Consider the following 279,835-nt stretch of genomic DNA (forward strand, 5'->3'; position numbering starts at 1 on the left):
CTGCCCCAACCTTCTCTCCCACTAACTTCCTCCTACCATTCCCTGGCTCAGCTCTCGCCTGTCCCCTTCTCCCCCCCCCCCCCCCCCCTGGGCCTAGTGTTGGCATGTGCACCAGTGGAGCCTGCTGCTGGCTGTCAGTTGAGATGAGTGTTAGTAGAGATCTGGGCCGGGCCAGTTCTGCCTAATGATCCAGGGGCCCAGCTAGGTCCGGTCGTGCCGCAGGCCACCGTGCTGCAGCCGGTGGGGTTCAGCGGGCCGGAGCCACGGGTGGTCGTTAGCCAGGTTCTAATCTGGGCGGAGGTCAGGGGTCAGTGGGGCGGGCAGCAGGCCTGCTGACAGGGCCACCGTTCACCGGGGTGCTAATGAGCACGTTCCGCCAAGCCAACGGAATGCTGGCAGACGGATTACGCCGCCTGGTTTGTTGACTGGAGTCAGTAACAGACGGTGGACTGGGACTCCCGTGTCCCCGCCATGGGCCCGGTTACAGGCCTGACGTGGACAGCCAGTCCGAATTTTTTTTGCTTTGTCACATGCCGTTCTTGAACACACGCCAACCTGGCGCAGCAATGGCCACAGAGAGAAAGAATCTCTAGACCTGGCTTCCTGCTCCGTCGAAGCAGGGCTCCCTGTACTGGGTTTGTGGGTTTCCATGTGCACATATGGATTTTTGTGTGCATGTTTGTCTGTGTTCTATTGCTGCTTTGGGTGCCTTTGTCCCTGTACAATACCTACAGAGGATGCCATAGATATACTTCGTCTGAGATCTGGGAGGTCTGGCAGTACTTTTACACAGGAAGTCCATCAGAAGCGAAAGGAAGTCCTTGCCAGGACCCACCCTCCTTCACCGACCAGGGAAGAGGAAAGACAGATGCTAGAGTAAACATCAGCAAGAGCAGACCAGTGTAGCTACAACAGAGTAGAAAACTCAAACTTTCTCATTAGACAAAGACAACATTCTGACGGGCCTCCAGGTCAGAATGGTTCAGCACCACCTCTACTTCTCCAAGCCGTAACATCTTGACACATAATTACTCTCGCTCACCGTTGACCTCTTGTATCTTAGATCCTAGGCTCTGTCAGTAACACCAAAAACCTTTTTGAAAAAGGGAAGTGCAATCACAATCAGATTTTCAGTTAACAACGGTGAACGATCTAACAATAAATCACACTCAAATTATTCTATTCTTAACAAATGATTGAACAAACGTGATTCCCCAAACTGCAGGTGTGTTGGTCCCATAAAAATAAGTGAAATTGGACTTGACATGGGAGGGCTGTCAGTTATAAAACAGGCATTAAAGAGGCACACCTTTGTCTAGCAGCTGCTGAATGGCTGGCCTACTATCATCACACCTGCCGCTGAGAAGACAACAATCTCTAGACAACGTGGTGTAATACTGCTCACACAATCACATTAGCACACATACACACACACACACACATACACACACATACACACACAAACTGTAACCAAGGACGGACAAGTAGACCATTGTCTGCTAACAACGACCCAACCGTCAACTGAGTTCAGCCCAGGCAGCCATCCAGCCAGAGTTCACCTAGGATGGGTGGGGGGGTCAAAGGCCTTTTGGGTTGCCATGGCCTTCTGGAACCAGACTGGTGCTGTGTGGGATGTTAGAGGGGTGTTGATGGTCTAGTATTTGGCATGTGTGTGTCCCTGTACAGCTTTGACATGTAGCAGAGGAACTTCCCTGCTGTCTGATAGTATGTGCAGTTCAACGTCTCCCTCACATACCAGGCGCCAGGACAGACCTCTGAAGCCTGAAGACAGGACTGCGCTGCTGCTGGAAGGTGGCTGGCTGGTGAGCTGGCTGGCTGGTGGGCTGGCTGGTGGGCTGGCTGGTGGGCTGGCTGGTGGGCTGGCTGGTGAGCTGGCTGGCTGGTGAGCTGGCTGGCTGGTGGGCTGGCTGGTGGGCTGGCTGGTGAGCTGGCTGGCTGGTGAGCTGGCTGGCTGGTGAGCTGGCTGGTGAGCTGGCTGGTGGGCTGGCTGGTGAGCTGGCTGGCTGGTGAGCTGGCTGGCTGGTGGGCTGGCTGGTGGGCTGGCTGGCTGGTGAGCTGGCTGGCTGGTGGGCTGGCTGGTGGGCTGGCTGGTGAGCTGGCTGGCTGGTGAGCTGGCTGGCTGGTGGGCTGGCTGGTGGGCTGGCTGGCTGGTGAGCTGGCTGGCTGGTGGGCTGGCTGGTGAGCTGGCTGGCTGGCTGGTGAGCTGGCTGGCTGGTGGGCTGGCTGGTGAGCTGGCTGGCTGGTGAGCTGGCTGGCTGGTGAGCTGGCTGGTGAGCTGGCTGGCTGGTGGGCTGGCTGGTGAGCTGGCTGGCTGGTGAGCTGGCTGGTGAGCTGGCTGGTGAGTTGGATTGCGGTGGGGACTCCTCAGAAACTGGTTCTTCTTGTCAACTCTGTCATCTCGATAAAGAGAGAAAGTGAGAGAAGGCCTATACTATGCAAAGGCATCTCAGATGCAAAGACGTTTTTTTGAATTGTTGTCGAGCTGCAGTGGAAGAAGAAGGAACCCATTTGGAGGAGGGCCAGTGAAAGTATTTAACTCTGCTCCTGCCCCAGTTTCCTTTGCTGCTGGGTCTGACCTGTGTGTGTGTGTGTGTGTGTTTGAGTGTGTGTGTGTCTACGTGTGTGCGAAAGGATAAGGCCCTCTTGCCAATATTTACTGAGTGAGTCAGGAAGTCCAGTACAGAGTCATTATCATTAATCTGTCTAACAAGTCGCCTGACAACAATACAGAGAGAGAAAGAGGCTGGAGCAGAGGAAAATGACCCCCATCTGGGTCTAGCCAACACACACCAAACTCCACTCCTCATGTCAGAAATCCAAACACAACTTACCAGACGCCTGCACTAATCTCCCAAAAACGCTGTATCCCTTATTTTCCATCCAAAAAAGGGAATAAACAAACTTATAAAACATAGAGTGTAATTATGCAGTCAATTGGCTCAGGAGCCAAAAGTTTGGTGGACAAGCAGACAGACAGTCAGTCAGACAGACAGACTGGCAAGCAGACAGACAGTCAGTCAGACAGACAGACTGGCAAGCAGACAGACAGTCAGTCAGTCAGACAGAAGGGTGTGGCCACTGTAGAAGCCCGACAGTTTCCTTAGAAACAGTGCCCATTTCCTGTACAGCGAGTTGAGTGGGGGGCCTTCCTAGCTCCCTTCGTCTCCCTCCTTCCATATCCTGAGCCCACCCTTCCCTGACAGCCGAAGCACCGCTTCACAGTTTAACTGTTTCACTACTGTCAGAGGAAGCACAGAGGAAGCACAGAGGAAACCACCTCCAACTCACAGGAGGGCCGTGCAACCTGTATTACACCCTCCTCCCCTCCTCTTCATCCTGCCCACGCAACAACTCGTAAAAACCCACTGACAACCATATAGTACACTGGGGTTTCATTTGGCTTGTGAGATGACACTTTTACTGTCACAACTGTCAACATTTAGTACATTTCTGTCAGGCTTTTTTTTAATGGAAGATTCAGTTACAATATACAGTATATCTGGTTGAAGACAATGCTACACAGGGATCTGTGTGTGTGTTTGTGTGTGTCAGAATGTGGCCTGATCAGAGTAGTGGGAACCCTGACTGGGGGAGTTTGGGCCACACGTTGTCCAAGGGAGTACGCTCGCTGGCGGTGGCTCTATGAAGTGGAGAGCTTAATGAAGTGGAGGAACGAGGGAGCGAGGGGACGGAGAGGACGGCCCTGCTTGGACAGATGGCCCTTTGTAACTCCTGACACCTGCCAGCTGCTCTGGCCGCTACACCACAGAGCAGGAGGGAGGGAGGAGAGAGGGAGGGGTCTAAGAGAACAAGCAAGAGAGAGCAGTACTATTAGAGACACACAGGGGGAGAGCAGAGAGCAGGGGTATTAGTGTAGGGGTATGGAGACAGATGGGGGGAAGGGGGGGGGTTGGGGTTATGAGAAAGCAAGGAGAAGGAGGGGGGAAGAGACCCAGTTCAGCCTGGCCTGGCCTCTAAGCTGCCAACAGTGGCTGTGTTTGACCTCTGACCTGTGGTGTCAGACAGAGCCATGGGTTGTACTCTATCCCGACAGCGGGTCTTCCCCCCTGACCACCACCCCCCCCTCCGTGGCCGTGCCCCCCTGGCACACAGGGACCGGCCCCTTCAGCCGTTCAATTGATGACGAACCATCTATGACTAACTCTCATAGAGGACGTGATCACTGCCTTTGTCAATCACATCTACAGCATAATACAATTCAGTACAACATGGCCTGAGGCCTTTCTTGGAGAGAGGCAGATTCTACACAGACCTTTTTATCTGTGTGAAATAACATTTACTTGTAGTTGTTTGTGTGTTTTCTTGTTTGTTTGTTTGTTCACATGCCACTCCAATGTTTCTGTCCCTGCTGAGAGACATGTTTCTCTACTAGGTCTCTCGACATTCCACAGACACACACTGCCCCTGAGAAAACACTCTCACTCCCCATCCAACTGGGAGCTCATCTAACCATTTGCCTGGAGGGGACCGGAGAGATCTATCCATGAATCAAGCTGCCTCTTGTAGTCGGCGAGCTTTGGAGGTGTGTAAGTGTGGATGTTCAAATTTGAGTAAGTGTGTGTGATTCTGTACGCCTGTAAGACTGTTAAACAGTGTGTGTGTGTGTGTGTGTGTGTGTGTGTGTGTGTGTGTGTAAGCTGAGCTCCAGCTGTGGCTGTAAGCCTTCCTGCAGCTGTACCAGACACCTGTGGCTGTTTGTCCATGCCCACCATCCTCCTGTCTTCAGCAGAGATTTAAGGTAAGCCACCATTGGCCTGGCCTGGTATGGCCTGTCTCTCCTCCTCCAACTCTTTTGGTAATGGCGGGTAAGGAACAGAAACAGACAGGAGTAACTTCAAATCCCTGTTGGGAAAATGTTTTTGTTAGCCACATTTAAGAAAATGTTGAGTTCAATCATCTCCTAGACATAATCTAATAATCTACTCGTACATAATTTACTAGTCATACTCAACATTGAAAGCCTTTGTTGATACACAGCAGATCTTACTGCACAATAAGTAGGTTGTCTAATGATCTTTATGATCATGGCTGCAGCGGTTCAACCCAGCAGTCTCCCCCAACCATCACTTCCCTCAGGCCTCCCTGAGAATGACCGCAGACACACACTGGGCGTTTCTGGTGACAGCTGGTTGGCTGGCTGTACATCCCATCATCCTCTGCTCTCCCTGGGCCAGGAGTCAATGAGTGATCCTGGGGGTCAAAGGTCACGCTCTCTTTCCCAGGAGTCCACCCTGCCAGAACAGCATTCCCTTAGAACAGGAAGGGAGGGCATTGTCCATATGTTGTCTTCACTCACAGAAAGAGAGTGAGGCAGGATCCTACACAAACACACACACACACACACACAGACACACAGAGGAGCCCGGCTCAGCAGCAGTTCAGTGACAAAGCCGGCCCCCTGTTTGGAACAAGACTGTGAAACTGAGGAAGAAGATGTCAAATGAAGACTGGCCCACCCCCAACACTCACTCATTCCTTTTGTTTTTCTCTTCTCCCTCTGTGTCTTGATACCCTGGCACAATATGATTCAATTCAAAACTTCCTGTCTAAATTTCTACATCTAAGTGTCCCACGCATCCGTCCCACCGTAGAAGCTAAGTAGCCCCCTGACCTACGGCAAGCCCAAGCTTCTTGTCCAGCTGCATAGCCACTAGTGTTGCTTCAACACACACGCAGAAGCAGATCAGGATCATGTGGTGAGCTTGATGGTGGCTACAGACTGCAGCTGTACACATACACACACACACACACACACGTTTCAGGCCAGTGTGCAGCCGGAGGACAGCTGCATCCAGCTGTTGGTCCAAGCTACCCTGGCAGACTGGGTAACCTCTGTGTGAGGGTCTTAGATGGTCCTAACGGTTCCATACACACTAACACCATCACAGAAGTATGTCCACCCACACCTGTCACACAACACAAGGTCCATGGGCGATGTAAATAATAGACAGAAGGAGGAGGAGGAGGAGGGGGGGGCAGATACTGTCCACAAAACCCCTACTTTTTGTAGTGGTCCAGGACTATATTTTCTGCTGTACTCCCTTCTCTGACACCTCCCTATTAGGTGCTCCATTCCTGCCTGATGAGGTGTGACAGCATTGTCAGCTTGGTTTAGCCAACTTTCTACTCTCCACAGCTCTGGATTCTCCATCTCTCTCACAGTTAAAGGTTTGACAGGTAACAAGGAAGGTTACTGGGGGTTTTGGTGTAAATATATGTGAGGATTTATACTTCTTGGCTTCTGTGGTGTGTGTTGGGCCTTTCTTGCATCAGTGTGGGTCACTATGACCCCGAAGCTCTCCCTCAGATTAGCTGGTTTTCCTCCAATAACGTCCCTGCTTCATAACAGAACAACAAACTTTATCCACTGTTTGTTGTGATCCAGCAGTTTGTGTGCGCGCACGCCTTTGTACTTTTATAGAACAGGACAGGGAGGGAGGGGTTTTACAGAGTGTAAAAGGGTTTGAGATGTGTTTGTGTTATTGGGGTGGGGGGGACAAGGCGACGGTTGAGGGGTTGATTGGTATATGAGACCAGTTAAAACCAGTTGAGACCAGTTTTTATGAGTCATAAAATCTTCAGAAACATAAGTGTTAATACAACCACTCTCACGTCAGCTTTAGTTTCTCTTTATTTGGATTTACAGCTTTGTACATAAACCCTGGTCATAACCACTGAAAACAACCTTTTCATGTGAGCGCTCCAACGGAACACAGATAATAAAGTAGGAAAGGAACACATTTGAACCTCTGAGTTGTGAACATCACTCCTCTGCAGTGTACTGTAACCTTTGGAAACAACAACGGCAAGACACATTAGGCCCTAGCAGCATTACTCTGTTCAAAACAGAAAGGGAGTAGGCCTAAATGATAAAAACAGTCTGCTACGCATCCTCCTACATCCAAGAAGTTGTGGCTGCTATTCCAGCAGCTCTTGGTGCCCCCCTAGTGGTTGATATATATATATATATATATATATATATATATATTTATATATATATATGTATATGCAAGAACAAAGATAGAGACTAAGATAACGAAAAAGAACCCCTCACTGTTTTCACCAGATAGCTAAGTGATGTGACTCATGTCGAGGAGGAACCTCCATCTCTGACAATGTTTTTGAGGATGCAGACACAGCCAAGGCACGTGTCCGATCAGACTACTCTTCAAACTCCAGTTGGTTGACATGTTGACCAGCTTCTCCTAACGCAAACACCATCTGGTAGGCAGAGCGCGCCGTGCCAGGAAAGCATTCACACCTGTATCGCTACAGCTCTGTCGTCCCTCTATTGTCCCCCCCAACACGGTGTGTCCTCTCAGGTGACAGGGGACCTGGGAGCTTGGTTGGCTGCAACCTACTTAGTTGTGTGTTCATAAATGAATGTATGTGTTGCAGTAAGTGGACAAGTGCGTGTGGGCTGCCTGCGGTCCTCGAGTCGGGTCGCTGGCTGAAAGGACGCCCTATGGCAGCTGCTGTCTGTCCTCTCTGAGAGACTCATTCAGCAGACTCACTCACCTGAGCCAGGCCGCTGACACACCGCAGAGCACAACAGCATCTCACCACACCTGCCAGGTGACTCATTAGCACCACTTAAACCAATCAATAATAAATGTCACACACATGTTACAGTTGTTGTTAAGTTGTGTTTCCCTCATTTAGAGTGTTTGTGTGGGCAAAGGAGAGCCATGAGGCAATGGGGTGATACAACTGATTTTAATTACATAATGAGAACTTCCAGTGGTATGATGTGGAAAAAAAGATGATGTGATCGGGAGCATTTACTGTATACACAGCACAATTACACAAGTTCATATTCCCGTAAAAAAAAATAAAAAAAATACATGTATTATACGTCATAAAAGCACCAAAAAACAACACTATAAATTCATTGAGGTTTGAGCAGTTGACTTCCTGTGGCTCCATGTCTACTTGTGAACAGACTTGGATTTCCGCGGCGTCTTGGGTCCTCGTTTCTTCTTGGGAGTTGAGAACCCTTTGTCACACACCTCACACACCCAGAGCCCTGAAAAAGGGAGACAAACACAAAACTCAAATACGTTCCTTTATTTACCTTTGTATGAACCAAATGTCTCCAAAAAAATAATTTAAAAAAACATGTAATTGTGGGCTTCTTGGAACTCACAGGAATCTAGAGGCCTGTTTGCATAACACCGTTTGATGTCCACGCTGCTCAAGTACCCTGACCTCACTCTCAAACACACGGAGCTACACTGGGTGTGCAACACATCTAACTATAGCACACCAAGGTGCTAGGCAGCAGTCTGGGACTGTTATAGCAGCACAGCAGTCAGTACAAACACAGGCTACCAATCTGGCATTTCTCACCACAAAAAAAACACACACACACACAAGGAAAAAGGACCAGGCCTCCTGTCTCATGTTGCTTTGGACACCCACCGTAACACACCTTAACTGCATCCTATCAAACAGGAACAGGTAGCATGTGGGTGTCTGTGAACATTCTCACCCAGTGGGATGGAGTCCACCCCGACGCAGAAGGTGTGGAATCCTCGGTCACACTTGTCGCAGAACATCATCTCTTCCTCGTGGTGCGGCTGCTCACAAACAGTGCAGGTCTTGCACTCCATACACTGCCATGGGTACGTCTTGATGAGGCTCACCAGCTCCACACTCATGTCCAGACAGGATGGGTGGCCTGACACACACACACGACACACGTGACTCTCGGGTCATTCTGAGTCACCCTGTTTAATGATAGGAATACGTACAAGCTAGCGCTGAGTGGGATTGGTGAGATCCTCAGTCTAAAGCTAGAGAAAAGAGAGTACCACTTACCACTGTTTTGACACTGTGAGCAGTGAATGAGTCCCTCTGGCTTGCCTCTCTTGTTGGACTCCTTACCCTTCTGGCAAATGCCACATATAGCATTGGCAATGACCTTAGGCTGCAAGGGTAGAACAATGCTATAAAAACCATGGCAACAAGGCCTTGTGCACCTGCTGACACAAGGTGTCTGGGCAGAGCACACATCTTAACCAACCTCAGGGAGGTACAGCTCAGCCCTTCAAAACCTTAGCTGTGTTTTAGTATGCAGCACAGTCTCAAAGATCTTGAACGCATCTACACATCTAGCCGTTGCAAGACAATTGTGTCCTCTTCATATAACTTCATGTACTCTGGACCTACAGTAATGAGGGTCATTATCAGGAGTCATCTCAACTTTAGACCGTTCCTGAGCAGAAGTCAGTGTCATGCCACAAGGTATGCAGGCTCATATTTATGCTACACAATTAAAACATCTGTCCAATCTATTGATTTGAAATCTTTATTTCAATGCTTAACTGTGTTCAAGTGTCTAAATACGGACATATCAAAGGTATTCCTAGAGAAAAGATCTGGTCTGGTAAGAGAAAAAAAAAACTAAAAAGGACTAGGTTAGAAAGAGATACTAAACGCTCTTAAATAACATTTTAAAATGTTGCGCCCTGGAGAGACAAATAACTCAAAAGAAAGACCAGGTGAGAGAGAGAGAGTGAGAGACCAGAGAGAGTTAGAGACCAGAGAGAGAGAAAGAGTGAGAAAGATAGAAAGAGTGGATGGGAGAAAGTTATAGACATACACTTTTTAAGTATAAAGTTAATAAAAACACACTAGTCAAGTGAACAGAAACTAAAAGTTAGAATATACACAATAACAAAGAGGGGAAGTAGGTGGAACAAGGAGACCTATTCTATAGGAAGAGTACTCACAGTGTCAGCTGCAAGTCATTGCACTCAAATCACATTTAACCAGAAACAGAAGATACAAAAGGCAGGAACATTCTCAACTGTGACGGATCAACATCAACTGAACCTATAGCTTTATATAAGCCCAGATAGACATGGGATTGCTATGTTTCTGATCAATTTGGAGGATGCATTGATCTTACTCTTTTTCCACTTTTCTGACAATATTGCATGTGCATTTCGTTATATACCTATATAAGGTTATATACCTCTTATGAATAACTTAAGTATGATAGGATATATTGTGTTTTTAGGCGTCCTTTATGCTTTTTGATAGTGTTACAAAGACTTCACCACAATCCTCTCCAGTGTTCTGGCCAATAGGAGAGGAGGCTTTGGGAGTGTCGGTTAAATCATGTTGATCCGCTATAGGCCTTTCTCTTTAAGAGTTTCTACTTCAAATCACAAAAGAACACTTTCAAAGCCAACTGAAATCATCAACAAATGAAAATGTGTGGATGGGTCTGTGGAAGTCTACCTGGGTTTACCCAAGCTCAGAACACAAGTCAGTTTGGATGGCTGCTATCAAACACCTGTCTGATATAACAACAGAATAACGAGGAACTGCATTGAAAGTATATATGCACAGATATACACTTAAACATACATACGGCAGATAACTCTCAAACACACTAGTGTTAACTGGGTCTTTAGCTACTACTAGATAAAACACTTATGCCGTGTATATATATTCTATATCATCACAAAAAGTTGTAACTTTGTTTTTTTGTAGCAGTTTTTTTTTTAAACAAGAAATCTAGCAGCCAAATATATCTGCTCGCTTGTCTAAGAACATCTGTTGACAAGTGGACAGAGAAGAGGTATATTAAGACATTCAAAAGAATAGGGTCAAATGTACAAATGGTCTTCAGGACAAAACCAAAAGTGCAGGGAGAGGAAAAGCCCCAGGGTGAAAACTTAACGACTCCAAAATGTCCTTATTGCTCATAGAGTCTGATATGAAAGACTTAAGTGTTGGAACAGTTAGGTTGAGGGGTGGACAGCAACACTTAAGAGGGGAGGACGTGGGCTCAATAGTAGAGGGATACTGCCATCTACTGGGCTGTGTGTGTGTTGCAGTGTATGTGTGTTGCAGTGTGTGTGTGTGTGTGTGTGTGTGTGTGTGTGTTGAGAGCCAGGGTGCCGAGGGTTGCGGGACAGAGCAAGGTGTCTCTGTCCAAAGTGCTGTAGTAGCTGCGGAGAGGGCTCGGTGGAGTGAGGAGAAGGGGGTGTCGGAAGGGGGAGGAGGGGGTAGAAAAGTGCTGTTGAAGAGAGTCAGGGGCTTTTGTCCTCTACCTTGTACCCGAGGGTAGGTTTCTGTTGGCCGGATCGCGGTGTGGCATCCTTGGTGGATGTGCCAGTTCTGTCCTTGGCTTTGCCCTTGGTCTGCCCTCTGCCGTCCTGGCTGTCCCCATCCGATGTGTTTCCGGACGAGCTATCCTGCAGACGCAACGCACAAGTTAAAGGCCTCACCATGGCTACAGGCCTCACCATGGCCGCGGGTCCATACATACAGTGCAGGGGCAGTGGAGTTGGACCTGTGGTATTTCTCCCTGCTCTTACTGAGGAGGCCTTGGTCTTCTTGTTTCCCTCCTTGGCGTCCTCGGCATCGTCCGAGTCGCCGTCGCTGTCCAGGGCGGGCAGCTCGGGGTCCAGCGGGGGCTCGAAGAGGGCCGTGTTCAGGGGCAGGTAGCGCAGCTCATTAGGGGAGTACCTGCATTCGGACACACACGATTCATTTGTCTTTGAATATGGCACACACTCATCAACATGACATCTACTGTCATCGAGTCAGGTTAGAAAGCTAATTTCATTGCGTTCAAAAGGGAAAACTTTGAAAAGAACATGGGGATAGATTTTTTTTCTGACCTCATGTTAGAATAATAATATAAAAAGGCAGGACATGTCAACTTGTTATGGTGCCTATTCTGTATTCTGAATACTATAAATAGGAATGCCATCATTTCTTTTTCTATGGCTGTACCTCTTGTAGTAGTCTTGGAACTGTCCAGGGATAAGGGCCACAGGGTAGGGGCCTGTCTTGGTCCTCTCTGGGGCCAGCACCTTGTACCTGCCCTGGGGTACCTGGATTATCTTGGGGAGGAGAAAGATAAGACGGATAATCAAATGTTGTGAACACAGTCGTGAGAAACAAATGTGCACGTAAGTGTCCTTACGTGTGTCTGAAGGTCGAAGTAGGCTCTCCTCTCTTCCATCCTCTCCCTGTTGAAGTTGCTGTTGAACTCAGCAGCCTTTTTGGCAGCTTTCTTGATGTACTCTGGTACCTTACTGGCCTCCACTTTCTGAGGATTTTGTTGCTGCATTTTCTAGAAGAGACAACAATACCAATACTCAGATGGCTGAGCAGTTAGGGAATCGGGCTATTAATCAGAAGGTTGCTGGTTTGATTCCTGGCCGTGCCAAATGACGTTGTGTCCTAGGGCAAGGCACTTCACCCTACTTGCCTTGGGGGGAATGTCCCTGTACTTACTGTAAGTTGCTCTGGATAAGAGCGTCTGCTAAATTACTACATGTAAATGTACTTACTGCAGAGCTAGGAGAAACTGCCAATCAGAGTGTGGAGCTACAGTCAAATAACTTTGTGTGAAAATAGTGAGGAATTGTTATCAACCTTTCCGGTTCATTACAGCACCAGGAGTGAAAATATATGATCATCAACTCCTATAATATAGTTGGTTTTACTTACAGTGGTGAGAGTACTTACGGAGTACTCTTTAGCTATCCTTTGTCGCTCTCTCTCCTGCAGAATGACTGAGTACTCAGCATGTTTGCCAGGGTACTCCTTGATCATCAAATCGATGACCTCATCGCTCCTTAATGCTGTCAGACCTAGCCACACACACACAGACCGACCAGGTTTGGATTTTTTAAGCTCAACTGCTAACATTCTAACTCCATCTATGTGACCCAATGTACAACAGCAACAGACAGTTAATTACCAAGGGTGCATTGTGTCTCTGTGATGACGTTCAGTTCCCTCAGATAGAGCTTCTCTTTGTGGGACAGGTCCCTCCTTTCCAAGTCTACAAGAAAAACATGGTTTGTGCTGTTTTAGCTAGGAACAACATATCACACTACTTATAACAAAATGATTGATGGAGGAACGCTCCTTTCTACCTGGATATTTCCTCTTGAATGAGGTGACTCCCAGATATTCACTGACTTGTTCCTGTAACATGTAGTACTCTCCACTGTCATCTGCAGGCCACTTGTATTCTGTCAGGTTCTCTGCAGGAAAGTATGCAGATCTGATGTGGAAAACATGGAGGGTGCAGTTAGTATTGTAGTGGGGAAAATATCTGAATGATATGTGGATGTGACGTTTTAGTGGAGATGAGAGATTCTAAAGATGGACCCCCACTGGCAGATATGCTATTGCTTGCTTCTCACCTATTTTCAACCCGTGGTTACTTACAAAACATCTGAGAATTTCATTAAATATTGTGTTACCCTGGTTCCTGGCTAGAAGTGTCACAACTTCTGGAGCTATCGCCTGATCCCATGCGCCGCCTTTTTGGAGCTTGACTCCCATCATTCGAGACCTCCTCTGCATCATCCTGTGGAATAGTTTGGATGTATGATTTAAGTGGAAATACATCTGTCTAGGCACTACCAGCTCGATTAGCAAGCAGTAAGAAGTAATCTTTAGCGAATTCCAAAACGGAGCTCAAAAAAGCTTGTCTTTGCTACGTTTGCATTTGGTTAGCTATCCTCACTGTAGACATGTAAACAAAACAAACAACCGTGGCTAGCTAGGTTCAAGCTGGCTTGCAGTCCTATGTGGTTAATGCTAACAACAATCGCATGACGCTAGCTTAACTGTAAACATTTGCTAGCTTGCTAACACTAGCTTTAGGTAGTTAGCGCCCCGCGCAAACAGCTGCTGGTGCTTGTCTTGCTAGTAGTAGCAGCAGCAGCAGAAAGGCGGTTTGTGAATGAAACAAAGACAGGGGGTTGCGTTGCCATTGTCAGCCGTGCCACTTAACAAATTAAATTACTTTTCATATAATTGAAAAATACTTCCTAACAATGTTTTCAACAGTAACAAAACTAAACACAACAAATTTACCTTTACAGATTGAGCTCCTGGAGTTGCAGGGTTACTATCGCACGGTCTTGAGGAGAGTGCAGTAGCCATGTTTAGCTAGCTAGCTCTGCGGTAGACCGTCGGGGATCTTGAGGTACGCGTAATTTCTGAACAGAAGTACGCCGTGCATATGGCGGAGTTGAATATTTTCAGCCTTTTTTGAGCCTAAGAGCAGTCATTAAATTTGGAGCCCGCCAGCTACAATGATTTGATGAAGTTTCATATTTTACGTACCAGTACAATCTACTCCCCTGCTCGCCTCTGTAACTATATTTCCGTAAGACTAAATAGTGACAACAATTTCCACTGAGTAACACATTCAAGTGCTCACAGTTCATGGGAAATGTATTTACTTCATCCAGTCGCTAGGTGGCGATAACTAAAAGCAAGTGCTGGAGTATTCAAGCAGTACTGTCTTTTTTTGCGTCAAACGAAGAAGACCCGACCGCCATATTGCAGTGATACAGCGAGTTTCCTTTATACAACAATCAAGAAGCAAAATGATGTCTACGCAGATGTTGGGAGATAATGGGAAAATGAAAGAATATCACTACACTGGACCAGTAGAACATCGATTTTCGCCATATTCTTTTAATGGAGGGTAAATATAGTCCTCAATTATGTCCCTATAGCTCTAGTTCGATGAAGTCCTGACTGGCTAGCTCTACGTGATTACTGTTGCGGAGTTGCTAACCAGGCAAGACTGGAAGATAACTTGCCACTCGCTAAACATTTCTAAAGAAAATTATCTGATCACGTGATTAGGGTGTATGTGATTTTGAACATTTTAAGATCTAAATGTTGCCCTGTTGATGGTGACTTGTGTATCTGATTTGTCTAGTTTCGATTTCAACAATGCCAAGCACTGTATGCTACTGTAACTAGTAGCAGCGTCACTGTACATGGCCAGTAAAACAAACGTCCAATGTGGCTCATCTCATCTACAAATGTCCATAACTTCTGTTTTCCAGAACAGTTCTTGCTGTTGCCGGCGAGGACTTTGCTCTCGTGGCTTCTGATACCCGTTTAAGCGAAGGGTATTCAATCCACAGCCGTGACTCTCCAAAGTGTTACAAGTTGTAAGTGTTTATATTGATAAATTGAGTGAAGGCAGACTCAAATGAAGTGTCAAATTAAGGCATGACTTCCACTAAATGTCAGCGGGTTAAAGGGTGAAACGAAAGAAATATGATAATAGGCACCTTAATCTTGACTGTGTGACTAGTTGTGAAGGATCTTTGGAGAGTGTATAAGCACGTAACTATGCTCCATAACCTTTGTTTTGTGTCATATTGTATTATCTTCTTACAGGACTGACACAACTGTCATTGGCTGCAGTGGTTTCCATGGTGACTGTCTAACTCTTACTAAAATCATTGATGCCAGACTAAAGGTAAGAACACCTGTCTTTTCAACTTAGTTTCAGTATCTCTATTCCTCACTGGAAAAGCATCTATGTTTGCTCACATCTGCCCCTATTTACACATAAATTAATCTGCTCATAAATCCATGCTGGTCAGTGAACACTTAGGAATATGGATGTTGGTAAATGGGAAGTGGATCACAAACAGCAAATTTGTTTTTCCTCTTAGATGTACAAACACTCCAACAACAAGACCATGACCAGTGGAGCCATTGCAGCAATGCTCTCCACCATCCTTTATGGCAGAAGATTCTTCCCTTACTATGTCTACAACATCATCGGTGGCCTGGATGAGCAGGGTACAGCTCTTGTTCTATTAAGCATATTCATACTTCAGTTTCATGTTAACATGCCCAGACATTTTGCAGTTCCCTTACTCCTAAGAGTGATTGAGGAATGTCAGCATGTCAAGAGTATTGCTGTATTCATGTGATCTGCACCTGTTTGATTGACTTTGTTGGATAGGTCGGGGAGCTGTCTACAGTTTTGATCCTGTCGGGTCATACCAGAGGGACACATACAAGGCTGGTGGCTCTGCCAGTGCCATGCTGCAGCCCCTACTGGACAACCAGGTAAAAGCTCAACATTGTCACACCATTCAAATTAGATCAGAACTTTTAAAGCTTACTTGCACCCAGACACCATTAATTATGTGAAGATGACGATGAAAAGCTATTATTGAAATGCTTTAGCCAGAAAGCACTTGGTTTACAGATGCATTTCTGCATTTCACACATCGGTTACATCAGACTAAATCTCTAATAACACTTTTTGGCCTGTTATTCCTATTGCTGTATCTGTAGATTGGCTTCAAGAACATGGAAAATGTACAGCACCTGCCTTTGAGCCAGGAAAAGGCTGTCCAGCTGGTCAAAGATGTGTTCATCTCTGCAGCAGAGAGAGATGTGTACACTGGCGATGCCCTCAGGATTTGCATCATCACCAAGGAGGGCATTAAAGAGGAGACTGTCCCTCTGAGGAAGGACTGAGGGCCATTCAGCCTCCTCTCGCTTCTTTTTCCAAACCTTGTTTAGGGTCTGTTTCTGGAATTCTTGTTTTTTTGTCCTAACCCACCAATTCTTTTATATTCTTAATAAAGAATTAAAAAAAAATGTTAAGTCAATATATATTTGGAAATGATTTGTGTGTGCAACATTATTAGCAACGTTCTGTGAGTACAACAGATTTATTTTCATATGGAGTGATGTGCCGTATCAGTGGAAATGAAAATAGCATTTAGTACACAAACACTTGTGTAGTTTGTATAGTTAATTGAATTATTATATGGCAACAACAGTACGAGCATTCTGATTGGCCAATGGGTAGTCAATGAATGCCAGCCGCGTATTGACCTTACTCTCGGTTAGTAAGTAGTTGGTATCATCAGCTTCCTCTCTGGTCGCACAGTCAGAGTGGGCCATCACATATCCACGGACCTTGGCCTCAGCACTGGCTCCCCCCAGGACTGTGTGCTGAGTCCCCTGCTCTACTCCCTCAACACACACAACTGCACCCATCCATCACAGCAACACCATTGTGAAGTTTGAAGACAACACAACAGTGACAGGGCTCATCTCTGGGGGGGATGAGTTTGCCTATAGAGAAGAAGTGGAGCGGTTTTCGAATTGGTGCACGGCCAACAACCTTCTCCTTGACACTGCAAAGACAAAATAACTCAAAATAGACTACCGAAGAAGACTGAGATTCCACCATTGATCAGCGGGAACAGTGTGTGTGTGTGGGGGCAGTCTTCTGCTTCCTGAGGTCTACATACAAGACAGCCTATCCTGGAGTGTGAACACCTCTGAGCTGCTGAAAAAGGCCCAGCAGAGACTACTTCCTTAGAATACTCAGGAGGAATAACATCACATAGACTGGTGTCCTTCTACCGATCTTCCATTGAAAGCATACTTACATACTGCATATGCATTTGGTATACCAGCTGTACAGTGGCTCAGAAGATCATCAACACCGCTCAAAAGATTGTTGGCTGCCCTCTCCCTGCACTGGGAGACCTACACAGATTCCATTGTCTCAAAAGAGCCTAGAACATCATAAAAGACACTTCACACCCTGGGCACTCTGTTTGAAATGTTGCCTTCAGGCAGACAGTACAGATCAATCAAGGCAAGGATAAACAGACTCAAACAGGGTGTCTATCCATCTGCAATAACCACTGTTAATGCTGCCAAAAAATGTGCACAATGTTATGTATTATGTAATTGCTGTGGGTGTATGACTGTTTATGGTACTGGCTTAGGTATATTTATTCTTATTTGAGTAATTTTAGCACTTAAGTAATGAATAAGTCAATGAATGAAGCCCTCACCGGAAGCACTTTAATTTTGTTGTACCTGTGACAATGACAAAGATATATTTTAAGTACTCAAAGAAGCAGTAGGACTTAACTCAAAAGTTATACTGAATGTTTTCACCAAGAATCCAGTGTAACCAAGAAATGTACATGGTCCATTTGTCACAAGTTTAACTGAAAAAAGTCAACAGGCATATACAACAATCAGTAAATGCAGTGCTAAAATGTGTATGCTAAGCAATTACAAAAGTAGTGACACTGACAAGAGACACTAAATATACAGGATCAGAATCAAATACAAGAATAGTGATGGGTATCAAATCAAATTTGATGTTAGAAGTCTGATGTCATCTTCTGGATATCATTGTTGCCCTCCACAACACAACTTTCGATTTTCTTATGGAACTGGTCCAGGGCAGCCATCAGTTGGTCAAAGAGAGCTTGTGCCTTCTCCGTCTCCTGGTTGCAGACCTCCTTCATGTTTTGTATTTCATTGCGAACTTTCTGAGTCTCTCTGTTTTTCTCCAAAATCTGCTCAGCTATCTCCTCCCGCTTCTGATGAACCTGGCCATACTGGCCTATCACACCCTGGACATGCTGCTCTGTCCTCTCCTTCTTCCTCTGCCTGCGGATCTGTTGCTTGGATTCCTTGTCGAGCTTCATTCCTAGTGCTCTCTTCAACTGGCTCTCCTCTGTTCCCAGGTTTCTCAGCTCCTTCTGCTGGTTTTCATTGATCACTTCTAACTTCTGGACTTCCTCCTGAAGCTGCTGGGTCTTGTTCATGCCACTCTGCAAGTCCTGCAGCAGTTTGTGCATGAGCTCAAGCTCAGCCTTGTGGTGAGTCTCGCCCTGCACAGTGATCTGCAACCCCACCAGCCTCTCGTCCGCCTGCTTGATAGAGATCTTGATGTTTTTCACATTCTCCTTCATCTTCTCCATCTGGGCCTTCACCTCCTCTGGCGACTCCACAACCTGAGACTCCAGTTTTCCAATATCCTCCTTCAGCGTACTCACATCCACCTTAATCTGAGTCAGTTTCTGTGACCTCTCCGCAATTTCCGTTTTCCACTCCGCAATCTCCTCCTTCACTGCATTCACCTCCTCGTACTTATGCACACTGGAAGTCTGGAGGTCAGACAGGGCAGCTGACAGCTTTTTATCTTCTTCTTGCTGCTCTGGGGGATAGTGGTCAGATTCTCGATCTTCTTCTCTGCATTTTTTATTCCATTTGTGTAAAATTGCAGCTTATCCATGTCTGCCCTAAATCTCTCCAGGTGCTCCAAGGCCATATCCATCCTCTGCTTTCTGAAGTGTAGAAAGTTCATGATACCACTCAACACAGTGACTGTACGCTTCAAGCTTGGGGCTAATAGGTCACTCAAACTGAAGTCATATACAAAACACATGGGCAAAAATTTACGCATTCGCAAGTAAACACTCATGATAGCAGTTGGATACTCGTGAAACGCTGGATACTGAATGTTTACAGAAAGTGGGACCATGGAATGACATTCAGGCCTGAAATTATACACGAGCTGCAACACTCTCATGTATAGTCTTCTTACAGTATCTGGCTGGAAGGGAGAAAAACAAAACAGTTAGCTACAGTTTAGCTAGTCAGATTGCCATTCACAGTAATAACTTTCATAATTTCTTATATAACAGCTAGATAACTAAGAAACGTGACCAGTAAGCTACAAGGACTACCCTGGAGTGAAAGCAAAATAAATAAATACAAATAAATTCCCGGGTTTGTCCGTCCTAGATTGTTCTTTGTTTTTTTAATGGATACAAATAAATGTTGGCAACTCACGTTTGGGCTCGGGGTGAGGTCATTTTTCGTTAATTGTTTCGCTTCTTGGCCAGTCAAGACTTCAGTTCGAAAGAAATTTACGATTACATCTAATTTGTAAACTGGAAATGTGTTGTCCGTCATTTTCCCGACTCTTCTGGTAAATATATACGTAAGGAGACAACCGAAAAACGAAAACCAACACTGCTGTGACAATAACCAAAAAGTATAGAAGAACCAGAGCCCGTCTATCTCTGGATGAACGTTGCTAGAACTGTCGCCTACCTTTTGAAGTTTGTTTTTTGGCGCGTATGAACTGTTTCCGTAAATCCAAGCAATCTGATTGGTTCATTTGTCAGGGCGTTTTCCTAGAGCGCCGTACACTGGTCTGGAGAAGTTAGTCGCATCTGGTTCCTTTAACCCGACGTAGCTGACTCTTTACTCCATTATTAGTTGAGCTATAACTTTTTGCAATTTTGTTATAATAAAAGAGGTGATATATATATATAAAAAAATCTGGATACACCCCTTTATTTTTTTGGTTCGTTTCTTTGACAAATACAATCTGGATCATCAGATAATTTAAATGATGTGACCTCTAGAACCGGAAAGTATACTTTATTCAATCCGGATGTTGCTCGACCCAGCGTCGCAGTGTTGCATGTCGAAGTGGTTATGAATATCTGTTTAATTGGACATTTTTCAGGGACGAAGTGAAATTCAAGGGTAAGCCTAAAAGAACATTTAATGCATCTTGTATCGAAATGACAGTGCATTGCAGCTCATAAAACTTTATCCAACGAGAAACGGATGTATGCAAATGTTGACATGGCATCTTGCTGCTGCTAGCTATTCTCGTGCTAGCCTAGCTAAATAGCTACTGTCAAGTCTAGTGAGAACAACTTATACAAAATGAGGCAAAATTCCCGGTGCAGTCAGGTTTGTGTATGTTGTCTTTATTGGTTTGAGATTTCAATTTTAAATTAAATGACAATCGCATTTGCGCGCCACTTTATTCTGATCGTACTGCTGGCGGTGTCTTGCTGGCAGCAATCAAGAAGCATCTAGCCAGCTGCCAGGTTATGCGCTAATTATTTAGCTGTTGACTTAGCTACGTAGCAGGACTTTACTATAGATTAGAAGTAATTAGCCTGTACCATTTGGACAGTGCAAGATAATTTCTCTATGTGATTTATATTGGAAATGACATCAAACAAAGCCTAACTCTTATTCGTGCTTTCATGTGCTAATTACTCTGCCAGACAGGGGAAAGTAAAACTACAATAGTCTACAACAATCAAGTGCATTGACTTTTTATGAGGATACACTCTCCTACTACTTGTCCTATCCTACACTTGGCATCAGAAACTGCGTGTCAGTCAGCTGCTGGCTGCATCAGGAGAGACCATGGACCAGAACAACAGCCTACCGCCGTTTGCCCAGGGGCTGGCCTCTCCACAGGTAACTTGACTGTTTTAGTAATTGTCTCCTCAACTACGATCTAAAACGTGAAATGGTGTGAGACACCAGGAAGAGAATAAGCTCTCACCCTTTTCTCAAGCGGTTTCCCACAAGGTTCTTATTGACTACCTCATCTCCTACAGGGCGCCATGACACCAAGTCTACCCATCTTCAGTCCAATGATGCCATATGGTAGTGGCCTGACACCCCAGCCGGTCCAGAACACCAACAGTCTATCCCTCCTGGAGGAGCAGCAGAGGCAGCAGCAGGCTTCAGCCCAGCAGGCTGGGGGCATCCCAGGTGCCTCGGGACAGACTCCTCAGCTGTACCACTCCCAGGCGGTCACTACCACCACCAACTTGCCTGGCAACACCCCTCTCTACACCACCCCACTCACACCCATGACCCCTGTCACCCCAGCCACGCCAGCCTCTGAGAGCTCAGGCATTGTGCCCCAGCTACAGTAGGTGTTCCTCAATCAACTTGTATTTAGACTAACAATTCATGCACACTTTTTTACGAAGACTTGTCCACAGTATCATGGCCTGAAAGGCTCACACTTTATATGCTTGACAGAAACATTGTGTCCACTGTAAACCTGGGCTGTAAATTGGACTTGAAGACCATAGCTCTGCGAGCAAGAAATGCTGAATACAACCCCAAGGTAAGGCCCAGGGAATGCTGCACACCCAAATCTCAATACGCCAACTCGGCTCAATAAACCACTTTAGTGGCAGTTGATCAAGAGTATTGCTTTGCTTCAAAGAAGGCTCCTGAGCAGATATCGGTAGTTGATATGCAAATGATTCAAATCTCCAGCGATTTGCTGCTGTGATCATGAGAATACGAGAGCCGAGGACCACAGCCTTAATCTTCAGCTCTGGGAAGATGGTCTGCACTGGAGCAAAGAGGTCAGTCTCCCTGCTTTCATCTCTTTTACTAAAATACTAGAGTTGGTCAACTTTTTTTTATTTTTATTTAAGCCACACTAATTAGAATTGATTGAATCGAGGTAAGGGAATTATTAAGTGTTTATTCTTGTTCTCCTCATTCCTTCCTCAATGTCCTTTCCCATTGTAGTGAGGAGCAGTCTCGTTTGGCAGCCAGGAAGTATGCCAGAGTGGTTCAAAAACTGGGTTTCCCAGCTAAGTTCCTGGACTTCAAAATCCAGAACATGGTGGGCAGCTGTGATGTCAAGTTCCCCATCCGGTTAGAGGGCCTAGTACTCACCCATCAGCAGTTCAGCAGGTCAGTCATTGTACTTTTTCTTTCACTTGTCCATAATGCTGACAAGTTGCATGTTGTGCGTATTCTGTGATATGAGCTGCAAATGTAAGTAATGTGACATTATTTATTAATAATGGTATAATAACTTTGCTGTGTTTCAGTTATGAGCCTGAGCTTTTCCCTGGGCTGATCTACAGAATGATCAAGCCCAGAATCGTCTTGTTAATATTTGTGTCTGGGAAGGTTGTTTTAACAGGTAAGTTTATATGAAAATGTATGGATTTTGTGGTTAACTAAACCTATTGAGGGAAATGCAAGGCCCTCTGAAATGTAATAACCCCTTACATGCAAGTTCTACAGTGTATTTACTGCAGTGTCATCTTCACTTCAAGGTGCTAAAGTGAGAGCAGAGATCTACGAAGCCTTTGAAAACATCTACCCCATCTTGAAAGGATTCCGTAAGACTACGTAGACCTGACTATGATTTTATTGTTTTATTTTTGTAGTTGCAGCAGGATGTTATCAAGAATTGCTCTCTTGGACTCTGATTGGGCCCTTTCATAGTGGACCCCTTCGACTCACTTACATCAGTGGGTAGTTGGGCCCACTGGGCAGATCATTTTTCTGTTTCATTGTTTTAAAATGACTTCCACTCTTTTATTGAATGAGAAGCAGCATAAAAGGTTGTTGTCTCTAAGCAATTTATTTTTGTAAAGTAGGTTTAATTGTTGAAATTGCAAGGCATGTGGTTTCCACACATTCCTTACAAGACGGAATTCAAGACTCAAAACGTATCAATGGTCTCTGGCAGTTTTATAGACTGACTCATGAAGTATTGTTTATTGATATGGTGTTCCAGGACGTTGTTTTAAGTTTGAGATTATTTTGCAAAGCATCCCCTCCCAACTTAATAGGTTTCACTAATGTGTGGATTTGGCTTTTGAGCCAACACCATGGCACTAAAAGGCCTGGTAACCAGAAACAGAATTTAACAGGCAACCTTGATGTCAGACGTTTAGGTTTTTATTCATGTTTATGTACCCCAGACTTGTCATTTTAAACAATATTTAAAATCATTGTTTTATACTTCAATTTTAGAATAGACAAACAAAAAGTTATGTTTTATATTTCTTACTGTTTTTGGTCCATCGCCTAAGCCCAAGAAAGCACCGTAACGAAGGGATGCAGTCTATACAGGCTTCAAATGTATGATACTTTGCTACTTGTGCACAATTAAACTTGTATATATAAAGTGTGCTGGATCTTTTGCTTATGTGATTTTACAGACACGTTTAAGTTATGCTAGATAAGAGGACTTTTGGAAAGGAAATCTGAAAGTTTCTTATTTTAGTTTGTTACATATTTTTATTACAGTCAATTTGGCAGTTCTTATTATTCATTACATTGCAAATATGTATATACAATACAGTTATTAGTGAATGTTTTTTATTACTTAGTTGCTCTGTGCTTGCTTCTCTTTAGTGAGGTCCTGTTTCCATATGAACTCAGGACTGTATTTGTTCCCCAGGTCACAGCTGTTCTCACATGTATACACAGCCAGCGTTCCCCAGTCTATACTGGCTTCTGGACTGTCAACTTCCAGGTGGTTTAGCAACTGTGGCATCACCTGTTGGAACACGCAACAACTCCTCTTCAGTATGATACAAATATGCTAACCCCGACATCAGATTCAGCATGCAGAACACACCATTACATTTGAAGAATTAGTATCTCAAATCAGATTACCTGGAACTCAAACACCCTTCTGGAGCCACAGAGGCAGTGTGGGATGTCATTTTCGGAAGGAACATGCTCAGATGATAGCCATAGAGGAGAACCACCCCTGCAGTACCTTAGAACCTGGAACACCATAACTTGTCATGCAACATGTGTTTTAAAGTCCTCACTAATATTGGTGCCTCTGAAAAGTGCTAGTACCTGATGTGGCTCAGTTTGAATCCGTTGTTTAAACTTCTGGAATACCTTGGTATCTTGAGTTTCATGCATGGCCATGTCTTCAAGCTCTGACTCCAAGGCTGTGGAGGAAAACCCCTGCACATTTGCGATCAGCTATTTCTACATTGGTTGGGGTAATACACTTGTTATGTACCCTCCCTCCTGTAACTCATGATTCAAGATGGGGAAGACCAAAGAAGAAACGACACGTCGGATATGATCTTACAGTCAGCCAAGGTGGAGCAGTCAACATCCCTCTGAACACCCTCTACTGTCTCTGGGTCCTCCTCCACTGGCAGCTTTTCAGGCTCGGTGACGAGTTCAAACTCGGGGAACAGGAATGGTGATGGCACAACACTGGACAGCGCTGTGAAACAGATGTTACACTTCATAGCACCATATCTTAATGTTTTTTTATGAAGAAAATCTAGTTTTTCTCTGTCTTGCTGCTCACCTTGACCAACACATTCTTTCTTGTGGCTGTGTCTCCAGTCTATAGTCTGGTGTTCTTTACTGCAATAGTACACAGCGTGACAGCGGGAGCAGGCTTTCTGACCAGGACAGCCACACAGCCGGCACAGTTTAACTCCAGAACCAAGTACACATGGGTCGGGCTCTGTCCCGCTTGGAGCATCGTCCGTTGGGGGATCAAAGGGGTAGAAATCATTTCCCCGTGGCAGCTGACTCCTATAGACTGGAGGAGAGAAACTGGGATGTCAACTTTGAGAAACGGAACAAATGATCATTTAAGTGTAAACAAACACACTTCACCTTTTAGACAACGGCTGTCATTTTGCGAGAAGCAGTCAGGTGTCTTGCAGCAAAATACAAACACAGTTCGATGGAAACTTCTATCCTGTTCGGTGATGGGTGCATACACCTGCAGCAGAAAAGCTGTGGGGAGTTGACATTTATCACACGCCGAATCTGGAAGACTAGGAAGGTTCGTCTGACTCAACCACGCAGGTTTACCACCAACTTTACTCGGGAATTGTGAACTCTGTAGCTGCCAGACTTCTGCCTCCTCCAGGAAGCCAAGAACAGTTTCTTTATTCAATATTAGATTTTCATTGTTGGCCATTTTAGACTGTTTGTCACTTTCCACCTCAACGCTTCTTGACAGTAATCATCAGAAACACACCAGCTCAACGTGCGTTTCTTGTCCCTCTATTAAATGTGTCCGTAGGAAACATATCAATGGACAAAACCATCCCCATTTTAACCAATTTAATGTAGCCTAATGTTACTAGTGGGCTGCTTTACCAATGAAGTTTAAATTACCGAAACTTTTGTAAAATTATGATAGAAGTCACAATAACGAGGATATAGGGCACGTAAATATTCTAATCTACTGTTACATTTGAAAGGCATGATTGTTCCACTTTGAAAATCGGTCTTTGGCCACCAGGTGGTAGCATTGTTCAGATACTTATTAGCGAGAATTGAAAGGATTTTAAAAATTTTAGACAGAGCTCTATAAAACGATTACAACATATCATGGTAAATTAGATATGAAGAGTTTGCTTTACTTCCTATACTTTAAAGCCTTTGGTGCAAATTAACTATCCAACATCAAGAAATGTACCATATGCTCATGGAAAGTATACTATAAGTTAACACGCGATAATATAAATCACATTCAGCTCAAACCAAGCAACAAGAGAAAACGTCATGATTTCGAGCACGCTCAAGAAAGAGCAAACTGGGAACTGAATTCTCCGAAACACCGGTTTTTATTTGGCCAAGGGCCAAGCCTGTGAACCAGTGATGTCATTGTCCCCTTTCTTAGTCCACACGAGGGAGCTGTAGTAGATGGAGTGTGTTCTGGATGTGTCTACGGAAAATACCCAAAGCACTCAAGTCAGTCTTGTAGGCTGTCCTACATATGGGACGTTGTATTTGACCAATGCTCACTTTGGATATATCGTTTGAATGATGTGTTACTTAAAACGGTATGTTTTGACGTCAAGACGACTGCATCGGCATTAAACTTTTTAACTATGGGACCTACCATGAAAACCAGAGAGAAGTTTACTTCGAGATACTCTTGTGAAAGTTCTGTTGATGGCAGAGTTCGGAAACTAATGGGTTGGCGAAGCTTACATTGACTCGTCTCTCGACATATAGGTAAGACCGCACGGCGATGCCTCCCCAGGGAGAGGGTGAATACAAACCTGTTTCAGTATCGGTTCCGTCGGTCCCTCCGGTCCCCCCGCGAAGGTTCAGGAGCAGGGATTCGTCTAAGTATCGAACTGGGACAGGAGAGCGCAAAGTAAAATGTGTGCTCGTGGGAGACGGGGCTGTAGGGAAGACAAGCCTGATAGTCAGCTACACAACAAATGGATATCCAACAGAATATGTCCCAACTGCTTTTGACAACTTTTCAGGTAACTTCAAATTGTGTTAGTCTGATTTTACAGTGTAACGAAAAACACCATATGGTGGCATTACAACAAATATATAATGTATAATAATACTACAATTTCAAATGTAAATATGGACTTTAATAATTCCAATGTATGTAATATGTCTTTATTTTCCAGCTGTTGTGGCAGTTGACGGCAAGCCGGTGAAGCTACAGCTATGTGACACAGCTGGACAGGTCTGTAAAGAATAAATAATAAGCAACCAGAACTCTTGCCTTTACCATGCTGCAAATTTAAGTAGTTCATCTTACTACAGCTAAAAAACGCTTACTTCACGGAGATGATAACAGCTCATAAGATTAACCTAGCTCCACTTGGGGTTCATTCCTATGCACCCCACACCCCCACCATCTCCATGCCCTGCAGGTCAGAGGTCTAGGGAGTACAGCTGACTTGGTTGATGAGTACCAGCAGTGTTTATGTCCAGCCGCGAGAATGCACATGAAACGAGGTTACCTATAGCTGGTTTTTCTCTCTGTCACTGGAGCTGACTGTCAAGGCTGAGGGAGGGTTACCCTCAGATGGTAAACCTTATCACGGTGATTCATGTCTTTGAGACTAGAGAGGAAACATAGCTTTAAGCTGATGCCCAGCTGGGTCTGGTCGGTGGAAACACAAGCTAGAAAGAGCATAACTTGTTGAGCTCAGTCGGCTGCTAACTGTTGGGCTGATCATGTGGGAAGCAGAGCAGTCTGGAGGACATGAGTGAGCTGCCAGAAAAGTGGAGGCTGGAGAAAAGAAAGCAGAGATCAGAAAGACGAGAGCTAAACAGGCTGGAATATTAGAAGGGAGAGTCTGGGGAAGACAGCAAAGACTATAGAAAGCAGAGCCAAGGAAGCTGGAACAGGAAACAGGAGGAAGAGTCTGGATATTGACCAGTGTTTCAGTCTGGGGCAGGAACAGACTGTTGGTGACTAAATGGCATTGTGTCCTGTGGTTAATGGAGACAGTCAGTTCCTGGGCTAGGGGTTGGAGGTGGGAGGCAGGACAGTGGCAGGAGCTGTTGAGGACTCGGGCTGAGTTCAGACATCCAGTCAGAAGGGAATAGATCACCTTCCTCATGATTGTATGCCGAATAACCAAGAACCCTGTGCTCCTCTGAGGAGGATATCACACAGTTAACGTTTCAGTCAGGAAACAGTGCGTAAACACTCAAGCTGGGTGTATCACAGGACCAGATGAAAGAACGAGAGAGGGGTGAGGAGAGAGGGACGGGACGTGCACACTTTGTCAATAAACAACTCCCATCTCAGTGGAATGCCAGTGTTATCTCCTTTTCGGTGAAAATCACAGTGCAAGTAGATGTGTTTCCGATTACCCCACAATCACTGCCTTTGCGTAACGCAGGCAGATGAAAGGACTGAACACACGTTGTCAGGGGAGATAAGCAGCCATATTGGCGTCAGTCGGTGGTCCAGAGGTAATGTGCTTACAGAGGTAAATCCCCGTTACGTTGCCTGCCCGCTACTTATAGGAATTTATCAGAAGGACTAAGTTTCATCTCAACTTAACAATTGTTACACATAGTTCTGAGTTGTGTATAGAAAGGGCACTTATTCTCTGACTTTAGTCTGCTGTCATTGGTCATATACTGTATTGTGCTTGCCAGTATTTAAATGTATTTTCCTAGAGTTGGTCAGGCCTACATCTGGCAAATGAATGCCAGCCATACTAAAACTCTGAGTAGCATGTATTGTATATATTTTGTGCATGTATACATTGATTCATTTTCAATTTATATCGCTGGCTTTACATGGAGGGAATGTGTGATAAATACTGCAGTGGAGTGCCATTGTCAGGCTGCATTACATAACATTGCAGTGTCAGTCACCATATATAGCTTTTGGGTTATCCTTATTCTCTGAAAGAGCTTGTCCCTCTCTTCCTCGTTGTCTCATCTGCCTCTCTTCTTTGACCTGTCCCCACAGGATGAGTTTGATAAGCTCCGCCCCCTTTGCTACAACAATGCTGACATCTTCATGCTGTGCTTCAGCGTGGTTAGCCCCGCCTCCTTCCAAAACGTGGCAGAGAAATGGGTTCCAGAGATCCGCCGGCACTGCCCACGGGCGCCCGTGGTCCTGGTGGGCACACAGTCAGACCTGCGGGAGGATGTGAAGGTTCTGATTGAGCTGGCCCGTTACCGCGAGAAGCCTGTGGACGCCGTGGAGGCCCGGCGCTGTGCGGAGGAGATACACGCTTTGTGCTACATGGAGTGTTCTTCTCTTACCCAGAAAAACCTAAAGGAGGTTTTTGACGCAGCCATCGTGGCCAGTATACAAAACTCAGACTCCCAGCATCCCCAGCGGCACAAACAGAGGACTCCAGACAAGATGAAGAAACTGTCCAAGTCCTGGTGGAGAAAGTACTGCTGTGTGTCCTAGTCTGGACTAGCCTGGTTGGGTGTTCTAGCTTGGCCTGATCTAGCCTAGTCTGGTTGGCTGGCGTATATTTTTTGAACATTACACAATCTTGGCTGCCTATCTGTCTGCCATCTGTAGCTACTCAGTAACACAGATACACAGTCACAGAGATAGAGGTTAGCTGTTAGACTGGTGTTAACATCAGGCCTCGGTCACAGGGGATTTGTCTCGGCTCACCTAGGGTCAGAGTTCAGGGTCAGTGGCTCTGTGCCAGGGGTCACTTATTTTGCTGACCTCTGATTGGCCAACCATAGGACTTACTCTGGGGATGTAAACAAACATTCCCATGACAGAATTTCAGAGCTTCTATTGGGCTTGTCGCCCATGTGTAGTCCTGCACCTGATTGACTGTCAGTAGTGTTTCCATCCATCCTGTCATCAGAGACTGTCAGTAGTGTTTCCATCCATCCTGTCATCAGAGAGCAAAAATGCCATTCTCATGATGAAAGACGAATAATGTAGAGTATCATCAGTTAAACAGTTGTATATAAATAATCCATGCATTTATATTTTTTTCATTTTAACTGTTCAAGTGGGACTAATACTCTTTTTTGGTTGCATCTCACTTCTAAAATATAATGCAAAACATTAAATTTAGGAATAAGTGATGATTTTTCTCTCAGAAAATGATACCAAGGTCACCAATCTAACACTTCAATGAAATCATTTATGTAAGTCCTTACTGTGATGCATGAATCTTATGTATATTTACTGGTATCTATTGTTTTTCTGTGTACAAATCTATATGTCAGAATGAACATGGAGTCATATGTCCCTACCCATCCACGAGAGCCAACAATCAACTTTATTGTTAGTGTTACTCCACCATCTCTATTCTGAGTCCCATGACCAGGAGGAGTACTGTTTTTGTGACTAGGGTTAGTTGGAAGTAGATTCTCAGGATAGCAGAGGCATAACATGTAGCCTATTGTCCCTAGGCTCCCAATGCAAGTTTGACTGTCAAAATTGAGACCGAAACGTGTTGTTACTGTAGGGTTTGAATCACAGTGATTAACAGACTGTATGGACTGCATGAGATCTTTGTTTCAGTAACACAGCACCCTGGTCTGGTAGGCCAAAGCAGTTTAATTGATCAAACCAGGTGTAAAGGTGACAAAGCTGTTTGAATTTTGAATCATAAGTACCATCTGTTTTGATGAAGTTGTTTGTCAGTCCTGGTAACCAGAGCTCCTGCAGTAGCAAGTGAAATTCAAACCCTGGGCTCAGAGATGCAGTTAGCACCTTACTGGACCTGTGGACATGTGAGGGTACTCTGAAGGTGATTTATGATGAGAGTCAGACGGAACGTTTTACTGGGGTAGGCTATTCCTTGAACTGTCACTATCAACCAGAAACTCAGTTAAGCTGAGTGTCAACAGTGGAACAGAAATTGAATAGACACCAATGGAGGTCTGTTGTACATTAAATGGTTCCATCATCGCCACAATATTCATTCTGGCCTTGTTAGGAAGCTGTTCCTTTAGAATTAAATGAGAAAGTGAGATTGTAAAAGAGGAAATATGGAAGATAGGATGTGAAATGAGGGACCAGGAAGAAGCACACACTGTGATGTTGACTGAAGGGAGCAAACGGCTTTCAGCCAGTGGTTTGCTGTATCTGGGGAAAGGCAAGTATAAACGTTCAGTGTCTTAAGATCACTTTTTAGTGTCTTTGATATCCAATCCGAGCGTTTATTAGGGTTCACTCCACTCATACATGCTTCTCATTTGAGTAGCATTTTGACACCGCCGAGTGGATTCCACAAAGTTTCAGATAATTCCCATTGTGGTGGTTTTCACCCATGGGGGTTAGTGGTCTTTTCAGGGCCGTGGGAAGTAGAGAAGCTGCATGAACACCTTAGCTCTGGTGTTAGATCAGAGCAAAACAGCTGTCTGTCTGTCTGCCGTTTGATACTTTTGTAAATAAAGACTATTTGGGAAACATCTTCTGTTTGGTGTTGTTAAGTTTGGAGTTTTTTTTCCCTGTATCTTAAAGTGATAGCATAGTTATAATTTAGGTATTTTCTTGATTGTATACAACAAAGCCGTAATCATAATATATATTGGGGGGGGACATCCCCCCTCCCCCCCATATTCAAATCTGGTCAAAATGTCCCCCTCAATATATTGATATAAAAATATATATAAATGTCCTACGATACGACAGGCAACCACACAGGCTGTTCGAAATTATCATAACAAATTTAATTTCTCCCCCCCAATGTTGACTCCATGGCTACGGCCTTGGTATACAAACAAGCAGACATTAAACTGGGGTAGTTCTATGGATCATATAATTTCCAGTCTTTAAAAAGGAGTCTTGATTGGCCTTTGTGCCATTCTAATGACCAGAAAACCAAACAGTGGGCGCTCTTCTGTCAGCCAACTAATGCCTCTGTGAGCCACTATAACAGTTATAGGTCACTTTCTGGGATCTTTTCAACAGTTACATCGAGTCAGAGGAAGGGCTTGTGTGGGTGCAAGCATGCCTTTGTGTTCTTTTTTTGTGTCAAAACTGTCGTGTTTGAGCACAGCTTAGAGGCCAGCACATCCATTGCTCTGAGATCAGAGACAACAAGACAAGACGGCATAGATAACATGATCAGAACACTAACCACAGATGCCCAGAAGCATCTCCGTCGACAGCTCAAATAGTTACGTAAGTCGCCTGATGTAGGAGGGAAGCGATGGAGAGATGGATAAAATGACATGAGGGCTGGATCATAAGATGTATTTCTGTTTTCTCTGTCGATTTACCCACCAGCGTAGAGGATGGGCAGTGAGGAGCAGGGAAAGCTGAGGAGAGGCTTGGCTGAGACAGAAAAGCTGTTGTTTCTCAGAGGCTCTGGCTGGGACACTAAGGCTGCTGGACAAGGAGAAGAGGTTACGTTTGTTTGGACGGCTGCCCAGTTTGTCACTGGCAGGAAATGATGATCCACTTGTTTCTTCATGTGCTGACAGAAAGAGGCAACCAACAGGCCACAGCCTGAGTCCTTTGTCTCCCAGAACCCACTTTGCCCTACTTTCAACACTGCATATATATACATGTTTACTTTACAGGGGGAATTCAGGACAAACACGTCTCATCATATATCAAAACCATATCTCTATCACCACCATATGCAGTTTATGTTTATGTCCATACAGTATTTTTCTTCAGCCCAGTATAAGGCCACATTGGCGAGAGGCTACACAAGAGCTAACAAGACACCTAATAAACTCAGCACATGATCCAAGTGGATCCAAATGGGGAGTTATTGCAGTATATGTGTGTGGTTCAACACTTGGCCAATACATTGTGGGCCACAATAGGAGTTTGTTTATGTTAAGACGGTGCTAGTTACAGGATCTGGTGAAGTGTTTAATAGCAGTTGGTAAAACCACAAACAGGTCGTGTGTGTCTCACTACACGTGTCTGCACGTGTGTGTGTCTTTGTGCTCCAAGTGTTTCTTTTAATAACCCCCCTCAGTACATCATTTGCCCAAACAGAGCAGGATGACTAGACAAATAGGTCATCTAAATGACCTCTCCACCACATTCAAACACCCTTGCAGTCTTCCCTAGGCCTGGCTGCTATCTACATTCTGCCACATGCAATGAGCCAGACTTGACAACATGGCAGACTTGACAACGTTACACAAACACACACACACATGGCACTAAAATACAGCAACAGGGTGTAAGGCACAGCCCAGTCACACACAGTTATGCAACATAGGGGACAACTGTTATCTACACAACTGAAGTTTGATGGGCAAAAAAAAAATTAGAGCGTTTTACTCACCACCAAATATTAATCCAACACAATACAACCAATGTGCATGTGAACATGTGACATTGTCTGTAATGGAGCACAGCTGAAAGGCCAACAGATGTCATTTAGAGGGGTGAAGTAACCCTTTCCCAGTCAAGTGACTTATATAACAGATTTTTATTGCAATCAGTGAGAGACCAAGAGCGATTTCTGTGTGTGTGTCTGTGTGTGTGTGTGTGTGTGTGTGTGTGCGTGTGCGTGTGTATGTGTGTGTGTTGAATGAATGGGGTCAAGGGAGCTGGCCCAGCAGTCGTACTGGCTGTGGACCTTCTAGAAGACTTCTGGCTCTGAGTCATGTCTCTCCATCCTCCAGCAGCAGTAATTGGGTCCAGGCTGCTCAGAGTCTCCACTTGTAACCATGATAGACACAGTGAAGAGACAAACAGAAAAGGGGATAGACAGAAAGACAGACAGACAGACAGACAGACAGACAGACAGACAGACAGACAGACAGACAGACAGACAGACAGACAGACAGACAGACAGACAGACAGAAAGACAGACAGACAGACAGACAAGCAGACAAGCAAACAGATAGGGTGTGAGCAGATCAGTCATCCATGTCTGCTTATAGTCCCTGCTCTTGTCTCAGAGGACCAGGAGTCTGGTAGACGTCAGAGTAGATCAAACAGTACAGGTGTTCAACTTCATCAGGATGTTTTGCTTTGGAAGAGGCCCCCACATCTGGGTTGAAATGTGTTAAGAATTACTGTACTGTAGTAAATGCACCGTCTGCGTTTTGAAACAGCTAATCTCATTTTCGTCATTATATGTTGGTCAAATCCTACAGTTCAGACTGTGGTAGGTTAGTCAGATGTGCAAGACATGTGACATAATAGCTCTATGCAGCATTTCAAATCAATGACATAATGTATTACTAAACTCCCCAAAACTCAATATACAGTGTTGTGTACCTGCCGAAAGAGGGGGAGTGAGATAGAGACAAAGTTTTAAAAGGAAGAAGGAAAGAAAGAGAAATGGAGAGAGAGTGAGCATAAAGAGAGAGAGAGTGAAACTGATGTGCACTCATTTGGGCGTCTTCCAGGGAGTTGAGTTTAACAAAACAACAATCAAATCTTCAAAAGGAACAAATAATTGTGCCCAGCTGAGAGCACCATCATGTTTGAATCTTTTATTGAGCAACACATCCCTCTGTAGAAAGATCTATTTACCTCCTGAGCCCTTTGTGTCCCCGTCTGACAAATGATACACACACACATCCTTACTCCAGTTAAACTGTGGGGCATCTTGTTTATGGAGGTGATAGCAGAGAATTAGTTTATTTCACATAGGTGCGATGTTTAGTGTGTTTCCAGTTGAGAGTCCCATTTGACACGTTTGAGGACCAACACTCTTTCTAGGGTTTCTTTGGGCCTATTTGCACGTCTCAGAGAGAGAGGCAGTGGACTGGTAGAGCGAGCTCTGTGTAGACAGCAACGCTGGGAGGGGAGGATTAGAACCTGATATTGAGAGAGGTAGGGGAGAGAACAGACTCCCTCTGAGGGGGTTTATTAAGTCGTGGCCTAGAAACCAGATGTAACCAGCCGGTCTCCCACACACACACACACACACACATACACACATAAACACACACATTCACACACACACACACACACGCACACACTACCCCCCTCCTTACCCCTTGTTCCCACCGGCCCAGTCAGACTCATGGCAGCTGGCCAGAACTTTTGTCTTGTTTTCAAACTTTGTGAGCTGACACAAATGTGAAGGCAGACTTGGCTGTTAGGAAAGAGGCCAAATCAAATCTACTTTCTGCTTTGAGTCTCTGACCTCCTAGTGTGCTGCCTCACTGTCTTCAAAACAGCACACATCAAACTTCAACAAGAACAACAACAAAAAAACACAATTTGACATTCATAGCATGACAGTTAATTTATGGTCCAACACAATAATAATAAATTCCTCAGTGCAGAGGCCTTTAAAACATAATTCAAACGGTACGTTGAGAAAATGAGAAGCAGCGTTGGATCCCTTTTTCAGGACCCTGTCTTCTCTCCATGGGCTCCCTTGGTGCTGGAGGAACTTGAGGCTTTAGAAAGACAAGAGAGTAGAGGTGATAAGTGCGGAGTCCTGCAGTACTGGATCATGGTGCCCCTGTAACAGCAGTAGCGTCGACTCCCTCTCTGGTGTTCGGTCCTGGCAGAGGAGCGCTGACAGGAAGAAGCAAAAAGCTGCTCTGTCACATAGCTTTGATAGAACAAAGGCCCACACACACACTCACATACATCAGTGATAAGACCTATCTCTAGCTCTGCTCTAGTGTTTTGTGCATTTGTGAGGGCCTTCTCCTCCCCATAATGCCCCTTTAGCTTCCCCATTATGAAAGATTGGAAACCAATCTTGTGGTTTATTAAATCCATGTACAGATGAATCTCATCTACTTGATGTGTTTAGAAAGACATCTGTGCTTATATTTTGGTGAGAAGTTGTGCAAGGGTTGGTCTGTGGGCCAAAGGGGGGTGTTTTGAAAACATGCAAACCTGTCAAACTGAGCAGAGTTACACTCACTCACACACACACACACACACGCACACACACACACACACACAACCCGTGAGTGGATATCTGGTATCACAAAAAACAGCTAGCTAGCTACAGCTGCCCTGAAGTGCCATAACCATTCGCCTTCACGCAGTAAAGCAATGGTGACACTTGGAGCGTGAAATGGAGGAATCCTCCACAGGTCCAGCACATGGACAAATCAGTAGCCCACAGCTCCATGGGCTTTGTGAACAGATCAGGTCACAAAGTCCCGTAATCACATCCTGAGGAGAGAATCTATCCTGTCATATTCTAGAGGTGAAAGTAATAAATTACTGTAACAGTGTCCTAAACTACAGCTGCTGGTTAAAGGCAATTTGAACAAATACCACTGGACTTTGATATGTCGTCATAAGATATCAACTGGAGTGGAACCAGATATAACACAAACCCAACTTGGATAGATGTAAGGCAATAGGGATATGTTTACATGTATCAGGTTCTCCCTGTATAATAAACTGCATAATATGTAACACAACTCTTGGTTTGTTATATGAAGATGTTCCTGTCTCTGTCCTACCTCTGTGTTCAGAGGGAGGGAGGGAGGGAGGGAGGGAGGGAGGGAGGGAGGGAGGGAGGGAGGGAGGGAGGGAGGGAGGGAGGGAGGGAGGGAGGGAGGGAGAAAAAGAGAGAAAAAGAGAGAAAAAGAGAGAAAGAGAGAAAGAGAGAAAAGAGAGAAGAAGAGAGAGAAAGAGAGAGAAACAGTGAGAAAGATAGAAAGAGTGGATGGGAGAAAGTTATAGACACACACTTTTTAAAAAGTTAATAAAAACACACTAGTCAAGTGAGAGGGGACGGACGGAGACAGAGTTCAGACCATGATGTAATGGACCAAGCATTCCACGTACAACAGATGTTTATATTTCCACATATCTTATCTGCTTTATCCCATACCCCACCCACCCACACGCAAACGTTGACAGTCACCCTGGTTGGTGTGAGAGTACACTCCACCATGACTGCTACTGACTGAAGGTTGAATGAACATGTTCTAAATGTCACACATCGCAGAGCCTTCATAGCTTGTAGGAGCTGTAGGAGCTGTAGGAGCTCCGCTCTCCAAGAAATCAGGTTTTGCATCTACTGTCTGGTTATCCAGCCACTGGGATATTACAGTCAAACTTTACAGTAAAAATACTCCCTTGATTTGGAATCTAACCGCAAAACCATCTGCTCATCTGTAGATGGAAAACTCCCTAACAGTCAAGGCAGGTGTTTCCTATGGGAGTGTGTTGTCTGCGTGTGTGTGCAGACGTGAGCGCATGTGTTTGTGTGTGTGTGTGCTTGTGTGTGTGCTTGTGTGGGTATGCCTCTGCTCTGGGAGAAATAATCTCATATAAAGACTTATTGATCCAGTAAACAACACTGGCAGGATTGTTCATTTGAATCAGCTGATGGAATGACTCAAACTGCTGCTACTCCTCCCCCTGGCCACATCAATGGCTGCTGTGTTTACTCCAGAATCTTCAATTTCAATATTGGGTGTCTAAAACAGGTCTTAAGTGGTTGAATTGTTTTGGTTGAGGTTTGCATGTTAGAGCAGTCCTTTTGTATTTTTCCTACCATGGTGATTGCTGACTCATTCTTTAGCCACTCTGTCCAACAAGGAGTATCTTTACAGGAAACTATAAGGTCCACGTCTAGTTTTCAGGCAGTGGTTTTCCTGAAATTCCATTGTCCTGATGGGGCTTTTTATGGACAGGATAAGATAAATTTGGAGGAAGGAGGCATTCAGAGATTCTAGAGAAGGGGTGTAAAGGGGGAGGGCAGTAGTCATTCCTGTTATTGAGGAAACGTCAACGGATCTCTGTTAAGGCCTTGTACCCATCATCATGACACACAGAAACTGATACCCCAAACTGCACGCACTTCTATCTCCAAACAGAGAGTGGCAACCTGAAACCAAAACAGCTGACATGACAACTTCCCGTTTCCTGATAACTCAGGATTAGCCATGTCAGAGAGTTTCCTGTCCTGTGAGTATTTTGTGTGTGTTTGTGTGAGTCTAGTCTCGGCTGCCGTGATCAAACACAGCCTCGTCTGTCTGAATACCTCAACCCTCCTGCTCCCCTGGCCTCCTGTCCTCCACTGACGCCTCCCCCAGACTCCTTTGCACACACCTCCAACACAGCCTTGTCCCCCCAGCCCGCATTTCCCAATCATACTCCCTCTCCCACCCCCAGACCCTCTGTCCCTCCCCAGTATTGATGTGGGAGGAACAATGCTGAACTCTGTGTACCATGAAGGACTGCGTAGGCATCCTTGCCTGAAAGAAGCCATTCAGCCTCACTCTCAGTCTCTCTCTCTCTCTCTCTCTCTCTCTCTCTCTCTCTCTCTCTCTCTCTCTCTCTCTCTCTCTCTCTCTCTCTCTCTCTGCAATTGGAGGGTGGTCTGTTTGTTTTTTTGTTTGTTTGCTAATTCCCCCCACCCTCTTTCTCTCCCATACACACACACTTTATCTATATCTCTCTATATGAATGCAACTCTGCTCCAGCACTGCTCAGTGGGCATGCATGAGGTACACTCACTGTCTGAGCTACAAATGTGCCATCCAACCCCACTCTCTCCCTCATCCACCCCATGTGCTAATTTCTATTACATAATGAAAATATCATGCATCTTTCATGGTCTAAAAATACCAGGCTGATAGTGCAGGCCAGGCCCAGTGACTGTAAATATCACAAACAACTGTGACACTCAACATCCAGGCTTAAAAGCTCTTATTAGAACCTCCAGACACTGCCTGGCAGACTGATCTCAACTGACTTGGACTAATACAGTTGGACTGAGTAGGAAAACATTTGGAAGAAATTTTGAAATTTGAAACAGTTTGTCTAAACTACTGACTAGTCTAGAATGAATACATGCATGGCAAGGCCAAGTTTGCTAGTGAATACCTCCAGTGTGTGTGTGTGTGTGTGTGTGTGTGTGTGTGTGTGTGTGTGTGTTTGTGCCATGTGAAAGTTCTGTCTTTGCAGGCAGACGGGCAAGCAGCACATAATTCCAGCTAGTTGGGCTCCTGTGGTTCCCCAGCCATCAGTCAAGTTTAATACCCACTCACAGTCAGCTTCGCTGGCCTGGAACCTGCACAAGGCCACCTTTCAGCGGGGCCACTTGGGGCTGCTCTGAAGGCTCAGGGTGAACTGGGGGACTATGGTGACACGATGGCATTGAGTGCTGAACCTCAAATCAACAGCAGCCAAACAAGTGGTTCCCCAAAACAGGAAAATATATAAATTATAATGGTACCCAAAGTGATATGTATAAACTCCATTACACCTACACCTGGCTTGTGTGTTACTCTGTCTGTGATTGTGTGTGTGTGTGTGTGTGTGTTTCTAGAACTGGGAATCCCTGCAGGCCAGTTTCACCCAGCAGGGCTGGTCGTATCGGCAGACAAACAGCTCCACTGAGAGCCAGAATTGTTAATGTACAGCCAGGAGCCTCAAGGTCTAGCTGGGGTAACAAGCACGGTCTGTTCAGCAGTGTCCAGTGACCATGGACTTATCTAGTTGGCATTGATGAAATGCTTCCTCATCTGGTTCATGTAGACAGATTCAAGATCTGCTAGTCTTTTCCCAACCTGCCCCTTGATAATGAGACCACAGACCAGCCTGTTTTACCACTACACAACCCGTACAATTACTCTCCGTCACGTCCTTGTACTGTTGTCAGTGATAGGGTGTCAATGACTGTCTTGTTCCTTGTGGCCTGCTCTTGATGACAGATGAATGTTTGAGGGACAAAGTCCATTGGTGTATTTGTATATGTCCACGCTGTGTCCATGTTTTATAACTCTTCCACACAGACCCCAGTAGACTAGTCGTTCACCATCCAAGTGTGTTGTGACAGCTCTTATGTCATTACAAAATGTACTCAATAGATACATGGAAGACAGTATACTGTATGGCAGACATATAATCTGATATTAGCTTATTTAAATGTGTATACAGTTCAGTCAACATCAAAGCTAATTGCTGTATTCACTCCATCTTTCTATTTTTTCCTGTTGGGTGGCTTTGAATAGATTTATTGATGGAACCTATTTATAAATGTGGACCAAAAATAAATATGACAAATAACATAGTCATTGTCCCCACCCATTCACTGATGGGATATCAGTTAGTCCAGACCTTTATCTTAGTCCTCTCGACTCCATTTGACCTGTCTTTCACTTGCACACAAACATGCACGTATGCACATACACACACACACACTCCATACATATACATATTTGCATGCAAGTACTCATAAACACACACACACACACACACACACACACACACACACACACTTACCGACACACACACATCTCTAACAACTAAACTACAAAGACACAAAGCCCTCGCATGTCAGAGACTTCCTGGCTGGGATGGTGTGATGACATTTTTAGATTCCAAGGACAGTTCATTTCCTCTCTTCCTGGTTGCTATTGTGTTCCAGTGATACCATTGGTCCTCAGGGACCAACTCTGGTTCCATAGTTGTGGACCAGCTTACAGAGGGGGGGAATGGAAGGCCTCATAAATTACCACCAAGAGACCAGAGCAGATGTGTTAGAGAGCTTAGTGAGTAAACCGTTTTCTCCTCTTATTTTATTTGGACAACCTTTTAAGTGATATGTGCAAAAAGTAAAGACAAACAATGAATTTATCATCTTTAGCACACTGGTAAAATGTTTAATGCATTCCTACACCTCAGAACTGTACCAAAATGGGCATTATCATTTTGTGACAAAGACTTGTAATTGTGACAATATTTTGACTACCTTTTGTTGTTTCTGTCAATATTAAGCTACAGAGTATAAATCAAGGAGGCAGACACGCTCCTTGTAATATCATACAGATGTCCTAAACGTTAACATCCAACAGTCCAGTTCAACAGGATGTCTGACTAGAAAACTCATGATAAACCTGCCTGCCATACATCCTCGGGCATTATGTAACTGAGACTATAAACATGTCCTGTCCATCTGGAGACAGCATGCTTGCAAGTGAGTGTGTTTTGTTTACGATAGGCTGAACTATGGAATCATTGTAGGAGCAGTTCAAAGTGTTGGCTATAGACAGACAAAAATAATGAAGGGAGGTTGGAAATCACAATGTGTTGACAAAAACTTAAACAAGGGTGTGATTAGAAACATACAATCTCTTCCTAGCGTACATAAACATACAGACAAAGAGTGACAAGTCATATTGTTGAGAGTAACGACACGACACATCAATGGTCGTAATTGACTGGTGCATTGGTGTAAGCACGATACAATACTGTCACCTTGTGGTGAGTCATTGTGTCTTATCGAGTGGCTTTTATTTTGAAAAACACCAACGGGAAGTGTATAGGAAAGTCTGCTAGGATTGTATTAGGGATTTTTCCTTTCTTGACCCTCGAAAAATAGCAAGAGGACCAGTTGTTGCTATCAAAACACCGGATTGGCCATGTCAGAAACATACGGTAGGATACCATGACTGGTCCACTCACATTGAGAGCTCGCCGTGACAATGTCGGTGTATTGAAGACATCGCAATGTCTGGTGATAGAAGTAGTCTATGCTACCTACAACTAGCTAGGTGGCTAAGATGTTTACTCATCATCGCAGGGCATCACATCGGTGCAGGCAGCAGCTTGTGTTCACTCGATCTCTGCGCATAATGTATTTGAATCAAATTTTGAGCGACAAACATAAATGTCACATCGAATGTATATTCCATTCAAATGTATGAACTGCAATCAAGGCGTGGGAAAATCTGTTACACGCGTTTAAAGCAAACTGTTCTGTTTGAAAGGTGATGTAACGCGCTTGCTTGATAGCAAATCTCGTGTCGTTTAAAAAGTCAAATATATATAGCAGCAGTAGAAAATCATCATTATAGCAATGGCTATTTCAGATGTATTTGTAAATACCATTAGTAATTGCCATAGAGCTACGCTTTATTTCCATATTGGCTGCCCTGTTGGATCAGGCTGGCGTGCCATCTGTGTAATAGATTTTTTCTTTTCTCAGATTTCCTGTTTAAATTCCTTGTAATTGGTAATGCGGGAACTGGAAAATCCTGTCTGCTTCACCAGTTCATTGAAAAGAGATGTAAGTGTGCACATACAGTGAATAAGTGAACGCTCAAGTACTTTGTGCTCATTTGGAAGATTATAAATAATTCATAACAGCTTTAAACAGCTTTTCATTTTGATTATTTCCAGTCAAAGATGATTCTAACCATACCATTGGAGTGGAGTTTGGCTCCAAGATCATCAGCGTAGTCAACAAGTTTGTCAAACTACAGATCTGGGACACTGCTGGACAGGAGAGGTTCAGGTACATGGCAGTAATCAGTGGTGTAGTGGTGCCTGGAGAATTCCCCGGAGTACAATTTTGCCATTTGTTAGCACAACAAAATGTATGGTAGTGAGCCGGATACCTTCTGTACGTACTGAAAAATATAACAAATTAAATTATACAGTCATGGACAATAAATTGCATAACAAGACATCCTTTTAGGAGCATCCTCCTTGCCAGAGCATCCTTCAGTGTGATTTATGGCCAGTTCTCCATCTGGTGTAGCCTAGGACTAGGACCAACTTGCTGGCTAGATACCATAGGCAAATACACATAGATAAGCTCTGCTTTATATAAAATGTACATCTAGTTAACCTTTTTTCCTTTATCCCTAAACATCATACTAAAAGAGCAAGAAACATACAAAGTATCTGCTGCAGAGTCTACAACTGTAAAATTCTGTTAATCATCGACTTATTATTTGCAATTGGTCAAGTATTTGCTTTGTTAATTTGGTTGTTGTTTGTAGATCTGTGACCAGGAGCTACTATCGGGGAGCAGCTGGAGCCTTGCTCGTCTATGACATCACCAGGTTAGATTATACAATGTGTTCATTTAGCTGACATATAGTACAGGGGGGCATTTGAACCCGCGACTCATCATCTGCTCTAAATGTAATGTAACCACTGAGCTACATCCTTCACTTAATCCTAGTAGTAATAACTGACTCTCTCTCACACACTCTCCCTTTTTTCCACCCCATCCTCCCTGCTCCCTCCCTTTTATGCTGCTGTCTCAGTCGGGAGACCTATAATGCACTTACCAACTGGCTGACAGATGCCAGAATGCTGGCCAGTCAAAACATTGTCATCATTCTGTGTGGAAACAAGAAGGACCTGGATGCTGAGAGGGAGGTCACCTTCCTGGAGGCTTCTCGGTTCGCCCAAGAGAACGGTATGCTACGGCTGACTGTGTAGGAGAAGGAGTATCTGGGTCTGCATGTGTGTCTGTATTCCATAGTTATAGTAGAATAATCAGTTATTGTAGAGGTAATTCAGTGTAATCCCCACTAGAGGTCACTGCTGAACTTCAATTTATGGCCGTGGCACTGTGTGTGTTTAGGTGTGTTTGCATGTTACAACACCTTTGTGTGGGTGTTATTTTGCAGAGCTTATGTTTTTGGAGACCAGTGCTCTGACCGGGGAGAACGTAGAGGAGGCCTTCATCCAGTGTGCCAGGAAGATCCTCAACAAGATAGAGTCAGGTACACCTCTAACCCCTGAACTCTGACTTCCGACGGTGTTCACTAGCCGCGTTCTTTTGTAAATTGAACGTTCGAGCCTTAAGTGATCCCAATCTAGTTATTAAGTCTCCAATGCTGTCCCTCCCTCTCCTCTCCATCTCTCCCCCCTCCCTCCCTCCCTCCCTCCCCCCCAGGAGAGTTGGACCCGGAGCGGATGGGTTCTGGAATACAGTATGGGGACGCGGCGCTGCGCCAGCTCCGCTCCCCACGCCGGGCTCAGCCACAGGGAGCCCAGGAGTGTGGCTGTTAGTGAGCATGCTCAGTAACCAGCCTGGAGCACCCCCAAGGTGAGGTGAAACCACACTCCTCTCTTGGACCCAAAACACACACACTTTGACCCTCAGACACACACACCAACACACACGCACATACTGTACATACACAAGCTTGGTGTAATGTTATGTTAGGGTCAGATCCTAGTCATGGCTTAGTAATACAACTCCAGTGGTATGTCACAATACTGGGTCTGGTGTGCATGTGTATGTGTGTGTGTGTGCGTGCGCATGTGTGTGTGTCTGTGTGGTGCACTGAGGCTGAAGAGGGTCTGTTCTTAGTCACCTCGTCAAGAGGGAGGAACCAGAGATGAGATACAGGCTATTTCTGTCTCCCAGTTCCAAGTGTGTGATGTGTCTGAGATTCAGTCACCAACAGACTTGGGGTCTAGCATGGTGGGGGGCTTTGCTGCTGTCCTGAATGAGCCATATTTGGCTGCTAGGGGCTGAGACTGGGCTGGGCTGGCATGCAGAGACCAGGGAGGTCTCCAGGCTGGAATGTAGTAGCAACAGTGAGCTCAGTGTCAGTAGAACTGGATGGATAGATTTGGTGTGGGCCGGGGGTTGGTCTGCTGGTTGCAGATTGACACCGAGGCTGTAGTGCATTCTTTCCCCAAGGTTCACACTCTCAATTTGACCTGATCCAAAGTGACAGACCAACAAGGCTAACAGTGCGGTCTCTCAAGGGACCGATTGTAACCCTCTCCATCATATCTTGACAGTTTGATGTAACTGAATTGGATTGCCTTTTACCGCCCCCCTCCCTGCCCCCTCTCCTATACTTACACCCATTCCTGCACCCCTGTCCCTCTGTCACACCCTCTCTCTGTCCCCCTCACTACTCCTGTCCCCACTATCGCCCCTTTTCCCCTCACCTCCTCCAGGCAGGTTTGTAAAGACCAGGAGGACGATGTGGGGAACATAGCGTTGCTCACGTTCACATAGCTCATGGTGTTGATGCAACTCTTCCCTGACCTTCCTTTGACCACCGTACGGACCGTTCTGGCCCTCGCTACCAGAGATGACCCTCACAGGCTTCTGGCCATGCCCTCTCTGGAGCGCCGAGCCCCTCCCTGGACCCCTCCAACAGGCCTGATACGATCCAGAATCCAACATACCCCCTCACGAATGGACCAAACCCTCCTATCAGCTGATATCTTACTGACTGCTGCCCTTTCTTTGACTTTCTGCATCCTGCATCTGTACAGGATTACCTGTAAAAAGACCAGATGGTTTACTCTTAAAGCATGTTTTATGGACTGAAGAATATCAAGTTATTAATTATACACTAAGAAATAATCTATAGATTGTTATATTTACATATCACATTTATCATGTTGTGTTCTGATGAGATACGGACCAGTCCTGCCTGATATGTACTGGCTCCTCTGACCTGCTGTTCCAGTTCCAGTTAGTTGTTTATTCAGTTCATCAGTTGTTGTTTATTTTCTCCTTGTCAGTATCATGATTTTTTAACTTAACTTATTCTCACATGTATATCTGCACTTTTTGAAATAAAGTATTATAAATGTATGCTCCCATATTGCAAATGGTGGCTAGCGGATGGTTAGTTTCAGTAAAGATTAATATTAGTTTATGAAAGGACAAATATAATAATTCCCAAAGTGGTTTATTCAGAGCCTAGCATCCCAAGATTCAGACTAAAACCTTTTTTTCTCACAGTTGTGATGGCAATCAAATGTATAAAAATGTTGACATTAAAATGTGTGTGCAAAATAACGTCTAACACCAAAATAGTAGTGACCCTTAAATTTGCAAGTTAACTATTATATGTCTGGCTGAAGGTGTGTCTTCTGTCAAAACAAACATTTGTTGTTATTTATGTACTTTAGTAAAAGATGAGCAATGAGCCATTACTCTGACTACAAAGCTGTAAGTAATCGTAACATCTTCCAATTTCAGAATGAATTATTATTGCATCTCATACCTATACCCGTGCTAAGTTAGATGGTGCTGCTGGTGGACTGAATAAGCTAGAAGCATCTGTACAGAACATTGTAATATTGCACACATTTTCAACAATGGCTTATTATCCAATTTCACATTATTCCATCTAGCTAGGTATGTCTGGACTTAAATAGATGTACTTGTTTGAAAATAATAATACTGGAAAATTATAGTAATACCCACACAAAACAACGAGTTACACTAAACACTGTCAAGTAAACGGACCTTGAGGCCAAGTCAAAATGATTCTAATCGCTTTCTCTATGTACAGTTACGTTTCTCAAAAGGAAAGTGCTATTGTGGTCACCTTTGGAAGCAGATTTGGTCCTGAAAGCAGACATACATAGACATTACCTTGTGTGCATCCATATCGTGCAACACTTTTTTCAATATCTAGGTGCCAACAAAGAGAGCTGTTTAGTTAGGATTGCGTACAAGTACAAGACAATGTGTGAGAAAGCTATCCTAGTAACCTACTGTGCATGATTTCAATGAAATGTGACATGTCTTCTCTCTAATGTCAAATCAATACGGTGATCTAGAAGCAATAAGACTAGCGTGTTTAACCACTATTGCGTACAATGGAATTGTGCTATTAATCCTGGAAAATGATCTTGTGAGAGACAGGGGATGGTCTTGTCCACCAGGGAGAATCTATTTATCCTCTGGATCTTCCTCAGTCTAGACTCTCCTTCATTCCTCATGCTCTTTCACATCTCCTCCTTGTAAGATGGCCACCAGACTTGAGGAACCTTTCCCTCCAATAGGTTTTGAGAAGGAGTCATGGTGGGAGGACAACACTTTGATGATTCAACCCATGTCATCCCGCAGGTGTTAGTGATCAAACCCGGCAAGCATGTGTGTCTGTGTGCGTGCACCTGTGTGTCTGTGGGCGTGCACTTGTGTGTCTGTGTGCGTGCACCTGTGTGTCTGTGTGCGTGCACCTGTGTGTCTGTGTGCGTGCACCTGTGTGTCTGTGGGCGTGCACCTGTGTGTCTGTGGGCGTGCACATGTGTGTCTGTGTGCGTGCACATGTGTGTCTGTGTGCGTGCACATGTGTGTCTGTGTCTATCGAGACCTGGTGGAGAAGCAGCGCATGTACTCCGTTACCCAGGGATTATAATCTGATGCCATTTGGGTCTTGACAGTTTTTTCAAGGTCAGCTGACTGCGCTCGCCGTCTGTCCGCCTGCTGTGTCTGCATCTGCCTCTCCACTTCCCGCCTGGTCTTGGCCCGCAAGGCAGACTCGTGGATCTGAACACAAACACACACATACAGATGGCTCGTCTAAAACAGCTAGTGACAAATACTACATTCAAACCAGTAATTGCAGAGTAACAGACTATAATTATGCTGATAGTTGGTTATTGACTTACCTCCTTGGTAGATGAAGTACGCACATTGTGGGTTTTCTTGCTGGCCATATCAGTAGGATTATCCCCCCCACCATACAGGGCAAACGGGTGTGTGTTCTCCTTATTGGGCTCTTTTAGTCGCCTTAGTGGACCTCTGAGCTTGAGGGGTCTCTTTGAGTGTTTGGCTTTGGGCACTTCTGCTGGCTCCTCCTCAGGGAGTTTTGGACCATCTGTAGCTCTACCTGTCCTCTCCTCCTCTGTTTCTCCAACCTTACTGGTGTCCACAGCCAGGCCATCTGGAAAGACGTCAACTTGAAATACATGATTCAATAAAATAACAGCACTTTAGTATGTTTGCGAGTTAAAATTACATTGATATAAAACATTGCCTTATACCAATGGATGGAGCGGTCTCTGGCAGAACATTCTCTGTCCGCGGATGCGGCGCTCCCTCTGATGCAGGGATTTTCTGTTCAAATGTTTTTTGAATCTCCCGGTGCTCCGGTGCCTTTCGGTCACATCCTGATGAGGACTGGTCTTTCACGACGAGAGGTTCGACTTTGTTTTTGTTAAGAGGAATGGGGCTGCCACTGGATTCCGAGTCGCTGTCCCCTTCGTTCCAGAAAAACGGATTGTGCGAATGTTCCAGAAGTCTCCTCGCTAATCTGTATTTAACCATCTCTTCGTAACACTTAGAGTAGGTTTCCCATTTTGGGTCCTTGAATTTCTTCATGTATTCCGATCGGATCTTTTTTGTAATCATTGTTTGTCTTACAAAATAGAGAAAGCAGAATTATTTAATTAGGTACCATAATAACAGATTTGTTAAAACAACTCTGCCATACGTGCATACACGCCCCGCCAGTCATTTAAACCAAAACATACGTCTGCAAGGGGAAGTCTTACGGTGAATGGAAACCAATAGCTGAGCAGAAGTGGAGCTAAACTGCGTAGCTTGACACACCCCCCCATGTCTCCGCCCGTTTATCTGCGTAGAGGGCGTTCTGCAAACGATTTTATATTGGCCTATCTCGCAAGAGACGTATAGGGAACTTATTAATCATTTAAAGGGTTTGTTGTAATGTAGTTAACATTGGCGATTGCGCATAAGCCTGTGCACTATCGCAAGAAATCATATTATTGTGCTCTATCATAATGCTTTTTGATTTAGACGATAGCCTAGTAGCAAATACATAATACTATTTCATTTTTTGTCAATCACTGTTAATAATTGCATGTTAAATGACTACTGTATATGCATTGACGCAGAAGAAACGTTCATGCCTTGTGTCGAAGGCTTTTCTAAATTAACTAGGCTACGTTTATTCTCAATGACATCGAACATAGTCTAATAGCAAAGTGTCGATAGTTTATACATTCTAATTTGGTATACTTACAGGGAAGAATTTCACAGACGCGAAACAGAACAGATGGCGTCTTGTGCGCCGTAATAGGCTGGCTCCGTATTTAACTCCGCCCCGAGCTGAGCTGCATTTAAAAAGCCCCTTCCCCCTCAACAGGTGGATGTTTAGGGAGAAATTACCATGCTTGATGGTTACACCGCCATCCACTAATAACAAGTCGAGTAGTCATAATAGAGCTATTAATCACTTATAGGCCTATAACGATAAAGACGTTGGCCTTCTTAGTTTCATATATCACGACTTGACATAACAGCTTATGTTTCATTGGACGCTTCTAATTTTGTTCCATTATTTCCATAAAAAGGGATACATTGCCTAATAAGGGTGTATGCCTACGTGTGTGTGGGTGCTTAAACACCATTGGAATACTAGCGTTGGGATCATGTGTCAGATTTGTGGAGCTTGAGAACCCCAAGTCAAGCAGCCAGCAGTGCACATTCCAGGGAAGTCAAGCTCTTGGGTCTCCCACCTCTCTCACAAGCGACACAGACAGACTCGAGATAATGCATACGCTTTACCATGGTATCTAATATTCTCGAATATTAAAACTGACAAGACCACTGTAAAAAATACCAAATAATGGACTTTTAATAAATTAAAATTTATATACATATACATTCACATGTTAGAAAACATGGCATGTCTTGTTCTTTGGTTGTGTTGGTTCACAGTTGCAGCATTTCCTCCGTGTAACGGAGGCGGTTGAAAATAACGTGCCTAAACTGTCCATATGACAACAATGTGTCGCTGTTTCACTGCTTGAGCCCGAATAAGCAGACGCGTATAAGGTTGCAGATGAGGAAGAGGAGGGTTGTGCATTTAGAAGCACTTCCTGTGGACGATGGATGGGCCTGCCTCATCATACTCCTGCTTGCTGATCCACATCTGCTGGAAGGTGGAGAGAGAGGCCAGGATGGAGCCTCCGATCCAGACGGAGTACTTCCTCTCAGGTGGGGCAATGATCTAAACAAATACGACGGGAGAATGTGTGTAAGTAACCAGGACATTTAATTAAATGTTTTAATCGACTTGTAAGATTTGGGAATTGTGTGTTTGTTCACCTTGATCTTCATGGTGCTAGGGGCCAGAGCGGTGATCTCCTTCTGCATACGGTCAGCAATACCAGGGTACATGGTGGTACCACCAGACAGCACATTGTTAGCGTACAGGTCCTTACGGATGTCAATGTCGCACTTCATGATGCTGTTGTAGGCAGTCTCGTGAATACCGGCAGACTCCATACCTGTTGAGGCGATGCACAGCAATTAGAATATTCACACACTGAACTACAACCATTTTTTGTTATTAAATAAATATATGTTACGCACCAATGAAGGATGGCTGGAACAGGGTCTCGGGGCAACGGAAACGCTCGTTACCGATGGTGATGACCTGACCGTCGGGCAGCTCGTAGCTCTTCTCCAGAGAGGAGGATGAGGCAGCGGTGGCCATCTCGTTCTCAAAGTCCAGAGCCACATAGCACAGCTTCTCCTTGATGTCACGCACGATCTCACGCTCGGCTGGAAATGACAAGTATTGTATAATTGGTCAGACCGTTCAGCAGACAATCCAGTTATGCACACATTACGCGCACCTTGTGAATAAAGTAGACTTTGACAGAACGAGGCAGGAATGGGGTGCTACATAAGCTACTGGATTGTTAAGATGATGCGTAAAAGTAGGGTAAAAGAGTCTCACCGGTTGTGACAAAGGAGTAGCCACGCTCAGTCAGGATCTTCATGAGGTAGTCGGTCAAGTCACGACCAGCCAGGTCCAGACGCATGATGGCGTGGGGCAGAGCGTAACCCTCATAGATGGGGACGTTGTGGGTCACACCATCACCGGAGTCCAGCACAATACCTGGAACGCAATCGAGAGCGTCAAGTGTTAGTAGCAGGACAGTATGAAGGGAGTTTATTGGTCCATGATGCAAATGTGTAAAAAGGCGTATTCTTACCAGTGGTACGACCGGAGGCGTACAGGGACAGCACAGCCTGGATGGCCACATACATGGCGGGGACGTTGAAGGTCTCAAACATGATCTGGGTCATCTTCTCACGGTTAGCCTTGGGGTTCAGGGGGGCTTCAGTCAGCAGGGTGGGGTGCTCCTCGGGGGCCACTCTCAGCTCATTGTAGAAGGTGTGATGCCAGATCTTCTCCATGTCGTCCCAGTTGGTAATGATACCGTGCTCAATAGGGTACTTCAGGGTCAGGATGCCCCTCTTGCTCTGAGCCTCGTCTCCTACGTAGGAGTCCTTCTGACCCATACCCACCATGACACCCTGGAGGAAACAGAAAAATTCATGTTAGTCTGGAAAAGGATGTTATGAGCGATAGTGGCTGACAGTGTGCTCTTTAACAGCCCCGAGTGTTGAGTTGTAATGTACCTGGTGACGAGGGCGACCAACGATGGAGGGAAAGACAGCCCTGGGAGCGTCATCACCGGCAAAGCCAGCCTTGACCAGGCCGGAGCCGTTGTCGCACACAAGGGCGGTAGTCTCGTCGTCGTCACACATCCTGAGTACTGAATGGGCAACAAAATAAATATGTCAAATATCACAGGGCTCACGCGTAACGGAACTTTGTCAAACACAAACGCACGCCTCTGAGCAACATAATTACAATTTCATAAAGATTCATAAAATCTGTGGCTTGATAAAACGGTAACAGCAAATTAAGAAAGAGAGAAGATAAAATATAAATTGATACACTATACATTTTTGCACGAACAGGACCCTGTCAGCTCACCCTCTCAAGGTTACATGATGAATTAACAATGCAACTATTCACAATAAAACTATTCAATAGTACATTTTCGTTTTGTCTTTGGCCATATCCTTATACAACAGGCATAAACACAAACCCAAAGTCACAAATGCATTATAAATCAGGTCGGCTGCCTATCAATGTAGATCTAACATTTACTATTTGTGTAAATTATTCTCAAACCATATCCTAATCCTTTTGAGACCATATGGACATTATTCTTTTGCCATGCCAATGCCTATTAATCCTTCAGGTGACAAGATGACACCATCATCTGTGACCAAGTGTCAACAAAACAATCCAGTGATCGGTGGCGCCACTCCAGTCATGCTGTCTTGATCTAGTCCACGTGTCTTACCTTGGTGGAGTCTGTTTTAGAGAAAGCTCAGAGTGCCAAACGCAACTGCTGCTGGATCCAGCTACAGTAGCACCTTCACCCCTCAACCCTTATATACTCACCTTCTCACCCACCATTCAGAATGTCGATGGATTCCGTTGGAATTCTTCCCAGTCGTCATCCATATTAGGTTCTTGGAGGGCGCGCAAGGGAACTCCGTAGGCAGGCTGAGCGGCTCTCTGTTCGGAGTGAGAGCGCGCTCCATATATGGAACTGTCGCTCCGACTCCCGGCCGCTGTGCCAGGCCCGTACATGGAGACCCCGAGATCGTTTGGCACTATCCTGTCTTACACGCAGGATCATCGTCCCTAAACAGAGCACAAATATGGGCCACTACGAGTCTGGCGCCCAATGGATAAACCGCTGTAGCAAAGCACATTTTCTGCATAGCTTTTTGTAATCGTCCATGAGGAAATTGGTTATTCACACATGGTATTTTTAAGAATGGTAGCATCCCTTTTTATGTCTGATTTGTTGTGCAAAATGTAATTGGTGATGGCATGCCTCTGCTGAAAATCTCACTGCACTTCCAAATTAAATATTAAAGGCTAATAGCCGGAAAAAAGGTTTTGTGAAATGGTGGAATATTTGTAACCAAGTTTAGTTGTTGTTCAGAGTTTGTGGTACCTAAGGCCTATATGGAAGGATGTCGAATGTAAAGATGCTGGTGAGTTAACTCATGATTCCTCATTCCAGCATCCGATCTGATAGTACGACCTCAAAGTGCATTCATACATTCCAACACAAGAGGAACTCTTTCATAATTAGACCATGCCGTGTGGTACAAAATAATGTATTTTTTTTGTAAGTATGTATCATGACGCATTGGCAATTGTTACGGCATTCATACTCTTTGAAGATGTGGTCAGGGATGGAATCCCTAGGCCCTAAATCCCCTCGTGAAAATATAGCTACAAAACAACAAACCCTCTGCTCGACTATCTTAAGGATCACCCAACTGTTATTCCTCTGGTCACCTATTTGTCTTGGCCTCGATCACCAAAGCCACAAATAATCTCCTCAGTCTTTGAAATAAGTGACAAGTCCACCCCCTGCTGGTGTGTTTGAGGTATTGACCTGTGGGCTTCCTGTTAACAATTCGTGATCGTATGTTCCAACAGTAACATAAAACTGGATGAAATTACGTACACATGCCACTTGGTTTCGTGTCTGGAAATAGGTTTATTTCTTACTAAGACCTAATAATTTAACACAAATCATTAAAATATCTTATATGAATAGAATACATTATTAACACCATAAAAAAGCTACCTTGAGCTCTCTGTATAGAAAATCTGTATTTAGGTCTCCTGAAACATTCATACACAAACCTGCACACATACGTGATTTAGGTCTCAATAGTGATATACTTTATGGATGGTGAACTCTGGTTAAAGTTGATCCTGTAGAAAATACTCATGTTTCAGTGTACAGTCTTTCAGTATAACTCCATTGAATGAGTATTGAGACATGTTACATGACCTGAAGAATCATGACAACTGGGTGGTTCGCTGTTAAAGGTCTCAGCACAGGGAACAGACAATGGCCTGTTCTGCTACAGTACAATATAGTCACAGACATCCCCTGTCTCCAGGTAAGATGATACACCACCATTGTATTCCAAAGTAGAGATGGTGTACTGCTCAACAACAAATCATGTTGAACACAATGAATTAATGGTTAACTGTGGTATGAAACACACAAGGCTACAATCTCAGCTGACCTGACTAACTGATATGAGTACACACACAAGCTGCATATTTCTTATCAAAACATACGTGAGTCAAATCATCCAGCAGAAATTAGACAAAAACACAGAAAACACAAGAAACAGCTTGATTATTGATTTGGGATTGTAGCCTTCACAAAACCAATATACTGTACCAGTCCAGTCAAAGCTACTGTATGGCAGTGGTCTGGTCATGATGGTGACATGGCCCTACGTACAATGAATGAAGCACATGAACTCATCACAGTTGAACCAAGACTAACCCTGTCAACATTACCCCTCACAAATCTTGCAATAAAAGATTCTGCCTATTATCAGTGATACAATATCAGTGCTCTGCGTTAACGAATGTTAGTCAGTGACCTGAGTAAAGGTCCAATGTACATTATAAACGCACTGTCATACTTGATTATAGATATACAAGGTTGTCAACTTGGACCAAGCGGCTGGTGTGGGATTTAGCTTTTGGGTGTGTCGCTGTTCATTTGACATAAGACACAGAACCACAGTGAGGGAGTCATGTCAGATGTGTGAGTTGGCAAGCGTGGATACATGACATGGAATACATTCAAATTTTCAACAGAAAAAATATAAATAAATATACTTTGCAGTCATGTCCATTTATATGCCGTCAGGACTGTTATTTGGTTAAAAAAGCAAGTCTTGATTATAGATGCTCTGATAGTTGCACAAGGTTTCACTATTGTCCTCTTAAGCTCCTCCACTTCAGTGTTTCTGGTCCTCCTTCTCTCCTCTCTCTCCCTCCCTGCCTTCCAGGAAGGCCTTTTCCTCGTATTTCTCCCAACCTCTACATTTCTTCCTTCCTCCGATAAAAGCTTGTACTTTCTCCCTTTTCCATACCTTCCCTCCCTGGCTCCCTTCCTCTCTCAGCGCACAGCCTGCTTCTGTCCCTCCTGCAGAAAGGCCTGCTTTTCCATCAGCTTGCGGAACAGGCCCTGCCGGTTGCCTAGCAGCGTGGCGTGCTGGCCGCATTCCACCACACGTCGTTGGTCCAGCACGGCCACGGCATCGGCGTTCTGAATGGTGGAGAGACGGTGGGCAATGATCAGCACTGTCCGGCCCTCCATCAGGCGCTCCAACGCATCCTGGACCAGGAACTCGTTCTCTGCATCCAGTGCACTGAGTGGGGGGTGGACATCGGTTAAGATATACTTAGGCTCACATAATCATTGGTCAGTCATTACCAGATAGTTTGTGACAAGTTTGTATTGTGTATATACTCTTACCTCGTAGCTTCATCAAGTAAAAGGATCTTGGGATTCTGAGAGGATGAAATAAAAAATAAAATTAAAAAAAGAACTTGGGTTGAAAGCAAAACGAGCATAGTGCAGACAGTGATGTGAAAAACAGTTACCTTGAGCAAAGCCCTGGCTATGGCGATCCTCTGTTTCTGACCACCTGCAAGTAATCGCAAAAATGAGATGCAATGTTACAGAGCTTTTCTGCTGCTCATAAGACCCACACATTAGTGAGAAGGTATGGTTCAGAGATATTGGCAGTATGTACAGTAAAGTGTTTTACACAATCATTTGTCATTGGTCGTAATTGTGGGTTGTGAAACCTTGACACAGGCCTGGTGTGGTCTCCTTGTACTTACCTGACAGCAGCACACCCTTCTCCCCTACTACAGTGTCAAAGCCCTTTGGGAAAGCCTGTACAAAGTCATAGGCGTTGGCTATGCGGGCGGCTTGATGTATTTCCTGGGCTGTCACAGTGCTGGAGTCGATTGCTCCATAGGCAATGTTCTCAGCAATAGAGCAGGAAAACAGCACTGGCTCCTATAGGGGAAAGAGAAAGGGAAAGGAGAACAATGAAAGATGAGCAAGAGGAGGAAGGAGGAGATGGGGTGAGATTAGAGAGGTAGTAAGGGATTTCATCATATGGTGAAAATTAGAATTCATAGAGAAACAGGGAAAGGGAGAACAAATAGGCACCAATTTACTACAAAAGCTAAATAGGAAGGTTCCAATTGAACAGCTGTACACATTTACCTGACTGACTGTTCCAATGTGACTCCTCAGCCAATAAGGATTGAGATCCCGTACATCCCGCCCATCAATAGTGATCACACCTAAAATAGGAGAATGTGTCAGACGGTCTTACTGAAGCTGCAATTCGACCCCAGGTCATACATTTCCTTAAAATGTTCCGTATGAAAACCTTATGTCAAGTAATCATCAGAAACCCAAAAGGTTGCTCCTCCCATCTGTTCTCCATCCCTTATTCTTTCAACCACACATTATTTACATCTTTCTTATCCTTGCTACATCATGCCCCCCCCCCCCTCTCCCTGACCCCTACCTGAGTCCGGGTCATAGAGGCGCAGCAGCAGGGAGACCAGGGTGGACTTCCCTGAGCCGCTGGGGCCCACCACAGCCATGACTGTGCCCGCTGGCACAGACAGGGTCAGGTCCTGGAAGATGGGCGCGTCCTTGCGGGTCGGGTATGAGAAGGTGACGTTGTGAAACTCCAGCTGGCCTCTAAGCTGCTCTGGTGCCAAGATCAGCCCCTCTGCAGACGGAGAGACATTTCAACCTTGTAATGACATTCGCGTGAATACTAAAGTATTGCGTGTGCGTGTGTGCTTGGCTCACCATTTAGGGGAAACTCCGGCTTCCTGTCCATTAGCTCCCACAGCCGTGCCCCTGCTCCGAACCCCTTCATCATCTCTGAGTAGAACGAGCTCATGCCTGCCCAATCAATCACAGATGCACACAAACTAAGACTTGAGCAGCAGCAAATTACAGGTTGAGATTTGCACGCAGGCCTGAACCACTCAGTGTCGTGCAGAGGGGTGTGTGTGCTGTCCTGTTGGGTGTCCTACCTGCGATGCTGATGCCTACCCAGAAGGCATACATGAGGAAGGAGGACAGCTCCCCTACAGTCATGTGTTCATTTGCCATCAGCAGGCCTCCCTTGTAGAGCACCGACAGGATTATGATGTTCCCACTTAACCCCGTCTGTGAGACGCATACACACACAAACGCAGATCAGAAAGCAGAAGCACAGAACGCACACACCGTCTCACAATCATGTGGCTGACGTCTTTCGTCAGAATTAAGTGAACTGGACTGGGCACATTTTCAGAGGAAATTACATCATTATTCAGTTTCAGTTTCTCGATCGATCTAAACTGTGCTAGGTCGAGAAATTAGGGTTATTTAGGGCTATCAATTCGGAATGTGTTTCCCATGGTACAATCTTCAAACTGTATCTCTGTGGGGTTTCGCTAATCTGAACCACAGTTCGGAACCACCGAATGCTCACCACTCCAAAGAACCCTGCTTTCAAGACAGCCTCTTTCTTGGCCAGCTGGAAAACATAGTCAGCCTTCTCCATGTACTTCTCCACCTCGGTTAGCTCCTTCCCAAACGCACGCACTGTCCGCAGGTTACTGATGCGTTCCTCAGCCAGCTAGGGTATAGAAAATGGAGCTCATAGAAGATGAACCTCACCATTCAAGTCAATGGGAGAAGGCATGCGGCTGGAGGATGCGTGTGTGTGTGTCTGCTCTCACCTGAGTGGCCTCAGCCAGTGAGTCTTGTGTGCGTCTGGAGATGGAGCGCAGGTATCTGCCATAGACCACTGCAAGAACAGCCATGGGAGGGACGATCATCAACACAAACGCTGCAAGACTGGGGGACACGTAGAACTGGAGGGAGACAGGAACGGGGGTGAGGCAGGAAGAAAATCTCACCTTGAAACCTAGTCCAGGTCTGTAAGAATGCTGTAATATTGCTTCAGGCCTATTTACAGGCAAGTGTCTGTGTACTGAGACACAATACCACTTTGAGAAACTAGTCATTACTGTGATTACTTTCAGTAACTAAGGCGTGACGGTACCATCCACATAGCTATAACAGGAAGTAACTTAATTGAGTATGGGCAATGTCAACTGCTACCACGCAACAGTGAATTTGCTGAATGATCTGTTACCAGGAACTATACAGACATCCTGGTTTCTTCATCAGGCTGAACTTTGGCCCAGCCAGTTTGTCAACCGATATAGCTATGTTTAGCACCAGCAGAGAAGACAATAGGATGCCATAAATAAGACACACCTGGAGGAAAGAAAGCCTTGCTTCCTTGTTCCAACCCAGACATCACAATGACACTGGAATTTACCATGTGTACTAAATTTCCAACATTTACCTCTGACCTGGATAAAAGACTTGGATGTTGATGTCTATACACCTATGATGTGCACACTGGTGTGTGTGTGTGTGTGTGTGTGTGCTCACCATCATGCTGACCCCGGCAGCAGCTTGAGCCACAGCACGGAGGCCGTCTGAGAGGTTGTCTGTCACGGAGCGGCCCACCAACGTGCTGTCTGCCGACAGCCGGTTGATCAGCTCGCCGGTGCGCGTCCTGTCAAAGAACCCTACTTCCTGTCTCAGGATGGAAGAGAACAGGGACACCCGGAGGTTCCTCACGATCTTCTGCCCTGCGACAGTCAAACGCACATACGCACGCACAATTAGACCTGCACTGCTTTCACGTAAATAACCCTAACCCTTGTAACCTCTTGACCTGAACCGCAGTTCCACCTTGTATGTTTTCCTTTAAGCTGCCTCACCTGAGACCTGCATAAGGTAGACCCGAGCGGCATTGGCGGCACCCCCAGCAAGGAAGACCCCAGACAGCATGATGCAAAGGGACGTGAGGGAGGAAGTGAAGTCATCGGAGCTGCTGGTGTAGATGGTGTCTATCACTTTGCCCAGGAAAAAGGGGGCTGACATGGTGACCGAACTAGAAACCACTAGGAAGCCAATCGCAGCTAAAGGGGGGCAGAGTTAGAGAAAGAACAATAAACAAAGACACACAAACTCATTGAGACCAGAGAGACACTTGTTGTCCCTGTCTATGCATCTGTGCTGTGTAGAATGGATAAGGTAGTCACACCTGACAGTCTCCAGCGCTCTGGGTGAGCAAGAGACATTATCCTTCTGACATCCTTGAATGGTATGGTGGTGGGGGGTTCCCTCTTCTCCGTTGATGGAACAAATGTATTGTCAACTCCATGTTGAGTTGTTGGTTTAGACTTGCTTGAAGAACTGTAAGAGGCACACGCGTGAGTGGCCGTCCACGAGCTCCTGGTCAAGGGACCGTAAAACCTTCCAAGTGGAAACCAGCACGGCACAAGAGCGGCTACGTGTCTCCGAGAGAGCGAGGGGCGTGCCGCAGGTTCCAAAAATGTCTCCGCTGCTGAAGGATCTCGCTTGATTCTCTGTCCCCTGATGACATGGTTCTCTATCCAAAACAGTCTGTGCGCACGGGAGTGAACAATCTTGCGTTTCAGTAGATGCACCCCGCCTGTACATCTAGACATCTGCAAAAGCAGTCTCATTCTACAAGACGTCTGCTGCAAACGAATTACAGCCTAAGTAAATTCAATCTGACAAGCAGCATAGAGCTTATATATAACTAATAAGCTGTTTTACCTTGAACCATTGTTGTCAGGTTACTAAAAGCGGATATTAACAATCTAACTACTGCTCGATAACAAATCTGATTAGTGCTGATTGCATGTTACCCACGACGACGCATGAATCCAAGGAGAGCAGAATTTGTCCACATCCATCCTTCCCAATGCTATGAAAACAACACCAACGACGAAGGATAAGCTAGTTAGCTACATTGTTCGAGTTTGACAGTTGTTTAACATTTTATCTGTTCATGACAGTCACGTTCAGGGAGCTTGTTAGTACGCCAAGTTATCTCGTATCACGCGCTAGCAGCACCCTGTCACAACAATCTGTCCGTGGATGGGTGGGAGTAGCTCATCCAAACACGCAATCTCCAGGCAACAAGGACAGCCAAACCCACTACCCACCAAAAAACAGACCTTCACCGCGAGAAGTAAGACCTGGAACCAGAGACGAAGAAGGTCACCCCGGAGAACCACCTGGCTAACTAGCAAGCTAACATTGTGGTTGTCTGTCTCACTGTAACGTTTATCTAACTGCTCGTCGGTGAAATCAATGGCCGATGTGTCACAAGAGGCAAAGTTTGTGGCTAGACATAACCAAACAAACTGTCATCATCTGAAATCATCTGTTCTATACAGTTTCTCCACCAACCAAGTTTTAACAGAGATGTTTGCTGACATAAACTATAACCACGAACCACTAAATTGGGAAGAAAGAGATGCATGTCAGAAACTAATATTAAATACATGCTTTTTTAGAAACGTTGCCAAGTCGATACTGCAAAAAAAAAAGTTTTAGCCAGGACACCGAAAGTGGGGACAAGGGCACAAGTATGAATGCTCATTGAGCCATACAGAGTTGATCTGTCTGATTTGATAGGAAGTCTACACGTTTTGTAAAAATTACATAGCTATAATTCAGCACTCGATTATGTTTGTCTGGCACAAGGAGCGGATAGGTTGGAGTTCAGAGTTCACGAGTGTCTGTCAAGCACAACAGATCGACACGTGTAGACAGGAAAACTGTAAGTATTTAGCATAAGAAATGCATAAAAACACTTAAATTAACTGCCATAAAAGCAATAGCCTACGCTTTATAAGTCAAGACTTTAGTTATAGCACATGGCACTGTTTTTAGATCATATAGCAACATGATAGTAACTAAGCTAGCTCTAACTAGCCTAGCTTTAGCATACACCTAGAAGTGTGCAGTATGTTCATCACTTATCTTTCATTTAAGATTAATATACTCACATTAATTTGCTGATTTCTCTCAATCATTCGTCAGCCTATTAGAATAAAAGTTAGGCTACCTAATGCCTGCATAATTGACTAGCCGACTTATCTATGCTACTTATTGACCAAGTCAACTCCCTCTTTATAGCTGGTCAGGCTCCAGCTATGACTGCCATATACTCGGGTATATACTCGAAACTTAAGAACCCCCGTACTCCCTGGGAAGACAAACTGAAGCTTGCCCGCTTTGCATGGATCTCAAATCAATGTGTATTGCCTAACAAGGAACAGGTCAGTTACTGTTGTTTTCTGCCAAACACTCAAATAAAGAATTGTCCTTATTCTGTTAAGACGCTCAATAGTTCGTCTAGAATGGTTCTGTGTCAACATCGTTGCAGGTGCTTATTGATTGGACGAGTCATGCGCTGACATGCTACTATAGCAAGAAGGCAGAACTGCCACAGGAAGTAGTGGAGGGCCTGTGGACTTACTTGGACAACATTCTACACAGCAAGAGGCTACAACATGTCCTTAGCCAAGGGAAAACTGTCAGCATTCGTCAGCCATTAGCACAAGTAAGTGGCAGTTTTATTATTTACTTGATTATATACTCTGCTCTTAGAACTTCAATGCTATTGAAGTTTGCTATTTACATGTATTCATTTTTTAGCAGACACTTTTATCCAAAGCGACTTTCAGGAAAGAGAGCTTTACAAAAAGTGCATATTCAATATTTCTTGACTGAACCCTATCTTTCCATCTTTTGCCAGGTTATTATTGACCGTATCCAGGAGTTTACCTCTGGTGTGTCTACAGGGCTTTCCCCTGTGGCTGTGTCCACTGTGCTAAACTGCTGCCAGAGCATTCTATCCTCCACGGTCCTTGCTGCCACCTTCACAACCAAGTATGAGTTGTTGGTGGACCTGCTGGCCAAGCACTGTTTCCTGGCCTCTTCCAGGCTCCACCAACCAGCAGCAGAGCCCCCGATGGCCCAGGATCAACCAGTGACAGATTCCACAGTCCCCCAGCCTCAGCCAATCGCAGAGCAACTGTCTCCTCAGATGTTTGAAGTCGTTCTCCAGGTGTTAAGCAGCTACCTGGTGGTCCAGAAGCAGCAGGGAAATCCCACCCGTGTCTTCTCCCATGTGTCATCCCATCTTCTGCAGCCTCTCCTCCTCCTCCGACACTTGTTGACCTCGAGAGCCTGGACTCCCCAGGATGACTCCCGATTGCGGCAACAGCTGAGCAGGGACATCCGGATCAAGATAGACGCCCTCTTGCAATCTGCCCTCTTCCCGCCTGAACATCTTCCAGCCTATCGGGAAGAGTTAACCCCAGCCAAAGAAGGTACTAGGACGGTCGGTAAAAAAGGACCAACAGGGAAGGGCGTTCTCTCACCGGTCAGCTCCATCCTCACCAAGCTGTGTGCCGAGGGCTATTGTGATCCGGACCTCCACTACATTGTCAAATCCAGCTCCCTTCCCCTGCTCTTCAGGTTCTCTCTGGACGCCTATTGCAAAGGTGGAAATGAGAAGATGCTCTGCTTCCTCATGCTGACCCGTCTGGTCACAGGACTAGATTTTGACCTCTCAGACCAGCTGACTGTCAGTGAGGTGTTCCAGCCTGACAACTGGAGTCTGGCCATGCTGGCATTGGAGAGTCTACTCAACCTGTGTCAGTCTGGGGACATATACAATGTAGCCTCAGACAGGATCCAACATGGAGAAGCCCAGTTTACCTTCTACAGGAAGGTGGTTGAGCTGTTGTTAAACCAGCCCCAACCCGGGATTGCAGCCTGGTATCGCTGCCTCAAGGCTACACTAAATCTCAACCACCTTATCCTAGAACCAGACTTGGATGAGCTGCTATCCATTGCCTGGGTGGACTCCGAATCCCTTGATTCCCGAGTTAGGAAGGCCCGAGAGTCCCTTGTCTCCGCTGTCTTCCAGATCTATACCAAGCTTCGCCAGCTACCCCGGCTGTTCCAAGAGCTGCTGAATGTCCTGTGCCGCCCTGCAGTCGACCACCTCCGGCTGCCTCTCCTATCCAGAGCAACACATCAAGCCCTTGCTGCCTGTCTGCTGGACACTCCTGTGAGCCAGAGCTTGGAGGTTTGCAGCCTGATCCTGGAGAGCATTCAGAACTTCATCATCCCAGACTTGGAAGAAAATGAAGACATGGCGCTGAAACTCTTCTCTCTTAGCGGGTTGCTGTTCTCTGTCTTGTTCAGTGTGAAGACGTTAGACAGCAGCAGTCCTATGCTGGCGGTCAGACAGACCCAGTCTGTGATGGAGGAGATGCTACAGGTTGTGAATGCCATTTTAGAACAAGTCCCAGAGCACACAGCAAGGGAGCTGTGGGTTGAGAAAACCCAGGAGGCAGGCCTCCTCCTTTGGTACACCTGGATGGAGGCAAACATTCTCTTCCAGATTCACTGTAGTAAGTACACATCTTCGGGTTCAGAACCAGACCCAGACCTCTCCGGCCCATTAGACTCCATATTGAGTGTTCTTTCAGATGTGATAGTGACAAACAGTGGCCGGTTCTCCCTGTCAGACCAGAATCACACCCCTATGAGCCGTATCCTACTGAAACTGCTTACTATCCAGCATTTGAAGAAAGTCCTGTTATCGAATGAGCTCCTGGCCCAGTCCAGAACTTCTGAGATCCTCTGCAAAGCCACCCAGTCCATCGTGGGAAAAGAGGAAAAGCAGCTGTCAGAGTCTAACAAGCCACTCTGGGATGGCCAGATCACCAGTGTAGATGCCAGCAGCTACCCTGTTGCAAACCTCTACTTGGTGACCTCTAACCTGCCTCTCCTCGCTCCTTACATCTCTGAGGGTGACGTGAGTCATTTGGCTTGTGTTCTTCTCAGCTCTCTGCTTGACACGCAAGCAGGCGACACAGCAGAGAAGCACATCTCAATCCCTTTCATCTCCAGACAGCTGCTAGAGAGCCCCCTATTGGTGGAGACACCTACACTCTGTTCCGCCCTCGTCAGGTCACTCACACAAAGAATCGTTAGAGTCCTCGGAGCGTCTGACACCGCATCTGTCTGTACACCACTGAAGACTTTCTGTGAAGTATCTGGTGCAGTTACTGGAAACACACAAAGTTTAAGTGTCACTCAAGTGAAAGGAGATGCCATGGATGAATCCTCTTCTCCTCAGAAGAGACTTGAGGCTGTCGCCCAGGAGTTACTGTGTCCCAGTAAGGACGATGCTTCTGTGTCTCTGTCTGAAACACTCACAGCAGAACTTCTCACTATACTTCAGGTTGTTCGAACTCTAAACCCAGATGGTATGTCCTCTGAAGACTTCTCAGAGCTGTTCCTGTTGCTCCTCCTCAAAGTGAAGCAAGTGCAGCCTTGCTGTGATGTCAACCCTACTTCCATAGTACAGTTGCTGGGAGAGCTGCTCAGTCTAATGGGAACTCTGTTGGCAGGAAGGAACTCCCATTGTGTTCTGAAGATCATCCACGGCAGCAGCCTACTAGAAGCAACCATGACTGCTTTGTTCTCCCATAGCAACCAAGGTCTGTTTCTGACCCTGGACAGCTCTGATTGGCTGGCCTTCCTCAGGTCCCTGCAAGACTTCATGCAGTCTCTGATCCATCTGATCATCCACAGGAAGAGCAGCGTCCGTCTCAACCTGGAGAAGTTCACCACCTTTATGTTGGACAGTGAGGTGGCAGTGAGGTCAGCAACAGTCGTTCCTGCTCAGTCTGATACTAAGGACCTGTTTTCCTCTCACCTGCTGCTGGCCTGCTTGACCTCGATGGGCCAGGCAATGACCTCTGCAATGGGGAAGAGCAAACCACTGGATGAGACGTTAGGCCAGCTACTGGAGAGGATCAACGCAGTGCTGGGTCCCGTCGTCCAAATAAGCCTGCAGGCCCAAACAGGCAGTCTGTTGCGCCAGGCCTTCTTTGTGGACGTGGTGACTGGAATGGTCCGCAGCCAGCTGGCCGCCAGCCCACAGGAGAGCAATAGAGAGGTCAGCCTCAGTCACATGCCCATGTACAGCAGCTTCTGCCAGCAAATCCTCCGAGAGCTTTGTCCTGCCCCTCGCCCAATGGACTTCCTGGTGTCATCGCTCCAGTTCCTGGGGCAGTATTACTGTGCGATGGAGAGGTGGAAAGCAGCCGAACTGGACAAGCTATTTGTTCAGGTTCTACAGAAAGTCGTCAAACTCCTGGGAGGTACGTGGCCCTCTTAAAATCCATTTCCATTTCGATAGATTTTGTGGGATTATCGTACCAGATGATTACGAGCAATCGTGTTACTGTTTGCTGATGATATCGGTGCTGCCTCAGCCTCGTGGCTGGCTGTCTGTGAGGTGGCAGAGTTGGATGAGCCAGTGGAGGAGCTACTACACCACCTGCTGGCCAGGAGCACACCAGAACGCTTCCATCTGCTCCTGCTGCTGCTCAAAGATGGACTGGACACAGCCCACATCCGTGCAGGTGCTCACAGGGTAAGAACGGATCCTTTATGGATGACAACTCGGAAGTGTGTAAATGGACTCATTTATCACTTTCATGTTTGAAACTATAATATTATATTTTTCATATTCCTTTCCCTGCTTCTACCACAGTTGTCCTATTAAAACAGTTTGCCAAGGCGTAAAAGATGATACTTCAAATTCGTAGACGGAAGATTGACTGTGTGTGTGTGTGTGTGTTCCAGGAGGTGCTGTCGGCAGTCATCCTCACGAGGCTCATGAGTGGCTGCCAGCTCCCTGAGGCCTGCTGTAAGGCTCTGTGGCTCCTAACCCCGCAGCTCATCTCCACCCTGGTGGTAAGCTGTCAGACAGTCGGGAACCCTGTCTCCCAGGATTTCCTATTTCCTGTGCACCTGGGGAGCCTTCTTGAAGAATGCAATGTGGCACTGATTTCAACACACCCTCTGACACAATATTTTGAAATGATCACTATATTGCTTTCACCTGTTACATGACCTACTCCAATCTCCTCTGTAGCATAAAGGTTCATATGGGAGGGGGCGTTAGCCCATGTCACATGTACATAAGACTAATAAAGTATTATTTTCTGTGTGCTGTTTATATGTTGATTGACGCTTGCTCTTTCATGCCTGTATAAGGACATAATCTCCAGGCAGCAGCAAGGTTTTGGCAGAGGCAAGGTCTGCGCTGGATAGATGCATGTGTTTCCTATCTACCAGGCAGGCCCACTGGGCCTAGCAGCCGCAGCAGGGCAATTAGACTGGCCCAGCCCAGTCTCTCTGCTGCCTCTCCCTGCTCCTCAGTTTTTCTCTGGATGGGTGGGACCCAGGGGACGAGGGTGTCAGCTAGCGGGGGAAATGATTTAGTTTTATAAATGTTTACTGCTGCCTTTGCTCTCCTCTTTAATGCCATCTCTTCGTCTCTCATTTTTATCCTCTGCCCCTCCTCCGCCAAATCTGTCTATCTACACTCCGCAATCCTCTCTTCCCCTTTCCAGTTCATAGTTCAGGAGTCCAGAAAAGATGTGGCGTTGACCTCTGACCTCACCGTGCCGGTACTGACCACCCTAACCGCCTTGCTACGTCGGGGAGAGGGGTCCCTCTCCAACCCCCATCATGTGACCATAGTACTGGGTGCCATCGAATTTGTCCCCCTGAACCAGCTGCCCCTGCCTGTGTACCATGATGTCTTCCATGCCATCCATGAGACACTGTTCGCTATCATTCAGTGCCACCCTCAGGTAATACACACAGCATCTAGTAGAGCTTACATCAATACCAGCTGTGTTCACAGTCAGATGACAGAATATGCTCAGTCAACAGCCTTTGAAACTTCAAATGTACTAAAGATCCCATAGAGGGAGATGTTTTACCTTTAACTTGCTGTTAAATGTAATGGAGAGAGATGGATAAAGAAACCAAAGGGCAAACAGAGTTGTAAATTACCCCACCCCTCTGGAGCAGTTCTTTCATGTCCAAGTATGGTGATCATTCTTCTCCCTCTTTGACTGTGTGTGTCAAGGTGATGCTGAAGGCAGCTCCCATCTTCCTTAATGCATTCTATCGTCTGGTGGCATCCATTATAAAAGAAGGCAGGCAGAAGGGAGAGTCAGACCGAGGTGGGACGGACAATCACTGACACTGAGCATTCATACCATGCTAGTATATAGAAGTCTACATGCACAAGCAACCATGCTAAGCTATAGTTGGTAAAACATGTATGGTTTAAATATTAGCTACCTACATACACACACACATACACATGACTGAGTCTATGCTCCAGTCTTCACCCCCTCTCCTCCTCCTTCTCCCCAGGTGGCGGAGGGGATGGGGAGGAGCTGTTGCGGTGTGCCAGGCTGGTGGAGAGGATGTACTCTCACATCGCTACCACTGCAGAGGGCTTCACCCTCCTGTCCTCCTTCATTATAGCTCAGTATGTAACCGAGCTGCAGAAGGTAAGAACTTCATAGCTGTGTTTGTATATGAGAGGGGGGGGGGGGGGGGTGGAGCAAGTTTGACAGCCTAGGAACATCTGTGTCCACCCCTAGTTAAGTGCATCTTCTCTAATCTTCACCATTAATGGTAAAACTAACAATTCCCTTATATATCCATCCTCCCTCCCTAGCTCTCCTGCATCTGTCCTCAATAAACACATGTGTAAATGAAATTCAGGGATTGTGCGGTGATCGTTTGATTCCGTGGTGTTTGTTTGTGCCGAGCCCCAACCAGTGAGGGACTGCATGTCAAGCTGCTGAGGCAAAGTCCTGCTGCCTTTTGGGATTGTGGGATTTGGAGGAGAGGGAGTGAAGAGCGTCCCTTTTTCATTTCCTCAGTAATCCCAGGCCCTCAGCTGGGCCAACCCTTCCTGGTCTGACAGAGATGTTTGATTTGGTTTGGCCACAGTGGCTTCTGTCAAAGACAGAAATTAGTGAGTGACATGGACAAGAAGGGGACATCAAGAGAAAAGTTCTAGATTCAAACCAGAATAGTCAGTGAATGCGATAGTTCATCAGTTAGTAATATTGATAGCTGTTTTTACCCTCCGGTACTGTTGTTCTTCAGTGGTGCTCTCATGATCTCCATTTCCGGTTTTACCAAGAGAGGCCTGGTCTTCCAGTTCCAGCTGTAAATCTGCCAGTCTGACGTCTTTTTAAATGATGCCATGCTCCAGTCAGCTTATTCCATAGAGCCCCCTGAATGGATGACTCAGGAGCTTTTAGTAGAAATGCAGAAGTGACTGAAACTCACTGAAAATTTGACTCGTACCTTTTACTCTAGTAGACCAATATTAGATGTTGGCATTGGGCCTTTGACAGATGAATAATGGCTGAGTTTAAAGAAGTGAACTAGTCCTCCATTTGCTCCAAACTACAGGTAGGTCAAGGCCAAGGTGAGAGATCACCTCAGTGTGTGATTTGGCAACTCTCTGCTGTTCAGGAGAGCTGGATGCTGGGTGCTGCTGTTGAGGCTCTCCATTCTCTAGTTGCCTGGCAGGACATTCTGTTCTCCTCTGGCTCCTAGACAGACCGGGATGGGTTGGGCTGTGTTGTATTACCGAAAGTAGTCCCTTTCATGCCCTCTCACAGATCTACATTGTGTAGGGGCAGGTGAAGATTCAGTAATAAAAATCTGACCTGGATGCAACACCTCTCCAATCACACCTTTTTGAACGATAAAAATAGTAAGTGGCAAAATATATATAAATACGTATATAAAGAATTCCTGCTTTAACTAGGCAGAAGGAGAGAAAGTGAAGGTCTAAATACACCGTCTGACGCTCTGCACATGATTAAGTTTCTCCGCTCAATGTAATACCCTCTCTACTGTCTTGGAACAGGCTGTTAGATAGAGGTGTAAGGGTCTTGTTACAGATTAGCTGGTACTTTTGAAACCGAAGGGTAAAGCTGTCGAAAAGAGATGGTTGGACTGGTTAGACTCTCCTAGCGTGTAGATCTATTCAGTGGGGTAAAAAGTAAAAATATTATGACTGTCTTTTTTGTGTGTGTTTGTTCAGGTGACCCTGAGGCCTGACATAAAGAGCCATCTGACGGAGGGTGTGTATCGAATCCTGGATATGTGCGTGGAGAGGGACGTCAAGTTCCTGTCATCCTCCTTGCAGATGGGCGTCCGAGAGGTGTTCAATGAGCTCTACAGCAGCTACACACACTACCACAAGACCCAGAGGCAGGGGGAGGAAAAGTACACTGCCTGAACTGTGTCCTCTCTTCACACTGTCTGAACTCGCTGTAGCCACCCACCACCTAACTCAGTTCCTTGACCTAGATCTGGCTTTCAATCTAGAACCACAGTTTGTGTGAACTGAATATTTTATATTGTGTAAAATATATAAGTAATAATTTGTTATAAACTGATTTATAATAAACGATTGTTTGTATGTTTTTGCATATATTGCATGTTATGTAGATCTTATGCAGAATCAGAATGCTTTGTAGAACTAAGGCTTTCCGCTTCCAGCAAATATCTGAGCATCACATCGGAGTTGTTAGAATGTTAACCAAATATATGGTGGTCTGGAGCTGCATACCACACACAATGTACAGGAATGTCTCAGTAGCAAAGCTTTACGTTAGCTATTAAAATGGCCAGTTTGCATATTTAGTCATTTCCAAACACTAAAAGACAGGACCAGATGTTTTATAATTGGTGTGAGATGACTAGAAAACACTGACATTAGAAAAATGTTTGTGTTTATTTATGATAATTGGATTGCGAATGCCCTGCTATCACCACTCCATTACGTGACACTGCTGGCCATGCATAATAATGTTAGAATTTCAATTTTCTTGAGATGTACACTATAACCAAGCACGCTCATGTCCTTTTAATTTAATTGGTTGACTATTAGTTAAATCTGTGAACTCATGTGCTTCCGGTAATTTATTTTATGCTCCCAAACTAGATATTTGAACCTTTTGAAGTGTGTATGACACCTTGGTGGTTTAATGACTGCAGGCATTTCATAGTGTTACCCTTTTAATCTTAAATATAGCTGTAAAGTGACCTTAATAAAGCTCCATCGAGCTGTATTAAGTCTGTAATGAAGTGGTGTCTGTAATGAAGTGAAGTGCCATTTTCTGCAACTGTTAAACAAAATGAAATCTGAAGTACCAGCTCACCTGACTTGGGTTTCCTCTCCCTTTCAGCCATTTCTATGATTTATTGGTTCAATCAGTTCTCAGTCAGTGATTCTGCAAGGTCTGGACGGTGTCTCGTTCTTTCAGCCTCTCTCTTCTTTCTACCTCTGTGTTGGTGTCTGCCGTTCTGCTGGCTCTGTTTCCGACCCTGTCCTCCCAGACCCTTGACCCAGCCTCTGCCTCATAACACACGGCATTAAAACAATTACCGTCTGCAGGGCCCATTGGGTGTCAAGCTGGGACTTACACCTCAGAGGGAATGTGTGTGTGTGTGTTTATTGCCCCTGAGTACCGCTCTAGGGTCAGTTTTCACTGATCAAATCTAAGCACTCAACATTGAAATAACAGGGCAGACCAACTCCTCACCCCTCACATGTGACAGAGAAGGTTAACACTCTCCATGTGCCACACATGTCTCCCCCATAAACCAGATGGAGGATGGTTAGTTGGGAATCTTCTAGACATCCCGTCTTCTCTGGCAAGGCCCTAGAAGAGTGTAGAGCAGGGAGAAGGGAGAGACAGGAGATCGAGGAAAGGAGAGATACTCTACTATTAGTGGGTAAGCTGGGGAGGGCTTGTCTGAATAGAGTTGGGAAATGAAGGAGGAATGGGGAGAGAGGGGAAGAAGATGGAGGTGGGAGAGACAAGGAAATGAAAGAAGAGTTGTTGGGTAGATCAAATATGTTTGAGTTTGTTATTTGCTCATTTCTCTTTGACTATAATAACCATCGAGCTGCCTTGGAGACACACATACTAAGGTATTTTGGATCTCAAGTTTGGACAGAAGTGTATTAGCACTAGACAAGGGGAAAGTCTAGGGGTTCCGACATGGATGACACGAAATATTTATTTAGCAGCTCCCCACACTGTACAGTACGCTACTAGTGTAAATACAGTCAAACACAAGCCTGCCTGAAGAGTCCACGCTATCCTCAGAGCAGGGAATGAATGAGCTCAGTGTGTGTGTGTGTGTGTGTGTGCGTGTGTGTGTGTGCGTGTGTGCTGAGGTACAGTGTATTGGTGTAGTACATACTGTAGTACACACTTACAGACAGCATAAAGACTGTATTATTTGAATGTGTATAATGTGTTTTCAGTTTATGAACATGCCACATGTGAAAGGTCAGGAAACTGTTGAAAACCTACACAGTATAATGGAAACCTTTTCTCAATGTCGTTCACTCACTTAATATTCAGTTCACATGCCTTCACATAAAAGAACTGTTTTCAAAAGAATCCATCATTCCATCACAACTAAAGCCTGTGTTTACAATCACTGTTAACCTTTAACTCCCGTCCAAAACACATCCATGTCTTTCTTATAATGAGAGCAGACCAGACTGGATTACTTTCAGACTCACAGGCTCACATTAAGGCGGTTCTGTTTTTGTCTCTTCAAAATACAACACCACTGTCAGTCCGTTTTTATAGCATATACTGTAACCTTCCAACTCTGAAAAAAAGCTGCTGCTCTAGTTAGAGGTAGGAGAGCCGGTTCATGAAACTATCACACAGTAGTTCAACCCTCCCAGCATGAGCTGCTCCACCCCTTGATGTAGTCCTGCTGCACCAATCCTCTGTTGTCCAGAGGACACCTATTCTGGACAGGACCCCTCCTGATTGGGTTTGACTGAAGTCTATAGGGAATCAGATGGCTGAGCGGTTAGGGAATCAAGCTATTAATCCAAAGGTTGCCGGTTTGATTCCGGGCAGGCGAATGTTGTTGTGTTCTTGGGCAAGGCACTTCACCCTACTTGCCTCGGGGGAATGTCCCTGTACTTGCTGTAAGTTGCTCTGGATAAGAGTGTCTGCTAAATGAATAAATGTAAATCTAATGTAAGTCTGGTGCATCTCAAAGAGCTGGTGAGTTTTCCTGAAAGATATTCTGCCCTCCAGCAGTCCTTGACACTACCTGGTCCTCCTGACCAACTGGCTAAGCCTTCTTATACTGCCAGGGGAGCCTGCGTGTTCTGTCAGAGGAGATACCTTTCAGCCTCCTGTCAGGGGTAATTACAGCTCTACCACCCCCCACCCCTGCCTTGCCCTACCACACCCTCACAAACCTCAGGGTACTTACGCCTTTAATATCCCACGCAACCCACCTTCTAACCATAGCTCTCAACAGCCCTCCTCCATCCGCCCTAATCTGCCTCCTGTATTTTACCTGTCTTCCTTTCTGTCGTCCTTTTATGTGATTTCTCTGTTTCATTGTCATCACTTCAATGACCACAAAGGCAGGGAACTGACCTTGCTTGGACTTTTTCGAGATTAACTCAAATCTACTATCTCTAATGATGACTATAGTCATGAAGTGTGGTCAAAGGTAGAAGGCAAATAAGGAGCATTTCCTAGCACAAGTGTTGGTATTAATTAAATCTGTTTTGATGTGGGCTTAGCTACATCCAGTTTGGTGCTATGATTCTGTTGCTGTGTTTGAGGACTGTGGCTAATGGATTCATTAAAGCTGTTTGGAGGCTAAGCTAAATAGTGTGAGATCAATCAGAGACCACAGCAAACCTCCCATTATTTTTATCAACAATAGAACACAGGAAATGGAGTTGGATCCTCATGACTGTGCTGTGTCTCCACAGAACATAGAGAGGTTATTTAAGATCCTCTGATGTTGGGAAAATAGGAGACAGAAATACATTTCCCTTGGGACTGCATTACTGTGTTACTCACATTGGAGGGGTAAGAACCGTTAAGGGATGGTATTTTTTATGTAGTCTAGTTGTGAACGTCGTGATGGGTATTTGATTAAATTTTTTAACTGTAAAATGGTGTATGGAAAAACCTTTGACCACAGTTTGACAACAGTCAGTATTTGTGATAATTTAAATAATATTGTCCTCGGGATGAAAGGGACATATCATAGTCATTAATCACATGTGATTCACAACTTCTTCAGAAACACAATGTGAAGAGTATATCCATATGTGAGTCATTCCCCTTGCATACTGATCCAGCATTAACATACACTTGGCCATTGCTGTCTGTCAGGAGTCAGGTCACTTAGTTTAGAGAGATACTACCCAATACCTTCATTATGCTCTAATTACATCAAATAGGTTTTGGAATATTTTACTGTACAGCACGCTAGATCCATAGTGTCTTCTGGTAGGTTACATTAGAATGGAATGGAATCAAAATTCCGTCACATCCCCGGGTACAAATTTAAATTGTTGGCAGAGCTCAGTCTAGGAGGGAACGTGGATTTACCTACAGCTTAGATCTACCCAGTCATGTCATGTCAGATCACAGATTAACGACACCATCCAGGATAGGATATATAGGCCATAAATAGGCTATAAAATGTATTGCTTTCGTTTATCAGACTACATTTGCATTTATTATTAACAGTGCAATTTTTTCCAGACCTAATCCATATGAGACTGAAAAATAATATTTACTTTGTTCTGGGCTAGCATTTAGTTCAACTGTCGTCACTTTGCCCCCTAGCGTCGATACATTTAACAATATATTATTTTACTTTAATTGCACCAATGTAGCACGAGCTCCAAATAACTACATCAACAATAAATCGCTTCAAAATCGCAACAATGTTTCTTCTGTCAGCGGTGGGCAGGAGAGCCCTCAGTCCCAACCCCCACCACACTACCCTCCTCCGTCGGTGCCTTTGCAGAGTGTGATTGGATTACAGACGGCTACCCTTTCCCCTCTAACCCGGTGATGTTGGCTGTTTCCTGCTCTTTCTGCCCGACTGCCGAAGCCTCTGTTTGCAGCTCGGCAAGACGCTCAACTTGGATCTAGTACGCTTTAATCAAAGCTATAGAAATCAGTTGATAAATCCACAACCAACAGACAGCAATGCGAAGGAAATCAAGGATATTACTGTGCTTCGCGGTCCTCTGGGTGCTTGGCATAGCGTATTATTTCTATTCGGGAACAACATTAAATCGAAAGGTAAGGCTCTCCTCGACTGTTTGCTGTAACAGAGAATTTATTGAGGCTGGTGAACGAGAATACTGTGGAATGTCCAAGACAAAGCGAGCCATTGGCGTAGAAATTCCCTTTCAACAAGGGAGCAGATGGAAAAATAATGATGGTCGTTGACAACATTTTGATGTATAGCTAAATGATGATTTAGTAGAAATTTGATTTGAAATGCAACCAATCCATTCGGAGGCACGCGACTGCCTGTGCTGAGCTGGTATAGCGGTACCCGGTTCGGTACAGTTCAACCTCATTGTAGTGCCAACATGAAGGCAAATCTCTTTAACATCCGAAGCACACACATGTTTATTTTTGAATCACATCATGGGTATTGGTCTTGGCATATATTTCGACGTTAGTTCAACTTGTGTATGAAGACAGTGGCTGCATGCTGTCTGCTCTCGACGTCTTCATTTTTACAAGCCGTTTAGAATAGGAAGGAAGTAGTCAGAACCCCATATACTGTGAGTGGCGTTTATATTCCTACCTCTGTGGCCAGATGTATCGTTTCTGATTTGACAAATGCCATGCATCGTTCATTCAACTATATGGGCGCATATGACAGAGGAGGGCTTGAATTCATAACAGGACTTTCATCTGTGCTCCTTAAAAAACGAGTATCAAGGTCAAGTACATACATGTTGTTGGAAACCTACAAGCCTATAGTGTAGTTCTGTCCAGGTTTTTTGTCTGTCTCTGTTTGCGTTCCTCTTGACAGTTTTCAGGCTGTAACAACAGCATGTGGCCCCTGCCTGTCATTGGGCCGATAGGGGATGTTGGAGCAAAGAGATAAGGACCTGGGGAGACACTGATTTGATGAGGCTATAATCTGTATTAAAGACAGTTAACAAAGGCTGGTTGGTTATCCATTCTCCTGGTGTGGGCAGACCTGGAATAGGCACAAGGCTAAATCTCTGCCTTCACACACCCCCTGTGAGTGTGTGTGCGTGTGTGTGTGTGTGTGTATCTGTCTCCCCTTCTCTCTCTGAGCCCACACAGCTGATACCGCTGCAGAGATTTCACACCAAGCTGACATGATGGCTTACCTCTGGAGGAATGAGAACTGTGCCGCTCATGTTCCCTCTGGGGGAAAACCAAGGTAATGCGAGGCAGGGACACGGGTTTAGTACCACAACACAGTGACAGGCAGGCGATATCAACTTTATGACAAGGTTAGACATTTTATTACCTGATGTAGAGGCAATATTCCTTAGTTATCTTCATGAGGCTGCGATATACAACTGACTTAAGATTTGTGTTGGATAGTCTGTCTTTTATAGTCACCTTGGTGGTAACCTAAAAATGGGTAGATGACAGAAGAGTGCAGTCCAGTTACCTTTTGGTTGGTCTCTGTTTGTCTTGCTGCCTCCACAGTCACAACCATGACTTCCTGTAGTTGTGTTAACACCAGGAATTGACTACTGGTGACCCTCATCCAAGGCCCAGGGCCAGGCAGTAGCTTCGACCCCAGAGTCCTAGATAAACAATAGTAATCTATGGCTCCAGCCCACCCCCGATGTCACATCACCATCACATGTCCTGCTGAGTGAAACAGTCCAACGACATGCTGGGCCCTGTCTGCCAGATTCGTACACATTTTGGCCGGCCTTGGTTGTCTGTTACGTAATGTGGACCAGGCAGATGTTATGGCTTCTGTCTTTGGGAGAGCCAGAGAGAGGAGTGTGTGTGTGTGTATCAGTGAGAAGAGATGAAGAGAGTGTGGGTCAGAGATATGCAAACTCGGGTGGTTAAACAGAAAAGTAGAGAGGCAGAGACTGTGACTGAGGGAAGAACAGGACAGACAGTACAGCACTGAGAGGAGTACCTCCACAGTAGCACCACTTTTCAATCTATCACATCGATGTGCAATATTCACTTCATCCCTCATCCCTGTACTTTGCAGGTTGTGTCCACAAAGGTCCACTTTTCCTGTGTCACATTTATCTGAGAAACATAAACCTTTTCTCTGACAGTATGTCAAATTACAGGAAGTGACTCTGTAAATAATTGGGTTGTACAGTTGTCCATTAGTTGGAGTGTAAATAAAAGGTTGTCTTTAAATGATTTGGGACGAATCCAGATCCATAAAAGAGTATGGGTTGTGCACTTTCATAAGTTTGTGGACAGTGGGAGTATAACACAGAGACAATGTTGCCACGAGTTTGCGAGAACTTTCACATTTGCCTTCAAGTCTAGCCGTCTCTATGATGTCTGTCTGTCTGTCTGTCTGTCTGTCTGTCTGTCTGTCTGTCTGTCTGTCTGTCTGTCTGTCTGTCTGTCTGTCTGTCTGTCTGTCTGTCTGTCTGTCCGTCTGTGTGATATGTGTATAAGTGCTGCTGTGAGAGAACTGACCAGGAAGATGGCCTGAGTGTCAGCTTTTCCCTCTGGCCATAACAAGCCTGATGTGATCGCTCTGCAACACAATTATTGGCAGGCAGATTTCTGTGCTTGGGCAGGGTGGTCAGCTCCGCGGCCCAGCTGATAGCTGTAATAGGGTCCCGCTGTGCTCGCCTCCCTTTCTAAATCCAACCTCATTTGAGTCCAAACAAACTCATCCTTTTGTGAGTGCGAATTCATTATTGAGGTAATAAAATGTTTTCAGGTTAATGACTGGGTGCCATCCAAAGGGGGTGGTTGTATCCTTTGTGAGTGTGTTTGGAAGATCAAGAGAGTGTGTAAGAGGTCCCACCGTGGTCCCACCGTCAAGACCGCCCGGTCCTGACACAAGCTCTTCTCCTGCCTGGCCCCCCAGTGGTGGAATCAACTCCCCACCTCCATTAGAGACACAGACTGTCTCTCCACCTTCAAGAGAAGGCTCAAGATGCACTTGTTCCGGGAGTACAACGGTACTTAGGAATGGTTTGCTGAACCCAATGTTAGTTTCCTCAAGGATCACATGACTCTTGCTTAGAGACTTGTTGCTCTAGTTGGTTAGTGGTAACTGGTTTAATTCGTTGAATTCGTTGAATTCGCTGCAAAATATTCTATTTTAGTTAATCTTATTTTAATTTTTATTGTTGCTTGCTTTTTCTACAGGTACACTTGCACTTAGAGATTTGTGTTGTTTAATTGTAACTTGCTTAACTACATGCTCTTATGGTTCTTCCCTTTGGCACTTATTTTTTGGTTGTTCACAATGTGTGCTTCTTGTTTTGGCTACCCGCAATGCTTTGGGGCTATCTTGTTGTTATTATCAGTGACCTATGCACTTTGTAAAGCTCTCTCTTGGAAGTCGCTTTGGATAAAAGTGTCTGCTAAATAAATACATGTAAATGTGAGAGAGAGAGAGAGAGAGAGAGAGAGAGAGAGAGAGAGAGAGAGAGAGGGGGAAAGACCGTTGTCTACCTCTCATAAGCAGAAGTCAGAGGAAAGCCCACCGTCTTGTCTGAGCTCTTCAGTCTCCTGCCTGCACTTAGCTGTGGCCTCCATCAACAGAAAGCAAACGCTATCAGGTGACACTCAGATGCTGCTCAGCAGGCCTGAAAACAAATTCAGTCTTACCTCAGTAATGTCCGTTAAAGGCCAGAGGATGGATCTGTGTGGAATGTGCCTGGACATGTGGGGCACCGAGTGAGGGATTGAGCCCTCAGGACTGATTAACTCTAAAAGTAGCAGTCTTGTTCTGGTTCTTTGAGTGTCCCAGCAGTGTTGCCTCCCTCAGGCTGGTGAGCATGTGGTTGGGATTCTAGAGTTGTCAGGAGACGTTACTTTCTATCTATTTCTTTTTTCTCTCACCGTCACTATCTTCGAACAACCTCTCATCTCTTCTCCGCTCTCCTCCTCTCCTCTGGCATATTCCTTTGATGTGGCACAATTCCATTCTTGCTTGTTTGTTCATTCGAGCAGAACAAGAAACAGTGTGTTGGGATATGAGCCCCATGTGGAATTCCACAACCTAGATGATAACTTTCTTTGTTGTATTTGTTGCTGTGAAAGCGTGAGTAGGTTAGATTGTTCGTACCTGAGTATGGAGTTTACAAGCGGAACATTGTAGTTGATGACAGTTGTGATGACACTATTGTCCACTGACCTTTGCGTCCTATGAGATTTACATGGGTCTTTATTGAGTTCCCATAAACAAGCTCTAAACAGGCTGAGAGTCAAAGGAGATGGAAACGAGAGTTGCTTAGAATAGCTTTTCTCTCTGCTTCACTCTTTTCTTTATTCTTTTTCGTTCTGTCTCTCTCTTCCTCCTCTCTGTCTTTGTCTCTCTCTCTCTCTCTCTCTCTCTCTCTCTCTCTCTCTCTCTCTCTCTCTCTCTCTCACTAACACACACACTTACACACACACATTTGGTAACTGACTGTAGGAAGTATGTGGCCAACTGTGATTGGTCCAACCTTGTAGTACTGCCGTAGTAAACTAAACACCCTCCTCTCTTTAGGATGATGCTGGTAAAGCACATAGTACTACATATAAGAAGACAAATGTACTTTCTCAGCAAATACACTGTCAGTGTCACCTGGTGTGTGCGGTGTGTTTGAAGTGTATCTGGAGACTGAAAGGGAGGCTGTTGGGCTGAGGTTTGGGGACTGAGGGCCTGAGACCGGGGCTTGGTGTATGGAGCTTGGTGTATGGAGCTGTCTGGGGACAAAGAGGCTGGAAGGCAAGGATCACCCGCTTCTGGTTTCATACATATGCATGACTAGCTCCCGGCTAGGGTAGAGGGAGAATTGGAGACAGCAGCTCTGTCGTTAGACACAAAGACACTCCATTGTGTAATATTCTATTGGAAATCAACACTATTACTCCTCGCCACACTAGCACAGGGACAGGCACAGTCCCTGTCACAGGCCCTATGTTCCCTGTCAGCCAGGCACTTGGGAAGCCAAGCCACTGGTAGAATGGACTAGCATGCCACGTACCATAACACACTTACCTTATCACTCCTACTATATCTAACTGTGGAATGTTGTTTATCCAACACACCTGAGATGCCGACTCCAACCAACCTGTTCCTCATTAAGACCTGGGGAAAGTGGAAAGATCATTAAAAAACCTTGGCTTTCTGGCTATACTCACAATGATATTAAACACCAGGCTCTGGTGTTTAATATCCCCTACGGGAGGGGGGGGGGGGGGGACAGGGAGACCCAGAAAGAGCAGTAGTGTGTGCTTCAGAGTGGGTAGTGTCTGTCTCATTACAGCACCCCCACCCCCCCACCACACACACACACAGTCAAACAGGACAATAAACATGTTCCGTCAGAGGTCAGGAAGCTCATGCCTATTACATACATGTTTTCCTGGTGCCAAAGAATACAACGCTAGTCTGAAGCATAGCGAAGCCCTGTAAGAAGCTGTTCCGAATCCTGTTGTCAGCATGAGTGACCAAGCCAGGGAGGGGAGAGGAGCAGGGATGAATAAAAACAGATAAAGGTGGTATACCACACCACACAATTTGCAAATGGCAGATAAGAACCACATAAAGGGATGTTACTGAAACAAATGTACCACAGTTTCCCTTTGTGATCACGAGTGTGCCTGGGTGAGAGAATGTGGACAGTGTCAAGCCTATCAGCCATGTCATGTCAATCTGCCTTTAGACAGGCTGACATGACAAGCCAGCAAATGTCAAGTTAGTTAGCTGATAACAGAGATCTGATGACACCACATTCAAACAGTCCAAAGACCAAGGATCTTAGGCAAACTTCTTTAAAACTCCTGTGAAATTTTGCAATAACAAACCCTCTGTTCCTATCATATTATTCTTCTAGGAAGTGAAGTAGCTGACAGTGCTGTTTTCTGTGACTCACTTGATTCTTTGATTGATGATGGAAAGGATCAAAACGAGGAATGAATTTACAACTGGCTGGTGGCTTTACAGCCCTTTCACTAGCTGTGATGCTATAATCCCTTCTTCAGAGTACTGGAGTATCTGTGTGTATGTGTTGTGGCCATCTTTATATCCAGTTCTAGGACACAGAGAGCAGCCCACCTGAAGCTTTAAATCGAACACATCAAAGCTGCCTGACAAAAGCACAATACAAGATTCAATATTTCATGAACAGACATTCTGACCCTCTTCTTGTTCCTCCTCCTGACGCCAATAGGTATCGGCCAGCCTAACTGTGACATTTAGAGTTCCATTGTCCTAGTCCTCTTAGATCCATCACCTCAGGAGAGATGCTTTAGACACACTCTCTCTATCTTCTCTTTCTCTCCCCTCTGTCTCTCTCTCACAGACACACCGCCATGACGGCCCTTGAGTTGAGGTGTGTTGAGGTTCCACATACCTACATACCAAAAGAATGTTGCTTTGCCCCCAGGAATGCTCTGTCAGGGACACGTCACCAAGTCTTGCAAGGCTTGACGTTGCTTTGGTGAGTGCGATTGTTTGTGTGAGATGGCCGTAAATGGCTCTGAACCAGACAAGAAAGGCCTTTTCCCCCAGCAACATAGCTCCTCGTTCCCAGGATCTGGTTGGCAAACATGAGACAGGGGCTAGAAGTAGTTAAGCTTCTTTATAAGATTATTGCATTGTGCAATAGTGTACCACATGACAGTCAAAAGCTGATTGGAAGAGTTTTGATTGTCGTTATTTTTTTGTTGGGGGATCTTCTTTCTCCCTGAAATGAAACAGACAGGATTTGTTGGTCCCAATCTCAGCCTGGGCTCTCGTCAAGCTCCCTGAGGTCTCTTTCTCCCGACCCAAGTCTCTCTTTTTCTTTCCCTTTCTCTCACTCCCCTTTTCCGTTCTCCATCTCAGTCTGATTGAGACAAGTGAATCTCCGACACGACTCTGAGATGCAGTGTATATATCTGCTCCTGCTCTGCCTGGCTCTTTCAGAATATGCATTAGCATAACGGCTCTGATCTGCATCTGATCTCATCGATCAGCTTCTGGATGACTGAGCAGCAGCCGCGTGGGGAACTTCTCTCTGGCCCTCCTGATGTGAAGGCCAGTGATTGGCTGGTATAGGCCCCCCTTACGTTCTTCCTACCAATGGTTTCCAAGGGATAGGAGGCTATAAACAGCCTCAAGCATTTACCAATTTTTGTTAATACTTTTTTTTTTTTTGTCTCATTTTCGCCTCCCATAATCAATCGTTGATTTGTGTGTTATGGATGAAAAGCTTTCTCCACTGGTAAAGTCTGTTCTCATTTTAAAAACACTTTTTTTGTAGATTGTCCTTGTCGTTCCACAACAACAGAACTTAATGACCGTTATCAGATTGCTTCTATTTTCTACAGTGAGAAGGCTATTATGGTGGACAACAGTTTTAAATGCAACGGTTGTCCAGCAGAGCAAGAGTATTACCGCGCTCCATAATAGATTGATAGGTGAAGCTAGACAACCGACTGTGATGACCGCCATCGAAGGATCTTTTTTTTTTGGTGTCACCTCTCCTCCCCCCCTCCCACGTTCTGTCTCCCTCTATCCAAGATGGCTTCTTCCTCCATTATAAATAGGGAGTGTGAGGATGCCAATGTAATCATGGCTGCTGCAGGCGGACAGAATGGTAAACTCATTACACTCAGCAGGGTCTGTTGACATGGAGGTCAAACCAACCTCAAACTGTCCATTATAACACACACACACACACACACACACACACGCAGTCACCCACACTCACACATAAGCCCGCGCACACACACACACACACACACACATATTTACTTGTGAAACGTAATATGCACTTTGTTTCTTTTCCACTGTGTCAGCCGTATTTTGAGCTCCAAATGAGATGAGGGAAAATGTCATGACAATTCCTTCTTTGATTCTGAGCTGTGGTAGAATATACCAGTAGAAACACAGAACTTGTCATGAATCGCTTACTTACTTATACCCGACTAGCTTCTTATGTGAACTTACTTCTATACTAAGCTGTCAACCTCCACACCCCCACCTCAACAATGACCCCTGACCCCTGGGCATGTGACTGTTTCCTCCTCCCCTGCAGCCCTCTCTCCTAGACCTTAGCATATTTCCTGTGTGGATGTGGGTCCTGTGTGCTGCATGATCAGTCAGCTGTTGGTTCGGTCTGGTCTGGCCAGGGACCTAGGATCTTCTACTGGGAAACATGATCAGTTAAGAGAGAAGCTGGAGACTTGGATTATGGAGAGCTCCCCCCTCCCCTGTTCACCAACCCCCATGTGTCTCCCAACCCCCATCACATATTCAGATTTTTTCCAACTTTTAGAAACTTTTCCCCATTTTTTCAATTGCAAAAACACAAGAATTTACATTTTGGGACGAGTCAAGTTCAGTTTGGCACGGTTCATTTTGCACTTCGGGACGGTACTGGGACAGTGAGGAAAAAAGTTAGTTGCGAGCCTTGACCGCTCCCCCCCCTCACACACACACACACATACACACATGCACACACACTCCTGTCACTGTGCCATTGGGCTGCAGTCTTAACACTTTCTCAACTGCTCTCTGGACCAGTCTCTCTCCCCAAGCTGGCTGCCGTTAGCTTTACAAGACAACACAAGGCTTTCTTCTGTGTGACATTGATAATGATACCTTAATTAGGATGTCAGCCTGATGATGCATGCTTATATTCCCAATGGTTTTCCACTTTACACACACACACACACACACGCACACACACACATGCACACACACACACACACACACACCACACACAGTCATACAGAATTTATGACTCTTGCTAAAACGTCTGGCCCAATTTGATGTTAACTCGTGTGCTCTGGCTCCTGACTCATCGGGTGCTGGAGGCTGGGTGAACTGAGTGGCCGTCAGGGTTGGTGGAATTTCTGGTGTGCCTGGAAGAGTGCACTCCAGCCCTTGTTTAAATCAGCATGATATACGAGACCAGTGGCAAAGAGGCTGAGAGCTGACTCCCCAGAGCAACTCGGACGTTAATACTGTGTGTGTGTGTGTGTGTGCATGCGTGTGTGTGTGTGCATGCGTGTTTGTGCATGCGCGTGTGTGTGTGTGTGTGTGTGTGTGAGAGAGAGAGAGGGAGACAGATGCAGAATGCAAGCAAATGAAAGACTGTGTGAGTATTTGTGTATGTTTGGGAAGTGTGTGTATTACGTTTGTGTGTGTGTGTGTGGCTTCCTTTGGCTCTGACTGTGCAGTTATCTGCAGCAGAGTTAAAATGGCTTCATCAGCATTTAACCCTGCCCCTTTCTCTGCCAACCTTCACAGAAGACCCACTTTATAATGATATCTATCATTTTAATACTGCTGGGCAGAGCTCAACCACTGATGGATGCTACCTCAAATTACATTGGCTGTCATTGAAGCAGCGGGTTGAGTGTGTGTGTGTGTATGTGTGTGAATGTGTTAGTGTGTAAATGGGTTTGTGTCTTTCTGTGAGCTTGTGGTCCTAGTTTTGGAATTAAATCAAAGTGCCTGTTAGGTGTCAAGAAGCCCATTTGTTGAAATAGGATGTGTAGTGCAGAGTGGTGCCTGGATGAGTATCTATCATGCACCTGGGCCTGTTGAGATGGTCCTGTATGTCAGGCTAAATGTCGCTCCAGAATTTCCTCTTGGTCTAATGGTTGGTGCTCATGCCTGGAGGAGAAAGAGACCCGGGCTTGTGCTCAGTTCTGAGTTCCATCAGCATGTAGACAGTCCTAGACTTGGGTTGTCCTGCATTGTGTGATATACTGAGCCTTAACTGCGAACCCTGCTGTGCCAAACCTCCCTGTTCTGGCTTTGACTATAGCCAGGAGGGTCAGGAGGAGGAGGAGAGAGAGAAAGAGAGACGGAGGAGGGATGGAGGAGGATGAATAAAGAGTTCAGTTCTCCTGCAAGGTCCTTTGGGCCTTCTACCTTAAAAAATAAATAAAATTCTATCATGCGTTGCTGAATAATTGGCACCGTTTCAAATGTATTTCTGAACACATCTGTGGGTGTTTTTGTTGTTGCCACAATTTTGAGAGTCCACATTGTTGGCACAAGAGAAGTTTTGGCCTAAATCTCTGTATGAGATACCTATTGATAAATATAAAAATAATTTATCCAACAATTTGAACACATCTGTCATTCCAGACTGCCTATTTCAACTATGTGTGTATGTAAGTGTGGACGTTAAAATAAATTCAAACAGTATGATTTATGGATTACATCAAAGTGCTGGTTGACTGTAATTTGTTATAACATTGTTTCTTGTAGTAGGTGTCATCGAGAGAGTCATCACAGTGTAAGCCTCCTAACGTAGCTCCATCATCTGATGGTTCCATGGACTAAACGGGTTCTGGTCTACGCTGTGTTCATGGTCTATGCTGGTTCTACGTTGTACGGTTTCACGGTCTATGTTGGTTCTATGGTCCTGTGGAGTCCTCAGCAGTTCCTGGTAATCAGTCAATCATGCCAAGCTGGACATCATGAAAGCCCCTACAAGGTCACCACGGCAACATGGAAAGCGGCCCCACAGGAAGTGCTCCAGCTGACGGAATGTTGGTTCATGCCAGCAAACCCCAGAATCTCACAGACTGTTACTGTGGTGTACCCCTCCAATTCCTTGTATGGGAAAACAACATATTCTCAGTTCTCTAATCATTTCTATAGCGTGTGGTCTGAGGGGCTCTGCCTCTCCCAGGGTGTGATCAAGTATTATTGTTTTTATCTTCTGAGTGAATACCACTGTGGGAGCTGCTCTTGCTTAGAAAGGGTTAGATGGGGAAACACACAGCTGTTAGGTCCAGTTCCTTTCAGTCTCGTCCAATTCAGTTCTGAGCTTCCCAGACAGGCTGCGTTCCCTTGATGGGTGACCAGAGGCAGTTGTGTTACCATAACAAGATCAAGAAACACCCAGCCCTAGAAAGACTTCCCTATGTGTTTCATTGTGTTTCATTGTGTAACCATAACTTCACTTACATTATAATGAAGTGTAACTACAGAGCAGTTCATGCGCCACTACAATGCTGTTACTACAACTTTTGCTATAAAAACACACGGTATTAAATCTAACCTTGAGAGAGTCTTACCGAATGTGTCCTTTGAACACGTTCTTCCGTAAGCTAGTGACATGCAGACCTCTGCACCCACCTCCACGGTCATCCCCTTCTCTCCTCTCTACCTCTTCACCCCCTCTTCCCTCTCTACTCCTGTGACCTACTTTTCCTTGTGATGACATGTGAATGATTCAGCTTCTCTCTCATTTTCACTCTCCGTCTCTCTCCCTGTCACGGGAGCAGAGCGAGTGGACCCAAACGCAGAATGCAGGCATACAGGATCAAACTGAATCCAATTGACTATTTACTTCCTTAAAAAATACAAAAACTAAGGTGCATGGTTACAAAAACCGACAAGAACAGAGAACACATTGCAGGCTGAAAACACATGGGACCAGCCGTTCTCACACAGTCCACAACGACCAGAAAGACTTAACAATCAGACAAAGACTGACAAGGTGAACAAATATCCACACATAGGAAGGGTGAGGACCGTGGACTACAGCTTGGTGATTACTGACAAGACACTGGTGTGTAAGGAGCCAGGATCCAGGGGGGAGAGAGGCCAGACAAGCCCACACCACAGACACACCCACAGAATGACAAGGAAACACCAGGCATGCTGGGAACACAATGGGGTAGCCTTTCTCACCCCTGGCCCTGAGGGACACACTGCCCTGCATGTTGGAGACGTTTCCCTCTGCCAACAGAGGGATTCAAATGAACGGGTCGTTATCTGGCCTCTGCACAGCTTGAGGACAGCCCATCGTTTGTCCTGATGTCAAGCGCTGTGTGTGTACAGACTGTACCGGCATGCATGCTCTTATATGTTAGAGTGTGCGTGTCTCTCTGTCCGTCTGTCTTGCGTTAGCGAGCGTCTAACTCCCTTCAGACCAACCGTCATTAGTGCTGCTAGGGTTTCCTCTGTGGAGCGGTAATTTTCAGATGGCCTGATTGTCTCAGAGAGAGGGACAGAAACGCATAGAGAAAGAGGGGAGGGAGGGGGGGGGGGAGGGAGGGAGAGAGAGAGAGAGACAACATCCTCACGATTCTCCTGTTTCTGTCTGCTGCTTCTCCATCTAGTCCACATCCCACTGGTGGCTTGTTACCTCTTTTTCCACACCTCTACCTCTCTTTACCTCGTCCCCTCCACCCTGGCCACCCTTCTTTCCCTCTCACAGACAGACTGACAGAAAGACAGGCAGGTTGCCTGGTCACCGATCTGCCCTTTGAACAGGAGCTCTCACCTGTCTGGTGTTCAGAGCCCAGAAACCTGAAGGGATGGAACAATAGCGGTAACACAAGCCCCGAACTCCAGCTTCTTGTAAACAGCTCTGCCTTTCTCCTCACTTTTGTGTGGTGAAGGATCCGTGAAATATGGGTGGTAACTCAGGACGCTCGTGTTCTGAGATGCCCTTTCTTCATGGAGGTTGCCAGTCACGCAGGACTCTCTCTATCTACTGTTCCTCCAAGTCTCGCTGAGTGCAAGAGGCTTCGAAGGAAAAGGACTGACTTTTTGGTGAGGTCCAGCGGGGGAGATGCCCCCACTTCAAATCCCTATTATATTTCCACGAAGCACAAGTGTAAAAAGGGTGTGTGACCTTTTTTTCTAGCCAGTGCTGAGGCCGGTGCTGCCGTATGTCCTGCCTCGTTAGCGCTGCTCCTCTCCTCTCTCCCCGGGCCGTCCGCTCTGCCAGGCCGCAGATGGGGGGTCCGGGCCAGGGGCCAGTGCTCACAATTGCTCCATTGAGCTTCTTCCTCCTCCGCCCTCCTCCTCTCCCCGCCCGCCCTGAGGCTCTCACTCCGTTGTGACTTCTGACACTTTTCTATGCTGGGTCTTGAGTTTCAGCTGAGTGCTCTCACCCCCTCAATCCCTCCCCCAGAGGGCTTCTTGTACGGCCTCCACTAGTCTCTGTTGGCGTCTACTGGTTTCTACTGTCCGAGGATGAAGTGTAGAAGCAAACGGGCATGAGGAACTGATGGACACTGGTGAGCTGGAGATGGCCGGCTGGGTCTGGATATGGTCAATGTGTCCCGCGTGTGTGTGTGTCTGTGTGTGCGTTTGCGCAGCCATGTCAGTCGTCTCTCACCGGGGAGTGTGCGTCAGTAGACTTGAACAGGATCTAGTAGTGTGCTTTTCTAGATGACCGTGAGAGCCAGATGGCTTGAAGGGAGCATTGTGACCATTGTTGGAGCTGCTCGTTCAGCTTGCAGTCCTGCTGGGAGCGAGGCCCGCTGCCCGGCCCGCTGCCCGGCCCGCTGCCCGGCCCGCTGCCCGGCCCGCTGCCCGGCCCGCTGCCCGGCCCGCTGCCCGGCCCGCTGCCCGGCCCGCTGCCTGGCTGCCACCTCACTGAGGGACTGGGAGGTTTGTATGTTCAGGTGCAGGTGTCGGAGTAACTGTCCCCTGTCAGTTACGGCGACATGCCTGACAATGTGATTAGTATCTGACTCTCTATAGACACATACACAAACACACACACTGTAAAGCATCCTGCACAACCTACCCTACCCTTCCTCTCCTTTCTATGAAGCTGTCAAGTCAAGTTTTCTGTCTTTGATTATAGTGTTTGTGTTCCCAATAAGTGGCTGAGCTTGACTGAAAACATGGTTAACAGTTCCTGTAGGTAAACACAGCCCAGTCAGAGCTGGATAAATAGTCGTGAGACAAAAAACATTCTCTGACCTCCTGCCCACCCATTTATTCTATGTTCCCCCCCCTCTTCCCTTGTAAAGAAGAGAGAGAGATAAGGCTGTAAGTTCCCTTCTCAGTTCCATACAAGCAGACCCAGTTACAGGGCCCTATGGAGCTGTTAACAAGGGAAATGACTTTGTCCGGCCAGAGGGATGCCTGTCTGCCTCTGTGGAGAGGGGGTTTGGGTGTGGAGGAAAAGGAAATCATGTTGTTCCTTTTAAGCTGTTGTCATCAAACCGTCAACAAATCTCTGAGAGGTAAGGCACATGGACACAGACAAACACAAACAGTTTCTCTGGTGTGAATTGCGTGGTGTCCATGTTGAGAATGCCAGGCTTTACCGAGCGTTTTCTCGCGAGGGAACCGCAGCCACCGCGTGGAACCGCAGGCACAGAGGGGGGGAACCTGGCGAAACATCCACCGCCAGCCGGGGTCTCGCTCGGCGACGCTCCACGCATGTCTGAGCAGCCGCCGCCGGTTGCCATGGGGACGGGGCTGCTCAGCGGGTCTGTGTGAGTGCTCATGCATGGGTGCCTCGTGGAGAGGTAGACTTGCACCACCGGCTGCTGTGTTGTTTCACTCGTTCGATCATTCACACGCTCACTCAACAGTCAGTTCAGCCAGATCCCGATCACTGAAGCACATGACGGCAGTGATCAGATGACCTCAGTATCAACAGCGATAACCGGATCCTGCAGTGTTATCAAGCAGCTCAGTATGGAAGTCCCTCCTGACACCATTTTGCCGGTGTTATTGGAGCCGGCTGACAGGTCATTTTGCGCTGCGGTTTCAGACAAGGCTTCACGCTCCATCGAACTCACTGACTAGAAAACCCCGACACTGGGAGGTGGAGCCCAAAATGGAAACTGATCGTCTCCATTACTGCTTTAATGAGTGTTTTGTTGTTAGATTGTACAGCGGGGTTATTCATGTTTTTCATGATGGAAGGCTTTGCTTTGTAATTAGCGTGTTGTTATTATAACTCTCTTCTTGTGCTTGAAGGCAAGACACACACCCAACCTAATGAGCTCGGTGTCCCTCATACTGTTGTCTCTAGTGTGTGCTAATAAGTCACAACTTTAATGTTCAGACTTCATTTCTTGGATGTCTCCTTGAAGTGGATTCATCGCCTGGGGATCCTCTCTGAGGAAGACATGGGCTCAGAGAAGAAGGACCCGATTATCCCGGGGAAACGGAAACACATCACTGATGCTACATTCAAAACAAACCCAACAAACCCCCCTTTTTCAAAGGAATCTTTCATTTACAGCTACTCTCTGCCCTGGCTGGGGCTTTAGGCTCAGAAAAGATTCTGTGTGGCCCTGTGATTAAAAACAGGCTTACCCCTTGGACTCTCACTGTAGTCAGGATGCTTGACTGCTGTTCGGTGCGCAGCAGGTGCAAGGCACCTAGTCACACGTCCTTTATGACGAAACAGCAGTCGCATGAGTGTCAGCTATCATGATGTACACTCTAAAACTAGTACTCTTATACTAATGATCTAATACTCTAATAATAACCTTTACCACTGTATCTCATTTATGCCATTCCACTTTTTCGATTAGATATTTTGGTCATATGGTTCAATCACAACAAAACTTTCTTTCCTTGCAATATAAACATCAAATGTATGGGTTTGTGTTACTTTGGTCAGTGTTTGAGGGGGGTCAGGGGGGGGAGGGGTCATCACGTCAAGTTCTGGACAGTTAATGACGATGTCGCAGCAGAGTCTCAATGATTGGACAGAGCAGGGTGAAGCCACTTAGTCCAACAAATACTCACACAAAACGCACACTAAGCGTCATTTCACACAGGAATGTCATAATTAGTCATGACATGGTTCTGGATTTCAGTCTGTCATGGCATGTCTGTTCCAGGCGGCGCATGCTTTACCTTCTGGTTCTTAGCCTTTCGTAACCTCAGCTCTCGTGTGAGGTTTGCCCACAAGGGCAGAAGGCTGTCATCCTCACCAGATGTCTGTACAAGATTGTCTGTGAGAGGTATGCTGTGTGTGTGTGTGTGTGTGTGTGTGTGTGTGTGTGAGAGGACTGTGCATGCCTGCTCATGCCTGCTCAACAACTGTAAGCCGTAAGCAAATGCTCAACTGTAAATAAAATGTAAATGTGTGTGTGTTTCAGGTTGGCTCTTAAGTGTAAATGAAGGCGGACTGTAAACCTGGTGTTAATCTGTAAGCAAGATTGACGCCAAGCAGATTACCCTGGCTTTTTCATTTAGCCTGGGTTTGGCCTGTGCCAGGACAACTTAATTGACAAAATCATCTTTAAGAATCCTCTCTGCTCTGACTGACCCAGATGTTTGGATCTTTCCTGAGACGATGGACATGGCGTGCACACACACGCACACAGACACACACCGACTCGCCAAAAATCCAGAAAGTATTATGTGTAACATGTTGCCAAGCATTTAAAAACACTTCTTACACCAATATAACAACAACCGTTTGTGCGATGATGATGATGAACTGCAGTATTTTCGTTTCATGACGTCTATTGGACGGTGTGTTTCTCTGGAACTACAGGCATGGTACACATACAGAGTGTGGACCAGGTGTTCTTAATTAGAGTTTCTCTCCAGCTCCAACTGCCTCACACAGCGGCAACAGGCCTACAGGACCCCCCTCCACCTCCCTCTCCCCTCTCTCTCCTTACCATCACAGGAACTTTCAGCCAGAGGATGAGTGCATCTGCAAGCAGGCAGTCTGTGTGTGTTTTAGCAAGACACATTTGGCCATGCTTGGCTGGATGTGCCATGCCTACTAGTCAGATGAGGCCACAAGTCAGAGTTTTAGCGGTTGTGTCTTCTAGAGTTAAATCAACTGTTGGCAGAGTTGCTGTCATTCACAGTCTAAGGACTGAGATGAAAACAGCACTCTGATTACCCTCTGCTTATCTGGCAGTAGCCAGCCAATCAGCTGTCCCGCCGGACACCCCTGGCTGTAATTGGCTGAGAACTGAAGCAGTTGGGATGAATGCACCAATGGGGAAACCTATTGTGTTGCCTTAATAGTGTCAGACACTGACAGTTGAATGAATCACTGATTGGTTGTAAAGCTTAAGATAGGGAGTCATTGAGTTAATCACACAGAGAAGGGAGGGGGAGAGTGTTTTGCTGGCCAACAGTGCACAGAATGACCCTGTTTTACCCTGGGTGTGAGGGGTGAGTCAGGAGGGTTTGAATCATGGTCCCGAGGGAGAGGGAGTGAGACAGAGGTGTGTGTGTGTGTGTGTGTGTACTCAGTCATCTCTCATGCAGCTTGGCAGGCCCAGAAATGAGAGGCAACAAAACTGACACAGCAGAAATAGACGAGACAAGGGAAGTCAAATACAGGGAAGGCCTAACATTTGTTAAATATTTCATGAACCCAACCACATTTTTAGTTTGCATCTTGTCTCTTATGTGTAAAACTGAAATATTTTGCACTTTTTGGGTATTTGGTTTAATCTATGACCTGTTAATACCTGGTTTCATTTCAGCTTTTGGAGATAACCTTTATTATATCCTCTTGGCCAGAAGACAGGGAGAATGTAAGATTAAGTGAGAGAGATAGCTGTCTGGAATAAGTAAGTTGAGCAGAGGTAGTTTGGAACCAATTATAAGATATTGTTCAGATGCTTGCCTCTCCATGTTGAACAAACCACTTTTAGAAGAGTTCACCGTCTACATAATTTATATCCACTGTGTTGTATAGTCCAGAATTATTAACAGGGTTTTCAACGCACCACTGTTTCCGTTTAAATAAACGTTTTGTCTGGCTGAACGCGCACCCCTGCTCGTCCTTGATTTTAGCCGGCGTATAATAACCGTGAGCTCCACACAGGATGTGACACGGTGGTGGGAGACCAGAAAGCTGGTCCTTTCTGAGGCTGTGAGGGCTGCTCCAGCTGGGCGGAGACAGGCTGTGTGTGGAAGGTGGCAGGCAGAGGGTTAGTTAGAGTGGGCGCCTGTCTGGCTGTGTCTCCAGTCTGTCTGTCTGTCTGTCTGTCAGTTTGTCTGCCTGCATGCCATTTGTCTCTCTGCCTTTTAGTCCTTCTCAATACAAAAGCCCTTCTGTCTTTGCTGTCTGTCTGCCTGCCTGCTAGTCCATCTGTCTGTCCATCTGCAGTACCACCCCAGTGTGGTTTCTTCTTCTTCCGTTTCCGGCTTACCTTGGCTGGAAGCCCCCACTGTGAGTTGCTCCCATGCTGAGTGGCGTCGCATGCTTCCAGCAGCGTAGTTCCGTTTGGCTCCTCCCCCCCCCACCCCTCCTCCTCCTCCCCACATCACCTGCCTCTGTCACCACAGCAACATTTCCCAGGATGCCAACTGATGGTAGGCAGGCCAGTGGAGAACACATGGGTGCGATGCCGATGCCTGGTGAATTGTGGGTAATTAGTGCTGGGTTATTTCATGATGATGTTCTGCCCTAGAGTTAGCCTCTGTCCCTCTGGCAGGGAAGGCTCACGGACAGTTGAATCACTTTTTTTTCTTCTGAATAGGGACTGATGGGGTACCACAGGATTAGGCTCTCTAATCGGCGTCTGTGAACTTGTGATCCAGCTAGCACAAGGCGTTTCTGAAAAAAAAAATGTTAGGAAAGCTGCCTTTTACCTTGTCAACTTGATCCGTATGTATTTTTTTATGTTTTGCGAGATTTACAGAGCATTACATCATAAAACACATGTACATCACACACTCAGACACACATTCAAGCACACACACACCAACACACACACACACACATACTGAAGTTATTAGAGTGTGGCAGAGAGTGTGCAGTTGAATAAAACATGCTGGTCGCTCCATCCTTCAGATGTGGTTTTGATCAGGAACAGAGGGAGCAGAGGAAAGGAGGCTGGGAGGATTGGCATCTTCAACATTCTACAATATCAGTGAAAGAGCTCTGTGCTGTCTTGGCCTTTGTTTCCTCCGGGGTGAACATTAAGAGTTCGGACACGCAGACGTGTTTCCAAGCATTCACAATGGCGGGGTCGACCTTGAACAAACAAAGTGATAGCAGCAACCTAAGAAAAAACTGACCGTGGAGTAAAAGACGACATCAATAAGAACAGACAGTTACATTGTGCGTGTGCATATTTTCGAATGACAGTGATTCGCAGGTGTGACATGTCACTCAATGTGTGTGTGTTTGAGATGTTTCAGGATGACTGGAGTGTGTGTTACAATAGACATGTCTCTTTGTGTTTCAGGATGACTGGAGTGCAGGTGATTCGTCGAGTAGACACCAAGCCCTCAGCAACGCAGACGACAAAACACACAGTCTGGAGACACTGGCACCAGGTGAGGCTGCACTACATCAACGCCCTCCTTACCATACATCCCATTGAAGAGAAGTTGTTGAATAGATACAGTACATCACACTCTACTAATCTTGTTTCGGACGCGATTGATGGTAATATGTACATGCAAATATGTTGAAAACCTACATGAATCGAATGTTTCACTTGATATAGATGAAATGAGCTCACAAGGGCAGATGCAATAAATAAAAAAACGTAGTTATAGAAAGAGATTCTATGAGAAGCTGGAGAATGCATCAGGGTGTTGAGAATGTTAGATTGTCGCTCTCGTGGGGGACCAATCACTGGAACAGACCCCCCTCTGTCGCCTTCGAACCAATCAGAGAGCTGGTGGAATCAAGTAGAGTGCAAACTGAGTTCTAAGGCTGCATCAGAGTTCGCCAGCTCCTCCAAAGTTCCTCTCTTGCATCTACAAGGGGTGGGGTGTGGGTATAAATCTGTGTTTATGTGTGTGATTGTGTGTGTGCGTGTGTGTGTGTATTTGAGTCCACTTGTAAAAACGTATGCGTGCACATACGTGTGCACTTGTTCGGAAGGATGCGTATTTTTATCATCATTAAGTGTGACACATTCTCTCTCCTCATTGAAGTAGTCCTGAGGGAGCTGTTCCAGTTAGGCTACATGGTAAACATGATGGAATTCTGTCAAGGTGCGGAAAAGAGAACCCTGTCTGGCCCTCTCTGTGTCCTAGCAAAAAGATTAACCGTAGGAAGTAGAATAGAGATAGATTAGAATAGATTAGAATGCCCCAGGAGAGCCTCAGTCACAGGCAATTATCAACATTCAATTGTGTCCGTTTCTACAGCCCGTTTGATGTTTGCAGTATTTAGGTCGATCGACGGAACCATCAAGTTTGAGCAAAACAAAGGAATTGATGCGGGGCCGCCACTGTAATTAGCCCTTCCTCTCACAGATGTTTGGATGCACAGTGACTGGAGGAGAGGAGAGAGAGAGGGCGGACATTGTGATTGGAGCATGATAGATGTGGATGTAAATGTGCTTTTGTACAGGCTGAGTACTAACACATCTCACCAACTCTAACTACACTCCCAAGTCACAGAGTTCAGAGTCAGTTAGTGTTGTAATAAGCAAACAATTAGCTCTTTTGTTACAAGACAATAGCCTTTGGAACAGGTTCTCCCGAATTCAGCAGTTGCGTTTTAAGTGGATGGGAGAGGAATTGCTGTTTCTGAAAGGAATTGCTGCAGTGCTGGTGAAGGATAGAGCAGCACACAGCAGCCTGCTGAAAGACGTGCTGCTGCCTCTCCTGGCCTCCTCTGGGGGGCGGGGGGGGGCATGGGCAGGGGGCGGGGGCATGGGCAGGGGGCGGGGGCATGGGCAGGGGGGGGGGGCATGGGCGGGGGGGGGGGCATGGGCGGGGGGGGGGGCATGGGCAGGGGGGGGGGTGGCATGGGCAGGGGGGGGGGCATGGGCAGGGGGGGGGGTGGCATGGGCAGGGGGGGGGGCATGGGCAGGGGGGGGGGGTGGCATGGGCGGGGGGGGGGGGGGGCATGGGCAGGGGTCCACCCATTTATGGTCATGTTGCTGGGCTCACCTGGGGCCTTATCATGGCCATGTTCTCACCCGTCTCTGCCTGCAAGTACCGGAGCCTACATGTCATACATACACATGCAGTCTCTCACATACACATGCACACTCATACATACACATAAACGTTGTACACACACACACACTCAGACTTGTGTAGAAGTGTGAGTGTGCTATTAGGATTCCAGAGACAGTGACACAGCTCCAGTAGCAGATCTCCCCCTGTGCCCTCGCCTTCACTGACAGATGATGCAATCGAACACTGCCATATGTTTAACAGAGCTCATTAGCATAGCAGCACATAATTAAGCCGGGACGTTATCTTTCGGTGTGTGTGTGTGTGTCTGTGTGTCTGTGTCTGTGTGTGCATGTGACACAGTGAAGGCCACAAGCATGATTTTATAGCCTGTTGCAATGTTGAAATTAGACATGACAATTTTGTTGTGTTTAGTGCGCCTTAATCTAACTATACAGACGGGTGTAAATGTGTGTAATTGGCATAATGTAGCAGATTGGATTGCATTACAGTTTGCTGAAAGTCTCCATTCATCTCTGTGGAATTTGGAAATGAGACACTTTGAGCATAAGAACACAACCAGCTGTTCTCAAGAGTGAATGAGAGGGAGAGAAGTGATAGGGACATGGAGAGGTTTTTTTCCTCTCAATTTCTTTCTTTTCCTGGCACATAAAGCTCTTTCTCATCTGCATGTGTGTTTGCACAGGCAAGGTGCGGTGGCAGGACTTTGACCAGGACCTGTACGTGGGGGCGACGGTGGTACGGCCAGGTCAGGACCCCTACGCCCGGAACAAGTTCAACCAGGTGGAGAGCGACAAGCTCCACATGGACCGCGGCGTGCCCGACACGCGACACGACCAGTACGTTGACCTCACGTCCTGTTCCGCCTCAGAGCTGTTACTTCACAAAGGGAAAGGAACTGAAACGGCAGTCCCTGAACATGTACTGTGCTCAAACTAATCACTTTGTTTTGTTTGGGATTGGCCCAGTCAGCATAACGCCAGGGTGTCCACTCTTGATTTACGGTAGCACTTTTATTCCTTTGTTCACTGCTGCCTCTTTTCTTCTCTGCTTTTGTCGTCGAGGAAAATCCTCCTTTTTCTGTGTGATTTGTACACACAACCGTAATACCGTATATGGGGAAAAAACATGGTGCTGATTGTAGAGTCCTCCTATAGATTTGCCACTGATTATTTTGATGGCCTGTTGTAACTGAAGGCCCCCTGTGTGGGAGGTGTACTAGATCTTCCCTGTCACCTTAACATGTTTATCACTCTCCGCTTCGAGAACAGCTAAGTAGGAGATTTGCCAGGCTGCTCCGACAACTTTGTAATTTCCCTCAGGTCTAGATATCATCAAATGCACGACCAGCTAGCCTGCCACGGTGCTTTAAGTGGACGTGTGTCAGTATTCACCCTCTGTGTGTGCATACGTGAGTGGAGTGTTTTCAGGTGTAGGTGACGTCAGGAGCGCTCCAGGCCCACTGGGTCACAGCCACCTGTGGGGTGGGGGGCAGGGGGGGTGGGGGGCAGGGGGGGTGGGGGGCTTGGTGATGTATCAGAAGTACGCTATCGATGAGGAGGGCAGTGGGGAGGGGGGGGCACATGGGATTTACTGGAATAGTTAGTGGGAATGATAATGAGAGAAGGGTAGTGGGGGGCTGATCGACTTTTTCTTTTCCTCTTTCTTCCTCTCTTTCTGCCTCAGGGATGGATGATAATGAGGAGGGTGGAAGTAGGAGAACGGACTATCTGCTCTCTTGACATCCTGATCAATACTCCCTGTCCTCGCCTCTTCTTTCCTCACCTCTCCTCAGTTGACTGAAAGCTCTGCCTATACGCTCTCCTGGTCTAGGTCCTGGTCTAATGTGTGAACATACTGTGGTGTGGACCGGCAGACTTGACTGCAGTATAGAACTGTGTGACTAGTGTACTGTACTATGACTCATAGATCACAGCCGCCTGCTGTCAGAGTCCTCCTCAGCTGAGCACAGCTATTTTAGGGTCCTCTGGAACACGAAAGGTATTACATTAAGCTGTGTGGACTTTTATGGTACAGTTCAGATTTATAGAAAAGATTGTGTTTTCAAAGGTGAACGGAAAAAGTGTGCTCTCTCGAGTGAGAAAAATGTAATGTTTTTTTTTCTTTGGGAGCAGAATGTTTGTTACAATAGAATGTTTAACTTTCTATATGTCAGTCCTGAGGTATCGTGGTGATGGAGGGCTGGAGGGGGTATCAACAAACACTTTTTCTCTCTCTCTCTCTCTCTCTCTCTCTCTCTCTCTCTCTCTCTCTCTCTCTCTCTCTCTCTCTCTCTCTCTCTCTCTCTATCTCTCTCAGTATCCCTCCCTTCTCAAACTGTCAGAGTTGCCATGATTAGGAGCTCCAGGGTTGTGTGACCTCACTCCCTCTCCACACAGGGACTCTATGGAGCAGCCTTCTCTAAACACAGTCTCTCTAAGATGATTATAGTTGGCCCTTCGACTGCGGGGTCTTGTTAACATGAGCTAGTACTTCACACTGTTAACCATGTGTCACGAAGTAAGTATGTTCACCCTGGCAAGAACACAGACCATGTGACCTACCAGGTCTCCACTGTTCCTCAAATGTACTATTGCACACACAGACAGACACACATACACACACACATCTCCGCAGGTTATACTGGTCTGTCTCTGGAGACGAGAAAGACCCGCTCTGATAAATCTACGCCTTGGGGACGTGATGATGAACATGTTCACAGTGAATGTTTACGTGACACTGTGTGAGTACAGTGGCACACTCATACCCCAAACCCATACACACTACCCCCACCTCCGTCCCTGGGCATCCAGTCATGCTGGCTCTCTCTGTCTCAGCCTTACGGTGTTAGCGTCACATGAGAGAGAAAAGGGAGTGCACAGCGCGAAGAATTTGCATGCATAACATGACATTAGAATATATTTGCAGGTCTTTATTCCTAGGCCAGCGTGAGATGTCTGCAGAGAGACACAGGAGGTCATTGACATTCACAGATTTACTCTTTAACCATCAGTCACCCTGCAGCAGCCGGGCTGGATTAAACCCCCGCTGACTACTGTTCCTGACCCTGTCACGGCTACATGGGAAGCTGGGCGGCCATGACGGCTCTGCCAGGCAGTGTCTCTGTGTACTGGCTATGGGGTTGTTGACCCGGGAGGGCCTCAGTTGCTGCTGCTTTTCTGGAGCAACCTCAGATGCATATTTGATGAGGCAGGGTTGAGCAGGTCACATTGTCAACCTCAGCACGTTAGACAGTTAGAGGACATAAAGTGGGCAACATCCAGCTCCTGTTCTCTAATGCTGCTATTATAGATACACCCTGTCTGTCCTGTGTGATCTCTACCTGTCCTGTCGACCTCCTTGGTCCAACACTCTCCTCTCCTCCTCTCATCTCCTCTCCTCCTCTCCTCTCCTCTCCTCTCCTCTCCTCTCCTCTCCTCTCCTCTCCTCTCCTCTCCTCTCCTCTCCTCTCCTCTCCTCTCCTCCTCTCATCTCCTCCTCCTCTCCTCCTCTCATCTCCTCCTCCTCTCCTCCTCTCATCTCCTCCTCCTCTCCTCCTCTCATCTCCTCCTCTTGTCCTCCTCTCCTCCTGTCCTCCTGTCCTCTCCTCTCCAGTGCTCTTGGATTGCTTGGTGTTCTACAGAGGATAAGGTCATATCTGTCATGCACACACGCACAAGTCAATCTCTGTCATGTATTCAAACCTTACGGGAGGAATCTGGAGTCAGGGAATGGGGTCTGTCAATCTCAGCTGCTCTAGGGCATTTCAAGGCTATATGGGAACGTGCTTGTGCAAGTCCGCACTTCCTTTGTCATCCCTCTTGCGAGATCTCCAACACAAGGCGCAAAGGACATTGAGCGTTTCTACTCTGTCATCGACACTGCGTGTGTTCATGTGCCTTCAGACGTTCTCTTGGTATGTTGGCCAGGCTGCATGTTTCCGTGTATTGACGTGCCTGTGTCTGCCTGTGCAGTTGCAAACATAAACAGTGGAAGACGGAGCTGCCGTCGTCTAGTGTCGTCATCACCTTCCACAACGAGGCTCGCTCCGCCCTGCTGCGCACGGTGGTCAGGTGAGGCCCCGCCCCGCCCTCGCACCCTGCCACAACACCACACACACACAGCACGACACACACACACAGCACCACACACACACACAGCTCCACACACACAGCACGACACACACACAGCACCACACACACACAGCACGACACACACACACAGCACGACACACACACACAACCACACACACACAGCACGACACACACACACAGCACGACACACACAGCACGACACACACACAGCACGACACACACACACAGCACCACACACACACACACAGCACCACACACACACAGCACGACACACACACACACAGCACGACACACACACACACAGCACGACACACACACACAGCACCACGCACACTCAGCACCACACACACACAGCACGACACACACACACAGCACCACACACACACAGCACCTCACACACACAGCACCACACACACACAGCACGACACACACACAGCACGACACACACAGCACGACACACACACACAGCACGACACACACACACAGCACGACCCACACACACAGCAGGACACACACACACACAAACACAGGTGGTCTCACCCCACCCTTTCTTTCCCTCCTCCCCCAGCGTCTTGAAGAAGAGCCCCGCCCACCTGGTGAAGGAGATCATCCTGGTGGACGACTATAGTGACAACGGTGAGTAGAGAGGGAGAGGGAGGGCGGAGGGGGGGGGGGGGATGAGGGTTAGGAGAGTGGTTGGAGAGAGGAGGAGGACAGTTGGAATGACGATGCTGCTGCTTGGTTTTGTGTGGCAGCTGAGGACGGGGCCTTGCTGGGGAAGATCGAGAAGATCCGGGTCCTCCGCAACGACCGGCGGGAAGGTGAGTGGAGGAGGAAGCAGGCGGGAGGACCCCGTCACAGGTCCCATCCAGCCCTCTGCACGGTCAGAAAGGCACCCGCATCTCCTCACTCTGACTGGCTGAACTAGAAAAGAGTTTGGAGCCGGTTCATAGTGAGTCACGTAGACACACACAACTAGTTTTACAGAACAAGAGAAATGTAAATTGGAACCCAGGAAGGGAGTTTGTAAGCAGCCAAATAACGAGCTGTGCTATTTCGGGAAGGTTGTCTGCACAACAGGGAGGTAGCTGGCTATAGGAGTGTGTTTGTTAGGTCCATATCTGTGGGTGCTGATGTCATTTACAGCTACCGACAAGCATCCACTGCTCCTGTTAATCATCCCGGTGCTCATTAAACACTACAACACCAAAGCCCACCTCGACACAGTCAGCTGGCGTTCTCATTAAACTCTAACACAGAAGGGCAGGTTCACATAGACAAGCCAATTACTTTTATTTTATCCATAAATGTCTAGAGTATACACTGTGTGTACATCAGAAATGGCGGCACAGGTATACGTCCTAAATGTGTGTTTATATGTGTAAATGAGACGCTGTTTGTTATAAGACGTACATGAGCTCTGGTCGATTAGTAACGCCGGGCAGTGGCTGCTTTTCCAGCCTGGTGTTCCTGTGACCTCACTGAGACCTTACTGACGGAGACCAGACGAGTGGCCAGACTAGAACCACAGTAGAACGTCTCTCACAGCTCCTGTTCCATTCCTGGTTCTCTTACAGTAGCTGTTGTGTTCCTCACAAGCTCCATGTGTGCTCTTCCAGGTCTGATGAGGTCCAGGGTCCGAGGGGCCGACGCTGCTACTGCCTCTGTCCTCACCTTCCTGGACAGCCACTGCGAGTGTAACGAACACTGGCTAGAGCCCCTGCTGGAGAGGGTGGCTGAGGTACACACACACACACACACATGGGCAGGGTAAGATGATGTGGCGTACAGAGGACTAGGCACAGGTTGGGCAGCATGACACCAGGACACACATCCTGCTTGGCCCCTCGCCAACCCGCACAGACACACACACACACACACACACACACACACACACAACAATGTCACCTAGACTAACCTGCTCAAACACTCCCACACTGACAAGCACAAACGCACACATCAGCGCACAAACACAGAGCCAAGCACACACACACACACACACACACGCCCTTTGCAAACAAACACGCCCCGTCCTTCTGATCTTTCCTTTCTTTGTCCAGAGAGAGGCCTCCGTTCCTCCTGTTTACTGCAGCCTGTCTGCACCGTGTTTAGGAAACACCAACACACATTAGTCGAGGTGCCTCTTCCACCACCACCACCCCCACCCCTACTCTGGTAGCCCTGACCCACCCGGCAACACCTCATCAGAACACCCAGTCCCTGTTCAGCACCACCAGTGGGCCAATCAGAACCCTGGGAAATAATCCCGACATGATGTCATCCGTCTGTTTCTGTCACTTCCTCTCCAGTTTGCCCGCTTCCCTTTTTCCTGAATTCTATTCCTGTCCAGTCCTGTCCTGGCTGGCTGGCTAGCAGCGCTAGAGACATAAGCTTGTGTATTAAGGAGCATACTTGGACAAACTTCGTTTTTCTCCCCCTAATCTGTCTGAGGCTGCCCGTAACCCTCTGTAACCCTCTGTAACCCTCTGTAACCCTCGGTAACCCTCGGTAACCCTCTGTAACCCTCTGTAACCCTCTGTAACCCTCTGTAACCCTCTAACTGGCCCAAGGAAGCAGCTGCTCAACCGGGAGGAGTTGGGCTAGGGGGTCGAGAACGTTACACCAACACTGGGGAAGATTGAATCAAGTCTTTTGATAATCCTTATAAATCCCGAGCACACGCACAAGCGGAAATGCGCACATACCTCTGATCCTCGCCCCCCCCCCCCCCCCCAGGACAAGACGCGGGTGGTGTCCCCCATCATTGACGTCATCAACATGGACAACTTCCAGTATGTGGGCGCCTCTGCAGACCTCAAAGGAGGTAGGTCCTGCTGGTCTGCGTCTGCCTCTTTCCTCTCTACCCTCGCCAGGTTCGGGGCACAGTCTGCCTGGCTCTGGAAAACCAGGCTACTGCATTTTTCCACTCCTCATCCAGATTCATTCCACTCTTTAACTCAGCCAAGGACTGTGTGTGTGTGTGTGTGTGTGTGTGTACTTCTGTATGTCTGACTGTGCTAAAGAGCGAAAAGGTCTAGTTGAAGTATGGACTGTCTGCTACTGTGGCAGTATGTGGTTCAGTAGACTGAACCCTTACAGTTGAGATGGCAACACCAACCTTTTCTGTGTTGCCCCCCTCGTCCACATGCACTCTTTCCTTTCCTCTTCCTCATCTCCTCTTCTCCCTCTAGGGTTCGACTGGAACCTGGTATTCAAATGGGACTACATGACTCTGGAGCAGAGGAGGGCTCGCCAGGGGAACCCTATAGCTCCCATCAAGTAAGATTCCACCCACAAACACGCGCACACTCGCACACACCTGGCCTAGCAATGATGAAGCAGACATCTTGATATTGCAGCAGACAAATGATAAGTAGGAATCTCAGCAAAGATACTGACCTCGTTTGACAACAGAGGGCACTCATTATCTCTGGAAGCTGTTCTAATGTACTGCTTCACTAACCACTCTTTAGGCACATTTTATTCATTTAAATCAGCTCAGTTGATAATTAGGTTATTTGTATTCATTTACATGCAGCGAAGTAATTGCTATATGTAATTTAATACTTGTTCTTGTGGTGGATTTATAATAGGAATAATACGTTTTGAAGCGATTACAAGTTGTGTAAGACTATATATTTCCAATGGTTATCTGCAGGAGACATTAAGTATTCACAAGCAGAAACATTGTTCTCCCAGAGTTTATAAAAAGCAGGCAATTGTTCCTGCATCATGCCTACATAGTTGTTGTTGATGTTCCAACTGAATACAAGATGGCAAGCTGGCCTGTCTTCTACGAGCTATATTTTATTTTTTGTATCTTATTTGTACTGCTCCAATGCCACTCTCTCTCTCTCTCTCTCTCTCTCTCTCTCTCTCTCTCTCTCTCTCTCTCTCTCTCTCTCTCTCTCTCTCTGTCTCTCTCTCTCTCAGGACTCCTATGATAGCTGGGGGACTCTTTGTGATGGACAAGGACTACACTTTGAGGAGCTGGGGAAGTATGACATGATGATGGACGTGTGGGGAGGAGAGAACCTTGGTGAGAGAGAACCAAGAACAGACTAGAAGAACATAGTAGCCAAGTCTCATGTATGTGTGTGTGATTGGTCTTGCTCATGGTGTATGTGTTGTTATGGTGGTGGTGTGTGTGTGTGTGCAGAGATCTCGTTCCGTGTGTGGCAGTGTGCGGGCAGCCTGGAGATCATCCCTTGCAGCAGAGTGGGTCACGTCTTCAGGAAGCAGCATCCCTACACCTTCCCAGGAGGCAGTGGGACTGTGTTTGCCCGGTAACACACTCTCTCTCTTTCTCTCTCTCTCTCTCTCTCTCTCTCTCTCTCTCTCTCTCTCTCTCTCTCTCTCTCTCTCTCTCTCTCTCTCTCTCTCTCTCTCTCTCTCTCTCTCTCTCTCTCTCTCTCTCTCTCTCTCTCACTCTCTCAGTCTCTCACTCATACATACACAGATTCTGACCCTCTCTCTTCATCCTCAGGAACACGCGGAGAGCTGCGGAGGTGTGGATGGACGAGTTTAAGAACTTCTACTACGCTGCCGTGCCCTCGGCCAGAAACGTGCCCTATGGCAAGTAAGTATCTCAGCAGTGCCTCACACCAACACACAGCTCTGCTCTAATACAGAGACAGGCCTCACACCAACACACAGCTCTGCTCTAATACAGAGACAGGCCTCAGCATGCACGTCTTCTGCTGTGAGTGACCATGTCTGTGTTTGGGTTGTGTGTCAGCATTCAGAGCAGGCTGGAGATGAAGAAGAGACTGGGCTGCAAGCCCTTCAAGTGGTACCTGGAGAACGTCTACCCTGAGCTCAGGTATGAACACATACACACACACTAGCTATGATCTACAACAACCTAACCGTGACCTTATCTGAACTATCGAACCGTGGGTGCATCTGACGTGTGTGATTCTGCAGAGTTCCAGATCACCAGGACATAGCCTTTGGAGCACTGCAACAGGGGGGAAACTGCCTGGACACCCTGGGTCACTTTGCCGATGGCGTGGTGGGCGTGTACGAGTGTCACAATGCCGGTGGCAATCAGGTACCGATTGGGGCCCAGGTACTGGTCAGATCCATGTTCCTCTCTAGGGTGGCACTAGGGTGGCACTAGGGTGGTATGCCTAGGGACGTGTGGGCACACACATCTGGTCTGAGGTCACACACACACCTGCTTTGAGCTACTCCCAACTTTCAATTAAATGGAGTGGAAACTAATTGAGAGTGTGTGTGAGAGTGTGCGAGAGTGTGAGTGTGTGTGGCAGTGTCTGTGTGCTTGTCCTACTGTTTCTCTGTGTGGTGCAACTCTATTGATTTGTTTACTAAGCATGTGTGTGTGTGTTATCCAACAGGAGTGGGCCCTGACTAAAGACAAGTCTGTGAAGCACATGGACCTGTGTTTGACGGTGGTGGAGCGCACGGCAGGGTCGTTAATCAAACTGCAGGGCTGCCGGGAAAACGACAGCAGACAGGTCAGACAGACGCTCACAGAGACGCTCAGATCCCACCTCCACACCCAACACCTGCTGTTCCACCACACCCAACACGAACCACGACACCCAACATTCACCATCACGTCCAACCGTTCCCTCACATCGACACAGGGTTCCATTTGTGGGTTGTGAATCGATCGCACAGTAGTGGCTGTGAGTAATCTCTGGTGTACTGTCGTCGCCCCCTCCCCCCCCCCCCCCCGTCCTCCCTGTCTACCCTCCGTGGTTCTGTTGGAACCTTCTAGAAATGGGAGCAGATCGAGAGCAACTCCAAGCTGCGTCACGTGGGCAGCAACCTGTGTCTGGACAGCCGCAGTGCGCGGGTCGGAGGCCTCACCGTGGAGGTCTGCAGCTCCAACCTCAACCAGCAGTGGAAGTTCACTCTCAACCTCCAGCCCTAGAGACTCCACACACACACACAGACAACATCCGCGACACACCTCCTCCTGCAGTTCCTCCACCCTCGAACCTCCTCTCCATTCCAGCTGTTCGGGGGAGGGGGGGGGTGCAGCCAACCAATTGCACCCCCCGGTACCACCCCATACACGCCTTCTGGGGTGGGGCTTGTCCATTGATGGAGAGAGGTAGGATGGGAATTAAACTAAGGTGGGGAGGTGGCAGTAGTGGTGTTGATGATGATGATGAAAGTGAAGATGATGTTTTCCATCCAACTACATACCTCAGTGTTTTATCTTTGGTCCTGCTCTTGGAGAGAGAAAATACCTTTTATTTCCTTCAATCCAGGTGAAATGGAATGACTCGGTGACCTAGTTTCTTTGAATTTGATGAACGTTTTTTTTTTTTTTTTTTTTACTTTTTCTTATTTCCACCGAATATCACAGAATATTTCCTGAAATGGAAGTGACTATTTCTTTGTTAGTTTTTCTTCTCTCAAGTAATCTATTGTTGTGGAATGTAAAGACATATTCTACAGAGGTTTCCTAGAGATGCAGACCTGGGCGCAGGTGGAAGGTTGGAGTTTGAGTTTGGGCTTGATCCTGCTCTCTGAAAGGAATGGAAAGCTATGCGCTGAGCACACCTATGTTCACTTACGCTCAGCCCTGATTGGCCACTTGGATGGCATGAACAAATACATGAAAAAAAGATATAATTTCTACGGAGTGTGATTGTACTCCTGTCCCATGTGATGTGAGACCATGTCAGAATATTTTGGGGTCAAAGAGTTGACCAGAACATAGTAATTCAACCAGGACATGGACCCAAGTCTGCAGGAAGGTCCTTATGCCGTAGCAATGGCTGCTATGCTCATCCACCCTCCATCACAACCTGTCAGAAAGTACACACAGTATATTTTCTTTCATGTTTTTCTTTCTTTGGCAAAGCAGTACTCTGTCCAAATTGTTTTAATGTTTCAGTTGTTGTGCTCTCAAGCAAATGTTGTTTTGTGTATTGTAGAATAATCAAATGAGTAAGATGGTTAATTGAATGGATATTTCTGCTTTTAATCTCTCTGGTTGCTCTAGGACTGTTCCCTTGTGAGAAACACTTGTCTACTTCCTTTTCCTGTGTCAGTGTTGCCATGGTACTTCTATGTATTCTTGATTACCGCACATCAAATTATATTGCTTACAGAGTAAAGTGGGAACTATACTATCTGTGCTATAAGTGTTCTTGAGATGTTGTCTGACAGCATTCTCATAATGTACTTTGGGAGTCCTTAAGAGTCCTTATTATGGTCTATGACGGATCTGCCATTTCTAGAAAAATGTCTGTGTCCGTTTGAGGTTACTGACAAGAGAGAACAGCATGTGTTTCATCATTCTTGACTTTTCTGTAATTTCTGTCATTATTTTGTGTACGCGTGTCCGTGTATTTTTACCGACTTTGTGACTGATGCCTTGCCTTTTCTAATATCTACCATACTGTTAGGAGTGTCTTTGTGTTGTTGGGCCACACTGCCCCCTGCTGGACTCACAAGGGAGAAAAGCAATAAGATTACCCCTTTCCTATAACGTCAGTCATTGCTGTGAATTTGGCTTTCATTATCCTCCTCTTGTTCTGTAACAAGACATCTGTAGTACTGATGAGGCCCAGCAGACACAGGCCACCTATACTGAGAAGGCCGAGGTGACCAAATGGGATTGGCTAATTTTTTTGTGTCCAGGATCAAGCCACCATGTTATAAAGATTAACCTACTCAGCAACCAACTACTCATTCAGTGCTACTTGGCTAACAGTGTTTTCCTTTGCCGTTTTTTTGTGTAGAAACTCATCTCCAGTCAGCCCAGAGCCCAGTACTCAATACAGGCACCCTTCCTTTCACACTCCTTGTAAGAGAAATGCTGATCCAACTTGACAATAAAGGTAAAGGAGAATAAGTATTTGTATAGGGCCCTAAAACTGCTTTAGTCGGAAAGGATAAAGCCCTTTTACACAGGTAACTCTAACTGAACAGCCACTCTGACCTTGGGACTGTAGTTGTAGGGCAGGAGTGGGGGGGGGGGGGGGGGGGGGGGGGGGGGGGGGGGGGGGGGGGGGCTGGTCCACAGCTGCCTGATCCAACTTCTCCAGTATAAAAGATAGTTGCCAATCAGTGAGGTGGCGTGATCCAATCAGAAACTTGGAGGACAGCTGGGCTGGAAAGGCAGGGCAAATGGGGAAGTCTGATTTGATGACAACAAAGGTCACATGGTGGGAAGTCTGTCCAAATGTTCTGATTGAATGTTTGACATCTTATTGGACGTCCCCCTTTCCTCTCTTCTGTCAAATCTCCTCCTTCTGTGCTTGTGAGGAGAGGAAGAACTGAGTAAAGGCTTGTGAGAGTCATGCTTTGGGTTATTTTCAACACCAACCAGTTTTACTCAAAGACAGGCAAATCAGTCAGCGAGCCTTTAGGTGAAAGTTTGCCATTTATTTTCCTTAATTTTTGTGATGCGGGAGAGGAGAAATCATCCTAGAAATACAGACACATTTTAATTGGATGAAATGTTTACATAGCACAATGTGCCAAAGTTATTTACTATTTGATTTGCATTGTCAATATATTTGTACTTAAGATTGGGACTGGGACAAGCATAATGCCCATTAACATAATTACAGATAATAAACCAAATTCGGAATCATGAAAATAGTAATTTGAGATATTATCTAGTATGGTGTGTTCCTCTTGAAAAAAATAACTATTGTTTGCTGTAGGACAATTGGATACATTGGAATTTAAAATCATGTGAAGTGGCCTGGAGTTAGCATGGGGTAACAATGTAAAAGTGTATATGTTTGTATATACAGTACGATTGTGTCTGTACAGTATGTACATATATACACACAAGCAACAGCGGTTACTAGTTAGTTGGTCTACTGTACAGCGCTTCTAATTGTTCATTGTTTTATAGATATGGCAGGAATTCAACTTTGAATGATAAAAAATGATTAACTTAAATAAATGCATTTATATACAAACAAGTCCAAGTGTTTCATCGAGACCTCGTGTTTTAATTTGTATTCCGCATTACTGTGAACCCCAGAGTTCCCACTCCTTTCAAGACAGTACACAGTACAAACAAAAGAACGCTGTTGGTGCATATAAAATTATGAACATTTATTATGTGTGCAAAATGGTGTAAACTCTCTTAAGTGGTGGGGTTACACAGGATTTACAACACCAGACCTGGGGGGGGGGGGGGAAGGGGGTTAGTGCACTGTTAACATGGGAAGATACACACACATACATGTACAGCGGAGACAACGTGTAACAACACACCTTCAGAGAGGAGAAAAACACACGATACAGCAATCACTGTCCTGAACCAGCCACAGACCAATAAACAGGAAGCATGGTCCATATTCCACAACACAACATACTCTGGGCATTCTTAGAGTGGCACAGTGAGGCTGACTCCAGACACTGGTCAAGGCCTCGCTGGGGATCAACTTCTCCTTATCAACAGCATCAGTACACTGCAGTTTGTTTTCTGACTCTACATACAGTAACATCTGAACTGATCACTAGATTAGGTCGTTTAGGAATTTTAGTCCAACGTACATGAGATATTTTACACACAACACACAACAATTAAATACACCATCCTAGCCACCGCCCATTTCCATTCACAGAACCATTTCCACCCCTAAACGTATAACTGAAAAGTTATTGAGCTTGTTATGATGAAACACATTAAAATTCCAACTTCAATTTTTCGTAACAGTGTTTTGAAAGCACCTTTTAAGGTTATCGTAGTTTATACATATTCTAAATAAACCTTAGAATGTCTAATTCTATGAAGCCCTGAGGTCACCTAAGGTCTTATCTTCTCAATGACATCAGAAGCTCTCCAGCTCCCATCCAGAATGAGTTAGTGTTTAGGCCCAAAGCACACTCTGTTAAACAGGCAGTGGAACACAGTGGCACACAAGCAGGCATTTCCAACATCCCGTGACCTCCCATTGCATTTGAGTATGACAATCATCGATAGGTCCAGTGTAGCTTTGATGTACTGAACAGCTGAGTTGAATCTGGAAGGCTGTAAGCTGCGTTACAACATGGTGTGACAGACATTGTTTAATCGTACCAACGACCACATGACCAAGCACTTCAAGGTGCTTCCCTTTCCTTGTCTCCCCTCACTGTCATTGATCTGGAAACCCCAGGTAGTTTAAGGCCGTAAGAAGGTTCCACCTGTCTAGTTAAACTGAAAGGAAAAGAGACAAGGAGAGGAAGTCGATTCAAACTATTGAGACACCCCCAAAGGAAAGGAGCACTAATTGGTATGCAGGTCTAGATTCTCCAATAGGAGTGCTAATTGGGTAGCGGGGGCCTGGAGCATTGGTGCGGTATGAGTGACGGACTTGCTGTCTGAAGACTTGCTGTCTGAAGACTTGCTGTCTGAAGACTTGCTGTCTGTGTTATTTATGGGTCTAAGCCCAGGAGTAAATCCAGTGGAGAGACAGAATGATGACGTATGCTAATAGATTGAAAGGCTAGCCATGAACATAACTTGTTAATCTAGCAAGAGGTACTAAGATAGTGCTGGGATTGCATATGGAAACAATATATCAATCATCTGATTGATAACATTGAATCTTACTGCAGAATAGTCATATAATCATTAACATTGCATGAAGTTTTGACAGTAATCTTCTGTCGTCTTGTCCATGATTAATGTTTTTTTTCTCCTTTCTCTACTCTCTCTCTCTTCTCTCTCACACACATACTCCTCCACCATCCACCCACTGGATGTAAAAGCCATAGAGTGACATAAAATATCATAACCTTAAGAGCAGACTTCTTGAAAAGGCACTGAGAACATATTTGATATGGCTGATCTGTGAAATTATAAACTAAATCCTAGTCATTTCAGCCTCAAATGAAATTTGTATATTGAACCATTGGATTTCAACCTGAGAATAAAACCTTAAAATTGTATCAATTATAATTGATTAGGAGAGCAATAATTCCCTATGGAAATCAAAATACATCAAATAATTTTAACTGTCACTGGTACATTATGTCTGGGATGCCAAACTAGAAACTACACTTTTACATAAAGCTGAACCTACCAAACAAAGCTGCTTTAAATACATGTGAGTGTCTGTGTGTGCTCCTGTGTGTGTGTGTGTGGATGTGTGTGTGTGTGTGTGTGTGTGTGTGTGGGATCAGAGTGAGCAGTACTATGTGTGATTGGGCAGACCTCCCCTGGTCTACTGCAGCTCCTTCCTGATGACCAGCATGGCCTCCACACTTCCTTAAACAAGTTGCCTAGTAACAGCAGCTGTGCAGAAGCAATCCCAGACTTGAGATATATACAGTAACTGCAATGTGAATTTATATGATACTCATACTCATTTAGGATCCTTCTCAAAGTCATTATTATCTCTAATCCCCATGGAATCTGCTGTCTTTAATAGTAGTTGGATGTATAAGTTGAGTGTTGTACGGTGATGAAGCTTTTAAACAGTGTTACTGTGAACAGAATAACAGTGCACAGACAGTGGGTCACAGAATCATACAGTACACTACGACAACAACGACAATGGTGCATTAGAAAAAGAAAAGTGAAAGATCACAATCTTTTGTCTTTTCTAAGTGATATCGGATCGAATCATCGATATGAGCTTGATCCATCCATCTTTTAAATGTTTTAGCTATTATATTTCATAATATAAATATTTGTCATATTATTATTCATTTGGTTTTCTACATTGGTTATTCTAAAGTGTATTCTACTTATTCATCTCTGGGGCTGCATCTTTGGGGCTGCTCTGAGTCAGAGGATGCATATTTAGACTAATCATGTTTTCTGATTGATCTATCATATTTGATCATATTTAGGGGGGTGGGCGGAATGTTACCCTTAATAGGAATCCCACCAAAGCTACTGACGATATCTAGTAAACATGTCAAGGAACTATTGTTAAATCTCTTACGTGCAAGACCATGGAGATGGAAAGTGCATGAGAGCCTGATAGACTCTAGTCCATTCCAGTCTATGGACAGATTCTTAGTTGCTCTATAGGACTTATCATTTGTCTCACATGTCATATAGTATTGACTCTTTAGGACGCATAGCTGTGACACCAGATGTTGCTCCCTGGATGACTGGCTAATAGTCTTGGATTATATACATCACCATCATCACTCCACCCAGCCATCTCCACAAGACGGACAAAAGATGATCAAATACATATTTTCTTAGCACACTGAACGAGAGTACATTATTATGCTTGTAGTCATGCAGCTTGTCAAACTAATGGTACTGAGGCATTTTATCTGTACAGTGGCTCTGGTGTATGTAGAGAGACGTGTGTCGGGTGGTATCTCCCTGGGAGCAGAGCAGATACAGGTCAGACAGGAGAGAGGGGGCCGGCTCTCCCAGTCTCTGTGGAGGGGGGGGGGGGGGGCTGTGTCTGACTTGGCACGGCTTCAGAGAGAGGGGTTTTAGTTTCTACAGCACGGGAGGAGTGTGTGTTTGTGTGTATGTGTGTATGAAAGTGCCTGCATGTCAGTGTTTGTTGGCGTGTTTGCACGGGGGAAACAGTGTGTGCCAGTGTGTGTCAGTGTGAAACACCTAAGACTACGAGAGGGAAAACACATCATATTTACAATGTATGCGTGTATCTGTGTTTGCGTGATATAGAGAGAGAACGAAAGACGGTAGAGTGTGAATATGCGCTGCGTGTGTGAGTTTACACAATGTGCATGTTTAGTATATACAGAACACTAAAAGTGTGTATTTTACAGTGGGTCTTAGCCTGCTGCTTCACTGTGTGGGGGAACATTCGTCCAAGTCCAGCAGCTCCCTGACCAGTCTCTCTCCGAACTGGGCCCGGCTGTAACGCTTGACATGGTAGGCGTCGGACAGCTTGTACAGGATGTAGGCGTTGTTGATGGCGATGCTGATCGTCAGCCAGAACACCTGCTGCCACGTCTTGTTAGGCTTGTGGAAGATGAAGTACCTTGAGGGGAGTTAACAAACACACAGATTGGTTCGTCAGAAGTGAAGAGATCAGATTGTATAGACAGAGTTGGAGTGGCACATCTAATTGGCTCCACTCAAGTGGGTGGTATTTTTGATTGGCTAAATAAGAGGTGGGGAGCGGCTTGTTCAGGAGCATTCCAGCAAGTTGAGATATAAAAGAGATCCTACGTGTTTTCTGACATGACCGCACCGTTACTAGGCAACAAGCATCTGAATCGACTGAAGGCTGTCGACCATAGAAGAAAACCGATAACACATTTGTAAAAACGCATTTGCAGACAAGAATTCCGTTTTGACCATGTCGTGATCACCAGACAGGATTAGCAGCTGTCAGCAGGCTGGAGGGTAGGAGGCCTGGCGGGCGTCTGGTACTCACTTGCTGTACTTGTCGTCGTACTTGCAGATGTAACTAAGGTGAGCAGCGAACGCCTCTACCGCCAGGGGACACTGGATCTCTCCGCTCTTCCTCTTGATGATCATCCCTGAAACACACACACACACACACAGAGACATGAAGACACTCGGCAGAGCTCTGGGCAGCAGAGCACACTAAGGGTGGGTGTGTGCAGTATGAACTATTTCCATATCCCCCAGACCTGCTTACCTTGCTTGGTGGGAGAGTAAGCGTTGGTGAGGAAGCGGAAGTGGCCCTTGTTGTACCAGCTGATCAGGGACATGTTGCCTCTCATCATGGTGCAGGATAGGCCACGCTGCTGGGGAGTGGAGGTACTGACCAGCATGCACTGGGGCAGGCCCGTGCAGTCACTCTTCCTGGTGCTCAGCAGGCCGCAGCAGTAGATCTCTGGTGGACAGGCAGACAGAGAGACAGACGCAGGGAGTCAGATGGCTGATCGGTTAGGGAATTCGACTACTAATCAGAACGTTGCCGGTTCGATTCCCGGCGGTGCGAAAAATGACGTTGTGTCCTTGGGCAAGGCATTTCACCCTACGGGGGGAATGTCCCTGTACTTACTGTAAGTCGCTCTGGATAAGAGCGTCTGCTAAATGACTAAATGTAGACAGACAGACTAACAGATAGACAGACAGATAGACAGCCTGACAGGAAAAAAGGTTAAGTGAATATGTCATGTTTCATTTTAGAATGAAACTAAGGGGACTGTGGTAATGACAGTTTCCATTTTTGGTCTAATTATTATTTGATGATGTAGGGGAAAGGAGGAGGAGGGAGGGGGGAGACAAAGAGGACTCACAAAGGACAAATCTCTCCTCCTCCCTCTGTTGTCTTTATCTTCTGATTATCAGACTATAGACAACCGTGGTGCTGATATTTGAGGGTGGAAAGTGATTCATATCTGTGCTGTGTGTGGTGGCACGTGCATGTGTCTATGTCAGTTCCAAGGCTACAGGAAGCTTTAGATTAGAACCTCTTTGTTGTGTGTATTTGTGTTCTGTGTGTGTGTGTCTGTGTGTGTGGGTGTGTGTGTGTGTGTGGTGAGTGCCTCTTGTGTACCTCTCAGTCTCCTTCACTCACCAAACTCTAATCTGTTTATGACAACACTGGGATCAGAGAGAGAGGTCCACTCCTAAAGATCCTCAGAAGAGGACTAGTCCAGTTGCTGGTTCTGGAATCAGTGTGTCGGCATGCTGTCAGGGTTGTCTCAAGGTCAAGGTCCTAGTGCCTGCTCTGTTCTCCCTCCCGTTTGCTAGCCGGAGGTGTTTACACACGGTAATTAAAACTGCAGGGGTTTTAGGAGGAAGTGGAGATGAGGAATGAGATATCTTGCACAGAGATGAAAGGGGGGTGGGAGAGGACAGAGAGGGAGGGAAGGAGGGAAGGAGGGAGGGAGGCAGACAGAGGGAGAACAAAAAAAGAATTCTTGCTAAGAACCAAAGTGGGTGTCATGGAAGGGCCACACAGATACCTAGGGACAGTCAGTCACCTTGAATGAAAAGTCACAGAGTGAGGGAGAGAATGAGAAAGAGGGAAGGGGGGGGGGGTGAATTGCGACCTTGTTTCTGGAACTCCTGGAAGAGGTTGAGGCTGGTGATGCTGGGTCCTGTGAACACGATAGCGTTGCGCCCGGACAGGTTATGGCACAGTTGCTTGGCCACCATGCTGTGGAGCTGTGGCTTGTTCTTCAGTGCGGACAGACCGTCCACCCCCTGACCATCCTTCAGGTGGACATAGATCTGGACCAGGAGGACAGAACCAGACACCACATAAAGGATCATTTCAAGTCAATTAACCTCTTATGAAAGACATGGTTTTGGCAAAATTATATTTGTGGTTATTGATTGTTAGTGGGCATAATATCCAAAAGCTCTGCATGATTCAATTGTTAAATGAAAAATGTAGCCTTCATCTCCGACCCTCAGCCTGGTCCCCCAGCCCCAATTACCCCAAACTCAGCCCCACGCCAAGCTCCCAGTGCCTCATGCACAGCCCCCAGCCCTGTTCCCTGGCCTCCATTCCCCCAGCCCTGTCCAGAATTCATCTGGCCTATTAAACCCCTACTCTGGCGGAGCAATCTTGTTAAGTGGTGTGTTTGCCCTTCTCTGTCTGCTTCAGCTCCTAACCCCTGCTCTACTAATGCCATCCCATTACCCTCATTTTTCTTTATTTCTTTCTTAATTTGTTCCCAGTGGAACATTTCACTAAGTGAAAGCAATGTAGCAGCAAAGGAAGACGGTTAAACTGACTGGAACCACTAGATAGTGTATGTGTGTGTGTGTGGGGAGTGTGTGTGTGTGTGGGGGGGGGGTGTAGGTGTGTGGCTGTGTGCACATGTGTCAGTAAGATGTCTCGTTCCCTGCCATTGGTGCAATGCTGTGCCCCAGATGAACAGCTGTCTTATGTAAGCCTGAGAGAAAACAGAGGGGACTTGAAGGTGGCTGCACTGTGTTGGCAAGGTGCAGCAAGGGCACTGCATAAGAATCATCTTTTCTTTCTCTCACTCTTTCTCTCACACACTCATATACACGCACAGGAGATGCAGCAGGCAGGGGAGATGCAGCAGGCAGGCAGGCAGGGGACACCCCCCCCCCACCCCCCCCCCCCCCACACACACACACACACACACACACGGCATGGTGTACCTGGCAGATGAAGCCGGTGGAGGTGCACTGCCTGACCCAGAGACTGAACTTCCTCTTCTTCCTCTTCCTCAGTTCCCTCTCTGTACAGGTGGTGATGAAGACAGGGTCCTCATCGATCAGAGGCTCATGGAGAACCTGTAGGGCCGATATCACACACAGCACAGGCTTACCTTAATGTATGGATGTGTGTGTGTGTGCTCTCACCATTTAGTCCCCTCAGGTCTGTATCTGACACACCCTAAATCAGATGATATTGAGTTCAGCCGTGTTACCTGGGGAACTGGAAGATGGTGAGGTTGACAGGATATCTTTCTTTGGTCTTGAGAAATATATGCCGTATATGGCATGCTACTGTATTTCTCACATCCATCCACAGAAACATGTATGTGTGGTGTGTGTGTGTGTTTGAAGGGGTGTATGTGTGGTGTGTTTGTGTGGGTGTATGTGTGTGTGAAACAACATATTTTGTCAATAAAAGTGGGTCAATAACTTAAAGCTAAGCAGAATTGTTTCTGGCTGGCGTAAGGTCCAGCATTTTGATTCACTTTTCCAAATGTTTATGTCATCAGTGTGGTTTGACATCAACTCCCTCTCTCCCTCTCTCCCTCTCTCCCTCTCTCCCCCTCCCCCTCCCCCTCCCCCTCCCCCTCCCCCTCCCCCTCCCCCTCCCCCTCCCCCTCCCCCTCCCCCTCCCCCTCCCCCTCCCCCTCCCCCTCCCCCTCCCCCTCCCCCTCCCTCCCTCCCTCCCTCCCTCCCTCCCTCCCTCCCTCTCTCTCTCTCTCTCTCTCTCTCTCTCTCTCTCGAGATTTGAGGTGTTCATTGGACCACAGAACAGGAGGTTGACATACTGTCAGAGAAAACGGAACATTTACATTGGAGATGGGGGATATTTTCTCCCGAAGACATACAGAGAGAGGAGAGAGCGAGGACATTCATTATCCCTTACCCTGAGCCAAAGCCCCCAGCTCCTCTCCACCCTCTGACAGACTCAGGTGTCTTGACTATTTGGATTATTTAAATAAAAGTTTGCATTTACAAATGCTACCAACCCAGTTGAGTGAGACAGGAGTGAGCTGGTTTAGGGGGTAAGGGAACTCTGAGGTGAGACTCATGCGTTGGTAAAAGGAGGGAAGGTAAGAGTGGTAGGATAGATACAGTCCAGTTTCAAAATGTAAAAACACTTGTATTGTCAACTTTGAAATATGTAATGGCTGAATAAACTGAAGCGTAAATCCTAGTGAATTCTCTGAATATTTATTTTAGTTTTTCCTTGCTGGAACAGAAATTGGACAAATAAGATGGTCTGTCCTACTTCCACAGAAGAGAACCTTGCCAGGAGTCCGTCTGTGTGAGAATCCTCAGGATCTGGCTCACGTCACTCAGCCGGAGCAGGTTTAGTGACGGCTTCACTCACTGTGCTTTGGCATCTCTCTGAACATAATCTGGGTCCCTGTGTTTAACAACCCAGTTACTAAACACATCTCACTGCTGCCTAATGGAAAACCAGTTCACACTGAACAGGAGGACCCACATTGGATCATGTTCACTCAGACAGATAATGATTTATGTGTGTGTGTGTGTGTGTGTATCCCACCTGTGTCTGTGAGGGTCTGAAGGAGCAGCTGAAGGACTGCTGCAGGGAGTCCAGGAAGGGCTGGATCTTGTACAGGCCCTGGCTGCCTTGGCCCTGGCTGGAGCGGAAGGCCACGATGTGGAAGTACTTGAGGATCTTCTCGAAGCGGGCCTGGCTCATCTTCAGGGCGATGCTGCGGTTGCTGAAGAAGCCGCTGCTCCAGATGCTGAGCACCGACTCACAGCGCTGCACGCTGGTGGACGTCATGAACCCTGCAGGCCCAGTTAGGACCAGGTTTCATTTGGAACGATGTTTGTTGCATTTTGTAATATTCTCACGAGCAAACTTAGGCTATATCACGTTCATCAGAGTAAATAGGTAAAATGTAGTGTGAAGTGGGTAAATGTCTGAATGAAGAAGAAAATGTGAGTCAAGTTTTTTATTTCAGCTGTAGTTATGTCATTGTTTACTCTAGATTTAATGCAAGATGTTTGATGTAATATGACGATATGTTCTTACCCAGGAAGGACTTCATTTCTGCAACAGTGACGGAACGCCACCCCTCATCGATGCCAAAGCGTTCCTGGTACTTTTTGGCGTACATGTTGGTCTGAGTCACCATGTTCTGAATGGCATTGTCAGGAACAAAGAGCTGGAAAAAATCCAGTGCAGAGGAGGTGGCGGCCATTTTCTGGGCGGGGCCTGAAGAGTGATGAGAGAGTAGGGAGATTCAAACATTATTGATTCAGTTAGCGTGAGTGGCTGTGGACCGTAGAATAGAAATACTCAATTGAAATCCACTGCCAGTCGGACAGAAATGTATCTGCATGCCATGCATTTTATTAAAGAGTGTGTTCACCATTCTGTCTGGCATTTTGTATGTTGTATACCCAAGGACAAGAGAAAACATTCAAAGCGTCATAAAGGAGAGTTAATTAGTCATTTCAATTCAGTCTTGACTACAATAAGACTACATCCCTAAGAAAACATACCATGTCCAACCTGCTACCTAACAGCTTAATTCACATCTCAACTCAGAGTTACTGTATACTAGCACAGCTGAGCTTAAGCTGCTTCTTAAAGATCAGTTCATAGAATAACATCCTCATCTCTGTTTCTTGGATGGTTGTAGGTCATTGATGAGCTGTAGGCTGTGGTTCACATTGACTCAATGTGACAGCAACCATACTGCAATCACCACGAGCTCTGTCTCCCTGAAGCCAAACAGGGAGATTCAACGGTTAGCCTGGTAACTCTCATTAGTCCAATCAAAGAAGCCTTCCTGCTTTCACTAGTGGTGTATTGATTTGAGTGTCTATGCTCCTCAACCCAAGGCTGTGCTTCTGAGTGTGAACATGATTCTCTTATTGACTGGTGTAAAGCGTACGTGTTTGAACACACTTGAGGAAACAGAAAGGTGCTCTGGATGCAAACCTTTGTATTCCTTTGTATTCCAAGTTTCTTCTTGTTGTCGGATACCGTTAGCAGAGAGAAAAGGGACTACAGATCAATTCCTGACTTAATGAGTTACTTCCAGTAATTGTTTTCAAGAACTTGCAAAAATGTCCTTCTCCAGCTCAGTATGCCTGGAAGACTATCTTGGCTGCTTGACCAGATGGTGAAATTAATTAGCGAGGCGGACTACTGCCAGGTCCTCTTCAACTTTGTGCCAACTAGATTAGGTACCCGGCGGAAACAAGGATTTCACAACGGACCACAACTACAATAACCAGACAGTTCCAATGAGGGTTCTGCTTCCTCTAATAAGTACACAGGATACCTCCCAGGTTAGATGACAGTTCCAGCAGCAGTCAGACCCACAGTATACCCAAACCTTCCTAACCTCAGCTCTCCAACCCATTACAGGTTTACAACATGAAAGCAACCTGTGAAATACAGTGTGGCTGCAGAAAGTTTCATTAAACATAATTGGGGATGTGACCTAAATATAACTGCAAAATGAGCAGCACTTCTGGTGAAATTAAGTTGTTTCATGCCCTTCGGAAAGGTTCCTCATAAAAATGATTTCATTTTCTTTTTTCTTTTTTTCTATCCGTACCCCGAGCTACACTCATCCATATCTTCCTTTTCAGAGAATTAAGAATTTCATGAGATAATTCTTCTTAAGATATTGTGTGAGAGAAAAAAGGATTCACTAAGAATTCACTGCAAGCACTGCAGATACAGTATACTTAAACCCACAGTAGTACTCATGTTCAGTATTCAGTATATCAATACTACTCTTATAAGAGGATATTAAAATACATTGGGTTATATAGACCTTTTCTAAAATGCATAATATAAATAGTCACATCAAAACATCTTTCAAACTGTGGAACCATCTAAAAAACAGAATGTGATGGGGTGAGTGTATGACTGGTGAATGTGTGACTGCTGAGTGTGTGGATCATGGCTTGAGGAGATATGCAACGCCAGTCTTGGTAAAGAGATAGAGACTAATGTGAAAGCTTCATCACCATACAAATGTTACATAACCCACTAGGATGCATCTGTAATCCATATCGTGGTCCTATAGCACTTTACTCTGCAGGGATTTCCGACAGATAATATCCATGACCGTGTCTGAAAAGAAGAGGGCGGAGCCCCCGGCTGACCCATCCCACATGAAGAACTCAGAAACACAAAACAACACGTCCTTAGCTTCAATCCGCCTGCACTGTCCCACAGCGCGACACTGCGGCCTCCTCCATAGTCCTTCTCCACAGGTTATGATTTATGTATGTCAGCACAGCAGCTGTCCCCAAGGAAACCTTCTGTCACATACTGTAGAGGCAGTCAGCAGATCTGGATACACAACTCAAACCCAGATTTCAATCTGTCAAGCCGAACTCGCAACTCGGAAGTGTCCATCCTGTCGTCGTTTTTTGTTCAACACCATCTCTCCATCTATTTACATCTCTCCATCTGTCCACTGCCTTGCTGTACGTGTGTTGTCCGATCTGGTGCCTAATGGCTGGAACATGGAGCAGACACTGTGAAGCTCAACCTGGACCAGTCCTGTTCCAGACACTCATTCAGCCAAACGCCACAAACTAACACACACCTGCTGACAGCACTCAATGTGTCAACAGAGGCTTGCATTGCTGCTAGCATGGATGACTGACAGGATCTGGGAACATAATCTGAAGCAGGCACACACACACACACATCTGTACCGTACTGTACAAATGAAGCCACCTGAGAGTTATATTGACCATGTTCAGATTCAGTGTGCATGTGCTGTCAGCTAGAACACCACATGTCACCTCCTGTGTTACTGCCTCATGGGAGAACCAGGGCCTTGGTCCAGACACAACCCCTAACAACCAGCAGGACAGAGGTATGCATGGTTACGGTTCAACAAGGTGGTTGCTAGATCATTTCACCTAAATGGTCATGAGGCCAGGCTTAGCTACTGTTATCTGTTATCTTACACCTCACATCCTTTCAGGGCCCATTGGTCTTTAAAGAGCCCAGCCCCAGTCCTTAAGCATATCCCTGATCCCTGAACATACCCATTCCAGGTGTACCTTGTCTTTTCGGTGGACAGAACCAAGTGCCCCCCTGTCGTTGGTTTCCGTCCAGACCAAACCCTCCCAAGGCTGCTCTACCCAGGCTAAAGCAGGCTACCAGATGGGGACAGGATGGCATTATCACCAGTCACATCTGTTCCTCAATCCGATACCAACCCCTATCAACCATTCACTGTAGCCTTTTGAACACTTCCCCAAAACATCTCAAATCCCCACACCTTGGTTACCACAACTTACAATTTTTCATTTACATACTACATTTTTTAATCCTAATGAATCAAATGATTACAAATGCCATCCATTTCCAGATGTATGCTTGTTTTTAAGGCTACCATGTTGCAATTTACAGTCTGGTTAGTTTGGTTTGAGGACAGATTGTCAGGGCTGTTTTGTGGCAGCACTGCAGAAGCCAGGGGAGTTCTTCCCTCAGTGAAGCTGCCCTGGGCAGGTGGAGCAGGAGGCAGCGAGGATGAGAAACACACTGACATTACAACTCCGGCCTGTAGTCACTGATTGGACGCTACACCCTAAATGGAGATGTATGAGGGGAGACAGAAAGATAAAGAGAGGGGGAGAGTCAAACGCACATCTCTGGGTGAAAGAGTGAGTGTGTGGGCGTTATAGTTTGTCTGTCACGACTCTGTCTTACAGGAAGGAGCTCTCGCAAATATGCATGCATGCATGCATGTACTGAACACGTGAACACAAGAACATGCATATGAAAATACACAGTTACAGACATTGTGAAAACATTTCTAACAATAGCTATTACACTATTTTAGTGTAATAAGGAAATAGTGTGAGGTAGATGTTGTATGTTTGCACTTATTCAAAACTGTATATTTTCTTTTCCCACCCCCTCACAAACACACACACATGATCCAACTCTAATACCACAAAAAGCTATTCCACAATACTTATCTGTTGCCTCAGAACAACAAATGTGCCCAAACTAAGCAATTACAAGCGTAAGCCACAATGAAGACTTACTCTATCATATGTATGAGTGTAACAGTGGAATTGAATAGACTAAACAACTGAATAAACAGCAGACCAATGCTATGTATACTACATTAAAGGAAAGATGACCAACACAGACAGGGTTTCCACACCTTTTGACCCATCGATTTCCATAACTTGTCCATATTGTAGTTTATTTTCTTAACCAAATATCAGTGTAAAAGACTTGCCAAATGTTCTATCTTGCTCTTTTTTAAACACACAAACACACACTATTAGACAATAGTTCAGTGTGTGTGTGTGTATCAGACCAATAGCCTATTGCACAGTGATTTGGCAAATAATTCATAAGTATGATTCGGAATTCAAAGCATCCCAATGGGTGGGAGATATTACAGTACGAAAATATCAAACTGCAAGTTGTGTTTTCATTCCTTTGTAATAAAACGTACCATATGTGTCCGTGTAGGGGGGCACAGTGATGTCCTGCAACGTGTCGCTCCATCCGTCCTCCTCTGCCTGGCTCTTTGACACTGAGCCAGGGGGACCTCCGCCGCTCAGACTGCTCCCACTGTCACCTGCCCTCTGCTCATCGGCCTCCCCGGTGTAGTTATCTGAATTTGAGTCGCCTGAGGTGCTGTAGAAGGGGTTTTCGCTACTGTCATCTCCCGATTCCCCAAAAACGTCATCAGAGATCTGCAGACTCTCGTAGCGGCATCGGGCCGCCTCAAGCAGCGACAGCGCCTTCCTCCCACACTCCGCCATCGTTCGTTGATGCTCTCGGTGGTACAAGGCACGGTATTCTGCATGCAACTATTCACGACTGTGAAAGAACCCGTGCAACACACACCCTCCCTAGTCTTCCCCGCTGTCTGTTATCAAAATTATACCGTTTCCTGCTGTAGGCGCTTTGATGTGACTTCAAATGATCCCCCTTCAAAGCGCGTGGACCCGAGGGGAGCTCTCCTCACCTTGGGTACTGGAATTGCTGCCTGCGAGCTTCACACTGAAGAAGATTTTCAATATTTATTACCCCTCTGCGTATCCGGGTTGGGAGGGACCGACTTATTCTCAGGCCGTGTGAGGAGAAGATCTCATTGAACAGTGGTCTTCTCCATCACCTGACCCAGTCTCTCCCCTTCTCTAACCAATAGCGATGACTTCTCACAAAACGTCGAATAACACGAAATTATGACTCGGTTGATAAATCGCAAATAAAACAAAACTCTTGTGATTCCTGCGTATACTCAAGACTATATGATATATTACGCTACATTAAGATTATTTTGGCACATTGATAGGCCTTTGATGCTAAAACGTATTATGGTACAAAAACAACAGCCTATCTCAATATCTACGAAATCAGTGTGACGATCTGTTTCTAGCTCATCCTCAAACCCTTTAATCCTTTCAGCACATTCCCCTTGGCGCCCTGTAGGTGGTGCTCTCTCTTCTCTCGACGTTTACGTCTTTTTTTTCGTTGACGCTAGCCTGCCATGTTTGCGGAAGTATTTTATTATTTCACAAAATCCCCAAACTCTGCATCAGCATCCCTAGCTCTCTGGCATTCATGTTTATTGCTCCTCTGAAAACAATATGAATCTGCCAAAGGGGCCGGATTCTTTGTGTTTTGATAAGGACGTGTTTATGAAGGTAGGACGTTTTCCTATGTCATTGTCACTCATCGTTGTTGTAGTAGCTAGTAGTAGGAAGCAAAGTCACAAGATATATTATCTTTAAGCAGATATATTTCAATTCCCATTAGAGACAGCTTTTATCACATACTTATTGTGATACTTATCAAAACTCTGCAATGAGTCAGTATTATATAGCAAACATTATTTTAGCTTGCTAGTCAACACGGTGTCATAGCACGTAGACATGTAGCTGGGTGACAGAATAAATCAGATCTTTCTGTGTCCCAGGATGACTTCGACGTGGACCAGTTCGTGGCTGACTGCAGGAAGCATGTCCAGCTTGAAGAGATGCGCGAGGACCTTGAGCTCTATTACAAACTGCTCAAAACGGCCATGGTTGAGCTAATCAACAAAGACTATGCAGACTTTGTCAACCTGTCGACCAACTTGGTGAGTTAATATCCCTGGCATTGAGGCGGTTAATGACGGTGCAATAATGATGGATTAATGATATTGATTGGAGTCGGTGCATTTCATTATCATACATTCCTTTTGTGAGTTAGGCTACTATGTTTTTTTTCTGCAGGTTGGAATGGACAAAGCCCTGAACCAGCTGTCTGTACCCTTGGGACAGCTGAGAGAAGAAGTCCTGGTATGTGCTCACCTTTATTCTTTTCCCAACCTTCTCTCAATATCTGCTTTGTCTTTCCTAATACTGTCCATCTCCTTCCGCAGAGTTTAAGGTCGTCTGTCAATGAAGTGATCCAGGCCATAGACAACAAACTGTCTAAACAGGACGACCTGCAGAACAAGAAGGTTAGTGAGACTGCATGGTGATCAAGTACAGGGATCTATAGAAACGAGGAAGAAACGGACGCATGATACTGGATCACCACTCAAGTCGTTTTCTCACATAAAATTTGGATTGTGTTTGAGGAACAAGATGGTCTACTTCATTGGTCCTCATTTTTCTAACCCAGATATGTGTTCTGAGACTCATTCAAGTGGTTCGGTCCGTGGAGAAGATTGAGAAAATCCTTCACTCGCAGAACTCCAAAGACTCCACTTCCTTGGAGATCAGCAGGTGAGGGACTGCCTGTTTGTCTCGCTCAACACCAGGGGGTGCTAAAGATCTCTGCTCAAATTGCCACTGTGTGGTTAATGGGTTTGTGTTTGTAGTCCTTTGATGGCAGGTCAAATCTTGGAGAGGATTGCCACAGAGTTCAACCAGCTGCAGTTCCATGCAGTCCAGAGTAAGGGCATGCCTCTGCTGGACAAAGTCAGACCTGTAAGTCTACTACCAGGCTGATGAACCGACACAAATCCACGTTTTACAGAAGCTGTGTCTATCAGAGTCAGCCCATTAACCCTCATGTGTGTTTGTGTTGTCGCAGCGTATAGCAGGCATCACATCCATGCTGCAGCAGTCTCTGGAAGGTCTGTTGATACAGGGCCTCCAGACGGCCAACATGGACATCGTCCGCCACTGTCTCAGGACGTACGCCACCATAGACAAGACCCGCGACGCAGAGGCCTTGGTGGGACAGGTCCTAGTCAAGCCCTACATGGACGAGGTAGACAAGCCACCATCACATGCACACGACTTGAAATTTGATCGTTCTAGTTTTGGTCGTCCTTCTCAACTTGGTTCGAGACTCGAAAGCCTTTGCTTTGATGTGGGCGTCCTCACACCCTCTCTAAAACACATTGCGTGCGTCCTGCACGTGCGATATGTCATTCTCTTGTGTGGTTGTGTTTGCATTTGGTAACAGACAACAAAAGAAAGCATTGTGGCAAATAAAAGTGGTCGGGTGAGGAGTTCAACCATGGACTTTTCTATGCATGTCAAAGAGTGTTCAACATGCCTCTCGTCTCCTCTGATGTCCTCCAGGTGGTTGTGGAGCAGCTCGTGAAGTCTGGCCCCAGCGGGCTGCAGCAGATGTTCTCCAAGCTGCTGGAGTTTGTCCCCCACCACTGCAGGCTGCTCCGGGAGGTGACGGGAGGAGCCATCTCCAGGTAGCCTTCCACACGCCACCCCGCAGCATGCAGGAGCAAGGCCAAACATGGTCACTAACACAGGATGCTATGTGCATTAGTATGGTCATGATGGTTGTGACGTTAGTGACCATAGTAGGTGGTAGCAAAGGTTGTGCAGTCTTTCGCTCTGCGGTCAGATATACATGTTTTAGTACGTTTGAATTCAGGTAAGTCCTCCTGAGTTTTGCCTGTTAGTGAAATCTTGTTTTTCTTCCTCCAGTGACAAAGCAGACATTGTGCCTGGCTACGACTTCCTGGTTAACTCTGTTTGGCCAGAGATCATCAGAGCAATAGAGGAGAGGATATCCTTCCTGTTCAACCCAGGAAACCCTGACACCTTCTATGAGGTACAGGAAGTACTCTCACCAGTACATTTCTTCTGCCCCTATGATATCAAAGGATCTCTAAAACTGTTGTCTAATCTCTGGGTGTGTTGGTCCACAGCGGTACTCTGTCACTATGGAGTTTGTGCGGCGTTTTGAGCGTCAGTGCGGCTCCCAGGCTAGTGTGAGGAGACTGAGAGCCCACCCCTCCTACATTAGCTTCCACAACAAGTGGAACCTTCCAGTCTACTTTCAGCTGCGGTGAGGGCCACTGTTTCACCCTACTCTCCATGCCACACATCCCTACATCAGCCCCTGTTGAACCCCCTACTGCCTCCGAGCCCCTATTGAAGGCTTTAAGAGTGAGCATATATGGATGTCACAAATAAATGCTGTCGTATCCCAAATTATCATAAATGTCTTGGAAGTAACAGATTATATTATTTGTGTTCCTGCATGGTGTTTGGAGGTACTGGTTACTTAAAAAATGTCTGCAAAAAAGTATTTACGGCAGTTGGGGCTTTTTCAAAACAATCTTGGGGAGATCAAAGTAACTCTTCACAGTGATGTAATGATGAGAGCAGGATGTGAGTCATAACGTGGCAGAGGTTGTTGATATAGGTTGATTTACGTCCAGTCGACATGAGTCAGGCTGTGTTGTTCTGTGGTCAAGGACCCTGGGCCATTTCATTACTCTTCCCACGCGTCACTCCTTCCTCCCTTTTGGAGGAATGACTGATGTCAAATGACTGGATCTATACCTGCACTGAAGAGTAGGACCGGTTTGTGCCTTTGCACCCAATTAAAGATCTGAGGGGGACTCATCTATGGTAGTTTATTCCAGCAGGTTTACAGAGTTTCCACTCCACAGAAACCGTTCTGTCCTGCTCAGGAGTTATGGATCTCTGTGCAGTCAACATGAAGGCTGAACACTCTGTTCCCTGCTTTGTTTGTCAGCACACACACACACACACACACACTCACACACAAACATACCACACATTTTGACTCAGATCCAGGAAACCACTGTGTGCTGTTATTTCCAGTATGGCTGAATGTTGAACAACTTGTTACACCTGTGTGTCTCAGGTACAAGGAGATAGCCGGGAGTCTGGAGAATGCTATAACCGATGGGCTAGAAGCAGCACCAGGTAGACCACGGGCTTTTCTTTTCAGTGTCACTGATTATATCATAGGTGTCACTGATGTTTTCTCTCTCTCTCTCTCTCTCTCTCTCTCTCTCTCTCTCTCTCTCTCTCTCTCTCTCTCTCTCTCTCTCTCTCTCTCTCTCTCTCTCTCTCTCTCTCTCTCTCTCTCTCTCTCTCTCTCTCTCTCTCTCTCTCTCTCTCTCTCTCTCTCTCTCTCTCTCTCTCTCTCTCTCTCTCCACTCACTCACTCACTCACTCACTCACTCACTGTGTCTTTCACTCACTGTGTAACTCTCTCTCACACACACACACACACATACAGTAGGTAGCTCCTATCACCTGCAGGTGTCCCAGGTGCTGTGGTCCGGCTTGGTCAGGTGCTGGGCTGACCGGGTCTACCTTTCCCCTCTGGCACACCGCTTCTGGAAGCTCACCCTGCAGCTCTACTCACGCTATGCCAGGTTCCTCACAGAGGTAAACACCACCAACCTGGCAACCCCAACTCCCACATGGCAACCAAATCTATACTGTAGTATTGCTCAATAGGGCTTTCGTTCAAGCTAAAGTTGACGATGAACTGAAGTATCCTGCTGAATCCTGATAGGTGCTTACTAAAACCACACCCCCTGAAGTAAATAAAGACCCGGTGAGGCCCCTCCCTAGCTCCGCCTCCTCCACGTCCAGTCGCACATCTCAGGATGACGGAGGCAGCGAGAGTGGTAGCCCCGCCTCCCTCTCTACCAAACAGCTGGTCTACATTGCCTCTGATGTGGAGAAGCTACAGGAACAGGTAAGCTCCAAACAGAACTGCAATATGCATGGCCTACAACAGTCAACACAGGACCATTAAAGACATATAATATATATATATATATATATATATATATACACACACATGTATAATGTTTTGAGTCTCAATGAATACGTTGTCTGTCAGATCCCAGTCGTTTCAGAGATGATCAGGCAGAGAATGGAAGCCATCGGCTTCAAGAACTTCCTCGTCATTGAAGGTACCGAGCCAAAACATCTAAACGCACGTGCTCTTGTCAGACCTCCCCCCTTCCATACCTGAGCAGCATGGTGACCAGTGTTCCTGCTTCCCCGTTTTCCCAGAGGCTCTGCAAGACTCCCAGGCCAGCCTGTCGGGCTGCCTCCCCAGTCTGGACGCCAGGATGACCCAGCACCTGACCGACCGCAGCTGTCGCTTCCTCAAGAGCGCCTCCGAGGTGCCCCGTCTGTACCGCAGGACCAACAAGGTCAGCAGCTCACACAAACATGGACGGTCACCGTCACGTGCATACAGGCACACGTACTCACACGTTCTCACACCGGTCCTAACTTTGTCAGCGAGTACGCAGCGCTTGCGTCTCGTCTCAAACCTACACAATCAGCTCACTGAGAAACGCACACATCCCTGAGACACGCACACGCACACACGTGCCTGAAACGGTGTCCTTCTTCCTCTCTGGACAGGAAGTGCCCAGCCGAGCATCAGCTTATATGGACAATGCACTGCGTCCGCTGCACCAGCTGCTGTGTGATTCCAAAGACCTGGTCAAGCCCTCTGTGGCCCAGGGCTGGCTACGGGTCACCCTGTGTGACTGCACTCACAGGTAGGAGGATCACACACACACTCACACACACACACTTACACACACAGTTAGAGGGCGGATTCCGTTAGAAACAGTGGACTGACGCGTGTGCGTGTGCGTGCGGAGGTACTTTGAGACCATCTCAGACGTGCTGAGCTCGGTGAAGAAGATGGAAGAGAGCCTGAAGCGCTTGAAGCAGGCCAGGAAGATGGCCCCCAGCAGCACCACAGCTGCCAACGGGGGACCCACCGACGACAGCAAGATCCGCCTGCAGCTGGCGCTGGACGTGGAGTACTTAGGGGAGCAGGTACACACACACCCACCCCCACACAAACACACCCCTCTGAGGTGAGGTGAGGCCAGGCAGCCTGTTATCTGATATTGTGGTCTCTCTGTCTCAGATCCATAAGATGGGTCTCCAGCCTGATGACATCACCATGTTCTCCACTCTGCTGGAGCTGGTCCAGGGTGCCCGGGAACTGGCCTCCACGGAGACGTCTGGACCGTAACCGTGGCGAGCGCGCTGCTGTGCATTTCCACCATATCAAAGTGCCTTCCTCTCCTCGTCTCCTGTAGAGGTCAGCTGTAGCGCTTCGAGACCACAGCCTAGGAGATGATCGCGTCAGTGTTGGCAAAGGAAGCAAGAAAGACAATGGCATAAGAAGAAGAGATGCAGTGTTTTTGTCTTCTGTTTATGTTTAGAGATGGGCCAGTGTGTAGAAGGGACATGGTAGATATAGAAGCCCCTGGGAAGGAGGCGTCTTTCACAACATCAAGATGTCTCCCTCCTGTCTGTTTTAAGTTATGGAATGTGGTTGTGGGATATATGTATGTATGTTTGTATGGTCAGGGAAGCTAGTTATTTCATCGCACTAAACGGACTGTTCACAATGTTCAAGACCACGTTATTTCTCTGTACTTCTCAGATGAAGGGTGAAAGTATATGTGTATATATAGACATATATGTAGGAATGAGGAAGGTATTGTACATTTTAATTGATTAAAGCGATCAATGTTTTAAAAAAGGTTTTGTAGTAAAATCTTTGGATAGAGGCTCAATAGTGTGAGTCGATGTTGATGAAAGCAAATTAAATGTTCAGTTAGGAAACATTAGCATAGAGCTGGGGTTTTCCCCTAGAATTAATTGACCTCGCATAGACATTAAGGGACAGAAGTCCACTCTGTTTCTGCACACTGTCGTGGAGGTGGTTTGGAGACTCGTCTGACCAGAGGAGCAGTGCTATTGATTTTGGTGTTGGGGTAATGTGAAGCAGAGTTGGAGTTATATCCGTGGTCAACAGAAACAACATAGCAAGAATCTTAAACTTCTTACTTTGGTGTTGGAAATCAAGAAATGAAAGTCTCACATTGTGGCTCTTACACTTCTTAAATCAATAGGATGCAAAAATTATAGTTCATAATTTCGACACAAATGAAATAAGTGCATGTACATTGATTGTTGATTATCGAGGCTCCCTTTCAGACTCTGTGACATCACAGAGTTGTTTCGAGAGCTTCATTAGCATAGGAGCACACTTTCTACCATGGGACAAAAATGTATTTTAATCCCTTTTTTGTCAGTAAACATTATCAACTTGGATTATATCTCTTGTCATTCGCATTAGACTTAAATGAATGTGCCTGCAGCCTGTTTGTGTCTTGACATTCTGAAAGAACCTCACGACAGGAAGGATTGCGAAACAAGTTGGTTTATTTGAGTAATATCAAACCTCAAGACAAAAATAAACTCTCAACACAATAGAAATATACTCATTTAGACTATTAAGTAACACATCTCAAAGACCCACCACTTTCAGTACAGCATACAGTACACAATTGTATGACTACAAACCTCAGAAACAAAATACGGCGTTTCGTGAGATTTAATTAAACAAATCTATAATGATTTGGCAGCACATGACTTCCCACTGTGCTCAGGGAATATGTTTGGATGCATCGTGTCCGTCTCTACACTCAAACCTGTTTTCTGGTCCTCCGTGTCTTTCAACATCTTGGTGATAATACCACCATACCATCCCCCCATCATTCTTCTAGTCTTGAATACTTACTAGATTTAACAACACTTAATCTGATCTCTGGATCATTCTAGATGATCTGTAATGCTGTAGCAAACTATCATGATGTTTTATGTATAAACTATTATTCTATCTCAGAGCAGTTAACACTGAGAGTCTTTTAATAGTTTGGGCATTTTTAGATTATCTAGGAGTTTTTCCAGACTGGTTGTCATGATGATATTGCTGAGTTGTTCTAGAGTGTTGGGTTGGTGACCTTGCCAAGCATAAGTATGGCGTTGGAGTTTCCCTCAACAATGGAGAAGAAGAACGGCCTGTTGACGGTCAGGGGCAGTCCTCCTTCCTGGTTCCTGTCCTGAGACTCTGCACCCTCCTCTGACATCTCAAACATTACCTTGTTGTACACCTGGAGATGGCAACAAGAACCGTTACTGTATGCTACACAGGGCACATATTTCTCCCCAGAGTACAAATATGTATAATGCATTTATGTATGTAAATGTAATGTATGTGTGTGTGTGTGTAATATCCTAAATTCCAAATTTCTCCACTGTAAAATTATCTGACTTAAGTTTTCTAAAATAATCTAATCTCACTTTATCTATGCTGAAGGGCTTCTTATCGCTGAGTCGCTCGAACTCAGCCTCAGAGCCCAGCAGGCGTTTCTCAATCTCCACCGCCATGTCAGTCAGCAGGACGCGCAGGTCAGTCAAGGCCGCCATGGAGAACTTGGGCAGAGACAGTTCCAAGAGTCTGGATGAGGGAACACACACACACAGTTGTCTGAGCTGCTAAACCTCCAATCTTACAGTACTACAGTCCTGGCTATCGGCTCCAGATAGCTCCATTGACCCACTATGTCTCAAATCTTAGTGGAGCAAAGTGTGATGTGGATGAAAGTAACTGTACTCACTCATATTGAGATGCTTATAATTGGGTCCAGTACAGTACTAATACAGTATATGTGTACTTGTGTGTTATACAGCCTGGTTTATATAGATTGTGGACCATAAGGACTCACCCTTCTTTGAGATGCTGGTACCAGCCTGAGATGACATCTGTGCGGAGCTGGGCCTCGATGTCACTGAGGCTGGCCCCCTCGTGTGGCAGAACCAGCAGCATGTAGGCCCGCTTACTCAGCGCCAGCTTCACTACAGTACAGCGTCGCCTCGTGTCGTTCAGGTACCGGTACTGGCCGGTGTGGGTCATCAGGGGCACCGAGACGGTTGTCTTCTCGTCCACCTTGAAGTCCTGCATGGAGGTCTTTTCTGGCTGGAAGGCTGTCTTCCAGTTCCCTGATAAAACAAGAAAACAAGTTATATTGATGTTGGTCAAAAAATGACTAAATGGTCCAGGTGGTCTGGTGAATCCCACGTGTACCTACCACCCAAAAAAAGTTTATAAAGTTTTTAAAAATATTTCTGAAAAAACGTTGTTTTGTGTGTGAAAAAAAAGTCGTAAAGGTTTCAACAAAAAAACATTTTAGACTATTATACTCTACTGTACTCTGGCCTAGAGCCTGTACTCTGCTCTAGGCTTCTCTGTTCTCCTCTCCCCTACCTGCCTACCCAAATCAATAGGCTTATCTCAGTGGGCTAAACAGTAAGGCTTCAAACAAAAATTCAAACCAAAAAACATCCCTGTTCAAAAACGTATTTGTAAGGAAGCTTCTCACCTTTGAACTGTACAGAGCTGAAGAACAGCAGGTTGGTGTCTGGACTCAGGTCCTTGAACAGATCCTTCACTTTACCCCCTGATGTCTTCTCCACAAAGCTGTTCACCTGCACTTCTGCCTCTTGTGCGTTTAAGAAGTCCACTGCTCTGATAAATGACGCGTCAGAGAAGTCCTGAGTGCCTTGAACAAAGTCCTCTGCCAAACGGACGTCCTGGCGAGCAAAGGACCAGACCCTGGTGTCGATCTCGTCCTTTGGCCCGTCCACCAGGGAGTTGATGCCCTGCAGTGTCCTCAGGACCTTGTGTCCATCCACCAGGGAGACGCAGTCCTCCTTGTCCGTGTCCTTGTTGAGCCCCAGCAGCTGCTGATAGGGGATGGCAGTCCTCTTCGAAGCTCCTAGGTAGAAAGTCACCAGGGAGCCAAAGGAATTGATGGGAGAGATGAGGGTGTTGGAGTCCTTCTGCTTGGTGCTCAAGGCCTGGTACATCCTCAGACCCAGCGAGTTGAGTAGCTCGGCCAGGACGGCGGTCCGCTGGGTGATGTTCTGCTCCTGTTTGTCAGAACAGGAGCAGTTCCTGCTGTCCGGTTCCAGGTTGTTGATGTTTAGCGGAGCGACGCTGACTGTTTCCAAGGGCTCGGTCTCCTGAGTCTGGAGGGTCTCACAGCTGACATTGTCCGAGGCGAACAGGTTAAAAGGATGGACGTACACGCGGTTGGCAAGGCTTATCCCGGAGCAGGACAGCATTAGGAGGAGGACAAGAGGGGAGAGGGTTCTATCCATTTTGACCTTCCTCAAGTCTGGAGTCAAAGAGTTTCTGTAGAGAGAAGGAAGTGTTTGTAAAGTAAATGTCTGTTACTCACTTCAGCTAACTGTCTTTGTTATGGAGGTTTTCTTCATAACAAAGACACTCATGATTGGCTGTGTGGAACTCTGAGCAGAGGCATGGCTAGCAGTAATTGATTCAGTGTGTGCCAGAGAGGAAACAACCACAGAAGGCAGACTGACTGCATGGAAACAGAACACCATGTTTGGCAACCCACTGAGCTAAGAACCAAACACCGACCATGAATATTTGTTTCTAAAAGCAAAGAATTCACAAATCTAATACAAACATTTGCATACTTTTAGCTCCTCCATTTCTGAGACGGTTTCCTGTCCAGTCTATTGGTGAACATCCAGCACAAAAGATAAAGTACACGGTCACACTAATGCCCGCATGCAACCTTAGACCCACGGGTCAAGCTAACACATCTCAGCTCAAATCTATATTTTTCATTGATTTATGAATGATTTTTTTGTATTTGTTTAATGGTGCTTTATTACTGTGTCTGTCCACACTTTTCCATTCTCTCAGCCTCACTCTAAATATTTTTATTTATTTGTGACTGAGTTCAGCCCGAAGGAATGGTTAGTTCCAACTAAAATCAGAAATATTATTTGACGTGAGGTTTATGCATGTTTTAAAGACAACTCTCAGTTCTCTGGTCCAAAATGTAACCTATCATCAAATTCAACCATATTTAGTTCTGTTTGTATTGTTGTCCAAAGGAAAGTCAAAGTAAAACATTTAGTCTTACCGTCGTGCTGCTGTGCTGTCCACTGATGCTGTAAGGTTTTTGAGGTCCACAATGGTTGGCTGTGCGCTTTAACAAAATCTTCCACTGGTGAGCAGCATTGCTTTGGTTAACCATTAACCAGAGCACTGAGTCAGAGGGTCCTTGTGGATGATTTGTTCTGCAAGGGCTTTCACTGTGTGTATCCGTGTGAGTGTGTACATCTGCACTGATAGACAAATAAATAGTTCCGGAGAGAAGCCCACCCACCCTGTGTCCTTGTGTCCAGCATGTGTTTACTCAAACCATGATGCAAGCATACTGGGACAGGGGTGAGAAGGGAGTTGTGGATGAATTTGGAAGCCAGGGGTGGAGGAATAGGGAGAAGGCGATGGGGATGAGAACAGTAGGGGTGTAATTGGAGATGAAGGGCAGGGTCTAGAGGTTGGGGGGAGGGGGTAAGAGTGCGTGGGCTATGGGGAGAGGAAGACGGATGTTTAACTGCAGGGTTGACTTTCACAAGAGGCATCTGGGAAATATGTTCTACAGAAAGTTGTTTATCTCTCTGATTGTTGTTTTTGAGTCACAGTGTTGGTTCACTGAGTTCACAGATAGCCTTTTCTAAGAGCCTACATTTTGAAATATTGCCAGCTGGTGTGGTTGGTGAAGCTGGTGCCTGTCAGAGTTCAGGTTTTGAAAGTAGCCTATGTGTTAAGTTGACAAATTGCTTTCAATAACTTGACTGGGTAAAGGACAAGCTGATGTGTGTTGTTTTTCTGTCTCATCATTTATGTAACTGCTTTTAATTTCATGCTCTGTTTGCTGCCTTTTTTGTTCCCTTAAAATGACTGTCAGTGATGTGCATTGGTTAAAACAATGTTGAATAAATAAAAAACTAACAAATGTTTCATAAATGAGGAATGTTTATTTACATTTACATTTTTGGGATCCTCTGAGTAGGTAACTAAAAAAAATAGTAGGCCAACTGTAAGTTATGTAGGCTTCATGAAACTTCTTTGGAATCAAACAAGTTTCCCGTTCTCTCAGAATATTAAGCTGGGCTGCCTAATTGTATTTGTACTCGTGTATGCATGGTATTTTTTTCCACGAAACATAACTTAAGCTACTATTTTCAAGCTTCCAACAACATAAGAAAGAAGCATTTTGCTTGATGGGAGGGGTGGAGATAATTGTTCGGATATAGAAGCCGGATAGAAGCACGCGAAGTCGGGTTGCCGCTTATTCCTGTCACTTGTACCCATTTCAGCCTTTAGAGAAATACGTTATAGACTTGTTATAGACTTATCTACCTCTACAGATGTGTTTCGGATGAAATGGCTGACGAAGACAGTTACAACGAGTTGATCAGATTCTCATCGATATGCCCCCAGCCAAGAGTTCGTTCGCAGAGTGACGTCACTTCAGGTTTCAGGTCAAGACTATTGTACAGACTGCGAGGAGCATGTTCAGGTAAAATATTTCTAAGTAGTACTACGCCCCAATATATTGTCCGGCTAAGGCATCAAAGTGTCAGGAGTGTTCTCAGTATTTATCATGGTGTTCTGATGTTGCTATGATGCTGCTGATCTGATTGATGCTGTTCATCTAAGATGCAACTTCAGCCAGGCCTGCGATATGGCCATAGGCACAAGTATTTTTCTCTCTATAATGGTAAGGTTGGGGAAAATTATGGACTCAGCACAGGGGGTATGTGCTGAATTTACTATCGTCTTGTATACACAGTTGGTGAGACAATTCACGTTTCCCTCACGTTTACCCCTGTCCTTCTGTTCTCTCTCAAGAATTTTCTATAGAGATCATAACATGAATCTAAAGAATAATGTTCTACCTCATATTATAATCTTGAACAGAATTGCGTTTTTACATCAACACCTCACCATGTCTTGTAATAACAGAGTTTAGAAGGGTATCAGGGTGTGTGAGTAGATTTAGAAGCAGATAGCCGTGATATCAGGAGTCAGGTGGCTGAGCGGTTAGGGAATCGGGCTAGTAATCTGAAGGTCGCCAGTTCGATTCCTGGCTGAGCCAAATGACGTTGTGTCCTTGGGCAAGGCACTTCACCCTACTTGCCTCGAGGGGAACGTCCCTGTAAATCGCTCTAAAGCGCGTCTGCTAAATGTAACATCAGTACAAGCCAAGGAAACATTTACACACAGAACACACAATAGCTGAAACATAGTTGACCTAAATTGCTTTAAGACTATTTATATGTACCACAATATCCACAAAACAGTGTTAACTCTTTTTGACTCAATACTTCATGCTACATCACACCCACTGCATCTTTTCTGACAGTTAAACCACTTCCTGGTTAAACCGCTCTCTATTCTCTGTCCGTGGCGTTGGGTGGGTTCGCTATGTGACATTCACTCCATCATCTATCATTTTCAACTCAGGCTGTGGTGGTGAGCGACAACCGCAGATGCACACAACAGAGGTCAGAGCAGAAACTTCTAGATTTTACTGGAAATGTGCACAGCAGCAGTGAAATATTTTAAAAATAGTCATTAGATACATTTTAGTTTCTTTTGTTTCTCTCTTTTCGTGGGAGTACACTTTATCTTCTTGTCCATCTCCTAGGTTTTGACCTTAGTGCAACAGGAAATGTTTTGCGATGTTGGGTTTTAATTATAGGAAATGAGGCCCTTAGACAGACCGTAGAAATCTGCCGGAGAAATTGTCAGGGTGAGGTTAAACTTTCAGATAGACAGAGGATCAGCTGCCATGGCCTAAACACTGGACAAGACCTCAGGGCTTCAGCTTGCAAGAGACCAGTTGTGAAGCCAGTTTTCACTTGAACTGCGGTTTCTAAAACCGCCACTAGAGAGAGATAAAGCTCCTTTTGTTGTAACTTTCTTGACCCTGTTCTGGTGTTTCTCAAATACAATTAATAACATAACATATTTAACCTAGACTTTGTATGAATTCATCATTTGTTTCAGATTTGACATTTTTGACATTTTAATTCTCAGAACAGATTTGACATTTTAATTCTCATGTATTATTGTATGTCTGATCCGTCCAATTACTGTTCTTGTCTCTTAATTTACAAGAGTGAATTTCCATTTTTTCGTAAAAGGTTTGCAGGGAAGTCCCAGGGTCTCCAGGAGGAAAGAGAGAGAGCAAGATTTGTTCTGGATAATATTCAGGTTGAAGGGTCCTCAGTGTCATTAAAGAGGCCCTCCTCTGCCCCTACAGCCTGAGTCATGTAATTACACAGGAGCAGATAGGCAGCCCCAGTTCTCTCTCTTCCTCTGGAAATAGCTTGACATTGATGCTTTAACTATTTATTACATCTTTTGGTGCTCTCATCTCTTGTACAAGGGACACATTTACAGCAGGTTCAGGCATGGACTGGTAATATGGCATACCGGGCAAATGCCTGGAGGGCCGACGCACTTGGGGCCGATATGATATTATAAAAAAAAAATATATATATATATATATATATATTTTTTTTTTATAAACTTAAAATTGGCCAACGACCGGGCCATAAAGCAGGGACAGCGGCCCATTGGTTAATTTTCCATACTGACACTGGGCTGGCCCTATCACATCTCTTAACAGGCTCCACCCCTCCCCCTGTTTCTTGTGTCAGATGCAGTGGCTCAGAGTCCGACCGATTGTGGTGGGCCGGTCTGAGCAAAAATGCCAGGGATTTTTTTTAATCCCATTCCAGCCCTGGCAGGGTTACAACTTCCCTGCTTCAAATCCACTTACTCCCACAAAGTCCTCACATAGGAACAACACATAGGAACAACATCACAACTCAGTTTTAAGACAATAATTTTTTTAAGTAGAACAGTAAGGGAGAGAGGTGGTGGTGGCCTTGCTCCAGACTGTTTGGACTTGAATCATCTCCTGTTGACATCCGGATTATGTCCGTCATGACATAACAGTGCTACCAGCCTGAGTACCCTGCCATGCATCAGACTGTGTTTATGTGTGTATCATTCTTAAAGACCCAGAAGTTTCCCAGATTTCAAATGACGTCTTCTGCTGCATCTTCCTTCTGAATGAATTTACAGTCTCAAGTATAGAACAAATTGGTTTCAAAATAGCTTTGTTCCAGAGGCCAAAACTCAGATGAACAAGTCAAAGCAACTTTGCACACATGTTATAGAAGCAAGTTATTTTTTTATTTTTTTACTTTTGTGGTTTTAGTAGTGATTGGAACCTTGACTATGTTTATCCATGGTATGGGTTGTTTTCTAAAATGTGTGTCAAGATGGATGACTACTACTGCAAACAAATTCTTACACTAGTACAAATAAACAAACCTAAACTTGAAGCAGAGCTGATATTCTGCTTGCTCAGTCTAAACCATGTCCAAATTGTACCTTGCTGCATATTCCTGTCCTATACAGACCTGGACCAGATATTAAACAGTAACCCTGACTGGTTAACCTGTCACATGTGACAGGGACATTAATACTCTCTGCCACAGCAACAGGATGTGGATGTTGGTCGTCACCTTGTTGTAATGGTGAAAGACTGCTCATACTGCTGTTCAAACAGGAAGGATTACACAAGAGTGATTATGTTAGGCTAACCTGAGTTTCCACCTCCGGATATTTCATCTGGACTCTGATCCACAGGAAGAGCAGGTGTGAGTGAATCTGTTCAGACGCTCCTGTTGAGATTTGACTCTATAATATGTTAACCAGAGTACAGGTGCAGGACACAGAATATGAGGTGCAGCTACACACCTACCACTACGAATTCCTCTTAATACAGAATCTGAATGTTATTATGGGCTTTAAGCCAAGTATATGATGTGACTATGTTATTTGTCTGTGTCAGGATTTCTGGCACCACAAGAGACAAGGGAGGTTTGAGGGGGGGTTAGAACTGCAGACATACCGACTGTCGCTCTAGACCAAAGCATTTCCTAGTCAATAGCATAATGATCTTTTGGACCCTTGTCTTTTGTCTATAGTGCAGAGCAATTACCTGCCGTCTAATTGACGCTGTCTCAATCGAAATTCTTTGAGCATCTTGCTTGTACTCCTTGGTTCCCGGGCTAAGATAGAACAGTGATTGACATGTAGAACACCGGCCAATTTTAACTACGTCAATTTTCAGGTGGGGCATATATGAATGACATTTAGCCAGAAATGTTCGATAGCCTCTTGTCAATGCTTTAAGCCCACTTTGAGGGATGTGTGTGCTGGAAGGTTACAGAGCTTTCTATCTACAGACAGTAGCACAGTCTGTCTCTGTTTTGCTTCACCTTTGCTTAAAGCCCTGATCCATCTCCTTTACCATCTCTCTCTCTCTCTCTCTCTCTCTCTCTCTCTCTCTCTCTCTCTCTCTCTCTCTCTATCCTCAGGCGGTAGTCTGTAGAGAGTTAAAAGCCCCAATGGACAAGGAGTTTCCAGCTAATGCCCTGGCTCAATCAGACCTAGCTAATGTGGATAATGGTTGTTTGTCAGCCATCCTTTTTTCACTTTTCTCTCTCCCCTGCATCCTGCACCATGTCTGCTGTCGTCTCAAACTGACCTCACATCCCTTCCTACCCAGACTCCTGTGCTCTTCTCAAGTCACCTTTCTGTCCTCTTTGGTCACATTCTCCACTCGACCCTCCCCTGCTTTCCCCTCCTCTCACCCTTTCCCCCACCTCCCATCCCCCCACCACAACTTATTTTCCCCTACTACAAGCCTGACCTCCTGGGAAGGAGGCACAGGCAGTCATGCAGCCAGGAGGAACCGCTGATGATCGTTCGACTGAGCCTCTCTGCACATGAGGAGGTCGAGAAATGGAAGGAGGAGGAAGGGAGAGGGAGGAGGAGAGGGAGGAGGCGCCAGGGAGTAGTGAAGGGTGAGAGAAATACAGTAGAGAGGTAATGAGTAAAAAAAGAGGTTTGGGGGGAGGGAGGGAGTCAGTGAGTGAGTGAGAGAGTGAGAGAGAGAGAGAGAGAGATAGAGAGAGATCGAGATCGAGAGAGAGTAAAGGACGGAGGAAGGGAGAGCAAGAGGGAGAGAGAGAGTGAGGGAGACAGAGAGAGTGAGTGTAAGGCAGAAAGATAGAGTGCAAGGGAAAAGGAAGGATCAGCTCACAAGGGTGATCCATATCTCCTGGTCCAGTCATGGAACATGCTCGTGAGTGCCATTTACTATCTCTGTCGTTTGTGTGTATGTTTCTGTGTGTGTCCTTGTGTGCCAGAGGGAGATGCTCTTTGAGCTGGTTGTCCAAGTTCCAGCAGCCTACTTGTTGAGTTGTGTGAAGTATCTAGTAGTGTATAACCGTGTGTTTCCTGGAGCAGACTGGGTGTATGGAGCCTTGAAACTTACTAAGAAAAACACATTTATAAGGCTTTTTTGTTTTTGTGTTGATTTAGGTTGTAAGATTATTGTTGTTTAGGTTGTGAGATTATTTTATGCTTATTTGATTATGTTTACAATACACAAGTAGCGTCATGTGAATACTACCTACATTTATGACAAAAACAGCGAAGCCAGTAATACATTTTCTATGCATACCTGTGATGCCCATAGCGTCGCAGACGGAGAGCATGACTAAGCCACTAGAGCTAAAGAGGCAAGCTATATTTGGTCCATGCATGTCATCTGATCAGGTTCATTTACCACTGCCAAGATGTCACAACATTTCGCCGTGTAACAACTCCTATACTAATCTAGTAATGGACACAAGGCTGGCAGGGAGAAGCAAGGACAAAACAAGCAATGGTTAAAACACACAAAGACAGACCCCAAGCAGGCTTCATGAGCCATGTTATACATCACATCCTGTAAGGCTACCAGCCAGAGGTGGTGATGTCATATTGAAAACAGGATTGTCTTTTTTCACAGCCCTGAATAAGGTATAGCCAGGGTTCATATATTTTAAGCCGCTGTTGAAAGAGGAATGTTTTGCCTTTCCCAGGACCTGTGTTTGTGTGTGCGTCTTATGGTAGTTATGTTTTACAAGGCAAAGCAGTGGGTGTGTGTGTGTGTGTGTGTGTGTGTGTATGTGTGTGATTGTGTGTGTATGTGTTTGTTTGTGCACCATCCACTAAGGACAGGATCTCTACATTTGCATTGTCCTTACATGAGTCAGCTTTCAGGCAGACTCTTCCCCAAACATTGCTAACCTTAAGTCACTAGAAATAGCCTTTTTTCAAAATTGCCTTTCCTGGGGCTGTTCAATGTTTGTTGTTTTTTTGCAGTTGAATTCTCAAGAAGTCTAGAACCAGAGAACTACAGGCGCTTTTTCTACATTTGGCCGATACGAGAAATAATCAGACTTCCAACAAGCAGTGCCATTGTGGCCATCAGAACGCTGCATAGGGCTTGGAGCCACTCATAAAGGAACTGTGGTAATAAAAACCAGTGGTCCGTGTAGTCCCTCCATTTATAACCAGGACAGTGACTTCAACCTTTCGTATAATCCAGACACATGGCAGCTCTGAACAAACCAATTGGATTTCAATTTTGGGGGGGGGAATAAATAATGCATGGTCACAAAGAGAGGCACTGGTTATTTGGCTTCCCAGTGTTTGTGTGTCATTGTCAAATGGATAGTCCTCAAGTTACAGTCGTTTTTCAGAGAAATGGCAAAGTAAAAACTTCTTTCTAGTTTGTCTCACTAGTTTGTTTGATCCCCTGTTAGATGCTAGTCTCTCATATTTTCTCTCCCCAGATAGTCTCTCCAGTTCTTCTCTTTAGTTTGCTCTGCTGTATAGTAATCAACATCTACATGGCCATTAGCTTGTATCTGTGTGCTGGGTGAAACATAATGCCCTGTGTTTTCCCTGCTGCAGCATGCTGCTATAATTAACCGTCCTACATTACAGAGAGCCCAGCTAGCTCTCTGCTCCCAGCCTCGCTAGATTCAACCTCTTACTGATAGGATGCCACATATTGATTTCACTACCTACAACACTTTAGTGGAGCGCAGGAAGGATGCTGCTGTAATGGCCGTAGGATACAAACAAAACAAACATGCTATCGGGTTTCACTTGGAGGACTGCTTTTAAATGCAAAGGGAGAATTCACTTCAAATGAATGTACAGTATATGGCTATTGAACTGTGTGAGTAGACAGGCATCCAATATGCATGCAACTGCTGCTTGACCTTTTATTTCATATTGAACTGAAGGTCAACAATACCGTTGTACTGCAGCACACTTCACTGAGTTCTAACATTGTGTGCAGCATGCAAAAACGTTCATATGCATTATGCTATTGGTTAGGATTGTGCCTTAGTCATGTTTCTAAATAAATGTCCTCAACCTCCCACAATATTCAAAATAAACTTGGTCCATGACTGGTTTCAGGATGACTCTGTGCTAAAATGCACAGATAAAATACAGTCAACTTCATCATATAGCTCCTTGCCACTGTAGTCTTGCTGTTAGATATTCAGACACATAACTCCAGTATTCTGACTCAGAGCTTCATAATTAAACAAGGACCTGCAGTGGTAGAACCTCTCACATGGCAGCTCTGTGGTCACTGTGCAGTGCTTGTCGAGGCCTCTCTGCCCAAGCTCTTCAGTCTCCACTGCTCTCTGCCTGAGTGGAGAGGTAGTCCAGTCGCACCCACACAGTCTAAATACAAACCACAGTCAGTTATTATTGTCTCTCTTAAGGGAGCTGAATGAGTCAGAATACTTTAACTGTGTTATAACACAACTGAAGATGTTCTCTGCATGGTTAGGCAGCAGAGTAAACACAAGAGCCTACACTGAGTCTAGACTAGACCACATGCATGACTTTTGTTTTATGTAAATGAATCTTTATCTTTGGTGTCGTTAAGGTTTTAAACAAGTATGAGCAGCACTAAGTGCTGTAACTGCGGTTATTATACATTATGTGTAGTGAAGGAAAAAACAAAGTCCCTTTACCAGGCATTGGAACTTACCCAGGATATTTAAAGTTAATAAATAAATCATCTGAGGAGAGAAAGATCTAGAAAGCAGCACTTAAACAATAATTACCTGCTTGTTCCGCTGAGCAGTAAGGTAAATAATTCACAATTCCTTCTTTTCCTGTATTCCTTCGCTAGTTGATGAGCTGGCTCTATTCCCTTCTTTCTATATCACCCTTTCATCTCTTTCATCTCTCTCTCACTCATCTCTCCATCAGAGTCATGCTCTCTCATCCTTGACTGCGTCAGAATGACAAATATAGTGATGAAAAGGCAAATTTTCATGCATAGCAGATTTTCAGAATATACATTTATTTATCCATAGCACAAATCCTCCGTATATGCTTCCAGTGGGACCTGAATGTCTTTTAATGTCATCATATTTAATGGCAAATTATGTATTTCACACACTTATGTTGCTGAATAGTTACTTATGTTTTGATCGGTCTGTCCATAAGAATTGCTAAACACGTGTTTGCACACATTTCTGTTGTGGAGTCCCTAATATTTCTCTACTGGTTGGAGAACAAGCTTTGCTTAGAATCAAGTGAACTGAGCCAAAAGATGTGTCATGAACTGACACTTGAAATTCCCTGCAACCAGAAGTACTTGACAGGAAATTGGCAGAATAAGAGGGAAACAATTTTTTTGTGCCATGATAGTGTCCGTCTGAGTGGTTTTGCATAATTTATTAGTATGTGTTTTTATTTATTGAGAGGTTGACAACTGGTTGGGGGGTGTTTTTTACAGGTAGATATTTTATTCAACAGTAGAGGGCAGTCTTGCTCTGAATCTAAACATGAGAGGTTCTTTGTAAATCCAGAAGATACATAGGCCCACCCCTTCCTCTTCCTCCTCCTGTTCAGAACTAATCTGTGACTTTCAGGGTTCATCACTTATTCAACAAACGGCTGAGGTGTGACATGAAGTAGCCATATCATAGTATAACGTCCATTTTTACTAATTGTGCATCTGTGCATAATCAGAGGCCGCTGACTATGAGTCATCTGCATTGAGCCTTATGTCCACTGTCATGCTTGTACTGAACTGTGTGTGCTTGTGTGTTTGCGGGAGTGCGTTACGGTTGGGGTTTTGTATGTAGTGTATGTAGGTATAGTTATTTAGAGTTCTTTTATCTCATACAGACTCACAGCAGACAGGGTGTGAGATGAGATCCTGCAGAGCTGACAAACACACACACACACACACACACACACACACACACACACACACACAGAGGCTAATACTGTCGAAACCCTGGAGCAAGCGTGTAGACAAATACGTCATAGTGACCGAGCCCTTTACCCCAGCCTGCCATCTTTGAAGTATGGTTACATGGTGTGAGCTGAAGGTGGATCTCAGTCTTGTATGAGCATGAAGTCACAGTAACAGCATGTTCTAATTGCAAACCGCCCGCTTCTCCAAATCATCTCACATAACATTGTAATCGCTAAGTCAGTGGGAGGGGAATTAGATGAGAGCAGAAAGTGATAAGATGTTCTAGACACACAACTGGAAGTTCCTTTTGTATTTGACCAAATAGTGTATAAGGTTGACAGTTAGGATGAAGATGATCTGTTCTTATGAGGATATTGTGGTTATGACTGTGAGGCAATAAGGGGCATGTTGAGAATGAAACAAAGTATCAAGACAATGCAATTCTTTGTTCAGAGTCTCCAGAGCCAAGCTGAGTCCCAGTAAATCAGACCAGGGGAGAAACAGCTAGGAAGGTTTTTCTGACTGGACCCCACCCTCTGGCCTTCCAACAGCCAACCCAGTCACTGCCCTCTGACTGAAGTTAGGAGAGGTACACTTTGACTGGGTTTTACATCACAGGCAATATTGAGGGTTCACAATTGCATCTGACCAGATGTGTTGCCTTCTTTCAAAACATGATCTGCATTTAGCGTTAATGTGTGTGGAGGGCGGTATATTATTTGTTATATTAAAAACGTGATGCCGTAGCCTACTGTAGGATGATTATCCCGTGACGGGTCCTTACACAGTCTAATCTGAATAAAGAATGACAAGCATTCTTGCGTTGAGGCAGGGGGAGGTTACGAACTGCCCTGGAGACTCAACGAAGTTTTGAACTACTGTTCAACAACGGAACACGGCCTCAAGTGGGCTACCAATTGATGAAATGAACGTTAAACGAAACGAAGCGCGAAGATTTCGCCAAGAAAGTACGTCGGAGAAGGCGTGATTATCGTTGGGCACCGGAGACAGTAGCGACACAATGGGACAGGCGGCTGTCTCTACCTTGTCTCACAACACGAGCGGTGAGTGTGCAGCTCACTCGTCGCAACGCATTCCGCTATCTCATTGTTCAGGAAGTCGGTATGTTATTTAATTCGTCTCAACGACTATTTGGCTAACTTTAGCCCATCACAGCCTACTACGCGTATTTATTTATTAAGTATGCACAAAGTAGAGGAGTTTAATATCCGTTTGCCTTAAAGTTAAATTAATGTCACTTTGTTGTTTTGATTGTTTTCGTAAGTGTGAAGTTTCCGTTGGCATGATTCTGAATCACTCACACGCACAGTTGAATAAACCCACACTGCTTTAAATCATGAATTCACCAAGTAGGCCTAAATTAAACCGGAAAATTAAGACAAGAAAATAAGAAAATGAAAAGAATGGGATCAAGGTGTTTCCCCACATTGTTAATTTATGAACAAACTGCTTAAGGCAGTGCTTTTTTTGTTCAGATTGAAGTTTCCTTTCAGGAAATAGCCTATACGCCTTCATATTTCTACGGTTCCTAGTAGAGAGGTATGAGTTCTGAAGTTTTATTTAACTCCTCAAGTCTCATCAAGGAGCTCTCATCGATGGAACTGTAACGGCGTTGTTGTTATGGGTCATCATGGTTAAGTTGTGTCTTTTAAGTTGTAAATAGGATGATTCATTGTAGATCCTTTAAGTTTAGGCATTTTTACCTTTAATGTTTTTAGAGCGAGTAGTGGAGAGAGAGGATTACATTCTGAAAGGACCCAGACTGGATTTGAACCCCAGCCCACATCCAATGCATGTAATCAATTAATAAGATGTTATCATCAGGGTTAAACACATTTAGATTAATTGGGCTTCCATTAGATGAGATGGCTTCAATGAATCACAACAGCAATCAGTTTATCAATTAACTCGACTATAAACCCATTCTAAAGGGTTATTGGATTTCCACTAGTCATTTTCCAATAGTAGCCTCAGTTTAGCACCTGTGAGATCAGCATGGGTGGATGGACCGAGTGGGGGTGTGACTGGTAGGACTTCAAGCTGTCATTGCTGTCTGGAGGTTATCTAGACAAACAGACAGAGAGGCAGACACTATCAATGTTCTGTTACATGGTTTTCCGTTTACTGTGTGTGCAGGCAGCTAATTTGCAGCGTCAAATTTGGCAAACATTGGGAAATGTTTGGAAACTTTTAAGACTTGAAAATACCCCAAAACAACCTTAAAGTTCCCTTGTAAAAGTTAAGCAGCCTTCCCCAGTGAGTAAGGAAGCCTCTCTCTCTCTCTCTCTCTCTCTCTCTCTCTCTCTCTCTCTCTCTCTCTCTCTCTCTCTCTCTCCCCTCTCTCTCTCTCTCTCTCTCTCTCTCTCTCTCTCTCTCACCCTCTCTCACTCTCTCTCTCTCTCTCTCTCTCTCTCTCTCACCCTCTCTCTCTCTCTCTCTCTCTCTCTCTCTCTCTCTCTCTCTCTCTCTCACTCTCTCCAAGTGTTGCTGTTATAGCCTCTGGCATGTGCAGGAATACAATGGAGAAAACATGTGGTGAGCGTGTAGAGATGAGAACGGCACCAACCCAAGCAGGGATGAGGAGGTCCTGTCATGGACGGTTGTCTAGTGTAATAGGATGTTCTTTTGTCTTTGTAAGGGCACAGGACCCATGAGTGGCATTGGATGTCTTTTTAAAAGACACTTGGTTTCACTGATGTCATCTTCTGCACAAGTCATCGTTTTACAAATAAAGTGTACTGCATTTGGTTGAAAATAAGAACATTTCCTTCTTATTTCATATTCACAACATCGCGATGGGTTTCAGTTTCAGTTAGCTCCAGCTTATGTATGCCTCTGATTTACTATGCATATTCACCTCGTAATGTTATTCATCTTTCTCTGGCTTATTGTCTGTCTATAATTTTGTCTCTCTCTTTCTCTCTCCTTTCCATTTTCTCTTCCTGTTCTGCTGAGACATCCGTGTTTGTGTTGGTCAACCTGAGGTGATCTGTGAGGTGTTCTCAGGACCTGCGTCAGAACTCCAACCAAACTCCTACCTCTCTCCGATTAAGTCCTGATCTGTCTGGTTTCCACTCTTCTGAGAGACTGTGGGGGGGTGATTGTAAATATGAGTGTTTTTCCTGTCATTAGCCACACAAAGAAGGTGCTGAAGCAAAACCATTGTTCTGCTCTGATATCAATCTGGAGCCAAGACCCTGGGAGAGAAGGCCAGAGGCTGAGGGGCTAGAAGCTGGAGGCTGAAGGCTGGGGCCGAGCTAGAAGCTGGAGGCTGGGGCAGAGCTAGAAGCTGGAGGCTGGGGCCAAGCTGGAGGCTGGGGCAGAGCTAGAAGCTGGAGGCTGGGGCCGAGCTAGAAGCTGGAGGCTGGGGCCAAGCTGGAGGCTGGGGCAGAGCTAGAAGCTGGAGGCTGGGGCAGAGCTAGAAGCTGGAGGCTGGGGCAGAGCTGGAGGCTGGGGTCAAGCTGGAGGCTGGAGGCTGGGGCCGAGCTAGAAGCTGGAAACTGGGTCAAAATTGGGGCTTGGAGCTGAGGCACTATCTTAGCATCACTTAGCTTCACTTCCAGGATATAGCTTGTAGTCCTGTCTGTGTCATCAGCATCAATACCATCCGGCTGTGCCTTCATATTGCCAACTTGTTAACTGGTTAATGCAGTGTTTATGGTAGGTGGTGACGTGTTGGTGAGTCAGCGTAATTGAACCTGGGAAAGGACAAGATGAGGATAGAAGCAGTACTGACGAGTGAAGTATTTAAGCAGCACCCATGATGTGTACGTGTACTGTATATGTGTGCCTCTCTCAGTCTAGTGTTGATTGGTTGGGGCTGCCCAGACAGAGCAGCCCCTAGCTCCGACACACTATCACACACAGCCACTAATGAAATCCATCATATGACCGTGAGCCCGGGGTGACAGTCATACTCCTGACTCAACGTCAACAGCAACACTGAGTAGAACACTGAGCCAGTCATGGTGGAAGTCTTCCCCTGTAAAATGGTCCATGTGTATGTTTCTGAAGGACTTTCCCCAGTCTAACTGTGTGAGTGATGTTGGTGTTTGTCACAGGGAAAGTCCTGTGTTGGTCTGGGTAGATGTCACTTCCCCACATTGCTTTGTTTGGACAGATCTCTCTTCACTTCCCCTTCCCATGACCCTCCACACACAAACACTACTGACGGGCCTAATGGAAACTGACATAAACACACAAACACACATTCACACTGACATATTCACACACACACACACACACATATGGTATACTCACAGCAAATGAAAGGACAGAGGACAAGTCTACTGTCTACAGTAGAGTACAGTGGCTTATTGATAGGTTATTGTTGAGCCAAGCCACCGGCTCCCCCCGGTACCCCCTCCTTCTCCTGAGCCCAGAGGAAACGCCACACCTCCCTTCTTCCTCCACACAAGCTGTGTGTGTGTGTGTGTATTATATGTGTGTGTTCACTAACCATGTAGCTACTCTCAGGAGTGTTCCAGGGGCTTCCGTTCCCTCTGCTTCTGCTTGTCAAACAGGAAGGGGAGTGCCTGGGGAGAGACGGGCATCTGGTCGTTTTTGGCCAAGAAAAGGAACTCACAAATCTCTGAACATTCACATGGAGATATTAAACTGACAAATGACACGGCTGTATCAGGCCCTAGGCTAGCGCAGTGTGTAGGGAACTGATTTCTCTCTCTGGCGGTACCCAGGGGAAATGAGAGAAGTGTTTATCTGCATACTGAATGAGCAAATGCACCGGAGGGCAGAAAGACTATCGATACATGTTACAATATATGAGCCTCAATAGAGGTGAAGCTGATTTCATTGTGTATATGTATGTATGTATCATATTTTCTGGACTACAAGTCACACTTTTTTTCATAGTTTGGCTGGTCCTGCGACTTATAGTTAGGTGCGACTTACATTTCAAAATATATATAATTTAACATGTTTTAAATGTTATTGTATACTGACTGACATGAACCAAAGTAGTTAAACGGATTCAGTGAAGTGGAATGAGATGGGAGCTTGGTGAACTAGCTTGTTGGACTCGCTAGCTAGTTATGTTAATTTAGCCTATTCAGCCTCCCTGGTATGTTCTTTATGCTATTGTGTAGCTGAATAACTGTTAATGTGTTTGTTAACATACCGGACACCTATTCATTTACATTTACATGTATTCATTTAGCAGACGCTTTTATCCAAAACGACTTCCAAGAGAGAGCTTTACAAAGTGCATAGGTCACTAATAATAATAACAAGATAGCCCCAAAGCATTGCGGGTAGCCAAAAACAAGAAGTACACATTGTGAACAACCAAAAATAAGTGCTAAAGGGAAGAAACCATAAGAGCATGTTAAGCAAGTTACAATTAAACAACATGAATCTCTAAGTGCAAGTGTACCTGTAGAAAAGCAACAAAAATAGGATTAACTAAAATAGAATACAACAGTTTAAATCAGCTACTACTAACCAACACTGGGGGGGCAGGCAGGAGAAGAGCTTGTGTTGGGACCGGGCGGTCTTGAGCGGTGGGACCACCAGGCGGTTGTCTGAAGAAGACCGTAGGTGGTGGGTGGTTGTGTAGGGCTGCAGGAGAGACTTGATGTAGTCGGGTGCAATCCCGTTCACTGCTCGGAAGGTCAGTACCAGGGTCTTGAATCTGATGCGGGCCGTTATGGGTAGCCAGTGGAGGGAGATGAGGAGTGGGGTAACGTGGGAGCGTCTGGGTAGATTGTAGACCAGATTGTAGACTATTCAGCCTGTTGTTCTGTGTGCTATTGTGTAGTTGAATAACTTGCCTTTCCAGTTTAAATGTCTGTTCTTGGTCTTTATCTTTTCCTCTTTATGTCGCATTTTTGGATTGATGCAATTTATACTCCGGAGCGATTTATAGTCCAGAAAATATGGTATGTGTGTGTGTATGTATGTAACTGGGGTCTGACCAGTGTGTGTGTGACCTTTCCCACAGTTGACGGACTGGAGAAAGCGTCCTTGGCCAACTGTGATGTGGTCGTGGGCGGCCCTGCTACCCAGAATGCTCCTCTGAAGCAGCGGGGGAAGCTGTCCACGTTGGGGAAGCTGTTCAGACCCTGGAAATGGAGGAAGAAGAAGACCAGCGACAAGTTCCAGGACCTGTCCAAAGGTGTATATGTGTGTGCGTGAGAGAGAGTGTGTGTATCTGTGTGTGTGTGTCTCTTGGGTGCTTGTTTGAAAGATCAGTGTGGACATTGGTTCAGTTGGAATATCAGTTCAGGCCATAAATCAAAGTATAAATCAAACATCTACATTCTGTAATCTCATTCTAACACCACAGTAAGTAGATGCCATGTGTATGGTGCATCTGAGTAGGATGCTGGTATAATCAACATCATGATGTCTAATCAATTTGCCACTCTGTGTAGAGTAGGTGTCGTCACCCCTGCTTGATGAATCCATCTCATCTGGGGGGGGCTGTGCTCGCCTTGAACACCCCCCCAAACACAGCGTGACAGTGGAACATGAGAATATGGCCGTGGGGGGGGGGGGGGGGGGGGGCAGGGCGTGCTCTGTGTAGCTGTGAATTCAAGCCGTGTTCCGATTCAGAAAAGATGGTTGTCAGGCAAGGTCTCTCTGGAATTGCATTGGGCAACTATATCACAGCTGTTTAATGACTGCCTGACAACTGTTGGTGTGTTTGGCTGTGTGTGCGTAAGTGTGTTTGTAATAGAGGGAGAGAGAGAGAGAGAGAGAGAGAGAGAGAGAGAGAGAGAGAGAGAGAGAGAGAGGGAGGGGGAGAGGGAAGGGGAGACAGGGAGAGAGAGAGAGTGTGCTCTATTGTAACAAAGGCCAAGGCTTTAATGACTGTAATATCTCAACATTGATTAACGGCTGCTGAGCTCTACTACCTTCCCCATCACATTTGCAGCCTGATGCAATTCTGCTTCCTCCTCCCTACATTCTGTATGTGTTGTTATTGCATCTTGCATCTTGAATGCACTCAATTGTGTATTTAATAACTTGCTTTAATATCTGGAAAGTGGGATTTGACAGACACTGATAAGTGTAATGAGTCTGACCTTCTCTTGTCTGCTGCCCCTGACAGTGCTGGAGAGGAAGATCTCCACACGGCAGAGCAGAGAGGAGCTGATCCGGCGAGGAGTCCTCATCCCTGACCAAGGTCTGGCTCATCCCTGAGCAAGGTCTGGCTCATCCCTGACCAAGGTCTGGCTCATCCCTGACCAAGGTCTGGCTCATCCCTGAGCAAGGTCTGGCTCATCCCTGACCAAGATCTGGCTCATCCCTGAGCAAGGTCTGGCTCATCCCTGACCAAGGTCTGGCTCATCCCTGACCAAGGTCTGGCTCATCCCTGAGCAAGGTCTGGCTCATCCCTGACCAAGATCTGGCTCATCCCTGAGCAAGGTCTGGCTCATCCCTGAGCAAGGTCTGGCTCATCCCTGACCAAGGTCTGGCTCATCCCTGACCAAGGTCTGGCTCATCCCTGAGCAAGGACCAGCAGGAGAGCATCAGAGGGCCATAGTAGGGTCCTACTGGGGTCATGCTAGGCATCTGCGCTTCTGCATCACCACATACAAAATCAGATCGGTCAGGCAGGAGTTGTTTCTAGACATAGTGTTTTCTAGATCGCCGGGGATCTCTGTTTTAGTCCGTGTGTGGATCGAGTCAGAGTGCAGTTTTAGTCACAAGTGTGGTTCAGTCAGTTAAGTGACCCATGCTAATCCCATAACTCCTGCTAACTGCCGACATGCTTCCCTCCTCCCAGACGAACCAATCAACACAGAGACGCTGAACGGCCATGCAACACCCAGTGGGACCTCAGAGGAAGTTAAAGTCAACATTGAGTCATCGGAAACAACATCCTCCGACGAGCAAGCTGTGCCGTCAGAGGAGATGGAGGAGGGGATGGGAACAGGTAAACAAGCTGCTGGATGTTCTGGTTGGAGAATACCCAGGTCCTGGGTATTGAGGTAAAAGGGCTGATTCTGGTACCGTTACTCTGGGTCCTAGTCCTGGAATGCTCATATGCTCACAAGTCAGAGGCTAATGAATCGACCTGAAGCCATTTACAGAGCTGAGAGTGTACCTAGTTTTGCAGCCACTATCCAACAGTGAAGGAAACCCTTTCCTAATGTCAGCCATTATCTAGCAGGACCTGCCAAAGGATGGCCAGTGGATGCTTTTTAATGTGTTGTGGGGGCTTTTCTCAATTCAATTTCTATTGACTTTCCCATTTCATAGCCATTAAGAAGTCTCCATTTTCAGTTTTCCAGTTCATTAGGATCATTATCCATGGTACACTGCCACGGTGCATAGTGCTTGCATGTACACACACACACACACACACACTCCTAACACACTCCTGTTTTAAGCCCCTCCTGCAAGGCTACAAATCCCTTCATGTTAATCTCCAGAGATCAAAGTCTCCTGTCAGTCTCGATCAGAAGGTAGATCAGAGGGGGCTGAGCGTGTTCCTCCTGGGCCTCCTAAACCAACCTGAACTGCTCTGCTCTCCAGCCTGGTAATCCACTCCACTGCTGCCACACTAAAGCCTCAAGACCAATGCTGGTCTCTCCCAGGGCCCCCTTAAGTCTTGAGACTGAGACCTAAGATCACTGAATGTCTCATGTTCTTCTGACACTAGAATGCTGACCTTTCTCAGGTCTACCAAAGGTCCACAACTACACATACACTGCCTGATCTCTCTCACATTCTCTTAATGACCATCCCTTGTCTGTTTGGGGCTATCCAATAAGGTTACTCAGAACCAAGAGGATGGAAGGTTTATCGTAGGTTTCGGAAAGCCGTTGGATGGTGTCCGTGATATGAAACCTGACTATGGTAGATTCACTTAGAGAAAAAACAGGTCAGAATCTCTCGCCGTGGTATTCTATTGCGCTGTCTGACCTTCTTTTGAACCCTCTACTCGCTTGTCTGTTTTCTGGAGTTTTGTTACTATCAGAGGAGTATATCTTCCCCTCCTCTACCCCCTTCAGAGAGGCGTAACACCAAACCGCCTCCCCAGGGAAAGCAGCCCAGAACACGGGAGGTCCTTACTAAAAAACAGCCTGTAGGCAAAGCTTCTGCTCCTGCCAGACCTGCAGGGGGTGCTACAGGCTCAGCAGGGCGCAAAGAGGCCTCAACAGGGACCAAAAAGCCTCCCAAAAGCACAGGCAGCAAGGCTGGCCCTGCGTCTGGCCCTACATCCACCCCTGCATCCGCCCCATCAGCCAAAGCTAACCCCAGGAGCACTAACCGCGGGGCTGGTGAGTATTCATGAGGTAGGCAGGCAGAGCAGCCTGGCCTGTCTGCATGGAGATTACCCAGTGACCGTGTTGGCATGAGGAAGACCCCAGACAGCCTGCCATCCCTCTGATTGCCCCCTCATTGCCCTCCGACCCCTCGCCCAGCCACTCCTGTGATGTGGCAGTGTCCTTGTGAACCCCGCAACATGGCGCTGGTCCTGCCCATACCGGGATGAGATTCTGAGATCCTGTAAATATGTCTCTCTCTCTTTTCTCCTTGTCCAGAATCAGGGAAGTGAAATGACTGTATCAGTGGACTTGTCTATTTTTTAAGATGCCCACTACAATGTTCCCGTTTTGGATTACTGCATGGATGTGATTGTGTCTGTGTATGTGTGTTCCTGTTTGACCCTGAGATACCAATGCATGTGATGAGCATGTAGGTCACAGTGTTGAAGATACCGGAGAATAAATCCGATTTGTGTACCCGTATATTTGTCTATTTACATCTTATCCTCCTCCTCTTATCGCTCTCTTCTCTCCTCTGGCTGTCAATGTGAATGTCCTCTGTGTTCCCGCTTTGAATCTCCTATTGATCTGCTGATGCCTGGTCCTCTTTGAGCAAGAGTGTTGCCCAGAATGGAGCTGTTAATTTTAGTCCAGAAGGGTTTGACAAATGTGTTTTGTATTGCTTTAAGTGAATGACTACTGCTAAACATGAGCCATAAGTAAATCTAGTATTTTAAAGCGGCATTGGAACCTGTTAGCTGCTGTAATTCTGTTACCTGCTATAATTCCGCCAGCATCAGTATGAAAAGCTTCCTCTCCTTGCAGTCAAATCCTCCCATCCTAAGAAGACAGGAGCCCCATCAAAGCCTGCAGCACAGACCTCCAAGGCCACAGGCCAAGCATCAAAGACTGTGTCCCATCCCTCCAAGACCTCAACCCTGCCCCACTCCTCTGCACCACGATCCAAGACCTTAGATGTCACAGGGACAGACAGGAAGACCAACAGGAGGTCTGAACCTTCCAAATCCTCCTCTGCCCCCCCCAAGGCCTCCCCCGAGACCGACAGTCTACCTGGGGAGTCTCACCAGACCACCCATCCTCCAGGGACAGAGAATCAGGATCCCCTCTTCAGCCCAGAGACTAAGCCCACTCCTGATGGCTGTAAGACAGGGGCGGAGGTTGACAGCGCGCCTGGGTCTGACCCGGAGGCTGGAACCAAAGCCCCTCATGTTAACGTTGCTACTGAGGAGACCTCCTTCACAGAAGGGGAGAGCCACAGCTCCTCACAGGGAAGTCAGGAGGCTGGGAGAGAGGGAGAGGGAGGAGCAGAGGGCCCCCAATCAGGTGATGGGGAGGGGTGCACCGAAAATCACCAGAGGTGAGTACTAGCACTCTGGCATACCGCTTCATTATAAGGGATTGAGTGTCTTGTCAGGCTTGAGGTGTGTGTGTGTGTGTGTATATATAGTTGACTGTTGTTCTCCGTCATGCTACCAGACCAGCAGGTGGTGATGGTGAGCGACAGAGTGTGAACGTGCAGGAGCCAGAGGTGACTGTTATCCCTGACCGGCCCAGAGACAGCCAGGCCAGCGACTCCGACTCAGACGGACCAATCTTGTACCGCGATGAAGAGGAGGAAGAGGAAGAGGAGGATGAATACACAACCAGTATGGGAATGGATTTTCAGACGTTCATATCCTTCTGCGTAAAATATTTAGTTGCCATGTCTAAGCCAGACATGCCTTGCATGTAGTTCAACCTGTAGATTTCCAAGGATGTATGTACATACATCCAAGCATTCTTTAGTGTGTTTTTAACATCTAATTTACCCATAATCACAGCCTTCCCTTGTTGTACCAACCTTCCTTCACAATTGTTCTTCACTTCTCTCTACATTTTATAGCCTGATTTTCTCTAGAACACGTTTTGCATAGAATCTAAATTTGACTAACTGTGACTCAGTGAGAGTCTTCAGTCCCAGGGCCTACACATCCTGGGGCTTCATTTCTGTGGGTCTGTTTTCCAGGCTCCCTGGCCAGTAAGATCCGCCGCCGGGACACTCTGGCCATCAAACTGGGCAACCGGCCAAGCAAGAGAGAGCTGGAGGAGAAAAACATCCTGCCTCGCGCCTCCGAGACAGAACGACATGAGATACGACAGCAGATTGGCTCCAAGCTCGTCAGGTACACTCACACACAAAACACACAAACCACACACAAAAACCTCTTGCCCCAAGTGTGTGTTGACACAGCAGGCTTCATCTGAGATTGAGCTCATCAGTGGGGGGGTGAATCACAGAAATATCCTGACCTTTACAACAGGGCTGATGAGGTCATTGACTGATACCTTGTCAGGATTATTCTGCTGTCCAGAACAGTCCTAACAATTGGATGTTACACAGTTCTATATCAGTTTATGGTTAACGTTTTAAACATAGGGTTTCATAAAGTTACAATTGTATATGTTTATGTCGCATATATTTATGGCTTTAATACTTATGTTTATGTAAACATTTTATTTAATTATGTTAAGGTATTTGTATTTGTTTGGGTAGTTTAGTTGAATCCTCCATGTTTTGCCTCTCTCAGGAGACTGAGCCAGAGACCCACCACAGAAGAACTGGAGCAGAGGAACATCCTGAAACGTAAGAGGATGTCACAGAACAGAATCAAACAGCTCAAACTACAGCATTATAGCATAGGTTAAGAAGGAGTTGAATTTGTTCTGGCCTAATACAGCAGCATGGTCTCATGTCTATGAGGCAGCAGGCCAATGTTCGACCCATAGTCAGACTGTCTGGGACGTTTAGTGGCCAGTCAATCAATGTGGGGAAACAATTAGCTCAGACTGAGCCCCAAGAAAAGTCCAAATGTTAACCAGAGAGCTCTGCTGCCAGAAAGAGGTCTGTCTGGTAAAGCCAAATACTTTGTGGACTAATAAGTGCTAGCCTTTTCTTTTTGGAGCATACTGTATATGTTTAATTTGGCCTCTTGTTACTCTGGAATCTGGAAGAAACTGTTGTTTGTCTCCACTAGAACAGTGAGACTATTAGTTTAGGTTCTGGGTTCGAAAGTATAAAGACGGCAATACCTATAAGGCAATACCTGATTTACTGATTGTGATCCATAATGATAATAATGTGATACAGAGTGATACAGATACAGAGGAATATCCTCGACAAACCCAGAAGTAGCTTTTTCATCAGCACAATCATGCAACTGGAATAAGTTAACATTTACATCAGTACTTCCAGTCCATGCAAAGAAGAGGTTGCTAAGTAGTGTGTTGTAGTGTTGTTTTGTTTTTCTTTGTAGGTTGAGATCTATTTATACTGTGTGTGTGTATATGTGTGTGTGTGTGTCTGTGTGCACTATTAAAACCAGATGGGTAGCCCTCTGAAGGGACTACAAGGGTCAAAGGTCACCTAGTCTCCCAGCCACATTTGACCTGTAACACACACATTCTTACACACACATTCACATGCACCCACCATGTGTAGAAGCCATTTTTAGCACCATTTAGTCTGGAAGATGGTGGAAGGAAGGAGTCTGCGTCCTCCATCTTCTTACCATTCTCTTCCTGTCTCTCTTTCCATGTGCAGAGAAGAACAAGGTTGAGGAACATGAGGCCATTCAGGAGATTAAAAGGAGGCTCTCTAGAAAGGTACAGTATCCTGCTGTGCCATATTTACATATCATGTAGCCTGCCGAAAGTCTGTCAATCCATCTCATCACGGCTAAGAATGACTGATGACTCACCATGGGCAGATGAATGATTGGGAAACTACTCCATCTGGAGGGCATGTCTGGAAATGATGTACCATACAATACTTACATCATTAGTTATGTTGATGGTCTCTTTGTTCATGAGTCCACCACTAACCTGGATGTCTGATAGGTCTACTGTGAAGTCCAACACTCATTTATGATTGTGTGTGTGTGTGTGTGTGCATTTGTATGCATACCTGTATGCGCGTGTAGTTAAGTGTGAGGCCCACAGTAGCAGAACTGGTGGCTCGTAGGATTCTGTGCTTTAACGAGTATGTGGAGGTGACGGATGCTAAGGACTACGACAGGCGGGCAGACAAACCCTGGACTAGGCTCACCCCTGCTGATAAAGTAAGACCAGGGGTTCTTCTGGACTTGAAGCATCTCATTTGGATTGGGTTTCTATATCACTCAGCTCCCTCTACACTGAATTGCAAACATACCACAAAGAGTAATTTACTTAATAATTGATCATCATCTACTATTCATGGCCCCTCAGTGCACATTGGTGAGGTTAGTGTGATTTTGACCTTGAGTTAACCATGGTTTTTCTTCTTCTCCAGGCTGCTATCCGTAAAGAATTGAATGAGTTTAAAAGCAAAGAGATGGAGGTCCATGTGGAGAGCAAGCAGTTCACCAGGTTAGGAAGCCCAAGTGACTAGATATCAATACTATTAGACAGGTTGTGAGTTCTCTTCTTTACTCATATTGCTTCAGATAGAAAAGACTGTCTCATAGACTTGGTTCAATCTTCAGATTATGTGATGTTAGATTCGAGCAACTGTTATGTCATGTTGGTATGTGCGGTGTGGTTGATCTGTTAACACACCCGTTACCACACCCCACGACCAGACCACTGCATACGTCTGACCCATGTGTGTGCTGTCTGTATGTGCAGGTTCCATCGACCCTGAGGCTGAGACGTTGGTCCTTTTTCTCCTGAGGAGAAGAAGGTCTGGTCCACCGTGTCCCACTCTCACCTCTGACCTCTGACCCCGTACCACGCAACCCACCAAACTCTGATCCTCATGCCTCCTGGGCCTCCACCCTCCAGTCATCCTCTGAGCAGGCTTGAGTCTGCATCCTTGCAAGGTTTCCCCTGACTGCAACATGGCATTGTCGTCATGGAGACTGGGCCCTCAGGCAGACAAAGAGAGAGACAGGCAGATGGACAGCTACCCATCTAGAGAACACATAGCATAGTGTGTTTACTTAGTCATTTTGACAAAAGTCAGACCTTCTGCACTTTTGTATCAAGAGGTTAATTGAATTGCCCACCTACGCCCCTGCCTGCCCAACGGCATAGTTGAGGTGGTCTTCACCCAGCCCTGTGAGGGGAACACTGGGATTTGGACCTTGGATTTAGTTTCAAACTGATTTTAAAGTCTGTAACCAACTTGACCAAAAAAACATTTTTCCCCATTTATCTCTCTGAATGTGCCTGTACCTTGTTATTTCCAACTGTGGATGAATGTATTGGATTTCACGTACGTTGTCATTACAGATCATATCCTCATGAGTTGGCAGTGTGAGATAGAACTAACACTAGCACCTTGTAATTGCTTCATCCAAATGATTGAACTAGATGAATTAGATGCTAAATTAATTTAATCATGGAACAGTGATAGCAGTGTGTGGGCTGGGCAGACTAAATGTAATTTCTGGCTGTGCACCTTGTAGTTTCAAACAGCAGTGCACAAGCTAAATGAACCCATTACACCCTTGTCTTACAGTCTGTGTGTGTGTGTGTGTTTCCACACCACCAGACAATGCAGCTCAGTCATGTCTGTCGTTAAAGGGTTGTAGGTAATAGATAGTGTCCAGTTTAACAGGATTTGGTGCCTGGTGCCCCCAGACTGAGGCATGTCAAATACAAACATATTGTATTGTTCTTAAATGCCTGAACTGTCCAACAGACGCATTGCTGTAGGCGTCTCCCTCACATTTCTGCAGTGAAGATGGTGGGATCTGATCTGTCAGATCCATGCTGGAATGATAGACCTTTATGGTCCAGGGGTTCTGTTATGCTGGGCAAAATTGGAAAAGAATGACAGTATTCATAGCAATGTATTTTATGTTCTATGGTGATCTTTGTACAGAATGAATATCAGATGCATGTGCATTAACAACCAAATCCACTTTATGGCCAATTCCCCCTTCTTTTTTTTTACACGGTTGTAAATGTTTTGTGATTTATTGTTTTTAATTAAGGATTTAAAAAATCCACTCTTCTCAATCTAACTGGTGCAGTGCTGTAATGTTCAGTAGTGCTGTATACTGGTATTGTACTGTATTTCTGGAAGAAGTTATAAACAGATTATACATTTATTAGCAGTTACTACTCTGTCATGTAAAAAAGAGGTTTATATCATGTACATTATAATATGCTGCCAATACACACCGATGTCCGTTGGTGAACTACTCCACAGAGGTTAGACAATATAGATTATAACGAAGTACTGCAAATGCAGTGGATCCGAAAAGCTGTTTAAACCCACTACTGGGCAAGAAAACATATTCAGTAAAGTTTCAACCTTCTCCACTATCTTTGGGCCAGGGTGAGCCATCATCTGTCTAGGAGGAAAGCTTGTCATAGAATGTGAGGAGGAAGGAGTCACACCCCATCAGTATTAACTAACTCCCTCGAATGAACGCAGCTGTGCTCTACCCTGTATAATGATGAAAATACAGCTTATGTATGTTGTATGAATGTTGTTTTGTATATAAAGAAGAGACCAAGCCATGAAGATGTAGAATGTATTTTTGTGATTGATGTCATTTGTAAAAAGTGGGGCTGGAAAATGTATCTGTGCTCAGAAGCAGTGTTTCAAAATAAGTATTTTTGTTTTCCGTGTTTTTCTGTTAATGATTACTTTGTTGCCCCATCAGTTCTAACAGGATCAGTGGAATTGAGTATGTGTTGTGCTCTCAAACACACTCATCCTATACTATGTCTGCCAGGCTTTCTGTGAAACCTTGTTTTGATCAAATCAGCCTGATAGTCTGCTATCGTCACTGGTGCCAGACTCCGATCACAGCATTTTATGGATACTTTGGAGAGGAAGCTCTCCTCTCTGTGGCTATGTTTTAAACAGTCAACTCTTCCATAACCACCATGCTCTCTACCTGAGGGGCTCGATGGGCAGAACAAGCACACCTTTCGTGTGATCTGTGCTAGGAGGTGGAAGCCAACAGTGGCATAGTGGTTTGCATGCACCTCACGTAGTGTTCCACTGCAGTCTCAGTCTGCTGCTTAGGCAGCATTACAGCAGTCCATCACCAAATGTCCTGCCAGTCTACAGTGACAGTCTGCCACCTAATAGAGGGAGTGTGGGTGCAGAGTGGCTCTGACAGAGAGATGATAGCGTCGGCTTGTGTGTGTGTGTGTGTGTGTGTGTGTGTGTGTGTGTGTGAATAAACAAGTCAAATGATGCTGCAGTCCTTCTATCGGCTCTCTATAGAGCTATGGTCATAAACCCTCCATCTGTTTCGTAGGTAATCACCCAAATACACACACCTGGTACAGAGCTTTTATTGGCAGAGCAGGGGGCTGTTTTCCCCTGGCTCTCTGCCCAGAGAGCTGAAACAGATTGAAGTCCTCAATCAGACCAGGTGGATAATGAATCACATCTGATTTGCCACCAGATTGATGGACAAAGATATAAACAAGGGACTGACTTTTGCCTGATCCTGTATAATCTAATGGCCCAGAAGGAAAGTGAGAAATTTTTAAAATACTGTTCTTGTTTTACTGCAGGAAAATGTGTCATTATCCTATGGTAAATCATGCAGTAGGCACCAGTGTACTTCTGTCAAATACAACTAGCCTATGTCCTACCCAATTCATTCTTGGGTATTATTAGAAAAGTAATACATTTTTCTGTATCCCTATGACCCCGCCTTCCATGTCTAATATCAAGAACCTAAGAACAACAGAGCTGGATCTACTTGACCAGACAACAGACAGCTTTTGCATTTGACTTGCTGCAACAGGCTTACAGTTTACTACATAACAATAGCTGTTGATAATCACAAATAAGACAATATTTAATTTTTCTGCTAAAGACACCAGAATAATTTGTGTGGTCGGCCCAATCACCCATACTCTAGATGGATTAGATGGGATGACTGATACAGTATCCCTTCCACTCTGCCTGAACAAGGAGACAGGAAGGTAGATAAAAGGATCAAATGAAGGTCATAGACTAATTGGATTGTGAATGTGTAAATGTTTGCTGAAGCGTGTCTTCAGGACCTTTCAACATTTGGATGAGCTCCTGTATGTGTCAGTGAATTGCTTGAGATATGGCGAGATCCCAAACACTTGATATCGGGAGGGAAATGCCAAGTGAGTGTCACACCCTGGCAGAGCCTCTACACGGTTGAGTCCTGCACGGACGTTTATAAATACATCTTTGTGATTGGATATCCTTGTGATAATGGTAACCTGGTGCGTTTCAATCATATTTATGTCAGCGGATGGAACTATGATCTCACTCCTATGATCCAATCTTGTCCTGTGCTTCTCCAGGCTTAAGCAAAATTAAACACAAAATCTGGCACGGTGCAGGGCAGACCCTCCTGTGGGAGGCAGGAATACCGCATTTCGTGTGAGGATCGGCCTCACACAGTCCTTCCCCGTCTAACTCAGCAGAAAGAAAGCAACAAGAAGGCAGGAGCCATCCGTGGAGCCCGCTGTGAGGACAGATGGAGAGGACTTACCGAGGAGAGACACATGGGCCACGGGCTGCATGGATTACTTCTTTACACTGTGAGGGGCACCAAGACGAGGCCTGTTATAACCATCAACACTGTTTCAACACAATACTTCACAAATAATTATATTAAGCCAGCATGACCATTTCATTTTGTAAATCATTTGTATGGACATGAACCATGGGATGTATTTGGACAAAAATACCGACGTCCCAGCACTGAACAATTTTCGCTTTGATATTTTGCTCTTAATTTTATTAGAAACTTTTCTTTAGCCTTTTGTGTAGGTGTTGCTCATTCCCGATTAGACATTACATAACCTAATATGTTGTATTTATACCTTTCCAAAAAGTCCATGTTAGGTAGTTTGAACAAAAGGGTTTGTAACATGCTGTTTGGTCAGCCCTTAAGCTGCAAAATACAATTATAAAGGCCTGCTAGTCTGTTTGTTTAATAACTGATTTCAACAAATCATTCCTTGTGTGCAGGATGTGAAGGTACTGATTGCATGTGGGTGTATGAATGGCCAGGTAGGCAAGTCTTGGAAATGTGTGTGGGAGGACAGTTTAATGAGAGGCTCTGCAGCAGCACCATATTCAAGGGATAAGTGCTTTTACATGTATTATGGCTATGTACGACTAGAGAGAAATAGTAACGTCCTTCAAGACACAAAATTACATTTGATTTTACCTTATTAAAAAATAATGACTGAATGTAACTGTCATAAAAAGCATTTCTTGAATATTTATTTGAATGTCTCAATTTTAAATGACAATGGTAATACAAATCAATCAATATGAAACAATACATACAAAACTGAAGACAGACTCAATCGTAAAATCCCCTCGCAAGCAGCTCCGGCCTCAAAAGTCCTGTAAGCCACCATTTTAAGTATGGTGTCTTGGATAAGGGTCAACCGCAGACGCCTCTATCCAGTCTCTGTGGCCCTTTGCTGCTGTAGAATCTAAGCATCATCAGGCTTGTCTGCAGGGGGGCCACAAGGCTGCAGCATCTTCTCCATTAAATTGAAACGCACGCGAGCCTTGCTCTCGTTTTCAGCGACGGAGAAATAGTTAAGCAGATCAAAGTGGCCCATGTATGAACAGTAAGAGTCACGGTGCTGGTTGACCAGCCATTCCCATCTGCTGGTGTCAGCGTGACCGGTCCCAATGTACTTGGACTGGAGGTGTTCAAGTTGGCTGTGGATGTTGTAGCGGTCCGTCATGATCCAGGCAGTTGTTGAGTCTACAAATACAATACAATTTTGAACATTCCACTTCAAAGTTGAAATACGGAATGGACAAGGGCTTGTAGAACACATTGTTTGCTGAACTCCAGCGTAGCCAACTGTAAGACTTTGCTACACACAGAGGAAGTAGTATCATGAATGTAGCTAACCTTGCTAGTAGAACTAGATTAGCGTTAGCTATCTTATTATGCTAGTCTAGCTAGCTCGCTTAACAAGAACACATGGGTTGAGACAAGCTAATAACGTTAGCTAGCTACATCAAAACATTCGCCTTCGACCCTTCCGTGGATTAATGTTTGGTATGCTTTTGTACACGAACTAGTTTGAGTGATACGCATTGATAGTATGACCCTGTTGAGACAATCTCTAGGCTTTCGCTAGCTCTAGCTAGAAATCTGGCTTCATAAACTAGCCTAACAATTTAGCTTGAGCTAGGCTAGCTAAAAACGAACACCTTTGCCGTTATTTAGTCTACCTAGGCTCACTATGTTATAATTTCGCTTGTCTCTTGTCTAAAGCGAACGGTGGTTCCTCATCACAAGCCATTAAAATGTGTTACAATACTTACTAGACTGTAAAAGTAAACACCAGTGTAGTTACAAATCAGCCGATAGACAACGTACTGCAATCCCTTCCGGTGGAAGTAGCCTACAAATGGGTGGAGCTAGCCTACAAATGGGTGGAGCTTAGAGGCCGCTGGTGTAGTTATCCCATAGAGTTGGAGTTCTCCAAGTTGATTACACATCCCATGCGATTTTGATGGAACTGAAATTTGAGTGTACTAAACTGCCTGTACTGTGTGTGTTTGTGTGTGTGTGTGTGTGTGTGTGTGTGTGTGTGTGTGTGTGTGTGTGTGTGTGTGTGTGTGTGTGTGTGTGTGTGTGTGTAGAGGGGAGATTACATTTGTTATTTGGTGGTCTGAAGTTCTCAAATGAGTTGATTTTTTAATAGGCTAGATTCTCTCGCTCTCTCTTTATAACAATCTATATAATTTGACAATGTACAAGTCTTAGACCAGCCTGTTTTATGATCAGAGACCGTACATTTGAACAGTACTGTACGTAGAAACCTCGGCTTTGCCGAGGCAAGCCTCAGTTTGATATTTCCCAGCATGACCTAACTCTTGGTTAGTACTGTAAATAGTTGTTATCGCTTGCCCAGCATTCCATGCCATCATGTTAAAAGGGCAGACATATAACAATCCTTATTATAAGTCCATCTGACAGGCTTAATTATCTTGGCAACCCCGCTTCAACATAACCACCCTAGAATGACCCTTCCCTTTTATCCACTCACTGCCGTTTGATGCAGTTTGATGACCATAAACTTGATCAAACGGAACATATTGTACTTTGGAATCAAAATGACCCATTCTTGTAAACAAATGACAAAATAATGATGTAATGAGAAAATTGTTTTACAGATTGGATTCATGGTTTGATTTATATCAAACACATACTTGTTCATAACATACTCATTACAAACTTAATTGTAGGTTAATTTCTATCTTGTAAAGGGATCTTAATACTCCCTTGGTTCAAAGTAATGTGTGAAACAATATTATGAGAATCATGATATCTTTTTGTACAGTAAGTTTCATCCAAACATACCAACTCAATACATGCTTTATTTCCCCTAAGGGAATAGGGGAGAGAGAAAGAGGCTGAACTATCATGAACAAAGGTTGTGCTTATTTGATTTGAAATATTACCAAATTACATTACAACCTTTCTTCATGTGGCAGAGGTATCATGGCAGGTCATAAAGAGCCTGGCAATAACAAGACAGCTGCTGATGTGGAGACTCAGAACTGGAGCAGGGCTGATGGAGGACTGAGAGGCTAAAAATGATATGGAGTTAGGGTTGGTGCTGTACGGCCTGAAGTGCACTGGAGGTTTGAAGATTAAAGTGTTGCAGTGCTGGGAACTGAGAGTTAAAGCCCAGGTGGGATGGAGGTCTGGGGCTGTTATGAGGCCAGGACAAGCTGTGGCTGAGCTCGGGGCTGGAAGGTGGAGGCTGTTTTTGTGGGATCTATATTGCTATCTGTAGTGTTCTTATCTGCAGAAGCTCAATATGAAACCACCAAATAATTTCCACATCACCAGATTAAGTGATATGACTCATGTTACTGAAATTGATATTACTTAAAATGTGCTCTGTCATCTCAGAGTGACAGGGGGAAAATATTTTCTGACTTATTATGATGGAATATTCAAAATGTGTAACAATCAAAACAATTTGATTGATAAGTGATCGATTTATTGAGGTATTAAAAATCACATTTACAAGTCAAAACTCAGATTTTTTGTACAGTACATACATGTGAAGACTACCACACATATTGTTATATCAGAATATGAAAATGTCAGTCAAAACATCTAGAGTTTATGGTTGATAATGACAATCATTGTTTTGTTTTTACGTAGCAATAAATGTGCAGGTTCACTCACCACACAACTGTATTATATGTACAATCGAAACATTGAGAACATCCCATTTTACACAACTTTTTAGTATCAGATTGACATTGAATACAAGTAAATAACCTCTCTTCAACACCTGACGTCAACAGCACAAATGGACTTTTCTATACAGTGGCACATTTTCACTTCTTTACAATGGAAAAGAGAATGACCCACGCATGATAGAAGGGTAATCTATGACAAACAAAGCCAGATGGCTGCCGCCACTGATGTCCTTTCAAAGAACTGGTAAAAGGATTGACATAGAAAAGAATTAACCTTTGTATTGGGCATGTCAGTGTAGTGCCACATGGACAGTTAAATGCCTTTGTTAGTGAGGACCGACTCCATGCATTTGGCTCTTTAATAGCTTGTAATAGTTTGCTTTGTAATATTTAAAGAAGATCAGCCATTTGACATTGATTAAGCACCATTATCATTTTATACCACAGCACGATTTTGGCACATGTTACCTTGTCTGGCCAGCTGGCACATTATTTGTAGCATGGTATATGACTCATTAGCTTGCCTTATTTTTATACAACAATATAAGGACACTGACTAAGGTACAATAGATATATATTTCATATATACAGTACATACAATTTTGAACAATATATAAGGCTAATATATAAGGCTTGGCAACTCACAAATACTGCACACATACAAGACAGTAAAGTATGAAACACCACACAGCAGAGTAATTAGCCAATAACAAAATCATTTTAGGAATGAATTCAATTCACTTCGGATGGAGACCAGGGCCAGGGTGTGAGTGATAGTGGCTCCAGGCAGAGGGACCACAGAAGAGACAATCGACCTGCCAAGCTCTGTTCTGCCAGTCTGCTGTGGAACGATCACAATCTAGACCTTCTGCGTCAGCTCTTTGTTTAGTCCCATAGTTCAGCAATAGAGTGTCCAATAGAAATCCAATTGCAGAATCAAGGACAACATTTCTTTCACTAAGGCAGTTGAGTTAAACCTCTAGTGAGGCCAGGTCACAATCTAACGGGGTGAAGCGCGCTAGAGTCATGTTCTAGTCATACCGTGTTTGTGGCATAGTAGCAGTGTGTGTGTGTGTGTGTGTGTGTGTACATGTTTGTGTGTGCTAATGCTTGGATGCGTCAGGGGGGCCCTACAGACCCCTCTCTCCCTCTGCGTGTTTCTGTCAGAGGGTTGTCGTTACCTGTGTCACCTCAGAGTTCAACTCGTCATTGGGGTGGCTGTGGCGTGAGTCCAGCGAGGACGCCTCCATGGCTAGTCATACCTGATGATTAGTCCGATCCACCGTGTGCCCGCTGGACTGTGGGCCCTCACGTTGGGGGTGGCGAACGCGAGAGGAGTTCTGCAGCTCCAGGACAGACGGGGTTGGAATGCAGAACTCCCTGAAGCACCTCTTGAAGTTCTCATCCAGGAAGGCGTAGAGCACAGGGTTGAGGCTGCTGTTGGTGTAGCCCAGAGCAATGCAGAAGTGCCAGGTGACTGACTGTAGATGGGAGTTGGGGATGTTGACCAGGGCTTTGATGATGACAAAGATGTGGATGGGCGTCCAGCAGATGATGAAGACGGCCACCACCACCAGGACCATGCGGGTGATCCTCCGCAGGTTCCTGTCCTTCTCTTTGGAGCCTGACAGCATACGCACGCTCTTCAGGCGCAGGATCATGAGGCCGTAGCACACAGTGATGATGAGGACGGGCATGATGAAGGCAAAGATGAAGACGCAGATCTTTAGCAGCGTGTCCCAATACCAGGAGGGATGGGGAAAGAGCAGGGTGCAATCGGTGACTCCTGTTGGTGTGAGGGAAATGATGACAACACACAGACACACACACACACAGACACACACACACACACACAGGCCCAGCCATAAATGAACACAGGGACACAGTTGACTGCCACACAAAAAAATATCTATGGCTTTCTTACATTTACAGGTTCTGACATACTGGAGAGATTAATTACAACTTCAGCTCTCAGCTGTTAAACAGCTCGTCAAAAAAAATCTAAGAACTTGACCTACTTGCAATCAATTAGAAGGACTCAAAGAAAAGGACTGGATTGTGTATGTGCAATGAAGTACTCATCCGTGAATAAGGTTTCAATAGAATAATGTCTCAAATTAAAAGTACATTCAGTAACACAGGTTGCATCTGTCCACTAACTGCCCTTCTGAACAAAAACATCAGAACATTGGCTTTAAAATGCTTTTTACAACCCCCTCTTATGAATTTGATCACTCATCAGGAACTTTTCCCACCAATTGTACACACTGTTTCCTACACTCGTACTGCAATTATGCCTAAAACTCTGGAAGAGCAATACACGTGGTCTCATCTGCCAGACTGCACTTTACACTTAATTGACCTTGATCACATGAACCTGATTTGTAAAAGCTGTAGTTACGGGCTATTGTGGAGAAACACTCATGCACCATCAGCAGTTGCCTAGCACACAACTGTGTCTACTGTCCACAAACTGCTACTATGGATGCAATTAGAAAGCCAAAATAATAAAGCCTGCTGGAATAGTTTAATGCCTTCATCACCCTCATGAGGGACCATAGCTAAGACACTTACTCCCAAGCCCTCAGATAAGTGTGGTGTTGAGAAGCTGGACAATTGGTCTTGTTCAGATCCATGGAGAGACTATGCAGTAGTTCTGTATGTGCTGTTTGCCACTAGGCCTCTGAGAAGAGTGTGAATGTACAGCTGTACTTGCCATGGTTGGTAACAGTAGAGGCCATGAACATGACAGGCAGGCCAATGGCGGAGGACAAGATCCAGTTACACACGTTGACAATCTTAGCATTGCGTGGCGTGCGGAAGTCCAGCGCCTTCACGGGATGGCAGACGGCAATGTAGCGATCGATGCTCATGGTGGTCAGGGTGATGATGCTTGTGAACATGTTGTAGTAGTCGATGGAGACAACCATCTTACACAGCACATCTTCAAACGGCCAGCTGCCCATGAGAAAGTTGACACTCTGGAAGGGCAGCGTGCTGGTGACTAAGGCGTCTGCCAGCGCCAGGTTAAAGATGTAGATGTTAGTGGCTGTCTTCATCTTGGTGTACCTGGGCAGAAGAGAAAACACAATAGTAGAACGTGCAGGACCGACGGCTCAGGTTTGAAGGCCGCCCACTCACTGATACATAAACATGTAATGAAGGAGAACGTCTCAGTAGGTGGACAAAGAGAGAGAGAGAGAGAGAGAGAGAGAGAGAGAGAACACCTAAACTAGTCTTTTCTCCACTGTTGTATGCTTTGAACTGGTAAATGGTGTAGACAATAATACAATGCATGGTTTTGTGTGTTATCGTACACAAGCTGCCATTCTGGCTTTTCTTGTTCCTGTCCAATGTACCTAAGCTTGTTTATTTGCAACCTAAATCCTCTTATAACAAGTGTGGACCAACAGCCTATAATTAAACTTTATTGGCTTCAACATACATGGATATAAAGTAATTCCTTCCGCACACTGTTACATCTTACTGTCCTGTTTCTCTTATATATCAGTGTGTGAGAGTAGGCTGTGTCCTGGAGGAGTTGGTATTCTTGATTGATGGGATTCTTAACTGGTCTCAGCTTCATTATAGTATGCTGTTCCCCAAGTTCTTAAGAGCCCGATCATTAAAATGTTATTGTCAATTTTCTTTATTACTATTTGTATTTTTTTGGTCAAGCATACCAGCCAGGAAACCATGATTTAGGAACACTGTTTTAGTAACTATTCAAACTAAAGAAATACTTAAAGATATAATAAAGAAGCTGGATTTTGAAACATTTATAGAAAATAAGGTTGTTTGACTTGCGCTCTGAACCAGTATAATCTGTTGGGCCCAAATAGTGATTACAAAGAACTAAACGGCTTTAGACATTTATTTCCATGCTAATGGGTAAAAAAAGTTTAATATTACTGGCCAATGAAAAATAGGTCATCACTATACTGTCTTCATTTGGTGTTCCATAAACCCCGTACATATCAACACCTGCATCCATAATGTTTCCCAAATTGCCTTTTTAATTAGACCATGTTTAATTCATGCCTGTCCCTCTTTACTCAGTCAGAGTGTTGGTCTTTACCTGGAGATTTGAAAAATGGTCTAGGTTTATCTCATTTTCTAATGTCTTTATTCCTCACTAATGAGGAGATGAGAGATATGGTTGAATTACGGCTCCGTCAGCGACCACAGAAAAGAGACCGGGCTATTTTGCCACCTCTCTCATCAGACATGATGAAGGGGTGGTTATGGATATATTGGGACATCCATTATTCATGCAGCCACATAATTTCACATGCATGTCAATTCACCCAAATAGTTTGCATAAATAGAGCACAATAAAAACTTGTTATGGAAGAGTTAAGAAAATAATTCATGTGGGAGCCATGTACACCATGTAGGGTCATACAGTAGTAAACCCCTTCTCTGTTGCTCGGTGAGGAGTGGTCCCTTCTCAACCAGCAGGAGATTCACCGTTGATATGGTTAGTGAGTTACAGTGCAAAGTTAGCAATAACAGCTGAGTATTCCTGTCACTAACCAGCCGGGGCGATCCAATTCCATCCAATATTGGATAAGTTTGAATGCACCAAGGCCACATCTCACCATGGCAACACAGTGCACCATAGGGCTTGAGCAAACTGGGTATAGAGAAGGCTTAGAGTATCAGGGAAGTAGATATTGTATCCACCTGAACACACAAGGACACTTCACAAGAACCGGCCTTTTAATTAAACCTGAGTGGACCATGGGTTTTGAACCACCAAACTTTCACGAACTGGATTTACACAAAAACAAATACATCAAATTGAATGTATTTCACTACAAAAGTGGCAGAGTGGGATAGATGCATGCCCACGTTTTTGTTATTATGTCTAGTTATTTACCCTCAGAATAGAGCCATACTCAATCTGTGAGGTGTGGAGGTCAGGTGGATTAAAAACATAAGATGCAAATGTAAAGTACACAGACACTGCCTGCGTTATGATTTATACATGATATCTGATGAAGTAAGTGGGTGTGAATTGAGTGTTTGTGCATGAGCATGTTTGTGTGTGGTGTGAAGAACAGTGTTTAATATTTCAAAGAACGTCAAGATAATGGAGAGAGGCTGAAGCTGGTGGTGGGAAAAGGGCTGGGGCTGTAAAAAAGGGGCTGGAGTGAATTGAAATGAGCAGCCATAACTAAGGCAGAGGAATCGCATAAAGGTATCAAAAGGACTTTGTCTCAAGATGGAAGACTTCATAGAGCATGTATTTAGTTCCTAATTAGCAATATTAAGAGAAATTAAGGATTATTTATACATATATTTGTATCTTGAATTTCTAAGATTCAGATATTTGTTACTGATTAAAGCCAAGAGACAGTCACAGAGAGACCAATAGATAGAAAGTGAGAGAGAGGCAGAGGGAGAGCAAGAAATACATAGATAGATAAATTGTGTGAGACAGTGGGAAATAAAAAGAGTGAGGGTGACGGAGGGTCAATTATGGGGATGATTCTAGGAGAAATTATAGTGATGAGTCTGCCACTCCTACACCACTTATCTAGTGATTGGTCCACAGACTAGCAAGGTTGTGAGTGAGTCAGACCCTTAGACCTACATCTCGCTCCCACTTCTCAGCCTCATGTCAGGATATTCTCTGTCCCATCTGGGTCCTGCATGGCCCTGGCCCTGGCCCCTATTCCCTGGCTAGCAGGGTGCTTGGGAGCCTGCAGAGGTTTGGTTATCATCAATATTAGCTTTCCTTCCAACCAGTTCATTAAACCCGTAGGGGAATGGCATTTGGAAGATAAGGCATTGACCAGCCTGAGGGGCTTGTATATAGGAAGTACGGGAAGCAGTACATAGTAGATGTGGGGGAGGGGTGGTTTAGCTGTGTTCAGCCCAAAGAGGAGCAGGTTGCCTTGGGAGACAACCCACCTCATCAGGGCCCCTAGATTAATCCTGGTGTCACAATGACAGGACAGTTCCTCAGCTGCTGCAGGTCCAACTGGGACTGATGGGGCTGTTAGCTACACTTTTCTGGCAGGCAGATAGACAGATACTGTGGTGATAAGACAGGCAGAGTAGACTGATTAAAAACCAGGCAGGCAGACAAGCAGAGCAAAATAAATGACTGAATATCAAGTGAAAAAAGACGATCTGCCCATAGCCGAGGGAACATATTTTATCAAAGGGGTGCTGGGGGGGGGGGTTAATGTTGCGGGGCAGGAGTCAAAATAGGCCCTGGACTTTGATCCAGACGGGCCCACCAGAACTGGCCCCCATATATTCCACCACAGCTGCCCTGCTAATGCAAGCATATTCAGTGTTCGATGTGATGCAAGTTTGGGAGTTCTATCCTTAATGCTCGCGCGAGCCAAATTTTGGGGCCTTTGTTTGAGCGCAAAATAGTTGAGCCTTATGTAAAATAAACATAACCACTTTTCAATTGGTAAAACCTTGTCTAGTGAAGGTGATTTCTTTGTCTCTTAAGTTTTCAGCCCCACCCTACGTTTCTAAGCCTGGTTTTCCATCTTTCTTCTGCCGATGCTCCCGATGGCCAGTCCGCTACTGCGGAGCTGTGCCACAGAGGTGGATTTTAAATCATATCAATTTAAATGCTCGTGCTGTCAGGGGGTGCTGCAGCACCCTCAGCACCTCTAATTCCCGTGGCCATGGATCTGCCAGCTGTCAGTGCTCATCACGAACCAGATAACATCTGGTGGAGTAAAGCCACACTCTCTGAATGAGGGACCCCTGGAAGGTTAGGGCACCATCTGAACATGAAAATGATCATACCGCTCCGGGAGGTGACTTATGACAGAGGTTCCCATAGCATCGACCAGACCGCCCACAGTAAGTTGAGTACTTCTAGTTCTATACAGACTAGATTTCATGAAACTGTAGAGCAAATACTATACACCAACACTACGGGCCTCATTTATCAAGCCGTTCGCACTTGTTTCCAGGCATTAATTGTTTGCAAAGACTGATTTAATGATGCGGGGTATTTACAAACAGGGCGCACTTGGGTAAAATCGCAGATTGCCTGCCACATGAGCGAGGCAAGCAAGTTGCGCTTTCAATATGCGTTTGTGGGAGGGTCTTGGGGAAAGTGGGAGGGTCATGGAGAAAGTGGGAGGGTCATGGGGAAAGTGGGAGGGTCATGGAGAAAGTGGGAGGGTCATGGGGAAAGTGGGAGGGTCATGGGGAAAGTGGGAGGGTCGTGGGGAAAGTGGGAGGGTCATGGGGAAAGTGGGAGTTCCACCCAAAAAGGTGAGAGGATACACGTAAAGTGCGCCTAATTATATATTCTGCGGTATTTACAAAGACTGCCAGTAAAGCCCAATTTATACTTAGGTCGCAGACACTTTTGAAAAGGTGTCACCTACCAGGAGAAATTTCTACTGGCGCTGATGTCGTCACATAGTGTCGCGCAAGTGTGATTGGCTAGATAGACGGCACGCGTCGTTGACTGCATTGTTATTGAACGCTTAACAGCTGTTTAAGATGGAAGGAAAAGAGGAGAGATTGGCAGAGCAAGTTAGAACATATCCACACCTTTATAATGCCTGTCAAAATTAGCTACAGCCATTTTTCTCCGATCGATCACCTAGGCTACAAAGCGTAAACAATGTAACCATAGCTATGTGTTTGCCGAAGTATAAATGCAGCAGCTTCAGCGACACTTTTTTTTCTTCGTCTGCGACCATTTCAAAAGTGTCGGCGACATAAGTATAAACTAGGCTTAAGAGTGCGGAGAAATTCTCCGCCTCTTAAAAGCATTTCTTACCAGGAGCGTATATTCCTGTGTGTACAAATGTAAGTATCTTATTCAATGGCAGCAGTGATCTGAGCAAGGAGAAGGGTAACCCCAACCCATAGCAAGACGACATTAAATTAATGTTGATTTTCCATATACATCATCAGAATGGTTAGATTGAAATCTCAATGCTAAATCAACGTTGAATCACTATTGCAATACCGAATGAAACATTGCAATACCGAATGAAACATATATGGGACCATCGAATAACATTGATTTATAGTTGTCCTGGTTATAATTGATCAAGCATCTTTTTGTAGTTGACCGGGTAACAACGATGTTAAAGCGTGTGACCGATGGGCCACCAGCTGTTTGTGGCCATTTTTTTCCGAGGGTGTGGATGTTCTTCATGTTCATATGCTTCATGTTTTGGTTACCCGCAATGTTTTTGGGTGTCCTTGTTTAGGATCATTGACCTATGCACTTTTGTAAAGCTCTCTCTTGGAAAAGTGGTAAAGCTATCTCATATCAAGATATTGAGAGAGCTGAAGAGCTGGAAGAGGGAAAGCCAGAGACGTTTGTATGATTTTAATGTAAAGCAAAATTAAAGTATTTAATGTTTAAATACAATTTGTTCCCGTTTTTTATGTGCCCCTCTGATTAAACACTGGCCCACTTGGCCCACCCAGTAAAAGAACCTAGAACTGCCGTCTAGAACTGCCACTGTCTAAATGAGTGTGTAAATGTCAATGTTCTGCCCTGTAATATGTTCAGGTTTGCTGTTACTTCATGCACGTCACTACATTTAACCTTGCGCTTTATTTTTCCCGTAGGAAGATCCATGATAGAAATATGCGAGCCCATTGTTCTTATAGAGACGCGCAAATTACGCTTGAGGGTGGAGTACGCGCTGATTGCCTGATGGGTGTCAGGTTTGATACATACTAAGCAAAATGAGGAAGCATAGCGGGAGCTAATACCAAACTTGCAAAAACAGACACGGCGTAAACTGCGCCATTGTTAGTAAATGAGGCCTTCTAAGTTGTTCCTTCTGACAAGGATTCCAAGAAACCACCATCACAACACGGCTCTGAAAATCAATACAAGGTTTGTTGGTGCCTGATATGGGAGCAGCATACGGGTAAATTATGCTCTTTTGCTCAACCCACACAATGAATCTGGTAAGACTCTGGCGTGCCTGCCATCCTAGCATCTGTTTATGGCTATGGTGTCCTGTTGCTTAGGGACACCGGCATTCTGCACGACTCATGCTTTTTGTCTGCTCAAAATGAACCCTCAGGTCTGTTCCATACATGGTTTTACATGTTATACAGGATTATTTGTCATGTATAGTAGAGGGGCCATGGTCGTCATGTGGTATTGTATCAGCAGATGACTTGGTGAATGTGAATCACAACATATGGAAACGATGACAGCCATTTCTTTATTCCTCCTATTTGTAACAGTCTAAAAAACTGTTTTTCTAACTGCCTTGTGGAGAACGAAGGTTGTTCCTTGTAAATGTCATTCTGTCAAATATGTGCATCCTTGAGAGGGAACATAACAAAACATTTTAATGCAGGCATTGTGTTGTAGGGGGCATAGAAATGAGAATGAGTCAGAATGAATATCTCTCCACAACATATTTTTACGAAGTGAAGGCTCTGATACATTGTCTTCTCTGAACCGTAGGCCTCTGACAAAATCAACACAGTGACTAATACATTCATTGAAAGATAGACAAAGCCCTACTCATCTGAGTGTTAAGGACAAGTTCACTAAAGATTTGTCAGACTGAAAACAAGTAAACTGCTCTTCTCTCCATTATCTAGATATTTTCAGTACAACCCAGAAGCAACAAAAGATGACAGTGCTCAATTATATTTTTTCTGCTTGGAAAGATTGTCCTTCATCAGCAGTGGAAGTAATCTGCTCTTTCCTTAGAAGCTGGAAGGGTCAAGGAAAAGCAAATGTAATGGACAGCATGCTGATAGACAGTCCTACCTACAGAATATACAGCTATATTCACATTCCCACCGTCACCTTTCCATCATACTAAATAGGAGAGTTCCTTCTAGGTTTCATTTGGATCCAGCCTTGGGGTGTAGGCCCTGGTATATAATACGCACATAGACTTAGGCACTCCAGGGGCTAATAGAGAATCTGGGAACTAGTAATCAATACAACAGAGAATATTTTTCTACTTACTGGTACAAGATCTGTCGGCATCTGCATAAAGTCTTTCTATCAGTCCGGGTCAAAGCCTTATTTTCTGTTTGACAAGTGTTAAGCTCAGGCAAGGCACACACACTGATCTAAAGCAGTTAATTGTAATTAATTGTGGATAGATATCCTGCTATTGATTGGTAAAGTCAACATAAAAGGCATTCAGTATCAGATAATACGTTATGAGGGTAATTAAGACCCTTAGTCAACATAATGATGTTTGTGAATAGGGAAACAGCTTTGCAGAATTGCAGCAAGAGCGTATTTCTTTTTTGTCTCATGTTCAAAGTCCGAGGAAGCCTTCCTGTGGATTGTGCTCTAAGAGCCTGTTGAGCCGGAGGTAAGCCTGCTAGAGGGCCAAAAAGAGGGTGGTGGTGTGTGCGTGGGGCGGAGTTGCACAGAGAACGCTATCTCCATGACAACAAAAAGCACGGGGCATTATTTGAATTCCCTGTGGTGCCTGACTCTGCAAACTAGAATTGATTTTTGAATGACGGCAAGACTGTTTGCCATTGGCAGCAAGCACTGATTTGGATATTAGTGTTGAGTTGACAAATGCTAGAGACTCAGCTGAGATTTATGGTTGGAACATTCTCATTAAGCATGATTGGAGATAGCAGGGATTGAATATAGCGCTACGTTTATGAAAAACCCTGGATGAATTAACTTATAGGTAGAGAGACCTGGGCAGATAGAACAGAATGTATGTGAAATAGAGAGGCACAATGCAGATACATAATATATAGTATTTACCCCAGCCATGGTCATTTGCCATGAGGACGGTGGTCAGTATGGAGCACCAGATCTGGACATGAAGTCTACAGTACATGAGGTTAATAAACTCAAATCCAAGAATAAAAATCTAAGATTATTTAATTTGTTCCAAGGTAAATTTGTCTTGCACTTTTCAACTTGATTGAATTGTTTACTTCATTATGGTCCTCTACAAAAACCAAACGTGTTATCGGGGAAAGGTTAATGGGGTACCAAGTGCCACAAATGAGACACTAAAATGATTAGACACTAGATGTATAGTCTTGTCTCATTTAGTTCACACCAGTCTTTCTTTCAGTCAATATTATTTTGTACTTCTCAGATTGGTCTGGTTCTGGACCAATTACAGTGATCCTATCACCCAGAACTCTTTATTTGGCTCTTAAAAATATTAAACGAAGTACACTGTGAAGAAAAAGGCAACATATTAGTTAGTCACCCTTGAAATCTTCACACATGTAGCTGCACATTGCAGCCACATAAAGAATCTTTGTCACTAGTCCCCCAAACTCGTATGTTCAGACACGCTAGAGATGCATGTGATGTAAATGTAATCACACCAGCAATCCTCCGAGGACTGGTCAGAATGGCTTTCTTGATGACTCCTGCTGACATAAGCATTCCTGATGTTCTATTCCTAATAGGCTCAAGACAGAACTCAGGACCTCATGGACTACACCCCCCAAACCTCAACACTTCCCCATTTAGTGGGAAAGTCGGTATTGACTGCAGATGATAACAACTCTGTATTGGGAGCTCAATAATAACAAGTGCACAAACTACAAAATCTCAGTTGAGACTGGATTGAAATATGTCTAACCTCTATTCCAATCCCCCTATGCCCTGAGGATTGTGTCCCATTCCTATAGTTATTAATCTTCTCAATCTTTGTCACTATTTCTAAATCAGTCCATGCTCACTTTCTCTTTCCCCATATCTCTGCCTCTCTCTTTCTCTTTCAGATATAACCAACAACTGTTCCATCTTGAGGTTATACAAAATAACAATTGGAAATGTTGTGAAGAAAATGCCCTTCTTGATTGTGTAGCTACATTGATTTAATAGGCGTTGGAGACAGTGCTAGCTGTCAAATGGCCTTTGAAGTGAAGCAAATATGCATGGCCAGTAGTAAAGCTCTTAATTTAACATGATATCACTCTCTGTGAAATGACTTTGTTTAGACATAATGACGGACTTCTTTTGTGATCAAAGCTACAAAGCAAAGTATGTATGTGTGTGAGTGCGCGCGTAAGAGCGTGTGTGTGAGAAAGCGCGCGTGTGATTCCAAAAATGTGTCTGTTTACTGCTCCAGCTGTTTAGCACCAACCAATAGTCTATGTTTTGGTATGAACACGCTTTACAGACTGTACACATGTAATCCATTTAGATATTGTCATCGTTAGTATAAAACAAATAATATTCAATGTTTTAAAAGAGGAGATTTGATTGCCCCGCCCGTATGCAATTAATATAGTTGATGCTGGATGAAAAATCCATAAACAAGCCAATTCAAGGATTATTGTACGGTGTTTGCGCCTCACACCGGCCAGCCATGGTGCCATTCCTTCGCATTCTTACACTCCGTTTGCCCCACTGCAAGTCGCAAAACCGACGGGCCGGGAGTAAATAGGTTGTGATTTACGTATGATGCCATGGCTTGGAGTCATATCAGTTAGGGACAGTATTGTCTCTACTGGCCTCTGAAGACATATTCATGACATATTTGGGGCATTTAATATGAAACAATTTGCAACAGGTTACTCACGGCACGACACCTTTTATCAAATTACCACGAACCCATTTCCTACACGCAGTGGATGTGATAACAATAAATAGTAAAAGTAACAGGACAACGTGTTAGGACATGTATTTTAGTTTTCTGCAATCTTACCTTATAATGACATACATGACGAGCACGTTGCCAACCAGACCCACCACACATACGATAGAGTAGAGAGCGGTGATAACAATTGCGATTATCACGGGTGTTGTGTCCTGGCTTGAGTTGTCACATTTTGCATCCATGAGGCTGTTATTGTCAGCCAAGTTCCGACAGCTCACATTGTTGTTCAACATTGCCATGGCCAGGTTGGAGTACAGGTCTCGGTACAGAGTATTTGACGTGTTTTCGATAGTGATGTATGCGTCGGGCGTCGATGTTGTCTTCTACCGATCACTTTTCGTATGGTTCCAACGTCGCTGTCCGGTGCTGATGCACTCCACAGCACAAGCTTTTCTCCTTGAACGATACTTTTGCCTACCGGACTATACGAGTGTAAAAGCTCCTCGCCGACCCTAACGCGCGAGCCATGGGACAAAGATGAGACACGAAAGTAAATTAGTTTCTAGTGGAGCGCTTTCTCATTTATCGAGCAGCGTGACGTCACTTACCGTGCTATTACCCGCAGAACGGGCGTTTTAAAAGGAACTGGGTGGAGTGTTTACACCCCACTTTTCAATAGCCTACCTACATATAAAAATGGTTTGAATCAACAAGTAGACCATAGAAACTATACTTTATTGTAACTTAATCCCAAATCTAACCTATAAGTAGCCTATTTTACAATAAAAACTTGAGAATATGTCTATGCTATTGTTTTGGAGTGGATAGTATACGTAACCTAACATGAACCACGAAAGCAGCCTATCTAAAACATACAGGTGGTGTAGTGATTTAACTTCCTTCTCCCGGCCAGGCCAGCCAACTATCCACAGCGACATTTGAACACCAATGTCCCGTTATAATGCTAAAACGAAATCAGCAACAGCTAACCTCATGTTCTCACGTCTGGTAGCCGTTCTGGATGTTGAACCGTGCTTTGCAACTGTTTTTGCACGCCTTAGAAAGTTTTAATGACATGTCTCTATTCCAAGGATACCATGGCTCGGAAATGGGAAAGTCGTAATGACATTATAATTGGGTAAGGTCAGGTAAGGTTCACCTGTTCTGTGTAATCCAATTGTGATTGATTTTAATCAGGATAATGCAAACTCTGATTCATTAAAGCATCAGCAAGGTGTTAAGTGGGTTTGCATTAATGTATAAAATGTACACACAACCACAATTCTCAATTATTTTGAAAACTGAATTTGCTGATCGCCAATATTTTCAGACAATTAATACAGAATGAGTTTTTCTATATTTGGTTAACTGTGCTGAAATGATGGAGGCACTGATGGGGAAGGAACGATTAAAATGTTGCATCTTTTTAGGGGTCTGGTAGTTAAACACTGTTCATTAGAGACCTGAACCATTTGGTTCTATCAATATGCGTTTGTGTTCCCATGTGGATAGTCAGGGCTTGGAATCCCACCTTGTTACAATCCTCACTATGACTTCTGTGGAGAGATGATCAGCAGCTTTTGAAACATGATCAGAAAGGGTACTCGGTCTTAGAATAGATGCTAAAACTTAAGGACTTTAATGCCAGATGGTGATCCGTGAGTACATGTGTTGTTGTCAATGAATCAACCAGTTTATGGCTGTGACACTTCAAGATAGGCACACAATTGTGGATCCGCAAAGCCAATTTATTCACATGCTCACACAATAGAAAGAATGAACAGCCCCCATGCTTAATTAATTACAATGGTCAGGAAAACAGCCACTTGACCAGGTGATAAGAGTTTAAGAAAGAGTCATTTAAATGGCTATCTATAACAACAACCACTGTCTGCAGAGAGCCATCTTCACTAAAGAGAGGTTCAGGCTTCACACTGTTGCCATGGCAACGGACATTTTCTCTATACCCTGTCTTCACCAGAAAACCTTGTTTGTTTTACTCCTGTCAGTCAAATCCGGCCTGATGGTTAGATGATGGTCATGCAGTTAACATGCAGATAGGTACCTTCTGATTACCGACATCTGGCATCATAGAAAATGTAAAATGAGAGGGAGATTTTGGTTTTAGGTCAATTCCTGTAGATTGCAGAAATTTTTCAAGGGAGTGACGGTTCCAAAACCCACCTCAATCTGGTTGTTTAGATCTGTATATGAGTCAAAGATGGGTTTACTAGGCCTGCGCAGAACTGTAGCCAATGACCATATAGATCACCCTGCAGGCCTTTACCTAAGGATGAGACACTGAGCAGCAACAAAAGACTCAGGCTTTAACTCATGTCCACAAGACAACCAATTATGACATTGTTTTTGCAGCATGTAAGCTTCAGAAGACACTGGTGTCTTCACCAAATGTAAATATTTATTCATTCTAGTTGACTATTGAATGTGTTCGCTCACGTTTAAAGATGTTCTGGCTCAAGTTTACATAGTATTGCAAGGCAAGTTGACTGAGGCCATTGCTGTAATGTATTGTCATGTATGGAGTGCATTACAATTCATAAATTACAATTCAAATTACAATTCGCAATTCCTAACAGTGCACTGGGATAGAGTTACAGATGAAAGCCATTCAAGTCTCAGCATTGGTATCCTAAGCTTTAAATAGAATGGGAAACTATATCATGTCCATAAAAAACGTTGTCAAAACAAGATATGATGAAGTCAGCATTCACACAGAATTTTTTATATGTTTACAGAGACTAACTAACAAAACAAACTGTATTGGCATAGGGTGTCTACTCTCTTTAGGTTAGGAGTGTATAACTTTTAAGGACACCTCTTTAAATGGGATTTGTTTTTCTACACGATTTAACTGAAAGCTTGAGGGCATGCTTAAGTAGGTGTAAACTATGTTATTCAAGGTTACATTTCCATTAATGAGCAGTTAATTTGATGAGTTTTTGAGCTTACTCTGCTGGCTCTATTCACCTCACACCAACTCATTCCTTTTGGTCACCATCTTGAGCTGAAGCCTCATTGGCGTGTTTAGGGTGTATAAAGTGTGTTCATGAGGGTTTAGTTTCCATAAGGGGCTTTCAAACTTTGTGTCTCCATTTTAACTCTTTTTTGAGAAGATAGACTGAACATTGATTCAACATAGTCTATGAGTGAGGCAAATGAAAAGACAGCTGACAGTGTATAGAGCGAGATAAGATGGTACAATAGGAAAACAATGCAAAATATATGTAAGCGAGGGGGAACTTTTAGCTCGGTGTTACAGCAGTTGCTTTAGATAAAAGCTTCTGTTAAAAGAAAACATTATCAAAGAAAGACAACAATATAATTAAAGAAATGTGACCATTTAGAAAGAGATGCAAAGAGATGATTTGCATTCATGTGTTCAAGTAAACACTAAACTGAACTAACTGTGTTCAAGTAAACTAAACAGAAAAACCATTAGATTAAATATACAGAATTTCCAGATGGTTGGCTCTAATATCATACAGTGGAGTCAGGGTCCAATCGACTCGAAGTAGAAACTTTTTTTATGCTCCACCACTTGTAGCTCAGTTATACAGAGGAAATGCCGTTTGTATGTATATGTATTTTATCTTGTTCGTTGTTTAAATAGTGTCAAACTGTATTTACAAACCCAAGTCTGGGTCAAATCTCCTGTTCCCTTTGTTATTTCCAGTTCCCCCCACCCCCGACACTCTCTATATATATATACACACACACACACACACTCCAGTAGAGATTATATCTACGTCTATATTAGTATTCATAGGATAGGAATGAGGCGAGGGTGACTTGGAGAGCCATTGAAAACACCTGAACATTGAGTACAAAGTATTCTCACTATGCAACATGACTGTAATACTTTTCCTAATTATTATTTGTAATATAATTATGTCAGCCCTTAAAGCATTATACCCAGTCAGAACAGTCACAGATTTATGAGAACAGTCCTTTAATGGCTGTTGTGCTTGTACGTAAGATTACTTTGTTGCAGAGATTAAAAACCGAATTGTTTCTTTTTAAGGAAAAGTAAACTATTTCCTCTGGCTGCAGTGTGTGAACCCAGATACCTTGGGTAAGAGAGGAGTCAAGCCAATGGCAAGTTCATGGTTAAACTGTGGTGACACTATGCTGCCACTGCCACATATTAAGGAGCAGGAGCTGGGTAAGCTGTTATACTACACACACACACACACACACACACACATACTCACCCACTCACTCACACACATACATTTTTATATTCTCCACAATGTTTCCCAGACCTTCATCAGATTGAAACAGCTTGAAAAAGACTTCATGAGAAGGACAACAGAGAAACAGGATGCTTTGTCTTCTACCAAGGACACTGAGATAAGGTGATTGGTGGTGATTGTCAGGCTGCGTTTAAATGACTATAGTTTAAATGCATACATAAATAATTCAGTTTTACTTCAATGTTGATTTAGGTATTAGACTTGCACATTGATGTATGCTACAGTACTTTCATTATGAGTTAATGCACCCAAGTACGCTTAATTGAATTTAGAGCTGTGTCAAAGGATTATAGATATCGCCCACTGTCCCTGAAACCAAGAAATTAATTAAAATCAAAGTCATGTGATAATTTTTGGGGGGTCCATTATTAAATATTACATAATAAGGTATTACCAGGATAGTTCACCTTTTCAGTCTTTAGTATTGTTGTAAAGCACACACACACACACAACAGGGTGTTGTGTTATTTTCTTTGTATGATGAAATTAGACAGTCAAATTGTGCTGGTCAGTGCATGCTCACATTTTATCTAAGAAGTGCTGCAAAACCATTGAAAAAATATTTAGTTCCTCTCATCTCGTTCGTGTTCTGGGAGAATGTTTCGGCTTTATATAACACACTCAACCTTTTGTTGTCCTTATCCTTTTATCTTTCTAACCTTTAATCAAGCTCACACAACTGGATGTTGTTAAGTCAAGATCCATCCAGCTGAAAAGTTAGATAACTTTAAAGAAAAAGGCTCTTGCCCTACAGGGGGGTGGGGAGGTAGGGGGATGGGGGTGATGGGGAGGCCTACCTCCAGGATATCGCTCGTTTTTTACAGTTTTCCAAATAGGCGGTTTTGACAGCCACTTTGAGACTTATATCTGCCTCCCGAGGATCCTCTGGCAGGTTTCCTGGAATTCAAATCAAAGAGAGAGACAATCGGAGAAGGAGTACTGATGATCACACAAGTGTCCCCATTACTCTAGAGGCAGAGCAGTACTCGAAGAACCAACAGAACCTGGGAACACCTGAATATGGAGGACTTTTAGAGACACATGCTGCATGTCAAGTCCAACTCAGTAACATTCTGTACTGGCTACCCCCTCACATTTTCCACATTTTGTCATGTTGCAGCCTTACTTTATGATTACAATTGAGGTCAAATCAGTTTCAGAATTCTACAAACAATACCACAAAAATCCATTGATTCAGTTTCTTATATATTTTTTAAACGAACAAACATTTCGAGTAGCTTGTTTTTGCTATGTCATCACAGGGTATTCAATGTTATACATTTTGGAGTGAGGTTAAAATGGCAGGGCTTAGTAGAGTGTTACCTTGTCTTATCTAGGAGGATGGGGGTGATGGGGAGGCCTACCTCCAGGATATCGCTCGTTTTATACAGTTTTCCAAATAGGCGGTTTTGACAGCCACTTTGAGACTTATATCTGCCTCCCGAGGATCCTCTGGCAGGTTTCCTGGAATTCAAATCAAAGAGAGAGACAATCGGAGAAGGAGTACTGATGATCACACAAGTGTCCCCATTACTCTAGAGGCAGAGCAGTACTCGAAGAACCAACAGAACCTGGGAACACCTGAATATGGAGGACTTTTAGAGACACATGCTGCATGTCAAGTCCAACTCAGTAACATTCTGTACTGGCTACCCCCTCACATTTTCCACATTTTGTCATGTTGCAGCCTTACTTTATGATTACAATTGAGGTCAAATCAGTTTCAGAATTCTACAAACAATACCACAAAAATCCATTGATTCAGTTTCTTATACATTTTTTAAACGAACAAACATTTAGAGTAGCTTGTTTTTGCTATGTCATCACAGGGTATTCAATGTTATACATTTTGGAGTGAGGTTAAAATGGCAGGGCTTAGTAGAGTGTTACCTTGTCTTATCTAGGGGGATGGGGGTGATGGGGAGGCCTACCTCCAGGATATCGCTCGTTTTATACAGTTTTCCAAATAGGCGGTTTTGACAGCCACTTTGAGACTTATATCTGCCTCCCGAGGATCCTCTGGCAGGTTTCCTGGAATTCAAATCAAAGAGAGAGACAATCGGAGAAGGAGTACTGATGATCACACAAGTGTCCCCATTACTCTAGAGGCAGAGCAGTACTCGAAGAACCAACAGAACCTGGGAACACCTGAATATGGAGGACTTTTAGAGACACATGCTGCATGTCAAGTCCAACTCAGTAACATTCTGTACTGGCTACCCCCTCACATTTTCCACATTTTGTCATGTTGCAGCCTTACTTTATGATTACAATTGAGGTCAAATCAGTTTCAGAATTCTACAAACAATACCACAAAAATCCATTGATTCAGTTTCTTATATATTTTTTAAACGAACAAACATTTCGAGTAGCTTGTTTTTGCTATGTCATCACAGGGTATTCAATGTTATACATTTTGGAGTGAGGTTAATATGGCAGGGCTTAGTAGAGTGTTACCTTGTCTTATCTAGGAGGATGGGGGTGATGGGGAGGCCTACCTCCAGGATATCGCTCGTTTTATACAGTTTTCCAAATAGGCGGTTTTGACAGCCACTTTGAGACTTATATCTGCCTCCCGAGGATCCTCTGGCAGGTTTCCTGGAATTCAAATCAAAGAGAGAGACAATCGGAGAAGGAGTACTGATGATCACACAAGTGTCCCCATTACTCTAGAGGCAGAGCAGTACTCGAAGAACCAACAGAACCTGGGAACACCTGAATATGGAGGACTTTTAGAGACACATGCTGCATGTCAAGTCCAACTCAGTAACATTCTGTACTGGCTACCCCCTCACATTTTCCACATTTTGTCATGTTGCAGCCTTACTTTATGATTACAATTGAGGTCAAATCAGTTTCAGAATTCTACAAACAATACCACAAAAATCCATTGATTCAGTTTCTTATACATTTTTTAAACGAACAAACATTTAGAGTAGCTTGTTTTTGCTATGTCATCACAGGGTATTCAATGTTATACATTTTGGAGTGAGGTTAAAATGGCAGGGCTTAGTAGAGTGTTACCTTGTCTTATCTAGGGGGATGGGGGTGATGGGGAGGCCTACCTCCAGGATATCGCTCGTTTTATACAGTTTTCCAAATAGGCGGTTTTGACAGCCACTTTGAGACTTATATCTGCCTCCCGAGGATCCTCTGGCAGGTTTCCTGGAATTCAAATCAAAGAGAGAGACAATCGGAGAAGGAGTACTGATGATCACACAAGTGTCCCCATTACTCTAGAGGCAGAGCAGTACTCGAAGAACCAACAGAACCTGGGAACACCTGAATATGGAGGACTTTTAGAGACACGTGCTGCATGTCAAGTCCAACTCAGTAACATTCTGTACTGGCTACCCCCTCACATTTTCCACATTTTGTCATGTTGCAGCCTTACTTTATGATTACAATTGAGGTCAAATCAGTTTCAGAATTCTACAAACAATACCACAAAAATCCATTGATTCAGTTTCTTATATATTTTTTAAACGAACAAACATTTCGAGTAGCTTGTTTTTGCTATGTCATCACAGGGTATTCAATGTTATACATTTTGGAGTGAGGTTAAAATGGCAGGGCTTAGTAGAGTGTTACCTTGTCTTATCTAGGGGGATGGGGGTGATGGGGAGGCCTACCTCCAGGATATCGCTCGTTTTTTACAGTTTTCCAAATAGGCGGTTTTGACAGCCACTTTGAGACTTATATCTGCCTCCCGAGGATCCTCTGGCAGGTTTCCTGGAATTCAAATCAAAGAGAGAGACAATCGGAGAAGGAGTACTGATGATCACACAAGTGTCCCCATTACTCTAGAGGCAGAGCAGTACTCGAAGAACCAACAGAACCTGGGAACACCTGAATATGGAGGACTTTTAGAGACACATGCTGCATGTCAAGTCCAACTCAGTAACATTCTGTACTGGCTACCCCCTCACATTTTCCACATTTTGTCATGTTGCAGCCTTACTTTATGATTACAATTGAGGTCAAATCAGTTTCAGAATTCTACAAACAATACCACAAAAATCCATTGATTCAGTTTCTTATATATTTTTTAAACGAACAAACATTTCGAGTAGCTTGTTTTTGCTATGTCATCACAGGGTATTCAATGTTATACATTTTGGAGTGAGGTTAAAATGGCAGGGCTTAGTAGAGTGTTACCTTGTCTTATCTACACATCAGGTTTGAGACATGCTCTGCACATGTAGACAGGGATAGATTACACTCATTGAAGAGGTGATTTGAAACCACACTAGTCTCAGCCAGCTAATACATCCACATATTGAACTCCCTGTTCACCAGAGGGATAGCTAAACATTGCCACTCATTATTTACAATCGGAGAGAGGCTCCACTAGAACATTCCAATTAAAAAAATGTTACCACACTTCCGCCTGTTCTTATTGAAGAGAGAGAGAGAGAGAGAGAGAGAGAGAGAGAGAGAGAGAGAGAGAGAGAGAGAGAGAGAGAGAGAGAGAGAGAGAGAGAGAGAGAGAGAGAGAGAGAGAGAGAGAGAGAGAGAGAGAGAGAGAGAGAGAGAGAGAGAGAGAGAGAGAGAGAGAGAGAGAGAGAGAGAGAGAGAGAGAGAGAGAGAGAGAGAGAGAGAGAGAGAGAGAGAGAGAGAGAGAGAGAGAGAGAGAGAGACTTGAACACACGTTGAATCCCAGAACATCAGGAACGCTGTGGCTCAGCAAAATAAAATTACACCCTCAGAAACTAGAACTACGCTCGGCAACCCACCGTTGGGTATATCTTGTTTAGTATCCATGGCAACAAGGATGTCTACTCAGTGGACTCTGGCACATGCATTTAGCTGGTTCACCTCTTCAAAGAGGAGGGTGGTGACATGACTACAACTTCTGTAGACTACCAAGTGTTCCCTATGAAGATTTAATATTCAGCTGGATATTTTAACTCTCTACCATGTACAGTTTGTTGGATGAAGTCCTCTAAACTCGTACATAACATCTGTCAGTCTGTCTTCATGGATTGAAAGAGACTAACTGGAACCATTGGGGGAGGAAATGGCTTTTCAGAATCTAACCAGCAGAGGGCGCTACGACAGCCACATCCCTTGAACTGCAGAGACTGCATGCATCACAATGTGTATCACCAACTGTTGCAGGTTCTAGTCATGTACATCTACATCCTGTACCCATTTTCTTCATGAAGCAGTCTTTTGGAAAGATCACACCAGTTAGTGTGATCTTTCAGTAAGTTACACTCACAGCTTTCACTAGGGTCTGGAGCTCAGATAAATTCTTCCTTGCATCCTTTCTGGAACCTGCTATTTTCTAGATGAGAGAGCATGATTCTCCAAACATTTGTTAAAAAAGCAAGCCATTTCAATCCAACCATCCGAGGTTGCTTGAGAAAGGGAAAACAGCAGCTGTGTATCACATTCAGTGTCTCATACTGGTGCCCTTAGCCTGCTTTAGAGCTGTCAGGTGTGTGATTGGCCACTGATGAACAGCCATTACCTCCCTATCCCAGGATAGAAACCATCAAACCACATTTAATAGACTTGACTGGCAATGAGTTGAATCACGTGGACGAAGGCCAGCCTTGGCTCTTTTGTTTGTCTTCTGGGAACCCTCACAGATAACTCCATTAATGCTAATATCCCATTACTGTCCAAGCGTTGCTTGTGTGTGTTGTGTGTGTGGTTGGAGGGGGGCGTCATTATTGGTTGGGGCTGAGTCATTTTCATCACCACTGTTATTCTCATGTTGGAATGCAATTAGTGTGGTGTGTGTGTTTGGGAAACTGAAAATGTAACATCTATTTCCATACTGTGTATGTGAGTGTGAGAAACCTCATGTTTTTTTTTTATTACAATTGGCCTTTGGGATTGTTGGAGACAGAATGTCTCGATGTTTTTTGGGTTCAGTTACATTTTTAATAATCGTTCTGAATGAGGCTTTTTGTAGCTCTGGGGATCCAGGTTGATTGCACGGGTGCTTGAGTGAGCTGGCTGTGTAAGGTCACTCTAAATACACAGATGGAGAAGATTTTTAAAATCAATTTCATCATTTTGTGTCTCTTTTCAGTCCATTTTAACTTTTGCATACATTTTCTGGAAACTTGAATCTTAGTGTTACAGGTGTCATTGAGTCACGGTATTGCTTCCTTTTTTACGATAACCAGTCTTAGTCGATTGTGAAAATAACACTTTCCCTAAAACTTAGCAGTTGCATTGTCCAGAGCCATGTCCACAGTGACAATCCTTTACATCCCTTTTGGCCAATCAATCATTGCTCTGGTTATGGACCATCCAGGACATGTACATTCACTTCAGTTTTTGTGTTGAACTATGTCAGATGAGGGTCAAAGTTTCCTAAAAACAAAATTCTTTCAATTTTGTCTTATAAATATCTATACATTTATAATATAAATATAATAAATAAATACTTAAAATTGTTGTTATATAATTCAACCGATTAACTGGACCTTGCAAAATGTATCAAATGCATTTGTAACAAGCGTGTACATATGTGTACTGTCCCACATGTAAAGAAGAGTAGAAAAGATAGAGGCAACCTCCTACCATTGCAATGACAAATCTCATCTGGATGTCTGCTGTCATGACACTATGATGGGGTGAATGTGGAGAGTCATTCTGGATCTACAGTAGGGTTCAGGGGCTACTGACTACTGTGTCTAGCCTCAAACCCAAGCTGTGAACTGATACCCAGAGAGCAATATAACTCAGTTCTAGGTGTTAGATATAGCTGTGGGTTTGTATGTTTCATATGAGACAGGTGTTGTTACATAAACTCAATTCTCATGAGTTACATAATTACCCTAACCTTTTTTGTTCGGTATTATAATGGATAAATCCTTTATGATAAACATTGCAATTTCTTTAATTTCCTTGGGGAAATGTTTATTTGAAGCCTTCAATCAACTAGTTAAATGTTTCGAGTTGGATAATTCTTGTACTCATCAGGAAAATGTGATTCTTATTTTGCTAATTATTTTTCCAGCCATTTGAAATATCCAACACTTAGGGAAAAATCTCACCAAGGGATTTCTTCAACTAAATGTGATTGGCTGACTATCAAACCTTTTCCTATTTGCTTTTATCACATAGATACAAAAGCTCTGTCTTGGTTCCAATCTGCTTTACTTTGTGTTTGTGTACAGCGTACTGGTGTCAGTTTGAACTGATAGGTTCAGGTGTATGAGTGACCTACAGCATGTTGAATTAGACATTACACAACAAATTTGATTAGCTCACACACTTTCACAACCAAACAGCCGAAACTGTTATTTTGACTCAATTCAAAAGTCACCAGAGGTAGCACACACAACAATGTGTTGAGGTCCCCTACTGTACGCTCACCAGTTTTTACAGTCCATTGATAGCTAGCTTTTGTTTGCTTCTCCTGGCTGCACCCTGTCCTAGTGTCTGCGGCTCTGTGGGGGCAGCAAATCTTGGAGGAATATCTCCCCCAACTTAATTAGGCTTTTTAATTAACAAGTCGTCTTTCATGGGAAGTTTCACACAGAGGTAACACTTGAATGCATGCGGAATGGGTGGTGGAGGGGGTGTGGATGCAGCTTGTCAGTGTTGCTCATTCTTTCAGCCAAATGGGATTTAAACCACGCATGGTTTTAGAGTTCTCTGAAAACTGAGGGACGCTGTGATGCGAGAAGTGATGCTTTTTCAATTTGAGGCTCTTATCCTTTGAATTGTCCCTGGTGACCGAAATATTCACTCAACAAAGGCTCTCAGATGCAAGTCTGGTTTCATTTTGTTCCGCCTGAAATAAAAGCACTTTAAAGGACTATCCACATCAAATACATCAAATAAGAAGTTTGCTTCAACCCAAAGTGTTCTAATAATTTAAATTATATGTTTCAAGTGGGAAGGAAGGAACTGACTTTCCTATAATTAAGTCTGGCTCTACATCAGGTACATCAATTTTTCTACCTTTGAAAGGTCACGTCAAACACCATATATTTACATTTACATTTATGCATTTAGCAGACACTTTTATCCAAAGCGACTTCCAAGATTGAGCTTTACAAAATAGCATGATCATAACAACGAGGTAGTCCCAAACATTGCAAGCAGCCAAGACATGAGGCATACATTGTGAAAAAAATAAACAAGTGCCAAAGGGAAGACCAATAAGAGCATGCAGTTATACAAGTTACAAATTAAAACAACATGAACCACAAAAAGTGCAGGACTGTACCTGTAGAAGAACAATCAACAGTAAAATATTTCACAGCGAGTACAAGACTTAACTTCGTTATAACTAACCTACAAGAGCAACAAGTCACTCAATAAGAGTTATTGTGATCCTGGAGGAAACTAACATCGGGTCCAGCCAAGCATTCCTAAGTGCCGTTGTACTCCCGGAACAAGTGTGTCTTGAGCCTTTTCTTGAAGGTGGGGAGACAGTCAGTGTCCCTGATGGAAGTGGGGATCTGGTTCCACCACTGGGGGGCCAAACAGGAGAAGAGCTTGTGTTGGGACCGGGCAGTCTTGAGCGGTGGGACCACCAGGCGGTTGTCTGAAGAAGACCGTAGGTGACGGGTGGGGGTGTAAGGCTGCAGGAGAGACTTGATGTAGTCGGGTGCAGTCCCATTCACTGCTAGGAAGGTCAGTACCAGGGTCTTGAATCTGATACGGGCGTTGATGGGTAGCCAGTGGAGAGAGATGAGGAGTGGGGTAACATGGGAGCGTCTGGGTAGATTATAGACCAGGCGGGCCGCTGCGTTCTGAATGCTCTGAAGAGGGCGGGTTGCACATGCTGGGAGACCAGCGAGCAGCGAGTTGCTGTAGTCCAACTTGGAGAGGACCAGTGCTTGGACTAGCAGCTGGGTGGAGTGCTCATCTCCTGTCTATATATCTCATAATGCATGATTAGATGCCCAAACATTCAATCTCCTTCAGCATTCACAATTTGACATGTGTGAACCAGAAATAGGTACGAATTATTGTGCTTTATATAATGTTATATTTTGTTAGGTATTCTTTTATGATCATTTGTAACAATCTTTCATTTCAAGTTTTTTTTTTGTTGCACATGCTAATGGTTTGGATTTCATTCTAGGAACTGTGTATAATCTTTATTAGCTCAGAATTCCAGTTTAACAAGTGGAAATATGGGGTGTAGTACAACCCTTCCAACTCAGATTCTCATAGATTCTTAAATGTGCCCAGAGCTGACCCAGTAAAATATTGGCATGCTTCTGAGACTGTGCATTCCAATTAAGTGCAAAACCAGCAATAAATTTGCAATAGGTTTGAATTATATAAATGCAAAACTTTGAATGGTTTTAAACTGACTAGACTGAAACTCATTCTATCTCTGAGTCATGAATCATGAACCAAAGACCATACCTAAATCTCTACACTTGTTCAGTCTGTAATATAAAGTTCTGATCAGCCATCCAATGTACATTTTCACATTTCCTTTGGTTTATTTGCACTGACTAACTGAAATGTGAAGTAGATAAGAAATAATGAGCAGGAGAGAGAGAAATAAAGGCAGACAGAGAGATAAGGACAAGGGACTCTGAGCCAGAAGGTGTCCAGGAGCCTGACAGCTCACACTATCCTGTCCTCAGATGATGTACATCACTGTAACAAATATTCATCTGCTCCTCTTACCTCTTTGTCCCTGCCAAGGTTAATTTGAGCATATATTTGAACCATCTAGGGGGAAGGTTCTTGGGGATAGCAGAGGTGATAATTGGGTGCTGATTGTAATTGTAATTGAGGAGAGGGGATGATTGATTAAAGTTTGTCTGGGAAGGGGGGGGGGGGCAGAGAGAGGCAGAGAGAGAAATAGGGAGGTGTGGGTTAATGTAGAGGAGGAGGTAGAGGGAAGTTGCAGGTGGGTTGGAAGTGGTAATGGATAGTGGTAAGGTAATTAAAGGTTCCTTATTGTGCTCGCATGCTGGGTAGATCTGTATCCATGGAAACCGCTGGTCAGATGACTCAATTCTGATAGCTGCTGTGGCAGTTGGAAACACTGCAGATTTGGAACGGACCTTCTGGACCTGAGACATAGACCTCACAACAGCTCCCTTCCAGAATAAGTAATCACAAATGGATAATATAGATACTGGGCAATGTGGTAAGTAACAGTATGAATACTATCATATACAAAATATACAGTATACTCTATAAAAACAAAGCACAAGATCCATACTCAAAAACACAAGAAAGTGCAGAATCGTTGTGCTTTGTAATCAAAAGATATTGAAAAGCTTGGAGGCACAAAACGTTGCACTGCTATTACAATCTATTCAAATGATTATCCCCTCAAAACACATTCACTTAATGATAAACTGATGTTGCCACCGGGTCAGTAAACAGCTGTGGGGAACAATCTTCCCATTACAGTATAAGAGCCTCCATTCTTACACACATGACTCGTCATGACAACAAAAGGGGCTAACAGTTATCCTAAATGATAGCATGTTTATCCACAGGCAAAAACCTTTTACTTGACTATTTTTACACAACTGGTACTCGAAAGTACCTTAAAAATGTGTCGAATATTCACAGCATGTAAGCATGTGTGGGTAGTGTGTGTGCATGTATGGACAGGTGTGAGAGAAAGAGAGAAAGAGAGAAAGAGAGAAAGAGAGAAAGAGAGAAAGAGAAAAAGAGATAAAGAGAGAGAAAGAGAGAGAGCGACCTGAAAGGACAAATCAAAGAGATGTATCTTTTTTTCAGTTAAATTTGCATCAATCAAGGCTGTAATAACAAAACTGTGTGAAATGCATTCATTTGAGACTGAAAGACGGTTTAGTTGGTTCACTTGATGGAAGAAACAAGGAAATGAAATTTAAAATAAAGATTGTATTTATCTGATCTGTTTTAAAGGATATCTTATATGTCAAGTACCTCACCGTACTTGACATATACTTCTGGTGATGACTCATCCTGCTGGGCCATAAAATCAGTGTCCTCCATAGTTGGGTCTGTGTTTCTCTGGTAAACAGGGCACCCAAAGTAAGTGACCTTCAAACAAAGCCACATGCACTGTTGTTGGTTAAACATCATTAGAAATGTTTATATAGGAAAAAAAAAGTCTGGATAAAACGAACATGAATGGCTCCATGGTATCTTGCAAACAAACTCATCTGTTCATCATTCTAAAATAAGAATTCCTCCAGATGCAGGGACATTGAAAGTGTCTTATAGAATGGGAGTGTCATAGTGCATCTGGCATGAACCTAATATTATGAACTGCTTAAAGGGACTTGTGATTTTAACCCAAAGTAACAGGTTTTCTTGAACCAACACCAGAGACTTCTCTGTCTCAAAAGTGTTTCCCCAGAAAAGAATGGAGGGCAGCAGGGTTTTGGTGCCCTCTAGTGGAAAAATGGGTCTTGAACATTGAACATGACCAGCACCCACTCTCACTCTGTTGAAAGTGGAATGCTCAAACAAAACAAAAAACAAATGAAGATATAAAATTCAGCTTGACAGACCTGGCCTCTGTTCTAATCCACAATGCAGGTGCTTCTCATTTTAATACATTTAAAGAATCAATTTATTTATATAAACATTCCCCCAATACATTGTCTGTGGACTTGGATAAAGTGAACATGTCACTACAAAGACGTATTCATGTAACCTGAGTCTCGCAGTGATATCAGGAAACATGCCTGTTTGAATAAGCTTTGAACATACCATTGACGAAACAGTTTTTAACACATTTTGGCACCTTCAAGAAAGACTCCTAATGATTATTTCATGAAAATTGAGGTTTAGTATGCTTTCCTTGAAATAGGGAACCTCTGCTAGGTACAGTTTCCTGTGGGAAACTACTGGAACTTGGTACTTCCTACACGCACTAGGTCTATAGGTTTGCTATAGGTAAGCTCGTCAATGGGAAATATATTGAAATAGCAGCATTGTTTACTAAATAGTTAACACCTCATGGTTCTCACATTCTTTTAAAATGTCTTGATGTAAAAGCTTTGTTTGTTTTAACTTGCTTGTAATAAACCCATGATAGTGACACCAATGCAGGGGAAAAACCTGGTCACCATAAGCGTGATGAATTTTCCTTATTATTTCTGTGGATATCAATAAAGCAACTGGCTCCCACTGCAGCCTCTGGCCAGCGCGAGGCGAGCTGACAGTGACAGCACGCCTGCGCAGTGTATCCACGGGCTCGCCGTCGGTGGGTGCTGAAGTTGGGCGGATGGAAGAAAAGCAGCGCCGATGGAGATAAAACATCGGGATGCAGATTTATGATGCGATTAGACAAGCATCAACATTAACACACATTTAAAGTTAACACTATTGGGAACTGACAGGCAGAAATAAAAGGGTAAGATGCAGAATATTCTTTATTCGTGCCATTACAAATGCCCCACTAGCTATCTTGTTAGCACTAGCATGCTAGCTTCAGCTGCCGCCTCCTCTTCGTAGCGAGATAACGGTCTTGGTCGGTCGGCAATTGAAAAGTGGGTGTTATTTGTGTTTTGCATATTGTTGATGCGACAGCAGGGCTCTCATTGCTTCCTTGATGTTTAGTATCACAACTGGGTGTTCTATAAATCGGAATAGGCTTGTCTTTGCAAGCTACCTGCAATTACTTGGTTCATCAGATGCTTCGAAGGCGAAGCCCAGCTGCAAGAGACCATGCAAAACACGCCAGGCAACAGCAGCAGCAGGAAAGAGCAGCTAGCTGAATGAGAAGACTGTTAGTGTAGCTAGTTAATGACATACGGTTTGCACAGGCCTCTAACATGGCAATGAGCTGCAGTAGCTACATGTCACAACGTAATGGTATTGCTTTATGCATTTTGCCATTAATATCATCTAAGTTTGGCTAATTAATTAATTTAGCAGCTGACATGATCATCCACTAGCTAGCGGAGCATGTTTGGAACCCAACGCCTGACTTCGATGAGATAAAACCCAATATACCGGGGAATTCGTCTTGAATCCAGTAGCAGATTTTTGGGTTCCGGTGTAAATGATCTGGGATCCAATACTACCCAACACCAGCCTATCACTATTTTATGAATATTAATTTGTAGCTCACTTGCATCTGTTTAATAGTTCACAGATATGAAAACAGCCACTTAAGTGAAGTGACATTGCACTGATATCAGTTGACTGATGCATTTTTTAGATGGTACAGGTAGCTTCATGTGTTTTATTTAGGCACAGATACACGTTGTTTTTTCCTTCTCTCTTACTTATACTGTATCGTAGGCCAGTTATACAGCAATAATATGATAATACTTATACAATTTATGTTGATGTATGATAATAATTGTCAGATATGTCACTATTATGTGATGGATTATGGCAATTTCCCAACATTGAATTCCTGACTGAATTGGTTTCCATCATTAGTTGTGTAGGTCTACTGATCAAAACAATTGATAAGTAATTTTCAATGTATGTTACATGTTATAATTTAACCTATACCTTCAGCATTAAGCTATTTAATAATAAATATGTTTGCCAGTGTTTTCAATGGGTACTGAAGTAATTACATAATTAATATACAAGCATTGGTCAGCATCATGTAACTTTGCCACTCTGACCGTGAAATCCTAATTCGTTTTCTGAAGTTTCCCTGCAGGGTAGTGTGTTGGCTGTGTGCTGTAGGCCCATTTCCGTAAAAAATTATCTTCTTGTTTCTGTTTCAGATGTTGTTTTTCTGCTCCCCGTTTGCTCAACTCAAACACAAATGGTCTTCTCACTAAGTCCCTCCTGAGCTCCACTGCAGCCCCAGCGGAGAGAGAGAGAGATAAGGACAAGGGGAGAGAGAGAGAAAAGAGAGAAGGAGAGAGTAGGAGAACAAGAGACCTGTCCTTCTCAGACTCTGTCTCAGGGATGGTGAGAACACCGTTCTGTAGTGGCCAGTCTGCTTACCTCTCCTGCACCAGCCAACCAGTCAGCCTCTGTAGTCAACCTTCAACCTCTCACCACAAAACCATGACTTCTCTGTCCAATCAGATAGTGGAAACTCTCTAATTCACATGGTATGTTCACAGTCCTCTGTCGTGTGTATATTTTCAGTCAATACCAACACACATTTGTGGGAAGTTAACCTTAGGCTGGTGGCCCTGGTTCATCAGCCCTTCAGGTCTTTCACCTTGAGGAAATGTAGTCAAATAGTTTTGATAAAGTAGTTTTCAGAAATGATTCTGGATCAAGACTGGAAGATCTATTGAGGTGACTGACTGAAACAAAAATGTATGGCGACATGACAGAGTTGATATGCTAATTTGAATCACTTGTCATAAACTGGAGACCATGTTAGATAAGAGTATTGTGGAGTAGTCCTTCCCTTCAAGTGCTCCACTGGTCCACATTAGACATTCTCTTTAAGAGGTAACAATGCATGGGACTTCCAAGCACTAATGTTTCCAACCCGATGAAGATGTCCTCTTGGTCTAATGGTAAATAAATGTGTAGTATTAGGTTCAGTAATCGATTAGGCCAAATCCAAAGTAGTGTTATTCTTCGTTTACTTACTCTGTATATTATGGTACAGTGTATCTAACACAAAAACATTCTGAGATTGCAATGTGTCCTTATGGCCAAGTTGGAGAATACAAACTTATCTCTTGTTGGAGTTGTTACTCTAATAAAAGAGGTTCTGTAAGCGGGTTTGGTTGTCCTTGGGTAGGAACCCTTTGTCACGGTTATTTTTTAAACCCAACCGGTTATTGCACTGTGTTTCAATGGGGTTTTGTACACTGACGTCAGAGGAACACTCTGTAGTTCTAGGTTGTGATAAGAGTACAGGGATGGCCCGCTACGGCCATCCATGACAGGAGGATGGAGAAAGGTCTGAAGTGTGTTTGTGTTTCCACACAGAGCCCTCACGTATTTGCATGTCTTTTCAGCCCGCAGCCTCCTCCCTCAGCCAGAACAAAGGTGTCCCTTACTGGGTTTTGCATCCATGTGCATGTTTTCCACTGTTCTCCTGTCGCTGGATACTCTGAATAACTGATACTCAAGTACTCTGCTCTGGTTTTGCATATATGTGTCTGATGCCAGTGGCCTGTGTGGACAGTGACACAGAGCCAGACTTACTCAGATGGGAAACTGCAGTGCTACTGAACGCATTCTTAGGACTAGCCTACCTACCCTATGTGCAGGAGGAACCAGGGTTGAAAAATGACTGTGGAGGTAAGATTATTTGGCTCTCTGTTTGAAGACAGATAGTAGAGAAGGTGTATTGAACGTAATAGACCTGCCTCAAAGATTAGCCTTCCAGTATTTAGGGACTTTGTAAGGGTGATATGATGCTGATTAACCTTATTTCAAGGATAACGGGACCTGGATTTTCTGATCGTACGGTCTAGGAGATGGTACCGTGCAATCAGGCTGGATTGTCCGTATAAAAAATGTAGATGGCCACTTGGAAGGGTGAACCAGGCCTTTATTTTTGTTATTGGATGTGGATGGTTACGCTTATTTTTGTTTGCTCAGCAGCTGTTACCCTCAGTGTGGCTCTTCACTCTTATCTAAGCAGTCTAAGAGGGTCAGTGAGTGTCATCTTCTCTGAGCAGTGCGGTATCCCTTTTATACAGAGCCTATTTAAGATAGACTTTGACTAAAAACAGATCCACACTGTTAAGCTGATGTGTGTGTGTGTGTGTGTCTTGCTCACTCACTGCAGAGATTTGGCTTTAGACCAGAAAAGGCCATCGCCAGGAAGGGAATCCTCTCTCTTTCTTTCTCTTTTCCCTCATTCTGTCTGTGTGTCTTCTTTTTCATGACAGAGTTGTATTGATTTTCAAACCCAGCCAACAGGCATAATACCAATATGTAACATACAAAATGCTGTTCAATACCCCTACAGTGTTAATAAAATAGAGAATAAAGAGATTTATACAGATAGAGATTTTTCTTTTTTAATGAAAAAGGGAGGGTGAGATTGCATAAAATGTGAATATTTGCCATTGATGGCAGGGTTGCATGTTATAGCTGACATGATTGACCTACACATGAGTGAAGACAGTTAAGGTCAACTGTGGGCAGCAGGGCCAGACTGACCCTCAATCCTAGATCTGGCCTGTGACTCCATTTTCTTTTTTCTATGTATTTATGCATTACTGTAATATGTCCCTTTAACTTTGGAGTTGAAATGTTCATAGCAGTCAGAATTGTTTTATTTTGGAAAGATCACCCCTACACACTCACTCACATTCACACTCTACTCAGTTGTAAATGTGTATTTTTCTTAAAGTAAATAATACCGTGATTGCATTGACAAAGGTGTCTGCAATAGTTGATAGTTGATAACTAGTTATAACCTGTGTATGTGTGTGTGCCTTCTAGCTCCGCAGTGTAAGTGGACTTGAGATGAGGAAACGGCAGCAGGCCCACATCGAAGGCCCCCCCCAGGCGTCCGGACCGCCCAGGCCCAATACCTGCTGCCTCTGCTGGTGTGGCTGCTGCAAATGTCTCTGGTAGGTCACAGCTCGTTGTTCTGGTTCTGGAAGGTTAAGGAGGTCCTGTGTTTTCTCCTGAATGCGGGAGAACACCTAGAGCCAACAGTGGGGAACAGGTGAAGGTGAAAGTTCATCTCATTGTATAATAAAATGCTGATATATATCTTATATATCATTTTGGCATAACAATGAAAGAATCGTCTCAAAAAGCGTTCAGAAGGAACCCTTTTGAACACTGGTTCAACCAAGAAACGGTTCTTTCTAACTAGATAAATAAGGTTATTGTGTTGTTGCTTGTTTCTAAGGAGAAGCCTTTTTGGGTCTGCTTACTTGAAGGTACAGTTATACCTAAATTACACATCCTACTTATTTCTGGTCGGTTGTCATTTCTCTGTTTCCGTGGCTTCCCTTACTGGCAATGTGCTACTTTTATCAAACGAAGAAATCGTTATCAGCTGTAGACGTCTGACGTCGAAATGTTTTTTGTACTTTATCAATGTGATTGTGTTTGAATGCAAAACTCGACAACTAACTGCTTTCAATTTGCATATGATGCAGAGATTACATTGATAAGACTTCCTGTTGAATTGTGCCAGAGTTGGTGAGTCAGTGTCTACACAAGACGGCAGACTTGGTAGTATCCGGTTGGAGTTGCTACTATTGTCTAAACTCCTAAGTGTGATGCCTTGTTTGTCACTAACTCAGACTCAAAGGCACTCGTCCAACTTCGACTATCTGGTGCTTCAGCACTAATAGTTCTGGAGATAATGACAATATTGAAAGGGCCACAGCCAAGCAGGACAAGCCTTGTGCTTGTGCTTCTCCAGCCTCCTCCAAGCCCCTCCCCATACCCCCCTGCCCCCTTACACGTCCGCCTCCCTTTCCCCCTACATGTTTTTTGTGTCTTCCACTGCCTTCCTCCCGCTCCCTTTCAGCCCCCTCGCCTCTCCGTCCTCCCTCAGCTTCCACCCTTCTCTTTCACAGCATCCCCCTCTGCCCTCCCCCTGCTTGGGGGAGGCCTTATCTAGTCAAGGAGCAGCTATTTCCATCATCACATCACATGCAAAACAGCTGTGAAGAACATGCTGTATATTTAGAGCGTTGGGAGCATGCTGGGAGCCCGTGGCTGACTAGCCCATTACTCTGACACAATGGACACTTTGATGGAGATCCAAGGAGGAAGTGAATATTCGCCACTGTGGCATCCAAAATAGACTCCTCAATAAGACTGGTCATGTGTGGTCACAGATAAACATACTGTGGATTTACTACAGTCGATGGCACTTGGGGTGACCGACGGTTTGCATGGCTCAGTCAAGGCTCATTTGTGATCCGCAAGCATGAACTGTGTGGTTCTGCTTAACCGAGTTGGCTTTTTTGTCCGATAGCAAAGAGGCCTGATCACATAGCTGTCCTCTGGTGGCCTCTCTTCTCCAGCAACTCGGTCAACATGGTCCAGACACGTGGATCCTCCGCAAGGAGTTGAATCATTAGACCGAAGAACAGGGCTGGCTCTATCAGGTCCTCAGTTCATGCTAGACCAGGAGTCAGGTCTTCTCACTGGGCCTCTTAAGCTCTGTGGTGGTGTGAAGGACAAAGGCAGTGTCAGATCAGTGCGAGATTCCAAGAGAACTATGTGTGTGTGTGTGTCTGTGAGTATGTGTGCGTGTTTGTGTGTGGTTTATGGGGTGCGTGTGTGTGTGTGGTTTGTGGGGTGCGTGGTACGGTGGTAGCAAGCGAATGGTAGTAGAGATCATTGTGGTCTGCCAGGATCAGGTCACTGCTGAAGAAGGAAGAGAGAGATGGGAAAAGGAGGTCAGTTAGCTAGTCAGGCCCAAGGCTGGGAGCACATGAGTGCTGGAGCAGAGGCGTCACACACAACACGGCATAACATGGCTAGAAGTAGCATGGCGTAGCATAGCATAGTGGACCTCAAGAGACATGAGTCAGGTGTTTTCAAAGCTCGGTGGCAGAGTAAACGTCCAGGGCAAGTTGAGCACTGACTAGCTCAACTTGTTTTTGTTGTTAAAGAAGTATTTTGGGGCATTTTTTACGCTGGACAGTTTGTAGTTGAAGTGTCGCATAGAAGGCAGGGAGCGAGAGAGGGGAAGACACACAGCAAAGGGGCCATGGCTGGGTTTGAACCCAGGCCGCTACCAGGGCGCCTTGGGGTTCTTTAACGATCCCATTACATGCTGTTTGTTGATGCTTTTATATAGGCCTTAGTGGTCCCCTAATACTGTGTCTGAAGTTTCTTTCCCGAAATTCAGCCTTGTTGCAGAATTACTGCCACTACGAGCAGTCCCACAATGAGCTTTCCTCGGGACGTGCTGTTTCTGTGTCTGTAGCTTTAAATGCTATGAGGAAGAAAGAGGCGGGGCTAACTGTTATGATTTGGTCGTTTGCAAGCCATGATGTCTTGAGGAAAAACCAATATCGCGCTTGCACAGTCGTTGCTCATTTTCTCATTGGTGGGCCAAATTCTCTGTGCGGGCAAAACAGAGAAAGGGGAGGTAACCTTTCTCCTTATGACGACATAAGGAGAGGATTTTCAAAACAGAGCGTTTCAGCTTTCATTTTCTCTAAGGTGGAGAAGAATACCCAGGGCTAAGTTTACACCTATCAAAATGTCTAGCCACTGGGGGACCAAAGGCAGGTTAGGGGAACTCATATAAATGTTATAATAACCTCATAAAGTGAACATTTCATGTCCTGGGACCTTTAAAGAAGGTGGCCTGTGCTGTCATGTTCCAGCCATAATGATTCCTGTGTGTCCTGTTGCAGGAGTGAGGACCGATTGGAGAGGAGACAAACGTACCCTAACATGGACAGTATCGAAGCCACAGAGGAGCAGTAAGTCCCCGCTCCTCTCCGTGTGTTCGTGTGTGAGCACAAAGCTTCTTTTGATTGGCCGACCATGCTGTCACTCACTGGTTCAGTACAGTGGGCTGTCTGAGTCTTGGCTTGGTTGAGTCTCACCATGTGCTTGTTGTCACAGTAACATAATGGAAGTGTATGCATTACAATGCTACTCAAAGCTGATTACCCAAATATGAACAGAAGTTAATTTAGTTCATGTTTTTTTGTTTGTGTGTTTCTATGCGTCCAGGCACCCTAGTCTAGAGGAGCTGGTGTCCTGGGCGCGGAGCTTTGAGATGATGATGCGTTCGTCCGAGGGCCGGGAGCTGTTCAGTGAGTTCCTGCGTTCCGAGTACAGCGAGGAGAACCTGCTGTTCTGGTTGGCCTGCGAGGATCTGAAGAAGGAGACCAACCCCACAGCTGTGGAAGAGAACGCCAGGATCATTTATGAGGACTACGTCTCCATTCTGTCCCCTAAAGAGGTACAGGATGTGGATTAGGGAGATTGGAACGGGTGGATGGTTAGATGGATGGATGGATGGATGGGTGAATACATAGATAGATGGATAGATGGATGTATGGATACAGACAAGGACCATGGAAAAAGTGAATGAGGGCGTAAGGGAGTGAATGGATCAATGTACCCGGAGTGAACATTTCAGCACTGTCCGGTTTCCTCAATGTGAGAGCCTGCTGTTCGTCCCCCCCAGGTCAGCCTGGACTCTCGGGTCCGAGAGGGCATCAACCAGACCCTGGCTGAGCCCAGTAACCTGATGTACGAGGAGGCCCAGCTCCAGATCTACACCCTGATGCACCGCGACTCCTTCCCCCGCTTCCTCAACTCGTCCGTCTACAGAGACCTCCTGGACAGCCGGAGACGCTCCTGCCTGGACACTTAAAGGCACGCTGCCACGCCACAGCGCCCCACCCCCCCCAACCACCCTCCGAGACGACTACTCCTGCTCCCGACACCCCCCAACCCCCCCACCCCTCCGAGGGAGCCGCCGGAGCCGGGTTTGCTCTCTCCTTTTATTGAAAAGACATGGGGGGAAAAAAAAGAGAGAAAGAGTGGATGGTGGAAGCCATGGTCCAGTGTGTGCTGGCCTGTCTGTCTGTTTGGTGGGCTCTGCTGGCCTTTCTCTGTCTGTCTGTATGACTGTGTGGACCAGGACCCGACCGCCACCCCCCTCAGGCTACTGGGACACAGAGGACAAACCCACTACTTCTGTACTGTACTGTATACAGCTCTCCTCTTCTCCCTCCTCTCTCTCTCTTTCTCTATATATCTTTCTGTCTCTCTGCCATTCTCTCTCAGATATCTACACCATGCCTCAGGCTGAAGTTGTTTGTTTTTTTTCCAGTAGAGGGTGTGGCTCCTGAGTGACTGAGGCAGTAGGGCTTGACCGTGGGTCAACCATTTCCAGAACCCCCCTGACTGTGCATGAAACAAGGTTCTAAATGTAATCTCTATCAACGTTCTCTCTCTCTCTCTCTCTCTCTCTCTCTCTCTCTCTCTCTCTCTCTCTCACCTCTCCGTGTCTGATCTCCTGGCTTGGCGTTTTTCCAACCGCAGACTGAAAAAGGTTCTAGAACATTGAGATGTGTCTGACGACCTGAACCTCTGACCCGGGAGCCTCGTCTCCCTCTGGCGCTGTCCCTCCTGATGCAGAGTCGAGGGAACGTCCACTCCACCCTTTTAGCTGGTCCTTGTTTTATTGAGGTCAAAGGCCATACAGCAGCGTTGTCCGTCGGCCCGTCCATCTGTCCGTCCATCACAGCACTTTCCTTCTTTACAATTCTATGTGTGGGAGAAGTAAGGGCTAGAATTGTGGTTGGGCAGCTACACGTTTTATGAACTTTACTTTCCACAGAGAAAAATCACAATGCCTTTTACAGCATGTACATGCGAGCAGGGCAGCATGGGAGCTGCCAGTATCTGGAAAGGACTTTGTTTTAACCATGTCCCCCCCCCCGCCGCCTCACCTCACCCTCTCCTTCTTAGACCCTCCCTCTCTGACTCAAGCACAGGTAGGCAAGCAGGGGAGGGACACACAGCTGGAGAAAAAAAAAATCTTAACACCAAGACAATAAATCATTATTAACTCCTTCAATTTCTAGATGAAGAGAGTTGCAACAGTTTACTTTGTAGTTTTATATTGTATATATGTTATAATATAGAGATGGGAATCACAATGCCTTGTTTTTTAAGGTCATATATGAGATAATGTTTATAATTAGGAGCGAGTGGTCAGTTACCAGACAGTAGGAGGTGTTGACTGTGGTAGCAAGGTTGGAGTGACCCTAGCTGTGGACTGACTACTGGGTCAGTATCCTGATGGACCAGCCCAGAGAACCAGCACCTAGGTACAAGCCCAGTACCAGTCCACTGTAGTGAAGGACAAGGAGGTCTAAAAAGACACCTCTGGTTTACCAGCTGTGGATGTGTGTGAAAGCGCGTGTACATATTTATGTAAATGAGTCTGTACGAGTGCGTGTATGAGTGTGTGTGCATGCCAGGCAGGTGTTTGGTAGTTCAGTGTCTGTTCTCCAGGACAAGTGAAAGGACTTGCCACTCACGCTTGCCCTGCCCTCCTCTCCTCTTCCACAACTGGCCAAAATACACTTAAGAAGTGACGGGGGGCAGTGTTGTATTCCTAATGTTGCCAACATGCAGGCCATTTACTATTATTATTACGTGTGCAACATACTGAACATTTTCCTACATTTTGAAGAGGGTCTTCTTGACATTGTTCTATCATAGAAGTTTGAAGCAGGACATGTTTAGGGACAATGACCTGACATTGAAGCAAGATGAACTACATTTCCGATAAAACGTGAAGAACTCATCAGTGAGTCCATGTCCATCTCTAGAGAGGGAGACTGGTTGCGTTGTAGCTCGCTAGCTAACCTAGCGTGAAGGGTTCTGAGGAGTTCTTGGAACAGTGCCACATGGGTGTGAGTATTGCCTTGATACTGCCATCCTGTTGATCTACCTGAAGTTTGTGTTGCCAAGGCCAGTCCATAGTTCATCCAGCATTCTCACAGACACACTACTAAAGTGCAATTTGATCAAATTATAGTCTGAAGTCTTTCACTTTTGAGCTCCTCCACGTTGGTGAAAGTATTGTGTACCCTAATGGTAACAACCATTTCCAACGTCCTACAATTACTGTCAAACTCCCAATATCTTTCCTCACGTTTAACCACTTATGTAGGCCTACTTTTAGGTTTGTGGAGGCCCATGTTCACTGGCAATAGAGTGCTTATGTATGCAGTACATATAGTCCACAGGTCCTGAATGGAGACAACGAAGCGCAGTGCATGCACCACAGTAGTTGGAAGTTATGTAGCTCTACTTAGGTAGCTGGCGTGGTGTGTTGGTCCAGACCGGGCGGCCTGTGGACTAGAGGGCCGCCCTGTTCCCCTGTGGCTCATGTCTCCCCAGAATGTTACACCAAGCAGACCAGGAAATCAAGGTGCAATCGAAGCCAAGTTTACATTTACATGGTGGTGAGCAGTCGTCCTGGAACAGTCTGAGGAACCCACAGATGAGGCGGAGGTTGCTTTTGTCTTTGCCTGACAAACCCCTTTCGGATTAAGAGTGTTTAAGCAGAGAGGTGGAGAGCAAAGGGGCTGAGGTCAGCTGGTTATCTCCCCCTCCACCTTGAACGACATTGTGATTTTTACTCAGTGCCAGAAAGAAACAGTCATAGTTAGTTTTATCGGCATTTTCAACATTGATTTTACAAGCAATGATGTGAAGTGGACGACGCGGTGTTACCGGTGTTTGAATTGGCTTTTTGGGGGATTCAGAATGAGTGGCTGTGGGCTTTTATTGACAAAGAGGTAATAGAAGAGGAGTGCGACGACAGCCAGAATCTCAGCTGTCGTCCACTTTGCTGGTTTTCCTCCTGTACAGACTCAGTCTGTGGGATGTTTCACTACCTCTCATGTCGGTTATTTATTTCACTTCATAGTCGTCAAATGTACTCGTTGTTTTTAGATCTACTTGAAGCCTAACACTGTAAACAAAAATGTGCACAGAAATATATATGTACCAGAGAGGGTGGAGCAAGATTAGCCAATTTTTTTTGTTTTGTTTGTTTAATTGTATTCAGCTGAACTAGATTTTTAGATCTATATAAATAATTCAGGAAATACACTGTCTAAGGGCTAATCCATTTTGCCTATGCAAATTTGTTACTGTGGAGACGAGGGGAAGGGCCAAGCTGAGGTACCTTTCAGATGGAGTAGATGGAACAAGGTTTACATTGCCCTCTGCTGATAGTCTTCAATCTTATTCAGCAAAAATGTACGCTTATATATTTGTTTCTATATAAATATTATAACTAGTAATATACAGAGAAAATAGTATATATATATATATATATATATATATATACCTTGGTTATGAAAAAAGACACCTTCATGAAAAACAAATAAATGTGTTGTTGTTTCCGTTGACCTGTGGCTGTGTTCTGAGATCTGGGCTGAACGACTCATGACTGGAAGATGTACCTGAATATACCTAAAGACCACAACCCATCCTTCACACGCCTGCCCATGCACACACGCATGACTACCCAGTGACTGGAATACACACCCGCTTATGACCCAGACACTTCGAACTACTTTCAAGACATGCTTGGCTATCCGCTGACTGGAGGATGAGGCTCATGACGGCTATAGCATCTGACCTATCGGCTCCATTTCCTGACAAACTTCAAAACCCACTGTTTCCCTCAGTCCCAGGAGCTTGTGTGTGTGTGATAAAAGCCACCTGATGTTATCATTGATATTCGTATTCTGCAATGCTATTGTCCATTTCAGGTTCAAAACCATTATGATAATCAATGGTGCTTACAGTGGCATTTGTTCTGGAATGTTGAAGGGCTATTTCAGATGTGAAAGCCTAGTAGAGATGTTGAACCCACCAGTTGCATGCAGGGATATCTACCTCTTGGTTGCCAGATCCTGTTACAGCCCTCTATCTGGCATATTATAATGTGTTTAAAACACGTTCATAAAGCACCAGAGAGACAACTGTTGATAGAGTCAGGGTGACAGGAGACAGGTGGTCATGGTAATGGAGGAGGCATGTCCTCCACAACGTTGATGACATGCAGTAGATTTTTATGGATGTGATTGGATGGATCTCCATACAGACTATATATATGTACAATAATTATAGAGGGAGATTGGAATGTCAGAGTTCCCCTCGATTTTTCATCACACCATTTTTTCCTCATGGCCATAATATGGTGTACTATAAATGTAAAATACATCACTGTTTAAAAACATGCCAATGTAGCTACATTCAATCAGACTGACCTTGCAGTAATTTCCGTGTGAACTTTTATCTTGTCATCACATGAGGTTGATGAATCATTATATGAAATTGCATGGTAATGTCAGGGAGACATCTCTTCTGTGTCTCTTAGCTGACCCTCACGAGCTGGAGCAGGCCAGGACCAATCAGAGGCTATAGACACCAAAGCCTGACTCTTAACGGGTCCATTTGAAACGTAGGGCACGAATACAAGGACCCTTATTTAGTTGTGTTACTTCTGTGAGAGGGCACCATTACAGCTGTGTCTTGTTCTAAGATAGCGTTCATTTTGTACAGGTGTTTGGTTGAAGAGTTTTCTTCAATGCACACAACTGACAAGGCAATCACACTCTGTTTATTGATTTCGATGCCTGGACCTCCTATCTCCCCCTGTCTCCATGGAGATTATTTAGGGCCTATCCCAAGACAAAACAACTCTTTTAAAGTCACTTAAGTGATTGAAAGTGATATTTTTTATTCAGCATGCTTTTGCTAAATGAAATAATAATTCAGTTATTTACCATAAACAATACTGTATAAGTATATATTAAAGTACTGCAGTATGCAGACAATTAGTAATGTTGGAACCCTTTTGAGAGGTTTATATTTGACTTCTAGTATGTTTCACTAATATATATAATATGAATATTGAATTATTTTTGAGTGTGTTCTTATAGATGCCTGAATGACTGAAACCCTCTTTATATTAATGAGAATAGGTCATAGTTGATCACTTCAGACAGAATGACAGAATTTAGTTGCATGATTTTACTGAGTAACCTTTAACAACCTAAAGGCCATTTTAAGTGTTTGAAATCTATGACTTCAACTCTCTAGACGGCATCCAGAAAGGTTGTTGCACAACAACCTCTGGTGACTATGAACATTTATTTCTGTTTATCAAGAGAAGGGTCTAGAAGGAGTCTATTAAAGTCCATGTAACTGATCTAGCTGTATGATATGATGTAACTTTTTCTGAGCTGCTAAATGATCTTGCCATGGAATAGTAATCAAGGTAAACATGTGAGATTATGTAAATATCACTTAGGGCTTTACATATTCATGATTGAGTATGTTCATTGACCAGATACATTTTCAACCTCCAAACTGACCCATAAATGAGTGACTGACAGTTTGTTTACCATCTTTAGATACCCTGACTTTACTCCAGAATGGTTCTGTTGCCTCCTGAGGACATTATCTTCAGCAGAACAGATCAATCCTCTCCTCAGAAAGTTCTCTCCAAGAGGAAAGATCGATCCTCTCCAGCAAACCTTCTGTTTTCATAGAATGGCCCTAGGCTCTCTAGAGAATGTTCTATTCAATAGAACAGATATATCATCTCTTGAGAATGTTCTCTTCAATTGAGCGCTTCTGTCCTTTTCTAAGAGGTGGGACTTTGAGAGTAGACATGTTTAAAGAGACCCCTGGTCGTTGTCACTTTTACAGAAGTGAAACCACTAAAACTCCTGCAATAGGGTGCAGAGTTGCCAAACGTTCTCCTGTTGCCTGAAGTTTTTCTTTGCTAGAATGTGCCAAACCACTGACAGTAAGGTGAACCGACCTTCTCTGATCTCAACACACAGGGAAAGAGAGGAACTCTCTTGTTAAACAGTGTGGTTTCTTTTCTTGCATTTAAGAAATTTGCTACAAACAAACACAACCTAGATTAAATCCACATCCCTCACCTCTTTTCGGTTGGCTTGTGTTGCCCTCTTTAGATGAAAGCAGAAGATGGAAAAACGTACGCCTGTTACTTGACTTTTCCTGTAAGAGCAAACATGGAAACGCTTTCACACTAGTGAACACATTTTGTCACTGAGGTTTTCACGGGGAGGACACACCCATGCACAGAAGGAGATGATTCTGAGAAAATTTGTAATATTTTTGACAAGCACTGAACACTGGTGGTGTGTTTACCTGATGGGTCTACATGGGAGACGTTTTATGGCTCAGCACTGAACACCTGTGCTCCCCACCTAAGACCTGAATGATAAACAATATATAAAGGATTTTGAGGAATACCTATCAGGTAATAATGAAATTGTAACGTTTGTGTCAAAAAAAATATGCTATTCACTATTGCTGTTTAATTGTTTTGTATTGTTTTTGTTTTTATTTATTTTAACTGGTCTATATTTCATTAGTTCTTTTATAACTCAAAAATACAGTGTTCATTAATGTTTAACTTATATTTCCTGACATATGGATCACCTTTCTGTTCGCGCTTGTTGAACCGTGATACATATGGATGTAGTTAAGTCTCTCTATTTGTTTACACAATGACATCTTGCATAAAAGAATATTCCAATCTATTGTAAACTGCCCTTGAATATCTATGTGTAATTTAAATAGTGCTGCTAGAGAAATAAATCAATTCTAAATGTAACATCTTACAATAAACACTTTTTAGACTTTTATCGCAGTGTGATTGTGAGTTATTTTGAAAAGTTGTGTGATCTAACCACCTGTTCTACAGTACAGTATGTCATTACATTTTCAGCAAAAAACTTTTTTCTAAGCACCATGGTGCAGTGAGTTATCAGTCTGAATTCTACATTTTATCCTGGCCGCCGACTACACATTTCCAATAAGATAAAATGCCTCGGATTTAGAGACATAATATTGCTGGAAATAACTCACACAACCCATGGTGCATCTAATCCATTTAAGCAGTTAGCCTGTGAACCTCACTAAACCAACCATCTTTATGCACGTTAGTCAAGAAGTAGAGGCAGGGTGTGAATTATGGGGGGGTCTGACCCCCCTAATTAAGACCTGGACTCCCCCAAAAGAGGTCAAAACAACAGGTCGGGGGGGTCGATACACACCCTGGAGAAGAAGTTGACCCCCCCAATTGTCATTGTATAATTCGCTCTTGGAGTAGAGGAAAAGGTGACGCTGTCTGTTGCTGGACTAGCACCCCTTTTGACTGCTAGACAAAACATGTTCTACCATTCCGGAGTTAAACTAATTTGTGATCTAATATAAAGTGAACATAAATATGGGTTTATGAGGAAGAAAAAAAGGTTCTGTGTTTAAAGAATCAAAGAAGAGCCTACCTCTCAATTCAACTTTATTTTTACTGTTTTGTTTGTACATCAAACAAGTTTTTTTCCCCTCAAAACTGTATTTACACACACACACACCACAATCATGTCTCTCCCCTTCCCAAATCTGTGGATTTGCGTAACTTTATTAACACACAGGAGTTCTCTGGTTGAAAAAGTCTGTGTTTATTCCAGTCTCTGGACCGACATGTTAGTTCATTTACATTCAAACAACAGGTGTCACCATGCTGTGGAACAGAGCAGAGGAACAGAGAAGCAGACGTGGGTTTCATCCGCATTCCATCTTCTTCCATTTAGTGTGTGTTTCTCAAACTGTTTTTGATCAACACATGTGTGTGTATTGTTGTGTGTCCTCTCATTCGGTGTTTTGATCAGTCAGTGGCTCCTGGGATGCAGAGACAGAGGCAGAAGCAGATTCTTCCTGGGTCCTGTCCAACCCCTGGCTGAGGCCTCGGTCACCTGACTGCATAGTGTCTCTAGGACCAATGGCTGTGTTGGAGTTTGAGGTGTCTATACTCTCGTAGGCCTCTGAGGTCCACTGTGAGAGGATTGGAGGGAAAGACCAGAAAAAGTCCTGGATTGATTAGAGGCTCTTAAATGTACGGAAGATGTAAATGCACAGAACTACTTGAAGGGCAACCAAAACATAGCATAATCATTCACTATTAAATAATGATTTGATGAACGAGTAGAAGGTGGGGTTGAAAGCAAGGCATAGAGGTCAGTGGGTCAGGGGTGAGGTACCTGTGTGGCCCGGCTACTGGAGCGATGTGAGGGTCCGATGGCGATGTTGACACTGCTGGACGACTGCGTGTCGGTGGTGTTTCCCCCCTCGGCCGCCGACAGGCCCGAGATCACAAGGCCGCTGGAGAAGCTGCGCTTGCCGAACAGCAGGCTGAGGGTGGAGGAGGAGGAGGACACCTGGCTGGAGCGCTGCTGGGCCGCCGCTGCCAGCTGGGAGCTCAGGCCTCCCGCCGTAGACAACCGCGGGACCTGAGGAAAGCATGTTAGCATGTATCTGTGGGTGTGTATGATGACGTTTATCTGTATTTATTGTATTTTATTATGTTGAGTTGTTTAGTTATTTATTTGTGAGTGGTTTTAACCGGATCTCAGAATCTAATTTCGTTCTAGCTCATGTACCATGTTTTGGAATAACAATAACAAATTTTGATCCTTATCCTTACAGAGGAGAGATGTGAGGAGAGGCAAGGTGTGTGTGGAGGGAGCATGTGTGTGTGTGTGTGTGTGTACCTGGGAGAAGATGGAGGCGATGGAGGTGTTGAAAGACAGCTGGCTGTTGGAAAGACGCTGCACCAGACCGTGAGCGGAGCCTGAGACCTGCTGGCTGTCTAGGATTGGCCCTGATTGGCTGGTGACAGGTGGGCGTTGGCTTTGGGGCTGGACAGACCGACTCCTGTACTCTCTCCTGCCTAGAACCACACACACACACACAAATGTTACCCTAAAGCTTAAACAGTGTCCTGCAAACCAGTAACTCTTTAGTTTTCTTCTTGTCTGCTTTGGCAGGTATCTACTCTCCAGTCCACAGATTCATAAAGTAGCCTAGCATCCTGTAAGATGGTGTGTGTTTCCCTGGTGGTGCCGAGGTACCTGTGGTATGATGCCGACTGGCCTGGGAGGTCCTGGGCCGGGCCTGGTACAGACTCAGGCTCTGGGAGGTGATGGATGGATGGTTCTGACTGAGGGTTGATGAGCCACCTGCACAATCCACATCCTCCATGTTCACCCCACTGTTACAGCTGGTCAGGTTGTCCTTGCGCACCCTGGAAAACAAACACACACATGAACACACATGGACACGTGTGTGTTCACATGAGCGCACACACACATCCTCCTGCACACGCTAACTACTGTAAAACAGGCATCAGAGATAATGTATTCTTGCTGACATAGCAGGCTTCCAATCTGTGCTTTTAGGCTAGTGCTGAAATTGAGGAAACACATTTAACTCAAGGGTAATGAATTAGGATTATAAATCTAATCTAATCTGAGATGAAAGCCTCGCATAAGAGGCTTAAAGAGTGCTGCTCGGGTTCACATACGCACACACACACGCACACACTTATACATAATAGTGCCATTAGCAGAACAGTGGAAGCTAATGAAGAATTATTCAGATGAGGCAGGCTGCTAGCTAGCATGTTCCCAGGCCTCAGGCTAGTATAAAGGGGAGAAGAAAAAAAAGAGAGAGAGAGAGAGAGAGAGAGGTAGGAAGATGAAGAGGGTGCTGTCGCAGCACAAAGACTCTGGCAGTTGTCCCAATCTCTACCCTTCTCTCTTAAATGCACCCCTATACACACACACACACACACACCCTCTCCAGCACTCACCGTAGCCATTTGGAGCAGAGCCAGCTGCGAATGGCGTCCAGGCTGAAAGGCCCGCCCCAGATGCTTCTCAGCTGGCGATGTGTGCCCATGTATGACGTCGTCAGGGGCGACACATACATGGGGTATCCCAACGGCTGGTCACATGATGAGTTAATCATGTTCCGCAGAGCCTGCTTAGAGTTCTGGATGCTGCCACGTTCTGGGTTCCTGTTCCGTAGGAACACTAGTTCCTGTTGTTGCCCCGCCCACAGGCCTCGCACGCACTCCTTATTGATCTGGGGGGATGGGGGGGGGGATAGGGGGAGAGGGGATAGAGGAGGGGGGGATAGGGTGGTTACAGACACAAGTATGTTGTGGAAAATCATAACAAATGGACAACCTTAACCCTGGAGTCAGGGGGCTGAGCGGTTAGGGAATCGGGCTAGTAATCAGAAGGTCGCCGATTCGATTCCCGGCTGTGCCAAATGACATTGTGTCCTTGGGCAAGGCACTTCACCCTACTTGCCCTGTGTGTCCCCCGTACTTACTGTAAGTCGCTCTGGATAAGAGCGTCTGCTAAATGTAAACCCTTACCTGTCTTTGACATCAACACACATCTGACACCACTGCCTCACCTTGATGACCTTGAAGCTGAGGTGGCGCTTGTACAGCATGATGATCTTGTACTCGTCCGTGCCGTCGTCCACCATGTGGCGAAGCGTGAGCAGTGTGTCGCGGCTGGACAGCACCGCCTTGCGCCAGGCGGGGTCGCTCTCGTGGCAGATCACCAGGCTGCCGCGGTAGTTACTGATGGCCTCGTACAAGATGGACGCCTCCTCCGTCTCCTCCAGACACGTGAAGTGGTCCTGAGTGGCCGATGAAGGAGGGTCAGCATTAGGCACGGTCAGGCACTCTGTATCTGATTCACAACGTGCACGTTGCTCTCCTCGTCGTGAGGAGATGAACAGGTCCCCGAACCAGGTAAGTTAACTCCCCAGCTGACACCCAGCGTTGTAGCAACATTGCCAGTAGGTTGCAGCAACATTGTGAATCAGCTGGTGGGTTAACTGACCTGGTTATGTTGCATAACCTGCTTTCTGGAATACCCCCCTGGTGGACAGGAGTGCGGGTGTCGTTGTGATGGTGACAGGGCAGCGTGGCTGTTTCACTGCTAGTTTACCTGATGGAGTTTGAGGCTCATCCTAACCCCAGGAGCCACCACCTTCTGCAAGAGGTCCATGTCCGCAAACACCCACTCATCCTTGGTGGCGATACGGAAGTCCCCCTTAAACAGGGTGTTAAACCCATACAGGAAGGACTCCAGACTGAGAGGGAGGGGGCAGGGAGACAAAGACAAAGGGAGGGAGGGGAGGAAGGAAGGAAGGGAGGGGGCAGGAAGTGAGAGAGAGAATTATAAATGGTAGACTAAGTGGTGTCATGTAACTGCCCCCTTTTGGAACATCTATGCAACTACAGACCTATCCATATGCCAAGTCCAGATGTTTTGATGATGCATACACTTTTCCTTGTTTACCTGTTGTTCTTGTTTACCTGTTGTTTTTGTTTACCTGTTGGACATGTTGTGTGAGGCTGTTCCCAGTGACCTCCTCCCCAGGACAGAAAGAGCGTAGCTCAGAGTAACCAGAGGGGAGTCTTCGTCACACTCCACAGGCTGCAAACACATACACACACAATATCCGTATACTGTATTAATTCAGTGAAGGTACTGTCAAACCTTTTATTTAGACAATTATATTTAATGGCCCCCATTGTCAGCTATGACAAAAGCTGTCCCACCCACATTTTAAAACAATTCTACAACCCTGGTGGAACTATGACAAACAAATGACACTGTTCCCATTTGAGCTCTCTAACCAGAGGACTGACTAGTCCTCCTGTCTGTCCCTCTAACTGTCTGTCTGTCTGTCTGTCCGTCTGTCTGTCCTCCTGACTGACCTGCTCCATCTTGTTAGCGCAGTACTGGATCCACTCCAGGTAGACGTTGCAGAAGCTGGCGCGTGTGACACCCTGCAGACAGTGGACATAGTCCTCGTCGATCTTCACGCTGAACACACCCGGGTCTCTCTCAATGTGGTGCCACTTGGTGTAGGAGGTGAGGGCCTCCTGGAGGGCCTGGTCCTTCAGCCAAGTCTGCAGCTTGGAGCACTGCACCAGGTAGTAGATGATACTCTGGAGGAGGGGAAGGGAGAGGGGTCATACTACGAGTTCAGAAATAACCATAATGTGACATTCAGTTCGACTAGGTTAGGAAGGAATTTAGTTTGACTAGGTTAGGTTGGTAAGGCCTCGGACCTTACCTTCAGATAATAAGTGACCAGCAGGAATTCAGTTTGACTAGGTTAGGTTAGAAAGGCCTGGGACCTTGCCTTCAGATAATAGGCGACCAGCAGGAATTCAGTTCGACTAAGTTAGATGAGTAAGGCCTGGGATCTTACCTTCAGATAGTAGGTGACCAGCAGCTTGCGGAGGTCGTACACCTGCAGCATGGTGGCAGCGTTGTTCTCGCTGATGCTGTAGCCCTCCAGCAGGTACTTGGTGGTGGTCACCTCCCAGGCCAGCCAGCGCAAGTTGAAAGCGGCGTTGCAGGACAGCACGTGGGGCAGGTGGCCCGGCTCGCAGCAGCAGCAGCCCTCGTCCTCCTCCACCCCCTCTGTGATGGCCTCCACTTCCCTCTGCTGGCAGTAGGTACCTAGGCAGGAAGGGGGGAGGGGGGTGTCACTGATAAGGTGTCTGCAGGCCTCTGCTGAGCATTCACCCCGTGGAAGCTGCCAGACGGTAAGAAAAAAAGGTGCCTGACCTCTGAACTCCAGGCCCCGGAGCTGGAAGGTGACGAGGCCGTTGCCGACCTCCACGATGTGGACGAAGGCGTTGAGGTAGTCTGAGGCCAGGATGAAGCAGTCTCCAGAGCTGTAGTTCCCCCAGCGGCCCAGCAGGAGGTCCCCACACAGGCTGTGCTGCAGCGAGCGCGTCAGGTACTCATAGAAGATGGAGTTTAGGTTGTTGTCATCGCATCCTGGGGACGGAGGAAGGACTGGTGATGAAGGATCATTCTTTGTTTGTTTGGTGGTCTAAATGAAAGTGTGGTATGTATACAAATAGAGGTTACCAGTCTCTTTATCCACCTGAGACACCAGTCTGCTGTTGGAGTTGTCTATACGTTTGGTGCTGCAGAGACAGAGAACAGCAGAGAAGAGACCCGAAAAGTGGAGAGAGGGAGAGAAAGAGAGAGAGAGAGAGAGAGAGAGAGAGAGGGAGAGAGAAGAGAGAGATAGAGAGAGAGAGAGAGAGAGAGAGAGAGAGAGAGAGAGAGAGAGAGAGAGAGAGAGAAAGAGAGAGAGAGAGAGAGAGAGAGATAAAGAGAGAGAGAGATAAAGAGAGAGAGAGAGAGAGAGAGGGAGAGAGAGAGAGAGATAGAGAGAGAGAGAGAGAGAGAGAGAGAGAGAGAGAGAGAGAGAGAGAGAGATAGAGAGAGAGAGAGAGAGAGAGAGAGAGAGAGAGAGAGAGAGAGAGAGAGAGAGAGAGAGAGAGAGAGAGAGAGAGAGAGAGAGAGAGAGAGAGAACAGGAGATTGGGCACAGGTCAGAGCAAACAGACATGCATTACATTATGGATGTTATGCCAGTACAAGGTCTGATAAACAACACTACAAGGCCGAACTGGATTCCAGGACATATTCTGAGTGTTCTTTTTTAGACCTCTCAAGTCACTGTTGTGTAAGAATAGGAAAAGATGTCTTCATCAATAAGTTAGAGAGTGGAGTAGCTTGGTAGCTTGTCTCGTTTCCTTGAGCCTAGTCAGGGCTACAACACTTGGCAAAGGTGTTTGTGTGTGTGTGTGTTAGTGACTGTGTGTGTGTGTGTGTATTTATGTATGTGCATGCAAATGACATCATCTGTCAGACAGACTTGCTCATACAGGGAGGTGTGTGGCGCTTGCTGGGGGCACATGGAGCATGCATATTTCAAAGACTTTCTCTCTCTCCTGCTACCCTGCTCTATCTGAAGCTGCTTTCTCCTGTCCAACGCTTTCATTCAGCGTCTACTCTTTACTCCCCCTATATCTAGTTCTACTTGTCTTCCTCCCCAGGGCTTACAGTCAACATCCCTCCACTTCTTCCCTGAGTACACATACGTCCACAGGAGGGGGGGTTCTTACTTGTAGTTCCTCTCCCAGAACTTGACGGGTCGTGGGTAGGAGGTGATAAAGATGGCGCTGCCCAAGAAGGGGCTGAGGGGGGTGTAGAACAGGGTGGTCAGCAGGGTCTGCAGCAGCAACATGGCTGAATCTGAACTGGGAATCAAGGTCTCGTCCGACAGCCAGAATACACACACCACAAGAAATACACAAACATGCAGATAGACATGGTACTCACCCATACACCCTGTACCCAGATTAAGAAACCGGCATGCATAGCTAGCTACACCCCCCCCCCCACACACACACACACACACACACACACCACAAAACACGGGGTAAAGGACGGCCTGCTCCTGGGTTTAAGGATACGAGGTACGGCAAAGGGCTGGGCGAAGGCGTGGAAGGCAGAGCCCCAGGCGATCTGCCAGGGAGCGATGTAGACCATGATGAAGTGCAGTTTCAGGAGCAGTTCCTTCAGCTGCAGGGGAGAAGGACACAGCCAATAAGCACCAGGAGGTCAGAGTGTGCAGTCCTAACCACCTGGGAGGGTTTCTAGAAGGACACGGTGGTTCCGAAACCAAGTTTCTGTCAAGAACCTCTCAGATCTCCAGGAGCAGAACACCGACTGCTGTATGTGTGAGTCACAGAGACACACACACCCACATTCAAACCTACACAACTCCACACAAACACACAAGACACAACACAAAAAAAGAACAGACTGTCCTTTGTATCCCCTCCTAAAATAACTAGTAGATAAGATAGTCAGGAAGAAGAGCTACACACAAGGGAGGTGTGGGCGATGTCTTACTGCATCAACACTGCTACTGCACATCTGTAATCCCTAGGGAACTTTGGGAGGCTGGTGTCAGTTCTCTCCGCCCACTGGGTGGGGAGGGTGTGTAGGAGAGCGGGAGTCAGAACTGAAGAGGCCGGGTCGCCACGGGAGTTCACTGGATTTGTGCACTCACCATGTAGGTAGAGGCCTTATCGCTAAGGCCTGGATTCGAATCCGGCCTTGGCCTTTTGTGGCATGACGGCCCCTCCCTCTCACTTCCCTGCCTTTCCTGTCACACTTCACTTAAAACTGGCTAAAAAAGCATGGGAAAAAAAACTGAACACATTTTTGGAGAAAAAAAAAGCAAGAATAGAAAAGGATAAAAAGGCCTCCTTCGAGTACGTCATATTCCCTCGGTTTCCAGCATTTGTATCATTTATTTCGGTGTGTGTGTACGTGTGCGCACGCACGCACGTCTCGGGCCCCGACTGACCTTGTGGAAGACTATGGACATGACAAAGAAGTCGAGCAGGAAGCTCTCGGACTTCTCGCAGTCAAAGGTGAAGAAGAGGATGGTGAAGAGGAGGGTGACGAACTGGAAGCTGGGATTGCAGAAGGAGGAGCGCAGGAGCTTCATCCCAGCAACTGTCATCAACAAGACATCACAGCTGGAGCGAGACACAGACACCTGAGCCAATCAGGTCCAACACAGGCCCAGCAAAGCAGCAGCAGCAGCAGCAGGACACTAACATCCTGCTCACAACATGACATCATCGCATGCTCAGCACAGTGTGTGCTCAGAGGCAGTCTGTGTTCGTTAGTCTCATCACTGACAAACAGTTTAATTGTTGGCTTGATAGACTGCTGCCTTAGGATAATACAGATGTTTAAACGGTAGTGTCAGAACTGCTTAACTTGGTGAGCGACAGGGCGGGATGAAGGGGGAGATGGAGGGCGTATGGGGGGAGAAGGGTTTCTAGAATTATCTAGAGGAGATGACAGAAGAGGGGTTGGAGAGGAGTATGATCGTTAAGATGAGAATATGGGCGAGGAAAGCTAGTTTTATTATTAGGGGGGTGTGATGGGAAAGGAGAGGAGGAGAGGAGAGAGGAGGAGATGGGGGAATGCAATAGAAGTACAGTTTGCCAGTCAGGAGAAGATAGAGAGGATACTCACTGGATGCCCAGTTTCTTCCGATGGCTGAGAGAGAAGCCTTCGTTGGTGAGTGCGCTCAGCACAATGGCAGGGTAGATGACATACTTCTCGAAACAGAGCAGGCCCACGCAGAGACGCTCAAACCACATCAGCTGGGCGTCCTCTGAAACACGAAGCCCACGCTACAATCAACCAATCAAATCAAACCAAAAAGCATTCACAAGGGAAAAGCTAACGAAAGAAACACGTCCAACGCGTGCATAAAGTGCTGTTTTAACTGTCCTCCCTGTCAGAGTGAACCAGTGACAGCAGTAAAAGGTCAAGTGTCCCGCCTGGTCCTGACCTCGTGGTTCAAACTGGCCGTACTCCTTGCTCTTGAGGACAGGGTGAGAGATCCAGAGCCAGGGGTGCTGCTTCCTCATCTGGGGGATGACGTAGTGGGTGACCATGCCCACTGTCCCCGCCAGCGCATACAGCACAATGGTGACAAACGGCTGGACGGGGGAGAAAGGGGGAGTAAGGGGGTAAGGTGAGATGGGGAGGAACAGTGAGAGAGATGGAGTAAGGTAATGGTAGTAGTGGTAAAATGATCATATCTAGAACACATATTTTTCTACAGAATTGGAAGAGTACTAGCAAATGTACAGATTCTTTATTTTTTCACGTTTGTACTTGTACTTTGTGAGTATACTTATATGTTTTTCCACTTGGGTGGTTAACGGATTCATCAGGGTCTGACAAACTGACCTTAAGGGACAGGAAGACAGTGCTTGCTGTGATGGCGAAGGTTAGGATGTAGGCGATGGAACACACCACTAGATCTGAATACAGAATCTCCTTCTGCAAACAAAGAAGAACAATATACAGAATGTTACTGTGTTACACCATCCTCAACCTAACTCTATTTGTGTTCCTGTGAGAGGGGAAAATGTAGTTATTCTCACCACAGAGTTCCTGAGCTTTTCCGGTAGGGGGTCCTTGATGCCTGACGCATCTTCATCCTCCTCTTCGCTGTCAACCAGGGCTGGCATCAGTTTAGACTTGATAAGAGACCTGGCAGGGGGGGTGTTAGTTGAAGGATTAGGTATTACAAGGGTATTTATTATTTGGGGTACAGTGTTATGGTTGACTGTTAACAACTGCGTAGACCAGTTGATATCCGATACAGGCAGAGGGGCAGAAGGATAGACATCAAGACATAGACACGGATAGAAACTGAGAAGGCCAGCCAGCCAGCCCAAACAGCCAGCCAGCACAAACAGCCAGCCAGCACAAACGGCCAGCCAGCCAGTCCAAACAGCCAGCCAGCCCAAACAGCCAGCCAGCCCAAACAGCCAGCCAGCCAATCCAAACAGCAGTACTTACAGGAGGGCCGAGGGGTCGCTGCTCTGGCGACTCAGGTGGTAGGACAGGACCACCAGCAACCCACAGAACCCTGAGAACAGAGCTGGCGTGTGCTGCTCATCCCACGGCTCCTGGACAACCACACACAAGACAGAAGGTTACAGGGGACAAACAACATGAAGCAGTAACTGCCAAATATTCATATTCTGTAAAGGAGAGCAGAAGACAGGACAAGGCACCCTCGTGTTTCCTTTCTCTTTTACGTACGTCAAATCTCTCTATTAGGGATCGTTAGCGTTCATGTCAGTTTAACAGTCGTGTGCACTGCAGTTTCTGTTGGCACGACATTCTCACTACGGGTATGTGCTATTTTGCTTTTCTGTAACCAGACTCTTGGTCACATTAATACCATCAGTTAGAATACTAAATCAGAAGCTGGCCAGCAAGCAAGTCAGACAGAAACTCACTCAGACAAGCAGGGCCCAGCAACCCTGCAGCCCTCACTAGCCTGCCAAAGTACACTCTACCAAGCTAGTCAAAAGCTTTACCTCTACCTCTCCTACACAGTGCTTTACTCGGCTTCACCGCACTCTCTCTCACACAGCACATTCCCAGAACTATGGCAACTGAAATAGAAACACTTTGGCATTTGATACAGGCATACCCATTCTAACCCTAGCCCAAGCCCACCAGTGAGTTCAAGAATACCTTGAGAGCCCCGAAACAGAAGCCGTAGAGCAGAGAGAAGGCTGTCAGGCTGCGGAGGAGGCTGTACACGGCTGAGTGGAGCCCCGTGGCAGCTAGCAAACACGGTTGGGTTCAGGGGGTTTACATAACAATGTTAGATATTTCGACCTGCTAGTTGCTAGTAAGAATGTTTCCAGAAAAGAGAGCACCACAGACCTGTGCCACCAAAGAAGTGCATGTCAATCTGCTCCAGCAGGTAGATGACAAAGGTGTTAATTTGCGGAAACAGTCCAACGAGGAACGTGATGGGGAAGCAATAGGTAAAACCTGAAACAAAGAAAGCAATTACAGACTGTGAACAGGCATAATTATAGAATCCATATCAAACCAATGTTTAATTTCAACAAAGCTATGGCAGCAAGTCTTTTCCACTCCATACCTGGTAGATGTCAGTAGGATATAAGTGTCAGTGCCATACCTACTAAGATGTCCCGCAGGAATTGGAGGGTGTCAGAGATAGTGATGGTGATGCCGTAGATGCTGGAGACAGGAAGGTCTTTCATCCTGAGGCTCTGCTCCAACAGCCAGATCAGACTGCAGAATATACAGAAGTAAGCTGCCCGACTGTAGGCTACCAGCTGGTTATGGCCCTGGAAAGGGAGGGGGTGATTGATTTTAAGAGAGGGACAGATAAAGAGAGTCAATATATCTACAGTGGTCTGGAGCAGTAGTGCTTTTTTGCAATTTTTTTCTTTAATGACTTGTTATGATGACTTCCAAGGCCGTAGCCATGGAGTCAACATTGAGGGGGACCATTTCTTTTTTTTTATGATAATTTCGGACAGCGGCCTGTCATAGCATAGCACATTTATATTTTTATATCAATATATTGGGGGGGACATTTTGACTATTGGGGGGGATGTCCCCCCCCCCAATATTTACTATAATTACAGCCTTGATGACTTATGATTTCACACTTACATGGGTAGGTGAGGCAGCATCAGGTTGAACACTCTGCAACACAAGCAACACCATATAGAGTTCACAGTCTGTTCGACAGTAAGCTATCAGCTAAAGATAGACTTAGCGTGATAGGTAGTGTGAAGGGTCATCTGCGGTACCTTGAGCAGAGAGTACTGGCAGCTGGCAATGACGAGGCAGAACTGGAAGACCCAGAAGTCTTTGAAGCAGCCATGGTTGAGCAGAACAAATCCAAGGAACGACACAAGGAAGGCCAGAAATACCGCCACCAGATTCTCCACCACATCCTGGTTCCTGTAGAGCCACATAGCCTACCTATTAAACACACAAACTGCTTCGCACTGACCTGACCAGTGACCTACTACAGTACACTTGGTTGTGGGAATAGTGGACACTTTTATCAGTGTTTCTATCGCTTACCAACAGTTATAGGTGAGGTGATTGTTTACCTGTCCAATAGGGCAAGCAGAGTGAGTCTGTCATACAGGAGGTTGATCCACTTCCCAGGAAAGAGTTTGAGTTTGTAGTAGAGTTTCCTGGAGGGCTTCTCTTGAGTGGAGGTCTCCGACGACTCGTCTATAGAGTCCTCTTCCTAGAGAAAACATTGTCGGAAAATCAGTCTTATTACGACACAATTCATGTGGATCATCAGTCTGTGTCAACACAGATTCTTGTTGGCCGTCCTATAGAGATACTGTGATCTTAATGTGTTCACATACAGCACTGTTTAGTAATATCAGTGTGCTTGCATAGTAATTGTGATTGAAGGAGTAAAGTGCTTCTTGAAACCCTATCTCAACCTTAAAAGGAAAGAAAAGACCACCGTGCACCTTTGCTGCTCATTAATCACCTCACAGCAATGTCTAGCTGGCATTCCTTCCCTCAGCAGCCATTAGTTGGCCCAGAGGCTCTACAGAATGGTGTTTGCTGTCAGCCACAGACTAGGAGCTAGGAGCTATAAGCTGCAGGGAGAAGGCTATGGCTGAGTCATATGAGATCTATGGCCAGGCAGCAGACTTCTCACGAGGCTGTGTAGTGCGATGAATGGCTGCTGTCGATTGTAGGGCCGAGTCACAGAGTCAGAGCGATTTTTAGAGGCAAAGCAACACAAGCTGGAATCGAAGGAAAAAAAATCAGTTTCAGAAATCGATCGGGGAGAATCACCTGGAAGATCTCTGGATGTGTTCTACGAGGGCGGATCCTGTGAGCAGGGATGATGCGGCGCTGGAATGGGCAGTCGGAGTGCCCACCCACCAGACCGTCCTGGCACTCCGAGTTGGAGGAGGTAGAGAGAAGGTCACTAGACACACACACAAACAAAGAAACACTCACAACATAAATATTTGTATATTGTACGTTTTTAGGGTACATATTTTAGATTTTCACCAGATCATTCAACACATGATATCTTGGGGCTATCTTGTTGTTATTATCAGTGACCTATGCACTTTGTAAAGCTCTCTCTTGGAAGTCGCTTTGGATAAAAGCGTCTGCTAAATGAATACATGTAAATGATACAATCTTTCATATTATCAAACAGACTAAAATGAGTGAGTTGTTACCACATGTTGCCAGTAATGAGTTCGGCCCCCAGTGGTAGATTCAAGGCTCTCTCAGCGTACAGCTTCCTGGGTCTGTCTCCTGGGAGCAAGAACACAGGAGCAGACAAACAGGGATCACAGAAGAGTCCACCAGGTCCAGAGGGTAGTAGGGTGGGACGGAACCATTTTCTATAGACGGTGTGGGAAAGTTGGCAGCTACTCACTGTGTACAGTGTGGAAGGTGTAGCAGCTACTCACTGTGTACAGTGTGGAAGGTGTAGTAGCTACTCACTGTGTACAGTGTGGAAGGTGTAGTAGCTACTCACTGTGTACAGTGTGGAAGGTGTAGTAGCTACTCACTGTGTACAGTGTGGAAGGTGTAGTAGCTACTCACTGTGCACAGTGTGGAAGGTGTAGTAGCTACTCACTGTATACAGTGTGGAAGGTGTAGCAGCTACTCACTGTGCACAGTGTGGAAGGTGTAGTAGCTACTCACTGTGTACAGTGTGGAAGGTGTAGCAGCTACTCACTGTGCACAGTGTGGAAGGTGTAGGCATCTTCCTTGTTGGTGGCCTCGGGCCTGCATATGACCTGCAGCATGGAGCTTTCTGACTGGGAGGTCTGGGAAGGGAGGGAGTCATAGTCTGGGTCCTTCTCCCTGTCTGTCTGGGGACTAGTCAGAGGACATAAGACATTGTAAGACATCACTCTGATCTCACACAAACCATGGTCTGCCTCCCATACACTCTCCGTCTATGATAGCAGGCCCTCATGGATATAAGCCATCTGTAGGAAGTTATTAGCCTGCGACCATTCTTTTTATATTTCAATAGAGGATATTTTCCATGATGCCTTTTCTCCATGTTGTTACTGTACCTGTCAGGGGAGACGATGGGTATGGGTTTCTCCAGGATAGTGTGGAGGGTGTCTGTGGTGGCCAGGCTGTTGGGCGGGTTAGGACGCTCCAGCTGCTGGTTCTCTGTGTTTGGCTCTGTGTTTGGCTCTGTGATCGGCTCATCGGGTCTGGGAGTCCCACTCAAGTCTTCTGGAAACAGGTGACAATAAAAAATATATATTCCTACTTTACCGTTCACTCTAGCACAGCTAGACTTTACTTTAGAGATTTTTTAAGTGATAGTTTGGTATTTTTTAGAACAGGAATAGTCTATTTTTGTAAGTAGCCATTTTGTGACTAATTAATACAGTCGTAGCAATCATCTAGACCCACCGTTTTCTACTTCTTTCTCCTCCTCCACTGGCTCCTCTTCCTGTGGGTTGGTCCCGACCCCCCTAGTGCTGAGGGACCCAAGCAGAGATACAAACTCCAGGAAGTTGGTCTCATTGGGTGTCTGGCCCTCCTTGGCCTCCAGGTCTGACTTAGAGCTGGTCATGGTGGGGTGCTGGTTCTTGTTCTGGGCCCGGTCCACCAAGAGCACTGCATCCTTTCCACTGTCCATGCTCAGGCCTCGGACGTGAGTCCTGCCGCCAGGCCCCAGACAGTATCGACCCAAAGCGGGCGGGATACGCAGGAAGCCATTTGCGTCCATGTTGAGCTCTGGGGGGTCATTCTCTTCATTGTGGGAGTGGACATCAATGCCTGACGAACTATTTTCATTGGTTAGCTGAGGACTGGGACTGTTCTTATTGGTCAGTTGGGGGCTAAGATATTCCTGGTCCAGCTGCACCACATCAGAACTCACTAGATCCTTGGACAACTCAACATCCAGACTGGTTAATGCCTGCTGAGAAGGGTCTGTCTCGGAGACGCTCTTACCCTCACCCTCCCCTTCTCCCTCCTCTTCAGGTGAGTCGAAGGTTATAACAGGGATCCTGATGTGGCAGTCTCCAGTGTTAGGACCTCCTCCCTGGTGGTCTCCACCCCTCTGGGCATGTGCCTGGGCAGACTCTAAGATGCTCTGCTTCACCGACTCCTCCAGCTCGGCTGCTGTCTGGGCATCGCAGCTCATGGTGATGATGATCTTCACCGTGTCGCTCTCCTCCAGCCTAGCCGACGGGGGCCCCGAGGTGTCCACCAGGACCACAGCAATCTCATCTGAACAGTAGGTTTCCTCCAATGGGTGTTCCTGGACAAGGGCAGGGTGTGGGGGTGGGAGAGCTTCCTGGCAGTCTTCAGGGGTCTCTAGGTAGTTGTTGTTGGGATCTTGGTGTTGTTTCTCCTTATCGTCGTCCTCCTCCTCTTCCTTCTCCTCCTCTTCGCTCTCCGGATCACTCCCCTTGGAGGGAGGTAAACCTTCGTCTGCATCATCCCTGCCGGCATCCTCCTGGTCTACATCCTCCCTGTCTTGTTTGTCTGCAGCGGCAGTCTCCCTGTCATGCCCAGAGCTGGGCCTCTGCTGGGCCTGCAGCAGGGGGGCAGCCAGGTCGGGATTGGGGCTGGACAGGTCATCAGGGGATGGGTCGTCCCCAGACATCACAGACCCCGTGGCTCTCACCTCCACTCTGCTCTCACCATGACCTGGAGATGGCAATGAACACACAGCTATGTAAATAATTCTCCATGACCGCATTTATTTACCGTGACTGCAACAGCTCTTAAAGCTGCAATTGGTAACATTTTAAAATAAATTCAAATAGGAGAAATAGCACTCTAGATTCTTGTCTGAACTTCTGTGCTTTCCTCCAGCTTGACTTTGATTGACAGGGGTTTCACAACATAAGTTAAGGAGGGAGGCCTGCCTTGTCCAAGGCAATTGGCTAGAACAGACAAAACCTTTATTTTTTGACTGGAAAAATATTTAACTTTAACTTGCACATTTCAATAATGCCAATACATTACACAGAACTTAACTAAAAGAAACTATTGCACATAACATGGATGGCTTGAATCTTATTTCTAATTTGACTATTATACTGCAGTGTAAGATGAAATTGCTGGACTTTAGATACTAAATGCCATTGGCCTAGGGGAAAAATACAATTGTATTGAATTTTACTAAGTGAAAAACGTTGCCAGGGTAGCAGCCTGTCCAAGTTTTGCAATCTCCTCCTCTGCACTTTTATCATGGCCAGACTTTATGAGGTAATTTACTGGTATAAACCAGCTGATGTCTGCATGCCTATCTAACACTCGCAAGTGGGAAAGTGGCCCATTCATCTATGCAACCATTTCAAGGATAGCAGTAGCTACAGTACACTTTGTTCTAACTATGCAGTATGAGAATGGTTGTCAAAATCCAGGTCAGTCTATTTGAGCACAGAGAAAATACAGGTACCTTCAGTAATCTTCACATCCTCTGCCTTGGAACACTCCTGTAAGTACGACAGATACAGACCATGGTCAAGATTAATAGACCGTTAAGATACAATAATTTATCATAGTCAAAGCATGACAGTATTATACTGGTTAGGTTGTGGTCCAGTATACTCACCACTCCTATCAGTCCCGAGTCGGTTTCAGTCTGTTTCACCGTGACCTGAATCACTGGACTAGGCCTGTTTCTGGTCAACATTGTCATGGCAACGCTGTCTGGTACAGTACTACTCTTTCTGTTGGGAAATACAGAAATAATATGTTGGTGGGATTTCTAACATAATATAACTGTGTGTGTTGGTGCATGGGTGTGGCAGGGTCTTACCTCAGTCCGGCTGGCAGACAGGAGTCAGAGGCATTGCTCTTCTTCTCTGGTCCTCTGCTGACATCAGAGAGGCTGCCCTGGGGCACGGCTTCACCGCGGTCAAACATCAGGTGGAGGCGGTAGTTGGCTGCCTTGATGAGGATGAAGAAGATGGTGACAGAGGTGCAGTAGATACTGAGGGCCATGGTGGTTGGGGGCAAGGCCTGAGAAAGGAAAAGAACACACGCGCACAATTAATACATAAATCACTGTAAAGAATGTATTGACTCGAAGACAATCAAATCATCGTCATTTTGTTAACTATCAATCAAATAATGTACAGAGAGGTGTTGTCTGGGCTCAGAGCTCCTTGTAGAACATGGTGTTCTGTTCACAAGTAAAGGATGAGAGTCACTCCTCTGAGACCTTAACTGTTGCCTCTGTGCTAAAAGACCTGCTCTCCCTTGGACACATGCGCTTCCATTAGCAATAAGTTTTAACTAATGAGATTACATTTCCATAGCCAGGACCAAGAACACACTTTAACATAGTCCATGTGAGCATCAAATAGTTTTACATTCTGTGAAATAGACAATTACTAAGTCAAAACGTAGGTAGGTTTGGGTGATTAAATACACCATTACATAAGCGTAACTATTACAGAAATGTATTCACAAATATACAAGGTCAGTAGTTCTAGATGTAGCTCACGTCATAACAAATGTTCTTCTGAGTTTCACTGTCAGAGAATCACTTTGGTACACATAACAAGGTTGTTATGTTGACTTGGACTAGAAGTAGTATAATTATGCAAGACAAAAATCTCTGGAATTGATCTAACCCTAACAATTCAGCCACCTTAACTGTGACTTATCCTTAGCTCCAGTATACTGAACGGTTAAACAAGAACGTATATAGCCTAGAGATGAGTCATGCGTGACCATAGAGGTAAGGATGGTGAGGTGTGTCGTGCAGGTCTTTGTGTATAGGTTACACTCACGCTCGCTCCTACAACGCATGTCTCGACTATCCAGACATGCGTTACATCGTAAAACAGCAGCATGCAGTGAAAAATGCGACAACACCTTTTTCTTTTAAGAAAACGCAAGAACAATGATACTTTTATCAGAAACAATATGTGAGAAAATTATTGTTATGAAAAAACGTATTAGTCTATGATGGCGCTTCTTGATGCAACCGTGCACTAAAACGTTACAAACTGCACATAATGCGGCCTTCGTGTGTTATGTTAACTCACCAAATGTAGTGACAATGGCAGCATAAGGAGGAATATCCACAAATAAAGATGACAAGAATTGTTGAATTTGTTCTGATCTGGGTCGTGGTACCATCCTCCTGTCAGTGATGCCCAAACCCCCTGCCGCAAGGTCTGTACCACCTGGGAAACCATCCTCTCAGCGGCGATGGATGCTGCTACAATGTAACTCGACGTAAAAATGCATATGGTCGCCCCATTTCCTACGCTGTTATAATATAACAATCCATTATGGACTCCATCAAGCAATTTATGACTGTTTTAGCCGCATCGTTCCATCCGTGTGTCAGGTCAGTCATTACGGCTGTGGTTCTCATTCTGTCCCGTCTTCCTCTGTCGGTCCAGCTGCGCTTCTAGTTGAATAGCCTCTCTTCTCTCCTCCCTCCCTCCACCTCACGGATGCTGCGTCTCAGCTCCGCACAAATCCCATGCGCGAAAAAGTACATGGCATAGAATATAATAAAATAAAATAGAATATGCTACGGAATTAAACATGTAAGACAAAATTATGGTAGCTATTGGAATTGTTCAATTTTAAATGTAAATTATTTTAAATACATAGACAGGCCTATTGGTCTTATAATGATGAGAGTACTTCACAGGCCAATTACAATTAAATTGGCTATCTAACACAACCACTTATTTTATACGATCACTACCAAGACCAAAGAACAATATCATACTCTCAAGTGCCCGGCCTTTAGTTTATTTATGAAATTCCTGTCTGCTAAACCCATTATGTTGGTGTTGAGAAAGCTTGAATTGGTCTTTCACACCAAACGGTGTGTTTGTTTGGTGAGTGAACTTACAATAGAATAACCTCTTTTTATAATCGTCATATTGTGTGTGTGTGTGTTCCATTTTTATTTGTCATTCTCGATTCATTGCTATAATTCCTCTAAAGGCGCGCTCTCCTTTCACGTTTCCAAGGGATGCTCCTCCCTGCCCTGTCCCACTGTTCCTTTTCAAGTCACATGGGGGTAAAGTCACCAATCAGGGTGTAGCTCATGCAGCTAAGCATCCCACGGCCAGGGTCCGACAGTCTAGGAACGATGGCGTCGCCTGTGGACTGTTTTGATCAAAGTTGCTGGAACTTTTCTTTTGGGTTCTTATTCTGCAACTAAACGGTGGATTCTGCTCTCAGACTTTATAATTACGCAATGAAAAGAAATCAGCCTGGCAAAGAAATGCCCAACTTGTTTTCAAAGTTTTCAAGTGTCAGTGTGCAGTCAAATGGGCTGACCTAACAAGGCTAGCTAAGCTACGGGGAGCTAAAGGTTTGGAATGCGATTTAACTGTAACGTAAACTAGTCAACTGGCAGGCAAACAGACAGAACTTTGACGCCAGTAAGTGAATATGTTTCTATGGTATGTTATTGGATCGTATCGTCGTTCATGAACGGAGTGTGTTAGTTTAATGGATCTTACAGGTGATCTTGTAGCACCTGAGAAACCTCATAGCTCGATAGTACTAGCAGAGATAGCTAAAGTCTTGAAAAAACCCTTGCAGGTTGTTTAATCAGATGTTTTTTGCCTATGGACCAAGGAAAGACAAGTTTAAGTAGGCTACCTAAACAAAACATTGTTCTCATGGTAGAAATATGAAGTAAAAAAAAAAGTTCAAAGCAGTTAGCTGGGTTTCAGTATTGACCCACAAAGGCACCTTTTACAGAGTGGCGACGTGGATTTCAAGCAAGCTATCTAGATACTTTCTGACTCGCTCGCTCATAGCAGGCAGCACAGGACTTTGGAACACGTACGACCCAGGGCCGTACATCCCCCCCTCTTGCTCAGTCCGTGGCGATATAATTTGCCCTGGGCTTCGCACAAACTCGGCTAATGCGTTTTTTGAAAAAGTGTAGTTGTCGGTTATCATTTTAGGGTAGATTTTGAATCAACAGCTGTGCACCATATGGTGCGGCTACAGTCACCAAGAAATGGATGTCTCGTTGGCCGGTTCCCCAAACGGTGACGGGCGGCCACACAGCAGTGGAGACCATGCTTGGACGGAGTCCCCCTCCGCAAGGGCTTGGGCTCACTCAGCTCCGCTGTGTCCCCGCTCGCTCTGGACTGCCATTTACGACTACGATGGTACCGGAGAAGACGAACTCAGTCTGCGACAAGGGGATGTCGTGGAAGTACTCTCTAAGGACGCAGCGATATCAGGGGATGAAGGATGGTGGACGGGTAAAATTAACCATCGAGTGGGGATTTTCCCTGCAAACTATGTTACCTATCAACCTGCTATTTACAGACTTCCCGCCGGTGGCACGGTGGGGGTGCGGGAACGTGTCCCCATCGCTCCTGTTCCAATAGTTTTCACTGAACTGGTTTTAGAAGAAATCATTGGTGTTGGTGGATTCGGTAAAGTATACCGAGGGACATGGAAAGATCAAGAAGTTGCTGTGAAGGCAGCCCGGCAAGATCCCGATGAGGACATCACAGCAGCGGCAGACGGTGTGAAGCAAGAGGCAAAACTGTTTTCTATGCTTCAACATCCCAACATTATAAAACTGGAAGGGGTCTGTCTTGATGAGCCGAACCTGTGTCTGGTGATGGAATATGCGCGTGGAGGGACCTTGAACAGGGCTTTGACAAGCGGCAAAATCCCCCCTCACATTCTGGTCAACTGGGCGGTACAGATCGCTCGAGGCATGCACTACCTACACGAGGAGGCTGTGGTGCCTATCATTCACCGAGATCTGAAATCAAGCAACAGTAAGCGTTTCTCTGTTACTCCGACCCCAGCCCAATTTAACATCCTAACTTACTTTATTGTTAGATGAGTGTATATAGTCTACCTTATGTGGGTATACATTCTCGACATAAATACACTGTCATACTAGATAGCCTACACATGCATGGAGTGGGTTACCTCAGTCTCATCATAAGATGAGTTTACTACATTTTAAAGATGAATCAACCTATTGATAAACCAACCTCACATTCCTTGTCATCCCATGCATGGATTTTATTTAATTGAAAAGTTTGATGGTATTGTGGGGTTCAAACAACTCACATTACTGGCCATTACAAGTAACCTACAAGGTCCGTTTTTCATGACAGGATGGCAGTCTTTATGGGGCTGTTTCCTCCCAGCAGTCTTCCACAACCTTTCACCATTCCAGCTGTTTGTCAATGCTTCTCAAATTGATTCCTGTGAATGGGCCTGCTATAGTTTGAAAGAGCTATGTTTAAATCTTTACAATTGTTGTGTTTGTCATTTGTGATGCAGTAAGTGTGTGTGTGTGTGTCTGTTTGAGAGAGAGGGACAGAGTGTTACAGAGTGAAACGAGCAGGCCGGATGAAGAAATGGGTTAATATGTGAGAGTATCTAGAGAGAGACATGGTGTGTTTATGAGATGGGGAGGGGGGGGGGGAGCCCACAAGAGGATGTGAAATTAGGTCAGAATTTGCTCAGCTGGACACTTCATGTTGTTCAAATACAGACCTTGAGAACACCCACCCTCCATCCTGGCCCTCAACTCATCACCACATGCTCCGCTCTGACTAACAGTGAATCAGATTAGGTTGAGGTCAATAAACTACTTGTTTTTACCATGGTTTATCATGCCTAAGATATGTTGGAAGTGGGCAACATGGATGGAAATATAAATAGACAATTTGAATTGAAAAGTTCAAACTGTAAGTAGCACAATGCCAGTGTCAAACAAAAGTGTAATGTAGGCCGGCTTAGGGACTAGTTATTTTGTCCATATTTAGTCAATATAGTCAGACTTTGGTGGGGTTTCCTGTTGCACACACACCTCTATAAATAACAAAGCGCTGGGTGTTATTTATTATTCAAGTTTTTCTTTTTTGCATGCATGCACTTTGTCTGCCACACAAAGTTGGGTATCTCCTCCACTTTGGTATGTGGATAGTAGCTGGTCTTATCAGCTGTGGAGTTCCCGGATGGTGAACCTTGTATTGGGGTAGACTAGGCAGGTTACCTGGAGGTGCATTCCACAGGCACACATGCTGCTTGTGGGACTGATAATCTGATCTGTGGGTCATATTGACAGTTCTCATCCAGAGGGGTAGAAGTCAGATTATCGTGCCTTTGCAAAGTGCACTTTACCCATTGAAGACCATCGACTGTTGTTAGATTATAACGAAGATGCCAGAAGGAAAATTACTCTTTCACTTAATCAGGTTGGGTTAAGTAGACACACACAAATACAGGCACCACCCATTCCTAACACCAGTCAGTTTGTTTGTCTTGCCACTCCATTGCGACTTGCAGACAATATAGCTTTCTCGCTGACTTTAATTGGAAATGCAGCCTCCCCTCAAATAGTTCCACCATCCATGTCCTAGCCAGTGGACTCGGTCTCAGGTGCAGATCGAAGCATCTGTAGACCATCTACAAATGCCAACACACGCACAGTGGATGAAATTACACGTTTGTTTAGGAGCAAACATTTTGAGCGGACCTTGACAGTCGGCCAGGGGCACCCCCTCCTAGCCAAGACTGCACACTGTTTTTTCATAGCTAAGCCCCGGCTAATCAGCTCACCAGCCAATCGGAGGGCAGCTTAGAAAGTTTAACATCTGTGGGGAGCATTGTTGTCCAGGCTAGTCTTTACCAGACATTGTTGACCAGGGCAAATTTAGGGTGCGCATGCACACACACACACACGCACACGCACAGTCACTGCCAACTGCCTCATGCCCTCCCAACTGGCCAAACTCATTTATCAACCTACACTTTATTGAGTACACACACAGCCTACATTTATTTGGTCAATGATTAACATTAAGGGGGAATATGTCGAAGTCAGAGAGATTGTCAGGTCTTTGTGTTGTAGTTAATCTGTTAATTCCTCCGTCCCAGGAGGAATGTGGCTAATGAGGACCAAAAGCTTAACATAAGTTTGCACAATGGAGTGGTCAAGCACTGGTTGCTAGGTGACTGCAGCCACAAGAATGCTTCGACTGCAGGGTCCCAGAGCCTTGTTTTCATTATATTTAATCTCCTCAAGAGCTGCAACTCTTTTATTATTAACCAGGGTAAGTCCTCACTTCCTCCCCTCCCTCTCCATCCCCGGGACTGAGACGGGAGGACGGAGCAGTCGTGCAGAGGGACCGCAGCCAGGTAGCTGGAACTAGGAGCAGGCCGAGACTACCAATGGCAGCCACACTGAAACCTGGCCCGACGCCAGCCCTCATAACATGCTTCAATTTTATAGTTTCGGGCCCAACGGATCCTGGGTTGCAAGAATGTCAGGCATGCGTGTTTGTTCTAGAATGCCACGCGGTGATGAAGAAAAACACCACCTAACAATACAGTCAGTGTCCTGTTAGAATGTGAGCATGTTTTTCCCCTTATTGTTTCATCTTCTCTCTCTATTTCGTCAGCAGTTAAAGAAGCATGACTACATGTTGCAAGGCAACGTCTGAATCTCTCCCCTGCCGTCGGTCCCCATTGAGAGCGCAGACAGTTACTGCCGTCTCTCCGGAGAGAGAAAGGACAAGGGTGAAAGGAAGAGTGAGGATGCTTTCAGTGTTTTGTTAGGGCCACTAAGGCAGCAAGGTCTATTGTCAGACACTGTGAAAAGGAGAAGGGCCAAACAACTGGTGAAACCTGACGCAGGCCAGCAGTGTTTGTTGCTGTGGATGTGGTTTGTATTGGAACCATTCTCAGGATGAGTTTGCGAGGCTCATCTCTTGGAGTTAGAAGAACTCCCTCCTGGTCTAATGGTTGATACTTGACACCGCTAGTTGGAGATAAGGGTTTGATCCCTGTAGTTAACTTAGACAATCTGCCACCACATACCACTACCAGGTAGACCATCAAGGTCTTCTCCACTGATGATACTACACTGTTACAGGACATAGGCCTAGCTATTGCAAGAGCAGTGTCATTTCCCCTTGAAGTTTGTACGATGTTTGGTGTAGGATAAAAACTCAGGGGGGGACCTGATCTGAAGTCTTGAGAAAGCGGGAGTAGAAATCATTTTGGAGTGTGTCAGTCCAAGGTAGTGTGTCCACTCCCCTTGACAAACGCCTGTCCTTGGGGCTGTGTCCTGGGACTGTGTCCTGGGGCTGTGTCCTGGGGCTGTGTCCTGGGACTGTGTCCTGGGGCTGTGTCCTGGGGCTGTGTTCTGGGGCTGTGTCCTGGGGCTGTGTCCTGGGGCTGTGTCCTGGGACTGTGTCCTGTGGCTGTGTCCTGGGACTGTGTCCTGTGGCTGTGTCCTGGGACTGTGTCCTGGGACTGTGTCCTGGGGCTGTGTGCTGGGGCTGTGTTCTGGGGCTGTGTCCTGGGACTGTGTCCTGGGACTGTGTCCTGGGGCTGTGTGCTGGGGCTGTGTCCTGGGACTGTGTCCTGGGGCTGTGTTCTGGGGCTGTGTCCTGGGACTGTGTTCTGGGGCTGTGTCCTGAGGCTGTGTCCTGGGGCTGTGTTCTGGGGCTGTGTTCTGGGGCTGTGTTCTGGGGCTGTGTCCTGAGGCTGTGTTCTGGGACTGTGTCCTGGGGCTGTGTTCTGGGGCTGTGTCCTGGGACTGTGTCCTGGGACTGTGTCCTGGGGCTGTGTCCTGGGGCTGTGTCCTGTGGCTGTGTCCTGGGGCTGTGTCCTGGGGCTGTGTTCTGGGACTGTGTCCTGGGACTGTGTCCTGGGACTGTGTCCTGGGACTGTGTCCTGGGACTGTGTCCTGGGGCTGTGTCCTGGGGCTGTGTCCTGGGACTGTGTCCTGGGACTGTGTCCTGGGGCTGTGTTCTGGGGCTGTGTTCTGGGGCTGTGTCCTGGGGCTGTGTCCTGGGACTGTGTCCTGGGACTGTGTCCTGGGACTGTGTCCTGGGACTGTGTCCTGGGACTGTGTCCTGGGACTGTGTCCTGGGGCTGTGTTCTGCGGCTGTGTTCTGCGGCTGTGTTCTGTGGTGTCCCCCGCCTCAGAAGCATGGGTGTCGTCACCAAGCCCCAGCTCAGCTCCAGTTCCCAGCCTCCCATCGGGGGCTGACAGCCACAGTGGTGGGAAGCGGAGCGGGCCAGGGGCACTAGGCGAACATAAAGGCCAGCCGGTTCCTGTTACCCTGTTTGACCATCAGTCAGGGAGGGGCTGGGGCTGTCAGCATATCCATGATGGGAACAAGGACCCAGGCTGTACATCAATGGTAGTTAGGGTTCACCTTCAACAACCCTACGTATCAATGTTGAATAAAGGTTAGGAATCCATGGAATCGTGGAGACCGCAATGAGCTGTTATTCCTCGTTCCAAGTTCTCGTACAGGTGGAACCTGTTTGGAATGGAATGTCTATTGTCACATTCCCACTCAGTGGACTGTAAATCCTGTCAGTGACAGTACTAATGGGACTGAGACTTTGGGATGTTAACCCATTTCACCCACAACAAACACACAATTTCTCCAAGATGCTTAGATATTTCCAAGGATGTAAACATTTTTATGTGACACTTCATCAACCAATTTCGCCAAATCAACATAATTGCTTCAATTATTTCAGGGCTTTGGCTATGTAATAACAGTTTCGGTTAGAACAGGCTTTTAGTCTTGATCAAAGGGGAACTGTACTTCTGCTTAGTAACAAAATCAGCTCAGTTTTGCCATAGTTTCCCTCCCCTTCCTCCTATGTAGGGACAGAACCAATAGCCTCCTCTCTCTGGTCAGGTGTGTGAATGGGTTTTCTGTTGTCCTCTCTCATTGGTCAGCTCGCTGACTGCTTCAAGTCCCATTCTGCTATTGGCCTGGTATGTTTTGGCAGGAGTCAAGGTCACTTGGTGGCGCTTATCTGCCTCTGCACAAGCCAAACTCTAGACTAGAGGATTATTAACTATCAACACTCTGACCATGGGAACACTGGAACGAGTCCCCCACAAAAAGTTCATTTGTTTATTAAAGACGCACATCAAATATGAAAAGTGTGTGTGTTGGCCCTGGCCTTGTGGGAGTCTTGAGACTGGAGGAGCCAAGGTCAGGGAGTGTTGATAGGGGATTTCAGACAGACTAACTTCTTATTGGGTTCTGTTACACATTCTCATACACTGACACACATGTATCCAAACATCTCCTCTCATTTTCTGAACCAAAGGCAGGGTAATCCGATAGGTCTCACTGCATTTTTTATATTGTTATACTTTAAAGGAGTAACACAAAACAAGTGGTTTGAATGCACAGGAATGAATATATCAGTTGAAGTCTACCGTAAAGAAGGCTACAATTCTTTGCAACCACCTGATACCTTGTGGTGCTTATTAATGCCTAAAGGATGAAAGCAGGCATGTTTGGTGTTGCCTTACAGACAGGCTTGGTGGCTCCTGATGACTTTCATGTGAAGAATGTTATAGATCCAAGGACAGGCCTATTATAATCATGTCATCCGCACCACTATGGAGATGGATGGAGAAGTGCATACTCTGCTCCTGGCGTGCAGATGTCCTGCCAATGTTACCCCCTCACCTGGCCACAACCCTCCCTCTCTTTCAACCAACATCTTCCCTGTTTCAACTCCTTTTTCCTGTTTTGTCTCTCCTCTGTTTTTCATTTTTTTCCAACCCCCCACCCCCACCCCCACACCAGTTTTACTACTGGAGAAGATAGAGAACGATGACATCGGCAGGAAGACGCTCAAGATCACGGACTTCGGCCTGGCGCGGGAGTGGCACAAGACCACCAAGATGAGCGCCGCAGGCACCTACTCTTGGATGGCGCCAGAGGTCATCAAGTCCTCGCTTTTTTCCAAGGGCAGCGATGTCTGGAGGTGAGCACCAACTCGGGAGTCCCCCAAGTTTTGTAGGGAAAAACTCATGAATATGACTCTGAAGGAGTTGCTGCGGGTGTATCACTGTGTGTGTGTTGATGGTTCGTTGGTTTCTCCCCTCAGCTACGGTGTTCTGCTGTGGGAGCTGCTCACGGGCGAGGTGCCGTACCGGGGGATAGACGGCCTGGCAGTGGCCTACGGTGTGGCCGTCAACAAGTTAACCCTTCCCATCCCCTCCACCTGTCCCGAACCCTTCGCCAAGCTGATGGAAGGTAAGCTCTCAGTCACAACTCGCGCTGTACTTAACACTCTCTTTAGCAATCCCCTTACGCATGTTTATAGTGCGGGGAGGCTGCAGCCACAAGATTACAGAGGTGGAATCAATCCAGGATGGGGTGAAATAATCAGGAGGGTGTCGGCTCAAACCTCCAGTTGAACACGTTTGGAGACTGAAGATACCGAGTGTGTTTGTGCGCTGCTGTGCGTTGCAGAGTGCTGGGACCAGGACCCTCACGTGCGTCCCTCGTTTGCCTGCATCCTGGAGCAGCTGAGTGCCATCGAGGAGGCCGTGATGGCCACCATGCCCCAGGACTCCTTCCACTCCATGCAGGAGGACTGGAGGGTGGAGATCCAGGAGATGTTCGACGAACTCCGCACCAAAGAGAAGGTGACATCTGCCCACTACTACCACAGGCACAGATGTGTGAGGTGGACGTGTTAGGGAAGGTCAGACCAGTCTAAATGGGTTAACCATCCGTACGTGTGTGTGTGTGTGTGTGTGTGTGTGTATGTGTCAGCAAAGAGAACACCACTCCAGCCAAAAGGGTAGCCATGGGAGTGATCTGATCGGCTTTTCTTTTAATTGGCTACCCTCTGTAGCTGAGCTAATCGCGTGTTTAACAAAGCTAACTATTAGCCCTGGACTGGTTTCAGCGTTTCCCTTCGTTAAGACCATAAGCTGCTTCCTCCTAAGTCAGCTCTCGTTAGGCTAAATGGGATTTGTTAATGCTGGATGCCAAGAGAAGGAGCTTGCTTCTGCACATTCAGCTGGATGATTAAGCACAACACTAGTTGTGTCTCAAACTCATATTGCTGACATACATTAATAAGTATGTACAGTTGCCCACTTCCTGTTATTTACTTATAAATAAATAACTGACGGCATTTCAGTTACCTGTAATTAGGCCTGCTTTCCGATAAACCTTTGAGACAAGGTTCTTGTTTTATGATGTACTGTAGTTATGTCCTCTAACAAATGACAACACTGTTTCAACTCAGCAGAGGGATAATGTGTGCCTGGGTGGGCCTGTGAAGCAGATTTGTAGATGTCATTCTGGAGGGATTATTCTCTCTGCTGAGAAGAATGATAACTGGAGCAGCTTTGGGAATATGAAGAGAGGGGCTTATCTCTCTGCTGCTTCTGTGGCATGTGTGGCCAAGGCTTTTACATCCAGAATCTCTCAGTCTAATCAGTTTGTCTCTGTTTATCATAAATTATCCTAGGTCCAAGCTAAACTTTCTGTCTGCCTGTACCTGGTTGTCTGTCCGTTTGTCTGCCTGCCTGTCTGCTGGCCTGCCTGCTTGCCTGCTTGCCTGCCTGCCTGCCTGCCTGCCTGCCTGCCTGCCTGCCTGCCTGCCTGCCTGCCTGCCTGCCTGCCTGCCTGCCTGCCTGTCTGTTTGTCTGTCTGCCTGCCTGTCTGTTGTGCCAGTCGCGCATGCCGGCCGCTAACCCCCCTCTGTGTGCTCCCTGTAGGAGCTGCGTTCCCGGGAGGAGGAGCTGACGCGGGCCGCCCTGCAGCAGAAGTCCCAGGAGGAGCTGCTGAAGCGCCGCGAGCAGCAGCTGGCCGAGCGAGAGATCAACGTCCTGGAGAGAGAGCTCAACATCCTCATCTTCCAGCTCAACAAGGACAAGCCCAACGTCAAGAAGAGGAAGGGCAAGTTCAAACGCAGCCGGCTCAAACTGAAGGACGGCAACCGCATCAGTCTACCCTCAGGTGTGTGTGTGTGTGTGTGTGTGTGTACAGTATGTATGTATAATGGACTCTGTGTGTCTCTTTCTGGTCCTCAATTGTCGGCATGTCTTTCCAGCTGTTTCTCTGGATACCTTTTGGCTCCCTACATCTCTGTGTACATCCCCTATGGTGGTCTCCAGGTGGATTACAGTTCTGCCCCCCTCCCTCTCCTCTGTGTGTAGACTTCCAGCACAAGATCACTGTGCAGGCCTCGCCCTCCATGGACAAGAGGCGGAGCCTCAACAGCACCAGCTCCAGCCCCCCCAGCAGCCCCATCCTCATCCCCCGCCTACGGGCCATCCAGCGTAAGTACACCTGCTGCCTGGAACCTGATGGGGATCAAACCTCCGTTTGTCACTCGCCCCCCCCCCCCCCCAAAAAAAAAAAACGATAATCTATACCCAATAAGACATGCTTGTTGGGAACAGGCACCATTTTGACCTTTGGATTTGTTTTTTTATGAATTCGATGTATGTTGTGGAACATGTATGTACAGTCCACGCCTATGTTTCTCCCTCCAGTGTTCTCGCGTGTCGAGAGTGTCAGAAGAGACAGTATGTATGTGTATCACCAGGACGTAGACCTGACCAGCGAGCTCACACACTCCACAGGGGTCAGGAAGACAGGCAAGCTGCTGTGTGTGCGCTCACAGGCTAACTTGTGCTCCACGCTAAGGATTCTGTTGGTTGGAGAGCAGGATTCCCACTGTGAAGGGGCCTGTGTGCTCATTAACGTCATTCCAGATGTGGAGTGTGGTGTGCGCTTATTGGCTAACCTGATATTCCTGTGGGCGGGAACAGACTAACAGGGAATTATGCTATTTTTGTGCCTTTTGGATCCAAACACACATGGATTTTCACCAAGTTGATTTGCTGAGTTTACACTTCACGATATGCTAAATGGTTTGGCAAATGCTAATGATAAAATATATATTTGGGTCTGTCATCTGAGCTGATGATGAGCTGTTGTAGTGTACGTGAAGTCTTCAGGGTCGCACCCGGGTCCAGGGACTGTGTTTCTCTGTGGTCGTGGAAGGTGGAGGCTCTCTTCTCTAATCATCATCCCTTCATTCCTCCCTCCTAACACTTTAATACCACCTCAAAGCTCCATGCCTGGCTAACAAATTACTGACCAGACTCCTACACATTGGTCCACAGACACCGTCAACTCATTTAGCATCCCTCCATTAACTCCAAAGATCGGGGTGCTAGGTTTGTGTTCGAAAATCAGTCAAGTCGTTTATCGATGTGGTTCGTCGACCAGATTCAACACTTGGTCGAGTGTCTGTGGAACGTTTAGAGGAGCCCGTCCTCAGCTCAGGGTTTCCTTGGCTCACTTGGTCTCCCCGTGGTTACAGTGACCCTGGACGAGAGCAACAGGACGTGGGGGCGGAGCACCAACTACCAGCAGGAGGAGTTTGAGGACGTGAAGAAGGGCATCAAGAAGAAGGGGAGGACCTGGGGCCCCTCCTCCGTGCAGACCAAGGACCGGCCCGCTTGCGCTGAGAGGTGAGAGACGCGCCACGTCCAGGTTCTTACGTGGAACGTTTTATTCTCAATTCTAAACACCCCAACAACAAAAAAACGGATCATTGTGTGAGGGAATGAGACGTCCTTGTGTTTGTCTGGCCCTGGCAGAGTGCGCCCGCTGTCGGATGGCAACAACCCCTGGTCCACCAGCCTGCTGAAGGGCCAGAAGGCTGTGCCCCTCGCGGCTCTGTTTGCAGAGCAAGGTTAGACTGGGACATGGTCGTCATCCATGACTGTCTGCTACCAACCGATTAAATACACATAGTTTTTATTGTGTATTTTGTAGTTGGATCATCAAAAATAACTATATGCATTCCTACTGTGTAGATTATCCGCAACAGTGAATGTACGTCTCATGAATTCCGCTGGGTCTCCAATGTTTCCACCTGTACAGGGACCAACAAGGACGAGGCAAGCTCTCCAGAAATCTTAGACGGCACCTCTTCTAAACCAAAGCAACTGAAGTTCCCCAACCAGGTGTACATAGATCTACCTCGGTGGAAGGACGAGCAGGCTCTGCCGGGCCTGGGAGGGGAGGCGGGGGGAGGGGACAGCCAGGACGACCCCTCCACCACCTCCACCTCCTCCGCCAGCACCACCCCCCAGCACACCCCCACCAACAGCCTCAAGAGGGCGCTGGCCCGCCGACGGACCGACACGGTACTCTACAGCTGCGGTGCTTTGCTGGCCTCCGTGGCGCTCGGCTTCGACCTCCGGGAGTCGCTCAAGGCCCCGCCCCCCGCCGAGGAGGCGGAGCTCCGGGAGGACAAGGAGAAGAAGAAAAAGGAGGGCTTGTTCCAGCGAGCCACGCGTTTCCGCCGCAGCACCTCCCCGCCCCCTGGGCGGTCCCGGAAGGAGGAGGCGGGGCTGTCGCCGTCAGGCAACACACCTGGGCCAGTCAACCTCCTGTCCATGTCCTCCATCTTGGAATGCCACTCCACCAAGTGTCTGCTGCAGCCGGGTTCCACGGAGGGAGGGGAGAGCAGGCCCTCGGTCAGTCTGCCAGACGACCCCAGCCCCCTGTCCCCTCCGGAGGGACAGAGCACTGGGACTACAGCCAAGGCCCAACCTGTAACCCCAGAGCCAGAGGCCCAGCGTCCAGCACCAGTCTCCAGCCTCTCAACAGCCTCCCGTTTGAGGAGGAAGAAGTCGATTGCCAGCCAGAACAGTAAGTCTCTCTTAGATCTGTCCGTTTCCTCAAGTATTAGTCCACTCTGCTGTCACAGCGTTGCAGAGAGAATAGGTCCATTAGCATTTCAAAGATGAAGTGCTCACATTCTTCCCATCTCTCACGCCCTCTGTTTCTATCTGGCGCTCTCTTTCCCTAGCTAACGGTACGTCCAGCTCACACCCCTCCACCCCTGCCCCTCCGGCCGTAGCCCCCCAGAAGAAGAAGCAGGAAAAGGAGAAGGAGAGTCCAGCAGACAAACCCGCGAAAAGGGAGCCGGCGCCCCGGCCCAGGCCCCTGTCGCTGCGCGGGAAGCCCCACTCCTGGGGCCTGCTGAGGGGCCGCAACAAGAGCTACTCTCTGGGACACTATTCTGGTGAGAAGAGCGCGCGCAACCTCAACATGGTGCTTTCCTCTGAGGGGGGCGGGGGGCGCTCCCTCCTGGACGTGGACACGGAGGGCCAGAAGAGGGACTGCACCGTCCCCCTCTGCCGCATCCAGAGCTCTCCCGGGCGCCCGTCTGTCTTTGAACTGGAGAAGGAGTTCCTGTCTTAGCTTTGGATTTGGGGCTCGCCAAGCTGCCTTGACCCCCCCCCCCACAGCCGAGTCGAACACAGCTAGGACACAGACGCGAGAATACAAAATGGCAAGCAGACACACCGCCACCGTGTTCCAGTGTGCTAGCACACAGCTTCGTTTCAGAGTTCTAGAGCCTGTCCTCGTTCCAGAGTTGTAGTAACACACCATAGTTCCAGCGTTCTACAACACGGCCTCATTCCAGGGTTCTAGAACACACCTGGAGCTGACGCGGAATCGTTCCAAGAATGGGAATTTTCCAGAGTTGAGCAGAAACTCCTTCTCCAGCCATTCCAGGGCAGCCCTCCCTCCCTCCCCCCTCCTCCCTGCACACAGATCACTGCTGCTGCAGCTACAGGATCTCTGTCATGCATTCACCTTTTATTTATATCTGTATATGTTGATAGGTAATTTAATAAGAAGACTGTACCCTAGCATCAGGTTTGTCATACAATGAAGGAATACGTTCCATTGTTTTGTTGGAGAATGGTCGAGACGTTGTGATGTGTACTCACACTGGTGTACATCAAGGACAACTTCATACAAAAAAAACAAAAAAAAATTGTTGAACAAAATAATTATGATTTTGCCTGTAAATATTTTTTGTCCATTTAGATTTTATGTCGGTGATTATGTTATTCTGTTATCTGATTGTTTTTACGTGACCAATGCAACAGTGTTCAGAATCTACCAGGTCAGAGAAGTGCATATCTATCTCCTGGGTACAGTTTTGGACCAGACTATTTACTGGATTACAATGTTCAGCCGGAGTGGCAGTTGGTGACTGGGTAATTGAACACTGGAACGACTAGTACTGAACATCCAGTCAGAACGTCTTATCACTATTGAACTGCAACACTGTTAAAAACTACTGGATGAGTACTAATTACGAGTACTAGTTAGACCTTTCCACTGAAGGATGCAATACCACTGTTTTACAAGGCTTTTAGTTGCTATTGGCTAGTTTTAATTAAACGCAGTTTGAGTATAGATTTATAGGTTCTTTCAACTTTGTTAAACCCTATGATGTCTGAAAGAACTAAGACTTAAGTCCAATATCAATTTGATTTTGCAATTGTGGATACAAATATTTTATTGTACAACCGCATCGATAAAGTAGTAATGATGATCTTTTATGCCTGACAAAGATCATAAAAGCATACGTTCCACAAAAATTATAAGCTATCCATTATGAGGACCATTGTTCCACCCAGTACAGCTAGACCCTGTGCAATGTGAACGTATTGCAAACGTTCAATGTCTTCACAATGTGTTCAGTTGTGTTCAGTCAGTAGTTCTTGCATGTGCAGCAGTACAATGGTACCAAAATGGGAGGATTTTAGTTTGTTTTGATAATTCAATCCCCTTATTTAATTAGGAGATTCTGAATCGTCTACTGTAACAGTCCAGCTGTAACCTCAAACCTAGGGAGAGATTGGAATTTCGTTTCCTGTGTTTCCCCTCAGTTGACGTTGAAAATGTGTTCCATTCAGGATGGAATTCTATTTCTCTGTACTCACGTACAGATGTCTTGGGAAAAATTGCTTGTAATATTAACCCTCCTGCCTAAATCCATTTTATTTTGTGTTGTTTACAAAAAAGATAACTGTTTACAAAGAATGATGAATGTTTGTTGGATTAGGCTTCTTTGGTACTACTGAAATCAGCACTTTGTGTTAAAAGCAAACTGCATACTCCTCTGCTGGTTCACGTCAGTTGTGTATATTTGACAGACTACTGCTGCAGAGTACAATACACTGCCTTTGAGATCCCATTTGAATGCATGCCCATAACCTGATTGTATTGGGGTCCTTGTTATTTCCCAACAATATGCTTTGAGGGTCACTATGGGGAAGAGACACGTTATCAAGTATAAACTTATTGGAAGATGTGAACATGAGATTCCTATGTTTTTGTATTATACAGTTTGACAGTATTGACCAAATAAGGTGGTTATTTTTCATGTACATCCTCCCAATCAGCAGCTCTTTGACAATGTGTCTCTCTGAATCAGGTGTAGCATTAGTGCCTAATGATCAAATGCTCAAATATATGGTTTGATTCTGATCTTGAACAACTTTGAATAGTGAAATGGTACTTTGTTAACAGCTCATATTTGATTGTTTGAATGAATGAAAGGCTTACTTATGACAAATACTTTCAAATGTTGTTAATGAGTATTGTACGTGTGGTTGAACCTGTCTGATCAGACGCAGTACTCATTCTAGTTTCATAAAAACCTTAGTGTTGGTGTATGCTCCGGTGCCTAAAGTACTTTCCCTCTTTTGGCTCTGAAATATGATCCTAAACCTACAGTGAGAAAAATGGCACATAGCGATTCTTCAGCTTCCTTCATAGCGGTACTGTAGATCAGTAACAGACACGCATACTTCTTCACTTTTAAAAGTCAATACATTCCTACTGCTGTGAACACTCTGGAAGGTTCCATTGTCTTGAACAGACCCCAGTTGTTTCTCCAAAGCTCCAACTCTGCACACACCATGAGAGGCTGGTATCCACACTGTGTTGTTAACCAACCGTTTGGTTTGTGAAATGATATACTAGTCAAATTGACGGAAATGTATTTTATATAAAAACAAGCTGATTTGTTACGTAGTACCGTGTATATATTATGTATTTGTGTCTCATTAGTGTTTCATTTTAGTTTCTTTTTTTTTTCTTCTCTCTGTTAGATGAATCTACGGCAACTTCTGCTTTGACTAAGTTGATTTGAATTATTTTGTATGCGTTATTCTTGATTACTCATGTATCATACACCTTCTTTGTGAGCAGGACTCCTAATGGTCCCAGTCCCATCTGGGGCCTTCTGTTACATTTAGTCATTTAGCAGACACTCTTATCCAGAGCGACATACAGTAGGTACAGGGACAACTCAAACCCAGCCCAAACTGAGAATAACTTAACTGTGTTTCATCAGTGCTGAAAGGATGTCTTGGGGTATTAGATTTTGAAATGTGAACATAACTATGAAGTGTGTCTCTCCGTATAGGCTGGTGGGTGGCCAATAGAGATGGTGTTGAGGATAAACATACAGTGTAGAACACACACGTAGCCTAGGATGAAGGAGACTATTGTTTATGACTCGCACGCACGCAGGTATGACCGTCAGATCTGTACTGTCGTCTGAGAGAAGTCTGCTGAGATTTTTCTAGAACTGTCCCTTGTATAAATCAACCACAATAAAGATCTCTTCAAGGATATTTTTGACAAAGAAAAAACGTGTGTGTATTTTTTTCGTAAACAAAACAATATATATTTAGAATGTATTATATGGACAGATGGGTGGTATCTGTCACCCTATGTAAGGAAGGTGTAGACTGGCACAATGTTTTGGGTTTTATCTTACCAATGGCAATGTGCTGTAAAAGGTAATTCAAAAGTGTAACATCATTCCATAGAGGAAAAGCGCAGAACTTAACGGAAATAAAACATTGACAATCTCTTAAAGCTGTAAAGTACAATCTACCTGCAACTACCGCAGGAGGAGTTTCCCCACTTCGTACAATATCTCTGGCAGATGCCGTTCTCCAGGAACTAAGTCACGCCATCATAGCCTACATGGCTAGCTGAACAATGAAACCAACACTGTAGCCATTTAAATAGATACTTCTAGTGGACGGTAGCTAGCTTTTAAATCCTTCCGGATGAGTGCCTTCAGTCATGAGAATATCTGGTGGCTTTTCCTGTTTGAGAACCAGAGCTCCTTCCGTCCCTGCAGGAGAGAAAATAGGGAGAGAGCAGAGAGGTGTTGGTGGAGAAGGATAAGTAGGAAGAAGAGAAAAGAAATTAGAATGGCCCACAGCCACCGCAGATACCCATCTGGGTAACTGTACTCATGTCACTGATCTATAAATACCCCTACAAGGGAGTGAGTTAGGGAGTAGTCAGATGTAATTATTGTCCCAAAGGCATAAGTCCCCTATCTGGATCCATCCCTGAGGAGATATAGTATCTCTCTTGTCCTCTAATACTTCTCCCCTCATACTTTAATCCTTTGTCAAGGCAGGATTTTCTGTCTTCCAGAGGGGAATCCCGAGACTGTCCAACCGGTCCTCACACACACGCACTGAACACTTTCAGTGTCTCTACCCTCCTTTCAGACAATGCCTCTGAGCTGTTCTGTCTATCTCGGGTGATACTTGACTCTCAGGTATTACGTATGTAAGCTTCACCTGTTCATGGGTGAAGGACCTTGTGCTTATTTACCACTATAAGTGAGCACTGTATGGATACACGCTTGTTTTTCTGACTGCAGAGCTGTTACTGAAAATGACACCCCAGTACCCGGTGTGAACCGTATATATGTGTGTTTCTGAAGGGATCTGTGTAAACAAACATGTACGTATGTGTGCATACCTAGAGGAGTGTCTTCCCATGGTCAATGCGTGGAGACACAGTGGGCGATGCCCCGGGGACTACTGTGTCTCAGTAGAGGCTGGATGCTCTGGGCCTGGAGGCAGTACCTGGTCCTGGGACTCAAGTTTGGGATCATCAACTGCTTGGAGCATCCCTCCACCTCAAACACCTCCTGCCAGAAAGGAGACAGGACATCTGGGGTCAGTACATGATCACTTTCTCATTGTCACTAAGGCCTTTAGTTTTCGGAGACATAGAGTGTATTAACAGATGCAGTGTTAACAGAATGTTACCTCTCTTCCATTGGGGGGTATGAGGTAGACTTTGTAGATCAGTCTCTGAAGCTTGGCCATGCTTATTCTCTTTCCGTTGGCTCTTCTAAGGGGCGAGCGAGGAGGGCGTAGCCGGACCACAATGCCTTGCTCCTTCACGCTCAGTCTCAAGATTGGTGAGCTGACAGATGCTGCGGGAGGGAGACCAAGAACACATCTCAGATGTACCAGCCGTGTCAGGAGAAACAGTCTTCCTTGCCGAGTGTTTCATGTGAAGTACAACGTAGACATCTTTGTCCTGGTTTCTAGAGTCTGGGAATCTGTTACTGAATCTGATCTTTTTTGACTCCAGTGTGATACAATCTAAAGTCTAGTCTTGGCTAGTATGAAATGTTCAAGTTGATCATGATAAATTTGGACATTGTGATAAGATGAGGGCCGTAAAGACCTGATAAATGTTCATTTTGGAATATTATATCTCAGATTATATTGGTCGTCTTGAATATCCTTGCAAATGCTGAACCAACTCCTTTCTGGTAAGGGAGCCTATTGGGACGTGTTATTTTGGGAGATGATAATGAATCTAGAGCAGGATCTTGATAGAGCTCTCCTTGATGACCAATCTGCTTGGTTCCCCACCCTGACTCACTCTCCCAGCTGGGGTTGAACCTCGGGGAGAGGACCCACGCTGATTGGCTACCGGGCTTGGAGACAGAGACCCGGGCATAGTACCACTCTCTGGGTTCAGAGGTCATCTGGCTGAGGTCACAAGTCAGCCTGCCGATGCTCTGGCACCCGTCCACATCCCTCCACTGCTTCTCCCCATAGCTTGAGCACAGAGGAGGAGATAAGTACGTGCACCTTTGGATTACAATTTACCTAACATCTCCTCTGCAGAAAAAGAAAGGATGAGACAATGCAAATTCTGTTTACAATGTGAGGTGGCCACATTTCCGTATCCCATGAAATATCAGCACACAGGAACCTACAAGCATGTTAAGGAGTGCAACCTAACACATCTTCTATTAAGGCTTGGCTGACACACAGTACAGAATCTGTTTGTCACAGACTTATTAAAGCACAGGGAACACGCCTCTGGTAAAGATAAACCCTCGTGAGCATGTTATCTGCAACGTCAGATTGATTGAGGATCAGCTCATTCTCTCAGTGTTTGACTCACATCTTCCACTGGACATGGTAGTGCAGGTCACTGCTGGAGCCAGCTGGTGGATTCCAATGGAGGACATTTTTGTAGTCCAGTGAGATGAACCTCACATGCTGAGGAGAAAGAGATGGAAGATCCCCTGGACCTGGAACAAGACGAGAGTCTCAGCACACTAACAGAAAGAACACATAAAAGACAATCTCTGTGGAGAAACACACAAGGTTAGGAATCAGTCAAGGGCGACACAAAGTATGGATATGATTATACACGCACAGTAAATTGCTGACAAATTCAATTTGGTAGGACTCAATCAAACCTACATATAATATAAATGTGCAGGCCAAGCTGATTGCCAGCCAGCCAGTTTGCCATCCAATCAACAATTCGGCTAGCGAGTCAGCCAGCCAGCCAGGGTGAAGGTCTTACCTGCAGAGCAGGTGCTAAGGCAGATGCTCCAGAGAAGCAGGAGATCCAGGAGAAGCAGCGATGTCATGGTAGCAGCTGGGGTGGTAGGAGCAACTGTGCCACACAGACCTCTATACCCTTTATAACAGACATTTCAAGTTCCCCTTCCTCATTCCTGCCGTTTCCATTAACTCATTGAACTTTCATGAGCTAACTGTGATGCAATGACCTTAAAAGGTAAAAGGCCAACACGTGTTCCCTTTAGTTATGGATTCCAGTTGAAATAAATATGTGGCAAGAGTTTAAATGACTGTCACAGCTATGTGTGTGTCTGCCTTGAAGTGTACATGTTTACACAATAGATGCAGTGTGCCCTTTTGTGGGTGTCAGGTATACCTTGGAGGGAAACTGACATTTAAAACACTTCCTTTTCCTTTCATAAACTTCCTGTTTATGATAATGGCTCCATCCGCTCCATTGACACAGCAGGTTGGGGATGGGGCCACCGTCAATGCTGCATGCAGTTGGAACTACTAAACATGATCATTGTAAAATGCACTTCTGATCCTTAATTATGTGATTAACTTGCAGTGTTTTGTACATCAATTTGGATAAGCATCTGTTAAATGAATAAAATGTGGTATCGAATCTATTTCACTTAATTCTCGCAAGGTATTTTATCTGTGTTTTATGAATGTCCAAAAATCCCTCAGAGAAAAGTTTGCCTCTTGCCAGAGGTCACTTCTTGAACATACTGAAAGTGTAACGTGACATGACCAGCAAACACTCATCTGGCCCCTCTTTCCTAATTTGGACATACTGTGTGTCTGTGTTCCTTCCCCATAAGTCAAACACACTATTCATTCAGTACCCAGTGTTTCTACTTTAATGACACGCACATTTGCTTCTTCTTCTTGCAGTGTACAATTGGTGTTGTTATGGCAAGGAACAAAACCTCTCTGTTTTTATAATTTGTTTGACTATGCATAGAGTAACAATGGGATAGGTAAAAAATGATATTACATATCAAGAATTATACACACTTATGCTTACAAAATGTCACAAAAAAGGAAAAGCGAATACATTGTACTGGTATTAGCAAAGCTGTTAAGGATACACTTATAAAATCTGATCTATTTTCCAGAGAGTCTTGAAATAGAATAAACCAGGACACGTGTGCAAAAGGCTTGAGTACAAATAACAGCACAAAAGTAAATTATCCCTCAATGATCCTCTGGCTTTTAACATTCATACACAAACGAAATGATGAGCCACTTTTCAAGACAGAGCATGTGCAAGTAGTTTAGATCACTTGTAGGCCTCTACCATGTCTCCAGCATCCATCTCGACTATTATATTGTCCCGCCTTTCGTAACCTGAACCAGCTTGAAGATCTTCCATACTGTCCAACTGAGCCTCATCTACCATCTCAACCTCGCCCCGCAGGCTCGACTCATCACGGGGTAATGCTGTCACATCCTCATCGGTCACCTCCTGGGTAGGCCGGCGGAAGGGGAAGGGGAAGTGGGTCTGCTGTCCCGAGAGGCCGGGGTCGGAGTGCGCAGGGTGGAGGTCGGTCGTGGGGGTCTCCACTGAGAGCAGACGGCTGCAGCCGTCGGAGGAGGGGCTAGTGGAGTCCTCACTAAGCGGAGATATGTTGGTTGCCTCTACGCACATTGGGTAGCCATTCACCCCTTTCAGCATCTTGGCCTGGTGCAGAAAGACATGGTACTGAAGCACAGATACACAAACAGGAACGTTCACTCACACCCACACACGGAAACAAGAAGAGATCAGCAGGTGACTGTTGATACTCACTATAGACTCGGGCAGAGGGACTTTGGTCCATTTTCTGAAGACCAAGTAAAGCACACAGCAGGCAGTCAGGATTATTATGACAGGGAGCAGGACACAGAGGATGGTCAGGGAGGCATCTAAATGGGGCAAAAGAAGTCAGTGTTTATTTATACGCACACGCACATATACCATCTGGATAGAAATGTGTAGAATGAACACACACACGCATAGAATACAAACATCTCACCCTTGGCTGGTGGAGGCTGGTCTGTGCAGATGAGCTCAGGAGTCGTAACAGTTAAGGCACCCATGAACCCTTTAATGTTCACACAGTGTTTGTCTGCTGCCATCTCCGCCGGTAACCGAGCCTCACATACATGGTGTCTGCTGTGGCAGGAGAAACCATGTTCTTTCTGGGGATAGGAGGGGGGGAGCAAAGTCAGGTGACAGCAAAGCAGTTTTCTGAGCTACGCGGCTAGATCGTTCATACCACCCTAAAATACATTTTGATCTGATCATTCAAATTGTTCCAATGTATTGTTAGGACTGCCTATGTCTTCCACACTGCTGGGGTCCTGATCTGCTTCTGTGGCAGCCGGACAGGGACAACTGGACGTGATGTTTCAGTTGACAGTCTGGCATCTTTCAGCTGTTTGTTTGCTGCTGTGCACTGCTGTGTTTTTTGTTTTGTTTGTTCATCTGAATCCCATTTCTACAGAGGATTTATGCCTCTTGCCAGACCATTACTTACTTAAATGTTAGTCTGGTCCTTACCTGGTCCTTGGTGATGATGACGTAGTCAAATATCTTTTTCCTATCTGATAGGTTAATGGCCTCTTTGTAGATGTGAAATGGATGGGGGAAGTAGACCTTGACATGGTGATCTGGTTGAACAGAGATGTTGACCAAGGGGAGGTCCACTGAGCCTGAAAACAACACAAACCATCTTTGTGTGATTGTCTGTGTGTGTGTGTGTGATTGTGTGTGTGTGTGTGTGTGATTGTGTGTGTGTGTGATTGTGTGTGTGTGTGTGTGTGTGTGTGATTGTGCAACAAAAGTGACTGCTCACAGATCAGATTGGAGGGGGACCGGTGATCATAGCTGAACGTGATGGTGGATGCATGCTGGGACTCGTTCTGACCAGACACGGTCACAGAGACGATATAATCATCACTGATGATTCCCTGTGTTGCTGCGGAAACGTTGCAGTAATAGTCTGGGGTGTCAGTACACACCTGCGTGTGCGTGCTGCGAAGGAGAGAAAGGACGCCATGTTGCTACAAAGTAACGAAGGATGATGATAACATATATCATCATCCCCACCACCAACAATGACTTTTTGAGTAGGTGTCCCAAAGACTTTAGCTGCGGTGTTCTGAAGCTCAATGACTGTCCAGTGTTAAATGAGCTCAGTGCTACGGTCGAAAGGATTAAAGTTAACAGAGCATCGCTCCATACACAAACAACATGGCTCACCCCTCATAGTAGGATTGTAGGGTGACGTCGAAGTGAGGCTGCAGCTGTGGTTGGCTGTGGTTCCAGTACACCACGGTCTGCAGGTTGTGACACACCAGGGTCACATTGTCCACCGCCATCACTGTGTGAGGACAGGAAAAGGGCCAGCGTTAAATCAGTGAACTTCAGTACAATGTCAATTGGAATTTCAGTTGGAAGAAGGAATGCTTTTTATTTTTACTTATCAGATGATAGTCTAACTGTTGAGATAGTAGATTAATGAATCCAGTAGCCTATAAAGGATCATGTGCTTTCACCCATCTACTATTGTTTTGTCTATAGGGAGAGGATTTTTTTTTTTGAACGGTGCAATGTTTTCCCCATGTTGCTATACCCTCCAGTGTCCAGCAGAAGGTAGGCTTGTACCACTGGAAACCTATTTTGTATGCCACCGCCTAACCTAAACAAACTAAAAATCTCAAAAATCTCACCCGACCACCTTGACTAACATTTTTCTGCAGGAGACACATCAAACCCCTCCAAAAGGGCAGGAACAAAAATATTGTAATACTGAACATACTGTCGGAAATAAGAAATCTGAACAAAAACAACATAAAATGTCTTCTGCTTAATTTCCAACTGTTTAATGTAGTAAAAATGTATGTCATGACATTCACTTGACAGCACTGGAGTTGGCCCATATTGTAAAATCACAAACGCAGACACACACATCCCTTTTCCACCAACATGTTATGGGTTACGTTCTGGTAATAGAAGGCAACAGTGGAGAAGCCAAGATGTTGTTGAAGTGAAATTGTAGGGGGGAAACAAACGGTGCAGTGGACTGAACACAATGCTTGGTGACGATTTGGTCATCTCCTGAGTTTCAGGCAAAGCTAGAAGGCAGCAGGAGAAAGGGTAAGCTGTACACTACGCGGAACTAGTCGAAGAGATGGCCATGGCTGGGTGCAATCGAAGGCAAGAGAAATCATAAACAGTTTGCCAATAACACAGCAGCAAGATTAAAAGAATCCTGAACGTAACCAGTTCAAGAACCGGAGCTACTTTGTGAAAAAGAGAACTGAAACCCGGTCGTCTGTCCTTCCGACAGACCAGCGACGGCCTGATGAGAATGTGGCTGTGTCTCTGGGTTACACAGGATGCATGTTATGTGATAGAAAAGATACAAAAACCAAGGCAAAGATCATCATTTCCTGTCAACATGATTAGTCTACAAATCCAAACGACCTTAACCTAGAAGCCCAATCTTGTATGGGCTTGTATCGTATGTAAACATACACTCACAAATCAAAACCTAGGCGGGTTATGTTCTGCGTGCGGATGACAGGTGTGAACCACATTTCCGTACTGAAAGGAAAGCCTCTCACCACAAACACAATCCTGTGATATGAAACAAACACACACAATTCCAAGAAGTTATCAATGATGTAATTTCCTATTGTATAAAACACTTTGTAAAACACCACAAGAAACCACTCATTGTTAAGCTTGTCCCATAAGGGTGTGGTTACACAGAGACATGGGAAACAGCCAAGCAAGTCCGACAACAAACCCACAGACCTCCATACAGTTAACACACTTCACCAAAGCTGCCTCGATGGAAGAGTAGGAGGCAAGCCCCAACATAAATAGGTTAAAATGCTATGAAAAAGATGGTGTTTACAGATAAATGACACTCATTCAAATTACAAGAGCAACAGGAAACAACTGTTTCACAAGCTGTTCTGCTACTACAATCAATTATAAGGAGGTTCAAGGTTTAAATTCCCAGTATATCCAGCATCATGTTTAGTGTGTGTATATTGTGTGTATATTGTGTGTGTGTTTGAGTATATGTGTGGGGGAGTTTACTTAACCCACCACACCAGTTCATCATGACTCATTACTATGAAACAGACGGTTGGTTTCACAAACAATGTGGTGGAATGAAAAGCAAACTGAGAACCATGTATGTTGTGGTCGGGCTGCCATAGCGTGTGACTAAAACCTGCACCAGCATTGGTTCAGAATAACCACTTAACCACTTCATAATAATAATGAGTCATGTTGAATATGAGGACAAGACCCCTTCATAAACTAGCTGCCCGAATTTTGACATTAACTATTTTATTGTTTACCTGTTACAACCTGTTATATTCGTAAGTGGTAGGCTAAGTGTTAGTATTAGCTAGTTATATTGTTATATTCGTAAGTGGTAGGCTAAGTGTTAGTATTAGCTAGCCGGGTTAACCTACTGAAAACGTCAAGTGGTAGCGTTAGCTAAGCTTCACAGAACTGCCGACTTCTTAAAATTGTAGCCCATAGAAAAGTAGGAGTTTATTACTCAGTATGTATAACTATGATACGCATAACGTTCATTGCATTGTAAAGTGGAAAGATTAGCTTAATGTTAGTACAGTAGGCCTACCTACAAATTACTTACCGTACGAGACGACATTATGTATAATAAGAATGAAGTAAATGACCAAGAAAATGGATACATTCATTTTGTTTTCATGTGTACTACGCTGATGTAGACATACACTATTAAATATTATTGTATATTAACATATTATTATGGAATTCCGTGCATTATCGCGTAATTCCCGTTTCGCAGTTCCAGCCTCACAAGTTCCAGCTTTTCGCCTATGGCTGCCTAGCAGTCGTGTTTTTTGCAACAGGAATTACATTTCCGGTTGATTTCCTCAAAAACATGTCTAAATAAAGGTCATAAAACAAAACGTACTCTTTACTATATGATGGAGATTTTTTTCTTATAAAAACTATAGAAGGATACATTATAAAATATAAATAACAAACTACATAATTAAATACTTTTCATTAGGACCAGACGCGCGCCTCAAGAAAGTCAACCACTTTGCACCATTCTGAAACGTGTTTCTTGCCCAAACAACCAGACAACTGATTGATAGTTTTGGAAACAACCCTTTGTTGTTGGTGATAACTGGTTTACAACCCAATTCATATTCCAGAAGGTTTTGTCCATGCTCTTATTTTGTAACCGGAAATGCTGTTCAGGACTGTTGTGGCTTGTTTCATAGTTAAGGCTAGTCCATGTTATAAAATATGTCCCTGTTCAGACCCAGAGACTGGGATTCACGGTACTTTCTTGCACTTGCGCATAAAACAAAGAATTTCAAAAGAAATATTCCGAACAAGTGCCTACATGTAGAGGAAATATGGGAAACATTCCACATTTGTTTTCCTGAAAATTGTACAACACAACAAGAACAAACAATTTTGACTATATAAATGTAGAATTAATCATTTATCATAATTAAATAATAAATAACGATTTTGAACTTTACATAGTTTTAAAATACCTATTTGTTAAAGTGATATCAGTGATAACTGCACTTTTCCAAAAGCAATAGTGTGGTTGGCAGTCATCGTGGCGTATCCACTGAATCATTTCAGCATTTTATTTAAAAACAGAAATAACAGATACAAAAATTAATTAATATGAGAAGTTTGCCTTTCAATTGATATGCTATTTTGTAACTGATTACTAGCATGTTCATTGTACTGTTGATTAGAAATTTCTCCCTATCTCCTCTGCTGCCCACCTAGCAAGCCCAGTCCAGCTGCTACAGAAACAAACACTGGAGACAACACACAGAAATAAGAACACACTCAAAGAGAAGAACACAGCTAAAGAAAGATGGGGAGCTGTCTCTCTCACTCATCCAAGGTCTGCCGTGTCTGTGAGAAGATGTCTGATCAGACCCCTTTAAAGCTGACTGTGAAACAGGATCAGAGGGGGCAGTGTTCTGGCCCATCTTCACTCTGGGCTGGTGGTTCTCTGTCTCTCTCTTTCTCATAAACACACAGTCTCAGTCTCCCCAGTCAGGGAATTCCATCCTGTTTGGTCTTGTTGGCTGCCTATGGTCTGCAGACAATACTTTTTGCCATCTCACTGTCTGCGACACTTCCCCACATAACGCCAAACTCCTCAGACTCTGAGGTATCTGTTTCAGCTCAGCGGGGGTGAGGCATTTGACCCCATCGGTGACACCAGGCACCCAGGACTACTTTGTGGTGCAACGTCTGGAGCATCTGACGGTGGCATACCCCTGTTGGAGCCATCCCACAGGCAGGAGGTGGTGCATGGGAAGGACATGAGGGTGGCCTACCAGGAGGAGTCTCACCCTTCCCCAATCTCTTCCTGTCCAGCTTCAAACTATCAGAGAAGTTCTGCTTCTTTATGACTTTGATATACTGATCATGATTCGGAGATGATTTGTATTTACCCATGTTGGCAGACACAATGTGTGTGTAAAGACAACGCAGAATTATATTTGCTTGTATACACAGTCTGTTTGTTTGCACTGGCACTGACAAATATATATTATATTACCACATGGTGGCAGCATGTACCAAATTAATCAGTAAGCAGAAGCTTCTGAATGGGAGAAACATGACTGATAGTGTTTGAATCATGCTTTCTCTAGTGCTGTTGCGAATACGGGCTGATATGTCAGTGATATACTTTAGAAATGTGTCAGTTTATGCATCAAAAAAAGTTTATACTAAAAAATTAAAAAAAACATAAAGTAATGATGTGGACGTTTGTGATGTTACAGGTCAAATTTTTAAACCACATTCTTTTAATGCAATCTGTATTTTTTAATATTGAGGATTTTTTGGGGGTTTATAATGCTTGTGAATGATAAGTCACTATCATGCAGCTTGTATAGAGAGATTGATTTCAAAATAGAGAGATTAAATTCAGATATAAAAATAGACTGAAGGTTAAATGTAAGAAGAAATGAATAAATACAAGCCATTATTTAATTTTGTCTTGTTTTGGAGCATCTTCACCACTTCATGCCATGCCCTGACCACACTCAAGAGCGGTCATGGCGTCCCTTGATCCTGACACGTCTCCTTTCAGCCGCTTCCTCCACACTCCAATGGAAATATTGTTTATATTCAAGTGATTTCATAGAGTTTTGTCCAGCGGTTGTCTCAGCAACATTCCCTAGCTGTTGCCATGGGGAGGTGATTGTTGAGTATCATGTCACACATAACATCACACCCTGGCGACATGCTGGGCAGAAGGACTGATCCCATGGTTGCTGTGACATTCACCGTGGCAACCAGGGGCTGGGAAATGGGCAAAGTCAGATCTTGTGTCTCCTGCCTGCTCCTCTCTGCTAGAGGTCAAAATGGTGACTCTGAGTTATAGATAAACTAACATTACATTACAGTAAGACATGATAACATGACATACGATTTGGTTTCCAATGTCCCCAATCCAGGATATATCCTAGATGTCAATCAATCTCCTAAGATGTTGTTTCCAAGACCCTCAAAGCTCTTAGTCTTGTTCAGTGAAAGCTTAGGAGAGGCTTAGAAACGCTCCATTAGATACAGCTCTGCAGGGATGATCCTAGCATGAGCACATCTTTCATGCCCAGTGTGCCTACTGGTTGTTGCTACAGTCTGGAGGACCACAGGGCTTCACTGTAGGCCCCAGGTGGAGGCCCAGACAAAAGGGTAAGCACTGGGGGGGAAACCCAGGACTTGAGTCTGCAGAGTAGAGGAACAGGGCTTGAGACCTGGGATTAAATTGCCTGGGATTATATTGCCGGCTCTTGTGGAAGTCTGTAGCTGGACGAGGGAGTGTGTGTGTGTGTGTGTGTGCGTGGGGGTAATAAGGTACCAGGATGTGCGTATACCAGGGTTCTAGGACTGAAAGCGCGAGCCAGAGAGGAGGCGTGGAGAAGGGGGAGGGTACGGAGGAGGGGGGACTGGAGTCCTCATCACTCTCTCCACACTTCTGCTGTCACTGTCTTTGTGAGAATGGCATTACTCACTCCCCAGGCTTCTGGCTCCCAGGTAACTGACCTGGGGGTGGTGGGGTAAGGGCTGGATCTGGTAACCACGATTTTGGTGGGGGTGGAGGGGTGGGAGTGGAAGGGTGTGGGGTGGAGGGGTGTGGGGTGGAGGGGTGGGAGGTGGAGGGGTTGGGGTGGAGGGGTGGGGGTGGAGGGCTGGTGGTGGAGGGGTGGGGGTGGAGGGGTGGTGGAGGGGTAGGGGTGGAGGGGTGGGGGGGACATTGTCGGTGAAGCTTTTTCTCCTTGCACAACAATAAGGATGCCATACTTTAATTGTGTGTTGGCAACATTTGGGAAAACAGAGGCTGAACAATACTGGCTTGGGATGAGACAGGGCTCTCTCCATCAGTATGATAGAAGGATTTCGCAAATATAAAATTGTACTTTGTGGTGGATAACATTGGTCACATACAATTCTATCAAAGATTCATAAAGATATGCTATTTCATGTCCTCGGGTAAGAAGAATGACATGAGAAAACAATGAGAAAAGTTAGAGAAATACAGTCACAAACTTGAGAAGAAACATTTGTGGATGGATTTTGTGCATTCTCTTGTGCAGTCGGAGGCAACTAATCATTTCATATTGTTTACTTGTCCTGTGTTACTGCAGTGAAGACAATCCTTATAATAATAGGGTACTAGTTCCATCTCACTTGTCTGCAATGATGAGACAGTGTTTTAGTTCAGTCCAATACTCAGAGATTCAGTATGGATTTTAATGACTTTCTGTCTTTCTGTTTCTTTATACTCATTTACTTTCATTGGCTATTCAAATTGATATCAGAAAGCAGCTTCCCCCCTGGTGTCTAGGCATATAGAAAATACAACTGAGTAAACAAATAAAAACATGTTAAACGCTTCCTTGGTGTCAAGCTGTGTTTTTTAAATGTTTGTTTTCCGAACATCACTCAGTTCTAATTAACTTGTTGTCTTAATTTTCAATGAGGGAATGTAAGATATCTAGAGCATAATGATTCGTTAGCATTATTATTGTTGCAAAGGTTAAAGTTTTCTAAAGAACCAACTTTCAACCTTGCATTTGTAAAGAAAATGACAAAATGGGCCTGACACTGAAGCCCATCCAATCCAATCTGGCACAAGGCCTTAAACATACTGGTTCCCTGACTGTAGTTTAGCGGACATGTTGTGTCCATTAAGATAGACTAAACTAACTCCAGGGGTCCCGGGTGTGTGTGTGTTGGTGAGTGCTTAGTAAATGATTTACCTCTGGTGTTGAGAAGATCCATTATCCCTTGATGTTCTGTTGTGGCCTGTCCTCCAACGTTAACACCTCGTTAGGGGGGCGGGAAAATAATTTAGCCAGGAGGCCCCTGGGCTGCGGCTCCGATCTTCGTGGAGAGTCACTGGTCAGTCTGGGTACGACCCTTGACCCCTGACCCTTACACTCCTCACTCCTCACTCCCTGCCTGTCAGCCACACCATCGGGACAGCAGTCGTCGAACAGAGACTGAGAGGAGGTGCAGGGGGAGGGGGGGAGGAGGGGAGGGCACAATACATTATATGGGTAGTTTGAACACTCACCAAAACAGTTGATTGAGCTAAAACAAAGAGGAGAGTGCGCACACGCACACAGACACACACACACACACACACACACACTAACACTTGCACACTTTCACCACATCCCCAGCAGCCAGAGGGAAAGCTTTGTGAGGGATCAAAAGCTGTGCAAACAGACACAGGATTTAATTGTTGCTCTTTATTAGGGGGATAAAGGCAGGCTGGAAACAGTAATTGGCAGAGAGGAATGAAAGGATGAGGATGAGACAGAGGAGAATGACAGTATCAGAGGGCGTTGGTGGGAGGTTTCGATCAGGTTGATTTGTACAGTAGAAGAAGCACTTGTTCCAGCTGGTTCACAGGCTGCTTGACATAATGACATGCCTCCATCCATCCAAGTTACATTCACATTGCCATACCTAAACATATGAGCCTCATCAATATTTTCATTTTCCTTTAAACAATAGTAATTTATTAAACCCCAATACGTATAAAATAACAGTGTTAAACATTTTATTGTCAACCTCGGTAAAAAAAAAGGTTTATGAGCTAATAGCTGACTGTTCTCACCAAAGACTGTGTATCTAATTTCCTTTTGGCTGTATAAATTCAGTGATATGTCAATTAATCTTTTTAACCATCTGATCACTTTGCAGCCATATGCTTCTCAGTACATGCTCCATATTTGTTTACCTAGCATGTGATACAGCCATACGTTACGAGACAGTTTGAACACACCTCACTGTGCTGAGAAGAAAGGATGCCCTCGTCGCATATCCTGACATAAATCTATGAGTGTTTTTTATTTCCTGTGTGAAAGGCGTCGCTCAGTTAAGTGGGGGCTTCTTTGGACTGTGCCTAATGGTGTAGTATGAAGTGTTGAGATGAAGGGGAGGCCTGGCAGCACCATGGCTAATCAGCCTTTCTAGCCAGGGTCAAGACATTCTGTCTGGCTCCCCTCTCAGGCCTGCCACGGAGGACTCCTCCATTCACACACACAATGTACCTGTCAGTCTGAACAACACTTCCTGCCTCCACTGGCTCCAGTGCTCGCAGGGAAACACAATATTTCACGGCACCGAACAATGGCCTGTCTGCTCGGACCAACCATATGGTTACTATGGGGGCGCAATATTGACACACATCACTAATTATTCATAAAACAGGATCAGAACAGAGGAGGCGTCCATAGGCCCGGTTCTCTATTCTGTGCCCGCAGTGGAACCCCATGGAACCATGGGGTCTGCTGGAGTTCTTCTCATGTGGATGACACATCAAAGAATTAGTACCCTCTCTTTTTCCCCTCTCTCACAGGGTTTCACCTGTGAGGATTCTCACCACTAGGAAAGAAGAAGAAATTCCCAGAGAACGTTGAAACAGTGTGTAGCCTATACGGTGCATATAGTATATACTGTATGTAATACATACATACTATATATACATACTATGTTTATATAGCTTGTGTGTTGTACTGCCTGTGTAGTTTTGTTGAGTAAACACAGGACATGTTGGAATATCTAGCAGTAGTCCGTCTAACATACACACAATTATTTTTAATGACCACCACTCCAGAATGTGATTAATGATTAAATATGAAGCCACTGAAACACTGAATTGAGCTAAGTTATGCTAAATGCAGACACTCCCACTTCAAGTGTGTTGTGACTTGTTGCTGTGTAGCCTATTAGTGACTGCAGTGATCTTGACCATCAACTTGCCAGTATACAGAGACCCTGCAGAAGATTCCGATTGGTTCATACAAGCATGTTTAACGTTTAATGTCTGCTTCCCCATCGTGTAAGACGCGCAAAAAGCTTATCTCCATTTCAGGCTTGTTGTTGCCTCAGTTGGTACAGTGACTAATTGGCTGGTGTCTCCTCTACTGTGAAATTGTCCTCTGACTGTTTAATTGAGTCTTTGAGTCTGCTATGTTATTATCTATACCTGAGACAAAACATTGTTCAAAAACCAAATACACTTTAGGCTATTTCATGATGTCCTGTGTTTAAATTTGCATATTGCTCGTGGGGCAGCTTTTTGTACGTTTTCCACATCTTTTTGGTCTCCTGGCTCAGACTAAGACCAAACAGACTCTACACCACTGTTCCAGTTTTCCTGCTCCCTCTTCAGCTTCAGACAGCTCTTCCACAGCTTCTTCCCCAATATCAGATCAAACCTTTGTCCACAATTTAGCCCGATAACTCAAAATACTGACCCTGATCAACCAGTCCACCAACTTAACCCCAGCCCCAGCTCTAGCCCTAGGCCTAGCCTTAGCCCCAACCCTTCAGCCAGCCTCACCCCCTGTGTTGTGGGAACCTCCTCTTGTCCATCAGGCCATGACAGGCTCATGTCGAGCCAGACTGCTTCTCTCCGCCCCACAGCCTGGGTGATTGACAGATCCTCACATTCTACCTCACTGATGGGGCAGGGCTCCTGGTCTGTCAATCGTTAAGGAAGCTTGAAGAGTCCCTCCTGTAGGTGAAGCTCCATAGTCACCGCCCTCCCAGGCCTGATAGACCTGATTGAAGGTGGCAAACCTTATGATATGAATCCACAACCATCACTTATATTTGTATATTTAACTGGTATCTCGAACTCTCGGCCACAACTAATGTAAAGTTAGCTTGTTGCCGCAGATGCCATGCAGGCCCGAGAGCCCCCTGGTGGTCAGGTGTAGCCCTGCGCCACATCTGGCTGGGCAGAGATGAGCCATATTGCATTCCATCTGCCAAGTGGACCCAGTGTGGCACAGCCGCGCCCAGGAGCTGCCCGGACCGCTCCGACCAGCACCGTAAATGCTGTAATTCATGACTGTGAAACAGCAGGCTATTAACGGTGCACTAAGGAATGGAGAGAGACGAAACCTTTGGCAGCCGACGACCAGCTTCTGTCTTTCTGGTGGCGATACAAAACATTTGCCTTAGATACCAACCTGGCATCCTGGTGGCATAGAAGAACCAGAAGCAGCACCCCCCCCCCCCCCCCTCTTAAAAAATAAAAACTCTTCGTCCTAAGTCAAACAGTCTGGTGAGCCAAGGGGGTAATATGAGAGTGAATGTCACCCCTGTCCCAATGTGACATGGGGGAAATAGCCTTGTTCAGCCCAGCCCTGCTCTCAGCCATATGCTGATGTTTTCATATTCTAGAGAAATGAGTTGAGGGACTAATAAAGTTGGTTCAAGTCAGAATGACATCCGGATGCTGCAGGGAGAGAAGAGGCCCCTTCTGTCACACTGACGAGACTTTTAACTACGAGCCACAGTTTCCACTCGTCTCGGGACGAAAGAGAGCTGGAGATGTGGAGTTGCTCGAGCCGCCCTGCTTATCTATTTTTCATGTCTTTATCTGTACTAGTTGTTTTAATGAGGCCTCTAATGGCTCTGTAAATCCCAGGAAGCGACAGCATCGCCTCATACTCAAGTTGTGCTGATGGGGACTTTTTGAGATGCTGCCGGAGATTTGATTACCTTGCAGTAATTAAACTGTAGTGTACTATAGGAGTATGTGTTTACCCTGAGTAACATATCTCCTCCTTACATTGCTCCTTGCACAAAGAATTCATAGATGAGCTCATGAAAGACGCTTGTTTGACCCTTGGATGTGTCTACGTCTCTTGTTTTTTCTTTGTTGTTTGTTTCTCTTTATCTCCACTAGCCAGTTCAACTCAGTCTGTTAACGGATGGTCACCATGTGACAGCCGTGTCTAAAGTGTATGTAAGCTACACCTGGCCAGGACACAGCCTGGTTCCAGAGACAGAGAGAGAGAGGAAGAGGAACACGTGTGTGTTGGAGAAAGAGGGGATGAGGATAAGGAAGGCAGTAGCACCCTTCTAGGTATATTTGATGACATTAAGCTGTGTCATCGCACCAACAGTTCCCCAGGTTCCCAATCAGGGGTGTTATGTAAGTCGTCAGGTTTCCTAAACGCGGCGCTCCGATATCGTTTGTAACAGATTATCTGTGGTTGCGCGACGTGGTGCGGGCTGACAGATGCCCCGTGCAGCTGGCGGAGGGAGGCTTTACAGCCCAGTTGGAACGGGGGTCCTCACACCCTCTACAACGTTGGCCACCATTGCCCGTTTTAATGAGTCACGAATTGCCTGTTTATCTTCTGCTCCCTGCTGTTTCGGCATTTTCCCTTCCAGAACAATCCCAGAAACACATGCTGTTACACACAGCAGAGCAATGTGTGGACACGATCATGGCCAAACAGTTACAAGGAACAAAGTTGTTGTGTTTTTTTTTTTGTCTTGGGTGTTAAATTAAGAGAGGAATGACATGTTTCAGTAATAAAGCAAGGTTTCAGATGGTCGCTGTGACCCTGCCAATATGGTTGCCCTGAAAAAGCTGCACCCATTTGAAGCCCCAACAAACACAGAAATGACTCTATAATTGGCGCGCTTTGTTGTTCATGTGTTGGCTCGGCTAAAAGCAAGGCTCCTCGCTTCGTGGAATGGCGCTACATTATGACAACACATGTCTCCTGCTAAAGAGAGCAGAACTGGCAGAGTGATGAGAGATGAGCAGGTGGTGTTTACAATTTTTTTGTTTTAACTCTTTAAAATGAGGATCTACGAAGTTGTGGCAACTTCAGATCATACCAGTTTGCAGACCAGTGTCAGTGTAGCTGTGTGCTGGACTCAGGGAAGGGTCGGTATGGTTATCAAAGTGAGAGAACTGTCTGGACACGTTTCAAATATGGAGCAGACAGAAGGGGTCTTTGTAGATGCTCTGTGTTGATGTTCCAGAAGATATTCTCAAAGCAGTCGATTCTTTTGCCTTAATCATACCTTTAATATTTGAGGTTGACAGAGGCAGTTTAATGGAGGAACAGGTGGCAGAAACAACTGCTTTCCAAGACTTTGAAAAGAATGAACTGGACAGAGTTCACGGGAATTTCTGTTTAGTATCTCTTGGGCTTTGGATGTTCTATGGTGTTCATACAGCATCATCTAATGTCCCTGATCTCAAGACCTACAGTACGGTATTCCAGAATGTCATAGACTTCATGATGTGCTCCATGGTATTCTAGAATGTCTTCGATTTCAAGGCTTACAACATGGTGTTCCAGTACGACCCAGATCTTCAGCCCTTTCGTCAGATATCCCAGCGAAGAATCTAAGGAATCTAGAATGTCTCAGAGCTCAGGTTCCTCTCTGTTTTAGAACAACCCACATCACAGATCTTACTATACGGACACATAAAAAGAGCTGTGTTGCAAACCCAGTAGAAGTGGGAACTATCCTTGGAATCTTGGCCGAGGACAACCTCATCACAGCGCCGTGAAATCCTCATTCTGCCTCTGTCCCCTTTGTGGTGAGCACCGGGGTTAGGGCCGACATTCTTCTCATTGTACATATCACTGAGGCAGAGGCGGCCAAGTAGAAAAGATCCTTGTGGGGGAAACAATGGCAAAAGCCACCCCATAAATGTCTCCTGTTCAGCCTCGCACTATTGACTCCCTGCTTCCCCACCAAGATGGCCCTGTCTGACCAGTGAGCTTTCAAACAGCTTAATTAGCTGAAAGCCCAGCCTTGTCTGAGCATGTTAGAGCTGAAATAAAACAGAGAGGCAGAAAAGCGGCCTTCTCCGCCTCTCATTGTCCTTCCGCTGTCTGTGCTGACAGAAATGTGGGTTTCTGCTAAAGAGAACACAAATACAACAACATTCCTCCAGGTCAGAAAGGACTGCCTGACAACAGAAGGATTGCCCTGTCCCCTCAAATCTCTCTGGTTGTGAACCGCAAAATTAATCTTTACTTAAAAATGTATTTCAAAATGAATTAATGCCGTTGAAGGAACAGTATTTTGGTGTGTCTTTGGCAGATCTTCAAATAACATCTGCCAAATTTAAATTCAACTTAATGAAAAACCGTAACTCTCAGTAATGAACAATGATGATATGTCGATGCAGATGTTTAGCTACATTGGCGGCAACTCATACGATTTTAACATTTGATGACATGATGTATTCATATTTGTGTTGGTTGACATTCCAAGAGGGAGTAGGTCCCATTAGGATCTGAAGAGGATGGCTGATGACTACATACACTACAGTTGTGTTTGTCCACTGCACTGCCATTCCTTTGAACCTCGTTCCTCAGTCTCTCCCATCTTTTCAGATCTGACCCCCGTTATTCTTTTATTCCTCTCTCAGATCAAAGACTCAGACCAGATTGATTCTCATGTGAACACAGTTGAGGCAGGGACCCCGGCCTCACGGCGCTCTTTGATGCCCCAGACGCCCGCTCACCGCTGCTTGGTCCTCCCTCGGGTGAAGATGAACCATGGAAATTACTAAACAAACTAACCATTCACAAGCCATGTCAAAGGTGAGCACCGGCCCCCTTTACTGTTGCCGTGACACCAAACCACTCCCCCATAAACCCCCAAAGGGCCATGTACCTGCCTTCAGTAAAGAAAAAGGTATTTGAGTCTGTGTGTGTGTTTGAATATGTGTGTGTATGTGTGTGTATGTGTGTGTGTGTGAGAGAAAGAGAGAGATAGAGAGAGAGAGAGAGAGAGAGAGAGAGAGAGACACTGGCTGAAGTCTGTCACAGTGATCTATGGGATGATGCCCTCTGTGGCAAAGACACAATAGGCATATCATGAGTGTAGGAGGGAGGGAAACCAGCAGACTGGATCAGACTGACGGCTCACCCATCCTATCAAGCCCCACAGATTCTTTAATGTCACTGTCACAATAACAGTTAGAATTTAGTCATTTTACATTACCTGGTTATGCATTATGTTAACTTCTCTAGTGGCCTGTATGATGATTGAATACCAAACAATTATTTAATCCTAACAAATTCATAAATTAAATGATAATATTTGTTGAAATATGCATGAGCTATATTTCTATACAAGTCACAGCTCAGTTTTACACCTTTTGTTTAGCCAGGCCTTTGATGACCAGACGGTAAATCCAGGGAAAACAAGAACAGTTTGGATTCTCAAGTGTTTTTCAATTGGACGTTCAACCATGAAGTTCACATGTCGGACAAGCCATGCCCTACAACGGCACGTATTGTCAATTTCCTGACTTCTAAGAGATATAAAGCCCATATAACTTATCTTTTTAACAACCTTAGTCTTTGAGAGCTGCTGGGCCTGAACCATATTTAACCCTTCAGTGCCAGACCACCCGCCAGTGTCTGGGCCTCTGTTGGCATGTGGCACTGGCGGCCCAGAGGAATATGATATAGAGCAGGCTCCTGGATGGGCCACTGAGGCAGGCTGGGGATTTATGCCCTACAGAACCCAAACATCTTTAGAATATGGCCTGTATGGTCACACACAAAAGCCCCATAGGCTACAATGCCACAGCAGCCTAAATTGCCTTGTATTTGATGAAGAGGGGTTTTACATGGAAGTCTCCTGCTGACTAAAACCACTGGTTCCCAGGTTAGCTGGTCTGGGGAGGCCTGGGGGGCTGGGGGCCTGGGGGGCTGGGGGCCCTGGGGGGCTGGGGGCCTAGGGGGCTGGGGGCCTGGGGGGCTGGGCCTCAGGGAGGGGGTCTATACTTGTTTATCAAGCTTGGGAAATGGACAGGAAGTCTCTTGGGAAAGTAAACCGTGAATGAGAAGCTTATCATTTGTGTGCAAAGTTAAAACAAGATTATTATCAATACAATTTTCAGATGTGTGTGATATGTATACAAGATTCAAGAGTCTCTCTGGCACCTTACTAGTTAATCAATGTCAAATACATTTTCTAGAAGGTAAGCTGGGCTTTTCTAATGTTTGTTTTTCATTATTAATATACTCCACAATTAGTTCTCTTTTCGAACATACATGTAAAACTCAAGAACACCATGAGCCATGAGCCTGGGTGTTTGGAGGGAGACTGTCCATTTCAACAAACCGGCCAGTTGCAGCAACTTTAGATTCAGGTTTTAAAGGTGTCGACGAAGGTTAAACAAGATGTCTTGTACTTTCATCTCTTACTCTACCTCTCAATCTCGGACTCCCTCCCTCCCTCATCCCACTGCGGCCCCCAAAGATGGCCTCTGACAGCTGACCCCAGATGACCAGTGGGCTGCAGGACAATCCTGTCGGATTAATAATTACTCTCCTCTCAGGGAGCAGGACCGTGGCCAGGCCACAGCCCAGAGAGCCAGGGTCAACCCCTGGCAGAGCTGATAGATGGGAGTCCTCCAGCCAGGCTTTAACCCTCGCCCCACTCTGCCAGGCAGGTAGGCAGAGCTCCGAGTGACTGATGAGATCTCACGTTGTGCCCTTGACTGTGGGTGGGAAGGCGAACAAACAGATAGCAGACAAACAGACGCCGTGCTCCTCTCCGTCGGATCATTAATAACACTTCAGGTCACAAAGGAGCGGAGGAGATCAGAGGCAGAGCGAGGCTCTGGGCTCCATGGGCTCACAACAGGGGGCCAGGGAAGCCTACTGATGGGGATGATGGGGAATTCTCTGGCTGATAAAGGACCAGAACCTGGCCATTCAATACTCACTCTTTTGTCATCTGCTTATGTTTCTCTTAGAGCCTCTTCTAAATTCATATGCTCCTCTGCTATGCCTATTTGGGAGTCTGTTTGATCTAGTAAGTGGAGTCATCGATTGCACGAAAACGTCATTTGTTTTTTCCAGTAGTGTGCAGAAACACTGTAGTTACTTTCATGTACTAGTGGATAATGTTCAGTACTAGTAGATGACAATTCCCAAGCAATTCACACATACATGTTTGAATACCAGGTATGTTGATAGGGAGTTTTACATAGAGTGTATTATTGAAGCGGAACGATACAGTGAAACGAAAAGTGTTTTCATTAGCAGGGTTTACATACCACACGGTTCCCTAACTCAAATAATAACAGAATTTTGTTTTCAAAAGTTGTTGTTCCTTGAAATTCAAGCTGTACATTTTAAAGTACACAACACTAAAGATAATTTTGTTGCTGTAAACGTAAAAAAATCTGCTTTTGTCAATTGGGAGAAAACAAACGTTTAGGTTGGACAACAATTTCCGCTATATTCAACTGCCCACAAATGTTTGCATTTTGCTCGAGCCAAGAAACAGTTACAGTACAAACTATTTCTGTTGACTACGGCTAGATTCCACTGAGTTCCAGGCCTGGTCTCTAACCCTATTGGTTAATGCTGCCCATATTAACACCACCTTAGTTTTGTCGTGTCCTGGGGACTTTTCAACTGTCATTGCTGACAATAACTAAAGTGTCAATACAGCCAAAACGGTCAGCGACCAGGCCAGTCCCCTTAGCCAGTCCCCTCGGTCATTAATCATGGACTGGACAGTCGTGGGCTGACACTTGCGGCCAGTTCTTCTGTGGAAGGCTCTGAGTGGACAGCTCTCCTGTCCTCCATACTGCTCGGCTCTGGGAAGGTCGTCCATATGGGCCACTGGGTTTTTTATCAGACACCAGGCAGGGTCACAGCCCCCAGAGGAGACCAGAGGGGTTGACATAAATCTGTACAATAATGACTACTGTAGTGGGAGGATTCTTGCAATAGAAACGTGCTGGTTAAAATGATAGAAAGTCAGTAGGTGTTATAACATGTTAAGACAGTACAGCACAATAAAATAACAATGATGTGATGGGCTCTTTTGTCACTGCTTTGAATGAGTGGTGGAGGAAGTTCTTGTTTGACGGGTGCAGATTTAGTGGGCTCCGTCAGGTCACACAATTACATGTGTGGGAATTCATGAGTGGCAAAATAATTTAATCTGTGACGTATTTCTTTAGCCTCAAATGTCGATCTTTCTCACAGCTCACTGCCAGGATGAAATAGATTGATATCAACCCAGTGCATTAAAGTCAGCCCCTTTCTTCTGTGGAACGTTCATCCATCCTCTCTCTCGTTCGCACGTTCTCTTTCTGACAGTTGACAGCTCATATTCCCTGTCCTCCTCTCCTCCACTCCTCCCCTCCTCCTCTCCTCCTCTCCTCCACTCCTCCCCTCCTCCTCTACTCCTCTCCTCCTCTCCTCCTCTCCTCCCCTCCTCTTCTCCTCCTCTCCTCCTCTCCTCCCTTCCTCCTCTCCTCCTCTCCTCCTCTCCTCCTCTCCTCCTCTCCTCCCCTCCTCCTCTCCTCCTCTCCTCCCCTCCTCCTCTCCTCCCTTCCTCCCCTTCTCCCTTCCTCCCCTCCTCCTCTCCTCTCCTCCTCTCCTCCTCTCCTCCCCTCCTCCTCTCCTCCCCTCCTCCTCTCCTCCTCTCCTCCTCTCCTCCCCTCCTCCTCTCCTCCTCTCCTCCTCTCCTCCTCTCCTCCCCTCCTCCTCTCCTCCTCTCCTCCCTTCCTCCTCTCCTCCCTTCCTCCCCTCCTCCTCTCCTCCTCTCCTCCCCTCCTCCTCTCCTCCCCTCCTCCCCTCCTCCTCTCCTCCTGTCCTTGTTTCCGTACGACCCTCTCGTTCTCTCCGTGCCGACGAGTCTGACCGCAGACACGCCGGCAAATAAAGAAGATGAATGTGGGAGAATCTGAAAGCAAACAGCTAAGGTTGTCATCCCTCTGGCTGCCATCATGGCCAAATGAATGATGATGTCTTTAAGTAAGTGACAGATCACTGAGTGGCTTGGATAAGCCTGTTTCCTGGCTAAGCAGACTCCTCTCCAGGGAGCCCGGTGCAGAGACTCAGTCCTCCTCCCTGCCAGAGCTATTTTTCACCCAATTTATTTCCAAATGAAGTCTAACCTGGGGTACCTCCCGGCGGGCCAGCTTTATGCAGTGATTAATGGCGGGTGTTTAGTGGAGGTACCTGGGGGAGAGACCCATCTGCAGACTGGTGTCAGGTAGGACAGGATCGCCTGCAGCCCTGAGATGCTGAGTGGCAGGCTGCAGCGCCCGCAGCAGATCGCAGACACACCCAGGTCTTAGCTAAGTACCTTCTGGGCAATGGCTTCTGCTGCGAACTGCATCACCTGTCACTGACAGACCAGGCTCTGCTCTGTGATAGGACGATCAAGGCAGTGGCCCCCCTGACGCGTCCGTTTGTTCCTCCGCGGTCGGCACTGCGTCGGAACCCCCCCCTCCCACCCACCCCCCCACCTCAGACTCTCACCTGAGATGTGAATAAACAAGATGCGCTCGTCCTTTTAGATCAATGAGACTCAGTGTTTGTGCAGTGTGTCTTCTTCCCGGTTGAGCTGGAATCTCCTGAAGTCAATGACATGCTCCTGCTGTCGCAAGTCTGGCCAGAGTATTTACATGTCCATTATACGCATGAATGCCTTGTCTTTTCCACTCCATCACAGCACCCGGCCCGCCCCCCCTCCCGGCCCAGCGGTCCCGCCACCACCGGCCCAGATGCTGTGTTCGGGCCCTAATCAGATTAGACTGTGGACAGGTTTACGGCCAGTGGCTGTCAGATTGTGTCTGTGTGGAAAAGAGACTGATGCTGATGCTGTGGCAATGATGGTGATTAATGACCATGTTTGTCCAAGAAGGAGTTCCATCACTGATGGACACATCACATTTGGGCCTGTCCAGGCCCTAAACAGGTCCACAGCCAGCCCTCTCGACACACTGGTTATGCACCATGCCTATGCTGTGCCTTTGTTTTATTTTTGGCCTACTGTATACTGGTGACATGCACAATGGAAGTTTTTTCTGGGTCTCCTGGTTTGTCTGGCCTACATAAGGTACAACCTTCAGGTCCTAATGGGACCTCAAGGTGACGTTTTTGCGGTCAGACAGACAGACTGGTCCTTACTCACTGTCATGGCAACAGTGACCAGGCTGGGAGACAGGACCCCATACTTGTATACACACACCGGCTGATCTTCATGATCACACAGGTTCTCTCATATGTTCTCAAGGAGTTGGGAATGTTTCGCGTACGGAAGGGTGAGAGCACAGCGGCCGAAGATCAAATAGAGTTTATGAAATGGCAGTCATCCAAGCCCCCTCTACAAGCCCCTCATTGGCCCCACCCACAAACCCACCGCCACCCTGAGCACAATGGACATGAACGTTTACAGCATCATCAATCAAAGGTATCCACTGCCCATGAGCAGCTGGCACGTTTGCAAATAATTGTAATTATTAATCATGCTGATTTCACACCCTTCAGATGTGAGGCTGGAGCCCTCAGGGTGCAGCTAGAGATGGCGCCTGAAGGCTTATTGTAGAGGCTGGGGCTGGGGGCTGGAAGCTGGAGGCTGAGGTCTACAAGCTCAAATCAGGAGGCTGGGACTGGGAGACAGAAACTGTTGCCTCAAGCCAAAAGACTAAGACATGATTGCTTGTGGCTGGGGTAAGAAATGAGACAACCTAACAAGCTTGAGAGTAGAGAATTAAGCCTTGCAGTCTGGGGTACAAGGAAGAATTGTGGCTGTTCAAATCGAATCTCCCTCTCAGTTGTGCTTAAAGTTTCTCCATAATATCTCTAAGTAACTTCAGCTATCAACCTCTAATCTTCCAGACGCAAGAGTCTCTGAGGAATACATCTACCACTTCCATTTATATCAACAGATGTCGCCTGTTTCCGCGGCGCTACCTAAAGTCCCTATGTTAACCAGCTGCCCACATCCCTATCTGTGCAGGTTGTGGTGGAGTCAGCCAGCTTGTGTCATCTCTCAGCCTCTGGAGCTCAGAGCAAGGAGGGCCATTATGAAGCTCCATAATGAGGACCTCTGGACCATCTGTAAGCAGGGCTCCTGTATGTGTGTTTATGTGTGTGTGTGTGTGTCACAAAGAGAGTTGTAGAGAGTGTGGGTGTGTGTGTGTGTATCTGTGTGTGTTTGTATGAGAATGTCCTTTAGCAGAGAGGAGGGTACAAAAATGAGGATGTGTGTACCGATTGTAGACATGCTCGTCTGGTCAGTCCAGAAATGTTGCCAAACGCACACACCTCACTCCACAGAGACAGACCTACAGAAGGCTCTGACCTCCGAACACACTGGACAGATGGAAGATAATGGGACACTGCTCCAAAGCAAGCATGGGGGACTCAAGACATTGCAGCATTTTTATTTGCAGAAGCTGTCTTTATTCATTTCATGAAGAAATAAATTAAATATAAACACATGCACAATAATTGTTCTCCCACTGCCCATTCCATCCCGGGTCAGATGGCTGAGCGGTTAGGGAGTCAGGCTGTTAATCAGAAGGTTGCCGGTTTGATTCCGGCCGTGCTGAATGACGTTGTGTACTTGGGCAAGGCACTTCACCCTACTTGCCTCGGGGAGAATGTCCCTGTACGTACTGTAAGTTGCTCTGGATAAGAGCGTCTGCTAAATGTAAATCCCTCGCTCCCTTGATGGCCTCTCCTGTCTCCAGACACACCCATAGAACACAGCCACTGGAACAGAAGATTGGAGAAGACAAAGAGAGTCTCATTCATCTCTTACGTTAGGATTTATAGTGTGATGCCATTCCTGACTTCACAAACACATAGATGCTGGATGCAGCTGTTTTCTTACCTGTAAGTCAGCCTTTCACTGTCACTTCTCAGCAAGAAGGTTCTGGACTGGATTCACGCTCAGGGCACTGTCCAGTGCCCAGATGGGCCATCTTCAGGGCCTTCCTGTGTGGAGTTTGCATGTTCTACCTGTGTTCACGTGAGTTTACTCCCAATAAAAAGATTGGTAAAGAATCCCAACAAATCAATGCAGTACAGATTTCTCTCCTGCCCATATTCATGACCAGGACAGGGGTGAGCACTTGGACGTGGCCCCCCAGCTGCTTTGATGTGGCTGATTACTGCTCCTGGCTGCTCGCGGTGGAAGGACAGCAGGACAGGAAAATGCAGAGGAGAAATTTAATTGGAGAACACTTAAATGATAGTTAGCTGTTGAAATCTAAATATGTACAGGACTTCCCACCTCTCCTCAAAAACGTGGCCAAGATGAACAGGGTTAAAGTTGCCGTGATCTTTGGACGTCACATGAAGGACATTTTACTAATGATTTGTTACTGGACTGTGTACGGGAGCAGCATTGCACTGATCTGTGATGTGTGTGTGTGTGTGTGTGTGTGTGTGTGTGTGTGTGTGTGCGTGCGTGTGTGTGTGTGTGTGCGTGCGTGTGTGTGTGTGTGTGTGTGCGTGTGTGTGTGTGCGTGTATGTAATCCTGAAGAGAGGCAGCAAACTCTCCAGGAGGTGACAACATTGACAGGAAGTTGATGGATGACCCCAAATCAACCCCATCCAGCCTCCCCAGCCTCCAGCCCTCCCCTGCCCTTGCATGACACAGCCCTCCCTCAGATCAGAGGTGGGCTCACAGACTAAGCCCTTCTCAGGTATTGAAATTAGCCTTTCAAGCCTGTCCTCCAGAGAGAGTGAACCCTGCATGGCTCTTACCTTAATGAGGTGCAAATGAGGAAGTCAGCTTCTATTCTCATCTCAGATAAAGACAGACTGAGAGGAAGGCAGGCTTTTATTGGGTAGTTAAGTGATCAGGGTAGACACATCTGATTGGTGGAGGAGGAGAGTTCAATAGCTTTCACTCTTTGAGAGTGACAGGTGTCACTCGGTGTAGCTGTCTGTCTGCCAGCCTCACTCCTCACATAACTAGGAATAATGAGACAAAGCTCCAAATAGTTCGTATAAAAAAAACCTCTGTGGTGTGGTTACTTGTGTTGATTCGAGGTTCTCACATTTACATCAATTACCCATTGAAGAGCTTCAACCCTGGGGAAAGTCTTTTGCATTTCTCCAAACTTATCTTCCAAACAGTAATGCAAACTGAAGATGTGTGAAGAAATGTTGGAACTGAATTGATCACAACTGCCACTGGGGAAATGCTAGAAGCTGGAGACATCCTCAGAAGTCCAGTCTGACTGATCGTTTTCTACCAGGGAAAACCCTTCCTCTCCACAGATGAAGTGAACATCACCACCATCTGTGGCTCCTCCATGTCAGTGCTTCTCCCCGTCCCATCCTCCCAGTGGGGAGGCCCCTCCCCCTGGGTGGCTGAGGAAGTGGCATGCTGTACCGTCCTGTGGGACAGATGTGTGTGTGTGTGTGTGTGTGTGCATCAGCCATGAAAGACCAACACACCAGAAACAGACAACAGGAAAGTGTGCCATTCTGACTCCTGGTCTAAGCAGCCCAGTGTCCAGGCTGGGCCCGTCCCGGCTCGGCCAGGCTGGAAAACACCAGGGGGCTCCAGGAGCCATTGACATGTAGCTCCCTCCATTAGGCCCCAGCGGAGACGCTGCTTTGCATCTGCAGTCGGGTAATAGTCTGCTAATGGGATCACGGTGCTGCGTCCTGCCCCTGGGAGAAGGAGGGATGGAAGGATAGGGACAGATGGAGGGACGGGGCCTCCCTTGACGGGCGGAGGGATCTGGGTGGATGGGCAGGGCTGACGGACGAGGCATGGCAGGAACGGGGGAAAGTGACAGTGGAGTGACAGTGGACACCTTGGAGTGTTTCCTCTGCTTGTGGAGAGAGAAGGGCTACATGGGGAGAGCTCTCTCTAGGAGTGGGGTCTGTCTGTGTGTGGTGTTTGTGTGTGTGTGTGTGTGTGTGTGTGTGTGGTGTTTGTGTGTGTGTGTGGTGTTTGTGTGTGGGTTTTGACTTTGTCATCTAATTCATCTTCAATGTGTAGAATACTTTTGACCACACTTTTTCTATTACACCTGTATAGTGCCATAGCATTTCATAGTATTTACTGGAAGAACATTGCCTTGCTAAAGAGCTTCTGTAAACTTTGCTGTGTTCACCAATTAATAGAACCCTGTTTCCTGTTTCCTACCCACAGCTTGGAGCACACCTTTATAGAAGCCCCTCACAACTCTCTCTGATTGTCAGTGTCATGGTAACCAGCTGCTAGATTCCATAACAACATCCAACAGCTATCAGCCAGCATCTGCTGCAGCGTCTATTACTCTCTCAGTCTCTTTCTCTCACACACACACACACACACACACACACACCAAACACACATGCAGGCACGTACACACACAGTTTTATAAACAGAAATTATTCCAGGCGCTTACCCACTTCTTCACTTCAAGTGCCGTCACTCCGTTTGGTCTGATGTCACAGTAATGGACAGACAGTCACACAAATTTACTTTTTAAATCACATGTTTTTGTTATTTTTGTTACATTTCTTTCTCTTATCTCTTTACCCTGGTCTATCCTGGTTGACACACGTGCGCTTGGTCACACAGACGCCCCTCCCCCAGGGGTGTCTCCTCTCTGATTGGGTGAGCCCCCAGGGGAGCCATTAGATACAAAACGTTAACATCTGGCATGCATTACAGCACCAGATCAGCTGTGATTTGTCCATATGATGTCTCTGGCCCATACAGCCTTGTGTGTGTGCGTGTGTGTGTGTGTGCGTGTGTGTGTGTGTGTGTGTGTGTGTGTGTGTGTGCGTGTGTGTGTGTGTATGTGTGTGTGTGTGTGTGTGTGTGTGTGTGCGCGTGCATCCTGTCACTTCTGCTTTCACACCTCTGTTGGTGCCAGGCTGTAATTAGCTTTGTCTTCCACTACCCTGCATTAAACACCATAGAGATGTATAGGCTGACGGGAGAAGCAGTTGAGGACTCACTCAATTAATCCAAACAAACCAAAACATTTGAGTTTTTCATCAACTTTTGTTTAAAAGTGCATTTTATACAAATACAAAAGCTGACAATCGAAGTTTGCTTGGATGCAGAAGTAGGACGACAAGGCAAATGTCATCCTTGAATATAACAGCAACCTTGCCCCCAAACACACACACTCACACACAAACTGTTATCTACCTCAGTGTCTCACTGACAAAAATCACAAAAAAACTGCTTGGTTCAGATACCAGACAGTCTTCCTATGATATTTATTGTAGAGTGCTACAGCTGAGTATCATGATTCCCCCCATTAAAAACAGCCTGTCCAACTCGCACAAATATGTTGACAGATATATTTACTTTACCCAGGAAGAGCTGGTGGAAGTGGCCGGGGAGAGGGAAGTCTGGGCCTCCCTGCTTAGGTTGCTGCCCCCGCGACCCGACCCCAGGACAAGCGGTAGATAACGACAACGACAACGACGATATTTACTTGTTTGTGTTTGTACAGCAAGCTGTCTCTCAGTTGTTTAAGATGAAATTGATCAAAAGCACCAACTGTGACAAAGTCCTCTTGGCATGGTGACTGGCACTGGGTGGGCTTGCCAGCTGCAACACTGCCAAAAAAGGCGTGGGATGGAACTGCGGTGAGGAGAGGGTGAGGAAGGATGTCTGGATGTACAGACGGAGGGACATTTTTTCGGTGAACCTTTCATGCAGGTTTAGGGGTCTAATTTAGTTTCTTGGAAAAGACGGCAGCAACTTTGAAACTTGCAAACACATTTAAAACATATATTAAATCTGATCATGACTCTGTTTGCTCTCTCTTTCTCTCTCTCTCTCTCTCTCTCTCTCTCTCTCTCTCTCTCTCTCTCTCACCACACATACACCTGTGGCACACCACACCTGTGTTAGTACCTGGTCCCACCTGATCTCTCCCCTCCTAGTCCTTCTCCCTTTCTGTTTTTGTGTGTGTGTGTGTGTGTGTGTGTGTGTGCATGGAGCAGGAGCCCTGCCGGTCCCATCTGCACACATCTAATTTCCATAAGCATTATGTGTGGCTACGGAGAACACATTTAGCCAAGCTGTCAGACACATCGCTGCCGAACAGCCTCCCTATTATAGCAAGCCATGAGATGTCAACTCAATAAGCTGTGTGTATATGTGTGTGTGTGTGTGTACACGTTATATACGGTCTACCCACACACACACACACACACACACATAAACCCCACAAAACAAGTGTTACACAGTTTTAACCGCATTTTCTTTGTTTGCTACATTTCATAAATGATTTGCATTCGTTCTGTGTGACAGGTCACTTGTTTAACTGTGATTCGAGTTCTGTGTGTTCTTGGCGGGGGCGAAGACTCTCTCCTCGCGTCCATGTTTCACTTTGTTACCCAGCCCTGCCCGCTGGGAGGGACACTGCCTCCCTGCCCTCTGCCACCCTCTCAGCTGGCACACAGACCACCACCCGCTGGGCAACTCCTCACCCTCTCCTTGCCTCTCTCCCAATACAACCTTTCTCCGGCTTGCTCATTTCCCACCTCTCTAAATTCCCTATCCATGTTTATCGTTCACACTTCCTCTCTTCTTTGGCACCCTTCACTCTCTCCTCCCTCAAGTGAACTAGTTAGACCAAGCATCCGAGAGTCAGACAAAGTAACAGATGCCAGACATTGAGAAGTTTTATGGAGCCTAAAAGTTAAATGAACCTTATTGGCCTTCAACACATTTCATTGTGTGTCACTGTAGCTCACTTTCACACACACACATGCACGAATACATGGGCACGTATACACAGTCTGTCAACTTTTTCGATAAAGTTCTCCTTTTCTACACCCCTATTTCCTCATGAAGAGACTGTGCTTGTGGCAGATTTGCAGCATGTGTTTGCCAGTGATTTAAATAGATATATTTTTCCCATCAGCACCTGCTCCCCCAGTCGACCCTCTCTCGCCAGAAGGTTGGGGTGACGAGGGCCGTGGCACGTCTGTGGTTGACAATCAAGGACAGTTCGTTTGGGGCGGTGTCAGGACAGTAACATTCTCCCAGGGAGTCCCTTAACCGCAGGCCGCTGGCAGACGGACAAACACTCGCTGACAGCCATTTACGGCCAACTACTGAATGCCATCTGTCAGACACTGTAGGAGGACATAACCGCTCTCCCACACATGATAGCTTGATTTTGTTCCCTCTCTCACTTTCTCTCTCTTTCTTTCTCTCTCTCTCTCTCTCTCTCCCTTTCTCTCTCTCTCTCTCTCTCTCTCTCTCTCTCTCTCTATCTCTCTCTCTCTCTCTCTCTCTCTCTCTCGCTCGCTCTCTATCTCTCTGTTGCTTGCTGTTTCTTCTGTATTTACAGAGCAGTGACTTTAAAGCAGGCTTGGATGCGATGTAGCATGAGTGTAAATAGGCTAATATTCTATAGTAATAGGAGTCTGGGCCATGTTAAGTTTGATCGTGATGAGCCTTTTCCATCTGAGTTTTTGAGTGCTGGTTTGGAACTGCTCTCTCATGAGACTTGCAAATATCACTTTCCAACCATGAAGAGACCCTTTACTTCTGAAAAACCCTTCAGTTAGCATGCAGAGATCTTGGTTTTGATAGGCCTTCTCATTGGTGTATCAATCACACCTGAGTCTTTCAGTTTTCTTGTGAATATGATGGATACATTTTCCACAAGAGTTGAGTGGTTGAATAATCCACCAGGGCAAGAGAAAAACTAATGTTTTACATTTTGATGGTACTTTCTTTTTATTCACAGATTCACAAATCAGGATTAGCATATCTGATACTCCTGAAAGTTACATCAGTTGTGTAACAGAAACACAACTATGAGCCATTAAACCACAACAGACATCCAATCACATTTGATTCTCTGGCTCAAATCTTTTATTTCCTGTGACCAAACATTGACAAAGGGAAGTGTCACCACACCTCTCACTGCACAATTAACATGCAAATTTGCTCTGTCGCTAATGGCTATGGCAAAATTCTCTTATGATGGAAATATGCTTTCTGTTTTGGCTATATAGGATAAACATTTGTCTATGAAATCAGCTGATGACAGGCCTGGGGCATTCCCTGGGGGCCAGAGAGAAATGGCCTTTGCACCTGCCACCTAATTCAGACCTGGGCTGGGGGAGCAGGGGACCTGGCATCCAGACTGAAGAACATTCAGCCTGTCATCCCACTCAATAACTTAACCCTACAACTGCTTTTGTTCTAAGGGCTGGGGGCGAGCTGAGCAGCAGCTTCGACGATGCAGCCACTGCCTCTTATTCAACTGAAATGTATTTTCAATTGCAGCCCCCGGCGTTGGCCCGGCACAAGCCTGGCTTCGATGGGCCGGTTTGGCTCTGGGCTACCAGCATTGTTAGCATTGTTAGCATCAGTGTCTATTGTGCGGAGGCTCTGAGGGAAGGCATACTTAACAAGGCAGCTCTCTCAGAGTGTAAAATCCCAAGTGTTTCCAGTAACAGGTGTGTCCACTAAGGATGACTGGTCATTTGTCAATCCTGAAAAGAATGAGCGGCTACTTAGAAAGCTTGTCTTTTTGACTGCAGCCCATCAAGACATTACTTGAGAGCATGAAAGGGTCTGCCTTGTTAGTTGTCTTGTGACCCTTCTGTGGTTTTTAGGCTGGTGATCTGGCAGCCACTGAATGAAGCTCCACAGCAGTGTGGCTGATCCTGGGACTGTTGCAATTTCCCTCTCAGAGACATCCATAGGGTAATTAGAGACCCGTTGATCAGCCCAACTTTTCCCAGTCTTTTCCTGGTGACCAGTCTTTTCCTTGGCTCAGTGTGGAGGTGAAATGTTATCTATTATACAGTTCACTTTTAGAACATAAACGACATGTCATGAACGATTCCTTTCTTGATTCCTTCCTTATTGATTAAACTTTTTTTACATTTAGACTAGGCTTCTATTTCATATTAACATTCTGTCTTTAGCTGAAATTATTCAATAACTGAACAGATGTATACTGTTTTCTGAACGGAGATAAGAACATCCGTCTTTCTGCAAGACTTTTAGATCCAAACAACAGTACCGGTTGTTATGTGGTTGTAATATCTGATGAATCTCCCACTGAGGACTTTATTAGCTGCGGATCTGTAATTAAAACAAACAGCAGAAAAGAGGAGGATAAATCTCAGAGGAAACTATAGACAAACGTATCACTCACGTGCATCCCTAACAATTATTACTTATGAGATTACTGTACTGTAAAGTTTATACCTCAACAATATTAGAATACAAATCAGACAATTATATGTTACAGAAGCAATGCTTTTCAAATCTATATAGGCTACTTCGTCCAGAATTTAAAATAAATGATCGAATGATCTATAATAATATTTACGCTTTACTCTTGATAAATATTTTAATCACCCATCTCACAATAAAGGCTAGATAAATTCATAAAACCTCATTATCAGCATTAAGAAATATTTCTCGCCCCATTGCTTTAAAAATGGTCCATAGAATAATGTATTTAAAGTAATTAGCCTACTCTAACTCATGACTATTAACTAACTACTGCAAGCCTCCCTTGACACTGCATCGTGTCTGTCAACGGTTAAAAGCCTCGGCTTGATAGGACATCGCAAACCTCCTGTTTAAAACCCATCTGGCACGGATAGTCTTTCCGTAACTGTTTGTATCCTAAAGACAAAGACTGAAATGAACTCCCTCTTTCACTCTCTCCAACCTGAATCAGTTACTACGAGGAAAAAACTTGAGTTTCCCAACGAGAAAGTTACAAAAGGCTTTTTAATCCACAAACTCATTTACATGCTGGAAGAATGAGGACTGAATGCATAATCTTCCGCATTTTAGGGTTCTCTAATCCCAACGCTCTCTCTGATGTCCTTCTTTCCCTAGTCCCCCGTGAACAATTAACTTGTAATCTCCACAAACATACATTCTGTTGCAGCCTATCTGATGTGCAATGAGCCAGGGAGACGGCCCGGGGGACTTACATCCCAAACCGCTCGCCAGTCCCTTGGTGGATCTTTACGTTGTACAATGAGCAGCATAACGGAACCTGTCCAATCATTAGATCAACACATACTACATATTTGTAGCTTGCTACATTATTATTTAAATGTTTTTGATGTGGTCAAGAAAAAAAATCACATGAAGGCTAAAGTAGTAGGCTACGTTATAAAATATGTTTTTAAATTCTACAAAATGTCTTCATGATAAAATAACGTCTACATTCTCCTCAATTTGTATTTGTCTATGCGTTCAGAAAATTAAACCCAAACCAATATTCAAGAAATTCTGCAGCGACAATTTAGGAGGGAACTGACTTCCTGTACTGACACACATATTGAATAAATATGCCAAATGAACGTCATTGAATTAATTTTGTTTTGGTAATATATTCTTGTTGTGTTGTTTCTTATTGAATTTCTATGTCCTGCTGATTTCAAAGAGGGTGATGTTCTCAAAAGGTTTTTTGTTATTCAAAAATAAGTAGCCAACAATAATTTCGAATTGATTTGTAACGTTGGAAGAAACGTGTGTGCAATAAACGGTGGTGTTTTTCATTTTTAAATGATGACGTCAATAAAGTTATTCCTCAGGTTGTAGTTTGTGTGTGCACAAGGATGTAGGTTGTAAAGGGATATAACCAATCACGATAAAATATATGATGAGAAAACACTCAAATTGAAATTATTTTATGTAATGCCAAAATAAGATATTAGGCTATATGTAAAAATCTGTTTTTCCGTGTCCCATGCATCAGGAATTATGTGAAGTGCCTTGGTCAAGTCACTGTGTCTATCCGTAGGCCTTATAGTTTCCAAGCATAAATCAATTAAAAGGGAGACTGTGTACCCAATAGTATACATCACTTCCACTTGCCAATGTTTTTGAATATCAATGCAGAAACCTGATATCCAAAAATCAACTTACAGTCGCCATGAACAGACAGCCGCAATATGGGTCATTTGAATCCGTTTTATTGAAATTTCTTCCAGGGACACTGGGCAATAATAAATATTTTGTTTGGCTAATCATCAAGAATGTACAAAAATAAAGACACGGGGTCTCTGGGCATAACAAACTCTTTCCAGCAAAACAATCATGCTTTGTAGTTGTTAGCACCACAGAAGCCATGCGTAAAAGAGATCGAAATACTAATGGACACATGTATAACAACACAATCATCGTTTAAGTCAAGTCAAGAGCCATTTCATCTCACACTTTTTGAACTAAATAATCTTACACTTTTTTTCATACACTGTAGAATGCAGTTTCACCATCCTTGTTACAAGGCACAAAGGGCATTCTTCATTTTCACAAATGATGCCTGATAATACAAACAAATCAAATCAAATGTCCATGCAATGTTCCGTTCAGTCCCGCTGTCACATGTGCTGCGGGCTTCACGCTACGATAGAGTTTGTGCTCACAGTTGTGTTTTTGTTTACATTGTTTAAGGCGTCTATGCTGACACAAAACAAATAGCAAAACTTTTGCCTATCGGGATCCTTGTTACAAGGAGGAACTTTTAGGTTGTATACGCAAAACAAGACAAACAATGAATGCAAGCATGCATGGAGGCAATATCCTCTTGTCCTTGGTATTCACAATTTACAAATTGTCATTTTTCTCTTTTTCTCTGCATTTGATGTCATTTCATCATGTCTTTGTTTTCGCTCGTCGTTAGTCTTGTCAGACCTGTGGAGGTGATAGGGATATGCGGTGGAGGGGGCATCTGGCAGATGGTGCACGGACACGGTAACCCTGCCCAGTGCTGGAACCCACTTCCAAGTTGTAGCGGGTGCGGGGGAGCACTCTTAATCAGCGAATGAGGGGTGCGAATAGAGGTAAGTCCAGGTAAGGCCGTGGACAGCGTTGAGGGTGAAGACGAGGAGAGCGCGTTACCGAGGAGAGGGTGCACCTGATGCGCTGGGTTACCGGAGTGACCACTTGAGTGGGTGACCGTCCCGCAGTGGAACGCTGAGTGGTGTCCTCCGTATATCTCACCGACCAGCCGCTTCATCTCGTCAAGGGAGCTGTTCAGCATCAGGATATAGTTTCTGGCCAGCAAGAGAGTGGCGATCTTGGACAGTTTTCTCACTGACGGGCCGTGTGCGTAAGGCATGACCTCCCGGAGTCCGTCCATGGCCAGATTCAAGTCATGCATCCTCTTGCGCTCGCGCCCGTTAATTTTGAGACGTAACTGCTGGACCTCTTGCTCAGTGACCTGTTTCTTGAGTTTGTACTTGCTGCCGCCAGGTGACTTTTCCCCGGCCAGGGAGAGGTGCTCGCTCGTCATCCTGTGGAGTAGTTCATTTTGTGCAGAGGACATGGAGCTGAGGCGTCCGTGGTCTCGAAGGAACATCTCATCCATGTCAGGCGATGACGCTCTGCTTGAGCTGGAGTCAGAATTCATTTTATTGGTTCGGTTCGGGAGGAGGTCGCTTCCTTCGCAGACA

The 279,835-nt window shown here is 45.4% G+C and overlaps 24 protein-coding genes and 1 long non-coding RNA gene across 41 annotated transcripts; 10 read left to right on the forward strand and 15 right to left on the reverse strand.

Moving 5' to 3' along the window:
- Positions 1-7,742: 7,742 nt before the first annotated feature.
- phf10 (PHD finger protein 10) lies at positions 7,743-14,281 on the reverse strand. 3 transcript variants are annotated; one of them, XM_084709403.1, is made up of 13 exons: positions 14,155-14,281; positions 13,903-14,027; positions 13,284-13,390; positions 12,951-13,081; positions 12,773-12,856; positions 12,520-12,662; positions 11,990-12,139; positions 11,797-11,906; positions 11,376-11,526; positions 11,109-11,252; positions 8,863-8,971; positions 8,534-8,722; positions 7,743-8,068 (listed from the first exon to the last, which is right to left on the reverse strand). In XM_084709403.1, the coding sequence occupies exons 2-13, from the start codon at positions 13,969-13,971 to the stop codon at positions 7,971-7,973; spliced, it is 1,485 nt and encodes a 494-aa protein (XP_084565529.1). In that variant the 5' UTR covers positions 13,972-14,027; positions 14,155-14,281; the 3' UTR covers positions 7,743-7,970. The 3 variants fall into 3 exon arrangements, with proteins under 3 accessions (XP_084565529.1, XP_084565528.1, XP_084565531.1); XM_084709402.1 differs by having other exon boundaries at positions 13,903-14,265; XM_084709405.1 differs by having other exon boundaries at positions 12,538-12,662; positions 13,903-14,264.
- Positions 14,282-14,351: 70 nt separating this feature from the next.
- psmb1 (proteasome 20S subunit beta 1) lies at positions 14,352-16,466 on the forward strand. Its single transcript, XM_084709406.1, has 6 exons — positions 14,352-14,521; positions 14,892-14,999; positions 15,232-15,313; positions 15,513-15,642; positions 15,809-15,915; positions 16,147-16,466. Exons 1-6 carry the CDS (start codon positions 14,421-14,423, stop codon positions 16,330-16,332), a joined length of 714 nt encoding a protein of 237 aa, XP_084565532.1. The 5' UTR covers positions 14,352-14,420; the 3' UTR covers positions 16,333-16,466.
- Positions 16,467-17,660: 1,194 nt separating this feature from the next.
- Positions 17,661-19,747, reverse strand: nuf2 (UF2 component of NDC80 kinetochore complex). Its single transcript, XM_084709911.1, is given in 3 exon segments — positions 17,661-18,844; positions 18,847-19,231; positions 19,471-19,747. Coding segments are annotated over 3 exon segments (1,362 nt in total). The 5' UTR covers positions 19,594-19,747; the 3' UTR covers positions 17,661-17,990.
- A 278-nt stretch (positions 19,748-20,025) lies between these two features.
- Positions 20,026-23,392, forward strand: tbp (TATA box binding protein). Of its 2 annotated transcripts, none has more exons than XM_084709644.1 (8): positions 20,026-20,175; positions 20,712-20,910; positions 21,054-21,373; positions 21,487-21,574; positions 21,730-21,821; positions 21,991-22,158; positions 22,299-22,393; positions 22,530-23,392. In XM_084709644.1, exons 2-8 carry the CDS (start codon positions 20,857-20,859, stop codon positions 22,607-22,609), a joined length of 897 nt encoding a protein of 298 aa, XP_084565770.1. In that variant the 5' UTR covers positions 20,026-20,175; positions 20,712-20,856; the 3' UTR covers positions 22,610-23,392. The 2 variants fall into 2 exon arrangements, with proteins under 2 accessions (XP_084565770.1, XP_084565771.1); XM_084709645.1 differs by having other exon boundaries at positions 20,037-20,175; positions 20,815-20,910.
- A 98-nt stretch (positions 23,393-23,490) lies between these two features.
- On the reverse strand, positions 23,491-25,270 carry pdcd2 (programmed cell death 2). Its single transcript, XM_084709643.1, has 6 exons — positions 24,865-25,270; positions 24,548-24,787; positions 24,320-24,460; positions 24,076-24,173; positions 23,884-23,997; positions 23,491-23,764 (listed from the first exon to the last, which is right to left on the reverse strand). Exons 1-6 carry the CDS (start codon positions 25,172-25,174, stop codon positions 23,591-23,593), a joined length of 1,077 nt encoding a protein of 358 aa, XP_084565769.1. The 5' UTR covers positions 25,175-25,270; the 3' UTR covers positions 23,491-23,590.
- Positions 25,271-25,881: 611 nt separating this feature from the next.
- rhoua (ras homolog family member Ua) lies at positions 25,882-30,882 on the forward strand. The gene is made up of 3 exons (XM_084709210.1): positions 25,882-26,480; positions 26,637-26,695; positions 28,448-30,882. Exons 1-3 carry the CDS (start codon positions 26,237-26,239, stop codon positions 28,898-28,900), a joined length of 756 nt encoding a protein of 251 aa, XP_084565336.1. The 5' UTR covers positions 25,882-26,236; the 3' UTR covers positions 28,901-30,882.
- Positions 30,883-40,632: 9,750 nt separating this feature from the next.
- Positions 40,633-45,139, forward strand: rab4a (RAB4a, member RAS oncogene family). Of its 3 annotated transcripts, none has more exons than XM_084667255.1 (8): positions 40,633-40,768; positions 41,319-41,399; positions 41,513-41,627; positions 42,118-42,180; positions 42,388-42,542; positions 42,757-42,852; positions 43,026-43,178; positions 44,048-45,139. In XM_084667255.1, the coding sequence occupies exons 1-7, from the start codon at positions 40,753-40,755 to the stop codon at positions 43,139-43,141; spliced, it is 642 nt and encodes a 213-aa protein (XP_084523381.1). In that variant the 5' UTR covers positions 40,633-40,752; the 3' UTR covers positions 43,142-43,178; positions 44,048-45,139. The 3 variants fall into 3 exon arrangements, with proteins under 3 accessions (XP_084523381.1, XP_084523382.1, XP_084523383.1); XM_084667256.1 differs by having other exon boundaries at positions 44,183-45,139; XM_084667257.1 differs by having other exon boundaries at positions 43,029-43,178.
- ccsapb (centriole, cilia and spindle-associated protein b) lies at positions 44,777-48,341 on the reverse strand. Of its 2 annotated transcripts, XM_084667254.1 has the most exons (4): positions 47,884-48,341; positions 46,883-47,256; positions 46,508-46,782; positions 44,777-46,385 (listed from the first exon to the last, which is right to left on the reverse strand). In XM_084667254.1, exons 2-4 carry the CDS (start codon positions 47,247-47,249, stop codon positions 46,200-46,202), a joined length of 828 nt encoding a protein of 275 aa, XP_084523380.1. In that variant the 5' UTR covers positions 47,250-47,256; positions 47,884-48,341; the 3' UTR covers positions 44,777-46,199. The 2 variants fall into 2 exon arrangements, with proteins under 2 accessions (XP_084523380.1, XP_084523379.1); XM_084667253.1 differs by lacking the exon at positions 47,884-48,341 and having other exon boundaries at positions 46,883-47,386.
- Positions 48,342-48,475: 134 nt separating this feature from the next.
- On the reverse strand, positions 48,476-51,165 carry acta1b (actin alpha 1, skeletal muscle b). Its single transcript, XM_084667251.1, has 7 exons — positions 51,035-51,165; positions 50,298-50,434; positions 49,868-50,192; positions 49,609-49,770; positions 49,239-49,430; positions 48,972-49,153; positions 48,476-48,873 (listed from the first exon to the last, which is right to left on the reverse strand). Exons 2-7 carry the CDS (start codon positions 50,424-50,426, stop codon positions 48,730-48,732), a joined length of 1,134 nt encoding a protein of 377 aa, XP_084523377.1. The 5' UTR covers positions 50,427-50,434; positions 51,035-51,165; the 3' UTR covers positions 48,476-48,729.
- A 1,070-nt stretch (positions 51,166-52,235) lies between these two features.
- Positions 52,236-58,835, reverse strand: abcb10 (ATP-binding cassette, sub-family B (MDR/TAP), member 10). Of its 2 annotated transcripts, XM_084667250.1 has the most exons (14): positions 58,657-58,835; positions 57,726-58,415; positions 57,400-57,600; positions 57,065-57,267; positions 56,341-56,475; positions 56,091-56,237; positions 55,648-55,783; positions 55,418-55,513; positions 55,125-55,334; positions 54,815-54,894; positions 54,421-54,601; positions 54,178-54,221; positions 54,050-54,084; positions 52,236-53,942 (listed from the first exon to the last, which is right to left on the reverse strand). In XM_084667250.1, the coding sequence occupies exons 2-14, from the start codon at positions 58,168-58,170 to the stop codon at positions 53,690-53,692; spliced, it is 2,166 nt and encodes a 721-aa protein (XP_084523376.1). In that variant the 5' UTR covers positions 58,171-58,415; positions 58,657-58,835; the 3' UTR covers positions 52,236-53,689. The 2 variants fall into 2 exon arrangements, with proteins under 2 accessions (XP_084523376.1, XP_084523375.1); XM_084667249.1 differs by having other exon boundaries at positions 57,726-58,835.
- A 371-nt stretch (positions 58,836-59,206) lies between these two features.
- On the forward strand, positions 59,207-67,844 carry urb2 (URB2 ribosome biogenesis homolog). Of its 2 annotated transcripts, XM_084710204.1 has the most exons (10): positions 59,207-59,276; positions 59,636-59,778; positions 59,886-60,062; positions 60,258-63,687; positions 63,802-63,962; positions 64,175-64,285; positions 64,948-65,190; positions 65,472-65,568; positions 65,765-65,904; positions 67,464-67,844. In XM_084710204.1, the coding sequence occupies exons 2-10, from the start codon at positions 59,653-59,655 to the stop codon at positions 67,659-67,661; spliced, it is 4,683 nt and encodes a 1,560-aa protein (XP_084566330.1). In that variant the 5' UTR covers positions 59,207-59,276; positions 59,636-59,652; the 3' UTR covers positions 67,662-67,844. The 2 variants fall into 2 exon arrangements, with proteins under 2 accessions (XP_084566330.1, XP_084566331.1); XM_084710205.1 differs by lacking the exons at positions 64,175-64,285; positions 64,948-65,190; positions 65,472-65,568; positions 65,765-65,904; positions 67,464-67,844 and adding an exon at positions 64,083-64,161.
- A 4,484-nt stretch (positions 67,845-72,328) lies between these two features.
- On the forward strand, positions 72,329-104,788 carry galnt2 (UDP-N-acetyl-alpha-D-galactosamine:polypeptide N-acetylgalactosaminyltransferase 2). Its single transcript, XM_084710259.1, is given in 17 exon segments — positions 72,329-72,528; positions 91,333-91,423; positions 93,714-93,867; positions 97,003-97,101; positions 97,691-97,758; positions 97,878-97,943; positions 98,742-98,863; positions 99,859-99,946; positions 100,314-100,401; positions 101,056-101,101; positions 101,104-101,161; positions 101,282-101,408; positions 101,609-101,701; positions 101,861-101,944; positions 102,049-102,175; positions 102,483-102,602; positions 102,869-104,788. Coding segments are annotated over 17 exon segments (1,683 nt in total). The 5' UTR covers positions 72,329-72,432; the 3' UTR covers positions 103,025-104,788.
- Positions 104,789-109,476: 4,688 nt separating this feature from the next.
- Positions 109,477-120,162, reverse strand: pgbd5 (piggyBac transposable element derived 5). The gene is made up of 8 exons (XM_084667292.1): positions 119,635-120,162; positions 115,209-115,391; positions 114,711-114,961; positions 113,117-113,251; positions 112,030-112,210; positions 110,664-110,861; positions 110,436-110,541; positions 109,477-110,036 (listed from the first exon to the last, which is right to left on the reverse strand). The coding sequence occupies exons 1-8, from the start codon at positions 119,945-119,947 to the stop codon at positions 109,841-109,843; spliced, it is 1,563 nt and encodes a 520-aa protein (XP_084523418.1). The 5' UTR covers positions 119,948-120,162; the 3' UTR covers positions 109,477-109,840.
- A 517-nt stretch (positions 120,163-120,679) lies between these two features.
- cog2 (component of oligomeric golgi complex 2) lies at positions 120,680-126,944 on the forward strand. Its single transcript, XM_084709306.1, has 18 exons — positions 120,680-120,835; positions 121,108-121,269; positions 121,406-121,471; positions 121,555-121,635; positions 121,800-121,903; positions 121,999-122,107; positions 122,214-122,393; positions 122,711-122,835; positions 123,077-123,203; positions 123,301-123,440; positions 124,269-124,330; positions 124,650-124,801; positions 124,932-125,117; positions 125,265-125,337; positions 125,441-125,583; positions 125,801-125,940; positions 126,046-126,226; positions 126,321-126,944. The coding sequence occupies exons 1-18, from the start codon at positions 120,779-120,781 to the stop codon at positions 126,426-126,428; spliced, it is 2,196 nt and encodes a 731-aa protein (XP_084565432.1). The 5' UTR covers positions 120,680-120,778; the 3' UTR covers positions 126,429-126,944.
- A 668-nt stretch (positions 126,945-127,612) lies between these two features.
- Positions 127,613-131,397, reverse strand: agt (angiotensinogen). Its single transcript, XM_084709307.1, has 5 exons — positions 131,209-131,397; positions 129,631-130,445; positions 128,977-129,250; positions 128,552-128,708; positions 127,613-128,361 (listed from the first exon to the last, which is right to left on the reverse strand). Exons 2-5 carry the CDS (start codon positions 130,409-130,411, stop codon positions 128,191-128,193), a joined length of 1,383 nt encoding a protein of 460 aa, XP_084565433.1. The 5' UTR covers positions 130,412-130,445; positions 131,209-131,397; the 3' UTR covers positions 127,613-128,190.
- A 1,106-nt stretch (positions 131,398-132,503) lies between these two features.
- On the forward strand, positions 132,504-157,068 carry phactr2 (phosphatase and actin regulator 2). Of its 5 annotated transcripts, none has more exons than XM_084709257.1 (13): positions 132,504-132,654; positions 147,275-147,448; positions 148,388-148,462; positions 149,066-149,215; positions 150,297-150,566; positions 151,380-151,932; positions 152,052-152,221; positions 152,581-152,737; positions 153,143-153,198; positions 154,156-154,217; positions 154,535-154,672; positions 154,885-154,961; positions 155,220-157,068. In XM_084709257.1, exons 1-13 carry the CDS (start codon positions 132,519-132,521, stop codon positions 155,233-155,235), a joined length of 2,034 nt encoding a protein of 677 aa, XP_084565383.1. In that variant the 5' UTR covers positions 132,504-132,518; the 3' UTR covers positions 155,236-157,068. The 5 variants fall into 5 exon arrangements, with proteins under 5 accessions (XP_084565383.1, XP_084565388.1, XP_084565387.1 ...); XM_084709261.1 differs by lacking the exon at positions 132,504-132,654 and adding an exon at positions 137,140-137,307; XM_084709259.1 differs by lacking the exon at positions 132,504-132,654 and adding an exon at positions 142,134-142,358.
- LOC146268454 (uncharacterized) lies at positions 143,170-147,300 on the reverse strand. Its single transcript, XR_014768822.1, has 3 exons — positions 146,777-147,300; positions 145,775-145,850; positions 143,170-143,379 (listed from the first exon to the last, which is right to left on the reverse strand). It is a non-coding gene; the product is annotated as an uncharacterized LOC146268454 (long non-coding RNA).
- A 2,693-nt stretch (positions 157,069-159,761) lies between the features above and the next one.
- On the reverse strand, positions 159,762-160,963 carry sf3b5 (splicing factor 3b, subunit 5). Its single transcript, XM_084709263.1, has 2 exons — positions 160,855-160,963; positions 159,762-160,282 (listed from the first exon to the last, which is right to left on the reverse strand). The coding sequence occupies exon 2, from the start codon at positions 160,260-160,262 to the stop codon at positions 160,002-160,004; it is 261 nt and encodes an 86-aa protein (XP_084565389.1). The 5' UTR covers positions 160,263-160,282; positions 160,855-160,963; the 3' UTR covers positions 159,762-160,001.
- Positions 160,964-164,009: 3,046 nt separating this feature from the next.
- Positions 164,010-177,372, reverse strand: oprm1 (opioid receptor, mu 1). Its single transcript, XM_084709447.1, has 4 exons — positions 177,349-177,372; positions 175,392-175,666; positions 165,470-165,822; positions 164,010-164,539 (listed from the first exon to the last, which is right to left on the reverse strand). Exons 1-4 carry the CDS (start codon positions 177,370-177,372, stop codon positions 164,010-164,012), a joined length of 1,182 nt encoding a protein of 393 aa, XP_084565573.1.
- Positions 177,373-189,535: 12,163 nt separating this feature from the next.
- rgs17 (regulator of G protein signaling 17) lies at positions 189,536-206,568 on the forward strand. Of its 4 annotated transcripts, none has more exons than XM_084710027.1 (6): positions 189,536-189,650; positions 193,201-193,536; positions 195,848-195,978; positions 198,745-198,813; positions 199,070-199,301; positions 199,530-206,568. In XM_084710027.1, the coding sequence occupies exons 2-6, from the start codon at positions 193,534-193,536 to the stop codon at positions 199,716-199,718; spliced, it is 624 nt and encodes a 207-aa protein (XP_084566153.1). In that variant the 5' UTR covers positions 189,536-189,650; positions 193,201-193,533; the 3' UTR covers positions 199,719-206,568. The 4 variants fall into 4 exon arrangements, with proteins under 4 accessions (XP_084566153.1, XP_084566151.1, XP_084566152.1 ...); XM_084710025.1 differs by lacking the exon at positions 189,536-189,650 and adding an exon at positions 191,714-191,864; XM_084710026.1 differs by lacking the exon at positions 189,536-189,650 and adding an exon at positions 191,714-191,864 and having other exon boundaries at positions 193,201-193,390.
- An 800-nt stretch (positions 206,569-207,368) lies between these two features.
- pcnx2 (pecanex 2) lies at positions 207,369-225,375 on the reverse strand. Its single transcript, XM_084709033.1, has 35 exons — positions 225,029-225,375; positions 223,792-223,994; positions 223,585-223,702; positions 223,429-223,465; positions 221,424-222,671; positions 221,072-221,240; positions 220,726-220,868; positions 220,217-220,295; positions 219,819-219,954; positions 219,104-219,246; positions 218,795-218,948; positions 218,655-218,687; positions 218,152-218,323; positions 217,890-218,000; positions 217,695-217,786; positions 217,008-217,117; positions 216,587-216,695; positions 216,390-216,482; positions 215,986-216,136; positions 215,664-215,805; positions 214,981-215,155; positions 214,079-214,187; positions 213,728-213,857; positions 212,680-212,738; positions 212,371-212,586; positions 212,009-212,262; positions 211,509-211,742; positions 211,121-211,224; positions 210,733-210,877; positions 210,188-210,418; positions 209,574-209,848; positions 208,834-209,006; positions 208,474-208,652; positions 207,964-208,212; positions 207,369-207,757 (listed from the first exon to the last, which is right to left on the reverse strand). Exons 1-35 carry the CDS (start codon positions 225,179-225,181, stop codon positions 207,575-207,577), a joined length of 6,312 nt encoding a protein of 2,103 aa, XP_084565159.1. The 5' UTR covers positions 225,182-225,375; the 3' UTR covers positions 207,369-207,574.
- A 1,143-nt stretch (positions 225,376-226,518) lies between these two features.
- map3k21 (mitogen-activated protein kinase kinase kinase 21) lies at positions 226,519-241,663 on the forward strand. Of its 2 annotated transcripts, XM_084709032.1 has the most exons (11): positions 226,519-227,764; positions 233,582-233,762; positions 233,886-234,034; positions 234,254-234,429; positions 235,516-235,756; positions 235,957-236,079; positions 236,296-236,400; positions 237,132-237,282; positions 237,412-237,506; positions 237,698-238,471; positions 238,632-241,663. In XM_084709032.1, exons 1-11 carry the CDS (start codon positions 226,984-226,986, stop codon positions 239,024-239,026), a joined length of 3,171 nt encoding a protein of 1,056 aa, XP_084565158.1. In that variant the 5' UTR covers positions 226,519-226,983; the 3' UTR covers positions 239,027-241,663. The 2 variants fall into 2 exon arrangements, with proteins under 2 accessions (XP_084565158.1, XP_084565157.1); XM_084709031.1 differs by lacking the exon at positions 236,296-236,400.
- A 636-nt stretch (positions 241,664-242,299) lies between these two features.
- il22ra2 (interleukin 22 receptor, alpha 2) lies at positions 242,300-245,354 on the reverse strand. The gene is made up of 6 exons (XM_084709034.1): positions 245,288-245,354; positions 244,877-245,006; positions 244,346-244,524; positions 243,718-243,887; positions 243,425-243,596; positions 242,300-242,780 (listed from the first exon to the last, which is right to left on the reverse strand). Exons 1-5 carry the CDS (start codon positions 245,352-245,354, stop codon positions 243,447-243,449), a joined length of 696 nt encoding a protein of 231 aa, XP_084565160.1. The 3' UTR covers positions 242,300-242,780; positions 243,425-243,446.
- Positions 245,355-246,129: 775 nt separating this feature from the next.
- ifngr1l (interferon gamma receptor 1-like) lies at positions 246,130-251,180 on the reverse strand. Its single transcript, XM_084667282.1, has 7 exons — positions 250,962-251,180; positions 248,540-248,660; positions 248,133-248,311; positions 247,838-247,989; positions 247,311-247,476; positions 247,085-247,200; positions 246,130-246,976 (listed from the first exon to the last, which is right to left on the reverse strand). Exons 1-7 carry the CDS (start codon positions 251,023-251,025, stop codon positions 246,575-246,577), a joined length of 1,200 nt encoding a protein of 399 aa, XP_084523408.1. The 5' UTR covers positions 251,026-251,180; the 3' UTR covers positions 246,130-246,574.
- A 27,847-nt stretch (positions 251,181-279,027) lies between these two features.
- olig3 (oligodendrocyte transcription factor 3) lies at positions 279,028-279,792 on the reverse strand. The gene has a single exon (XM_084710095.1). It carries the CDS (start codon positions 279,790-279,792, stop codon positions 279,028-279,030), a length of 765 nt encoding a protein of 254 aa, XP_084566221.1.
- Between the last annotated feature and the right edge of the window lie 43 nt (positions 279,793-279,835).

Source organism: Hypomesus nipponensis, chromosome 11 (genome assembly GCF_054491055.1).
Source record: "Hypomesus nipponensis isolate SF chromosome 11, ASM5449105v1, whole genome shotgun sequence".
Classification (NCBI taxonomy): domain Eukaryota; kingdom Metazoa; phylum Chordata; class Actinopteri; order Osmeriformes; family Osmeridae; genus Hypomesus; species Hypomesus nipponensis.

Coding starts and splice junctions, on each gene's coding strand:
- ifngr1l (XM_084667282.1), bottom strand. CDS start 251,025: ATGAATGTATCCATTTTCTTGGTCATTTACTTCATTCTTATTATACAT. Junction 247,990..248,132: donor GTCCCCCTCCAATCTGATCT/GTGAGCAGTCAC, acceptor TGTTGTTTTCAG/GCTCAGTGGACCTCCCCTTG. Junction 247,201..247,310: donor CCAGCCTCCACCAGCCAAGG/GTGAGATGTTTG, acceptor TGCCCCATTTAG/ATGCCTCCCTGACCATCCTC.
- sf3b5 (XM_084709263.1), bottom strand. CDS start 160,262: ATGACGGACCGCTACAACATCCACAGCCAACTTGAACACCTCCAGTCC.
- pgbd5 (XM_084667292.1), bottom strand. CDS start 119,947: ATGGCGGAGTGTGGGAGGAAGGCGCTGTCGCTGCTTGAGGCGGCCCGA. Junction 114,962..115,208: donor AGAAATGAAGTCCTTCCTGG/GTAAGAACATAT, acceptor CTGGGCCTGCAG/GGTTCATGACGTCCACCAGC. Junction 112,211..113,116: donor CCACCGGCTTCATCTGCCAG/GTACACCATGCC, acceptor CTCCTGGTCCAG/ATCTATGTCCACCTGAAGGA.
- cog2 (XM_084709306.1), top strand. CDS start 120,779: ATGAATCTGCCAAAGGGGCCGGATTCTTTGTGTTTTGATAAGGACGTG. Junction 121,270..121,405: donor TCAACCTGTCGACCAACTTG/GTGAGTTAATAT, acceptor TTTTTTCTGCAG/GTTGGAATGGACAAAGCCCT. Junction 121,636..121,799: donor ACGACCTGCAGAACAAGAAG/GTTAGTGAGACT, acceptor TTTCTAACCCAG/ATATGTGTTCTGAGACTCAT.
- map3k21 (XM_084709032.1), top strand. CDS start 226,984: ATGGATGTCTCGTTGGCCGGTTCCCCAAACGGTGACGGGCGGCCACAC. Junction 236,401..237,131: donor CACAGGGGTCAGGAAGACAG/GCAAGCTGCTGT, acceptor CCGTGGTTACAG/TGACCCTGGACGAGAGCAAC. Junction 237,507..237,697: donor GGCTCTGTTTGCAGAGCAAG/GTTAGACTGGGA, acceptor CCACCTGTACAG/GGACCAACAAGGACGAGGCA.
- acta1b (XM_084667251.1), bottom strand. CDS start 50,426: ATGTGTGACGACGACGAGACTACCGCCCTTGTGTGCGACAACGGCTCC. Junction 49,771..49,867: donor CGCCTCCGGTCGTACCACTG/GTAAGAATACGC, acceptor ATTGCGTTCCAG/GTATTGTGCTGGACTCCGGT. Junction 49,431..49,608: donor CTACTCCTTTGTCACAACCG/GTGAGACTCTTT, acceptor TGTCATTTCCAG/CCGAGCGTGAGATCGTGCGT.
- olig3 (XM_084710095.1), bottom strand. CDS start 279,792: ATGAATTCTGACTCCAGCTCAAGCAGAGCGTCATCGCCTGACATGGAT.
- phf10 (XM_084709403.1), bottom strand. CDS start 13,971: ATGGCTACTGCACTCTCCTCAAGACCGTGCGATAGTAACCCTGCAACT. Junction 13,082..13,283: donor ACTTCTAGCCAGGAACCAGG/GTAACACAATAT, acceptor TTTCCACATCAG/ATCTGCATACTTTCCTGCAG. Junction 8,972..11,108: donor AACCTACCCTCGGGTACAAG/GTAGAGGACAAA, acceptor CTACCCTTGCAG/CCTAAGGTCATTGCCAATGC.
- agt (XM_084709307.1), bottom strand. CDS start 130,411: ATGGATAGAACCCTCTCCCCTCTTGTCCTCCTCCTAATGCTGTCCTGC. Junction 128,709..128,976: donor TACCAGCATCTCAAAGAAGG/GTGAGTCCTTAT, acceptor TCCCTCATCCAG/ACTCTTGGAACTGTCTCTGC. Junction 128,362..128,551: donor AGCCCTTCAGCATAGATAAA/GTGAGATTAGAT, acceptor TGCCATCTCCAG/GTGTACAACAAGGTAATGTT.
- rab4a (XM_084667255.1), top strand. Junction 41,400..41,512: donor CCAGTTCATTGAAAAGAGAT/GTAAGTGTGCAC, acceptor GATTATTTCCAG/TCAAAGATGATTCTAACCAT. Junction 41,628..42,117: donor GCTGGACAGGAGAGGTTCAG/GTACATGGCAGT, acceptor TGTTGTTTGTAG/ATCTGTGACCAGGAGCTACT.
- rgs17 (XM_084710027.1), top strand. Junction 195,979..198,744: donor GGCTGCTGCAAATGTCTCTG/GTAGGTCACAGC, acceptor GTCCTGTTGCAG/GAGTGAGGACCGATTGGAGA. Junction 199,302..199,529: donor CCATTCTGTCCCCTAAAGAG/GTACAGGATGTG, acceptor CGTCCCCCCCAG/GTCAGCCTGGACTCTCGGGT.
- rhoua (XM_084709210.1), top strand. CDS start 26,237: ATGCCTCCCCAGGGAGAGGGTGAATACAAACCTGTTTCAGTATCGGTT. Junction 26,481..26,636: donor TGCTTTTGACAACTTTTCAG/GTAACTTCAAAT, acceptor TTTATTTTCCAG/CTGTTGTGGCAGTTGACGGC. Junction 26,696..28,447: donor TATGTGACACAGCTGGACAG/GTCTGTAAAGAA, acceptor CTGTCCCCACAG/GATGAGTTTGATAAGCTCCG.
- psmb1 (XM_084709406.1), top strand. CDS start 14,421: ATGATGTCTACGCAGATGTTGGGAGATAATGGGAAAATGAAAGAATAT. Junction 14,522..14,891: donor CCATATTCTTTTAATGGAGG/GTAAATATAGTC, acceptor TCTGTTTTCCAG/AACAGTTCTTGCTGTTGCCG. Junction 15,314..15,512: donor TCATTGATGCCAGACTAAAG/GTAAGAACACCT, acceptor TTTTCCTCTTAG/ATGTACAAACACTCCAACAA.
- pdcd2 (XM_084709643.1), bottom strand. CDS start 25,174: ATGGCCAACAATGAAAATCTAATATTGAATAAAGAAACTGTTCTTGGC. Junction 24,461..24,547: donor GAAAGAATGTGTTGGTCAAG/GTGAGCAGCAAG, acceptor TCTGTTTCACAG/CGCTGTCCAGTGTTGTGCCA. Junction 24,174..24,319: donor CTGCTCCACCTTGGCTGACT/GTAAGATCATAT, acceptor TTTCCTCCACAG/CCTTGGAGTCAGAGCTTGAA.
- abcb10 (XM_084667250.1), bottom strand. CDS start 58,170: ATGAGACTGCTTTTGCAGATGTCTAGATGTACAGGCGGGGTGCATCTA. Junction 57,268..57,399: donor CTACCTTATGCAGGTCTCAG/GTGAGGCAGCTT, acceptor TGACTGTCGCAG/GGCAGAAGATCGTGAGGAAC. Junction 56,238..56,340: donor CACTGGCTGAGGCCACTCAG/GTGAGAGCAGAC, acceptor TCTATACCCTAG/CTGGCTGAGGAACGCATCAG.
- ccsapb (XM_084667254.1), bottom strand. CDS start 47,249: ATGATTACAAAAAAGATCCGATCGGAATACATGAAGAAATTCAAGGAC. Junction 46,783..46,882: donor AGAGACCGCTCCATCCATTG/GTATAAGGCAAT, acceptor ACGTCTTTCCAG/ATGGCCTGGCTGTGGACACC. Junction 46,386..46,507: donor GTACTTCATCTACCAAGGAG/GTAAGTCAATAA, acceptor GTTTGTGTTCAG/ATCCACGAGTCTGCCTTGCG.
- urb2 (XM_084710204.1), top strand. CDS start 59,653: ATGACTGCCATATACTCGGGTATATACTCGAAACTTAAGAACCCCCGT. Junction 60,063..60,257: donor TTCGTCAGCCATTAGCACAA/GTAAGTGGCAGT, acceptor ATCTTTTGCCAG/GTTATTATTGACCGTATCCA. Junction 65,905..67,463: donor ATGTAACCGAGCTGCAGAAG/GTAAGAACTTCA, acceptor GTGTTTGTTCAG/GTGACCCTGAGGCCTGACAT.
- oprm1 (XM_084709447.1), bottom strand. CDS start 177,372: ATGCCAGATGTCGGTAATCAGAAG. Junction 175,667..177,348: donor CAGATGTCGGTAATCAGAAG/GTACCTATCTGC, acceptor AGTGATCGGTAG/AAGACAACATCGACGCCCGA. Junction 164,540..165,469: donor CTCTACTGTTACCAACCATG/GCAAGTACAGCT, acceptor TCACACCAACAG/GAGTCACCGATTGCACCCTG.
- tbp (XM_084709644.1), top strand. CDS start 20,857: ATGGACCAGAACAACAGCCTACCGCCGTTTGCCCAGGGGCTGGCCTCT. Junction 20,911..21,053: donor AGGGGCTGGCCTCTCCACAG/GTAACTTGACTG, acceptor CATCTCCTACAG/GGCGCCATGACACCAAGTCT. Junction 21,374..21,486: donor GGCATTGTGCCCCAGCTACA/GTAGGTGTTCCT, acceptor TATGCTTGACAG/AAACATTGTGTCCACTGTAA.
- pcnx2 (XM_084709033.1), bottom strand. CDS start 225,181: ATGGTTTCCCAGGTGGTACAGACCTTGCGGCAGGGGGTTTGGGCATCA. Junction 216,696..217,007: donor AGCGACCCCTCGGCCCTCCT/GTAAGTACTGCT, acceptor CCCCCCTGCCAG/GTCTCTTATCAAGTCTAAAC. Junction 208,653..208,833: donor CAGTCGGCATCATACCACAG/GTACCTCGGCAC, acceptor GTGTGGTTCTAG/GCAGGAGAGAGTACAGGAGT.
- il22ra2 (XM_084709034.1), bottom strand. CDS start 245,354: ATGACATCGCTGCTTCTCCTGGATCTCCTGCTTCTCTGGAGCATCTGC. Junction 243,888..244,345: donor GTTCAACCCCAGCTGGGAGA/GTGAGTCAGGGT, acceptor TCCCTCCCGCAG/CATCTGTCAGCTCACCAATC. Junction 243,597..243,717: donor TACCCCCCAATGGAAGAGAG/GTAACATTCTGT, acceptor CCTTTCTGGCAG/GAGGTGTTTGAGGTGGAGGG.
- phactr2 (XM_084709257.1), top strand. CDS start 132,519: ATGGCTGACGAAGACAGTTACAACGAGTTGATCAGATTCTCATCGATA. Junction 149,216..150,296: donor GGAGGAGGGGATGGGAACAG/GTAAACAAGCTG, acceptor TACCCCCTTCAG/AGAGGCGTAACACCAAACCG. Junction 154,673..154,884: donor GGCTCACCCCTGCTGATAAA/GTAAGACCAGGG, acceptor CTTCTTCTCCAG/GCTGCTATCCGTAAAGAATT.